General features: G+C 49.3%; 1 protein-coding gene and 1 long non-coding RNA gene across 2 annotated transcripts; one reads left to right on the top strand and one right to left on the bottom strand.

Annotated features, from left to right (window-relative positions):
- Positions 1-29,988: 29,988 nt before the first annotated feature.
- On the bottom strand, positions 29,989-245,651 carry LOC119405928 (adhesion G protein-coupled receptor L1). Its single transcript, XM_049419326.1, has 21 exons — positions 245,537-245,651; positions 134,419-134,614; positions 118,695-118,801; positions 113,328-113,591; positions 111,908-112,081; positions 100,940-101,086; positions 97,446-97,552; positions 96,063-96,254; positions 73,329-73,512; positions 65,829-65,972; positions 64,394-64,563; positions 63,885-63,934; positions 63,708-63,819; positions 62,292-62,392; positions 61,122-61,364; positions 60,337-60,514; positions 59,633-59,736; positions 59,404-59,572; positions 57,528-57,683; positions 34,848-34,929; positions 29,989-34,113 (listed from the first exon to the last, which is right to left on the bottom strand). The coding sequence occupies exons 1-21, from the start codon at positions 245,640-245,642 to the stop codon at positions 33,479-33,481; spliced, it is 3,621 nt and encodes a 1,206-aa protein (XP_049275283.1). The 5' UTR covers positions 245,643-245,651; the 3' UTR covers positions 29,989-33,478.
- Positions 85,567-234,151, top strand: LOC125759893 (uncharacterized). Its single transcript, XR_007417656.1, has 2 exons — positions 85,567-85,602; positions 234,010-234,151. It is a non-coding gene; the product is annotated as an uncharacterized LOC125759893 (long non-coding RNA).
- Positions 245,652-268,357: the final 22,706 nt, after the last annotated feature.

The following is a 268,357-nucleotide window of genomic DNA, read 5'->3' as shown; positions in this document are numbered from 1 at the left end:
ATCGCCGCTGACGAAGCTCCTTGGAAGTAACTGACCCCTACATTCGTGGTCGTCCGAGTGTGACGACGCGTTCGCAAAGCTCCGTCGTTTGTTGACGTCTCCTCCCATACTACGCCACTACGACCCTACGACCCCAACGGAGGTACACACGGACGCCGGCGGTGTAGGCCTCGGCGCTGTCCTTGCGCAACGGAAACCAGGGTTTCCCGAATATGTCGTGGCATACGCAAGCCGTACGTTTACCAGAGCCGAGACCAATTGCTCAGTCACGGAAAAAGAGTGCCTGGCGACCATATGTGCCCTTACAAAGTTTCGACCTTATTTGTATGGTCGCCCATTTGATGTCGTCACCGACCATCATGCACTGTGCTGGCTGTCGTCATTGAAGGATCCCTCAGGCCGTCTCGCCCGCTGGGCACTTCGCCTGCAGGACTACGACATCCGCGTGCTGTACCGCAACGGACGCCAGCATGCTGACGCCGACGCCCTCTCGCGCTCTCCCTTGCCTGACGACAATGCCCCCTGCTCAGTATCTCACATAGCTGTTGCTTCAATCAGCGTTCACACCATCGCTGCCGAACAGCGCAAGGATAAATGGATCACCTCGCTGATCGACTTGCTCACTGATCCGACGGCAACACCATCCACTCGCGCGTTGCGTCGTCAAGCCCACCATTTCACCGTTCGTGACGACCTCCTGCACCGACGCAATTACAACGCCGACGGCCGCCAGTGGCTACTAGTGATACCCCGCAGTCTGCGTTCTGAAATATGCGAGGCCTTCCACTCCGACCCGCAATGCGCGCACTCTGGTGTATCCAAAACTTACCACCGCATTCGACAACGATACTTCTGGCGGGGGATGTACCGCTACGTGCAGAAGTTCGTTCGCTCCTGCCTCGATTGCCAACGCCGAAAACCTGCAACGCACGTGTCGCCAGCAGGTCTACAACCATTACCTTGCCCTAACCGTCCGTTTGGGCGCGTAGGCATCGATTTGTATGGACCACTGCCTCTGACTTCGGCTGGTAACCGCTGGGCCATCGTCGCTGTTGACCACCTAACGCGATACGCCGAAACCGCCGCCCTCCCAGCGGCTACAGCTCGCGATGTTGCCTCCTTCCTACTACGCCGATTCATACTGCGTCACGGTCCACCCCAAGAGCTTCTCAGCGATCGAGGCCGTGTCTTCTTATCGGAAGTCGTGGAAGCCATTCTGCTGTCAATGTACGTCGCTGCCGATCTCACCAATTGGGATGCCATTCTGCCCTTCGTCACCTACGCCTATAACACCGCCCCTCAGAGCACTACTGGTTTTTCACCGTTCTTCTTACTGTACGGAAGGCACCCGTCGCACACCATCGACACGATACTTCCATACAAGCCGGATCCATCTGAATGTGCGCCTATTTCTGACACAGCCAGGCTCGCTGAAGAGTGTCGCGAGCTTGCCAAGACATTTACGACGCAGGAACAAGAGCTGCAGAAGAGCATTCGCGATGGCACCACCACTTCTGAACCCACGTTCCTCCCTGGAGCGCTCGTATGGCTCTCGGTCCCTACCACTGCAAGTGGCCTTTCTTCAAAACTGCTGCCGAAATACGAAGGCCCATACCGGGTCGTCGAGCGCACATCCCCGGTCAACTACTTGATCGAACCCATCGAACCAGCTTCGGACATGCGCCGTCGAGGGCGCGACATTGTCAACGTGGAGCGCCTCAAGGCCTACTATGACCCACTCATAGTGACGAGCTGTTAGGTCGCCGGACGGCTCCCTTTTCGTACCCGGGGTAATTGCAGAGAAGCCTTGGGACATGGTAATGGGTTACCCTCTCCAGCGCCTTCTGGTGGGTCGTCCTCTTTGGTTGCTTGAACAAGAACGCCGCTCGCGCAGAGAGTTCGTGCCTTGCCGTGACTGTCGCCATTACTCGTTGTCGTTGAGTGGTGTCTATTAAACACCTTAACAAGTGTCATGGTACTGGCACAAGTAAAAAGAAACAAAAATCGAGAAAGCGAAAGACACGTGAGCTAAGCATAGACGTGCACGCTTGTTCTGTCGAGACTGCGCGAGCGCTGTCATGTTGCTGTGCTCCACCAAAACGAACGCGCACACCCCATCGCCTGCTCTCACTGGTAGAGTGTGGCTGAAAAATGAAATTATGTCACTGCCCTTAGTTTTATTCAGGCGGCATAGTGGCACCAGTACCAGTTTTAGAAACGGAGTTGAGCCGGCGATTATTGTTTCGTACGGTGATGTTCCTATAGGAGTGTCTTGTATCTTGAGATACACGATACATAATTGAATGTATCGGAAATACAGATACAGATACTCGTCTTGCGAGATGTATCGCGATACAGCTACAAGATACTCAAAGAGTATCTAAGATAGTATCTAAGATACATGTATCTTCGATACTGCCCAGCACTTTATGAGGGGCATGCTCCCCTCGGCAGTGTTATTTAAGGAAGCTTTGACCCCGGTTTTTGCGTGTTCTGTCTTCAGCACCGTCACTTCCTTTGCTTCCGCCGCGGTGGTGTAGCGGTTACGGTGCTCGGCTGCTGAGCCGAAGGTCGCGGGTTCGATCCCGGCCGCCGCGGTTGCATTCGGATGGAGGCGAAATGATAAAGACCTGTGTACTGTGCGGTGTCAGTGCACATTAAAGAACACTGGTGAACACTGCTTAAACACTGGCTAAAGAACACTGCAACAATGGTGAAAATTTCCGGAGCCCTCCACTACGGCATTTCTCATAATGATATCTCGGTTTTGGGATGTAAAAGCCCAACAATTCTTATTATTATCACTTTCCTCGCGTGTCAATGTGTATGTTCGCGGTTACTGTGTTGACTGAGACTCTGTACCACCTGTGGCACATACCCACATAACATGAACTCTGGTATGCGGGTATGTGCCACACGTGACTGAGAGAAAGGGTTTCATGATGTACACGACAGGTATTTTGCGTTATTCCTAGGTATTTTAGGCGCAAGAATGCGCCGCATGAACCCTGCTCGCATTCCACTGAGGAGATATTTACCGAAAGAGTAGACGCACCCTGAAGGCGCATGAGAAAGGCGTGGCAAGCGGCTTACGGCACGTGTGCAGACAGATAGCTGATCATTCATGGTACGTCGATATTGCGGCATTCCTTTAACACGACGGCGCACAGGCACGGGGTATTACTGTTACGTTGTTATGTTTCCCACAACGTGCAGGTTCTTAATGGGTGTCCGAGACGTCGTCACAGACACCCACGAAAGGGCGAGGCCGTTTGCACACAACATTTAATATATACACTGAAAACGAGCACGCATCACACTGACAGAAACCCAAAATAACAATATACAACTAAACCGTGAAATGAGTCCTAAACTAGCAGTTCCTAGTTGTAGCGGAGTGACGACGTACGAACGCTGGTCTCACCAAGGTCCGTAGTGGTAGACCGGTTTCGGAAAGGGGCTCGTAGACCGCTGATAGAAACAGCCTTCCCAGGCTGAGAGTCCAAGAGGAGGCACCGACGCCGTAACCACGTCCCGGCCGGACACCCACGCCAGAGCTCGCGCCCGAAGCCCGACAGCTCAGCGTGTCCACGAGCACAGGACGCCACGCAGCAACAGCACGTCAAAGACGCGCAGCCATGGCTTGCTCGTACGTCGCAGGTCCCTCCGGGCTCAGCTGGTCACTAAGGCTCGGGTCCGGTACCCCACAGCCGAGAGCATTGCACGTTTTCTTCGCTGCTTCGCTCGTGTCTCCCTCCTCACCAACACTTCGCGCTTTCTTCCTCGCGCATACCATGGCCTTCTCCGATTGGTACTTGCTTTCTTTCGTTATTTTAACACGAAAGTGTTTTATGCCGGGGTCCACCAAGACTTCAGCGACGTATTTCCGTCACGGAAATGACGTCGAAAAAATTTACACGATCAGATGGCAGACAAAAAAGTTCTGTCAACGGGCATCGAACCCACGCCCGCTAGGACCGCAACAACAGATGCCGGGCACGCTGTCCGCTGCGCCACGGTCACAAACTCTAGAGGCTTTACAAACGCGCTTATCTACCACTCTCCCGCTCGGCGGGGTGGTGTTGCCCTCTGGGAGCGCTAAAGTAAAGTAATTCGTCATTACTGTGGCCTCCGCGATTAGCACCTGCAACGCGTTACACGTCGGTCCCATTCGGCGCTTTTTCAAAAGAAGTTCAACTTTGTCAAGACGTTAACACACCACGAGGTGGCGACCTTCGCCCATGCGTCGTAAAAGCGTCGTCCTCGCTCATAGCATCACTCTAATCCAAACCAAAAATAGCTCTGTGACGCGTGCCTGCCTCCCCTGGCTGTAACGCCGCGTTCACCGCTGACGCGCTCGCCCCGAGAAAAAAATCACAGCATATCCACGGAGTGAATGATGATGAGTGGGCGAAGCTGCGGAGGTTCATCGGTAAACCGTGAATCTTCCGTGAATTCTGCCCAGCACATCATCACCGACGTGAGATCGGGCGCGTTTATACTAAAGGTTCGATGAGCTATGGCGACTTGCAGCTCACTTTAATTTTAATGTACGCTGTGAATTTTCATTGTTTAGAAAACCATTGCTTTAGAAAACATCTGGCGTCTTTCGTTAAGCAGCTGGCGTCTTTTCGTTTTACTTTAGAAACATCTGGCGTTCTTTCGTTTTGCTTTTACAAAACATCTGGCGTCTTTCGTTGGTTTATTTCATCAATCAACGGCGTTTTGAACAAAATTTTTATTGTTTAATCACGCACAGGAGAAATCTCACCAGGCACTACCTTGGAGGTAAACAATGGCTGCTAATGGGAATGAGAGACAGAAGAAGTCGGCTTTTAGCTAACACTTACACTTCTACTTCTACTAACGTTTCCTACTGGAACATGCCAATGGCTGCTAATGGGGAATGAGAGACAGAAGAATTCGGCTTTTAGTTAACGCGCACGCTGCGAATTTTTTATTGTTCAACAACGCACAGGAAAAATCTCCCACCGGCATCACATTGGAGGTCAAGATCTGGTACTAGCGTTACGACTGGTTACGCACTACTACGACTACGAGGGACGAACGGGTGCCGCTTTAGGAGCTTCGCCCCTAAAAGCGCGGCCGGGCTACCGGGGCGGCGCTACGCGCTTTGCGTTTCCCTCTAGTCGGGCCGTGGTGTTCAATAACATTTTAATATTCCGCGGGATGGCGACCAAGTTCGGCGTCCAGTGAGCGACGCTCTTCTGGCTATCACACCTCGTTCTCTGATTACGCTTTCACCGTTAGCTACTACAGCTACCACAAGGGTTTGTTTAATCATTTAACATGAACGTTAGTCGTCGGGATGGAGATGTACCACCAATCATCAAAGTGGGTGCATCCACGTTAAACGGTGCTATAGCTGCCAGACATCGATATACATTGTACAAACTCTCTTATATCAATGTACAGTAAACATTCAGTTAATTCTGTAAGGGCACGCTTTACTTTCGTGTTATTACGATTCCTATGACGGAGGGATCAACCATGTTTTTTTTTCCAGCGCTCGTTCCACTTTCTTCGTCTTTTTCTTCTCCTCGATCTTGCCATGGCGGGTTCTTCGAACACTCGCGCACGTCACTCATTACAATTGCGCAGTCTTCAGTGTTTCGTGCGCAGAAGATGCGTGCCTGGTGTACGCTGTTCCTTACATGCATGAATTTATCTCCACATTCATTACAGCTGTTTTCCACGCTATTTTCGTTCACTGAATATCGTCTAGCAAAAGAACTCGAGCAAGCGAGAATCTCGGCGCATCCTGCATAGCGGCCCGACATTTTGTAAACGTCACGCGTGCCGAGACAACACCTCATTATAAATAGATACTAAATACGACCAACGCAAACACGGTAAAATTAATGTGCTCTATGAAAGCTTTGATATATTTGATCTTAGTGTCAGTGAGTAAAACGGGAGGCTCGCTGATGCAACTGTTACCCGTTTCATTGATAGAAAACGCTTCAGCTGTTTCAACTGACGTTTTAGAGACTGGGTGCGCTCGAAAATAGGCACGCTTCAGCGTTGTTTGCACTGTACTGCCTAAAATGTTCCCGCTTTTGCAGCTCATTCAAGCTTGGTTATTTCGCCCTTAAACTGAAGACCCCTCCAATTTGCCGTATGGTGTCCACAGCTTACCTTGTAAACAACACCTTGTAAAGAACATTGGAAGCCTGTTGTGTTCAGCGTGTTCTATGTCTCGTCCTACAGAGTAATCGCGACTCTCTATTCGTCGTACTACTCAATTCTGACAATTTTCAAGAGGCCGAAGAAGCTTACTGGATGTTGCGCTTCGACGCTACTATTTGTGATGGGATACGAGGAGAATACGTGGAATCACACGAGCGTTCTTGCTACTACTTTGTGTCGTTCACTTCAGGTCCTTTAATTTTATGCTGTAGCACTTCACAAACAACCGAAATTTCATTCCACGTCTAGCGCACCTCCCTGAGCCAGATGATTTCGTGGAGAAAGCTGACTTGCCTTGGAAACAACATATAAAGGCGTCCTGCACTACCCATCAGACTTGGTAAAAAAAAAAAAATACATTCTTTGACCAGCATACACTGCTGTGAACATTGGCACTAAGTTATGCAGTAGTGCGCGGAACGCAGGTGTTTACAAGCGGAGCGCGCATTCGACACTTTCTAAAGTACCCTCTCTTCTTACAGAGGCCCCGTCCTCAATCACTTCTATGGGCGGGGAGCCAGCTTTCTGTCGTCAAACAGCAGACTGCCGCTATTGGCTGATCGCTGGCATAAAGCAGGAGCGGCGTTTGGATAAGATGCGCTTCTTTCCTCCGAGTGTGGCCACGTGCCTGCACCGCGAGCAGTGTGCGGTAAAATTCTACAGTAGCAACACTAGCGCAGTAATCACAACGGGAGATATCGCGTTTCATGACGCGCGCCGACGTAGCACCTTTCGACCGTGTCACCCCTCCCTGCTTATCTTCCAGCGCGCTCATCGAGGCGAGAGAAAGTGCATTCAAGCGTGCGACAAATCCCTGGAATTATGTTCGCTCTTTACGGAATAAAAGAAAATTGCTGCAATCGATTTATGGGGCAATAATGTCCTATACTGAGGCTTCATGCAATTTAATGTGCCAAACAGTTTTTGCCAGCTTAGAATGAGCGTTCCCAAACGGCAGGATCTCTTCTTTTACCACGCTTCTGCTCGTTCCCGAAAGGGGCGCCAGACACTTCCCGCGGAGGAATCACATGCAAATCAGCTGTCACCCGCTCTCCCCCGCTTCCTGGACGCCACTTCCGGTTCGCACCACGAAGTGTCGGCTGGTTGTCTCCCAAACGCTGTCGCCTTGTCTTGGAGCTCCTTCCGTCGCGGAAATTAATACAAAAGGCTTCGGCCCCAAAATCTCTTCGTCAAATTGAAAATGACGTCATCTATGGCGCACTTGATTTCCCGCCTTGCCAAGGATGTTTTTCTGCACCTCTCGATATTGGTTTACCATTCCCACCTTGTGGCTCAGCGTGAAACACGCCTTGGGCAGACTCAATCACCAAAGTACCTTGCTCTCTCGTGCTGAATAAGACGCACAACAACGCTTACTTCCTGAATACTTGCTTCAATTTTCTTCTTTAGTGTCTTCAAGTAGGCCCACTCAGGTGCTGAGTGACCAAGGACAGGCTGAGAAATGTTATTTATTTATTTATTTATTTATTTATTTATTTATTTATTTATTTATTTGTTTATTTGTTTATTTATTTATTATTGTCCAAGCATGTTGTCAGCTTCAGTAATACACACATAATACATAAAGCGACATAGAAAACTGCCGCGAGATTAGCGTGAGCCATAGGAGGCTCAACTATTAATGTTTAGGTATGAAACATTGATGGTCAAAGCCCTCAGTTACCTTATCGACTGTCTTTTTTTTTATTGATTTCTCCATGTCCGACGTATTCAGCTATATGAAAGGCTTTCTTACTTACCGAACTCGATATAACTGCTAGAGATTACCGTTGTCCTTTTGTTGTATAGGGCGAACCACAAGCGTCTTTACTGGACCCTTGCTGTTTCTTCTTTATACTAATTATCTTCTTCTCAGTATTGTCTTTTCATGAGTTGCATTACTTCCTGATCGATCGGGAAAAAACAGCGTTTCCAGTGCCTCCCAGTGGCCTTTCAGCGCACTGGGTGGCACTGGAAACGTTGTCGTTTCGAGTGCCACCCGAGAAATAGTCCCGCTCATGCACGCGCCGATGTTCTCCGAAGGCGGAGCCACCGGCCGTCCCGCTCATGACGTCAGTTCCGAGTGTTGGCCCATTGGTGCATGCTTGTGTTCATCCGCCTTTGAGGAGGAAATGCCGCTGCCTTCTTAAGTTATATCCGACTATAGTTTTATATTGAGTTAGGCGAAGGACGTATGCATAGCTAAAGCAACCATCTATAGAGCGCGAGGCACTTTCTCTGAAGTGTGTGATCGACTGTCGAGAATTTAGTTCATATAACTGCATCCAAAGAACGTATCACTCGCAACCCAACATGACATTCGTATTAGTCTCATAATCAACGTCAACCTGCTCTAGCAGTTCATATGGGCTTGTACTGCTGAAAGCCGTACGTCACCTCTTAGCCGCTGTGAAGGAAGGTTTGTTAACGACGCTTTATCTCGGCGTTTTGACCTTTTGATTTGTGGTCGAATAAGCAAATATGACCCTCGCTTGAGTGAGTTATGATCGAAATCACATTCAAACGGTTATTAAATTTTTCGTTATTGAATATCCAAATTGTCCTACTTTTGCTGCACTACTCTGAAACAACAGGACAAAACGGGAAGACAGGACTCGTGTGATGATAATGAAATGAACTTTATTTGGTCCTGGAGAACCCCGATCAGACAACCCCCGAAGGGGGGTCCGCCGCAGTTGCTGGCCGCGCCCACGCCGGTACTGGAAGACCGTGGCCCTCCGCCCGTTCGCAGGCCTCCTGGACTGCCGACAGCTGGACTAAGAGCTCGTTGCTTTTAAGAGCCCTCTCCCAGTCCTCTTCTGTGCTGAACTTTGCGATAAGTAACGCCGGGCACTGCCAGAGCATATGAGCGAGTGTGCAATTATCCGCCCACCAGCTAGGACATCCTGGATTTATGCCTTCAGCAAAGTGGCTAAACGTGCTGCGAGACGGGAAGGAACCTGCCTGCAGCATCCGGAGAACCGACGACTGCGGCCTAGTAAGCTTGGAATGCGGGATGGGGTATCGCCGCCTTGACAGTTGATAGTGCGAAGTAACTTCGTTGAAGGTGCCAAGCGGATCCCTGAAGCTCTCCGTGAAGCCGCCTCCGGACCCGCCCGCACCACCGCGGCACGTGATTTCTCGCGCACGGTTATGGGCAAGTTCGTTGACGTTGGGAACTGTCGGATGAACCCCTGAGCCCATGTGGGCCGGGAACCAGGTAATTGTGTGAAAGCCTCCTACAGCCCTCGAACTGAGAATAGCGGCAGCCTCTCTTGAGACCACACCCGAAGCGAAGGCCCGGAGGGCAGCCCTAGAGTCGGTGAATATCTCAGGACGCGAAGGGTCCTTCATAGCTAGAGCTATCGCTACCTGCTCTGCTACGGAGGCAGACACCTTCCTAACGGAAGCTGAGTTTAGTACGCGACCGCGATGATCAACAACCACGGCCGCAAAGCTGTCCGAGCGGCCATACTGCGCCGCATCGACGAAAGCCACCTTTTCCGGGGATTTAGCTACGAAGTCAAGCAGAGACTTGGCCCGTGCCGTTCGCCGGCCAACATTGTACCGCGGATGTACATTACGCAGGAAGGGTTCCACCTCATAAGTACCCTTCATTGTTTGCGATAAAAATATCTTCTGTTCCGCACTGCCCGTATGATGACATCCAAGCGACTGTAGGAGACGCTGCCCAGCCTTGGTGGAGGAGAGCCGCGCGACCTGAGCTAGTTGCTGTGCCTCAGTCACCTCCGAGAGGGTGTTGTGCATGCCCAGGTTCATGAGCCTGTCCGTGCCGGTAGTCATGGGGAGTCCTAGCACCCTTTTAATACTTTTCCGCATTAAAGTGTCGAGTTTATCCTCCTCGCGTTTAGGCCAATTTAGAGATGATGCGACGTAAATAATATGGCTCATGAGGAACGCGTGGTAGAGCCGAAGGAGATTACTTTCCCTCAGCCCTCCCCTGCGGTTTGAAACTCGTAAAATAAGCCGAATCATGTTCTCCATCTTGAAGGTGATGCGGGCCAAAACCTGTGTGTTTCTGCCGTTGCATTCAAGGAGGAAGCCTAATACCCGAATGCAGTTCACTCTGGGAATCGCTTGCCCGTCCCTTGTGGTTAGCGCAATCTGTACCTGATCAAGCGGTGAGTGGGGCCTCCTCCCACGCCTAACAGGTCTGTAGAGAAGCAACTCCGATTTGGAGGGTGAAAGCCGAAGCCCCGTGCCCTCCAAAAAACTTTCTGTGATAGACAGCGCCATCTGGAGCGCTTCCTCCACCTCAGCATGCGAACCTCCCATGCACCAGACAGTAATGTCGTCGGCATATAGGGCGTGGTTTGTATTGGCTACAGTGGAAAGACGCTCCGAGAGGCCTTTCATGGCTATGTTGAACAAGAGAGGCGAAATTACCGCACCCTGCGGCGTGCCCCTCGCACCCAGGGTGAAAGTTCCCGATTTTGACTGCCCAATCTTTATGGTTGCTTTGCGGTCCCTGAGGAAGACGCGAACATAGGCGTGGAACCTTGGTCCCAACCCCATGCTCTCGACCGCCTCCAGGATGAACTTACGTGAAATAGTACCAAACGCTTTAGCGAGATCTAGGGCCAATATTCCCCGAATATCTATGGTTCGTCGGTTGATAATTTGCCTCTTAATCAGGAGCATCACATCCTGGGTGGACAGACCCGGCCTGAAGCCTACCATGTTGTGTGGAAAGAGCTCTTTATCCTCGACATACCGAGAGACCCTGTTGTGTACCGCATGCTCCATCACTTTCCCTACGCAAGATGTTAGGGAGATGGGACGTAGGTTCTCCTTGGCGAGTGCCTTGCCCGGCTTGGGAATGAGTACCACCGAGGCGGTCTTCCAGGCCTCCGGCACTCGGCCTTCTGCCCAGAGGAGATTGACCTCCTCGGTTAACTTATCGATGGACCTATCATCGAGATTACGCAGCAGCCTGTTCGTAATACCGTCAGGGCCCGGGGCTGAGCGACTATTAAGCGCATGAAGCACCTCTTCGATCTCAAGTTTCGTAAAGGGCGAGTCGATTTCTTCCAGCGGCCCTCCCCGGTAGTCCAGGTAGTCCCAGTCTCCGGAGGGGCCAATCGGAAGGTATCGTTCTGCCAATTCCTTAAGTACAGTCGTGTCATCGACTCCACTGCTCCTCTGTGCTTGGACTAACCGGTCAATTGCCAACCTCTGATTACTTTTCGAGTTAGTTTCATTGAGGAGTACCTTCAAGAGGTTCCATTTGCCTCCTGTGCGCATCTGCCCGTCTACTTTTGAGCAAATTTCATTCCACTGCTGCCTAGATAACTCCTGACTGCAGTCCTCGATTTCTTTATTGAGAAGCGGTATGCGCTTACGCAGCCTCCTATTGAGATTCTGTGTGCGCCATCTCTCAACCAGCGACTTTTTAGCCTCCAACAAATGCGCAATACGCGAGTCCATTGCATCCACCTGTAGGTCAGTGTGGACCGTCTTGGTTGCGAGGAGCGCATCCTCCGCTAATCGCGAGAAGAGTTCCTCCAACGTGTCATATTGGGCCTGATCCGCCTTGCGGCGCTTTCTAAACTCGTCCCAGTCCGTCACCTTGTACTCCTTATGTGGAGCCATCCGGGTTTCCTGCGTGACCGAGAGGATAAAGTGATCGCTTCCCAGGCTTTCCTGCAAGTTAGCCCATTGTGCTCCCATCGCGTTTTTGGTAAATGCCAGATCCGGAGTGGTGTCTCTCGTAACGGAATTACCCACTCTTGTGGGGAACTGAGGATCCGTGACCAGCTCCAAGGAACAGTCCGTCATAGCTTGAGCAAGGTTTCTCCCCTTAACAGTGGTTTTTGGATATCCCCAGGCCTGGTGGTGGGCGTTAAAGTCCCCGACAACTAGAAGCGGCGACTTGCCCGCTAGGGTAGCCGCCTTTGCGACCACCGAGGAAAACGCCTGCTTGTGATTCCGAGGGGTGCTGTAAACATTCAGTACGAATATGCTGCACTAAAGCCAATTATTCGGGATGATTTCGACGAGCTGGGCCTCCAGAGTAGAGTTGCCTAGCGCAAGCTTGTGTTCTAAAAACGCACATTTCCTCGAAACCAAGACAGCCAGACCACGTTGCCCGTCTCCCCTAACCGATACAGATCGATAGCCGGGCAAGGCAGCCGCCGCGTCAATGGTTTCCTGTAAAGCAATTACATGCGGCCTAACCGCCAATGGGGCAATGGGGCAATGGGGCAATGGAGGGAGGCCTTACGCTTCCTAAACCCCGCGCAGTTCCACTGCCAAATGACAAACTCATTTGCGTTGGGAGCCATGATTACTACCACTGGTTTGCCGACTTGCCGGCACGTCCTTAGTTACGGAGGCCTGAGCCATTGGCATACCGGAGCACGCCGGGGAAACCAGCGAGACGGGCGTCACCGGGACAAAAGAGTTCTCGCCTAGACCAAGCCTGCTTTCAATCACTGCGACTTTATATGCCACGAGGTCAAAGCATTCCGCTTGCCGCGCTAGCGACTTTTGCAAATCCCTGATTGCTCCAAGGACGGCCGAGTCGGACGCCGCCGCAACCTCTCCTTCCGTACCTATCCTTCGCTTAGCCGGCCGCGGCTCTGCTGACGAAGGCCGCACCGGGGCCTGTGCTGAATTTTTGAGAGCTTCGAACTCAACCCTCATCTGTTGAAGCTGAGCTTTTAAGCTGGCGTTCTCCTGAAGTAAAAATGCGATCCTAGGATCTTCCTTTTGCTCTGGCAGTGCCGCGTGCGTTACCTGTGCTGGCTGCTGTGCCGGCCTTGGCTTGGCTCGTTCCGCCCAGGTGGTGGGAGCCTCTTGGAAGCGCAGCCTGGAGAGGGAGCGCCCCTTGGAACGAGGGCGCCCGCAGGAGCGAGAGCGCCCCCTGGAGCGGCTGCGGCGCTTTCCAAAAGCTGGCGAGGGAGAGCGCAGCCTTGAAGGTGGTGCCACGCTGGAATCCCGTGACGTCAGACCCTCTTGGGCCCGAAGGTGTTTCTTGGCGCGCTTTCTACGCCGTCTTCTTTGCCGCACCACAAAGGGTACTTGGAAACAATGCCTGCAGGACTTGTCGGCCGTTAGATGTGCTCCTCCACACAAGGCACATTTCGGCTGGCATTGGTGATCTTCCGCAGGGTCGTTGACAGCACACCCACGGCGCACTTTCTTCGTCGGAGTGGGGCAAACATCAGCACGATGGCCGAGAGTTCCACACCCGTAACAAACGTCAGTCTGTCTCTTGTACAAAGTACACCTTAGCATGCTCGTGCCGCACATAACGTAGTTAGGTACCTTTAGGCCACTGAAGAGAATGACGACCGTAGTCGTATCCTTGATGCGATGCACCTCCATGGCTTTAGGGTTGCGCTGGTTGACGATCATGGCCGCCAACTGCTGCGCATCGATGTCCACGTCGACGCCTCGGATGATACCTTTGCAGGTATCGTCGGAGGCTGCCGTGTAGGCAGGAACTTGATAGTCAGTCGAGCCAAGCCTGATGAGACACAGCGCCGCATAGGCGCCCGCATTCTTTGACTCTGGTGTAGAGACCACAAGCATATTCTGAGTGAAGTTTGGGCATCGATACCCTCCTTTGTGTCCTCCGGGGATAGGTTTGCCGCCGTCGCCAGAGCTTGGGACAGACGAATCAGGCTAACCTTCTTGAGATCCAGGCCTCCCTTCGGTCGGACAATGACTCGAATATGGCTCCGCGGCAAGCGGGGAAGCCTCGATGCGGCTGCAAGACGCCGAACGACGCCTTGCGCGGTGGCCGCGCAGCGGCCAGCCGTTCCGACACTTTGAGTAGAAGCACCCTCTTGCTGCCGGGGAGAACGCTTATTCTTGCTTAAAGCGGTCTGCCACCCAGGCGCGTTAGCTTCTTCCTGGGAAATAGCTTCCCCTTCAACCATCTCCACCTCCGGCATGATGCCGTCCGTCGGCGCGGGCCGGCGCCCGGCCCAATCAAAGTCTCAAAAAAATGGCGATAAATGGACCTACCGGGTCCAAAATGAGCTTGGTAGAATCCCCTCGACGAGATCTGTCGAATGGTGTAAAATTCTTGAGGATTGAAGCAAATCTTCTGGTAGCAATCATTCGAAGAAGATGGAGCCGATGGAGCCTTCGTGCGGCGCGTCACTTCTTCTCGCAACTGTTTTGCGAGTTCACGCACATGTGTGTCCTGTCCTCTCTTTGTCCTGGTGTTTCAGTATAGTGCAGCAAAAGAATAACGACGCCATACCAACTAGCCCCCGTCGAACTCTTATTTAATATTCATGTTCTTCACAGCGATCGTGACGCGCGGAATACAGCTCTAAGCCTAATGGTCAGTTCGGCTAAAATGAACTACCGCGGCTGTATTACGCCGAACGTAAACAAGAATAGCCGAAGATATGTCCAAGCGGATGATGAAAACTGAGGTGTTCAGTGTATATTTCAGATGTGCGATATTTTCTTCATAAGTATGACTAACCGCTTAGAGAGTCACTGCGAATACCACACACATCTTCGGCTACGCTAATGTCTTACTGCAAAGTGTGCCAGACGGATGTTCGGATCCTGGGCAGCAGATAACAAACAGATTGACTATCTTCTGTTAGGTTGTCGCGAGCACGGAGAGGCTAAAATCTGCGTTTCTAAACGAGAAAAAAGAAGTCACAGTTTCGCCGCAACGGCGAAGCAATGAATGAGATAGAAACAACTTGGAATGTAACGGGAAGAACGGAAAGCAGCTCGAAATTTCCAGCGCGTCGCTCAATCGCAAAGGACGCACGTAAAAAACGCACAAAGGACGAACGCGAACTAGCAAGTGTCACAGCTCGAAACTTAAAGAGCGCTGCTCAAACATAAAGAAGGACGCACGAAACGAACGCACAGGTATACACAGAAAGAGCGCGAACTAACAACATTCACAGTTGTTACTTCTTTCTGCTTGAACAGCGCGCTCCTTTCACAAACGCGGCCACCGCAGCGAGCGAAGTGACCTTTGTACGCTCTCACTTCAGCGCTGACATCGGGGTGAAAGCACGAGACATACAAACCACCCCCATCACGAGATAAGCGCGCGCTCAGGCGAGCACGCCAGAGAACATCTATACCACTTAAGAGAAAGGAAACTGTACCTTTGGCTGCAGTACGCAAGTAAGGGTAGCAGCAGCGTAATGAACTGCAATAGAGCGAGGCGCGATGGCGCTATTAGACAAACGCATTTTTGCTGCTGCTTCGCGCTGGTCGCGCTACTGGGCATCTTGCTCGCTGTGGTATTTTGTTTTTTGTCGTTGCTAAATCGCGGCTCGCGTGTGTAGTAGTTATCGCCAGGTGACCAAAAAGGCCTCCACTGGCAAAAACAACGTTAATCAAGTAAGTTTTGCGTCGTTTATTGTGAGTGCCCAAGCTTGTACAAGCAATGCATGCAGTCTGGTCCAAGCAAAACAAGTCACTCATACACATCGAAAGATTTCAACCCGTTCGTGTGTAATGAGTCTGAAAGCTGACAAATATCTGCATATAACTGAACACCGAGATCGCTGAAAGAACGTTGCTCTCATTGTGTAGCAGCGTCCGAGCTTTAACAGCAAAGCTTTTGGACTAGGGTCTTATCCTGCCGTTAGCTATGCGGCGCTTGCTAGGTTTTGTTGATCTTGTGCATGGTGTGCAACCGGAAACGAAACGTGCGCTAGGTCGACAGATTCCTGAAAGACAGGAAAAATTTTATTGAAACGGCTGATGGCAAAAGCAAACAGCATAAAGTGAATCAAGGTGTTCCCCAAGGTAGCGTCCTCAGCCCATTTATGTTTAATTGTGTTATGGCTGAACTGTCACACGTATTGCCCGCAACCTTGAATTATTCCCTTTATGCTGACGATTTGTGCATATGGGCAACAGACTCGAGTATTCAAGTTGTTCAGCATACGTTACAAGCAGGCCTAACAGCAATTAATGAGTTTTTGAAAAGCAGAGGAATGATTCTCTCACATGACAAAACAGCTGTACTACCTTTTACGAGGAAGTTCCTCAAAAGATTTAAGCTCGAGATAGACTCCCAGCGTTTACAACTTGTGCGACAGCACAAGTTTTTGGGTGTTATTTTGGACAGGAGGCTGTCATGGGCTCCGCAAATAAAAACATTAGAGGAGAAAGTCAATTCGTTAGTCAACCTTCTTCGTCGATTTGCCGGAGTGAGATGGGGCAGTTCCAGTTCTTCTTTAATGCGAATTCATTCAGCAATGATTAGACAAAGAATTGCATACTCTGCTCCAGTACTATACGGTATATCTCGTAATTTAGAAGAAACTGTCCAGAGAATGATGGCCAGAAGCCTTCGCATATGTCTTGGCGTACCGCGCGCATCTTCTAGCGCCTTGGTCATTGCGGAGTCCCGTCAACCAACTTTCCAAGCGCTTACATTTACGGAAACCTGTAGGCACTACTTTCGATTGGCGTCACAACACGCTAATCATCCTCTTTGCCGAGCGGTTCAGGAAAGAACCGCTGCCCGTAACCATGCAGATATAATGCAATGTAAAAATTTACTACCTACTCATGAATACTGGTCGGCGTGCACAACTCACCCCCCGTGGCGACTTGCTATTCCAGAAATTATCACATCGATTCCGGGGATAACTCGAAAGTGTGCCATGCCCGTTATTGCAATAAAACAATTTACTTTAGCCCATCTTTACACACGTTACGCTGATCGTATTAGCGTTTACACTGATGGGTCATGTCGAAAACAAAGCTCTACGTCAGCTTTCTATATACCTGAATACCAAGAGAGAAAAGCTTTGCGGCTCTGTCACTTTACGACGTCCACAACAGCAGAACTATTCGCTATACTTTCTGCTTTACGCTACATATGTAGAAAAACAGGGCCACTTCGCTGGGTAATTTTAAGTGACTCGCAATCATCATTAGTGTGTATTAAAGACATCAACTTTGACAAAACATATAACAAATTAACATATGAAATTCGGAAGACATACGCCATAGCAAAATAGTTACATCATGATATCGTTTTCCAGTGGATCCCAAGTCACTGTGAAATCACCGGAAATGTCACAGCTGATTGTTTAGCACATGCAGCGCATCAAGATGGCGATTTATCCCTATTACCTCTTGCGGCGAGTGATGCACGATGTTTCTTGAGCAAACTCTGTGGTCGATTGTCCAAAGAGACTTGGTTCGCGAATGGAGCTCAAAACTCTCAACTATATTCAATCGATCCTGGAATGGAATTTCAAATTCCAATTAAAATTAGCCGTTCTGTAGAAACAGTAATTCACAGACTTCGTCTAGGCACTGCCTACACTAAAAGCTTCCTATATAGGATAAGAAAAATTAACTGCGCTACATGTACATGTGAAGAGGCAGAAGAAGACATGGAACACCTCCTTCTACACTGCAAAAATTATGCTGTTCCTCGTAAAAAATTCTTACAAACACTAAACAGATTGGACAGACGGCCGCTATCATTAGCAAAAGTATTGGGTCCATGGCCAACTGAAACTCTACAAAACATTGCTGCACACGCCCTAGTACAGTTTTTAGAAGAGTCGGGAATATCAAAAAGATATTGGTTCACATTTGATTCAAGATTGATTCAAGACAGCTGTGTTTAAAAGGTGTTTAAAGTGTGGGCAATGCCCAGTGACTTTTATGTGATGTGATCGCACTATACAAATGACTGTGGCACTGTGGGTTGAACTCTTCGGCAAAGTGCAAACGATTCTTGTGTGTCTTGTGTCTTGTGTGTGGACATTGTTGTCATCACATGAACACTATGCATGACGTGTGAACATTCCTTTTCAATGGACACTGCCGTGAGTGAGTGTACTTTTATTTATAAGTTCGTGACGCTAATTAATAAGCAAGGGAAGAGGAGTAGCCGGAGCCATGTATAGGCACCAACCTCTCCTTAAACACATTTAATAAAAAAAAATAGTTGGCGCAGTGAGAGCAATGCAGTTTTGCTAAATCTGTTACTTAAATGATCGCGGATGCCTACAGTTTTGCATCTTTCTCGCTCTGCGATGTGCCTTGAATGCGTTACAAAAAGAGTCACAGCTTCGCCGCAACGCCGAAGCAATGAATGCGATAGCAACAAATTGGAATGCAACTCGAAGAACGGAAAGCAGCTCCAAATTTCCAGCGCGTCACTCAAGCGCAAAGGACGCATGAAACCAACGCACAGGCATACACAGGACGAGCGGAACTAACAACTTTCACAGTTGTTACTTATTTCTGTTTGAACAGCGTGCTCGTTTCGCAAACGCGGCCGCTGCAGCGAGCGAAGTGACCTTCGTACGCTCTGTAACTTCAGCGCGGACATCGCGGTGAACGTACAAGACATACAACTCCCCATCCCTCCCTCCACGAGATAAGCGCGCGCAGGCGACCACGCCTTGTAGGGCGTGGTCGCCTGCGGGCCCCTCTAGAGTCACTGGAAAAATTTCAGAGTATCGCATCTGTTTTCCGCGCGCCGCCGCCGACGCGATTGGCTTACTCGCATCACGTGACCTCTCGCCGCCATATCCCTTCCAAGCGCTTTGGATGCAGGCGCGTTCAATGCAGAGCGTGGCCGGACATTTAGCAGTACCACGGTCCCCAGAAGTACAACGTCGCTTTTATAACGCGTCATGCAGACAGGGGCGTAAGCAGACATTTTTTCGCGGGGGGAGGGGGGGGGGGCACTGGCCTGGTGTGCTACCTCCTGGGTACGCCACTGCATGCAGGTGCCAGAAGAGAGTAGCTCACCATCAATCGAACGTTACTGGTGAGCTACTCTGGGAATCTAGTTTGCCGTGTGGGAAAAATTAATGTCAAAGAGCGCCGTTCTACGTGGCTGCATAGTTGGCCTGAAAGAATTCACCCCCTTCGAATAACACTCCTTCCTGCAGTGAACTACACTAACTTTGCTGGAAAAAATTTTATGCGACAGGATACTTCACCTCTTCGGTTCGTTATGGTCAGCAATATTGAAAACTACATACCTTTCTATTTGCTCGGCTCTTTATATCTCGATCTGTTGAACAGATTACGCATGCTATCCGAGTTATAAGCGTGTCACGCACGAGAGCGAAATCAAAGATTTATTAAAGTAATAACTGTTTACTGGTATACCTTGAAGGCAATTGTGGCATGATCTTTGGCATTGCACAAAACAGAAGAATGGAACTCTGTTGATAAACTTGGTATAAGGCAATGTTATCAAGCGTATTTTTAAACTTGTTGCAAAAAAATGCTGCTAATGCTGCATTGCACCGAGGGTACCCTTAAAATACTGTATAGTTGGTGAGAAATGGTCACAGCAAAAAAAGAAAAACGCAGATCCCACGCATTGAGGGAGTATATTTTATGCAAGCCCTAGGTCTATATACATACTGTGTTGCAGTAGCATGCGGTTTAAAAATTCCGGGATGTGCTATTTCTGATCAAAAGAACATAAAGCACCGTGCCGAGGAAGTTTTAATAAGAGTGCAGTATGAAAAAAAGTGCAGCAGTGCAGAAACCGAACCCCAGCTGCTTACGCGCTGGCAACGCCAAAAAAAAAAAAGAACTGTTTGTCGGAACACAGCAAAATATTTGCAAATTAATTGCAACGTTGGGAATATTAAGGAGACAAGACATAGGAAATGAAACAATTAGGTAGTGATGTCAATCATTTTTGATGGCCTATTTTCCACGTATCGTAAGATAAGATGCACCTTACCTACCGCACGCCGATTCGCCCGTGCGTTCGGCTGCTGGCGTTCCGAATCAAGACGCCGCGCACAACTTCCAATTACCGTACACACACAACTTCTATTACACATATCAACCAGTTCAACAGCAAGCACGGTGCGCAAGCAAGCTATGCGTCAGCGATCAGTCGAAGGACGCAATGTTGAATCGGTTGAATGTTCTCGATGTTGTTCCATAACGTTCTCGAGTGCAGCGAACCTGAACACCGACTGCAACGCTAGCGCAAACAGTCAAGATTTACCAAATGTCGAAGTAAACGGCATCTCGCACGATGTCACTGCGCTAATGCAACTATGTTTACAGATCCGGACCTAGCGAACACGCCCGGGCGTGTCACGAAAAGAGACCGATGAAGCCATCAAGAGAGTTCGCGAGCGCATGGCAACATTCGCCGTACGTTTCATTAGTTCCACCGCTAACCGCGCAGTCGATCCATACCTGTTGATGGCTCGAAATCACTTCTAATATCATCTTGAAGAAACACACACACATAATGCCGTCCTGCCGAGCGTAACACGGCACTGAGGCTAAAAGATCGGTCACTTCTCAACACACGCTAGCAACGCGCCGGACGGTCTGGAAGGGACATGGCCGCCGCCACCCAATGTTGCCCGCGTGCAGCCTACCTTTGCGGTACTCTGATTTTCCAGTGACTCTAGGCCCCTCGCGCACTTCGCGCCATCTAGATGGTGAGCAAGAAAGCGCGCTGAAGTAAATGGTGTATATAAATATCTCGCCGTTAGCTTGCTGAAAGACGGTACATTTCGTGGCCTAGCCGTCACACAACAACATTCACACAACAATCACCTGCTTCAACAATCTTTTTTGCCTCAATTATAAATCCAGTCTCACGAATCCTCGGGATCTCAGAGCAGGCGCGAATATTGGGTGCCTCGGAAGTGGACCCTCTCTGGTCCGAAAGGATGTTAACGACATCAGGAGAATCGTGGACCAGGTAAGGGTCATCCGGCGTGAGTAGCTTGGCACTCTTATAACTGCATCTAATGTCTACTTCTCTTCGCTTATCTACGTCTCGTAGACAAGCGAACGAGTTATTCGCACTTCTTTCGAGTTTAAGAAAGAAACGGATAAGCACTACAATAAGCTGCTTGAGACGGCTCGCCGTTTTTCTTGACCATATTCTGCTGCGACGCGCTTTTTTTCAAAGTTCGTCCCGCGAGCTTCCGGCCTGACGTAACACAGCTAACGGATTTCCTGCGCGCCCGATGCTCTCAGTTTCGGTATCGCCTCTATCGGGACCTTAGATTTCAATGATTATTATATCGAATTACCTGCGTTTCTTGCGATTTTTACAAAATGGGCATGTAATAAGTTGACACCATCTACAACTCTACCGCGCAAACAATGGCAGTCAAGTTAATTATTAAAAGCTAATTAACAAGTTTTTGTTAGTTACTCATTTCAATGTAACTTTAGATGCGACAAAGTTTTTCCGCCTCGGCGTAGACTTCTTTGGAGAAGAGAGAGAGAAAACATCCTTATTATGTAAGTAAAACAAAAAGCATGGGAGGAACCCCTAGTCCGGGGTCCCGACGACTCCGGCGACGTGTCGAGGCCGTTGTATGATGGCTCGCAGGTCCTCGGGAGGTCCGTCGCGGAGGGCGCCGTCCCAAAGCTCTTTTTTGCGTAGCGAAGACGACAGGGGCCTGACTATCATATCATTTTGTCAAAAAGTCTATAATGTCTAAAAAAGGCACCTTGTATAAACGGTATTACTTTATTTCTACCATAGTCGTCCTTACCGTTTACACTGAAATAAACTGTTAACAGCTGGTTTATTTAGAGGGCTATTTGCTTACGCCCACGCAGGCCACTCGTTCGAGGCCTGCTGCGTTCGGCACTGCACCATAAGTTTCCATGGGAGTAAGCGTTGTTCGCCGTGGTCCAACTGTTACTCCTCCTTTTCCACACTTCACAATCGCCTTGCAGTTAATCTCTTCCAGGACAAACTACATGCAGCAGCTCCAGGACGAACTCCAGCGGTTACTCTCCTTTCACTCCCTTGCGGCTTAGAGTGTTGTCTAGCGTAAATACGCCAACGAACGCTGCGTACACTTCTCTTCAACGAAAGTGACATCTCTGCTCCGACATGAGTGCCGACGTTACGTCTAACCACAGGCTATCGTTTACGTTACCTGCAGTGTAGTCAAGGTGCCTGGCAAGCCCACACTATGTGCACTACTAGACTCAGTTTAAGCACGTATGTCGATCCACCTCGTAAGACTTGGCTCAAAGCAAAAAAAAAGATGATAGGCAGCTACTCGCTGACTGCCTCGTCTGAAATCGTCTCCCGAAATGCGTGGGCTATGCAAGGATTCTCTATATGCTTTCTTCTTCAAGACGAAGGACACAAACGAGGTAGGGTGAAATAAGTGCAGCGCTTGCAGATGCTGCGCACGCATTCACGCACCTAGAAAGGCACCTTCGCTGTTATTTTTCCTTCTTTCCTCTCTTCACCTATCTGATAAAAGTGAACAATGACGTCAACACCTTTGTTGTTTTTTTCTTGTATTCCTTCTCCTGGCATGCAATTTGGCATCAAACAGTTTTCAACACATAGCGCACGCTTTTGTGCTACCTTCGTTAAGCTCAGCGCAACAAAAGTAGACTACGTACATGCGGGCAGCTCTGGCCTGGCACTCGCTGAACGATTGGGCAGAGGAGGAGGAATGCAGCGACGCGCAGGGGGGCAGGCGGGAGGGATGCCATGTAGCCCTATCTCGCTCTTGTCAGCGGTTAATTAGCCAGGCGCGTGGATTCGTTAGGCTAATTAATGACGACGAGCGAAACCGAGAGGAGCACTCAGAAAGAGCCTACAACAATGGACTCCCCTTGGACGACGATGGAAGAAGACGGCCTTTGAAAAGGAGCGATCCCTAAACACGGCGTCGACCCTTTGTCTCCCCCCGGATTACACTTTCTCGGGCCTCTTCTCCCGTTCGAGCAGATTATATCGTGTGCACACGCGCCAGTATTTATTGACAGTCCTTTGAATGTGTGTGTGTGTCCTTCCTAAATGTTCCGTCTTTCTTGTGCTGCTAAATCTATCTTAATCATGAACCAACTCGCCCAAGCAGCCGTTTTAGCAAAGTCCTTTGAAAACGCCACGAAAATCAAATGCGGCATGCGCAGTAGATTAGCGCTTCCAAAGACGGGCCAAAACGTCGAATCAGGCGAGAAGCGCCTGCCGTTGTCCTTCGCGTCTTTATTTGCAGTAATTTCACTTTGCAATAATGCAAGACCAACTTGCCAAACAGTCACGTGCAGCATGTGCGTGCCTGACTACTGGCATGTGCAGGCAAGCTGCTGTCACGGGTCGTCTATCCACCGTAGTGGAAGAGGCGCGCGAGAGCTTTGTCAGCTTTTTCCATCGCACGCGTGAAACGGTCACTGTGGGTAAGCTCACTACGTAGTGCGAACGAAAAGGGTACGTACCACCTTTGAAACTTCGAAACTTCATTTATTCCAACATTCAGGATGCAGAGGGCCGTGGTCAAAAAGCTGGGTTGTCATCTTTCCACGTGCCAACCCAGCATCCAGCTGGTTCATTCGAGCAGCTGCAATGCACATTTCAATTACCTCTATTTAAACTACGACATTTAGAACGCTGCTTGCATATGACCTGCCCATTTAAAACAATGCCTCCACGTAACGCTTTCGAGCAGTTGTTTACGAAATTTTTCATACTCTCCTTCATGCACACATAATTTCTTCGTCAGCCCATCGGCCGATAAGGCTAAGGGGGGAGGAGACAGTGAACAACTCGGCCGCTCTTCCCCTACCAGGAAAGTACAGGGAAGCGACGCTAGGCGTGCCTGACTCTTTCATTCATTCTGTCATGAGCCCTTTGCCTCCCCGGCGGAAGCGAAACGGCTCTGATTGGTTGCGGGCGTCATGCGAGGGCGCGCCTATGCAGTTGGCATCGCGCCTGACTCGCATTCCGGCGCCACAACATGAGGACATGCGTTCATATCCCGGCGGCAATGAACTGTGGCAACGTGATATGACAAGTAACCTCGATTAAGGATCAGGCTGCCATATCAGAAACGGCTGATCGCTGAGAAGCCCACGATCGAGAGAGCGTCAATTATTGGGAAAAAAATTCGGCAGATTCCACGCCTTGTGGGAATCGGTATCATGCGAAGCAGTCAGCGAGTACTTCCATGCTGCATTTTTTGGCTTTGAGCCAAGCGTTACAAGGTGGATCGACGTGTTTTTGTAGTTGTAGTAGTTGTGCGCACACTGTGGGCTTACCAGGCACGTCGACAGCACTGGTGCTTATAGGGTAACTTATGGTGTGACGTAACGTCAGCACTCACGTTAGAGCACATACGTATGTATTATCAAAACCAAGTGCATTTTACGGTACGATGATGTGAATATCATACGTAGCTTTCGTTAGCGTATTCATCCGGGGTCGAAGGACGCTTGAATTTAGCTTGGCGGATCATAGGAATACAAATGTAATGTTGATTAGATTATTAGACTGCTATAACAGAGGATCCAACACTGGAACACGGACGTTATCATGACATGACGCCTGTGTCATAGGAGCACATAAGTAGCGCTCATTGCTTTGTAATAAAATTAGATAGCCGGCAAGACAACCACAATTGACGTTGCACCGACATTACGCCGGCATAAGGTGTTTTTTCCAAGCGCTTTCTAGACCTGGCGTGGCTCTGTGGTAGAATGCCTGACTGCCACGCAGAATGCTTGGGTACGATTCCTGCTGGGATCGTAATTTTTAATCTTTGCATTCGTCGGGTCAACGCTGCCGATGTCGGTTTTTCTTAACGCTCTGGCATTTCAATTACCAATGTCTGTTCTCGCCGTTCCTGGGTAGATATAATAAACTGTCACTCACCTGTGGCGCATACCCGTACACCACGGCCCATGGTAGAAGGGTGTGTGCCACACGTTTCTGGAGGAAAGCGTTTGACGACGTACGCAACAGGATTTTCACGTTATTCATGTCACGACAAGGCAGTCATATTCGTCAAATCCTCTTGCCCTCCCATGCCAATTTCGGACTACACTAAGTTAAGGAGACGATCACGAGAGCGCCGAGACGTAAGCGGATAGATAGATAGATAGATAGATAGATAGATAGATAGATAGATAGATAGATAGATAGATAGATAGATAGATAGATAGATAGATAGATAGATAGATAGATAGATACAAACGCTCAAAGTGCCAAAGGTTCGCTAAGAAATGCTTGGCATTTACAATTTGGCAGATCCCACGTGTTCTGGGAATTGGTCTCATGCGAAGCAGTCAGCGAGTACTTCTATGCTGTATTTTATGGCTTTGAGCCAAGCGTTACGAGGCGGATCGACGTGTCTTTGTAAGTGCAGTAGCTGTTTGCACATCGTGGGCTTGCCAGGGACGTCGACAACATTGGAGTTTAAGGGTAACTTATGGTGCGACGTAATATCAGCCCTCACGTTAGCGTAAATACGTCAGTATTATCGAAACGAAGCGCACTTTATGGTGCAATCATGTGAATATCATACATAACTTTCGTTAATGTATTCCTCCGGGGTCAAGCAATGCTTCAATATAGCTTGCTGAATCACAGGAATACAAATGCATGCAATGTTTATTACACTGCTATAAAAGCGGATCCAACACTGGAACCACAGACGTTAATCTGATATGGCGCCTTTATCGTAGGAGTATATATGTACTGTTTATTGTTTTCTTGTAATATTAGATAGCCAGAACCGCAAGCACAATTGACGTTGCACCAACATTACACCTGCATAGGCTGTTTTAAATGCGAAGCATTTCTTAGCGAACGTTTGGTACTTTGAGCGCTTCTATCTATGTATGTATGTATCTATCTAGCCGCTTAACTCTGGGTGCTCTCATGATCGCCTCCTTAACTTGGTGTAGACCAAAACTGGCATGGGGGGGTAAGGCGATTTGACGAATATGACCGTCGGGTCATGACATGAAAAATTCGGCAGATCCCACGTACCGTGGGAGTCGATGTTATGCGAAGCATCTGGCGGGAAGGTGACTGTGGCGTAATTTTTTTTTACTGAGCGAAACGTTACAAAATGACGCTAAAGATTTGTATAAATTTTATAAGCACACATATATGTTGAAGAGCCGCATATATGTTATATAACCAGTTGTCTACAGATGGGTAACGCTGCCAACGGCAAACAAAACGTGCCGTTGCTATGACCGTCCCATTCGGCGTGTTGTTAATAGAAGTGTAATTTCGTCAACGGTTTAACAGCGCGAGGAGGCGGCTTTAGCCCAAACGTCGCTCATAGCATCCATCCATATACAAAAATAGCTCTCCGACGCTTGCCTAGCTGTTGCATCGCGTTCCGTGCTCGCCCTGTGAGAATTAACGGCCAGTGCAGGGGGAAGACACGAGGCGCATAGCGTTTCTCATCGCGTTTCACGAAGCTTTGGAGGAGCGCATATCGAGTAACAGTGCTTATTGATGTGCTTGCTGAAGACATCTGCGCGTGATTTACCATATGCGGTGTCCGCGTGGATGTTAAGAACTTCAGCTACCGCAAGGGTTAAATCGTGATCATGGGCGTTAGTCGTCGGTACAGAGATGTGCAACTAGGCGTCAACGTGGGTGTGTCCGCATGAAGCGGTGCTATATGTGCCAAACAGCAGTTCACACTGTACAAGCTCTCATATACCAATGCACTATAAACAACCAACTACTTCTGTGACGACACGTTTCACTTTCGTGTTATATTGAACAACTCCTCCATTATTCATTATCCAAGCTACATGTTTATATCTGGACTTTATGCAGGAATTGCAGCACCGATTCTACAGTTAGCTGTAATTTTAACCTATGCCACTCCAGCACTTCGTAAAATGTTTACTCGGATCCAATGTTTTCGCGGGGACATCCGACGCACACAGCTTTCTTCAAGCATATGATGTCACCACTCGAGCAAAGCACTTGGAGCACGTGCCCTAGTCTCTTGGCGATCCCCACTCCCACATCACGGTTTAAGGTCACTGATTGTGACGAGGCGTGGTGCAAGGTATAGGTGTAGGGATTACTCCAACCCGCAAATATTCTTCCGGCGCCCATGACGACGGAAGCAATCTACGGGGCAAGTAGGGCGCGTCTTTTCCGTCGAAGACATGATTTTAGGGCGTGTCGTGGAGGGCCCAACGAAAGGATATCTCAGATGATGCAGGTGGCCAAGTCAGCTGGCCTGGCACGTCCTTGAAATGATTGCTCGGCTGGGTACGAATTCAAGAAGGCGCGAAGGAAGCAATAAAAACTTATCTCTCAAGGTCGAGCGTCACGCAGTCCTATTCTACACAATCACAACAACGTGATAATAATGACGGTGTAAAGTACGAAAAAGAAGTCACAGTTTCACCGCAAGGGCGAAGCAATGAATGAAGTGAGGATGGCAGCTAACTCATTTGTATCCGATCTCGCGTAACTAGAAAACGCTGGTGTAAGAGAATACGGCCGCTCCAGGGAGAGATGCTCTCCGCATAGCCACTTCGCGTTGGGAGCGCAGCACGTAGAAGGGTATACGAGCCGCCCGCTACTATGTCTGTCGAGATAGCGCGCGGGCCAGCGATCACGACCGCCCCCTTGGATTCAAAGTTGCTGCTTGCGCGACACCCCCCATCCCCTCGCGTCTTTTCATGCTCGTTAAGACGGGCGGGGCGTTTCCTGTCTGCTTCGACGGCAGGACTCCCGAGCGGGGTGATGTTATCGCATGCACCCTCCGAGCGACAGAAATGGGCCGGCTCGTTTGATCTCTGCTTCGGCTGCTTCCGTCGCCCCCGCTCGCGCGCTTTTACCCGCGGTAGAACATAGGATGCGCGGGGGGATCTTATCAATTTGGACTTCATACGGGACATGACGGCGACGGCAAAAACCCGTCGAGACTGTCCATATAATTGATATCGCAATAGAAAGAAAAGAACTTCGAGGACGCTTGAACTTCGCCTTCAAGAATACAACGCGATAGCGTAATCAGGCCCCATTCGCATCGCCTTCTCAATCGCTAGCCCTCGCTTTGGTTCTCGGTGGGCGTACACCATGCCGCAAAGAAAGGAACGTCTGTGCGCGTAACATTGGCTGTTTGAGACTATCCTAGAATGCCTACTGCGAGTAGTGTTGCGAAGTGCCCACTACAGCATCATTTTTGCCATTGCGAATGGGCGAAGTACGCACTGCGCGTGCGCAGGGCAACACGCAGCCGCGTAGCTGCACGCTTTGTTGATGCTGCTGCTAATGATGATGATTAATTATATCTGTGCGCTTTGTAATTGGTGGGCCTTTATATCAACCACTCGTTGCGCAATGCACATGTCCTGGTGAGATTCCAGGTTTCTGCCACGCAATATTACATGCGTTAAAGAGACGCCGCCTGTCGCTTATATCTATAGAGGCACACTTCTCAAATGCGCCACTAACATATTGGGGCCCACGCTGACGGGAGTACATGGCGATGCCTGGTGCCCAGGGCATGCAGGCCTGAGGGGGAACGTGGAGGCAAACTGCGTAGCTCGCGGACTGAGCTGCAGGGCCTTCCTTGGAGCACCTCACAGGCCACCATGAAGAACAAAGCACAACGAGCAGGCAGACGTTGGAAGATCAACGCCTTACAAGAAGGAAGTACGCCCATCCGCATCCCAACTTAAGCAGCCAAACAACAAGCCAGAGATTGATGCCGCCTCCAAACGAACACACAGACACACACATGAAGACTAGACGCGCTTTTTCCCCAGTTATGCACAACAGGGCCATGCCCTTGGTGCAGTGACCACATTTACACACGTTACTTACCAGTGTAAAGAGCGGCCAGCCCAAGCAGTATCTAGGTTGGTGCATTCACGGCTAGCACACGGTCTTGGGAAGCACGGCTTTCCGAGCTGGCACTGGTGACCAACTAGTGACCCTAAACTAGGCCTGGCGAGCCGCCGCGGCCAGTGGGGCTCTACGGGAGGGCTCCACACGGGATTAACTACGAAGTCAAGTCTCTTCATGCAACAAAGTTTTACCTCTCTCTCCGCTGACGCGCTACATGACATTCGTATAGGGCTTTCTTTTTTCCGAAACAGTTTCAAGCAGTGGCGTCGTTCTGTGGTGGAACACCTGCTTGGCACCCAGGAAGTCTTGGGTTCGATTGCCCACTCAAACCCAAGTTCTTTTTATTATTTATTTATTTGCGTCTATCTCAAATTTTCGCTCACGGACAACGCTGATTTTAGATGGGAAGTATCTCTTGCTCGGGGGTATGTCACGCGGCATAGTAGTCCGCACTCACACTACGCATGCGCAACTCTCCTCCTTCCCTCTCTCCAACAGCTGCGCGTTACTCTCTCCACTTCTCTACCAGCACCTGCCTGTGCTTCTCCTGCATTCCCGCTTCTGCTCTCACGGCGCATACGCTACTCTCCTCCTCTAGTCTCCTCTCATTCAAGTGGTAGAGCGCTGCGCGCGTTCAGTCCAGCGCTTGTTCGGTTGGCTCCTCATGAAAGTCGGGCTCGCCATGCCGAAATTCTCTCCTGCGCAGCGCCGCGATGAGGGCCAGCTCATGCGCGTCCCCTCCCCCTCGCTCTCCTCTCCTACGCTGCCTCTCTCTCGCGCGCCTGTCGACCGCGTTCCCCGCACGCCCTGAGAGAAATAACGGCCAGGCTAGAAGGAAGACACGACGCGCGTAGTGTTCCTCTTCGCGTTCCACGACGCGAGGTCGGCAGCATGCCCAGCGACCGCCAATGGAACGCGATCGTGCAAGTGCTCTGGCTTCGCATCGCCTCATGGTCCCCTTTAGCGGGAGATGGTGTAATTTTTTCTCGCACACAAGTAACGGCGCCGACACCGCAATTTCTGCGAAACGAGCTCTTTAACGCTATCGCGTAAAACAAGATGCGAAATTATTGTCCCAGCACTCGTTTACGGCATTCATACCTGACAGCGCCTCTTGCGGAGTTCAAGCTGCGGCAGAACGAGGATAAACAGTCTCAGCACAGTGCGTTCAGAAAACACAGAAGTGAATGTTTTTGTTCTCTTTTATTGACTTAATTATCTAAGCTTGTAGATCAGTTCCGTCGTAACATTTGAGAAGAAAAACAAATACACACCACTTAGAACAACAATACACCTCACACCGCGTAACGAGACGTACTCACAGATATACACGCACGCACAATAAAAAAAAAAACACCACTGCAGGCAACGCTTGCAGATCCGTCGTGAAGGAAGGGATCACAAAGGGCGTTCATTCGCACATTTCCTTGGTAAAAAAACAACAACATTAATGTTACAAGACAGTCAAAAGCCCGTCATCGTCCTGAAATACTCAATTGAAACAAACAATAAAAAAAGTTAGTAAATACTTCGATGCAGACGATGTTTGGCCCTTCACTCCCACATGACCACGCGGAATAAACACTTTCGAGGTGAACATGGGCTTAAGTAACATATCGCATATCTGGAAGAACAGAGGCCTGACTCAAGTTCCAGGGCCTTGTAAACATCACAACAAAATTTTGAAGCAAATGTGCGCCACAAAAGGTTGCGCAGACCACATCAAAATTTTGTTGTGACGCATGAATGGCTAAAATCAAGCAAGTAGAGTTACAATCTTCCTTTTATTTGTTTTTTTTTTTCGTTATTCAGCTGCTCACATTCTTTGGATCAAATACTATAAACGCAAGAAGAAAAAAAAAACTGAAAAAAATATCCCAATTGAGCAGCGCACTGAATTGAATCGCTAAATGTTACGCGCTCTTCGTATTCTAAGCGTTAAGTTGCGGGCCCGCCAAAGCAACCATAATTGCGAACCCGATCTAAACCGGGATAGGTCGAGTTGAAAAAACATCACATAATGCTGTGCCAGAAGACTGTTGCGAGGCATCGCGACGATGGCTCGTACACAGAATAAGTGACCAATCGCCAATAGCACATTCTTCAAAGGGTATCGTCTTCATTACGTCAGTGGAAAAAAAAAAAAAAAGACTACGCGGCAGTGCATGGGCTCAGCCAGGCTTGAACAGCAGTGGTAGCTTCTGTTGGCATTAAGTAGGCCATTAATCAAATTCAGCTAACTGCGCACAGCTATTTGAGGTAGCCCGACGGACGCTGACAAATGCTGTTTTCGTATTCGGCTGCAACCGAATCAGAACTTATTACGCTCAATGAAGGAGTTAAAACAGCAAACTTTTTTTCTTCACTTGCGCTAAAATCCTGCGACAGTTTAACAAACGAATATTACACATTCATTACGGTGCCGTGTGAAACGTTTCTTCTATGCCATTTCGCCGTATATATATACACCTTGCAGGCGTAATTTTTTAGGCGTAATTCATGGCTTTTTATGGTTTAATGCCAATAAACTACGAATTTAGCAGCCTTAATAATGTATCCGGTATAAGCTACGTGAGCATTGGTAGCAAGGCTATAAATGTCATTACACCTCACATCTTTAATAGGCAGTATTCGATCACAACAAGTTCGACATGTTCGAGATTCGCTTGAGTATTTTTCTCTCTGGAGGCTGTCTGGAGTTAAGCAATATGCAAGCAGGTGAGTATTAAAGTCAATGTACCTTCCCGACTCAAACCATGATGAGACGCCAAGCACCATCAAAGCCTCATCGAAACTAAAATGACTCGTCCGATGAACAAAACACTCTTCGAAGTTCACGCCACGACGTCAAAAATGTCCCTCATTTCATATACGGTGAAAAACAAAACGTCGTAACCTGTTGTCCAGAAGCTTAAAAATGCGTACATACACTTGACTAGCGACTTCGAGCGGAGCGTCGGTCTCACCTAGCGAGGGCGCAGCACGATGAAATCTTCGTATATTCGGTCATGCATTCGCGTTGCTCCAAGCAAGTGTGCTTGAATGCGTGAAGCCTGCATAACTCTATTATACATCCCTTAATTCAGTTTTTTCCTCCTACCGCCGATTAATGTACAATGACAGTTGTCGAGTTGATGAACTTTAATGACCTTCTAACGTACTCGTCCTGTCTTCCAGTCTTTTCGTGGACGAAGGAACGTCCGCTCTACTTTCATAATACAATGGTGCGACATAGGGCGAGTTCCACGCACCGAGCATGCTGGGAAATTTCGCCTTCATTTCTGCGCTCAAACCAGCGACAGAACTTAAAATTTCGGGGAAACAAATCGTGATAGCGAATGAGCAACGCGAATCAATACTGCGCCCTCTTGAGAATGCCAGTAGGCGAGACGCTTTAAATTAATAAAAATTAACACATTGCGTTTGAAAATGCACAGCGTCACGCAAACCAATTATCTCGGCACTTCATTCACACGCGAGGAAGCGTCAAATAAGTCAGCTCCTCGACACGGGTAGTGTCACGCTAATAGAAAGGTTACACCTATAGTTATTACACATACAAAAATGAAAATTCTTGGCCGCACTTCGCTTACACGTGTCAGGGTGCCGACGTCAAGAACGGCATAATGAGTACTTCTTGCAAAGAGAATGAACTGCCAGTTTTGATATGGTGAATCTGCAGCCACTCGGCGGGCAGTATTTCTGCAATGCCCCGTAGGTAACACAAAATATTCGCGTTGCCCATAGTGTGCATGGTTTAACGCGATGTAAAGTATGAATCTTTAAGAACCCACGCGGCGCCAATCTCACATTAAACCTGAACTGTCCAGAGAAAGAAACATGCATGCGCAGGAATCTTAGCAAGGCTAGGCGATTTCTACCCGTGATGAGAAAGCAGTACTTGACAGGGGCACACCACGTTTGCGTTACCTACGGCGCATGGCGTAAGCTCGATTTCCAGATGCGTCGAGAATCCTGGCGACAAGTGACACCGAGAAGATGCACCGACAGATAATCACACACATGAAAACGTAACCAGCGACACAGAAAATAGATGGCGCTCGACGCACATGGAGTAGTGAACCACACCAGAATTGCGCACCACTAACGTTCACACTCAGTCCACTTGAAAACAGTCACAGCTTACACCAAAAGGGCAGCAACGTCATTGATATGCAGATTTACCTCACTGGCAAACGTCTGGAGAACACAACACATTTTTCTATTCAGCAGGCCATCGAACAAAGTCACGGGAGACAATGGTTCCACTATGAGCATGAAACAAAATGTCATTAATGACTCGCATCGCATCCCTTCCACTTTTTACAATAAATATTTGTGCACACATAGATGTCCTCTTCAAGATCAACAAGGAGATTCCCACGCGCGCACACACACAGACACAGCAGTTTCGTGGTCCATTAGACGAGACACTCGCTGCTCCACTCTTTCCCTGCTTATGGCGGTCACCTAATGCGTGCGAGATTCCACATCGGCGTGCACTTCCAGAACGTTCGCCAGAAAACGCTGGAGTCAAGAGCACTTTTCACAAACGCAGCCGAGTCCCCACATTGAGCGCCGTACCCGAAACGCAAGGTAATTTAGTGGACACCCTTGCGACAGCCACCAGAACTGTGAGCAGCAGTTCTGATCACGTAGAAATAATATGTGCGTCTCTAGTTAAAAGTGTTCGACTCCTTCACGCACGAACGCATCCGTACTGTTGTGCGACGTTTGTGGGGACCAGACGCCACGGGCCCTGTCTTCTAGCGCCAGAGTGGCCGAAGACTCCGTCCTGTCTTCTTCCATGAGCGAGCTCGAAGACCTCTCGGAGTCCGAGGGGCTCTTGATGCCAGAGTAGGCAACCTGCTGGCAAGAGTCTCCGATGATTGGCAGATGGCGCGCCCTAGGAGACGAGGCCAAGGCCGCCGTCAGAGATCCCAGGATGGTCCGGTCCGGTGCCGGGGCCACCATGCTGTTGTTGAGCATAGCTGGCCGGCCAAGAGACCGGTAGCTGCCGCCCTGCTTGCAACGCCCCACCTGGTGCGGTTGCGTGCGCCAGCCGTCACACGACTGCGAATGGTGCTGGTCTTCGTCGATGGTCTCGTATACGTGGTCGTTGCGCGAATAAGGGTCCGGTGGCTTCCAAGAGGCGTCATCACTGCTCCGCGGGTTGTTTGGCGGCCACTGAGTGTAAGGCAGGCAGTCGGGCGGGGGCTGCGCTGCCTGCGGAGGCCAGGCGTTGCAGATCCAGCTACGAAGCGGGTGCTCTTCACACGGGTAATTGCTCGTCACCGTGGCTATAGATGGGAGACCTGTGCGAAGAAAGTGTTCTAAGGTAACATGCGAGAGCCACTTCCGTGCAGCGTTCACCACAGCACCCGAAACGCAGTCATAGACATTGCGAGCCACTAGTTCAGCAAGAACGCCAGCACATTGAAATGAATTGAAAAGAATAGCGCGTATCTCGGAATAAAGGCCACTGGAAGTTACAAATTTTTTTGCTTATTGTTGGCGTTAAGCTGTTTCAATTACAACTATATGTCAACAAATGCACGTTTCAATCGAAGCTGTAAGTCAGGGAGATACCATTAAATAACTCCGAGAGAATTGCCCTGTATGCACGCGAGGACAGTGTAGACAGAAAAGCGGTCGGAATAGGTTAGGGTGTGATGTGCACCATAGGAAACCTAGCATATGTGGCATGAGCCAAAGAGCACTTAGTATGCGCACCTACGCCGCACCATAGCTAGATGAAGATGCCGTTCTATTGAAGTTTGCTAAACAAAACTGAGAGTCCGAATTTGCCGTCAAACCAAATTTAGTACCGCTTACCCGAGGTAAGGACGAATTGGAACCACGTATCTGGACAGGCGTGTTGCAAAACCTGGCGCTCATGTTTCGCGGGTGATCTACTTTTGGCCAACCTGGCAGCAACAGATTACAATTATGCGAGCGCAGCGCTATGCTCTAATGACAGAAGTGAGCAGCGACAGGCTAAGCCTTGAGCTGTCTGCGCATGCTCGTGGGTCAAGACGCGAGCTCTCACCTTGTGTGGCACGGTTCCTTGTGTCTTGTGTGACCTCGGACGACTCGTGCTCCTTCAGAGAGCTCCATGATTGCGGGGTAGACTATGCAAAGAGAGGGGAGAAAGAAAAGCGCAAAAAAAGTCACGTTAGAATCCCCATTTCTGATATAAACTAGCTGCAAAAGAACGAACATTTGGCAGTCAAAAACACCTGAAATCTTGGATGCCTTCACCGTCTACACTCTAAGACCTGTAACTCATGCAGTAAGAGCTAAAGAGCATCGCTACTCCTGCGGATCTCATTCTACTCTCTCTACAGACGAGGAAGAGTGAAAGGTACTGTTCATGCCTCCTGGCAAAAGAAGAGTAAAGTGCCTGTTCCACTCCTGCATCCCATGAGAGAGTTAAGAGGTTCTTTTAGCCTTTCAACCATATAACAGCTTGTCTCAAAGCTTCTTTTAGTCTTCCGCCTCCCCGAATTGGAGAAGCTGTAAAGTTCGTCGAGTCATATCTCCGGCTGTCACTCAATCGATGAAGTGACGGCGAAACATGCTTCGTCAACCTGTCGCGACGAAAACAGCTGACATGCACATAATTATAAGTGCACGCGATTATGTTCACAGGTACATTCTCAGTAAAGTACTGGATATAAACATCCTAGATGCGGCACGCCGCAACGTACAAAACAAAATCTTGTTTACAGAAAATCCTGTTTGCAGCCAGAAAAGAAAAAGAATTAGGGGCGGCTTTCTTAAGGCGGCAACTCTAAACGGGACGGCTGTACATGCGTCCCCGAGCGGCGGAACCTTACGACGAATGCGCGTACGAGGAAAGAAGCCTTACGACGCATGCGCGAAGGAGGGGAAAAAATCTTGGAAAGCGCTTGAGCTTGGCTTTCAAAAGTAGAACGCGCTGGCGTAATCGGACCGTGTTCGTATCGCCTTCCCACTCGCTAGCTTCGCCTCGCTTCTCGGTTGAGACCTAAACCGTGCCGCAAGAAAAGCCAAGGTGCGGACGCTCTCCGGCTCCACTATCCATGCATGCGGCGCGACGAAACACGGCCACACGGCGGTGCGATGCCGTTTAAACTGTATGTCAGCAAACCTCCGAAACGTGCGTACCACCAACACTAAATCGTGCATATAAATACCTCGCCGATAGTATGCTAGAGGATGTATGCGTGGTGGCCGAGCGGCTAAACGCATCGCGCCACGCAGCGAGGGGTCGCAGGTTCGAATCTCCGGTTGATATCACAGTGGAAGTTCTTCGGAGTATCTTTGCTCGTTTCGGCCTGCCTCACACAGTCGTGTCCGATGATGGACCCCAATTTACCAGTGCGGTGACAGTGACGTCGTTTCGGGATAACCATGTCTGTGACATAACAACTGCCCCTTATTATCCGTAGTCCAACAGGAATGCAGAGCGGGCGTTGTGCACTATTAAGGAAGCACAAAAGAGGCATAAAACGGAGTCGCTGCGGTGTCGACTAGCTAAATTCTTGCTTCGTTAGAAGATAAAGCCGGTGCTGCCTGTGTAAGCAGACACCGAGTTCCCCGTGCATGCCATCTCTTTGGATTTATTCTTACACACTGGCATTGCGAAGTCCATGTGTCGTGCATTGCGATTAATTTTTCAACACTACTTTCATATTATTTTACTGTTGTAAATGAGTGCTCAGGGTGCGCTGTGTATGTTGTTTTACAGCGAAAGCAGTTATTAGACCACAACGGCAGTGGGGTAGTTGTCCGCTGCCGCCGCCGGTGTCCGCAACCACTATCGCGCGAAATAAGCAAAATGAAATAAGTAAAAAACATCTACGATCGCATGGGATATCATGGATCGCATGGAATGCTCGACTGCATCTGCGTGGCAGTCGAGCATTCTACCACAGAGCCACGCCGGTGCTTCAAACTCCTTTGCAAAAGGACCCTACACAGGAGTCATGTCGGGCAAGGAATCGCGTTAAGATATGTAATATAGCGTCGTAGAAGAGTAAAATAAAAACCAGGCGTCACACAACGCTGACTGCGCAAAGAGCGTGTGGTTGAAAGCTTCCCATCCACTACAAAGTGCTCAACCGAAATTCTTCATCGCCATCAGCCACATGCAGCATCAGCAAAGTGCACATAATGCCTTACAGATGTGTAGCAGCGGGTACCTCGCTTAACTAATAATAATGGCATAGTGGGCGCTTCCCTACTTCAGAAAATTATGATTTGTGGCGTAGTGGATACCTTGCATGTATACTTGTATTAGTTTCCGCAAGAGAGCTTAGAACGGGCTCTAGAAAGGCCGTTCTTCCAGCTTTCGCTGTGAATGCGCTGCGTGTTCCGCGAAGGCCTGGCGGTTTTTTCATGTGTTCACTATTGAGCAAAGGTTCTGTACAGTAGACGAAAATGTATATTTTTACGTTGACATAATAGATGTTACTGTTTTGATTCCAATAAAGTATTACAACCAACAGTTCTTGTATCATTTGAAGTTTAATAATTCGCAATGCATTGCAAAAAAAAAAGAAAAGACCTCGTGCACGCAAAATAAATTGCTGAAGCACTGACATATATAGATAATGCTTGTGTTCCACCGGAAAGGTTGAACAGACGATTCTTGCAAAGCATCGTGCAAAAGAAATAAGCGGCAGGCAGTAGACCGAAACAGATCAAAAGCGGTCGAACATGGAAGGGTTCATAATGAATAGTGAGGTCATCAATTACAGGTACACGAGGCAGTATGGATGCACATGGCACTCACTTTTTCGCCCTCTGTCTTTGTCTGCTGCACTCATGTTCGTGCTCTGTGTAATATTTGATCACAAACAAGCCAAGTTGTGTCCCGGCGTGACAATAATATCCTACCAATTATAAAGAAACCTTCTGAAGATCAGCTTTTTCACTGAGGCATACAATTTTTAACACGAAAGTGTTTTATGCCGGGGTCCACCAAGTACATCCGTCACGGATATGACGTTGATAAAATGGACGCCAACGGGTGAGAAAGAAAAAAACCAAGAAAAAGATACCCCGCTGGGAATCGAACCCACGACGTTGCGGCCGCGACGGCAAGCGCCCGACGCTCTACCGACTAAGCCAACTCGGGAGATGGTAGGCACGGCGCGAACGCGCCTTATATCTTTCACACATTCTCTTTCGCGGCGGGCGGAGCGGGGCGGTGCCGCCGTCTGTGAGAGGTGGAAAGAAGTAATGCTTCACGATCGACACTTACTAGCGCTTACTCCGAGATTGCACGTGATATCGGAGGTCATGGTTAAAGCGTCTCGATACCAGAGAGGTAGACTGGCCGCGCTGGCGTCGCCGAGGCACCCTTGACGCAGTTACGTTCTTTGCCTTTGGATTCGTGTTAGCGTGCGTCGGCTCATCGGAGTAGTGCAGCTTCCACGTGCACGAACGGGATTTCTCTGCCGCCGACTGCTTCAAATGCGAGAGCACCGACTAACAAAACTGCTGCAATATGCGTTGCAGAAAGGACGCGATTTCGACGGGCGAATGTCGTGCCTTGGTGGAGCGAGAGCAGCGCCTGCGAGACAGAGGCCAGCGGGACGCACGCGTTTGCGGCTCAGGCTACGAACCTCTACCGCCCGCGTTGCTGAAGTGCAGTGTGTGTTATGTATGCATGAGCACAGGCGTCGGCTACCCATTACTAGAAAGCGCACACTGTGCCGTTTCTCTCCTTAATTGACGACGCTTTGAAGAAGTGCATACCGGGTACCAGTGTTGATTATGAGCTTGTTGATATCATCCTTACGCGCGATTCACGATTCGCTGTGTCCAAATATATGTTCACACCGTCAGCTACCTCAACGGTTTTATCATGATCATGGGCGCTAGTCGTCGCGATAGAGACATGCTGTCAACATGGGTGCATCCACGTCAAACGGTGCTATAGCTGCCAAACACGAATAGACATTGTACAAGCTCTCATATATCATAAGCACTACTTCTGTGAAGACACGTTTCACTTTCGTGTTATACCGATTCCTATGACGGAGGGATCAGCCATGTTTTTAATAGGTACTGCACAATCTCTTCAGGGGAAGTGCCACTACGCACGGATGTTCGCAAAAGAGAAGCGCAACCGCATTATCTTTTCTATTTTTAGGGAGACATTTCACTCGCGAATTAGTGGGCATTGCGCATAACCTAGGTGCACGCATTCGACATTAAGCTTAACAACGGCGTGATTACTGAAGAGTAAAGGTTGTTTAGTTAAAGGGTAGCTAGTCTCCTTGTATAAAAGCAATTAAATACTGACTATGGCTAACATAGAGCCACTGTATACCGCACCACGGCGCGCGTAAGTGCCGACTGCGGAAATGTACGTTCGTATAACTTCTCAGAAGGAGCCGCTGCCCCTGCGTACAAGAGCTCGTGATACGTGAGTTTCGCTATTTGAGAGAGAGACACAACATTTATTAATTTTAAAAAAAAGTTGTTCACTGCAGGCGGGGCCCTTCTTCCAAGGCTCCACTGGCTATTAGAGCCCTGCACGGGCTCGGGCCTGCCCGCAAACCGGGCCGGGAAGGGCTTGGTTCTTGCTCAGTTCCCAAGATTGTTCCGCATACGTTGCGCATACATATACGTCCCACATGTTCTACCTCGAAAAAAAAAAAAGCTGTTTTTATGTGGGGCAAGCTATTTGGAGAAGTTCTGTGACGGACGAGTACTGAACTTCTTCGGCTCTTCTTGCTTTGGCTTCTTGTCATATTTGTGTGTAATGCACTGATGTCCATTTTCTAATTATCCCCAGAGATTAATATTGCTGAAAATAGTCCACGAAACGCTGTTAGTGCCAAAAATTCATTTTTTGGCACCGTAATTCTAATTAATGTTGTGTCTAGAAAAGATTACGATCTATCCTTGTTTATATCAAAACATCACGACAGGTATGGACTAGAAGGGCCAACAAAGAAACCGGCCTCTGTAATGATTCTCGTAATGGGCACGGCAGAAGGCAACTCACGCAAACTGCAGAAAAACTGCAGTCGTGAAGGCAACGGCGAGGCATGTGAAATCACTAAGAACCGTGTGCCGTTAAGGAGTGGGCTGAAGCGCCGCAGTAATAATAAAACAGAGGAAAGACGAGGATGCTTCCGTTTTTCTCTCCCAACAGCTCCCGGAGGCAAGGAGCACCTGAGACGCTGCTGCTCCACTAATGGGAATGCGAAAACCGGAAGCCCAGCTGCCCGCTTCCAGAAACGCGCCTAATGAATGAGACGCGCTTCAGTTGTATTGCCCAGGCAGCGAAACGCAGGCGCAATCTCTCAAAGTGGAGCCACATCCAAGCACCGTAGCGCACGCCTAAACGAAACTTTCGTATTAACACTATTCTTCCCTCTGGTTGCCAACACTTTCCTGCACAAAAGAGAAAACGCATTTTCCTCGTCTACAAAACAGCAGTGCAAAAGTTTACAGTTAAGAACACGCCCTCGGTCGCGCCTACACTATCCCAGCGATTCGACCTTTCGTTCTCACAACCGGTTCTTCGGTGCCACAATTTCCATCCCGAGCTATGCAAGCTCTCAAAATTGCGACCGCAACGGTGTCGCACAGTCATCAGACAAGCTGATGTACATCAGCTGTACATCAGCTTGTACAGCTGATGTACATCAAAAATGCAGTCAGCAACCACAGTCGCCCTTGCATTGCTAAGGGGTACAAAATGCCAGGCTTGTGCGCGAACACTAAGCGCTGCACGTAATTTTTTAAGAACGAAAAACCACATTGTACATACAAATAATATTAAAAATACTAGGGATCTGCGAATATCGGATTAGAATAATTCGGTATCCGATTCGATTCACGAGGCACTTTTGCGATTCGAAATATTAGAACACCGCTAAGCTTCTTACACATATGGAAATCAGCACAAAGCGTGGATGTGCCTACAACTTTCGGGTGTGACAGGTCATATACGTTGAGCCAGCGACGCCACGATATCGGAAAATTTGGACCCCGTAAGTAGAGGTCGGGTAGCCAACGAGCGTTTTGCTCTCTTCTATAGGCCCCTGCTTGAACTGCACGCCAGCACGGTGGCCGAAAGAGAGCCGCGCTGCATTTTGGAATAGCAGCTCCGGCGTCAGATGCCGCGTGTTTTATTTCAGCGCGCAGCCGCGCTAAAGTGGGCCGCAGATACCTAGGCCAGACTATAGGCACGGGCCGCACGGCTTACGCTTTTTCTCAGACTACAATCACGTACAACTCGGAGCAACTTTTATGGGGACGTGCCTTCGAGATTCTTTGTTACAGCCTGTTGACGAATGACTCGATTGTGCGTTTCAAGGACATTCAGGGCTACTTATGCAACGAGCACGGCTCAGCCGCCGAATGGCCCCGAGTGACAAGCCGATACAGACTGCCGCATCGGCCGAAGTTATACAGTGAAACCTCGGTGTACGATCCCGGCTCATACGAATTTCGGGGTTTCGAATTTCGAAATATTCATACGAATATTTCTTTGGCCCCGGCCAAGGCCCATTGGCCTTCAATGTAATGGAGTACGGTTGTTTCGAACAGATTTGCACCCCGCGACGTTTCATACGAACGTAAGCTACCGCGCAGGTAGGAAGAGGTGCTGTCCGCGCTGTCGCGGAAGACACGCCAATCAGGTGGGGGCGCAGAAACGCAAGCGCGGGCATGCGCGTCGCGCCGCCAATTGGTCAAAATCACGGTGTGAAACAAATCTTTTCTCACACAGTGATCAGAATAAACATTCAGGGACGCGTCGTAGCCTCCAAGATTGTGTGCGCCAATCTTGGAGGCCCTAATGAACCTCCGTGTGCCTTGGCGTTTAGATTACACGCCATGTCCTCCATGCAAACAATGTCCTCGTGCATCAGACACCCTATGAAAGGTGGACGAGGATCGAAAGAAAACAAGGACGGTCTTCGCGAAGGAGCTAGGCCTCACAAGGGCAACATGCACGACTGTTGGGGACGCAATTTGGCGGGCACGGCCGTAAATCTCTCGAAAAACATCACCAACACCACCGCGATAATAAAATAATAACGTAGGACCGCTGTTGGGAAATTTTCTGGCCTACATCAACCGCATCAAAGCGCTCCTTAAGTCACTTTCGCCTCAGTACTCTAGTGTCATGCAGAAAAGCATACCAAGGTTTGGAAGGGGCCACTAGCTGTCGAGGGTCACAGATGCATTGCAGATCGGGCGAGTTGGTCCTCCACGAACGCACCTGGTTCAATAATTACACACGCGCGCACGGGCCGTATATTTACGAGTGTAGGTATAATTTTTGACGTCTAAAAACTTCACTGGCGATCATTCGGAGCTGTTCGTGACTTTTCTGCGACCGTGAAAGAAAATAAATGGAAATGTACGCCAGCTTTAGTCGAGAGTTCGACGAAAGTTCGTCTCTTGACTTTTGTCGTACGCCAGCTTTCTTTTGTCGCATGATGATTTTTCATACTTTCTGGTGATGCGAACTTCGGATAATACGAATATTTTTGGTGATCCCGCGAGATTCGTATCACCGAGGTATTACTGTACTTCCCGTCAGGCTGGACTGTTTCGTCCCGATTACAAAGTACGCGCAGTGTACGCGACTCATGTATATGTCGCAAGCCTAATCCGGACAAAGCCCCTGTTTCTCGCCTGCCGCGGGCTCTCATCTGAGCCAGAATGCGCTCCAACCACGCACGGCCACCTGGATCGGGGCGCGCGGCGGTGTTGCTCCGGCCGTCCCATTCGGCGCGCGCCCCTTTGAAAAAATGTAATTGAGGTAGTTCAGCCGCGCGCCGCAACGCGGCGCTCTTCTCCTACCCCCTTGCGGATGATGCCGCGCTCGCCGCGCCGTAGACAGCCGCAGATGTGTTTGCAAAAATGCACACTGGACATTGTGCACGTGGTGACTGGAATCAAGGTACACTGTTATGTATTGTTAATCGGGCTTTACACAGTGTGTGTTGTTCTCTGTAGCATATTACCGTCGAGATAGAGCCAAGCAGCGTGCTTAGGCGACTTCGTATGGCGCGGCGCGTTCATATATCCCATGACCACGGCCGCTACATAAGTGCCATATGACACATGTATTGTGCCGAGTACGTGATTTGCCGTGCTTCTCATTCTTTATTTTGGCGCTCGTTTCTCCCACGGCCGCCTGGACCGGAGCGCGCCATGCTTCTTTCTAAAGGAAATACATTTCGTCGTCGTCTGCACTGCATAGCTATCTTCTGCGGTCGTTGCTGGAAAACTAAATTGCGGTGATGATAATGCTGTAGACGTTTTCACCTTGCCGATGGTAGGCAACATTTTGGTGGGCACGTCTTTTTGCATTGTGAAGTTCCCACGATACGACAGTGAGGTGAATGAGACGTTCTTATTTAAGCGCAGGCCGCATGTAGGCGAATTTGAACGCGAAAGCGATGAGCGCGCGCTTGTCGCCTGCGAATTAGCTAAGGGTCGGTCGCGCAATGGCCACTTTCGTTTTGGTATCGCTTGTCGTTTTAGCGCGACAGCATGGAAGAACCCGTTTCGCAGTAATTCCGGTGTCGGCGGCGGTGTGTGTGTGTACGTTCGTGTGCGTCTGTGTATGCGCGCAGATATCGCTGTCGCATTTAACTCTTAAAGGCGAAGCTTAAGGGTCCCCCAATTTCCACCTCCATTATTGCGTGCATGCGGTTTGCCCTTTAAGATTCGAACTAATCTACCGGTTCGTTGGCTGAGCGGCTGCTGATAAGGCTTTCTGCGTCTAGCATATATGTTTTCATATGCATTTTCACATTGTCATACCACGTTGATTTCAGGCAAGTAATTTGTTTTTTAGTCTGCGTTGGGATTCCGTGTGTAATTTACCGTGTTTTTCAGAAACGTGCCGTACTGCTGCGTGCCTTACTGTAAGTCAACACCAAGGAATATTACGTTGCCTCGACGCCAAAGTGGCATTCCTTCCAGCAGGTAAAGCTCGCGCACTCAAGGCCGCAGCATCCCAAGGGAAATACGCCAACCTCCTTTAAGCAGCGGAACCAACCTTCGGATCGTTTCCGCTATTCTGGAAGCACTCAGAAAAAAAAGGAGTTTTTAATAAATCTCGTGCTTTCCTTCGCATGTATACTTCTTACTGATATGCTGCACTTAAGAACACCAAAACAATTTTCTTAAAAGTGACTCACGGGTGTTTTCGCTTTGGTCACCATCATCACGACAAGGACTGGCGCACACACACAAAAAATAAAGAATATAGCGATAGCCGCCATCCATCCTTTTATGTGCTTTTTGTGAACGTGGTGGAAGTGCTATGCTAACCCACGGTTACTCTACAGCGATATCTTCAAGGCGCCGCTATGCGCCGCAAACCTTCCCGCATAGAGCGCAAAGGAATGGAGGGGTAGTAGGCGCGCGCCGCGGTGCGGCGAAAGGAGTGGTCACGCCCCTTTCTGCAATTACGCCTCCTCCGTCCGAATGGGACGGCCGGAGCAACACCGCCGCGCGCCCCGATCCAGGTGGCCGTGAACCACGCTGCCTATTGGCCTCGAGGCCCACCACTGGAAACGCCGGCGCCACCGTCGGCGTGACGTGCTTGGCAGGATCACGTGGTCTCAGCGGCCGCGTCGGCTGCTTGTGGCGCACTGCCGCGTGATTTGAAAACGAGTTTCAAGTCCCACATGCGCTGCGGTCTGTTCAAATTCGGAAGTTTTCTCTCATTTTCTACTCAATTGAAACCATTGTAATAGAGTGGCTGCCTCCGAAGGCGACAAACATGGGGCTCTCCCGCTCAGTGCCGCAGTGCCGCGCTTAGGCAAAGGAGCTCAATGTCAGCCTGCACTGGTAACCGCGGGACAAGAAACAGCGTGAAGCATGGGTTGTAAAGCTAAGAACCGGCAAGTAGCCATCAGCTACGAGTCTTGTGTGCAACAAGCACTTCCGCGACGAAGACTTTTGTTACTGCGTCGGGCCTGCGATGTTCGGTGAGTAGCAGACAGCGCACACTGAGACGATGGCTCGCGCGCGCCTTCCGCCGGCAAATGATGCTTATCTGCCACAGGATGGTAAAAGCGCTACCTTTTACCACGTTCGATGCCATCTCAGAACCCTCCAATGCGACCTCTTGATCGTCGGCCCCGTGCTCAGCGTCCACAAAATCGGCTGCAGATGCTCAAGTCATTGTTTAGATACGTTAAATTAAAAAAAAAAACGCACAGGGTCCCTTATGCATTCAGTACAGATGACTAGAAGGCGAAAGCCATCTTCTTCTTGTTAGTCGATGTACTGATCCTCCCGCGCCCCCCTCCAAAAGCGTTCTGCGCCTAACGCGGTTTTACACGGCCTCCGTGACCGATCACGGAGGCAATGCAAAGCGACCATGACGTGTGGATACGTCATCACGTGACGTCACATGTGACGTCATAATGACGCTACTATTTTGGCGATCTGTGACGTCATGATGACGTCATATGGTGACACCATCACGTGACGATTATTTTTTGCATCACTCGTGTTGACGCCGCTGACGGGCAACCTTCCCATTTGATGAGACATGCATTGCTTCATAAGCTACATAAATTTTGCATTGCCTCCGTGATCGGCCCACCGGCCAACCCCATGTATTTTCTTGGAGCCTCATTTATTTACGTGGGAAAGATGCCACCCTGTTGGCGTTAGACACGACACTGCTGCCAAAATTGCTGGGGTACTGGCAAAAGAATTACTATCCTGTTTTGCGGCTGCTGGTTGCTGCAATAACTTCTATTTTGTTCACCGCTATTTCAAGTTCATGTGGGTCCTAGTTCACAGCCGACGTTTGCAGAACAAGTCCGGCAAACGTTACTGTATTTTCTTTCTCTTCCTAGGCGTCACATGCTACTACATGCTCGGTCTCGTAGACTGGCTCTTCTTCCACCAGCAATCTCGAAGTGGTGAAGCTTTGGTCTATGAATTTGTTGATGACAGAGAGCAGCAAGTTCACTGGAATGCAAACGGAACGATAATTAAGGAGCATTAAAAAAAAGGCGTCGCATTTGCTCACGTTTTGTGTGAGCACCAAACGAAACGAATGCGCTGAATAAAGAAACAGAAGCAGCGGCGTTTGCCCGCTGAGAAGACCGATCAATACGCAGTGCGAGACAACTTGTCAAATGACATTGAAACGTACCAGAAGTTAGAACGAAAAAGAAAAAAAAAACACTGAATCGTCGGGACGGCAGATCACAAAGTTGCCATGCTCACCGAAGCCGCAGTTGTAAGGAAATTGCTTTTGAACAGCTCTGATAGCGTCCGCGCAACAGTAGTTGTTTGTTTACTCACAAATTCTCATATTTTGCGGCCTAAAGTTCACAGCGCGGTGCCAAAACGCGCTCGTAGCAAAAGCGACACCATCAGTACGAACATACATGCAGACGCTCATACATGCAGAGGCACCGTCAGTCGTCGCGAACCCGTGCGATCGCTTGCTTGAGGCTTCTTTCTGTTATGCTCCCTTTGGTTATACAGGCAGTCTACTCTAACGAGATATGAGTGACTACCTTTCACGCAAGAAGCCGGTTCAGGGGTCTCCTACGCGGTGACAGCGTGAAGCGGGTGCTCGGTTTTCTGCAAGGAGACAGCGACTGTAGACTATCTTGTGCTTTCAGTTCATCGAAAATGATTATTTTGACATTAAAGAACACAGTTCATTTCGAAAGTACTTGCAGAAATGCCCTGGAGGGCTTACGCGAGGTGTTTTTGTAGAGCGCCGACAGCAAAACCTATGGGGAGCGCGCCGGCGGTATCCTGCCTAGCACGCAATCGAGGCGCGTCCGATAGAGGGCGACTCCGTAACTCCTCGAGGCCAATATTCTTACCGCCATTGCAACTTAGCGACTTCTGCCGAAGGAAGGCGTCCCGTAAAGGAGAACTGGCACAAAAATTTTACATCTTGTTTTTTCTGTTGCAATAAGTAGCTAACGACCCCCGCATCCCGGCTGGAAACCTCGTTTGCGCCAGCGCCCGACAGTCAATTATTTGGAACGGTTTCATATCGCCCAGTCGCATCATACGAGTGATGCAAAAAATCACCACGTGATGACGTCAGAGATTGCCAAAATTTGCGACGTCATTATGACGTCACATGATGTGCACACTGCTACTACACTTACAAAAACACGTCGATCCACCTCGTAACGCTTGGCTCAAAGCCATAAGATACAGCATAGAAGTACTCGCTGACTGCTTCGCATGAAACTGATTCCCACAACGCCTGGGATCTGCCGAACTTTCTTATGTTTTGATGTCTTTATTCCCTTCATTTCTCTCTATTTTATTGCAATAGCAATTGTATGGACACTCTCGGCTGGTTTTTGTCGTCGGCGTCGCCGTCATGTCCCTATATATATATATATATATATATATATATATATATATATATATATATATATATATATATATATATATATATATATATATATTGTAGCGAAGCCTTTATTGAGTAATGGGTTGCGCTCTCTATAGCCTTCTAGCGGGTCGTCACCTTTGGCTCTTCGTGCTCGCGCTCTTGAGTCCGTGTTTGTGCCTTGACTGTCGCCATTGCATATCGTCGCCGACTACCGTCCAATAAACGCCTCAACAAATTGGTGGAGGTGCTGGGTAGATGGAGCTGGGCGAGACGACGGTGACATAGGCGGCGGTGAATCGTAATACGGGCGGCTTGACTGGCTGGGGATGGCTGAGGCTACACGAGGCGACTGCACGCGATTGCAATAGCGGGCGACATGACCGGCGCAACCACACGCGAAGCAGATCGGGCGGTTGGGCGGTTGTCAGAAGTGCGCCATCGGTTCGCCGGGGTAGGTCCCATCCATGGAGCAGGACGCGGTGGACGAGGCGTCTGCTGATACGACTGCATGATGGGCTGCATCGGTGGCCTAGGTATGGCGTCGGCAAACGCAGCCGGCCCACTCGCTTCGAAGGCTTGAGGTCTGGCGACGGCTTCGGCGTAAGTAAGTGGGGCAGCCACAGGAATCGCTTGGGGTGGTCTTGCTACAACCTGCGCGTAACTGAGCGGCGCAGGTGCCGGAGGGGGCTGGTGGTATTCCGGCATGACCTCCGCGATTTCCTGCTGAATAGCGCGGCGTAAGGGAGCCAGCAGCGTGGTCGACGGCTGTTCAACATGCTGCTGCTGAGGGAAGGCCAGTAGGGAGAACTGGCGGGCAATTTCCTCGCGCACGAATGACTTGATCTCGGCGAGCAAGGCGGACTGATCAGAAATGGCCGACAAGCCTGCGAGATCGGCGTCGCGTGATGGAGGTCGACGGGTCAGCAGTCGCTGCCGGCGCAGCTCCTCGTAGCTTTGGCAGAGCGTAATCACCTCGGCCACAGTACGAGGGTTCTTGGCGAGCAGCATAGTGAAGGCATCGTCGTCGATGCCTTTCAGAACGTGGCGGATCTTGTCATACTCAGGCATGGCCGCGTCAGCCTTCTTGCACAAGTCCAGGACTTCTTCAATGTAGCTCGTAAAGGACTCACCGGTCCGCTGAGCTCGTTCACGTAAACGTTGTTCGGCTTGCAGTTTACGAACGGCAGGGCGGCCAAACACATCGATGATGGCGGTCTTGAAAGCAGACCACGTGGGGAACTCGGTGGTGAGGTTGTTGCGGAAGGAGACGTTTGCTGAGCAGCGTCTTGAGGCATGGTAGTTGGTAGGGTACGGGATCTCAGCTCCAGGGGCATCGAATAGGAGCACAGCACTCTCCACCAATTTGTTGTCGCCATTGCATATCGTCGCCGACTACCGTCCAATAAACGCCTCAACAATATATATATATATAGGCCACAAAGAAAAATAATTGCGAAATTCTTTCCGACGCGCGGAATCGAACGGACGACCTCTCACTCCGCAGCGCGCGGCGTTAGACGGCTAGGCCACGAAGAGTACAGTCTTTGAGCATGCTAACGGCGAGCTATTTATATACATCATTTACTTCAGCGTGCTTTCTTGCTCACCAGCGAGATGGCGCGAAGTGCGCGAGGGGGCGCGCTTTAAAGGTCATCGCCCCGCTCGTAGCGTTGCGCGCGCGCATCCGTGCACTTCGCCCTACAGGGCGTGGTCGCCTGCGTGCGTGCTTATGTCGTGGTGGAGGAGGGGGGGGGGGGGGGAGTTGTATGTCTTGTGCTTTCACCGCGATGTCCGCGTTGAAGTTACAGAGCGTACGAAGGTCACTTAGTTCGCTGCAGCGGCCACGTTTGCGAAACGAGCACGCTGTTCAAACAGAAAAAGATAGTTCGCGCACGTCCTGTTTGTGTGCTTTTCGCGCGTCCTTTGCGCTTGAGCGAAGCGCTGGAAATTTCGAGCTGCTTTTCGTTCTTCGTGTTACATTCCAATTTGTTGCTATCGCATTCATTGCTTCGCTGTTACGACGAAACTGTGACTTTTTATCTCTTCCTCTTTCTTGCTATCGCTTTCTTTCTTTCTTTCTTTCTTTCTTTCTTTCTTCTTTCTTCTTTCTTTCTTTCTTTCTTTCTTTCTTTCTCTCTCTCACACGTATTCGTTTTCGTTTGACACTCGCACCTGCTGTACGCAGTATCTGGGGCTTGCCCAATTCCTGTGGCGCATACCCACTTGAGGATTTTTCTGGTGACACCGCACAAACTACGGCGAACTACAACAGGCTCACTGTTAAAATTGATTTTAAATGTGTTCTTGGCTACATTAGCCGTCGGTATTTTGTAGACGATGCGTGAGTGTCCACACAAATCTATACCAGAAGTTATCTTGCCTTCAAAATGTTGTGTCAGTACTCGTTTAAATTCAGAACTATAAGTTCGCCCGATGGGCGTATCCCTCTGCTGGCGCTGTGCTTCCATTCGGAGCTATATTTCGCCACTGCAGTCGATGTGGTTGTGTTTTAACATTGAAACCGCAAATGGGTTTGTGTTTTAACATTGATACGCAAATGGCAGGGGGCAGAGTGGAGTCTACCGTTACTCAGCTGGACATGTGCCGTCGTTTTTTAAAATGCAGGACATGCAGGTTTTTGACGATAATGGCGGCCGGAGCTGCCAGTGCCTGCTGTTTGACATCACACAACAGGTAGCATGCTACTGGTCAAAAGCCGACATAAGTCAAGTGCGGCTTTGGGATCAAATGCGCTTCTTGCCACGGGAGGTCGCCACGTGACGACGCAAAGCTCCATAGTCGGCTAACGTTGCGCTACACTCGCGCAGAAAAGGGACAGCGGGAAAGAGCGATCTCGTTCCATCAGGCGCGCTCGAGGTCACTTCGCGATCTTACGTAACTACTTTCCCCCGTGCCATCCCTCCGTGCTTAGTTTCCGGAGCGCTCGTCGGGACGAGAGAATAGAGAAAGGGCTTAAAGCGCGCTAGCTCTTGACAGATCCGAGAAATTCTTGCGGAAATCGGTTCCTGAGGCAATAAACTCCGATACTGATTTCACTCGATGGTTACTTGGAAAAGCAGTTCTTGAACACTTTAAAAATCATTGTGACGTCAATTATTATTATATTAAGTCGTAGTTAATATTTCTTAACGCGCAAATGGGATCAAAATGAACGATACTGGATTGACTTAACATTACTGCCACTTCGAGAGCCTCTACTTCGTGTTACACGTGCAAACGTAATCGCATTTCGGGGAATCAAAAGCTAAGCGTGTCGAATGCGCTGAACTGCTCGCTGTTCCTGGTATCACCTCATGCCTATTTGTGATTACCGAATCACTGCTCTTGGCGAGATGCAGTCAGACACTCCGAAAGCGGACGCATCGGGTGTCGGTGAGCGTGCCGCGCTCTTGATGGTACCTGACAACTTTCGTCTGCACGCGATCGCAAGTAAACAGTCACGCTCTCTCGGAAAAATCCATCGATCGAGGTTCCTCAGGGCAGTTTCTATGACTCGACCTGTGGCGAGTTCACCACTCCAGCTCGGTACTGACACAATATACATCTGTAGCCTCTAATACACAGGACCGTAAAAATTGTGCGGCACGCGGTGCGCCAAGTTAGATTTGGCTTATTCATTTCGGAGAAAGAAAGTTAAAATTCTGGCAATTCAAGCAATTAACCACTTTTTTTTTTCAGCAAGCAATATTTTTTCTCTCATAAACCTGTGAATGTCCACAAATAAAATATTTACGGGTCAGCACTTAAAACGATGTCCAGTAAACATCACTTACACCGAAATCTCGAAAGCGAAACCCAGTATTTTTATACACAGCCTGAAAAACACTACATATATACTGGTTCCACCCTAGCGATTCGGTAGGCATGTGTCTACGCTCTCAAGTGCCAAAAAATAGACGCTACCAATCAACAGTGCAGATAATTCAACGGCGATTCTCTCAACCTGACTGCGTTCGGACAATCCCAAAAGATAAAAATAAGTTCAGTTGAGTTTCAAAGTATGTTTATGCTGGTAACAAAAAACTTCATTGCATTGTAACGCCACCAACTTTTTTCGAAAAACATTCACTAGCGGAAGGCTGTTCGCGAAACGACTGCATCGTATTTAAAAGAAACTGGTCTTCTCGAGAATAGCCAGAATAGGACAATGGCCTCACACCGGCTTGGATAGGTGCGCCATACTTTATCAGGAGAACTTTGGAAGAACTCCATCTCTACACAATAGTGCGCTTATGCACAGGCACGTGCAGCATTCCCAACACAATAGGGTTGCTCGCTCAGCTTCCGGCTTGAAATACAATACGCATTCTTCCTCGTGCTATACAAGAGTGTAGAGTTTTGAAAGGTAGTTTGTTTAATTGAATACAGTTTCGACAGTCAGTCTCACATTGAAGGAGGCATGCGCAAGCAAATTCTGAAGACGCAACTATTGGCTTTGAAAATAGGAGCTCAGGGATAATAAACCCCGCGTCGTTACTTCTTGCTACGCAGTGCGAAAAGAGAGAAAAAAGAAAAGACGGAAGAGAACAAGGTCTTGCACGAAGAAAGCGAGTGTTCGCGACTCGACTTTTATAACACCCTCGCGCATTCGAGTGCTTCTGAATCTTTGCCAAATCGTAGCGCAGGCCCAGCATGCGATGTCTCCCCTGTGGCTGCGGCTTGTATGGGTTCCCAATTTCGTAAGACAGAAGAGGAGAAAAAGGCGGAGCGAAGAACTTATGCGACGAACTTGTTAATGCAATGGAGTGAACTGTTTTCGGCGCAGTTGAGGCACGGTGGCCCGTCTCGTCTTTTATGTCGCTTTACTCCGAGCAGGCACCGGATGTCCTGAGAGCCATTTTCACGGCGCGCGAGAAAAGCCATTCAGCGAGAGAGCAGGCGCTCCATATTTTACGGACGACCGCCGGGGCGTCGTGTGCAATGCCGCGATTGGACCCCAGAGACAGGCAGGGGGGTGAGAGCCGTAAGCAAGGCCGTTCATTGGCGCGACCGGCAGCGCCCTCTATAGCGCGTCGCCAACCGTGTTATAGCCGACAGGCCATTTCAAACGTACGTACAATCTGGCGCAGCCGGTCGCCGCATTTTGGCGCCGAGGAAGACGAGTTCTTCCGCCTTTGTTCCTTCCGTTTGCTTGCCCGCTTGGCTTGCGGACGCGAATAAGCTTCCCTTCCGGACAAGAGGAAGCGCGCCCTTCCTCGTCTTAATTGCTGCCAGGCGCCGACGCAGCCACTTCTGTCGCCCAACGCCAGCGAGTCAGCCTCGAGAAGCGTTACATCGAAGCAAGAAATAAACAAAGCCCACTATTAGAACCTCTTCAAGGAGGGCAGGGAAGCTGCGCCGTCACCCCGGTTTCACTTTTTTTCTAAGTTCTTTAATACCCTACAAAATGGGTTTGCATTTGCGGGATTTCTTCTGAGGAACTGTTTGTTCTAAACCGCCTAATGTCAGCTAAACTCGCAAGAAGTTAACAAAATATACGAAGATGCCACCGATGATGATTGAACCACCGATGACCCGTGGATGTTAATCAACAAACTTTTTAATTACTGCATCGACGGCACAAATAAAGATAGGAAAGTAGTAAATGTGTTCTAGAGCGTCCAAATTAGCTGATTTTCAATGCCTTATGTTCCGCGTAATTCTTTTTGCCCGTTATAAAGAAAGCGCGCGAAATCAGACATGCCGAGACACCAGCAGTATCATACGTGACATGGAAGAAGAGACGGATAAGAGGCACATTATGGGCAAGAAAAGCCCCGACGTTTTTCTCTCGTTGTTGCCAAGCAACTACTAATTCCAACCGTTGTTACATCCGTCAAACATCACACCTGATAGACTGACTGTGTGCTCTGCAGAATTTTTAAGTATTAGCTATGTTTCTTTTTTATCACTTTTAGTCAAAAATTACAACGTTTATCTTTATTAATGAGAACTAACAGACTGTTAGTTCTCATTAATATTGTGTCTAACAAAGAAAACGAGTCCTTAAGAATCATCTTCTTTCCAACGTTTATCTTTAGTCTCATAAGTATTTACCTCAAGATCCTGCCGCCCGGTTCTTGGCCCATCCCCCTTTGTGGGTAAGCGCCACTAGAAAGAGGTCATCATCATCAACGGAGGGTGAAAGGAGAGAGTGAGTGACCAACAGACTAGACGTTGCGCGGACTCCCCAAACCGGAAGTGGAGGGTCACGTGACGGTGAGTCACCGGGCCCAAGGAACCGCTTGGCCCGCCGTCTGATTCTGCCGTGATCGCTCGACTGACCCCAGTTGACCTCAGCGGCGCACGTAGCAAAGGAGCGGCATGTACGCCCAGTTTTAATTGCCGTGGCTGCTTGAAATAAATGCCCCTTTACAGCAGCTTGAAGTGAATGTGGTAAGAACACGGCGATTGCACGTTGACAATGCAGTAAGTCATTTTGGAATTAAAAAGGGGGCGAACACGATACTCGCGCTAGAAGCGGGAACAGAAGGAGTTGCTATGACCGATCGGAAGCTTCACAAGAAAGGAGAGAAAAGGCCACAGCTTCGTCGCAAGGACGATGCAATGAATCCAATAGCAACAGATTGGATTATTATGCGCTAGCAGCCAACTCCTTCACCATCCGATATGGCGTCAATACGCTGGCGTAAGAGAAAGCGGCCGCTGTAGTGAAGCCTTCGTGCTGTCAATCGCTTCAACGCAAACGAAGGGTAGCACGCACAGAGGTCTGGCGTCACTTGAGAGGGAGCGCAACCGCGCCCGGCCGATCACAGCACGCAGCTGCTGCCGGAGCGACGTCGCAACTCCCTCTGCATGGATTTCAGCTGGTCCGTATAAGTAATTATTCGCTTTAGCGCAATACCGGGCTATCCGCAGCTCTAGACGTGAGAGGCCGGATGGGTGGGGCCATCTGGCGGCGCTGAGATGAACCTGCAAAGCCCAGTATTGTTACTGTTGAAACCTAGTGTATTCTAGTCCGCTGCTGGTGTAAATTCTCGCAGCGACGTTATTCCGAAAGCATCGCCCTATAAAACTTTCGTAGTCGAGGACACTAGGCCAAAACAAAGAAATTTATCCAGAGCGTCCCAAGATGTCAGTATCATTGTGAAGTTTACCCGACTTCGTAATATCAATAAAACTATCATACGACTGCTTCATTCAAGCAATACACATACACAGGAAAACGTCGGACAGTCGACGCAGGCCGTAACACGACCGACGGTTGTCCTCATACTAATGCGTTTTTACATTTCATTCATCCCTTTTTCCCTTTTTCGTTCTCCAGCGCAAATCACACAATTGAGCGACGAACCAAGCAAGAGAGAAAGTGGCGGCGGGAAAAGACCGGAAGTCGAGAACGACACGGTCGTAATCGGCTGCCCAATAACGAGCAGCGGCCGGGAAGCGAGAAGGTTACGTCTTCTTCGGCTGTCATGCAAAGTGTTCGTTCCCTAGGCATCGCTTTCGCAGTACGTCGTCAGGATGCGTGTACGTCGTTCCGAGCGGCGATTGTGCTTGTGGGCTCACCGCCCGGATGAATGACAGCAATGCGGTTTCATTCATCAAGAGAAGGCGATGATCGAGCGCGAAAGAGGTAAATTATCTCACCTTCGTTTTATGAGCGTTACACAGCAAACTGGGGCTGGATGCCGAAGCCCATCAGACGTAGTTCAGCCATTCTCTTTGTGGCTCAAAGCCGGATGTACGAAAAATCACGTGACCACCCGCTCGCCTTTTGTGGTCGAGCTGCGCTTCACTTCACTCATTGCGCAAAACATCATGAGCCATTCCATTCTATGACGGTTGATGACCAGTGAAGCTGTGTAGCACACGGATTTATTATTTTATTCGTTCATTCATTTATCCATGCATGTTATTTATTAATTACGCATTTATTTGCGTATTTATTTTTAATTAATTAGTTTATTTATTTACCTTTTCCGTTTTTATGAATTGATTCTTTATTCATTCATATATTTACTTTTTTTATTTTCAGTGGACCGGAAGTAAGTAGAGGGGTTTGCCCAATTTCCGTGGCACGTCCCGGTTCCCGATGATGCTAGTTTTTTGTGTACATACACTCTAAGAAAAAATCGAGCATTTGGGGAGTATTTCTGCCACACAACGATAATCGTCATCCGGCTTGCCCGCGTTTCCTTTCTTGAAAACCCGGCTCTCGTCACTTTCTATCAAGAATGTCATGTTACGCTGATAACGCGCGCGCCATTCGTGACCGGGAAGTGCCGGGACCGCGGTGATAACGCGAGGAAAGTACACAAGGCAGATGGCGATTATTGTTGTGTGGCAGAAATACTCCCCAAATGCTGGATTTTTTCTTAGAGTGTAGCACAGCCCAATTTTTCTGTCCACCCGGACTTTCCTGTTCACTGCGTCTTTACGGTGTTCGGGTAATTGTCATGCACTTTTAGCACGTCATAGCCACACCGGATGGATTTTGGCCTTCGAGTCGTTTTAGCCGATGGCATGAGGGACCCTGTGAGCTTTTTTTTTTTTTTGTTTTTGTTTTTCTTGCGGTTCCGTATATTTGGGATTGGTGAAGAATAATGACGGCGAGCAGGGTCGTCGTCATAAAACCTGACAGCACACTTCTCGTGAGCACGTTTTCTGACTATCACCCCGAAAAATTGACACTTATGTCCCAAACACTCGCCCCAAAAATTAGGAAGGTCAGATTCTTCACCATCGGCTACAACAATAACTCGCGAGGAAGATGTAGACGGTCTATGGGGCTGAAGTCACAAGTTTCCCCTTTCAAAATCGGTATTAATTCTGGCATCAATGTGCACATTGCAGTGAAGTTGCAGCGAGCGTCGCGAAAAATAAGATTAAAAGAAACATATTCCGTATAACCTCAAGCATACACAGCGCGTGTGAAGGCAGTACACTTACGCATGTCATTCGCTCGGATTTTCTGAGCACTTAATAAGCAGGACATTATCCATGACTACCATAAAGCCATTGAACCAAGATAAAGCCGTTATCACATAAAATAAACAGTTCTAGCTGGCGTCTTCAGAAAGCCACCTAGAGCAAAAACACTCTATCAGGCAGAAATTGCAACAAAAAAGCACGAAACACACAAAGCAACGTACAAGCAAGAAGGGTTGGATGAAAAAATAGGGAGTGGTACAGGGAAAAGTTAGAGGAGAGGATACTGCAGATTGCGGGCCGCTAAAATGGCTTATACATATTATATACACTTCAGCGAAATCCTGCAAGCGTTCACGCGGATCTTTAGCATCGGTCAAATGATACGCCTTACACGTGAAGCAATTCACTACACGAGTAGCCACATTTAACGGATCGTGTATATACGTAATGGCAAACAACTTGAAAACGCAGAGCTTCTCTGGTAAAGAAATCGACTAAGGCAGCAATATAGAGGCATGCAAAACGACACGTGCTGCAATCACTTCCCGAGACTAAAAGAACGGCGTGCTCCAAAGGAGTTTGTCCTCCTTGCGTGATAGCACGTCTTGTGAACGACGTTGTTGCCCGCTTTCCACGTGTCATTTATCTGTCTGTTTCTCTCTAAAGCGACTCTTCGCTGGATTACTATCGAGGGTCGCTGCATGTACCAGCTTTAACTGCCAATGTCGCGCAGTCCTCCCATAATAGCGAATGCAAGGATATTGTAACAAGCCTCGTTAGGGGACGCTTCTCCACGCGCAAATGCATAGCCTTGCGATGCTATAAGGAGTGCTGTAGCAAGCCGACATTTCTGAGGTCGTCCATCGAGAAATGATCCGAGCTTGCGCACCTATAGTCGAATACAACTTTAGAAGGCAGAGGCATTTCCTCCTCAAAGGCGGATGAACACAAGACTGCACCAATGGGCGCGCACTCGGGACTGACGTCATGAGCGGAACGGCCGGTGGCTCCGCCTTCGGAGAACATCGGCGCGTGCATGAGCGGGACTATTTCTTTAGTCGCGGAGGCGATCGGCTGCCGCGCTTCGGTCGTCTGGGCGGGGCCTCTCCTGCCTTCTAAAGTTGTATCCGACTATAGTTGTTGAGCACGAAGACGACGAGCGGTGATCGCCAGCTTACGACATGTAGGTTATGTCCGCTTAGTGCTTACAAAACGGCACTCAGTGCAATGAGCCCTTAACTCGTCCCATATAGTTCCCTACGTGGCGACTCTATGTTCTAGACGGCCGCAGGTAAGTGAGAATTGAGTGACAGGAAAAGGGAAGCAGGCGTCGTCCAAGATGGCCGACGACAAGTCAGCGCCCAGCCACCGCAAACGGAGGGCCGGAAAGAGAGGACTTGAAGAGAGTAACAACCAAGGAACGAGCGTAATACCTGGCGACAAAGAAGTAGGAGTGGGGTTACGCACACTATAGGGCACCAGCATGCCGTTGGCGTGCATGAAGAGACCCGGGTGGGGCCCCACGGGGTCCCCCGGGGGTGCTGCTCCGGAGGGGTTGGCGCCGCCCAACCGGGAACCCGGCAGACGGCACCACGGCACACGCCGGCACACGGCACGCTTCACCTGCGATGCAAACAGCACTTCTACCAAACGCCTTGAAGGGACACTAAAGAGAAACAATGAATCGGTTTAGATCGATAAATTGTGCTCTGAGAACTCTAATGTCGTTAATTTCGCCATCATAGCTTTATTAATAGAGGAGTAAATCCAGTTCGAAGTTTCATTTTTAAATTTTCCGCCGAAATCTTCCCGCGTGACGTCACGGATTTCAAAGTGTACTTATCGTATTTTGGCGCCATTGGCTCAGCAAAATTACCCCAAACTTGGTATGTTAACTCTATGGCCCTCTCAGAGGACAATGTATTTCATTTTTACCGATTAAGAACTACATAGCCCCTAGCAGGCGCCGCCAAAACGTGTGACGTCACGGCGAATGGTGCGGAAACTTCAATTTGGCGTCGCCACCCACATTTTGTTTTTGTGCGTTTTCTCGCTTACTAAACGTCTTCACAGCTCAGCCAAACGCTGCAGTCGTTCGCGGCAAGGACAGTTTAGGAGCGGAGCGCCAAGTTACCGTTTTCTCAGGCGCCTTCTTCGCATACCTGCGCTCACACTCTTCAGAAGGTGCCAGCGCCTGCTGTTCGGCGTCACACAACAAACAGATGGCGTGCTATTTGTCAGGGGCGTAGCCAGAAATTCTTTTCGGGGGCGGGCTCAACCATACTTTATGTATGTTCGTGCGTGCATTTGTATGTGCGCGTGTATATATAAGCAAGCAAAACTGAAAAATTTCGCGGCGGATTTGAACCCCCCCCCCCCTGGCTACGCCCCTGCTATTGGTTAATAACCCGGCATAAACCAAGAGCCGCGTTTGGATCAGATGCGCTTCTTACCAGAGGTGTAGCGACGTCCCGGCGCTGCGCTCCATAGTCCGCTCACATGGCACAGCAGCCACACTAGGCGCGCACGAATGAGCAGAAGCGGGAAAGAGCGTTTCATGACGCGCGCTGACGTCACTTATTTCCCCCGCGTCTAGCTTGTGGCGCGCTCGTCGAGACGAGAGGAAACGCTTAGAGCGTGCGACTGATCCCCGTAACTCCTCTCGTTCTTGACGGATTCGACAAATTTCTTGCCGCAATTGATTCGTGAAGGCAATAAACTCCGATAATAAGGTGAGTCTATGATTATTTGGAAATCCGTTTCAGGACCCCTTTAATAAGGCAGTTCGCGGATTACTGCTCCACAAAATGCAAGTTATGTAGCACACCGCTATATGTCAGTTTTTTGGCGCCTTATATTAGGAGCGTAGACAACAGGCAGTCTTGGGCCACATCATGGCATAAGCCACAACGATTATGTATGGCATTCTGAGCGGCAGCGCTTTCGTCACGACATTAATGAAATTCTTTTAACTGATCGAACGCGCGAAAACGACACACCCTATGCAACACAGGAGAAACAAGATTTCTCTTGTGAGAGCGCAATGATGGGAGCGACTTCTGGTAGACCCGGACCATTAGCTATGTACCACCAATGGAATAAGTACGAGACAAGATCGGTAATAATAATTTAACTACGCGGGTTTCACGTGCCAAAACCACGACATGATCGATTACCAAGCACGCCGTAGCGGGGGACCACCACCCGGGTTCTTTAACGCGCACCTGAATCGAAGCACACGTGTGTTGCATTTGACACGAAGCTACGAATGAAGGCGTCGCGACAAGCAAGGTGACAAAGAAGCGTGCACCGCATTGCAGACAGCAAAGGAGTGCAGGCGCACCTTGTCGTTGCTGAGGCAGTAGAAGACGAGCACTGCGAGTCCCAGCAGGATGTTGAGGACAGAGAAGAGGCTCGTGTGCACAAGCGAGCCGCGCGACACGTGCAGTTGGGCGAACGAGCTGGCCAGGCACAGGCACACCAGCACCAGCAGAGAGTGCGAGCTCAGGGACCTGCACGCAGAGATATGGCAATGAAGGGCTGAACAAAGGAGGGCATCGAGGAAGGCGTACCTCGTGCTGGCTATCCTCTCCTGCTCCTTGCTCTTCAGGGTGGCGTGCAGGTCGACGTGCCGGCGAGCTTTGCAGAACACCATCGCCAGGAAGATCAGGCACAGCTGCGAGGGACGCAAAACAGCGCGTCAGCACAGTCGTGCCATTGCAAGCGACATGCACGGTGGACTTGCGCTGCTCTTACGAGACATAATGCTAACCACTATTTCGCATTGCGTACAACATAACATTTCCTGCTCAGTGAAACAGTTAACAGCTTTGTTGTCCAAGACGACTATTATATACATCGCATATGGTTTATGTGTTTGAGACTTAGCATGGTTTCGCAAATGTCGGCCTTTAATGATTCGTACCAAGCCTTGCGGCCACAATAGGAAACTTGAGGGCGAGCATAAGAACGGGAAGCGAAGAATCGTGATTAGCAGCTACTTTGGCCTTCTGTTCTATTGTACGTGCCCTCGCTATCTTTGTTGCGATGCCTATCAAAAAAGATGACACTAAAAAATGCACGCACTGCATATGCGCAGAACGGCCGGCGGTCCTGCAAGAAGTCGGCACGAAAGCGCGAACCCGCGATGCCTACCCTCTGTGCGCTTGACGCATGCAACAAAGCCCTCAACTCTACTACTCGGCCGACGTGTTGCTGAACAAATGAAAACGACGCGTAACTTCGCGTACAGACATGCTGAAAGCGTCGAACGCACCACAGCACAGAATGCGGCGGGGCCGACGAAACTCCACAGCTGATGTCCTTCCATGTCGATCCAGCACGCCTTGCGCAATGACGTGCCAAGCGACGGCAGTGCCCCGTAGCTGGACGGGCTGATGCCTGCCGACACGCACACGATCACCGCCGGTGCACCGTACGCCAGCAGGTAGTACCTGCGCACGATTGGGAGACGATCACTCCAATGCACGCGCACTTGTCGCGGCAGTAACACAAGCAACGTGTCTTCTTTTATTTATCGTATATGCCGACTTTCTGTGGAGCCTTCATGCAAAAAATTAAAGGACGACACCAATAAATTACTTCAAACATCGGGAAAATCAGTTTAAAGCACACACCGCGAAACAGAAGCACCCCTATTCATGCTAATGTTGTCGATATCTATTGTTAACTTTCTGCGCTAGTTTTCCCTATTTAATTATTTCACCAAGTTTCCCGGCACATGTACGGACCTACTGGTGATGATGATTAGGATATGGTGTTTTGTGGCAAAGGACTACGCCACTGACCGAGAACGACCAGACGACACAGGCGCTATATACCCTCTGTAGCGCCTGTGTCGTCTCACTTGCCTGTGTCCCTGCGTGTTTTTGCGATGTATTACACAATGCGTTCATGCCAACTAGGTCGGCTTTCCGATCAATCTCAAGGTGCTAGAAAAGTGCTAGAGTGTTGGCAAAAAATGAGCGCAGTTCTCGATCGAACAACGGCTCCTTATTTGATCGACCAAGGTGCCTCAGAGTAGCAGCCGCATCGGCGTACCATCTGAGCCTGGAAGAAGGAGGGTCCGTGCCGAGCACGTCGAGCAGCACGGTGTACAGCTGGAAACCCTCGAGCAGCGCCCAGAAGAAGGCGGCCAGCCAGAAGTAGTGCAGGAATCCGGCCAACACTCCGCACACCACCCGCTGCGGGTGACCGCCCACACCGCTGGCCAGCAGCGCCTCGGTCAGCAACAGGCACACGCAGGCGTTCTTGTGGATCGTCACACGCTCGCCCTTCAGAGACCTGCGCACCGTGTCCCTATGTCACATCCCGAATGCTTGTCCCTTCCACATAACAATGCTTGTCCTTCCACATAACCTCCACATAATCCTTCCACATAACCTCCACATAACACTGCTTGTCCTTCCACATAACCTCCACATAACAATGCTTGTCCTTCCACGTAACCTCCACATAACACTGCGTGTCCTTCCACGTAACCTCCACATAACACTGCTTGTCCTTCCACATAACCTCCACATAACAATGCTTGTCCTTTCACATAACGCGCACACCGTGCACGCCAAGGTCTTAAAGAGAATGTGAAACATTAAATTAGTTTATACAAATAGGTTATTGTTTTATAACCCTACTGTCACTACCTTCACCATCATAGGATAATTATAAAGAAAGGAAATCGAGGCCAAACTTTAATGTCTGAATTTCTAAATGATTACGTAGGCCCCAGCCGACGCCGTCAAAAGCCGTGACGTGTTACGGCAAGCTATTGCGTGAACTTGAAGGCGGCGTCGCCACCTGTATTCTATTTCTGCGCTCTTTCTCACGTGCCAAGTGTCTTCGCGCGGTAAGAGTCGTGCTTTTAGCAGTGCGAAATGGTCATTTACTAACAGAGGGAAAAAATCGTTTTTCCCATTAGTGTCCATCTGACAAAGCTTTTCCCATGATTGAGTTCATTTGCTGCACTACAGTGCAACTTTACAGTGTATTGCAACTCATGTCGCGCAAGCGTCGTGCTTACGCGTTTTTTTCTTTGAGCTTTCTGTAATTTATGTGCCTAACCGCACGTACCAATTACAGGAAGCGAAGCCAATCGGTTCTAGAACCCAGGAAATCTGACAGCAGCAAATAACTTTTAGCTACACGGAGTCAAGCTGCAGTTCCCATGCGATCTCCGAGTAACCAGTGAAAAGTGGAGGTCGCTGTGCTTACCTGAACGCTTGCAGAGTGAAAGCAGCGGCAATGAGCAGAACCATGCACGTCGCAAACGAGGCATACACGAACAGTTGCAGCTTCTGCTCGGTCGACGTCAACTGCATTATCCAAATGAAAGGTAAAATAAAAAATGGTCATTCACGTATACACCGATACCCCCCCCCCTCCCTCTTTTTTTTTTTTCTTGTGTGTAGACACTGTGGTAATGGCGTGCATATGTGGAAAAGGTTAGCCTCGGCTTCTTAACCATAGTCGACTCTATATTGTAGCTTACACTTTCAGTGGTCCGCAGTTATTTATTGTACATTCAAACCGTCGCCTCCGTGATCAGCCCCGGTACAGCAACGGCGCGCTGCTGGAACAGATCGCGGTGCCCACGGTTAAATTCATTAGCCTATCTCCCAGTAACTTCGCACAAGATGACCGTTGACGTACCTCGGTTCGACAACGACGAAGTTAAGCCCAGTTATCGCAATGAACGCTCAGTGTAATAGCTGTGGTTATGATAATGTCCTGAAATTAAGGCTAATTCTGAAGAAAAATTTCTAGCAGCGTCAAAAAAAGAAAAAAAAAAGATCGCAGACCAACGGAAGAGAAAACAGCATCAAGTGTTTGTCCATCCGGTCTTTTTTCTGTGCCCTATGTGTGATTCGTATTGTTCGTTAAAACACACCAGTACCAGTCTGCCCAACTATAGCTTCTTCTGAATTCAGGTTCATACAAATACACCAGTCCAGCGTTGGCCATACCCGTATACTATACCCAAAAGTTCCAATCTAATCTCAATTTGACGCTCGAAGGGGTTATAAATGCATCTTACGCAGATATGTAGACACTTCAGAAGACTCATAAAGGAACACAAAAACGCTGTATTCAGAGCGACGTTAGAATATGTAACGTCGCTTGGACGACACTCGAACTGACCGCGATTCGCGTTGCAGGTGTCATACTTACCGTGGATCGTCTTTATTCGAAAGACGCGGGTCTTGGAAATCACCTCGATGACAAGGAAAAGTGACTTCACCTTCACGTAATCAGCGAGAATGTTTAGCACGCCAATAAAACTTCCTTGTTTAAGAGACCAAACCAGGGACTTTCAGGGGTTCATCTTGAACTCGGTTACAGCGCAACACTAGACAAGGACAAAAAGAAGGAAACAAAAAACACGGCGCTGTGACCGAGTTCAAGATGAAGCCCAACCAACTGGCCCAACTTGCCGTCTTACTTTCCGGGGCTCTATCATTCGGGCTGCGAAAGATGGCTGACAAACTTCGCACACTATAGTGAAACGCAGAAGGGACAATTTGCTTGCGTGATGCTACAGTATGACGCTGAACTTAAACTTAACGTTAAACCCAATGCGAAAGTTTGTCAAATCTGTTAAGCACAACAGCAGCGTGGCGGTGAGCTCACCTCTGGCGGCCTGCGGTCCATGGCGAGGGCAAAGTTGGTCAGGTGGTTGCAGGCACAGACGCTGTGCGTTTCGTTGGTCTCCTTGAGCCAGCAGCCCTCGGTGAGCCACTCTCTGGTGGGGGAGAAAGAACCACGGTAAGCTCGAAAGCAGAGACACAAACGAACGGGAACACTCACTCGTCGTCGAAGCTCCAGAAGACACACCTCGGGTTCGTTACGTTCTCCACCTACGTAAGAAGAAAGCGGCGAAGATTTGAAGCAAGAAATGAACAACAGCACAAACCATCGGAGCATGGCTGTCGGATTTAAAGAGACACAAAAGAAAAAGAAAGATTTTTCTCGTGAAAAAATGTTCCAAAAGCCAGTGGAACTCAGATTCAACGGTTTGAATATGAATATGAATTGAATTACCACTGAAGTAACCCCAGCACCCCCACCGGTTAAGAAAGAAAGCAAGAAAAAAATAAATAAGCGAACATAAAAGAATGCAAGGCCGGCCAACTTCTAGTGGGCTTACTGCAATGAGAAACCGTTCGTAGAATAAAGTGTGACCGTGTCTAGTTCTACTTCTGTCGCAATCGGTTCGCCGAATGCATCGCTCCGGTCAGAATCCTCTGACGCCTGTTAACACTGCTCCCACGTGATGTTTCCTCACGAAATACATCTGGTGCAGCGGGTGTGCTCACCTCTCGGTGCTGGAAAGTGATGAGCACCGGCTGGTGCAGCTTCATCAGGTGCCGGCTGTTCACCGAGGCGGCGATGACGCGCGAGTTGATGACTCGCTCGGCGGACGCCACGTCGGGGCCCAGGAAGTCCTCGATGTTGCGGTACGCCATGAACACCAGCTTCACGACGCCTGCGCACAGCAGTGCGTCACGCGCCGATCCACAACACCGAGTGATCGTGCATATAGGCCTAACGGTGACGAAGGTGAACGCCTAGAACGCGCACACAGGCCAGACCAGGAGGGCAGAAAACTAAATCTTGCTTTGGGTTTAGTTGGTTCCCACTTAGTCAAGTCAAAGCAAAAAGCCTGTTGGTTTGCGCGAATAACTGGACACCACACGACACCCTCACTGGACACTCCGACTTGAGTGATTTTTATGAGTAAGTTTTTCGGTCATTCCGGCGCTCAACAGCGATGCGTTGCTAAGACGCGTACGTGGCATACAATTAAATAATAAATGTATGCAGATTAATTCCTACTTTCTAAGCTCGCTACGTGCAGCAAACGCCCTCAGGCAGTTTACGACGGGAGGAGACCGCTCCTCCATCTTGCGTGTCCTCTTTCCAATCCCAGCGCAGGGTAGCTAACAGGAAACACACGTATGCTTACTTTATTTTCTCTTTCCTTCATCATCTCTTTCTTTTTCTATCTTCACTTTACTTTTTATGTCTTTTTTGTCTCTCTTTATTTCTATTTCTTTCTGTCTTTCTCTCTATTTCTCTTTTTCTCTTTCTATGCTATGCGTTACTCTCTTCCCTCCTCCTCCTTACCCTCACAGCTCCCATCCTTACCGTCACTTCCCTTTCCCACTCCCTTGGTATACCACAATATACAAGGATATATATCACAATTTGCAAGAGTGCCTAGATAGCCGAGTGGTTACGATGCTCACCTTCGGATCGTGGGTACGCGGGTTCGAATCCCGCCTCGTGAAGAAATATTTTTCGCCAAGAATGTCTCTCTTTCTCTTTATCACTTTTCTCCCTCTCTCTCTCTGTACTTCTTCTCTCACCCACATAGTTATTGCAGGCAATGGCGGACAAATCCGCGCACGTGTTATGGAGAGCGAAGCAGAAGAGAATGAAGAGAGCGCGTGCCGGTTCATGATGATGATCACTTCAGCTCATCCGTCACGGACCAATGCTCTGCCTAAACAGTTCTGCGGTTAAAACCATAAAGCTTGTCATACTCCTACATTCGCTAACAAATGGGAACACGCGGGTATAATTTATAAGAAGTCATCTGCTGAATTCGGCGTTGGGCTTTCGTGACAGTCACACAACAAAGGGGGGCAAAATGACACGGCGCACTGTTCAACGAAATGTGCCGCAGCAGCGCTTCTTGCATTCACCACATTGCCAGTATACACCGTTAACACAAAGGCATGCACTCACCATTTCGCGCGCTGCCCAGCAATGCCTGCGGCGGGAACACGAGCGTGTCCTGCATGCGCATCCAGACGGTGCCGTGCACGTCCTCGTGCACCGGGAAACGGATCTCGGACGCCGCCCACGTCTCCACCAGCCGCACCGACACCACTGCGCCAGGCACAAGGATTCAACAAAACGGAGCTCTCCCGATTTCACTCACTCTCTCTCACTTGGTTGGCACTGACCTCCCCAGGCGACTCAGGCTACGACGCTGCAGTGCTGGGCTACGGATAATTTGGACGACCTGCTGAAATCGCACAGTGCACGGATGTCGAGCACTTCGCCAACATCGAAATGCGACATCCGCGGTGGGCACCCAACCCCAAGTCTTTCGGGTCAGCAGCCGAGCGCCGTAACCACAGAGCTACCCCGGAAGGCTACTCACTTGATCAATGAATATGATATTGTGTAGCACGTGACTATATATATATATATATATATATATATATATATATATATATATATATATATATATATATATATATATATATATATATATATATATATATATATATATATATATATATAAAAGCTCGGAATCAGCGCAGAGTCGAGGAGGCGACGTAGCGGCCATCTTTTCAAACTGGTCTGAAAGACATTAATCGGGATCACTATACTGACGACAGTATACACAAGCGTCAAAGACACGTCGACCTCCGTCAGCTGAAAGCTACGCCAACAGATCATGAAGGCGTTCACTCAGCTACTCATCACATCGGTCAAAAAGCGACACACACCCGAACAACTCTACGCAGGAAAAAAAAAAAGGGTTATCTTCTAGGGCGACATCTGTACTGAGTACGAATATTACCGTGAGGGGTACACACCGAAAGACACAGGAAGAAAGGCAGGCAGGAAAAGTAGAAAACAAGTGAAAACTCATGTCGGTGAGCTTGGAAAGCTTCGGTGTCTCGCGAACGGTTTCTGCGAAGCGTTCTCAACAGCGGCAATGTAGATATCAGCTGCACATGAGCGTCGAACCTTTTTATTGAACGAGTACGGGCGTGGCAGCATGCACGAACGTCGAATGAGCGCGTGATCACGAGACATGACTGAGATAAAAGAAGCAGGCAAGGGTTGCGGAGGCCATCCAGTGCCCAAAGCACATCCGGGTATTCGACGAGAAGCAGTTGAACTCGGGCAAGTGGGGAGAACAGCGGGAGCAAGAAAGGATAACGAACGGACGAATGAAGAGTAAGCAGCCCGAAGAGGTGGCACTGCCCTCCCTAAAAGAAGGGAGGCTCCCTCTCCTGTCGGGCAGCCACGCAAGCGAGGAAATCCAATTTACGGAGAGCCGGAATTTTCATTAGCGCCCCGTGCTCCCGACTATGTTTCCACTCGCAGCATCGTTGGTCGAGAACGCAAGTAAGAGCAAACGCGGAATGTATAAGTGAAGGGAGGAGGAGGAGGAAAAGACGCTGTTGCGCTGTTAGCTGTACTTGCCGCCTCGTTGGCTCAATCTCCAATGAGGACGGCCGCAAAAAAAAGGAAACGACGAAAGAGAGCAGAACCGATTAGCTTATCTGCTACCGGAAATTTAGCCCGTATCGTCGAACTGCGTGCGAGTCGAAAGTCGGGATAAAAGAAATTAATGCGGGCAGAGCGGGGAACAAGAGCCGCGACGCGCCTTAATTAAAAATTACTGCCGGAAAACGGGAGAGCGACAGCTTGAACGCGATATAAAATGAGCGGGGACCCCGTCAACCGAGGGCGAAATTAAAAACAAGTCGCCTCGTTCTTAAAGCTACGGAGAAATTTTTTCACCAATCGTCAAAAAATACCGGCGCCTTACACAATGGCAAAGGCCAGTGCACCAGCGACAGCTACCTCAAGCAATATTAAGGCGGGTATGGAGAGCGGGGAAGCATAGTATAGAAAAAAAAAAAAAAACAAAAAACAGGATTTTCGGCAGTAATGCAAAGCCGTGCAGGAACAAACTTCCTTCTCAATCAACACTCGCACGTTTTTCGAACAGGTACACTCGAAAGCAAGGCAAGAAAAAAAGCACGAAGAGGGCGAGTTAGGAACTGGACCGAGCGCAAATGCCATCCGGTAGTAGTGTTTTCCTCGTCTTCCGGTTTGCTCGCTCACAAAAGCGCCAAGTCGATCGGGTGATGAAAAAATGAAAGAAAAAAAAAAAACACTGGTGACCATCGATAGGAAGCAGTACTTCACGGAGGGCATAAGAAAGGTGTGGACACAGCGGACAGACAAACGAAACTCGAGGCACTCAAGAACAAACAAGCCGGCCGCACAAATGTCTAATATCACCCCCCCCCCTTTTTTTTTATTTCTTTCGCGTAGGCTTCCTCGAAGAAACATCTCGAAATAAACCAGAAATGACGCAACAAAGAACGCGGAGAAAAAACGTACCGGCCGGACGCGTGTTCAATTCCGGGCCCTTTCATCTCCGATGGTCTGAAACCCATCAACTGGGAACGTGAGAAAAAAAGAAAAGAAAAGAGGGATAAATAGGGAAAGGCTACGGCAAATGGGGAAATGGCGAGAAACGGGAAATAGTGTTTTCCTCTGCTACAGGGAGGCTCGTGAAAATGGAATGGCAGCACGTTGAGCGGCAAACAATTCTGCGCGCACTCCCAAGGGCGCGACCCAGCGCACGAGGACAAAAAAAGAAAAAAAGAATAGAAACTGCGTTTCCACAACGGCGTCCCGCATTCGGGCGTTTGAGTACATACGCAAGAAAGCGCAGCCGAGAAAAGCGTGCAGTAATCAAAGATCACGATAGGCAACGACTGAATGGATGCAGCAAGCGACGAGAAGTATACGACCAGTAATCACCAACCTCGCAATGGCGTTAGAGTCTGTATCACGGAATAGGGACACCGATATCACACGGGAACTAGCTATTACCAAAAAAAGAAAAAGAAAAGGTCTCGCCACTGAAATGACTCCGAAAAAAAAAAAACGAAAGAAAAAACTGCCTCAATAATCACAGCCGCGTATGGTGCGCAGCGTTATTAAGACCACCCCGACAGAAAATGCGGTGTTAGAGCGCCTTCGGCTGCAACGCGACATTCCCGAATAAAATGCGTTTTACTCATCAATCGATGCTGTGCTTCGCGCTTGCAGCAATGTTCGTAGCCCACGCGAACGCGTGTCACGATATAATTTCCTCGACTACTCGCGAAATGAGAGAAGTTAACGTATTGAATTACTCGAGTTAGTTACTGGATTTGATAAATAGAGGAACGTGAAAGGACGAGGCACTCTGCGTTTCTTCTTGTGTGCCGTACCTATAGGTCTGAAAAATAAAAGAAGGGCATGAGAAAGAAAGAAAGAAAGAAAGAAAGAAAGAAAGAAAGAAAGAAAGAAAGAAAGAAAGAAAGAAAGAAAGAAAGAAAGAAAGAAAGAAAGAAAGAAAGGAAGGAAGGAAGGAAGGAAGGAAGGAAGGAAGGAAGGAAGGAAGGAAGGAAGGAAGGAAGGAAGGAAGGAAGGAAGGAAGGAAGGAAGGAAAGAAAGAAAAACGGGCATATCTAATACACAACTCAAATTTGTGGACATTCTGGCAGCAAACTTTACGTATCTGCGCTAGAAGATACTGATTCTGCCGCTTTCCGCTATTTCGTCTCCTGCATTACACTCGCCCATCGCATTCGGTCGCCAGCTGCAGCACCACGATAATATTTTTTTCTGCGGCTTATATCATTCAGCTGGCTCTCTGCAACCGGCCAGCAATCCATCCCTTGCCTACGGCGTTCCCATCAAAGTGACCGTTCTCAACTTCTCCGCAGCGAATGTTTGACCTGTCCGCGGCTCGTGACAACCAAACTTCGCCGCCATCTCTGGGCGCGCCCACACGGTGTGGTCGAAAGCAAGCTCCGCTGGTGAGTTTTCCCGCAGCACAGCAGTGGGCTGAAGCGAAGCCCATCGGTGTTTCGGGAATACATCTCGCTGCAGGCAAGGGGACAGTCCCGTACCGCTTTCAGTTGCGCAGCTGCTTGCGCATTCCCGGCACTGCGGGCGTCGACAATAGTGGCATAACAAACTCCACGGGGGAGCATTATTTGCGCCCATTCACGAACCGGTATTTTGCAAGCACAGAGATTAAAAATCACAGCATATCCACGGAGTGAATGATGATGAGTGGGCGAAGCTGCGCAGGTTCATCGGTAAACCGTGAATCTTCCGTCAATTCTGCCCAGTACATCATCACCGACGTGAGATCGGGCGCGTTTATACTAAAGGTTCGATGAGTTATGACGACTTGCAGCTCACTTTAATTTTACATGTACGCTGTGAATTTTCATTGTTTAGAAAACCATTGCTTTAGAAAACATCTGGCGTCTTTCGTTAAGCAGCTGGCGTCTTTTCGTTTTGCTTTAGAAACATCTGGCGTTCTTTCGTTTTGCTTTTACAAAACATCTGGCGTTTTTCGTTGGTTTATTTCATCAATCAACGGCGTTTTGAACAATATTTTTATTGTTTAATCACGCGCAGGAGAAATCTCACCAGGCACTACCTTGGAGGTAAACAATGGCTGCTAATGGGAATGAGAGACAGAAGAAGTCGGCTTTTAGCTAACACTTACGCTTCTACTTCTACTAACGTATCCTACTGGAACATGCCAATGGCTGCTAATGGGGAATGAGAGACAGAAGAATTCGGCTTTTAGTTAACGCGCACGCTGCGAATTTTTTATTGTTCAACAACGCACAGGAAAAATCTCCCACCGGCACCACCTTGGAGGTCAAGATCTGGTACTAGCGTTACGACTGGTTACGCACTACTACGACTACGAGGGACGAACGGGTGCCGCCTTAAGGAGCTTCGCCCCTAAAAGGGCTCCCCAGCTACATACGCAGCTAGATTCGCCATACGCGCGTCTCACGGTAGTAGCGGTGATTGAGAAGGGCAAATCACGCTCGTTTCTGCAAACCGTAAGGGAGCACGGCGCATCGTCGTGAGTGCCGCTGCTCTTCGCCTACGGCGTTGTGTACGAAAAGAATACTGCGTCTCTACCACTACTACCTGCGAATGTAAGGTTACACGAACAATATTCTCGGCGCCTCGCGTGCACGTTACAGCATTTATGATGGTCCTTCTTGTGCTCAACAAAAGTCACAGTTACGCCGCAAAGGGCGAAGCAGTGAATGCGATGGCAACAAACGGAATCTTATACGAAGTGAGGCTCACTCCTTATGAGCAAAGGTAACCGCAAAGCCACACGGGACACAGAGAGAGACAACACACGCGTTTCTGTGTCCCATGTGGCTTTGCGGTTACCTGTGCTAATCATGAATCACCAACTGGCCTGCGTTTACACTCTTCCAAGCTCACTCTTTTAGCACGGCAACTGGCGCTGCTCTACGAAACGCCGCCGTAAGGAAACGCGGTCAACGAAGCGAGCTAGGCGACCTTCGTGCCGTCGATGGCTTCAACTCAAACTTTGCGACGAGAACACAAACACGCACAAAGTATATGATCCATCGGCGGATCTCCTGTAAAAATACAGCGCGCGCGACATCGGGCGACCCTGCCCGGTTGGTCAAAGTTTAGCGGTCGCATTTACGGTCGTTAAAGAAACAACTTAGTACCAATGTTCTCGCCGCTGCTGTTCCTTGCTTTTATAGACCATGTAGACGTAACCTATTGCGTTACCTTATAGGCGAGCAAGTTAGTCGATCAGAAAAATTAAGGCGGCTCCGCACTGGTAGTGGCAAGCCTGAAGGAAGTGCGGAGGTGAGGGGCCTGCTTTGTTTCATTTTAGCCTCTTTCTTTCTCTCTCTCTGTTCGCTCTGTTTGAGATGTGAAGCATCTTATAGCGGAGTTCAATCCGGTGGTGGTGGTCGTGGTGTGCGGCGTGACCACCCTTACTGCGCATGCGCAAGCCCTCTCCACTTCCTCTCTCCCCTTCCCCTCCATCCTCCCCTTTCCCCCTCACCACTCCCCCTCTGAAACGCGCGCTCTACATGCCGAAGCACTGCTTTTTTGTCTTTTTTCCTCTCTGTTTGTTTATATTTATTTCTCTCTCTCTCTCTCTTCCTTACTCTTACTTTCTCTGTCTTTCTGCCTTTATTTCTTTCTATTTGTCTCTTTCTCGTTCTTTCTATGCTGCGCTTTACTCTCTCCCTTCCTCCTCACCCTCTCCTCTCTTTCTCACCCCCTTGCTACACTATGCCATACAAGGTTATCCTATGCTCTGCTAGCGTGCCTGGATAGCCGAGTGGTTACGACGGTCGCCTTCCGGTCGTGGGTACGCAGGTTCGAATCCCGCCTCACCAAGAAATTTTTCTCCAATAACTTCTTCTGTTTCTCTTTCTTTCCATTTCTCTTTTTCTCTCTCCCCTTCTCTCTCATCTCTCTGTACTCGTTCACTCGCAAATCGGAGTTATTGTATCCTACGCCGGACAAGTCGGCGCACGTGTTCTGGGAGCGAAGCAGAAGATGCAGAAGAGGTCGAAGAGAACACGTGCCCGTACTTGGTGATCATCATCTCTCTTTACCCGTCACGGTCCAACGGGGAGCTTAAAGAACTTCGCTGCTAATAATAAACGTACGGCGTTAATTTGCCCCGTTGCGACGTAAGCGCACACGCCGCGTGCGGCATCGCGTGCAAGTGAACATCGTGTCGACAACTACGGGAGAGCGCACATGCAAGCAAAATGGCAGCCAGCACAAACTCGTGACGTAGGCAGTTTTTCGCTGTCTACGTTCAAACCAAGTGTATATCGATGTCCCGAGGCGCACCGTATCACGCGCAGTTGCGCGGCGCAAGCTGTACGGTAGATCTTGGGTGTGTTCCAAAACTCAACGTAGACGGCTAAATAGACGGCTTCGAGAAGACGGCATCGGAGACAAAAACGATGCGGGCTACATGGCTGCCCAAACAAGATGGCGGCTCAGCGAAATGCTCGGTTAGCTCGGATCTCGCCAGTATGGTCGTCTGCACCCCAGCAGATGCTTTCCACGCGCTCTATGTAAGCTACGCTAATTCAAAATTTTCATCGATGTGAACACGAGAGAAGTTAAAGAAATAACAATTACGTTTGTTTTTCTTAGCTTCCTCTGGCGTCCTGTCGCGCAGACGTCATCCAGACGCGTTCCTTTTCTCGGTGCTGTTTTCGAAGCTGTCAGCGCAGGCTGTCTACGACACCGTCCAGAAGTGGAACACGGCCATTAAATATACTCCAGTCTATATCATTCATTCGTATAGTCGTGAGCAATATGAGCTGGAACACTGAAATTGCCTTTTAAAGGTCATGGCGTCTAAACGCAGTTGGGAAGCACAAAGGTGTTCATGACACTAAATGCTCAAGCAGAAAGGTATCTGGCAATTCAACATGTTACGTTCATATCAGTAAATTACAAGTAATCGTTGAATAAACGTAAATTCGGTGTTCCAGTTCATATTGCTCACGATAGTACATTTATCTCACAAGCTATCTCGCCTTGAGAATCGCGTGCTAGTACTCATTCGTATGCAAGGCATCGCATGGAACTTACGGACGTTGCCGTGTGCCCTGGAGAAGCGGAACGCGGCGTTCTTGGTGTCCGCCAGTAGCCAGGTGGAGTTGTCCAGCGCCTGCAGCAGAGCGCCGGCCACGTGGCGGCGCTCGCGCGGAGGAAGTTCGAGCCACGAGTCGCGCTGGTAGTCTTCCAGCAGGTTGCTGCTGATCTCCACCGTCGACTGGGCAAGAAAAGAGAGCTCAGCTGTGCATCCGCAGGAAGGCAACCATTAATAATGATGCATAAATACGAGCCAAAACCACACAATGATTATAACCCTTACAAAAATGTATTCAGTCTATAGACTGTGTGTAAATGGGTTTGACAGCCTATAGACTGCCTAAACTCATTTCTGTAAGGGAAGACACGCCGTAGTGGAGGACTTCCGATTGATTTAGACCACCTGAGGTTCATCTAAGCACATGAATGCTCTTTGCACTTGGCCTCCATCGTAATGCTGCCGACGTGGGTGGCCATCAAACCAGCGACCTCACGCTCAGCAGCGCGACACCTTACGTGCTGAGCTAGCGCTGAGGGTGTTCGGCAATTGGTGAAATCGCACCGCACCTCAAAACAGAATACAAGCGCACGCTGAACCAAAAAAAAAAAAAAAGCACACACTAAACGGTCGTAATAATTATACAGAAACAGGAGACAGCTTGACGAAGAATTCGAAACAGCGGGTGCTCCCATAAGAGAGCAGCTACACTCGGTTTAAATAAAGAAGTACGACGACCGAGCAGAGAGATTCCCGAGAGAACATTCCCGGAAGGTTTGTTTTGCAAAGCCACCTTGCACCTGCAAGCGACAACGTTTGTTAAGGGAGACACGCCCCGGTGCTGCGTGAGACGTGCCGGGAAACAATTTAGAAGCTCGCGAAAAGTTCTCGCCCCTCCCCTCGAAAGGAGACCACGGTGGCTGCGGCCACGCTGTTCTCGGCGGCTGCAAGTTTCGTGCACTGCCGTGGAAACTGCTGCGCATGCCCAACGCGTGCGCGTGTACTGCGCATGGTTCCTGCCTGAATTACTCCGCTTACCTCGTGGTTAACCTCGCTTTCGTTTGTTCATGCGTGCGTGCGCTACTGCAACGCACGAGTTACTGGGAAATGTACAATCACCACGGTAAACAAGAAAGTGTTGACACCAAGATGATTACTTTTTGTTACCTCCTCACACCTATCGGCTACCAAACAATACGAACCAATAAAAAGTTACACCCCATAAGTTTTTATCGTATGTTCGTTCCTCACTTGCCGACCACCATTATTAACCCAAACAATTAAGTCATCTATCGCAAATGTTGCTAATAAGCACGATAAGTTCTCGTTAATCATATCTTTCAAGCACCGCTTGGCACTGAGCAGAAATCATTAACGTAGCGTTAAAGCGCATCAAAGTGTCAGCTGACGCTTATCAGTCACTTGCACAACATATGTTGCCTAGATGAACATATTATTCTTCGTCAACAAAATCGGCGGCCTGACTGAACATTCCGAGAGAACTCCTTAGGCAAGTTTCGATTTCTTAGGAGTGCTTGATTGTTGACACTTCACTTCTATTTTTTATCGCCCTCTTCACAAAATGTACATCGCGCCGCAATCGAGCCTGATTGGATGATTTCAGATCGCACAGCATCTCCGATTTGTTTCATCGCAAGAGCCAAATGTCTCTTCATTGATGCCTAGACTAAACGCAGGTGTCGGTGAACACCGGTCTGGAGCCGCAATTCGGCAGTGATGTATAGCGATCGCGAGAGCGCCGATTTCGACGCGGACGGCTGATGTTTCCCAAGTTCGCTATCGGTGTATCGTCCGCTCCGGTTGCAGCCAGTTAACTGCTAGATTCGCGCAGGTTTCGAGACGCTCGCCGTGCTGGTGCACCGCTGCACGCATCTGGGGAACCCGGTTCGTACACACATCGGGGAGGGCTCCCAGGAGGACGTCAATCTGCCCGCGCCTGGGCAGCCGCGTCTCCCTGGGCGAACGGCGGGCGTGCGCACGGGGGCCGCCGAGATCTGATTTGCGAAGCACCACGGTGGCGGCGGGCGCGTCTGCTTTGTTCGGCTGCCTCGTGCATTCCAGCCTCGATTGCTTCGTACGCTCTATTTATACCTCGGCTCCGGTCTCAGACAACCCTTCTGCTCGGATTATTAAATCACTCATCACAATTCCCTCGCCACAATACATATATATATTTTTTTTTTTACTCGGAGAGTGCGAGGTTATTTCGGCAGCGCCATTAATTCACTGACCTAATGTCATTTAGCGTCTCATTATTCCTGCAATCTCGCTCATATACGCACAGTGAGCGGGACTTGGCTTAACCGACATAATCTAGGCATTTCGAGCTTCGTTCCCAGTTTTCTCCTACACGTCCCGCCACCTGCTGCATTTTTTAAACGCACTGAAGCGAAGTCCTGCAGGTTAAGGTCACGCGTTTCACTCAACTCCTTCGTGATGCAGTCCACAAGCCGACCGTTTGCATCGTACTGCAGCTTCCACCGATTCCTCATTGGCTCGTGGACTTATCACGACGAATGCAGCCAGACGGTCATCAGTGCAATGTAGCTCAGTGACTCAACGATGGCTTTAGTCTCGACTTTGCAGAAACCATTTCTCGTCTTCCTTCTCTAAGTACGCCGTAGCATCCCCTGATAGCCTTTGCGAATATTTTCCCTCTCTTATAGGTGAGTTGTGTCACTTTGCACATCTTCGAAGGAGAGCTTCTTGGATGTCGGCGCGAAAAGTCAAGGACGAAGGGAAGACACACACACTGGCGCTACTAACAACAACGTTTACGTTCAATCATCAAGCGGACTAATATACATATTCTTGCGCACCACATGCACGTGACCACATGCATATGACATGAAAAAAAAAAAAAAACCAACGACATGATAGGCCTGAAAACTGCCTACGACGAAATTGACCGCTTCTGGATCGCCGGCAACAAGACAGGCCTTAGCACACGCGCAAGTAGTCTAATTCTTTTTAACTCAACGACAGTGACAATAATAATAATAATAATATCTGGGGTTTAACGTCCCAAAACCACGATATGATTACGAGAGACGCCGTAGTGGAGGGCTCCGGAAATTTCGACCACCTGGGGTTCTTTAACGTGCACCTAAATCTAAGTACACGGGCTTCAAACATTTTCGCCTCCATCGAAAACGCAGCCGCCGCGGCCGGGATTCCAACGACAGTGACGTTTTGCTAACACAACTTTCGCCGAAATGGTCGATCTGTTAAGCTTCGATTACCAATCGAGCGATTTCGGATTTCCTCATGCCCACTATAACGGACTTTTCAAAAATTGCGTTGGCGCTGCACAGCCCTAAATGCACATGGCGATAATTACATGAAGTAATTAGCGGCCATTAGTCAACGTACGCGGACAATGCCACTTCGTTTTTTTTTTGATCCTGTAGATATTTTTGTAGTAGAATCATCTTGATATGGTAATGCACAAGCACATATAAACAAGATTGGCGCAAACCTCTAATTGGCTTATTGTAGTCCACTAGAGTTAATACGGTTACTAAGTTGCTAGCGCGGTTACTAACAACTTAGTAATGGACTAACCATTCGAGTCAGCACTATGCACTTACTAACTAGGTAGCAAATATCACTAACCTGCATTTTACTACCTTCACTTACTAAGATGCCAGTGCTTTTTATGACAAGTAAACGGTTAGTATTTAGTTCGTGAATAGCCGACTTTTTTTTCTAAGAGTGTATACTCTTGAGCCATGCAGACTCCAGATGCTCGGAAGAAGCAAGCTCTAGCTCGTTTCGCAGTCAACAACCATGGTTGAGAAACCTTGTCTTTCGTGAGCAGAAAACTTCGACCTCATCTGATCCTCGCTATCTGGACTGTCCGGTTTCCAATTTCACGACCAGCCCAGATGATCGACTCTCCACGTATCAATGCGGTTAGGACGTACTGTCTGTGTTCACGCATCATCTGGCTAGGAGTTACCCCGGATCAGTCTCATTGATGAAAACCACGCTTCAAGAACATGATCGCGCTAAGTGTTGCCCTTACCTTCGAACTGCATGGTTATTACTCACTGCTAATGGGGTCACAGTAAGATACTGCAGAAACTACACGCAGATATGACGTCATTCTCCGCATCGATGTTTTATGAGCTTTTACGGTTTTCGACATTGCCAGCGCAATAACGTAAGACTCGTAAAAGGTGTAATTTTGCCGTTCGTGTACACTTCGCTAACGCGCGCTGGGCGTCAGAGAATTTTCGACCGTATAGTATTACAGCGATTATTTGAGATACACCAGCCGGAACTTACCATATTTGCTTAGCACCAGGGGAGTAAATCTACCAACGATGCACGCGCTGCAGAAAGAAGTTGCGGAATAAGGCAGGAAGCGAGTATTGGAGAACGTCACCTGCGGGCACGTATATATGCTGGAAGCAGCAAATGAAGTTTCGATCAATTTGGCGGCGGAGCGAGTTCACTTCGGCGACCGTAATGGTAGCCGCGGGCTGCGTTCGCCGAGAGCAGCTCCCCCAACTTGGGACGGATTTGCAAGCTCGATAGAGTCGGGTGCAGTTTAGTGAGAAAGAGGCGAGAACCTATCAGGTACTCTAGACGGGGTCACCAGAGAATGACTTTGGCGACGGTCGATCCTTTGCACAGCGCCTCCAAACGGCAGCAAAACCGACGCGTCATTCGCTCCCACGAGGCGACTCGAAAGCCGTGCTAGGGGTGCAGCACTCGTGCCGCTCCCCAGCTACCTTCGCCTACCTATACAAGCAGCCATAGGCCTGACTGGCTGCCCAGGCGGCGCTGCGAAAACGGTGCTAAAAAGCGCCCCCTACGATAAGTTCTTTGGTTTCGAGTAGTCAGACTGGCGGCCGCATGCAGCACTAAGCTCAGATGCCCAATGTAGCCGCCGCTGTCGGTTGTGCTGCGCTTTGGATCTCAGCCAATTTCTGGCGTGGCTGAGTTCTTCAGGCCAAGCAATCTGGGTAAACGCAAGCTCGTCAACGTCAAGTATGTTTACTACGGGCAGGAGATTGAAGGAACCATTTCGGCGCGCTGCAACTCGCAAGTGCAGCGAATCTCATACGACGTTGTAATCGAGTTAAGTTTTACGAGGCATGCTCGCGCGATTAACGACAGTGCATAAACGAAACGATTGCTGTTAAGAAAGCCGAAATGATTTGCATTACACGACGAAACGGAATCAAGAAAGGTCCAGTGACGAAGGCTAGCCGTCGGCGGCCCGAATGAGCGCATTCGCGCCGTGTGCCGTTTTCTGCCGCATTCAGTCGCAAACACACTTTTTCCCCATGCACGGTCGTAATTTTCAACATTTGCTTCCAGGAAATTCGTCAAATTCTGTCAGCGTGCGGTGGCGGTCGAGAAGCGACGGCGCGCAATGTTTACAGCCGGCCGCTGGAAGCAGCCGGCTGTAAGCTGCCGGAAAAATCGTAGGCACATACGTAGGGTGTCTCATGGCATCGTTTTTCTCGCTTCCCACGAAATGCCGGCTGCATATCCTCGTGATCGCCGTCGGCAGCCACGGCGTGCCGTCTGGACTGCACACAGGGAATATATACATATATTCCCTGTATACATATATTCCCTGTGTGCACGCGCGTACGAAAAGTAATCAGCACGTTACGTTGCAAACCACGTTTCGCTCGCGTACTCACTTCACGCGTCGGACGGCACGTATCCAGCGGTTCCGTCGCTTCACTTCGTATGGCTTTCAGGGGAATAAGTAAAACCGCACATGAGGATCCTTACCCCCATGTTCGAGGCAATTAACCACGCAACAATTACGGCGGCGACCGCGCTTCGGGACCGCGCGCTGCTCAGAGCCGTCGCCCGGACGACCTGCTTTCGGCACGGTTTGTTGAAGCAGGGATCGCTCGTCAAACATGTCAGACTCTGCAGGCATAGCGGACAAGTTCCTGCGTACGTTTTAAGCACTTTTTAAGCCTGAAAACTAGGCGCAAAATTAAGTAAAACGCCCAAAGCAACTGAGAACTGCGTAACTCGCCGGTCGGCGTCCATTTTTGACTACCCAAGCAACTTCGGCGCACGCCACCAGGCTCCGCCACAGTACTCAAAACTCCAGCGCGTCAGCCCTATAGACCGCACGAGTTGCGACTCCATGTTGGAGTGGTCTTACAGCAACGGAGTCCCACTCTCGCACAGATGCAGCGCCACCGAATGAATACGAAAGGTCATAGGGATAGACCAAGCGTGAGTTTTTTTGAGTGCTGTGACCGGTTTATGGGGAAGGGCGCGCAGAGTTGAAATTCGCAGTCACGTTATCATATGGGAACGAACACACTGCACACTGCGCCACGGGTGCTATTCTGGACACTGCACAATTACGCCATAGTGTCACATTTTGTAATTTTTTTTATTTTTATTTAGAAATACTGCCAATCTCATATGAGATCAAGGCAGGGAAAGGGAGGTTACAGCAACAGGAACAATCAGAAAATGAAATCAATAACAATGGTTCACAAAGTGACATAAAGTGATAACTTAAATAGTAATACATAGGTGCCATTACAAGCACAGGCGTGCGCAGGGTTCCCCTTCAGGGGGGGGGGTACCGGTGAGCTTTTAACGTATGTACTCGGGCAAGGAAGTATAATCAGTGAAGACCAAATCATGTTCGAGACAACGTCCCTGTCCAAACGTATGTACGCCTAGCGATTTCGGAAGCTATGTATTCAATACATAGCATAGACGGTGGCGCCAGACTTTACGCTTGCTAAAAACTGCGAGCAATCGAACTCCGACTATAGACGACACATCCTCAGACAGAATACAAGCCGGCAGGAGAGCTCTTTCGGTGTTTTGAGCAAAATCCGCCGAGAGTCAAGAGACACGCTATTCGACGACAGGTGACGTGTAAAATGCAATGATTCTCAGCTTCGCTTTAGCGGCTGCATTCGTGCGCTCATCATGTGCTCCAAGTTTCGATACAGAGAAGAAACGAAGAAGAGACGTCATCCGTGCGAGCGGTCCAGGATTGCGAGTCAACGTTTTTTAAACGTTTCTTTTACAGAGAAAGGAAGAGAGCACACAGTTTCTTTTAAAAAAAGAAGTTACTCGAAGACTTATGTAAGACTAACAGTCTGAAATATAGAATACCGCCCTCTAGTGAACACGATAAAAAGGTACTACATCGGTTGAAAAAGAAACAAACAAAACAAAACAAAATACGAACGCACGTGTCCCCTGACAGTCAACGTTGCAATTACCCGCAGAGTTTCGGAAAAGAAGAAAAAAAAACGGAAATAAATAAAGCAAGACCTTAATTAACAATACAAAGCTTCAAGGAAAGAAAAAAAAAAAAGAAAGGAATTAACTTTGCGAACCTCAGCGTTTCAAAATTTGGCTGAGATAAACTGAAGAAAGGCAGAAAAGGTTGCGCAGTCGACATGACGGATGAGTTGCGCGCTAAATGGGAAGTCCCCCCCTCCCCCTCCGCTATTTCTTCTTCCGGCTCGCATGAATGTCGCGACGACGAAATTAGGGGCCCCGGCGCAACTGTATAAAACAAGAAGTAACGAAGGCAGATCACGGCGACGGGGAAAAGGAGCGTCTGAAATGGAGTAGCGCCGAGAAGTTAGGGCCCAGATGATGATTACTAGCCGGGAAAAGGAATTAAGAAGAATGGAGTAACAACGGGTGCCATCAAAAAGTAAGCAGGTTGGGCACGAAGTTCGCCTTTTACACCTTTGAGTGTATTTGTAACTTGCAGCTGGAAACTAGCAGGTATCGGCGAATACGCCGGAATAGTTAATTGCAGCACCTGTGAAGAAAGGAAGAAAGAAAGAAAGAAGGAAAGAAAGAAAGAAGGAAAGAAAGAAAGAAAGAAAGAAAGAAAGAAAGAAAGAAGAAAGAAAGAAAGAAGAAAGAAAGAAAGAAAGAAAGAAGAAAGAAAGAAAGAAAGAAAGAAAGAAAGAAAGAAAGAAAGAAAGAAAGAAAGAAAGCAAGAAAGCAAGAAAGAAAGAAAGAAAGAAAGAAAGAAAGACCGTACAAATCTAGACCCATAGCAACGCCAGGAAGAGAACCCATTTAGAGTTACATTTATTACCCTACTAATGAAACCAAAAAGCAAGCCAAGGAAAGTCTAGGCGACATTATTTGTTTTTTCTTTGTTTTTGCTTTCAACTGTAGTGTAATGATCTTGATCTAAACTGAAAGGAATTAAAGTGGACGAAAAATCATCCTTTCCGTCGGCGGGATTCTACATCTAGAACCTTCGTGTCTAAATTTACCAAAAATTATTTGTTAACAGTACAACAGCACGCTTCATGCCACAGAGTCCAAGTGGTTCCAGCAAGGGACGTTTTCGTGAGAGCAGAATCCCAGGCTTCTCTTGACAAGAAAACGGCTGGAGTAACTTGGAAGCAATCTTCCTGAACAAGAATCCCGATAGTATTTGCGTCAGCCAACCGTTTATTCTCTTGCACAGTGCGGACCTTGACCACTTGAACTCTGTGGCACGAAGCGTGGTTCAGTCTTAACAATTAATTCTATTTCATTGTAGGTTATCGTAATATTAGGCTTGTGGCTTTTCAGCTTTGCGTGAGGAAAGGGGCGTGGCAGATGTGCGTAATATCACTTCATATATCGCAGCGCAGTAGGGTGGACTAACCAATCGACAGAAGCGTCTCGTCTGTTCCAGCTTTCTTCTTGTGGGTGTGTGTCAATTTCTCACACTAAATATAATAATAATATCTGGGGTTTAACGTCCCAAAACCACGATATGATTATGAGAGACGCCGTAGTGGAGGGCTCCGGGAATTTCGACCACCTGGGGTTCTTTAACGTGAACCTAAATCTAAGTACACGGGGTTCAAACATTTTCGCCTCCATCGAAAATGTAGCCGCCACGGCCGGGATTCGATCGCGCGACCTTCGGGTCAGCAGTCGAGCGCCATAACCACTAGATCCCCGTGGCGGCAATTTATAATACTAAACTTGGTTATAACGATGGTGGAATTCAACTAGCCCACCAGACTCCTTCTGACACTAGAGAAGTGAATTCGTTACAGTGTTCTTAAGCTCTAGCCGCATATTAGCAGACGCTTTCTTTGTTTCTTTCTCTACTAGAAGGCCGTAAAACGGCAACGCAGAAAAGCGCGAAACGAGGTGCCAGGCAAAGCATACCACAACGAGCACTGCCCGAGCGCGGCAGCTAGCGCTCTCTGCAGGGCGCAATGGAGTAAACAGAGGTGAAAAGTGCTAGCCTTAATAACGCTCAGCCTTTAGTAAAGGTGTGCGAGTACAGGCCCCGGACATCAGTGCGCGCGTCTCTCGGTGGTGCAGCGCACAACGACACGAGCACCCTTGCAAGCGAGGGCCACGCGCGCTATCCGAAGCGTCAATCACGTTTTACGGCCGCATTTACTGCCCGACAGAGAAACTTGTTCAGACACTTCCATCGTACGTCTTCGTCATTCCGAATAGAGATGCCGGACATGATGAGAGTCAGGGGCGCATCGCAGCCGCTTAAAATGCCGGTGTCTCTTCGCACTCTTCATGTCGTTGCACGTAAGTTCCAATATGTGGGCGGTAAAAAAATGTTACCCGTAGAGAGATTCGCAAAACAAGGTTGAAAAGTGAAACTCGCTGTGTAGCTTTTCGCGTGATAGTTCCGTAGTAAGCCACATTTATCCTTATCAGGGATAACCAAACGATGGTAGTATAGTGGCACCAACACTCCGTCCTCATCATCTAATAGGTGAATGGTGAGAATTGGATAGAAGCGGATAGAAAATTTTGCGCTTTCAAAGACCTTAATCGCTCTTGCGCAAAGAAGCCCCTGGCAGTAAATTTTACTTAATTTTTTTTTCTCTCACGCTATGTCTCTGCTCTAAAGTCTTTCAACATCTGTTACTAAAACATACAAAGCTGCGTTTCTCGGGCTACGCACCCGTTACATATTGCACCATAGGAGCGAGAACTATTCGAAAGAAAGCGAAAGAGAAAATCTGCTAGTTCCCGCCAAGTGAACGTGCCGCCTTCGACGGCACGTGCGCACGCGGTGCGCGCACAATATCGCAAAGGTTGCATTCCAGGGTAAGGCAACGGTAGCGCCACCGCGTTTGCGCTGGGAAGACAGTCATTATAGAAGCGAGGCCCGGTTGCAGACGAGCGACCAACAAGACATCAGCCGACAATGTTTCACTCGCTCCCCCGCAAAGCCAAAATAGAAGTCGCGGCGCAGGAGAGAGTTGTTAAGTAGCCTGCCAGAGCCAATCCATCTAACGCGAGCCGGATGGGAATGGGGCAAGGAGGGGGCACATCATTCATCCAGTCAGCATGCTATATAGCCGCGATAGAGCGCTCACGAGAACCATAAACGTCCGCCCCTCTCTCGTCGCGGCTCTGGGCCAGGCGCCACTGGCGTGTGTTCCCCATCAGTGCACGCTTCCCCAAAAAGATGCCCAACTTCCAGCACAAGCTCCCATCATTCGATGTTTACTATTATAGAAACCTCGGGACTTAATGAGATAACCACAACGCGAAGGCCTCGCAGCTTAAGATTAAGTAAATGTCATCGCGTCGCCATCCACGAAGTGACAACTTCGCGCAACGATGAGAAGGAAGACGATGGAGTGTTTTTTTCGTATGATGTTACAGAAACTAGAAACGGTGAGGTGCCATACCGTGTTGCGAGATGCGTTTATAAAAATGTCCAAGGATGCCAACATCCGTTCCGTGAAACTCGCGATTGTTCATTAACTCGTATCACCGGACCGATATTGAAGAGATGACATAAAATGTCAACAACAGATGCGCATCGTTCGCAACACGCATTTCAAGAAGCAACGAAGAAAGCACTCCTCGCAAATTACCCCGAAGTTTGTAGGTCCAACGTGATCCAAACAATCAAGTACGCGTAGCAATAAGATTATTATTTCCAGAGGCAAGCACGTCGGTGTGATGTATTCGCGACCGCCGCGGTATTGCGCCCGACGGCGGACCGCGAAGAACTGCGAGGCCGCACGTCGCGGAGGCAGCTCGTCCGGCGCCGCGAGCAGTCTTGCTCGGTTTATAATTGGCCACCGTATTTCGGCTCGTCGTGAGCTGCCGTTGTCGGAGGCACCGACAGACGACGGTGGTCGAGAGGGGGGCGCCCCAATTCCTCGCTGCCAGAGGCGACTGATTGACGGGCGCAGGGTTGATTTATTACCGAACGAAAAACGGCAACATCGGTGCGCTTGCTCCGGTCGGTTTCTAAACAAAGAACCCCCCCCCGGCGGCGACCCCGACTTCGCGACGATTACGTGAAGGACGCACGGGCAACATCGTCAGCCTGACTACGCCCCCTGCAGGGCCAAGGCCTCTCTCATATTCCGCCAATCAACCCGGTCCTCTGCTTGTTGCGGCCACGTTAAAGCCGCGAACTTCTTAATCTCATCTGCCCACCTAACTTTCTGTCTCCCCCTCGCGCGTTTGCCTTCTCTTTGAATCCGCTCTGTTACACGTAATGACTAGCGGCTATCTTGCCTACGCGCTGCATGCCCTGCTCATGCCCATTTTTTCTTCTTGATTTCTACTAAGATGTCAGTTAAGTTTGGTTCGGTATCGACAGCACCTCGATGACCCGAGTGCACGCTGACAACGCGAAGGAAGAGCGAGAGTCTGGTTGACGGCAGCGTTTATTCACGGCGATCGTTCGCACGGGCCGCGCCCAGCGAACTCCCTCAGTTCCCGTCTTCCAACGGGCATTCCCGCTCAGTTGAAAAACAATCATACAAACACTGTACGTTTCCCCTCTCAGTTGAAGACCCATTATACAAACAGTGTACGTTCCCCCTTTCCTTGCTCTCAGCTAGGAGAAAAGGAATCCTCGCGACGCTCTCCTTCCGCAGAACCACCCGCGTTGGCCATTACTGCCGACGGACGTAACCCGATATCCCGCTTCGGACATCGCTTCTCCTTTTATGTCGCTGCGGCCACGTGGCCTGGACCGCGGCGACCGCCTGGCTGTTTTCAGAATCCTCTACCACGGTTCGCTTCCCCGACACAAACTCTCCAAGCAATAATTCCGGGAACCCGCCACAGCTTTCGAGCCATCTCAACCGACGACCCCCTGTGATGTCGGCGCCACGGATCCGCATCCGCTGCAACCTAACAACTCGCAAACAACGAGCAGCAGCCCGCTCACATATTATGAGGCGCCCACACTCTCTGCGACTGACTATGTCCTTAACACCCGTTTGTTCACTGACTCCCTCTGCTCTCTTCTTGTCTCTTAAGGTTACACGTATAATTTTTCTGTCCATTGCTTGCTGCGTCGTCCTCAATCTAAGTTAACCCTCTTTGTAAGTCTCCAGGTTTCTGCTCCGTAGGTAAGTGCCGGTAAGACGCAGCTCTTATGTACTTTCCTCTTGAGGGATAGTGGTAAACTACCAGTCATGCTAAGTTTGAACAGCACGACAGAACGTGGACAGAGTAGAACACGTGTGTGTTCTACTCTGCCCGCGTTCTGTCACGCTGTTCAGACTTAGCATGATCAACTAACTAGCCCGACAACGCACTTTTACCATTCGTGATCTGAGAGTGCCTGCCGAATGTGCTCCACCTCATTCTTATCCTTCTATTACTTCAGCCCCATGCCTGCCCCTAAGTAGACGTATTCCTTTACCACTTCCAGTGCCCATCGCGCAAAGCACTGTACTCTTCTGAGACTGTTGCAGATTACTTTAGCTTTCTGCATATTGATTTTCAGACCTACCTTTCTGCTTTCCTTGTTCAATTCAGCAATCATGAGTTGCAATTCGTCCCCTGCATTACTCATCAATGCCATGTCATCCGCGAATCGCAGGTTAATGGGTACTCTCCATTAACTCGTATCGCTAACTCTTCCTAATCTAGGGCCCTGAAAGCCTCCTGTAAGCACGCGGTAAGGAGATCGTGTCTCCCTTTCTTACACCCTCCTTTATTGGAATTTTGTCGCTTTCTTTAGGGAAGACTATGGTGGCTGTGGAGCCGCTGTAGATTTCTTCCTGTATTCTATACATGGTTCGTCGACACCCGGATTCCGCAGTGCCTCCATGACTGCTGATATCTCGACCGACTCAAACGCCCTCTCGTAATTTATGAAGCCTATATACAGGCGTTCGTTATATACCACGTATTTCTCTATCACTTGATTGATAGTGTGAATATGGTCTATTGTCGAGTAGCCTGTATGAAATCCCGCTTCACCCTTTGGTTGATTGAATTCTAAGCTGGTCTTACTTCTATGAGCTATTATCTTCGTAAATAGCTTGCAGACAACGGACACTAAGCTGATCGGTCGGTAATCTTTCAAGTCCTTGAGGTCTCCTCTCTTAGGGATTAAGATGATGCTAGCATTCTTCCAGGATTCTGTTACCCTCACCATCACAAGGTACTTCATATACGTGTTGGCCAGTTTTCCTAGCACAATCCGTTCACCGTCTTTCAACAGACCTCATGTTCCTGATCCTCGCCAGCGGCTTTGCCTCTTTGCATTACCTCCACGGTTTTCTTTACTTCCCCTGTCGTTATTGGTGGGATGTCCGATTCCTCTGGGGTACCACTACTTCTTACATCATCGTCCTGGTTGTCCCGGCCACTGTACAGATTTCTGTAAAACTCCTCAGCTACTTTAACTATCACATCCATATTGGTAGTGAATTAGCTTTTCTTCTCCCTTAGTGCATACATCTGGTTTTTGCCTGTGCTTAGTTTTCTCTTGACCACTTTAAGGCTTCGTTCGTTCTTCAGAACATGTTCAATTCTTTCCATATTATATCTTCTTATATCGGCTACCCTACGCCTATTGATCAACTTCGAAAGCTCTGCCAGTTCTATATTGTCTGCTGTGTTTGGGGCTTTCATGCTTTGACATTTCTTAATGAGGTTTTTCGTCTCCTTGGAGAGCTTGCCAGTGCGCTGTCTAATGACTCTACCTTCTACTTCTACTGCACACTCCGTAATGATACCTGTAAGATTATCACTCATTGCGTCAACGCTAAGGTCGGTTTCCTCTGTTACAGCAGAGTATCTGTTAGAGCAGAATTCCTGCACTTTCCCTCTCAGCGCTAGCTCTTCAATTGGCTTCTTGCGTATCAGTTTCTGCCTTTCCTTCCTCAAGTTTAGGCGATTTCTAGACCTTACCAATCTATGGTCACTGCACCGTATCCTGCTAGCCACTTACACATCCTGCACGATGCCAGGGTGTGCGAACAGTATGATGTCTATTTCATTCTTAGTTTTGCCATTAGGGCTCCTCCACGTCCACTTGCGGTTCGCCCGTTTTCGGTGTCTTCAAGATCCGTAAATCGTTGCGTTCTTTAAACTCTACTAGTAACTCCCGTCTGGCGTTTCTAGAGCCGATGCCATATTCCCCAAATGCATGATCTCCAGCCTGCTTCTTGCCTACCTTGGCATTAAAGTCGCCCATCAGTACAGTATACTCTGTCTTTACCTTACTCATTGCTGATTCTACGTCTTCGTAGAAGCTTCCAACTTAATGATCACCATGGCTGGATGTAGGCGCGTAGGCCTGAATACCTTCATCTTTCATCTCTTATTAAGTTTAATTACAATAATTACTGCTATATTTTTATGGATAAGGAACCCCACCCCTAGTTCTCTTCTGTCAACTAAGCCACGATAGCATAGGACGTGCCCGTTCTTTAGCAGTGTGTAAGCCTCACCTGTGCTCCTAACTTCACAGGGCGATATTACGTCCCATTTAACACCCTTTAATTTATCGAACAGCACTGTTAGACTCGCCTCACTAGATAACGCTCTAACGTTAAACGTTGCGAAGTTCACATTCCAATGGCAGCCTGTAGGGACCCAGAGATTCTTAGCAACTTCTGCTGCGTCGCAGGTCTGACCGCCACCGTGGTCAGTTGCTTCGCAGCCGCTGGGGACTGAGGGCCGAGGCAGTGCACTATACTCACCCACATTGTCGCGCGTCGGCAGCGACTGTATCGAACGCACGATCTTGGAAAGTCAGAGTTATATAAAAGTCCCAGCGCAAACACTACTAAAGCATGCAGCGGATATTCTGATATGATGTACAGGGCTTTCATAGGTGAGATCTAACTGCACAAGAATGCACTTCATGTGTTGGTGTAGCTTCTATGTTAACGCATATACTTCAGGCGTTGCACGGCCCTTCGTACACAAACACAAACAGAGGCAGCAACGAAATATAGAAGAGTCTGGTGTTGGGCCTGTTGGTACATAGCTTGGAAAATCGATGAACCCAGCCTATAAAGGCACGTACACAAGAAGAGAAGCTTTGACGACATCGAAAGTGATACACAGGACGAGCGTGCGTTCGAGGTTGGTAAGGAATAGAGCTGAGACACCGGAGACAGCCAGTCTGCGCTCGTACCGTCAACATGCTCAGCGCAGTTTTATTTAGGAGACACACGAGTGATCCACCGGTCTTCCAATTTTCCTGCGTTGTTCTTCGCGTTGAGCTATTATTGTTTGTTTTGACAGCAAGCTCATCAGTAACCAAATTAGCCAGGTCGTCGCAACACAGAATAGCTCGAGAAATTGACACACCCTGCTAAGCGGGAAAGCAATCAGGTTGAACACTGCACGTCGTTTCTCCTTATAGCGCTAGTTTTCTCTTGCGCTGTAATTTGAGCCTTAGAATGCCGGTCCTTTCTTTCTACACGGTCAGTATCGGTGGTGCACGAGGATGTAGCCGCCACACAATGTCTAAGTACAAGTCACGGCTCCAAGACGCTCTGAAAGGCGGTTGCTGGCGAGACAGACGAAGCGAACACCAGTGAGGATCGATACTAGCGCATCCTTAATCACCTAAAGCAAAACATAAAGCTCGGAAACGTACAGCTTGACAATCGTTGTTGCTGCGCGAACGAGCTCACTTCGCGGAAAGGACCTTTTTTCTCTTTTTCGGTTTCTCAGTCAGCAACACATAGTGGTCAGTGCTCGGCAAGCGAGCGAGTTCATGTCGAACGAAGACGTCCTCTTCTCTACGTTCGAGAGAGAGAGGGAGAGAGAAGCATACACTGTAGCGAGTTGTGAAACCAGTTCACGTCTCGTACGACGCTGCTGCCTAGATTATTTGTGCACACACACCACGAGGGACGACTTATAACAAACTCCGCGCTTCTTTTTCCCGCAGTGCTTTCTTCACTGGCGTACTTCTGGCATCGTGCAGCGGTGTTCGCAGCGTCTTCGGCCTCCTCCCCACCCCCTCGGTCGAGCGACGGGGAACAGAGTTTTAAATTCCGACCAACGGACGGGTCAGCGAAAGATGGGCGCCACCTTTCCTCGGCGCAAGGGTTAGCGGAGTGTTTGCGCACAACGTGAGTCAGCGGAAAATAAGGAGAGAGAAATAAGGCGGCCCTGCAGGAGCGTGGACACGGAAAGACGGATGACTGGGCCCCGCATTTACTTATGTTCCAGCTTCGAAGAATGTATCATTCTAGGTATTTACTTGCTGCTCACTCGTTTAATACGGAAAACAAATAGCGGAAACTTAGCATCACAGAAGGTAAAAAACAAAGAATCTAGAGGAGCAAGGGCTTTAAGCCCGTATGTGCGCTTAAAAAATGCCGGCGCAGCGCAAAGTGGCGTACGTGAATAGCCTGCAGCCAACGGGGCCTAGCGAATGTCGGACGGAGCCAATGCGGGGAGCGGTTCCGCTTTTGCCTTTGACTTTTATAGAGCTCGCAGTTCGCGCTGACGTCGGGTTCTTAAGATTCTTCGAAGGCCTTCGCTAGGAACATGCGTCGTCGAGCTTTCTAAAACCGTGCCTGAGGTTTTAGTGGTCGCGTAGCAACGCTTGAACGAGAACCGCGACATCTTTCAAATTATGTCCACGCGTCGTTTTCTGTTTTTTCTTCGTTTTCTACCGCTGGAAGCCACAACAGTTTCTTTGTAGCTGCAATTGATGAGGTCGCCAAACTTTTTCAACGGCGACGCTGTTGAAGCTATCGCTCACTTGTGCTTCGTCGTGCAAAACTCCACAAGTGGGTATGCGTCACACGAATTGGGCAAGCCCCACTAGCGAGTATACAGCACATGCGAGCGTTGAACGCGAACTCTGCCTGGCGAAGTGCAGCACGTGAAACATGTGAAAGAGAGAGAGAGACAGTAAGAAAAAGATAGACGCAAAAAAGAAAGAGAAAACAGAGATAAATAAAGAGAATAAAGACATAGAAACATAGAAAGGCAGAGAAAGACACAGGAAAAACAGAGAGCGAAACAGAAAGAGAAACAAAGATAGAAATGAAGAGAAACTAGAAATGAAGAGAAACTCTGTCTGCAAGAAGCAGACAGAGAGAAAGATATACACAGAAAAAGACACGAAAAAGAGATAGACAAAAAGAAAGACAGCAAGACAGAAAAATAAAGAACAATAAAGAGAAACAAACAAAGAGAGAGAGAGAGAAAGGAAAATAAATAGATAGAGAGAGGAAGAAAGAAATAGAGTAAGAAAGAGAAGAAAGCGCCATGATTTTTTTATTCTCGTCTCCTTTCACGCATAGTAGAGTCAGCGCGAGCCTATAGACAATTTATTAAACGTAACGCATTACCCGCGCCCCAGCTGTGCGCGCGGAAAGTATGGCCATTAGAAACATGAAAAGGGACGCTGAGACCACGCTGGCTAAACGCAGCTGCCAAGCGCAAGTGTTCATAATATTGAACGTTCAAGTGGAAAAGTGCTCATCGGAAATCAACACGAAAGATTCGTACGCGCACATGACCATTAATTGTTACTAATTATCACACGAACTCGCCGTTCGCTTTCATATTACTCATGACTGTGGCTTTATTTGTTGCCCTTATCTGCGAGCGCGCAAGAGGAACTGTATTTACTCGACAATAGATCGAGCCCGAATATAGGTCGACCCCTGCATATTGCGCTCTCCGAAAAAAAAAAATTATTCGAATATGGGTCGTCCCATATATTTTGAGAAACCCACGACTTTTCCGATGCTGCTTTCCTTTTCTTCTAAGTCTACTCGTTACAGCGACTCCGTAATAGACAAAGGATTGTAGCTGCTTAAGACAGATATCTGAGATTGTATGCGGTCTAAGCGAAATGAACGGGCGCCAGACAACATTTGCGCAATAATCGGCAGCGCAAGATATTTGTACGCGACCCGTTAGATCTTCCTGCATCAGCTTCTGAGAGGCGTTTCCAAGTAATGAAGTTTATATACTGCCCCTGTTAGAAATAGCATCCATATCCCGATGAATGTTAACGGCTATAACGAGGCCCATATATCCCTAATGACTGACACGATTTATACACTACCACCGGCTCAGTAGATTTGCAGCAAGGAATTTTTATTACGGTCGTTACAGCACATTTTCCGCAATTCGTAGAAAAGAACAGGGAAAGTTACGAACAGGAGAGAGCACGACTTTAAAAAAAAAAGTAAAAGAAAAGAAGGAACAATGCGGATATAATCTGAAGCGTACAACAATACAAAAAAAAAAAATCACGAGCCGCTATAGACCTTTTCACAGACGTCTCCATGGGCGCCGTCATAATCCTCTCTGCGCTGTTCTGAATAGGCGTGACCGTCAGAATAGTCGATACCAGGAATGCCTTTCAAGAACTCTTTTTTAGTCTATACCATGCGTAGAAAGCCAATCGAATGGAAGACATAAGGCGGCGCAACCATTGTTCTATAGTAAACCGGTTATGAGAAGTGTGACGCCAACTTTGCAGCACTAAGTTTTTAAGTTCCGCTAGGACTTTTAACGTCGACACAACCGAGTACTACACTCGCAACAAAGGCTGCCGCGATGGCGATGCTATTTCCAAATCGCGCCGTGCTGTTGGCAGCTGCATCGTATCTTTTCTGGTTGCCGGCGATGGGAAGCGCTTGGTGCCGACACAAGGCGCTTCATGTTTCTCGCCTATTCTAATCCGGACGCAAATATCGAACAGGGCTTGGTACAAAACAAAGCTGCGAGGAAGCAGACAGTTATTCCCGAGCCTCCCCAATGAAATGTTCGGAAATTCTTCAGAACGTCCAAGGAAGAATAATGTGGAAGTTGAATAGATTGTCGTCTGCTGTGGCTAATGAAGCATCGAGGCATACGTTTTATGCCTCGTTGTCCACTACTTTCTTTTTCTGCATACCAGCAGTCTACGTAATCCATTTATTATTCTGCCTACTTTTCGTTCGCCATTGCTTATATGTGACGACGTATAAGTCTGCTAATACCATGTTCACCCTATACCACTGCAATGCCCACAATGGAGGAGCGGTCGGTATTGCGTAAATAAGTAAATAAATGAATAGAACGTGTCAAGTTAATAAATATAAACAGCATATGAATGCGAGCCAGTTGCCACGTGTCCTTTGTTAAAAAAAGAACACAGTGCAACATTAAAACGGAAAAGCGAGAACACGGGACTAATAAACATGCACTGTTTACCAACTAAATAAAAAAACGAACTGCCTACTCGTAGAATACTCGATACTGCGACTGTTCTACGAACCACATTAGACGCCTGTTGCAGGCACTGGCAACCAATCTTTATGGTGCCCGTTTTCCTTATTGCAGAGGAAGGCTTACTGATTAGGCAATGTGATCACGGAATGGTAAGGCGGGAAACGCTATGAAACATTTGTACCATAAAATGCGTTGAACTCCCGCTGAAGGTGAAATGAACTTTATTTGGTCCTGGAGAACCCCGATCAGACAACCCCCGAAGGGAGGTCCGCCGCAGTTGCTGGCCGCGCCCACGCCGGTACTGGAAGACCGTGGCCCTCCGTCCGTTCGCAGGCCTCCTGGACTGCCGACAGCTGGACTGAGAGCTCGTGGCTTTTAAGAGCCCTCTCCCAGTCCTCTTCTGTGCTGAACTTTGCGTTAAATAACGCCGGGCACTGCCAGAGCATATGAGCGAGTGCGCAATTATCCGCCCCACAGCTAGGACATCCTGGATTTATGCCTTCAGCAAAGTGGCTAAACGTGCTGCGAGACGGGAAGGAACCTGCCTGCAGCATCCGGAGAACCGACGACTACGGCCTAGTAAGCTTGGAATGCGGGAGGGGGTATCGCCGCCTTGACAGTTGATAGTGCGAAGTAACTTCGTTGAAGGTGCCAAGTGGATCCCTGAAGCTCTCCGTGAAGCCGCCTCCGGACCCGCCCGCACCGCCGCGGCACGTGATTTCTCGCGCACGGTTATGGGCAAGTTCGTTGACGTTGGGAACTGTCGGATGAACCCCTGAGCCCATGTGGGCCGGGAACCAGGTAATTGTGTGAAAGCCTTCTACACCCCTCGAACTGAGAATAGCGGCAGCCTCTCTTGAGACCACACCCGAAGCGAAGGCCCGGAGGGCAGCCCTAGAGTCGGTGAATATCTCAGGACGCGTCGGCGACCTTCAGGTTATCACGAGCCAAAACCGAGATCCGCTATCCGGGCATCGTTGTGAGAACAAAAAGAGAACATCCGGGCACCGATCCAAAAGTGTCAAAAAAAAAATGCTGTCTCTGGCCCCCAAACCTTTGAACAGGACCTCATCACTTACGCTAGTTACTGCCCAAACAAGTTACAAAAAATATTGCTTTAAAGTTCTAAATGCACAATACCACTGAAGCTGTGACTTCTGGAAAGCTCAAGCTTTATTAGTAATTCGCAATTCCGACGTTCCAAAGGCAGATACAGGGAGCCATATGGACTTAATTGTCATCTTTTCACACCATGACCGGGTAACGTTGCGCCGCCTCCGAGAGATGGCGCCACGCTGCGTCGCAACGCCACGCGGGTGGTGTTTGGCAGAGACGAGAAATGTATGACGTTTAGCTCTGTAGGCTTGCACGCGTCCGCAGACATGTAGCCGCCATGTAGCCACGGCCGCGGTGGCTAGATGACTGAGCATCCGCTTCCAATGCGGGTGGTACCAGGTTCGATTCCCAGGTTCTTGCAGTGTTCTTTGCACCGTGGCAGGGAAAGGAACCCGCGCACTTGCGCGTAGAAACGCGACACCTTACGGGCAATGTCACCAGGGCGGGTGCAATGTATTCAGACAAACGCGTGCGCAAAGATAGGTTGACCTTCTTGCATTCTAGGTACGCTGCAGCTGACCCCAATAATGGACTAGGTACACCAGCGAGAACAACATCATCATATTTGCTACCCTGCAGGTGGCAAAAGAAAAGAACGGCGCACCGGAGATGCCCTGGCTGGATAGCCTCGGCAAACAGTGGCCCCCACACGATCTCATTCTACGCGATCACGCACTCGACGAAGCGCGCAGTGCCAAGTATCCACAATAGCGAGATCGATTGCACAAATGACGCAGATAGGAGGCGGTTTTCCCGCCCTTCGACCCGCGCCGTGCTCGGCTTTCCCTATTCCCTGCACACGGAAACGAAGCCGCCAAAAGAAGCCGGCGGCCAGAAAATCTAATTTAGGCCGAGCCGAAACTCGAGACGTCCCTTAGGGGAGAAATGGAGCGCTTGTACGCACGTACGGGCCGGGTATATCTCGACCGACAGCTATGATCAAAAATCGATGTCCACGGGTCAAAAACCGATCGCTCAGTTTCTCCTAAGAAATTGGGGGCTGGAAGCGGTTTAAAAGACGCCGGACCCCTTCAGATGTTTGCTTGGCCTGTCTGACGTCACACGAAACGTCCAGATGGAGCATCACAGCGACAGCGCAACATAACCGCCGGAAAAACGCGCCTGGTTTACCTGCTGCAGGTTGTAGAGTAGCAACAGACTTTGCGACAACAGCAGCTATAATCGCAATACCACTTGGTGCCCTATTCCCACGTTAACACATCTCCATCATCGGCCTGCCTTATGTCCCCTGCTCTACAACCCACCCTGTCCTTCGTGAGCTCACTCCGCTTACGCCTACAAATTTATTCTTTTCGTAGCTCTACCGAACCCTTTGCCATCTTCGGCCGCACTTCCAATCTCTTGGTATCCATTCAGACACTCTAACTTGGCCTTCTGTCATCTTTCCTTCACTTGCCTAAGTCATTTTTTTCCTACTGATATCTACTAGGATTTCGGCTATCCTTACTTGTTCCCCGATCCCTTCTGTTGTCTTCCTATCTCCACTGGCCATTTTTCGTTCCATTTCACGCTGGCTGATCCTTAGCTTCTTCTCGAGTCCTCTGTTCCCAACGTGGAGTAGTACACTATCACTTAGGTCTACTCGCATTAAAATTCCTCGCTCAGTTCGGCTTAATATCGAACATATCAATTTGGTCCCTAGGAAAACAGCCGGACCAGGGGCACTTTTTTCCGTTCACGAAAAGTAAATGGCATTTTTGAGTGCTCAGGTGCTCAAGCCGGCAAGCGATGTCGCCTTCTCGATGAGGCGACAAGTGTGCTTGCGCTTGCGGCTTACATTTTACAGACTACTAGCCACAGAACTCTTGCACCTTTCTCGAAAGCACAGGACAGGCGCTGCTCCATTGCGAGCTACTTGCCTCCATATATATATATACACAGCCGCGTGAGGTCATAATGCATGCGTAAGACGCGGTAACCGATAATAAAACATTTGCTGGAAGTGTACCGCCGCGCATGCGCCTTCTTGTGTCCCCGTCTACCAGAATATTGATCAGAAATGCCACACCAATAACCCCCATTGGAACATTAGCAGACACCCAGGCAACGTTCGCGTGCTGCCGGGATCGAATGCAATCGTGGCACACGAGTTTGGCCGCAGTGACAATTCTGACCAGCGCGGAGGAAGGCAGTGGACGTACCTGCAGCAGTTCCTTGACGACTTGGAAGCGTCGTCGCTCGTCCGAGAAGTCGTCCAGTCGGCGAGTCATCCTGGCCAGCAGCCTCTGTATGACGCCCGCCGTCTGGGCGATGTCGCCGCCCAGCAGCGTCTTGGTGCGAGTGATCACCTCCAGCTCCACCGCGAGGCTCACCACCGAGTCGTCGTCGTCGGCCTGAAGTTGAATAACGACACTCGCTCGAGCACGCCTACCACACAGCGCTATAAAGAGCAATGAGGTTTTTAAGAAAATTGCTGGAGTACAGGAATTATGGCTGAAGGGTGAAGCAATGCCCACCAAAGATTACGGCCACTGCTGCCATTAGTACTATAATAATTGTTGGGGTTTAACGTCCCAAAACCACAATTGATTATGAGGGACGCCGTAATGGAGGGCTCCGGAAGTTTCGACCACCTGGGGTTCTTTAACGTGCCTTTCAATCTAAGTACACGGGCCTCAAGCATTTTCGCATCCATCGAAAATGCGGCCGCCACGGCAGGGATTCGAACCCGCGACCTTCCGGTCAGCAGACGAGCACCATAACGACCAGAGCGCCGTGGCGGGTTGCCATTTCAGTAGGGGCACGATAAAGCGTTAGCGTTCAGCGAAGAAAAGGGAGCGTTGTCCTCTCACGCCCCACTAGTTTAATATGGAATTTTTTTTTTTCCGGGCCGCCGCTGCTCAACGAGTGTCGATGTGACCGTTTCCGTTATAAGAATCCTCAAAGTCTTGGCAAATGTTATCGGAGATCAAGTCATCAAAACTGATCCCGATGTGTCACTTTTCGTTGGGAACAACGACCTTTTATTTCGTAATTAACCTAGCATTTACATTAACAGAGCGAGACGTCACGGATTTCGAAGTGTATATATCGTATTTCGGCGCTATTGGCTCAACAAAATTGCCCCAAGGTTGGTATGTTATGTCTATGGCACCCTGAGAGGACAATGTATTTCATTTTTACCGATTAGGAACTACGTAGAGTAGGCGCCGTCAAAAATGTGACGTCACGGCCAGTGGTGCCGAAACATTAAGGTGGAGTCGCCACCCACATTTTGTTTTTGCGTGTTTTCTCGCTTTTTTGGCATCGTGATAGAGTACTTTACTAATATGAGAAAAATCGTTTTGTTCTTCAGTGTCTCTTTAAGGTACACTCAAAAATGCTTACTGCTTTATTGTACACACATCTCTCCACGACAGTTGTCTCAGCAAAGTGAAACGTAGCCTCGGTCCTCGCTGCATCACTGCGTCAATATGTCCAAGTGTGCTTTCGCGAGGCTGCTGTACCCATTTCGGCTGTGAATGTAGTACTTTTTTTTGTGTGGGTGAGCTCGTTACGGACAAACAGCAAGAAAGGCCACGCACCCTCGACTTGAGGTTCTCCATCCAGGCGGAGTAGCAGGCACTCAGGTTGGGAGTGTCGTGTTCCCAGTACGGCGGGCTGCCCGGAAGGCATCGCCACCTGGCGTGACCTGTAAGGACAAAGGGTCACCAGGGCACCTTTCCAGCATGCAGAGACAGCTGCGCTGCACATTACGCCACATTTGAGGGCGACAGTGCGTAAAACGGATAAGCCAGAAGTCCACGCGCGTAATGTTTTGCTACGCAATTTTCTAAAGACACGAAAGCAGCGGCCCAGGTGTGGACGATAAGACACAATCGCGGTGCGTCAAAAACAATACGCAGCCAAGCGTGAGGACGGCGGGGAATACAGATGCTGTCGATGTGGCGAACCTAACGACGCCAGATAAGTCGGCCGAAATCTGGGTCACTAATTCCGCTCTAAAGTGACGAAAATGGCGGCTCCGTATCGTCAGGCAACCGCAGGCTCGGAACCAACCTCACGGGACTTTCATCTTCGGCACAGACGAAACGAAAATCCGGCACGCTATCAGCCGACGGGGGGAGTGCGCCAAGAAAGTGGCCTCCAATGGGCGACACGGGCACAAAAAAGCTGAAGGCGACAGAGTGCGGGAAGAAAAAGCCGTCGTAGCGCAATGACACCGGCCGGGTGCAACGAAGAACAAAAAATAGGGAAATAATAAAGAACAACGAGGGGAGCCTGCGACCAAGCGCGAGGCCCACTGGGGTCAATCGGACGCCACAGGTCAGTGCTATCTGCGGCGTTTTAAGGCGGCCTCTAATCTGCCAAGAACGTGAGCGACGCATTTGTCGACGTCCCTACTCTTAAAAGCGCTCGCGTTATCTTAAAAGCTAATAAGCTTCGGTGGGCAGAGAAAAAGAGGATTAGAGCTTCTGCGCGAGCGCCCCGTCCCGACGGATAAGAGCGCTTGATTGGAGGATTTTCTGACGAGGGCAGTGCTTTCTGCCTCTGTTCTATCGAGCTTTTTAATCGTTATCGTTCTTTGTTATCGTCTCTCGCGCACCGCTAATTAATGACGAGTGTTCTTCGAAGAACGGCCCCGTAAGCTTAGACAAGTTCGCGCCGGATAAGCTAATAACCCCGCTTAGGGTTCGAGTTTTAGAAAGAAAAACAAGTCGCAGTCCAAAAACAATCGTGCTTCTTTCACTCCAATCGTCAATTCAGAACATTTTTAATTTCGAGGAAGGTGACGACGCGTATCGCACTGTAAAAACTAGATTTAATTTCATTCATCTTATTCAACCAGCGTGTCGCGAAGGGACGACAGATATTTTTGCGAGAGAAAACTGGTGCCAAGTCACACGTTCAGCTGCAAAGGAGTAGATACCTCATCCAAAAGCATTCACTCTTTTAAGAACCCGCGTGCGTTAAGGACAACCGCCATTCTTAAATTAGTGTATAGACCAAAACATGGATGACGATTTCAAAAGCTTCCGCCAAGAGGTAGAAAACCTCCGTGTGATGAGCTGTATTAGTGCCACGTGACGGCAACATCACGTGGAGTAAGAAAGCGGTGATGTCAGCAAACAGATCCGCTACATTTCACGCGTTTAGTGGCAATAGAGTCTTTTAGCAAGTTACGGAAATACGGTACGCAAACACGGTAAGGCAGTACGGCAGCGCTCCTCCTTCACTGGTCGTTGTGCGGCTTGAGCACAACGAGCGGGAAAGGAGGAACGCTACCGTACTGCCTTACCGTATTTGCGCACGTATTTCCATAACTTGCTAAAAGACTCTAATATGTCCTACCGAAACGAGCGGCTGCGTCTCCAGGCAACGAGAACATGTCGTCGCTGCCGTCATCTGCTGACGCGAGCAAGTGGGGATGAAAAACCCATTTCGGGCGCGGAAATCTTTTCATATACTGCACGTGGCCGCCAGGTTCGGCGGCTATATTCCCTCGAAAACGTCGTCATACACAAGCGCCGCGACTTTGGCAGCTCTCTCCTGACGTTTTGCTGATGGTTATCGTGACAAGTCTGGAACAGGAACCTAGGCTTCGTTTCTAGATTTAAAAAAATCAAATCAATTAGCTTAAGTCACTGGTTGTCCGTTAAGATTCGTCACACCGTTTCTTGCAAGCATGCAAAGCTCATGCTTCTTGTGAAGTTACCGTCCCATTTTAACGTCTACATTCCTCTAAACATTAAACACCTTCTTAAACACGGCCTGGAGCACCTTTCTCAACAAGAGGACAATATACATTTCCCTTAGGTGAGCTTCACCCTTCGTTCACTCCACGTTCGCTCCTCGTAGACCGCGTGTACGAAGCCTTCGTGATTCGCGTTCAATGCGACGAGATTTCTCTCTTTCTGGGCTGCATGGACCGCGCGATGCACTCGCGCATAACTAATTCAAGCACAGACGGATATGTTTGCCGATGCTTTGACTGAACGGTGCGCTCGTCGCGGAAGAATACCCGGACGTGTGAAGACTGCGTTCGCCAGGAAACACGGATGCACACGAATGTTGCAATAAAGCTACGATGAGGCGGTTGTTCACTTGAATGACACAGCTCCAGCTACTCGGTTGTTCATCACAAGGCTAGAACAGGGCAAAGTTTCTTTTTGTTTTGTTTTTTGCCTTATGACGGTTTGTTTCCTGCGAGAACAATGACCCCAGACAGCATTGCTCATAAAGATCATAGAGTGCCTCATGCACTTACCTAAGACTACTCGAAGGCGAGTGCCATCTTTTTTTTTTCTTCTCAGTCGACGTGTTGATCAAACCCCGCCGCCCACCCAAAGCTTTCCGCACCTAACGTGGTTTTGCACTGCACCAAGCGACTACGTCGTCTAATGACGTCATCATGTGACGTGACGTGATGTGAAGTCCTCTAACGACGTCATCACGTGATGATGAATTTTTGCAGCATCAATCGTGTTGGCGCCGACACCGCGGGACGCCGGTCGATTCTGGCGTTTGATGAGTCATCTAAGGCTTTCGCTTTAAAGGGACACTAAAGAGAAACAATGAATCGATAAATCGTGCTCTGAGAACTCTAATGTCCTTAATTTCGCCATCAAAAGTTTATTAAAAGAGGAAAAACTGAAATCCACAGTTTCATTTTTAAATTTCGCGCCGAAATCTCCCTGCGTGACGTCACGAATTTCGAAGTTGTCGTATTTTGGCGCCATTGGCTCAACAAAGTTACCCCAAACTTGGTGTGTTGTCTATAGACACCTCAGGGGACAATGTACTTCATTTTTACCTATTAGAAACTAGGTAGTCCCTAGCAGGCGCCGTCAAAACGCGTGACGTCACGGCGAATGGTGCTGAAACTTCAAGGCGCCGCGTCGCCACCTACATTTTGTTTTTGCGCGTTTTCTCGCTTACTAAGCGTCTTCGCGCCGTAAGTGTAGTGTTTTTGGTATCGTAAAATAGTGCTTTACTAATATGAAAAAAAATCGTTTAGCTCTTTTTAGTGTCCCTTTACTAAAACGTACAAAGAAGGAGCAAGGCAAAGGACCCTCACCGATGGCGCCTCCGGGGCATCGCTGTACGGCGGTGTCGCCGGCGCGTGTCCAGTTCCAGAAGCTGCTCCGTGACTGCATGGGCGGACAGAAGCCTCGGTGCAGGTAGGACGGCACGCCGCTCGCTCTGTCCGGGTCCTGGAACCTCCCTGCGAGACACACACACACTCGCGTCGGTTGTCGCCCGGTGCAGCACCGGACCATCTTGTACCCCTCGCGCCGATACTCAGCGATAGCCGAAATCCGATTTGCATGCCGGCGGTGTCCCACCACGCACAAGCACTAAATAAAGCTTATTTACGTCTACGCAGAAAAATAGTAATGAGTAAGCAACCAAAGAAACCAGTAAATGAACGAGTCATGGAATAAGCAGAGCGCATTGTACAAATGGTTCAATCGAAAAAGCAACTCGCGTAAATTCCGTTCGGCAAAAGCGATCGCGGTTTGCTCCGTGTCGGCACAGCACGAGATGGGGACTCGGCGTCTGACAGTCTTGCAACAGCATATTGAAGGGTTTGCAGCGCAAGCACGGTAGTGCTGAAGAAAAGGCGTAAAAGCGAGGAACGGAAAGCAAAGAGGGACGACACGAGCCCTCCTTGCTTTCCGTTCCCCAGGCAGCACAGCACATTGGTCCAATATTGTTTATACGTTGGCAAACGATGGCCCAATGATGGCCCATACAAACCACTATAAAACCAATGTTGGGAAGCCAGCCTACAAGGATGCCAATAATGGTCCATCTTTGCCAGCCAACATACAATATTGGTCGTGCTATTCTTTGAGGTTGGCAACAACGGCCCATGGTTCCCGATGTAAATACAATATTGGCAGAACCAGGCCGTATGGATGGCAATATTGGGCCAGCTTATCCGTTGGTAAAACAATAATGGTTAAGTAATGGCAGTAGATCGGATATATTGTCCAGTCAATCTGACTGGTTAAACAATATTGGACGGCCAATGCTACGCGCCGGACAATATTGTCCAGACTTACACGTTGTCGCTCCAATGTCTTAAACACTGGCAAGCATATGCATGATTAATCGGCAAGAATGTTTTTTTCCCCTTTTACCATCACTGAGGGAAGGTTAGCCCGAATCGAGCCACCACCTGCATGCACGCTATTATGAAAATCACTTTGTCCGGCATCCAGCGCACCTCAAAGAAGATTTCTGGTTACTTATCACCATAGGCGTGCGCAGGGTTCCCCATTAGGGGGGGGGGGGGCAAAGGTTCGTCGCAGCGCCCCCCACCCTACTAAGAGGTTCGTCCGAATTAACCGGGTTGCGGACAGGTATGGCCGAATTAACGAGAGTGTGATGCCGTTAAACAATAAACATGCTTGCAGGGATCAGAGAACGCGTCCTAATTATCCGACTTTCCGAATTAATAAGTGTGGAATTAACGAGCTTTTACTGCATAAAGATGGGAAAAACAGTCCATCGTTATCAGCCAATAAACAAAACTGCAAATTCCAGTCTATAAGAAAGGGAACAATGGCGCACACAGGGTCTTGATTTTTAGGTTGGCATTTAGTGTGGCACAAAATATATGCTAAATAGTTGGACAAAATTCGTTTTACAGACGTTGAGCAATGTAAAATAAGTACCAAGTTCTCAACTGAGTTTTGCGCGCTGTTGGAAATACATCTATGAGAAAGGAAACTCAAAACAAAATCTCACTTTGCAATGCTTGTTGAAAGTTAACGTTAATTGTGTGATACAGGCAGCGTATACATCGCAACTGTATAAAAACAATCAAAAAACCCTACTTTTACATTGATTGAAGCTGTACATAGCGTTGACGAGTTAATGGAGTAGAATAGAAGTCATCTGCTTCGCAATGGGCCTCTGCGCTGGTGCGCCTTCTGCGCACCGCACACGCACCGAAATTATTCTCACGGCTTTATTAGCGGCAAACAAGCAAAACATTTCATGTGACTTCAACCACGCTGTGTATTTTTCGTGTTTGCTACACGACTGGTTGGATTACAGTATTATAACTTCTTTGTGTGCGCGCTACAGCGACGTGCTGTCCAAGACTACGGTATCGCCCGCGGAATCTTTAAATTATCGATGAGTTATGTTTGCACTTTCAACGCTTCACACAACCAGACGTGTTCACTTTGAATAAATGTTCTCGGTGATCGGGAGGCCGGAGAAGCAGCGCGGCGCCATGTTTTGCTCCGGAATTTCACGCGTCCTCTCCTCGCGGCAGTGGGGCAGCGCGGTGGTCGCTGGTCATAAAACACTTGTCACTTGACGGCTGCTCCGCCCACGACGGTTCGCTTTCAATGCCTTTGAAAACGAGGGGGGGGGGGGGTTGAGGGAGATTGCGGGAGACGACGGCACCTCGGAAGATGCGTACGCGTTTCGGCCCCTTCTGGCCGGCGGCTATTCTTCGTCAGTCAGTGGCGGACTGGCGGTTACTTTCCCTCGTTCGGGCTCCCAGCATCGGCGGGCGCGCGCCCCTCAGTATTCGGCGAGAGTCATCGGGAAGAAACGGAGTCGGATACCGAGACAGGATGCCACGATTCTACGGATACCGAGATTCGACATAGTGTAGGATGATCAGCGCAACCTTGACTCCCGCAAACACTCACACAAACACTCACTCATCCACTCGAGGAACACACACGACACTCACGAGTGGATGAGTGAGTGTTTGTGTGAGTGTTTGCGGGAGTCAAGGTTGCGCTGATCATCCTACACTATGTCGAATAACCAACTAGCCCAACAAAAGGTTTTATCGAGATTCGACGGCGATGCCACAGTGAGAAGGCAGCTGCCCTGTTCTTCATCGGACCTGACTGTTTTGACTTTTGAAGAGCGATCCGCAGATGAGCGCCGATGTGTTCTGACAACTCGCAAACTTTCCGCCGGATTTTTGTGTTCGTATCGCGTTCAGTAAGTCGTTTTTCTCCTTCGTCGCATGTTACTTTCCGTGTTGTTCGTAAGTGAAATGTGTGCTGCGTTTATTATTGTCTACATTACCGCGTAAGTTTTTTTTAAATTTGCTAGTTTGTGAATACCGATGTGGGGGGCTTTATTGTGCGCTTCGAAGTAGGTTGGTTAAGTTCTCGCCCTCAGCGATGTTGTCAGCATTTGCGTGTGCTATTTTGTTCTTTTCTCGCGTTGTAGTGCGTCAGCTTAACACCCTTTTTTCATTTGCCCTTCGCCGCTGGATTCGCGCAAAGAAATGATGGATTTGTAACACACAAATTTTTATTAGTTGTGAAGTTGTCGCAGACTTTCAAGCTCTTGCCGCAGTCACCTTTTAATTAATAAATAGGCGATGGACTTTCTGGTAGTTCAAGGTGGTTATGGATCTCGGCTGTATCGAATGTCTGTTCACGTGTACATGTTCATTTATTTCATTTTCTATCACGCTTCGCTTTTCACTGACTTCCTTTTGAACCTTCGGTGAACTGACAAATCAAATAAGCGCTAACACCTAGGGAGGCTGTGTGTGTTTGTGAGTGGTCCCGTTTCCCCGATTTCTAATATAAGGACGTTATTGAAGGTAATTAGTGTAGGTTCTGTGCAGCTGTTATCTGCCAGCAAGCGGTCAGCAGAACAAAGCGCGAAATGCGAAATTATTTTCAAAACTTGCAGTATCTTTGCCATATGTATACATGCAGAATAAACTTGTGTGTACTCTCAGCTTTTGTACGCTCATTATCCCTGCTGCTTGCCTAAAAGCAAAAGCGTGGGCAACATGCATTTATTTACGTGCACAAAAATATACCTCACGTTAAACTACACATTCAGTGGAAAATGTTTTCATTTCCAGCGTTAAACGCTGGAAATAAAAGAACGATGGTGCAGCCAACGATAAAGGCTGGCAAAAAATATTGGAGCTGCGAATATTTATACAATGTTGGCGATACGTACGACGAACAATGTTGGCTACAGCCATCCTTGCCATTATTGGCGACATGTTGGATGGAGAATGTTGGCTACAGCCATCCTTGCCATTATTGGCGATATGTTAGACGGACAATGTTGGCTACAGCCATCCTTGCCATTATTGGAAAATCATTGGCATCCAATATTGGACCAATGCACATTTAGGTGTAGCAAACCCCCAAAAGCCAACGCAGGACCAATATTTCTGCCAATGTTTACCAACATTGTTCCGAGATTGGTCCAATGCCGGCGTGCTGCCTGGGTCCTTGCTTCTACGCCTTCCTTCAGCACTATATACGGTGCTTGCGCTCCAAACCCTTCAATATGCACTTTAACCAACTAGCCCAAATAACCGTTCTTCTTCTTGCAACATCATATTGTAAAGAATCAACGCGAACAAGACAGAACACAAGAATAGAAGGAACAAGCATGTTTTCGTCGTGTTCATTTTTGATTCATTAAACTTCGGGTGTTAAATAGCGCTCGTACTGTGTCCTTCTTGTGTTCTGTCTTGTTTGCGCTGACTTTTTTACAATACGCATCAATTCCAGCTCGCCCACCTCTCTACCTTACTGCCTTCTTGCAACAGGCACGACATCCATTGAGCAACTTGGTTGCAAGGAAATCCGCAAGGTGGACGACGATACGTGCAGCGGCCGCCGTGCGCAGGGAAAGTGGCCACGAGTTGCTTCGTTAACCACGTGTCGAGTTGCGGCTTCGTTACGCATCTGAGGGTGCCGCCTAGCGCGAGCAACCAACTTAGGCCGGAGTCGGTGATGTGAAAACCTCGAGCGTCTACCAGCCACTTGTCTTCGTTCGAAAGCGAAGGCCACGGGCGCCCAATGCCAGCGTTGTATAACAGCGGGGGACGGGTGCCGATTGCAGGGGCAGGCTATCGACATTCCCCAAGTCACACCGGGAAGGGAAACGGAGCGAGGGCACCTGCTTTGGCCCGTCGGTTCACGCCCCATCCGAAAGTAATTACTGGGTCGGATACAATAAATTTCTCGGTAAACGCGGAGGCAGCGAGACATAACGACACCCGACCGACGCATTCCCCGCGCGAACACTCCCGCCCAAGGGCTCGTTTGGCTCAGGCGTCCTCGAGGCGCCTTCGGGGCGTCCCAATGGTCGGCCATCTATACGGACGCGTTACACAAGGGACGCGTATACTCCATCTTCGAAAGAGTCTTTCGACATTAACTTTCTGCAACGTGTCGCTGATTACACGAATTAACTGAGCCATTCTTAAAAAGTGCGCGCGCATATTTAATGGTAGCCCGCCAGAAAAAAAGAAAAGAAACACGATAAGGAACTCTGGAAGCGGATTCGCGACATGGCGCGTTCGTCGACACGCTTCCCGAACGGGTGGTGCGAAGTGGTAAGCGATAAAGGAGAGCATATAAGGAGATAAGGAGCATTTGCTCGAACAGAAGTGTTTTAATAATTCTAAAGGACATATCACGGTTGTCATCCATAAGGAAGAAAATAATAATAATATCTGGCATTTAACGTCCCAAAACCACGATATGATTATGAGAGACGCCGTAGTGGAGGGCTCCGGAAATTTCGACCACCTGGGGTTCTTTAACGTGCACCTAAAGCTAAGTACACGGGCCTCAGACATTTTCGCCTCCATCGAAAATGCAGCCGCCGCGGCCGGGATTCGATCCCGCGACCTTCGGGTCAGCAGTCGAGCGCCATAACCACTAGACCACGGTGGCGGGGCAGGAAGGAAAACCGTAGCTGTTTGGGTCGACACATTTTATCGAAGATGCCGCCGGGTAAATTGTGGACTATTCTACGTTGCCGCAACTAAATTCGAAAAAAAAAAAGGAAGGCGGGGGGGGGGGGGGGGCAGGAAGCATTGGCCGCACCTATTAACACAAAATCGTGGATATCGTAACTATACTATTTTATAGACGCGTACTGATCACGGATTTAAGAATTGCGTTCGTCGAAAATGTCGCATCTCGGCGCGCGTAGTCGCCCGCGGATGCCCCACATTTTACGACTCACGCAATCACTGCGGCGCGCAGGCGATGCTCTTCTATCGAGAGCTCTCGCGATAACGAGACGGTCATATACATCAAGAGAATTATACGTGCAATTATACAAACCAAAGAGGGCCCACACGCTCGTATACCGCAGCGAGCCATCCCTGCAAGTACGCATGCAAACGAGGGCGGGTCGAAATGGCGGCGGCTAAGCGACGGCAGTCACGCGACCAGCGCCGCTTAGCGTGCCGCAAGCACCCCGCCAGTGCCCCCCGAAAGCACCACACAAGCGGGCGGTGGTTGTTTGTTTGCTTCCTCCCCCGGGGCGCGGTTCCAACGCCGGCCGGCACGCCAGCAGCCGAGGGAGGCAACGAGCCATCGTCGGCGCACAGGTGACGCGCGCGCCTCTAATAGCTTGGCAGGCATCTCGCAACGTCGACGGCGGTGGTCCGAGCTCATCAGCGCTGATCGCCAATTAAAGCCAATTACCGGGGAAGCAGCGATGGGTGCCCGGGCGAGGAGGCATCGCCGAGGGTGGGAGTGTCGCGCGTTCTCCGGAGGCTGACTTGGAAGTGTCCGGCAGTTGGTGCTCGTTCCCGAGAGGGCTGTTGCGTGCGGTACGTGGCAGGCCGCTCGTCCGCAGACCCCGGCAGCTGCGCGCCTCTCTCCCAGCAGCGTTGGCTCACCGCGTGGAACAAATCTCGCCTGGTTTTCACGAGGGGCCGTAGGTTACCTGGCTCGCTTCGCAGCACACACCGGCGACAGCTGTTGGGGGTCGCCCGGTGCATAGGGCAAATCCAGAACGCACCCACCAGCCAATCGCGATGGCAACGTGTTTGGACACCACCGACAGAGACACGGCGCGCTGGATCTTCGTGCGCTGCACACAACGATTCGTCCATCGCCGACTTTGCACTCGACACGCGGCGCGCGGGAACGCGGCCCCAGAATTGATAACGTCTGCTCTGTAGCAGTCGCCAGGCTGCACCGTATTGCGGCCTCCGGGTGACAGGCGATGGAACGAGCAGCCGCTGCGGGTTGTTTGGCTCGGGGTCCCCGCACAGAGGCGATGAGGGCGGCGGCGCAGTCCAGCTGCGTCACTATGGAAATGATCTCGGCTGCTGCCCGGCTGCCTGAATTATCGCCGCCTTCTCTCGAACATTGTTTTGCTCCCTCCTCGGTGCCTCTGGGCTGGCGACAACCAGCTCTCGCGCAGTTTCGCGAAATGAAAAGGTGGGCAGCGCCGCATTCTCGAGAAGTTCCCGCTTCTCTGCGCGTTTGACGCAGCCGCTCACAACCTTGAGGATCCAGCAGTAGCGGCTACTCCCAAAGGTGCCCTCAGCATTTAACGTGTTCTCCCGGTATTCGAGCGCCTTGCAAACATAACGCTTCAGTAAGACGTCCTGGTCCTGGCGGGATAGTTTGTTCATTGCTTTTAGACGTTATTAAACTGCGCGAAAAGACGAGGACACCACTCGACTTTATTGTTGAAAAGTGTGCAAACATAACGCGCATTTTTCAACGATAAAGCCGAGTGCTCAGCCAGGACAAAACGTATCGCAGATAAGCGAGAATAAAAGAGTTGAGGTGTGGTTTCCTGGGCCGGTTGTAAGAAAGGGGCCGCAGAGATAACGACGAAGGAAAAGTAATAACAATAATGCCATCTTAATGCTTAAATGCTCAAGTTTTGTCCATAACAAAGGCTTCGCTATGATGGGGCGCAGTCATACTGGTTAGTTCAAAAGGCGAAAATTGAAATTATATGCCGGAACTACGAGATGTTCAGGAGACACATTGCAGAGGGAACCTGACTGGCTTTGGCTAATGTGCGCCTAAATATAGACACGCCAGCGCTTTTTTTTTTCTTCCAGATTTCGCACCCATCAAATACGGGCGTCAAGGCGTAGATCGAACCAGCAACACTGATGTTACCACCTTTGATTTATTATTTTTATTTTTGCTGCAGCACTAATAGAAATAGAATAGCCGAGGTGATATAAACTTCGTCTGCACAGAAAACCAGTTAGAACAGAGCTAGACGCGACAACGGACAGCTCAGATGGTAAATCTCGTGAAAAGCCAAGGATTTCACTCGTGGAACACAGAGAATATTTCAACTGAAAGGCTCACCTTTCGAAAACTCTGCGAAGCTAGCATTGCGTCCAGGTCGAGGGCATCTCGTTTTTCATTACGTGACACGAAATTCACGTTGCATCATAATTAAGGTAATTCAATTTAACGAAGGATGAGGTGGGCGATGTAGTTCGCAAATTTTTAAAAGTACGTGTTTAAAACTGCGTGCATTGAGAGAGATGCTGCTGACGCAAAAAGACACAGTGAGAGTTTGCACAGAAAAAAGGCGACTGACGAGCAGGGGAAGCAAACGAGGCCGAAGGAGAAAGACACACCAGGAACGCCCGGACGTTTGAGCTCGTGCTTAGTAAGTGCGAAGGAAAAAAAAGGAAGAAAAAGAAAACCCTCCGCGTCAAAACGCAACCGCCTGAAGGAGCGTCCGACTCTTCCAGCGGGAGGGGAGAAAAATGAGCATTTTCACGAAGGTATGTCTTCACCGAACACTGCACGAAATGGAAGCAACAGCTCGTTAACGTTCGTCACGCGGTTGTCCGAGTCACCCCCTCACCCTTTTTTTCTTCCCCGGAATTCATTAAGAAGAATAAATTTAGCAACTTCATAAGAGTTCGAGAGCGTTCAGAAGCAAAAGCGAGACAAAGTCAGTGCGCGGTGTATGTTCGGAGTCGGGGAGGAACGTCGCACTTCTCAGGTTCCCTAGGTTGAAGACCACATGCGCTGAGGTCGTACATCAAATCTCCGGGTTCGCTGACAGATGGCGCCGCCTACAGCCAAGCGCGGTTTAGGCAGGTTGAGGAACTTTCCTACTTTCGTCATTTTGCAGTGAATTTGGGGGCAGCTGGAGGCCACGCCGGGGCCACATTTATTTTTCGCAGTTGTACGAATACTCCGTATCCACGGGCTTCTTTTCTTCAGTCCTGCATTCCAAGGACACGTGGGTTGTGGATATCGACGATTAAGGTAGTGCGATAAAACTACGTTTTGTGTACGGAACAGTCGCAGGTAATCAGGAACGCGGCCAGAAGCGCGAGGTCCAGACTAGTGGACAGGGACGATGTACGAGAATGCGAATGCAGCTTGGCTCTTATACGCCACATGCGCCAAGTGAAGCGAGACGTGCTAGTCAACCGATCGCAATAAGTTGCGGAACGTAATAAAATCTCTTGGGATTCATAATGAACAGCAGTATCCCCACGAAACGAATAAACGCAAGATAGGCCAACAAGCCCGGTGACTACGTCTCCACAGAAGTCGAAGGCCATTGTTCCGTCCCTTAGTTGACCACTCGCTCGATCCTTCGATCGCACGTCGTTGCATCTTTTCGCGTACGATACGCACGATCATTTGGCAACGGTTGTTTACATATAATGCGGTCTCGGAGTCCGTATAATGTAACAACTCGCTTCGCTCTGTTCCATCCCATGATAGGCGTGCGCACAAGGGGGGGGGGGGGGCTATTCACCTAAGAGGGAGGGGGGGCGCGGCGACGAACCTCCCCCCCCCCCTCCCCGCACCCCCGAATGGGAACCTTGAGCACGTCTATGCCCATGATAATATCTGCCTTTCACTTATATCGCTTTTCGCATGAAGTAGTCCATGTGACGGATATAAATACAGTATGCTAAGGGCGAGTTGCGGTGTGCGACGTCGAAACGCAAGTTCTGTCATGGGAGGGCTTTAGGGAGCACGAAGGTTCGAATACTGCGGTGCTAGTCAACGGCTGCGGCGCCGCCTTTAGAGTACTTTTCTTGGTCACGTGCTCCACGCCGTTGGTCCATCCCTTATTGCTCATCCTTCGAATGGATTATCCCTTATCCATCAGGCAGCTGTATACCTCATTCATCATTTTTTAAGAAACGCTCTACGTGAGGACCAGCTGCTTTCGTTCACCTCGTACCGGAGACCTTGTCAGCGTACCTCGTTTTCCAATCGGCTTGTCCATAAAAGTACTTCCCGGCACTTTATTGCTCCTATTCTTTCATATTTCATTGACTGGAGCCCATCAAACTTCGGTGGTACAGGCATTCCCTGCATCTTATTCTCATACTTTCTTTCAATACCGCAGGGTACAGAAAAAGAGCCTTCGCTCATGATCATCAGCCATGACTGGAATTTTCTCCATACTATTCCATTATAGGAGTGTTTTGAGAATCTCATTTGTCCATGGGGTTTAACGTAACAAAGCGACACCGGCTACGAGAGACGCCGCAGCGGAGGTCGCCGGATAATTTCGACCACCTGGGCTTCTTTTCAGTGCACTGAATTTCAGTACACGGGAATATATTCCATCGAAATGCGACCGTCGCAGAAGAGATCGAGCTCGCGTCTTTCCAGTCAGCATCCGTAACCACGGGGCCACCGCGCCGGCTTTTTGAGAGAATCTCTTCTCGGCGGAGTGACGTACTGAGACTTTAATAATACGGAAAGGCGGGCTAGTTGGTTTTGCTGCATATTGGAACTTTAGCGCACACACACGAGGACACACAAGGTCTGTGTGTTCTTTCTTGTGTGTCCTCGTGTGTGTGCGCTAAAGTTCCAATATGTACTGAGACGCATAAATATCCTCACCGCAACAAGCCAAACACATTCACTTCATTAGTGAAGCTTCCTACGAGCGTCAGTTCATATCGCCAAGCATAGCTCCCACGATCTTCCATGTCACGGTTGAATTCCCTGCAAACATCTCCCCTCCCTTACCAGTTTTCCTTTACCCTTTCCGTAACGAGGAACTGTGGGACGGTGCTCTCCGCGACGGACCTCCCGAGGTCCTTCGAATCATGATACAGCGGGGCCTACTCGTCGCTGGAGTCATCCTAGACACACCGGACTAGGGTTCCTTCCGCGCTCTCTTTCTCCATCCGAACATTAATAAAGAAGTTTTACTCTCTCCCTATCCCCTGCTGATACTAACGATTCGTTATAAACGATGGAACACTCGGAATGTGCCACGACTGTGGCGTCCACTGCGGTCGTACCTCTCCCCAGGTGCGGCGAATCGAAGGTGCTGCCCTCGGTGGTCGAGGCCCAACTGCCGCCCCAGATGTCGTAGCCGTCGTTCGACTCGCTGCTCGAAGGGACGCGATGCACGGTGGACGCCGTGGTCGTCCACCGAGGACTCCTTGTCGTCGTCGTCGTCAACTCGTCAGCGCCTGCGGCACGAAGGCATACTTCCACTGTAAACCAAAACTTCTGCAGCGTTCTATTCGCACTACACAACCTAGGCAATTTTCCCAAAAGTTTCTTGACACGTTTCTCGGGCGCATCATTACCTCCGATCAAGGCAGAACTGGAAACGGATTCGTGAGACAGCTGCACATTCGCTTAAAGGGACACTAAACAGAAACAATGAATCAGTGTAAATTAATAAATTGTACTTTAAGAACTCTAATGTCGTTAATTTCACCATCATAGCTTTATTAATAAAGGAGAAAATCTATGTCAAAGTTTCATTTTTAAATTTCGCGCCGAAATCTCCACGCGTGACGTCACGGATTTCAAAGTGTATTTATCGTATATTGGCGCCATTCGATCAACAAAATTCCCTCAAACTTGGTATGCTAAATCTATGGCCCCCTCAGAGGACGATGTACTTGATTTTTACCGATGAAGAACTCCTAGCAGGCGCCGTCAAAACATGTGACGTCAGGCACGTAGCCAGGATTTTTTTTCGGGGGGGGGGGGGGGGGGGCCAAGGCCTAAATATTCGAAAGAAAGTCTTTTCATGGCAAAAAGAAAAAAAAATTGCCCGGGAACATAAAAGGCTGGACGAATTCCGGGGGGGGGCCCGGGCCCCCCGGGCCCCCCCCCCCCTGCCTACGTGCCTGTGTGACGTCACGGCGAATGGTGCGGAAACTTCAAGGTGGCGTCGCCACCCACATTTTCTTCTTGCCTGTTTTATCGCTTAATAAGCCTCTTCTCGTGGCAAGCGTGGTGTTTTTGGTATCGTAAAAGAATAGTTTACTAATACGAGAAAAATCGGTTTGCTCTTTAGTGTCCCTTTAAAACGTAAAAGAGGACAAAAGAAATTCCTGACACAGCATATGAGAACAAAGTATGGCCTTACAGAATGTACTTGGCCTTTACGCTGCTCTCGAAAGCTGAAAGAAACGCACTTCTCCACACACACGTGCTCTAATGGTACCAGCATTGAACCATGCCGGCCAATATTACGTTCTTTTATTGCCACGTTTAGATTTTAGTTAGATGTCAGAGTATATGTTGAAGACACCCTTAACGTAAATCGAACCTTTTATAATAGCTGGTAGCCAACTGTCAGGCTAGCTGATAACAGCGCTATAGCGACAGGAATAGAACGAATATTCATGCCGCTTCATGTTTCGTTCCGTATCGAAAGAGGCCATAATTGAAAGTAAGCGTGTGAGAAAAGCTACGTACCGGGCAACTCCGGCCTCGCAGATGGTCTGGCCACCGTGTGCGCTTCGCTGGCCGAAGACAGCGGTGGCCTTGCGGTCGAGGTCCGATGATGGCGAGCGGCCTCCGTGGACGGCTCTCTCGTGGCCGGAGAAGACGACGCCGGCAGCAGCGGGGGCGGAGGCCTCTGGAACTGGGTCGCCGGGATGATGATCAGCGGCCGCGTCGTCGTCGTCGTCGTGGTAGGCGTCGTCGAAGACGTCGTACTGGACGGCGTCGTCGGTGACTCTGGCGAAGGCGGCGGATAAGGGAGGAGGTGCCACACGAAGAGTCAGGCAATGCAAAGGACGGTAATACGCTTGCTTAGAACAATCTTTTGCAGCTATTCAACCTGAAGGTATTATCAATACTAGCGCTATAAATAGTTTATTATAGCTGTATTGGACAAGCAGCAAAACACAGCCTCGATTATTGGCTCGTTTCCTTTTTTTCAATTAGGCATAATACAACAAAATAAAGGAGGCTGTTTCGTGGTTCCTTCGAGACTATTTTATTCGCTGTAGTGTATGCTTGCATTTAGTATAACATGTGCCATATTTAAACATACACGTAAGACAAGTACCGCTGAATCTATATATATATATATATATATATATATATATATATATATATATATATATATATATATATATATATATATATATATATATATATATATATATATATATATATATATATATATATATGTAAGCAGGATGTCGCTATCCTGCGCAGTGCCATTTCTCTAAGCCTTCTTTATCTACAAGCACAGTCGGATGCAGATGCTTAAACGACGTTGCGCGAACATCAAACGCACAATCATGCAGCACACTCAAATAAAAATGGTGATGATGATGAATGCGTGCAAAGAAGGAGCAGTCATGCAGAGGTACATGCACGAGAGTTGGAAACCATCGACTGCCACATCACGCGCATGCGCATTCAGGCATTCACCGAAACAAGGTCATCCCCAACGCAAACACTGCCGTTCCCATAGTGTATGATGACGGGACGAAATGCACTCCGTAAAGCCAGACAACGTGTGACAACAAACTACGCCATTTTAGGCCCTTAGAGTCGCAGTGCAGATTTCGATGTAGTCAACAAAATGCTATAGTCGGTCGTCCAGAGCAAGTCATAAAATGAACGCTGATTTGAATTGCAACGCTAATCCCAATGTGAATCTCCCTAAGAAGATGCGAATTGCAAATTTTATCGTGATACGCAAAGAGGGCGATACCTGTCAAGTTACAGACCAACTTCCTTTCTATCGATAGTTTCTAAATGTACAAAAAAAATTTACTCACTCGAGAATAACTAATTTCTTATACCGGTGTCACAGGGGCACTTTTGATCGTGATCAGGGCCGATCCGGATTAGGCTCGATCCGGATGAAGTGCTGCTACACTGTCACACTTAATCGCGATCAGGCTCGATCGGGATCAAGACGATCGCGATCAGCGCATCGCGATCTGGCTCCGTGATCGCGATTTGGCCGAAGTCTGTGCCAAGCTCGATCCGGGTTAGGTTGTACTAATGTAGCAGTGACCAACTTATTATTGCGATAAACAAGTCCGATCAGGATCGGCCCTGATCGCGATCAAATATCAAATGTGCCCAAGTGACATCGGCATTAAACAAGCATTCAGTTTCGTCGAACCATCAGTTTTGGTTCAGACCAAAAAGATACACTGAGCTGACACTACTCAAGCAAAAGGAAGTTATCATAAGCGCACTTGAAGACAAGCTCCGTGTACTCGGAATTTATATCGACTTTTCGAAAGCCTGTGATTTAATAAATCGAGACTTGCTAGTAAATAAACTAAATCACTATAACATACGGGGGATTTCTAATTCTTTGATACGGCCATACCTTAACATCGTAAGCAAACTGTAGCAAACAATGACACTCTGTCTGATGCCTCATACTTAAATGCGGGCGTGCCGCAAGGCAGCCCTTTGTTGTTTTTGGTTTACTTAAATGATATATTTGACACTAAGTTACCGGTGAACCTCACTGCCTACGCTGATGACCTTACTGCGGACGTTAAGTGACTTCTAGCCGGGTGGTCCTCTCTGCGTCTTCTCTGGACCAAAATAAAGTTCACTCACTCACTCGCTCACTTATCCTCGACAGGAAATGAGTTTTTGCGATACATGTATCAGCGGTCGCAGGAAAATTGCCTAAAGTTATACACAAGCAAAACAAAAGCAATAGTATTTCGAGCAAGAGAGAGAGAATTAAACTTTATTGTCCGACCAGGCGCAAAATTCTTTTCGCCCAGAGGTGGGTGAGACTTCCTTACTCCAGGTAGCAAAAAAAAAAAAGCGCAAAGTTCTAAAAGACATCAAAGCTTAAGTTTGGAAACGACGACACTGAAATGCTTCGCAGCACCTCGGAGTAATCTTCTCGGAATCGCTTAAATGGTGTGCCCAAATTAATAACGTACGATCGAAAATGGACAAAGTAATACGTCGTCAAAGATATCTGTTATCAACAAGAATTAAACCATTAATCTACAACGCGTTCTTAGTATCAATACTTTACTGTCACACTGTCTCGAGCAGAAGTGCTAGGCGTAATTTAACGAAGATTATTCTTGCTCAGAAACGTGCGATAAGTTAAGTGGCTAACATACCCCACACAGGAAAATATTATTCTGAGTTTAACGTCATTCAAGTGTCCAACCTTTACGCCTTCAGGTTAATGTCTACGTACAAGATTACTATTACAATGTTTACACTACTCATGCTTCAAAGTCACAATGTACGTCGCTGTACCGTTCGGTCTACACCGTCTTGTCTTACTGTGTGCAGAATTCAATCAAGCCCCTGTTCCTGAATGACATCTCACTAGAAGAAATAACCAAAAATAAGTTAACTAGTGTTTTACCACTCCTGCATTAATGGATGGTGCTTCACTCTGTTTCTGTACGTTTCGCTTTTCTTTATGTCGAATTCGAAATTGTTGGTAACAAATGCTAAGGAATGCCCGAAGACTGTTCTCAGTTTTGAACATTCTGTTCTCAGTTCGTACTGATCCCTACTGTACGTATTTTTACTCTGCACATTTGCAATATTCAGAATGTGTTTAGATACGTTTTGTTTTGTATTTCTGTTCGCTGCTGAAGGCTAAACTATTTTCTCGCCACGCTCTCGTCTGGTGCGTGATGGGGTTTTTCTCAAGAAGCTGTGTGAGGTGTTTACCCTTACGTACACTCTCTTTCTGTACATTATAACGACATAAATAAAGTTTTCATTTCATATCAGAAGTAGTGAACATCACTGCGTTTAAATTCAAAGTCGACTACCTAAGTAGACCAACCTAATTCATTGGTTTAAAGTCAACCTAGGTGCACCCGATCCCCCTTCTAATCTTGACTCCGAAAGCTCAGCTGGTGGCCGAATGCATCCGGCTGGCCTTGGAGAAAGAAACTAACGTTTGTTAGCTATCTAAATCTACTCTCTTGTATTGTGTCTATGTAAAAGATAAAGCTTTCGATTGACCCGATAAGAAACTTTCTGTAATTTCGCGCAGAAATGTCACCAAATGAAAACCTAACTTCGAAACTCCTTTGATTTCAAGAAGTCAGCTTCAATTATGCATAATTCGCGATGTTTTTACGGGTGCATTTCAAGTGAAGCCATCTTGGGCTGTGACGTTGCCTTTTTGTATCCGAAACAACTAAATGAACGATAGACTCAGGCACATCAAAACGGTCGAATACGGGTGTATTCGGCGTTTCATGAGCTCGTTAATTTGATGTCGCGACATACAAAGCTAACAGATCCATTTCTTCTAAAAGCCCAAGATCGCAACAGCCTCGAATAAAAATATAATTGTCTATAAGCCGGTGTAAACACTCGTCTGTAGGTCGTCAGACTTTTAGTTCCATGCTAGCTACTCGAGCGGCAAAATGAAGTTGTCACGTTCAGAAAGGCAACCTAACCAGCCAACCTTGCAGCACACGTAAAGAACACGTGGGCAATATTGCAGGAAATAAGGTGGCGCCGAAAACATGCACTATACGCAACGACAAAAATATCTACCAATAAAAATAGTCACAACAGCAGTAATAACTGTCTAATTCAGTGACTTAGTCAAACACTACGCGCGTCTTTAAACAGCTCAGCTGTTAGAAAGAACAGCAGTAAATCTGGCATCCGCAGGCGAAAACGGTAGCGACTGGAATTTGAATAACATTACGGCGGCACCCGGAAAGAAGGAATTTACATTTCTGCGAATTGCAGTATTGCGTTTGAGCCCAGCTCTTAACGGGGATGCTCAGAAAGAGGCAAGAAGCCGCCTCGCACAAGGGTGTCGGCGGCTGACAAAGGCTCCACGGGGGAGACACTTTAAACGAGACGATCCAGTGAAGTAATATATGCAGAAACAAAACAAATAAAAACAGGAGCCGACTCGCTTCGTAATGTCTCATGCCAAGTCCCATGCATCAAGGTGCAGAACACCGTGCATTGCATTAGATGCTATATACCGCTGCCTGTGTATCGAACAAAACTCGAAAATGTCCCCTCGCCAAGCCGTTAGAGCATCACGTAAGTTTACCACAAAACTGGCCAACGTGCAAGAGACGCAAGCAATTCCTCAGACGAGAGGCTCTGAACTAGTTGCACGTCTTTGCAGAAGCTATAGAATGTATGAGATGCACCACAACCTTTACCACCCGCGCGTTGATTTATTCTTTCACATCACCTAACGATCTCTGTTATCGCAGTCACGAAAGGAGCGCCTGCTCAGCAGAAAACTTCGTGAGCACAGGCGTGTCCAATGGGAGCACCCGCGTAATACCAAGTCTTGTAACTCTCCGTAGCTTAGAACAATAGATAATGGCTAGGCGGGATCAGTGCAACTGCACTCGGCTGCCGAACATCTTTCTCGGCACAGCCACTTAAATATTGCCTCGCCTTCTGGGTGCAAGTTAGCCGCAATAAGAGCACGCTTTAATTCGCGCTTCTTGATCTTATTTCTGCCTGACGACAGTAAACCGCACCCCCTCCAATGACGTTACTAAAATTCCGCAAATACTGCGACAAAGGAAAAACTCTTTTTTTTTTCATTCGAGATTTGTTGTTGTTCAAATTTTTAAGGACAATTTGCGCGCATTCGTAGAAATGGCTTAAGCCGCACACCTTACTGATCCCACCCATTGGTTGATCCCACCGGTTGATCCCACCCATTGCGGTCACTTCGACCAGACTGACTGGTTCTGTGAAGCATGCGTCGAGGCAAAGGAAATGGTGCAGACAGGAGAAGAGGGCGCCGCGGCAGCATTCAGCCAAGGAGCAGGGATGCAGTACAGCGCAGTGCTCGCAGAGAGACCACCGTAGTACCTGCAATGCACTGGTAGTGCGCTTCGAGGTACTTGTAGGTACCGGGGCAGGGGTCGCCAAACACATCGGTGGACGCCGGAAGACTGCACTTCCTCCTCATACCGCAGCTTCCGGGAACAACGACAGGGAACAGGAGAGAAAGGGGAAAAAAAAACAGCGTTCCAGCAAACACACGCCAGTGTTTCGCGACACGCACTGCGGTGAAGAACACAGCGTGAGCGTTGTTGTTACGCCTAGAGTTACTGTATATGCTACCTTTAGGTAGCAGAGGTGCGCATCTGTCTTCCAAACGCCGCTAGCAATCATGCATTGCGGTGAAGCTGACGCTCGGGCGAATTTTTTGTATTTCTCGACGCCGCCGCTGCAGCGAACTGAATTAACACTAGTCATCGACAGCCAATGCTTATCGCCGGCCTGCGACACACCCGACAGGTTAATCGGCGACACGGTAGGCACGTCGCCTGCAAAAAGGGAGTGCGACTTCACCGCATAGCTGTGGTTGCTAGCCGGACCCATGCGCAACTCTGCTACCTAAAGGTAGCATATATAGTAACTCTAGTTACGCCTACTGGCTCGCCCGGACTGCCCAAACGACACACAAAAAACGGCATCCTTAGAAGCCGACTTGAATGATGTATACGTGTTTCGTTACGCCATATTTTAAGGCGTATAGCTTTCACAAATTACGCCGAATATCCTCAAACTAGAAAATAATAATTTAAAAAAAAGCTAAGCATTATGTTTACAAGTCGACAACCCCGCTTGAAAAACAGATATCGCAGTAATGTAACTGTCGCTCATGGAGCATTCAAAGCGTGCAGATGCGAAAAAAAAAAAGAAAAAGAATGCTGCAACCGGGAGTCCTCATCTTTCAACTCTACGCTTTAAAGGGACACTAAAGAGCAAAACGATTTTTCTCGCATTAGTAAAGTAGTCTTCCACGATACCAAAAAATACCACGCTTTCTGCGCGAAGACGCTTAATAAGCGAGAAAACGCGCAAAAAGAAAATACAGGTGGCGACGCCACCTTGGAATTCCCGCACCATTTGCCGTGACGTCACATATTGTTGACGGCGCCTGCTTGGGCCTACGTAGTTCCTAATCGGTTAAATCGAAGTACATTGTCCTCTGCGGGGACCAGAGACTTGACATAACGAGTTTGTGGAAATTTCGTCGAGCCAGTGGCGCCAAAATACGTTAAATGCTCTTTGAAGTATTTTACGTCACGAGTTACAAAGTTCGGCGCGATATTTAAAAATGAAACTTTGAACTTGGTTTTCTCCTCTAATAATAAACCTATGGTGGTGAAATAAACTACACAAGAGTTCTCCGAGCACACTTTATCAATCTAAACCAATTCATTGTTTCTCTTTAGTGTCCCTTTAACAAAAGCAAAAGTAAAGAAAAAACATATATATAATACGACTGTGTTAAGTTAATCTCTGATATCGCCAAAGTGGGCTCTGTATACCTTGTGAAGTTGAGCAAAATGGCATTAGGTGGAAGTACTTGGAATGAACAGACCGTGTTAACCCCTTCCCTAGACCGAAGACGAGCTCAGCTCGTCCACTATGAAACAAGCATTTGAGGGCGCCGCAGTTAAGCTACTCCGATTCATTTTGCTGTGTTATCGTTCGCTTCAACAGATGGCGCAGTAAAAAATTTTAAAGAGGCGCTCAAAGCATGCATTTTGGTCGAGAAAGCACTTGATTCTGGTAACCGAAAAGCGGCGTCTTCCTCTGTGCGCGAGCTGCGCGCACGTGCCCGCAAGAGCTCCGTTCAGAAAAAAGAAAAGAAATTGCTGGTTTGCCGAAGTTCTCCTGCGAGTGTGGCAGCGACTACTCATATTAGCATACTTTGTTTGAATTATGCGAATTCATTACCATCCACATCACCCATGCTACGTTGTAATGTTTGATTTTTTTCCCTTTTGTGTGTTTCTTTATGTACACCCTCTCCTGCTTGGACTACTGTCTGCAGTATTGTACAAAATAAAATTAAAAAAATAAAAAAAAATTATGCGATTCTGACTACGACCGGGTATCGGCTGCGGACGTGACAAACCCCCACCCCAAGGTCCGTTTTCGCGGACCCGCTTGTTCCTGCGTTTTATTTTTTAAATTTCAGAAATTTTCAGCACCAAAGACTGGAGAGGTTAGGGCACATTCGGTGGTGCAGTGCAGTGAAGCCAGACTCTCCGTCGTTTCGAAAACAAAAATATTTTACGTGCATCTTGCGAATGAGGCTCCTTATGAGTTTTTAGTTATTTCAAGACACGGATAATCAAATAGGCAAATAAAAAAGAAATGTGTATTTCTGCATCGTTTGCCACCAAATAACTCAGTAGAGAAAGGGTTAAAATCCCGGCCTTTTGTGATTCGGCAAGATCCAAAATATTGACGGGTTGCTTATATACATGTTTCACGTGAAGAGCATAACAGTACACAGGCACGTATTGACAAGACAGGCTCTGGGTTTGCACTGTTATTTTCCGCAGAAAGAGAGACACACTTGCATTGGGACGCTCCTCTTTCATGCCTATATAAGAGGTCAGCACAATGGATCTTCCGCTTCATTCCTCCCCGCCGGCTGCTTAATTATATGTCTGACAGTATGGCTCAATTATTCACATACATTCTTATCGCAAGAATTTCTCGCGAACACGAGGCCGGATTTACACTGGCCGCTGCTGACCCTTCGCGCAACATCGACTATACAACAAGTATCGTTCCGAGCGGCTGGACAGCGGCATACATCAAGTGCGCAATCTTGTACACGTTCTGTGATAGAACGTTCTATCGCGCCACACGGGATTTGTCGAGGCTCGTCTGACGGTCATACGTGAGAACGGCAACCAGAAAATACCGTGCTGTCGATAATTTTTGTCGCGTGCTAGGAAAAGAATGGGCACAGAACGGACAGAGGCACCGTTCCGTCCAATAGAACGGATATACACAACGGTTTCCGGACGACTTGGATTGGATCGGAACGTAAGCATTCGTGCCGGAGAATCTGATTAGCTCGCTTTGTGTCCGGCTTAACCCAATCCCACGCCGATAGTTTGCGAAAATGGCAACCAGGACAACCCTCTCTCTCTCTCTCTCTCTCTCTCTCTCTCTCTCTCTCTCTCTCTCTCTCTCTCTCTCTCTCTCTCTCTCTCTCTCTCTCTCTCTCTCCCACCGAACGTCTCGTGAAATTGTGACACCACCTAGCCTCCAATCGAGGCATTAACACAAACAAATTGCTAAAGTCATCGCGCTCTTCAATTTGAAGCTTTAAAAACAATGCATCTCAATATCGATGTTCATTTGTAGTAATTCTATATTTATTCATGCGCTGAAAACATTTCTGGATTCACTCGGCTCGCCTATTGGCTGCTTGCTCCCTCTCGTTCTTCTCCCGTGATTTCGCGTCCCGTTCTGTCACAGAACGTGTACAAGATTGCGCCCCAACTGCCTGCTGTGTTACGTACTTCTTTCCGCTTGCGCCAGCTCAGCCTTACGTGATGTAATGCATTCCCGATCGAACTGAGCTGAATCAGGACCTATAGGAGGAAGCATGTCTGCTCAGAATCCCCCTTTCCCCTATCCCTTGAATAAAGTTTCACTCCCTCTCTCTCTCTCTACTCAGCCACTCTGCAAGTCACTCCCGCATCATCGTGCGAGCGAAGTTGCTTCCCGAGTAAGGAAAATGTTTGTCGCATCGACTACGCTGGCACGAGACGACGCGATTTATCCAGCGAAGTGCGAGGGGAGGGGGGGGGGGGGGGCTGGCGGCTGGAAGGAAGAGCCGAGCCCCGTCAACCCGCAAGTATCTGAGCCGAATCCCGCCACAAGTGGTCTCGTAGACAAAGCGCCGCGCACAAATCTAACCCGGATTTGGGCGCAAGATCCCCCGCAAACCCTTCGCCCGTTGAAAGCGGCTCGAGTTCCGCGGCACTTGTGGAGCCCGCACTCGGAGCCCGGCGGCGGAGTGTCAGAGCTCTCCCTCCGCTGTCGCACCGCGCGTCACCCCGACAACGTGCAACCACTGGAGGATTCCGAGACTGCGGCTCGCCTCGCGTAAAAGCCAGCCCTCCGTTTCCAGCAAATTAAGCCAGTCGCGGCCCAACTGTGCAGACAAACGAGCCGGAATGTGCCCGAGCACGCTCCAAAAGGTTGCGGGTTTCTAGCAGCGTTCGGGGTTCGCATCTTCCTCCCTCGACCGATGCTCGCGCGATTCTATTTCCTGAATGCCATACATGCGCGTACTGACTGCGACAGTGAATGCATATTTTTCTTGCTTTGATATTGATATGCCAGTTAGAATTAGACTGCGATAGACTGCACAGTGCGCATCGGCTGATGTCTGCCTTCTAAGCGCTGGTGATTAAAGCAAGGAACGTAATGTAACGCGGTGGTCATAGAAAAGCAATGCGTGCCAAGTCAAGCGGTATGTTCGTTTTATTGCGTCCGTCGTGTCAACGCCCCCATTACTAATTTAATTTTAACTGAACTTAAACAGGAGACGTGATAGTTTGAATTGTGCCAAATATTAGCACATCGGCGTCTTCGATGTAGTATTCGCTATGGCCTCCGTCTCAAGCATGACACCATAGAAAGAACAAACTATATACGTTACATTTAACGCAGTTTCATCGCATGCCAGTAAACACGAAGAAATTAACACGATAAAAAGAGGCAACCGTTTTCTGCCCTCAATTCTTTTTGTTTGCTCGTATACGCGCTGAAAATGCACCGAATGTAACGCATTCAACTATAGCCCCGCCTTTTGCCACGAGCGCCGTCTCTCTGAAACACGGCGCTCACTGAAACAGGCGTCCCAAACACCACGGTCACCAAGGGTCGTCTGTGCAGCCCGCAGGTTTAGCTGTGCATCTCAACTTCCAGGAGCAAATGTTCCGTTTGTTATTGCTTTCACTACTTCAATAATACGGAGATAATCGCAGTAATAAAAACACACAGAGCGACCCTGCGCCGTTGCCTCGTATCCTGTGTCCTTATTGCGTTTGCTCCACCCAATCGCCCATTCATAAACCTAGAAACGAGCTTTCATGCTGCTTTCCGGGGGCGAAGAAGAAGAAAAGGGTAGTCGTACCCCAAGGGAAACTCGCGGGGCCTGCCTCCTGTTTTGCATATGAAATCCCCGTCCAAAGAAGCCCACAACCAGATCACGTGTTTTTATCTTTGCTTTATACAGGAAAAACGCAAGTACGTTTGCAAATTTCAGAGAAAACGAGGAGAATGCATGGCTGAAAGCTAAACGTCCCTCCCCGGATAAGCGATGCCAATGTATAGTACATGCTTCCCGAGCAGCCCTTTGCGCTCAGTGCTTGTCAACCTTTATTTTTTCATCGATTAGAAAGCTGAATTTGTAAGCTACTCGTCATTTCGTCATCTTGATTTCCACCCTATAATCGCAGGTTCGTTCCGGGCACGAGTGTGTTCGATTGGCTGTTACCCCTGTACTCAGCGCCGAGTTTATAGAGCGCGATGAGCCGCCGAGTGATTCACAATTGGTCGTATTAAGCAGCTAAGCACAGCAAATGACTGGCAAAATTAGCCGCTCCTGCGCCTCGAGGGAAACGGTGCTGTTGATGCCGTACCAGCGGGCCTGCGCTCAGTTTGAGCACGCGTGGACACTACGTTTTGTTTTTTGTTTTGTTTTTTTTAGGCCAGAACAGCGCCAAGTTCACTTACTTTTATGTTTTCCAGTTACGACGAGATAATTTGAATCCCGAGCGCGCTGCGGAACTTACGAACGCAAGCACGAGCGCGAAAGCAGAACTCGCGCACGATCAGGCAGCGAGGACAGAGCCTCGCCGCGGCAACTGTTTCTGCTCTGGCAAAGACGCTAATCCGAGAACTCGCGTCGGTGCTGCAGCCTGTTTAGCGAAACATCGCCACCAGCCTACGGGCGCGCTTTAATCGCCTGCAGCCGCCACCACCGGGCCTATAAGCCGGCGCTGTCGTGCAGCGTTGCGTAGTAGTTTGTAACGAACACAGGTCAGGGAACGAGGCGCACTGCTGCAGAGGCTTATTGCAGGGTCGAAAGGAATTAGAGGCCGCCGTTGGCTTTAATGAACGCGCACTCGCCGAAGCGCTTAACGAGGTAACGAGGGGTCCGAATGGGTCCAGATGGCTCGATACGGAGGGCCGCTTAGTCGCCATTGGGCGCCAAAAATGTTGGACAGTTTCCCGCGAGGTGGGGGACACCGGAGCCCGTATCGATGAGGACAGGGGCAGGGCCTGATATGTGGACTGCCATTACACGCATGGCACAACAGTGCTTTGTCACCCGTTCGCTTACACCCTTCGCTGCACCGACGCCCATCAACGACCGCGGTTCACGCCTCCATTTCTGTATACCTGCTGTTTTAAAGCGGACATGGCTGACCGTGAATGCTGGTGGGTGCAACATCTCCGCCGTATAGCTTCACATTTAAAAAATAACAATAAAAGAATATAACTACAATTTCGGTGGCCCCGCGGAACTCCGGCCTTCAGGTAGAACAGTCGGAAGCATTAAAAATTCGGCCACAATCGGTTTTCTTCAGGCCTTTTTTCGCAATCGTGCGTGCACTCCTTTCCGCTCCTCCTGCAGCGAACCGCTAAAACATAGCACTTCCTGCCCCGAAGTAGGAGTCGTAGCGTTTTTCGCATCGCCACTGTCATTGCACGTATTGCGGGGCACGTCAGCCACAAAAGCACGCAGGATACAATGTTTATTAAAGAAATATGTATATATTCCCCCGAAGCCTGTACGTATAGCCCCGAATCCAAGCGTTCATCTTTAATAAGTATTGCGAACTACAGCGTGACTGATTATATCGGTAGCGTCACGCATAAACAAAACGAATATTCGCATTATTGCGCCTCGTCCCGTAAACATTTGTGCCCGACTATCAGCGTGGCCATTTTCTCAACTGAAGTCTTCTCATATGACCCTTATTCGGTGCGCTAGAACAGTGCATAAAGGAACGCGCACCGAAGAACGACGACGTCCAATGCGTGGTTAGTATTATACTCAGAAAGAAGGGCGGCATGAAGATAGAGGTTAGTGCTCGAAGCTTCCCCGCCACGAAACTGGGTAACCCGAGGAGGCAAGCACTGGCGATGGCGATGGCGATGATGATGTGACGGTGAGCAGTTGCGTGAATGGAACCAACCTATGAGGCAGAGGTACTGCACCTCTAAGTACTTATAGGTGCCAGGGCAGGGGTCACCGAAGGTCAGGCTGTCCACTAGAACGTGACAGCTGTTGTTCAGATGACATCTGTGGGTCAAAGGGTACAGCTTCAATTGGAACCCGTCACGTTGTCCACTATGTGCGCATTCTATGCTCCACTTTTGATGCACGCTTTTTCTGGCAGCACTCGCTTCATGCGAGGTACATATTTCGTTGTACAATGTCAACTCTAAAGACAACTCGCAATTATTGCAGCAAGAATTTACATTAAAGGAATTTGTTTTCGAGACAAGCCTGGACTGTCATTCAGTTTCAGAATATCTTTAAGGGAGAAAAAAAAATATGAGCAAGCATGAACTGACAACAACGATACAACCTGAGTTAAAATTTTCAAAATTAATACGATAACGCGCTGCAGGAACGGTGAGTACAGCGAGCTTAACCCGATATCAAACTCCTTTCGTGCGAAAGAATGCGAGTCAGCAGTTCGGGAATTATAAAGTGTAAAGCATGACGGTTGAACTTAGGTAAAAACTGAGCAGAATAGTATTGTTTCCCTGAAACCATAAACTGTTAACCTGACTGATCAGATTCTCAGAGCAACAGCAGCTAACAAATGAAGTAAGTGAGAAGGCGATAATACAGAGCGGGAGCCATAACGGCGTTGTACACAATGCTATGCGCCGATGCATGCAATCACGTTCGCTTAGGGCGGACGCCATCTTCGACACAGGAACAATGCCAAATTGTCCAAAAGGTCCTCGCAAGGCCACACTAACTGAAGTTGAGCGTCGTGTAAGATGATCCTGACCCAGTAAAACAATTGTTTCGAAATCTGAGCTTCTTTTTTCCTCTCTGAATGCGGCATCACTTGCGCCAACGAGTCCCAACCAGAAGTCTGTTCAGAACTTACAATGCCAAACTTTATGATACTCTGCGCCCATGTTGAAGTTTCATTCTGAATGCATGGCAGCTGTCTTTAGTGCTCCCGAGATCACCACGGACACATTCACACGGTCTCACACCTTGTGCTTCACCGTTGTTTTTCACGCCGCAGAGAACGACCTTGAATGCTTTCACGACGTCATTAACTCAGGTGAGACATTATACTTCGGTACCTTGGTTTCTAATTAACGCGGCGCTCATTAGGAGCCGTCTGACAGTGCGTAATAAAGAAACGATCGATCTCGGACTGAGTAAGGGTGTGCACACCTGTTTTCTCGGTGACGTTGCAGCGGAGAGGTATCTGTAGTGAGTATACGGACGGTCCTTTCTAGAGTTTATTATTGATGGTTACAACTGAGGACAGCTGAAGAATGGGAACACTGTTCTTGCTGACCATTATCTGTACTGTATGTGTCGACTCAAGATAAGAATTCAGCAGATGCCCTCTTGCTTTGTGAAAGCCTTCGTGACGCCAAACGTCGTGCACGAGATCGACGCTGAAATGGTGCGTGCCGGAAGCGTAGCCAGAAATATTTTTTCTGGGGAGGGTACGAACCCACATACGCATGTGCGTGCATGTGTTTGTGTTTGCGCGCGTGTATATACGCATGCAAAACGTAAGCATTTGGGGGAATTGTGGAATACCCAAATCTCTTCCCCCCCCCCCCCCCCCCCCCCCCCCCGGTTAAGTCACTGGTACATACAGAAGCGTACGGAACGAGGGATGATTGCTTGCAAGAGGCTGTCAATTATCGAAGAAAAACAAAACAGAAAGAACACCGACACGGCTTTTCCGGCCGTCGCAATAACCGAACGGCAACACAAACGGTCGTGATGCGCGTCACAAGGCTGACCTCCCGAGGAGCATGCTCCACCGGAGTGAGCGGGACAAACAGGAGCCATGGGGAGAGAAATCTCGCGCAGCTGACAGGCGTGCCCCGGAAGGTAAAAAAAAAATACAAAAGTCGAGTGTAGCGCGAGAAGAAGAAGCTACACGAATGTCAGTCGTCCAATCGGGGAGGCTTTGCGACAACGCACCGTGAAGGGCGAACCGGAAGAGGAGACGCTGTCGCCGGCTTCAGTCGCGGGCGCCAAAGTTTTCTTCTTCTTCTTCCGCGTGTACGCGTATGAGCGAACGCGGTTTGGCGGAAATTGAAGGGAATGTCTTCCGGAAATGGCACCGGCGACCGAGACAAAAAAAGGCGGAACGGCTTCTTCCTGACGGCCTTCGTTTTTCTAACACGCTTACAGTCCGGCGCAAGAGTGCGCTGCCACGCAGAACGGTCTACAGGGCTACGCTGTTCTATACTGCGATTGCGATCGTCTACGGGCGGATGTACTTACGAAAGCGCATCTGTAGTATTGCAATAGGTGACGCTTAGGTTAAAAGGACACTAAGGAGAAAAACGATTTTTCTTAAATTAGTCAGTTACCATTTTGCAACACGAAAAGCGCCACTGCTACTACGAGATGACGCTTGGTGAGCGAGAAAACGCAAGGAAATTACAGCTTGCGATGTCGCCTTCGCGTGCCACCTCGCTGTGACGTCACAGCTTTTCACGGCGTGTACTAGGGCCTACGTAATGGCTTACCGGTTAAAATTATTCGTATTGTGTTCCGTTGGAACCAAGAACTTAACGTAGATATTTTCAGAACGCTTCATTAGACCAATGTGGCTTAAGTGCAAAAAAAGAAAAGAAAAACGAAAAAAAATAAACATGTAGTTCGTGACGTCACAGTGACGTTCGGGTGCTCAAGTTTGGGCGCCAAATTCAAAATGAATTTTCACATACGCTTCTTCTATAATAACTATGCTATCGTGAAGAAATTAGTGGTCATATATTTCTTAAAGAAAAATTTGCCTGCCTAACCCGATGTAATGTCTGACTTCGGTGCCCATTTAAATGCAGATAACCGTACAGAAAGTCAATGTTGACGGACAAGGCTGCCACGAAGAAATATAGACGCCGCATTTCGCCAATCGACGTAACACCGTCCCGTAGTCCGGGTTGCGTGAGACCACCCGTGGACCAACGTTCGAGGCGCCTTGTGAGCAGGAAGCCTATAGGGGAAGCCATGGCGCTGCAGGGCAGCGTTCACGGCGATCTGTTTGGCCGAGATGCTTATCGCGCGGGCGGCGTCCGAGACGGCCGGAGGTGCGCGCCTCCTTGAAAAATAGATCGAGTGGCTGCGGCTGTCAGCCGGACCATCGCTGCAGCAGCGAGGGAGTGGCCCGAGAGACGGCTATCTGCGTATCGTTGTCACGGCTTGCGGAAGCCGGCAGCGGCAGCAGTTTAGGCCTAACAGCACTCTCCTGCGGAAGAACGACCGTCGCCAGTGCGGTGAAGCTTGTTCGTGCTATCGACTGCGTGCCCTCCCGGGAAGGCAATGGTTTTCGAAATGAATTTTCACTCTAATCAGCAGCGCCTAAAACAATTTCCGCAGAACTGCACGAAGAACGCCGACGCCCAGAGGCTTTCGCGCCCACGACTTTTCGATGTTCTTGAAAACGAAGAGGAGCGCGATGTATCATCCAAATACATCCATCCACTGATGCCAGAGAAAGCAAACCGGAAGAAAAACCAACCCGCTCTTTCATTCTGCCTACCTCAACGACATCCGAGCTGAACTGAAGGTTTATTATCATTGACAGATCATTTCACTCAGCGCTCAGTGAGAACAGGTTCTGCAGTGTCTCGTAAATTAATTTCGTTTTTGCGAAATGGAACGCTTACATTTAAAAGAAGGAACCAGCAAAATCGCCTTCAGCGCGAGTGTCTATTCCGATGAAGACAGCCGTCGTCTGTCTGGCGATCGAGGATGACAAATCATCGCCTACACTCGACCGTGGGTGATTTTTCAAAAGCGGCACTCCATGAGAAGGCGAGACGAAAGAGATACAAAGCGAAATCGTCCGACCCCCACGACTTCCTTAACCAAAGGAGGGTGCCACGCGTGTCCGAACAGCACCACCAATGCAGGAGAAATATTGTAGAAGAGGCCTTTTTTGTTTTGCTTTTTCCTTACTTGTTCTCAAAAATGTTTTTTTTTTTTTTTCGGGACTGTCCAGCTGGAAACGTAGTTATTCTGAATAAAGAAAGGCATCCAGTGACAGCGAGCCTCTCGGAAGCGCGACAGAGTAGCCGAAGAGGAGGCAATGCTCCCAAGTGAACCGCCGCCGAGAAACGCGGCACAGTCGAGACATTGGCCTAGAAGGAGGAGTCATGGCAACTGCAATGGCCGCATTTTCCTTTTAACTCCACAGGGTCTCGGCCACGCGTGCTTCCGAACGCCTCCACTTGCCAAGCGCAATGAGCGTTCGAGGGGAAAATAGCGATAAACAAAGTGGGAGCGCTCGCTTTCACGAGATTCGGTTCGGCTGCGCGAAGTTACATGCGCGCGCTTTCGCGAAGTCGGGCTCGCTATCGGTCGTCCTCGATCATCGCTCAGTGTTTACCTAAAAAGGCGGCTGACGGGGGTAGGCGCATCCGTTGCGCAGCCTACACCGAGTTTATCTGCAGAGACAGACGGGGGGGAAAGCGACAGGACAAAAACCAGAGCCAAGATGAATATTCTCGCTTCTCTCAGCTTGTAAACAGTTCGACGGTTCTGGAAAGCATTTAGAGGGAGAAGTGCATACGCCAAGTGCGAGAGCAGCCCAGAGAACGAAACGTGAGCGCAACGCGAGGTCAAGGCGCGCCTGAGTGGCTAGTTAAGATGTCCCCGTTTCTGTGCTATCGGGGTTAGACGGCACGGCATGGGAATGGCCTGTATACATATTTGCGCGTCGCTGTATCCAGTTGGAAGTCGGCGCTTGTCCTTATGGCGTATTTGTCCACTGTGTCCTTTTCTCACGGTCCACCTTTTTGATTACTCAGAATATTAACCAAATCGTACGGGGAACTTAACGAGGATCGAACACTGATGCCCTAAGCAGCAGTACGAACAACGACGCGAGACGAGCCTCTCCTAAGAGAGCGAAGACAGAGCTCATGGAGTTAGGTGCATCTTCTAGGCAAAGTAAAATCGAAACGACTTTTTGCCCGATGTTCGGCTCTCGCGCATATTTTGCTGTTGTGCACTTCCGCGATAGGTCTCCGAGGCTGCAGTATGTCGAAATAAATAGGATATACTGTTTTCTTGGAACTGGGAAAAACAACGCGCTGCGCTCTTTTTCGTGTTAATCGTCGCCGTACGGGATTGTGCAACGCAGGGGCGAGCGACGCCGAAGCGAAGCTCCTGTCTAGTCCAAAACTGACGCGAGCGTGAAAGGTGAACACGAAGCGTGCTCGAGATAGGAGCAGCGGAAATTCGTCGTATTAACCGAAGGCCTTTACACTTTCAACCTTTAGAATTAGGGCTTCGGCTAGACTCACAACAAATCGCATACCTAAAAAAATGTGAACAGTGCTGACGCACCATTCGAATTTCCTGTAACGACAACGTCGCACGCGTCATGATCTGCTCAGCATTGTTCCTGGAGATAACATTGAGCGCACGCGGATAACATCGTACACATACATAACATTGCTTAAAGCAGATAAAAATAGAAAATTCTTATCATGATGTGAGCATTCATCAGCGACCCTTTCAGCAGCGCGAACGCCTCACCCAAGCGAACACAAGCGGCGTGCACAGACATCTTTCGTATTTTTTTTTTCTCCTCTTATTTTTTTCCCCTTTCGGCGATGCCCGGATGTCCCGTTGTTCTTTCTAAACGCGTCTTCTTATCTCTCCTCCTCCTCCTCCTCCTTTTCTCCAGCTTACGCCTTCTCCGAGTTCTTTCTATAAATGGAGACACATCTTATTCGCCAAATTGATCTTCAGCGAGTCGCCTTACGCCGCGGACCAAGAGCTCGCCAGGAGGCTCCATTTCGTGAAATGAACAGCGCCACAAAAGAACCGCAGCTGGGAAGGGGGCGGGCGGGGATAAAATGAAAGGCCGAGTGGCGCGACCACGGAGAAATAACAGCGGCATAGGCCCATATCGACCCGACGTCACGCGGACACGCATCGGAGCAATTTGAGAGGCGATATTGCTGCTGCCTGTTTGGTCTATAACGATATACGTCAGACTTGGGAGAAGTTCTTTTTCCCTTCGCTGCGTCGCCCAGGCCAGTGCGGAAGAGTAAAAAAAAAAAAAGTACGAGATCGACGCTTACTTATTTCTTGCGTGCTTCGAGACGTGTAACAGAACGAACGCGGGGGAAACGTCGCAGCGCGTGATCTGCCAAAGCACCGCTTTCGAGTGATCCAACCAATTGCGTCTCGCCGTATCAGAGCTGTATCGTTCGCCCACGTCAGAAATTTAGGAGAAAGCAAATTATTCGCAACGCGCACTAGTTAACATACTGTATTTGTACGAAAACATTGACTCGAAGCTTACACAAATGCGATATATCCACACATATATCGAATACTTTACGATCGTCTTTCATATATGTGCGTAGTGTAGATATATAGGCGCACCATAAAAAAAGAGGGGGGAGGCGCACGTGACACGCGCTGCTTTTTTTGAAGGCTCCATTTTGCGTGAAATATGTGGCTTGCCAGCGCGGAATTTCAAAATGAAAACGCGGCTGCAGCCCTGCCGCATGCGAGAACGGAATTTGTTTTCGTCTCATACGGTTTTATCGCTGACGGGCGCGTACACAAAGTGAGAGCTACTTTTTCGCCATCTTGAGTTTCCGCATTGAAGAATATACGCATATATATACGCGAAGGAATGGAACTATACCCCGTGCACGCGCACACAAGATTGACCCCGCAGTTTGCCTGACGGCATTCTCGCTAGGAAGCTGAGGAGAGACATTTCCGAGGGAATAAAAAAAATTAAAAAAAAAAGAAGGAGCGGGACCTGACGCAGTGACCAATGCTGCCGTATACGTTGCACTGGAGGAGCTCCGAATCGGCTTAAACGCGATTAATCACGCTACGAAGCGCCATGTCCTGCAGTGTCTACTTTTGTTCATACTTCCATTATTAAACATCTTATTTTCCTATTTATTCCGCTCTTCACTGAGCCATCCTGACGTCGCTTTCTGGGTTTAAAAAAGCGCAATGCTGTTCTGCACGACGCTTTTCGCACGAGCGACGCGGCGAACGCGACAGGCTTGACACTTTCGTGCGGGAACCTTTTCGGTGTTCTCCGATCGTCCGACACGCCGCACTCACCTTCAAGCTTCTTCGTTTTGCTTTTTTTTTTCATTAATGGGGTACGTATTACCTTCAAAGAAGAAAAAGAATCGCTCGAAAAAACAAAAAAAAAGGCTGTTCCTTGTGCGTTTTACACCGTGTTTCCAGCTACATGGACTACGCCGTGAATAATTAACTTATACAGACGTTGCGAAAACTGATGCCCCGGTAATCGGCGGTTGTCAATTAGACATTCGAACTAGTCACGCGCTATGCCCGCTACACGTGGCACAGGCTTTACACACGAGTCTGATGGCAATCACTCCCCCGTTTCGACCTGCTCATTAGCACGAACTACACCGAGTCACCGTGTATGCTGATGGGCGACGCCGAAGGATGAAGAGCGCAGCAAGAAATGCATCGCTGTGAATAACGCCTTACAATTAACAGGCCTCGACATGACCCACAGTGCAGCGCGCGGTTTACTTAGAAGAGACGTGGAAGCGACAAACAGTGTGACCATCCGCTTTATCTGACCTTGTGGTGTTTCACTTATACGTCAACGCTGTCGGGAAGGTCGTCGTGGAATGTAAAACAGGAAAGTGCTTCATTTAGTTAACCTTGCGTATTTAGTTAATCTTGCGAAACCCATACCATAAACTATTTTTGCTCCCGCTTCCTCGCTTGAACGAACAAGCAAGAACGAAAGAAGGCCAACCACATCATGAAACGGGACAACGCTAACACCCGACCTCCTTATTCAACGCTGCGTACGGTGTCGCCATTTCGTGGACAGTTTAGAATCGTGTAAAAAAATACCGCCAAGAACCGATAGCAGTACGTTCAGCCAGCCACACGTTAGTGATATCTCCACGGCTAGTCATCTGCATCTCGAAAGTCAGCCATAATAGCTGTTCAAGTTAACAAGGAGGACAGAAAAGGGACGTCGGTACATTTGAGCTGTGCGCTAACTGCCACTAGCGAAGGTTCAATGCTCTTGACGGGAAATTTTCGTCGGCGTGCCATAGCGCACGGGTCGGTTTCAGTGTTTACAAACGCAACCGTTTTTTTTTTGTTTTTTTTCCACCGACGTCGCGTACTAGCATTGGCGGGGGAGAAAGAGCCTTGGCGAGTAGCCCGCGGACTTTCAGCACTTTTCTCTGCGTGTTTAGCCAGATATCTCAAATATATATCCTTCTAAGCTACACACGAAATTACAAGAGGTCCTCTTCAATTTTATGCGCACTCTTTTCATTCGGAAACTTAAAAGGAGTGTTTCCTTAATCTGAGACAACTTATATACGAAACACGGTTTTCGCTTCGGTGTTTGGGGATCATAAATGAAGCGACCGGAAGTTTCTAGGGGTGAAACGCTTGCTGCTCACAATCGTCGAACCGCCTGTACGAGTCCCGCCAAAAGCAACCGTACGGACACGCAGGAAGGAGGGCCGTCACCTGTCTCGGATGACGTTGTAGGAGCGGTTGGACTTGCAGTCGACGCTCCAGTCCAGCGTTCCGTGCTCGTTGCAGATGGAGATGGAGAAGCGGCCGTAGTTTGCGCGTATCAGCGAGATGAGCTGACCCTCGGGACACGCGAAGCCCAGCTGACTTCCCTCGCACGCGTATGCCGTCTTGTAGAGGGAGCCACCACCTGCAAACACACAGCACAGAGCACTTAGCTTACACACGTGTCATCCAATAGTGCACATAAATCACGCTGTACTCTAGAGAAGAAAGTGCCTAAGACGCGCGGAGAAATTTAAAGTACGACCGACTAGTACAACCTCGGTTGCCTGGGCCTATAGTCAAGACGTCTTGACGCGACTCGGGTACGTCAAATGAAGGCGTGCCTGTTTTTCTTTTTTCTTTTAGTGCGAGACAATACCTTAAGTGGAGAGATGGTTCCACTGCGTTATTGTCACACAGTTGTGATTTCTGCGCTTGGTACACGGACATCGAATGACGCCGGCGACAGTGCGTGGTTTGTTTCGGGTCAATACATTTCCAAACAGTCGCACTTTCCTCAAACATTGGGCAAGTGCACAGTTATTATAATGCTGCTTTGCTGTTTATATCAACATCTTGTTTACTGTGTTTACTGCATAATGCGCTTATTCCTCGTTCATTTTGTATGTGCTCATACCCTTTGCTCTGTATATATGGTTTCATTCTCTTTTTATTTCTTTCAACTTTTGTGAACTGTATTTAAGTTCAACCCACTCCTGCTTGGGCCCGAGGAGGGCCTGCAGCATTGTAAAATAAAAATAAAAAAATTCAGCAGATCTCACGTACCGGGAATCGATGTTATGCGAAGCATGCGCAGGAAGGTGACTGCGTTGCAATTTTTCACATTGAGCGAAACGTTACGGAATGACGCTAGAGAAATGTGCAAATGGTATACGCACACACATATTTTGAAGAGTCGCACACGTATTATACAACCAGTTGTTTACAGTTGCTTAAGAAATCCATTTAATGAACCCATGTCGAAAACGAAGAGGGGGGGGGGGGGGAATTCAGCTCCGTCCGTAACAAAGTGTCACAGTTTCTGGAGTAGCATGCTGCTTTGTAGAGCTCCGGTGTTTTCGCACAGCGCCTCTGCAGCCGCTCGTATGTACCACAAAAACAAAACAAAAAAAAGACAAAAGAAAAGAAAAAAAACATAAAGAAACCGCTACAGCTGTTTGTTTGCGCTCAGTTCTTGGCAAAATGAAGGAAGAGTCTGGTGGCATGACGTGCCACGCGCATGCAAGAGGTAAAAACACGCTCCGAGCTCTCTCCTCATTTTACACGACTTTGCTCTCAAGAAATGCGAGAATCGGTAAACAAGGAACGTCCGCGGAACCAGAGCTTCTCCCTTCGCCCAGAGAGGTGCGCCGCCGCTGGGCGCGCAAACATGGCGCGCTCACCCGAGCATAAGTTCCGCGAAGTTCCGAAAGTGCTGAATGCAGTTTGAGGCAGCAGCCATGAGAGTGACGTCACCACGAGGCAAATAGCGATAAAATGCGAACCGCAGAGACACTTTGTTCCGTTGGTGGATCTCGAGGAACTGGGCGCGTAAAGTCGTCTCTTTTGCGACAAGTGCAAAGAGGTGAACCAGTTCGCTCCGGCGTGGGCGACGAAACGAGACACCGGAAGGAGCCTATCGCCGCGAGTGGCGTGAAAGCCGGTGAAATCACACGAGCTGCCGCGGGTGCGTTGTTCATATACCATAGGGTTTCCTAAAATTAACTAGAGGGTACCCTGGCGCTGCAATCGTTCAGCCACCATGGGAATGATGGGTAGTACACGGATTTGCCTAATATTCGTGCTTACGGCTTCGAACGCACCTGTGCCTTCGTTTATTGCTGTGTTTTGGCGTTCGTTTCGGAAAAAAGAATGGACCGTTGTGAACTTCGTGACCAGATTTCAATTGGTGAGCCTAAATACGTTAAAGTGGCGAAGTGGAACTGCTGACTTTTGCTGAACTCCGTTTTGCGACAAAGCGGATGCAGGCGACGCGGAGCCAAACGGAGCCGAAAGAACGAAGTTTAGACAAATCCGTGTACTACCCATCATTCCCATGCTGGCTGAAGCGCCATGCGTTGCAGCTCCCATGGACACTAGTGCCAGAGTTCCCTCTAGTAAGTATTGTAGGAACCCTCCCCTCCTCCTCCTCCTCCTTCATGGTTCATATATATTGCAGTCTTCAAATGCCCTCCGTGTTCTGGCGCGGTCGCGATGACGATGCACTTGGCGTGCGTCGCCACTCGGCGCAGTTGCAATATGACGAAATGCACGTGTATGTCGCACCTCTCCAATCAGGAACCAAGAAATGCCTGAGCAACTGCAATAATCGACTGCAAGGAATACAGGTGCGCACCAAACACCGATATATGCGTCACTAAAATCGCCCATGATATGCGCTACCATACAGTATAGCACGACACTTGGAGAACGTAAGTAAACAGTGACAAGCGCACATATTCGCTGTCGCAAACGCGCGGGAGTCCCGCATTAGCTCGAACTGATCGAACGGCACAGAGGGGGCGTGCACAGAAAGGGACGCCAGGTGTCTGGCCCAGATAACAAAACGCGTCCGGCGGCCATCGTGAAAGCGGCGTCCAAATCCCCTGGCGCGGCCAGTGTATAAACGGTACCGCTCGATTACCGCGCAACTTATTCCCCGGCGCGGAACCAATCACACACGCCGAGTGAGCCCCAAATCGGCGTTTGGACCGCGCAAGGACCAACCTAACCTGACTTGATAGAAGCGTTTAATTCGCCGGCTTCATTTTTGAACCTTGGAACTAAGGGTTGTTCTCTCGTGAGACGCCCGAGAATCGCGTAACTCGACTCTTACGATAACAACAAAAAAATCGAGCGAAGGACAGCGTAAGATTTCAGTTTGACTCGTAAAATTGTGTAGAACACGAACGGAAGCACAATTTGCCGCATCTCTCGTATGACGCGTTCAGTGCGTCCGTTTCCGAAGGCTCGGTGAGTACAAGGCTAAAGTGATGATTACGATGGCCAAATATGAGCCGCACCCAAGTTATTAAAGGATCCATGCAAGTTAGCGGAAGGCTTTCCGCCCTCTAGAAGCCTATGTGTGAATCCATCCTCTGCGCTATACGCAGTGATAAGCAGAGAGGAGAGTAAAATAAATAAATAAATAAATAAATAAATAAATAAATAAATAAATAGGCACACATGAAGAGGCGAGTGCCAAAGTCATCCAGCACACTTTTTGATGGCGTCAGTGCAGCCGACGAGAGTGCGGTGTTGGGAAGCGGCCTCGCAGGAAGCCCTCTGGATTATGGCCAATCCAGAAGCCGTACCGTGCCGGAAAAGGCAGCTCATCGTCGTTTGCTCGTCTCTCGTCGCCAGAGATCCATTTCGGTTCGCTCTGCTCTCGCTTTCATCGCATTATTAGTATCATTTTTTTGTGTGTGTTTGTGTGTGTGCGTGTCATTCGTGGTGGCGCCGAGTGGAACGCATCCTTCCGCCGCAAACAACGTGAGCTCCGAGCAGCGGACAAATAAGGTAACGAGCGAGCTTATAGGCCGATGGGCCGGAAGCAGCTTCCGTCCACTCGTCTCGGATGTGCCCGCGCAGGAGCAGCAGTGGACGACGGAAGGCGACAGCAGCATCCTGACTCACGAGCAGCGAAACGAGTGGCAAGTGTCGGTGTGTGTGTGTGTGTGTGTGTGTATATATATATATATATATATATATATATATATATATATATATATATATATATCTGCTCAACCGGGTATCATGTTCTTTGATTAATTAACGAAGTACATTAGAGACAAGAGAGAGAGATGAAAAAAGGAAGGCCGGGAGGATTAGAGACAAAGGCTACAAGTATAGTGTACTAGAATATTATAGCTACAAGATTATCAAGACTGTTTTGAGAACATGCAGCGGATGACGTGTCCATATGGTACAAAGACTATAGGTTCGGGGAAGAAACAAAAAAAGAAAAAGCTTCTTTGCGTCTAGTCCCTATGCGTACGTGTAGCCCCCAGGTGGTCGAAATTAACAGGCCTTCAGCAACAGCATCCTCCACATTCGCGAGTGCTGCTCGGGAAGCTAAATTAATGTCACACCAAAAAGCTGATTAATGTCACACCAAAAAGCTATATGAAAGCAAAACGCCACAACAATTTTGGACTAAGAATCTTCTCCAATAAGTATACTTAAGAAAAATTCCGAACGCTTTCTGACAGAAAGCTCACGCGGGACCAAGCATTGATGGGAACCAACTATTCCCGCTGTTTTATACGTCGGAGTCGCACGATAAGGAAACGAACGCCGTCACAGTAAACAAACACAAAGCATAATAAGAAGTTGTTGCTGAATTTGTGCGAGTTAGTGAATACTTGACATCTTCGTTTTAACGCTACAGAAAGGACAAACACATGAGAGACGACAGACGCTGTCGTCTCTCGTGTGTTCGTCTTAAAATCAAGCTGTCGTCAAACATAAAGCAGCACGGCATAAAATCCCATGGTGCCGCCAGAACTTTCATCGACGGCTGTCACATATATAAATTAGCATATATATCTACATTTCATGCGTGCCTGCTCGTTAGCTTACTGTTGACGAATGTATTTCTATCTTTTAATATGCAACCCTTGTCGCGCTCTGTCCTTAGCGCTGTCATTCCGTTATTTTTGTTTTTCTGCACACCCTTGCATGTAACCCAATCGATGACATTGTTTCTCCCTGTCCTCCTACTGCGTATACTTTGATAATTGGGCTACGTGGCAGAAACATCAGTCCGCTTGTGGCACCTGCTTTTATTGCGATAGCAATTATATGGACAGTCTCGGCTGAATTTTGCCGTCGCCGTCATGCACCGTATATGTATATGTATATATATATATATAAAAGCCCCAAAGAAAAATAGTTCAGAAAAATGCTCCCGAAGCGCGGAATCGAACCAGGGACGTCTTGCTCCGCAGCGAGTGGCGCTAGCCACTACGCCACGAAACGCAGATCCTCCACGTAGGTAACGGCGAGCGTTATATACACACCATTTACCGCTGGAGGACTCAGAGACGGCTGCGCTTATAAGCGTTTCTTCATTACCAGCGAGATGGCGTTAGGAGAACGACGGGCGCACTTAAAAGTCGTCGGCGAGCTCGCTCGCTTCTTCTTATTGCGCAGGGAGAACCTTGCCCTTCCGCTGTCTGCTCGCGTGGTTTTCTGGTGGTGAGGGGAAGAGGGTTGTTTCAAGCTTTCACCGTGGTATCCGCGCTCATGTTACGGAGCGTACGGAAGTCACTCGATGTCAAGGGACGCCGCTAAACGAACAAACAGACGATGAGCGCGAACTATCAAGTGTCACAGCTCGACACTTGAAGCACGCTAGTTTCCTTCGCTGCTTCGGCCGCCTTTGCAACAGGAGCGCTGTTCAAACTGAGAGTATCCATTGGCGAGCCTCACTTCGTATAGCATTAGTTTCCTGCTATCGCATTCATTGCTTCGCCCTTGCGGCGAAACTGTGACTTTTTGTTTGCAGACCACAGAAAAAGGTGTTGGGCGAAGGCACCAGTAGTTTAATAATAATATATCCGATTTTACGTCGCACAACCACGATATGACTATGAGAGGCGCCGTATAGTGGAGGGCTCCGAAAGTTTTGACCATCTGGTGTTCTTTAACGTGCACTGACATCGCACAGTACACGGGCCTCTCTAGCATTTCGCCTCCATAGAAATGCGACCGCCGCGGCCGGGTTCGAACCCGCGACCTTCGGGTCAGCAGCCGAACACGACCAGAAGTTTAGAGAAACAGCAGCAGACAGTCTTTAGATCCATCCAGCACGATTTCAAATCCGCTCAGTGTAGGCTAGCAAACCGAATGCTACAATTCTGGTTGACCTTGTTCTGATTTTATTATCTCTCTCTCTCGGGCGGTGTCAGCCTGCTCACTCCCTATGCATTCTGTTTACAATAATAATAATAACAATAATAATAATAATAATAATAATAATAATAATAATAATAATAATAATAATAATAATAATAATAATAATAATAATAATGACTTAAGAGGCACTAATAGGCGAAACGCGCTGTCCTTCAGGCTAGCTGCACAAAGCCAAGTCGTATCTGTTTAGAGCTGCGTCATAGGTGTGGCTCCATCCAGGATATACGGCGTGCGTGCTCGACAAACGGTCAAGGGTGTGAAGGCCTCCGAAGCCTTCCAAATGATGGGGAAAGGCAAAATGGGCGCCGAGCGACTGAACGTTAAACACAGCAAAAACGGGGGCAGGTTCGAAACTCGCGAAAGACGCGAAGGGAGAGGAGGAGCTCGAAGCAAGGCAGAAGCCGTCGAGAAGAAAGTGCACCGTGCAGACGAAAACGCGGACGACCGTCAGAGGGAAGCAAAAAGGGCAAACCCAGTTGCGGGCCCTAGGAACCATTTGGATTTCGCGAGGAAGCGACCGTAATTTCTCACGCGCCAAACCATCCATGGTTCCCCGCCAGGGTCCGCTAGCTACCACCCACCCTGCGCCGCTGGAGTGGAGAGGGAGCGCCTGCTCGAAGGAAGAAGACCGAACAAGACAGGCCAGCCCTTCGAGTGGCCGCCCTCGTAGTGACGCCAAGAAACAAACGGCAGCAGCGGACGCCGAGAGAAACAACGCCGCGAATGCTACTCAGCGGTTCTGCGCGAAGCTCTAAAGACCGGACGCTAACGGCGGCCGTCAGGAGGCCGCCATTGTCTCCCCGCGGTTGTTGGCTGTATTGCGGGCTTTGATTAGCTCGCCTAGTGGGCCCTTCTTCTCCCGCGCCAAGTTTGCCGACGAGAAAAGAAAAGAAAACAAATCAAAGTAGCGCCCTCAATCTCTGCGCAACTCGCCCCCATTCTCTGGCGCCTTATTTACTTGTCTAAGTGCGCGTATCCCGTCCGTCTCGACTGTTTCGTTCGTTCGTTTGCCAGGGAAGACCTCAGCGCATGTCTTGATTCGCGGAGTGTGAGAAATGATTCAACCAGGCTATATAGGCGTTGGATATTGAGCCGACAGGCTGCAAGAAAAACGGGAACAAAATGCTTCCGAAAAGACAAACGGATGGGCTAGTCGGTATTCGCAATGCCCACGAACTATAGGTGGCGCGCCGTGCTTTTCAAGATGGCGCCAGGAGGAGGGTCAACCCGTGTGTTAGCATAGGAACAGATAGGACGTGCAAACGTACGGCCCGTGCCACTTTCACCGGATGAAGTCAGGAGCTGCGCTGAAACGGATATGAGACTAAAATACTTTCCCAAACCATGGAAATTTAAGTGCTAAGTACTCGCCACCTAATTATTTGCTGCGGTGTAAAATGTTATATTTCAGCTCCGTTACCGTGCATAACGATGCTTTGCGAAATCCTGTGCGTGCTACATAAAACTGCATGAACTAGAATTGACGTATGAACTGAACGGCACTCCGAGGTAGTACGTACCGAGCCTGCCTGACGAATTTGCCGCAGTAGGCCGCCAGCGACTAGCGCCATCGCTGCTGCGCGGGACAGCATGTTTAACGTGTTGATGGTTTGCAAACATGTCACGCCGTCGTCATTACTTGTGCAGTCAGGAACGCGGAGTTACTTCTTCAACGGAACACAAGCATTTAACATCCAATTCAGTAGCGCTTGTGTCACAGCCATGATCAGACTCTAGCCGTGTTCAATTCACTTCACTCGTTGCAGATTCGATCAGCACGATCGAAACATGAATATCGAAAAGAATGCACACATGCTTTTCGCAACGTCGACGAAGTTAGCCGAGAGGCGTGGATTGTGGCCGTGACTGCACGTTCCATCGCTCTAACCATTTCGCTTCGCTGGTCGAACTCGAGTGTTGGCGGCATGCGGCGCTCCATGATATCCACAATAATTCTGATACATGCAATGCACAAGAGGAACTATGCTTTTATTTTGATCTCGCTCAAGGATATTATACATTAAATACAATCAAAGTGACTTACGAGCGTGAAAAAATATTCACGCACGAGGGGTCGTGAAGTTGCAACTCGCTCCTCGTGAGTTAACAGCTGATGGTTCATCGTCGCTGTCACTCTCAGTGCTTGCACAGTCTTCTACGTCCAGTGAAAAATCCTCGTCGTCAAGATGGTTTCTTTCAACATCACTGCTGAAAGCAATCTGAAGAATTTCCTCCGCCGAACGACTTCGACGACTCCGCGTCACCACGTTTACAATTAGAGATACATCTGGACGCGGCGAACATTTTGCTCTCAGACCGGTCAACAAGCAAATCGCTTGCAGTGTGCTGCCACCTATCAACAAACGTACAAAAACAGGCGGCGCAGCGGTGGTTATGAAACCCAACACACTGGCGAAGGACGGCGTGGAAAGCGTTCGCCCCGCAAAAGGCGTCGAGCAGACGCGTCCTCGAACGATTGAAACGTCGCTCGCACGATTCCTAACAGCGCTTTGCTGACAAAGGATAGAGGCCCTATTTTCATGTATTGCCAACTTGAGATCGCTCAGTTATACAAGAGCACATCGCGAGCCCGCACGACTTCCCCCGCGTACAGTGTTATGGGACTCATGCACTGCAAGAAACACTGACCAATGCTATATGCAAGTAAAACAGGGTGAGCTTCAACTGAATATGTCAGACGATAACATTTACCTAACTTACGTGGCTACAGAAAGCCTCGCGAAGCTGATAGTATGTGTAAGCTGTGGGCTAGCATTGAAAGCGCGAGTTGCCACGTATTTTCACGAAAACTTCGCGTCTCGCAAGAACGATTCAGTTTCTTGTGTCACAGAGGGCCCGGTTTGTTCACTGATGCAGGGAACATGCAAAGTCGTAGTCTTCTTGTCAACGCGTTAACACTGAGGCTAGCACAGCCGAACAAGGGAGCGACTGCGTAGTGCCGCCATTTTGTCGTCTACTAACCCTCCTCTAGAGGACGCTCCTGAATTCCGCTTGGCGGCGCGACAGTCTATGGGCATTGCGAATAATTCAGGCCATACAGCGCAAGGAACCACATGGACGGCGAGAGAGCAAGACGGGACACAGCGCCGCTGTGTACCCACTTCCTTGCGCTCGCGTGAAATGCTTTCAACGTTGTTGAGCAGTGCAAAAGAAGACGCAAATACAGCAAACTTCGGGTAGAATCGCAAAGCTTTTCGTTCGTCGGTGATGTCTGCTATTGGCCACCTCGGCCGTCGCTGATAATATACGTAGCATTGGATGGCGGCGGCCGCGATGAACATTTCTCGCGACTTGGTCGTGAATACGAGCTCCCCCTTCTAGATGACAAGTGCGACAATGTCGGTGCGAGAATGGCCATTCTTTCAACGCGATGAAACGTGACCGTCAGTTGGCCCCTTCCCTCAGTGGACGATGGTGGTGCCGACCGATGCGACTTGTCTGAGCGCCTTCCTCTTCACGACATTCTGACTGCCCGGTGCCTGCTGTGAAACGCAGAGACGACGATGGACGACTCAGTTACGGGTAGTAATTCGCTCAACGAGCATACGCCCCATGTGGCTGTGCAGGCGTGCAAAAGATGGGAAGCGTGCAAAAGATGGGAAGAGATACCGAGCCGTTTCAGCAGAGGCTGACCTAGAAAAACACAGCGCCGACCTAAGCAAAAAGTATATTCATAAAAAGGAAGTTCAAGCTGCCGTGCGGGAGCCGAAAGAACTTCTTTTATTAATGTATATTTACTTTGCTCGGCGCCGTGTTTTTCTACATCAACTTTATTTCCCGACCAGATGGGACTGCGTCTAACCGTGAACTTCATAAGCCTTCAACAGAGACTATTCCTGCTCCCATGTGACACGCGACATCGCGATACGTACGCTCATCGCTTCTAACCCAGCGACAGCGTCGACAGCCGAGCTAAAATGCGGGATCAGTGGCCTCAAGCGTCAACTTGGAAAATTGCAACAGCGTATTGGCGCAGCCTCCTAACGGACGTTGCACGTTTGGCACAATGTTTCAGGAAAGAAATGACCGCTCCCTTGGCGTCACCTATATGTGAAACACGGAAGACGCGCTGCACTGGCACTCTCTCGCATTGCTCTGCGTTTGTCACAGCACGTGTAGCGCAATACATCGGCTTACGATTTCTATTGAACAGCGCTCTGAGAACAAATTAAAACCGAGCAACGAAAACATAAAGCCTGGCTTGTCACTTTCTCCTTTTTTTTCAGTTTTTCTTTCTTTCGCGCCACATTATTTCCATGATTCGAAACAACCGTACTGATCCGTACTGATGGTTCCGCATTTTCCCTGCACTTTCTGGAACTTACGAATGCTCCGAAAATCCCTCCTTTTCGGGCTTTTCCAGTAGGTAGCCCGCGTAAGAAGTATGACGAAATAAGGTGGAGCGAAAACAGAGCGCAAACTTGAAGGCTGCTTTCGCTGTGTGTATGTGTACGGATGGCAAATGACATCCGTACGCATGTAAGCCACATTGCGTGTCCACCCTTACATCACGCCCATTTGCCGTCCTCGTGCGGGCAGAGCAAATCTGGCCAGTCTCCAATGAGTAGCGACCTCACAGAAGTGGTCGTAAACAAACTACAACGCAGGCATTTCTAAGAAAACAATGGCGCAGCAGTACCTAACTGGGCACGTGAACAATTCACTATCGATTGCAGAAATGAAGCGTAATAAATGATGAAAGTTAAATGGAAGTACGGCTCCACATACACTCCGATGACGTCGTTATCATAAACGGACAGTGAAAAATCAAGCTTTCTACTAGACGAGCGCTAGTTTCTGGTTAGCTTCCCAACGATGCCTCAGAATATTGCTCCCCGAGGACCGGCTAAAGCGAAATAACGCACAAAATAACATTATTGACGAGCTATTAAGCCTTATGGTCGGTTTCCAAATGACGAAGGAAATGGAACAGAATGTTCCCTCCGTACTCTCAGCCTGCCAAAAAAAAGAAAAAAAAACGCGAGCCGAGAAACAAGGCGAGAAAGAGTGCGCAATTTCGCGGACGATAATCTATAGTGGAACGCATAGTATAAGCCACCTAAGCACCCAAGCACACGCGACCATAAGTTCCTCCTCGGGGCCAACAAAAATGGACATCGTATAGGCGCTGCTCCCGTTTGACTTCCCCGGTTGATGACGTCGAGCGCCGCCCTCGAGCGGGCGACCGGTGAGGTCCGTGTCGTCATTGTCGACCGCTCGCAGCTTCGCTTAAGCGCTCGGTCACGCCCTCTGTTTCGGCGCGTCGCGTGACCGCCGCCATTATGCAGTAATGAAACTCGGCCGTCTTCCCGCTAGACGCCGCCGACGGTGCCGAAATGAAGGAAGCCGCCGTGCGTGGAGTCATTGTATTAAGTCCTCCCACGATGGCAGCCGCAGATAGGACGTCGCGCCATACGAGCCGCCGTTTTCGGATCTCGCCGGATCTCCAGAAATAAATGGCGGCGGAAACAAGCGATAGCGATATACAGACACGCCCGCCGACTGCTTTCCCCTCCCCGCCCAACTTGCGCCCAGAACATTCTTTTTCGTCGTTTTTCGCCGATCCTGAATCGCAATGTTGTTCTTTCGTCGCTCTTCATGTACTGTACCTTCCTGGATTTATTGTTGTTTGCCACGTTGTGCTGGCTTGGGAAATAGGGAGGAGAATCTTTGATTTCATAAATAGTTTATCACGTAAGCTAGTTGCGTAAAAGTAATGCTGCCGCAGGCGTCCGTCTTTCGTAGCTGGTTGCTAGCGGCAGAAACCGTTGTCATTTTGCAGTTACACTGACTTTCAGAGCCACCGATATACCAACAGAGTTACAATGCAAGGCGGTGATTAGAAGTGTGTTTTTTATAACCGCTGTTTTCACAGTGGTAACTTCGGCGATCAATCAGGCACACACCGCCAATGTCGGCAGTAAAAACAGCGGATCGTACCACTTCAGTTACACGTTAATGGCATCGTGTGACATCGGTTCGAAGCAAGATCGGTGGCGCCGATCGTCCAATCAAATCTTTCCATACTGTGGAACTAGGGGGCACGAATGCGAACCAGAGAGGGAGGGTAGCCGAAAGCAACGGGCCCAGCCTATGCTTAGCGGAGACCGGAAGTCCTTTTAGGCACATAACGACGTCACAGCATTCCCTTCGCGTCTCTCTGTGTAGTTACTCCACTTGGAAATAACAAATAAACGGAGTCTCCGGGAAATGCAAGACTTCTAGCTCACTCCAGGGCGTACACACAGCGGACAGTAACAATAGAAAACAAGTAAGTCGGCACAAACGAGGAATTAGTGTGTTGGTGCTGTGCGTGCTCGTTTCTTTTTTCTTTGTTCGCACCAGCACAGGCGCAGCTCTGCTGAAGAATATTTTTGATTAACTCTGGCATAGCACCTCTTTTACTGCTGGCAAACGCAGAACACACGGTGAAGTAGATCGCAGGGAGTCCAACAGGGCATTCCTGCCTCAAATACCCAACGCAGGATAAAAGCTGCGCCGCGACTCGGTGATGCACTTACTTTTTTTTCCTTTCCTCCGGCGAGGAACGTCGAGGGCTCGAGTCATTAATCACGGGCGCACCGCAACGAAGACTGGACGGCATTTCGGAAATTCCGTATCGCTTTTAAAGATAGATTTCTTTTTTTTTCAACGAAGCCGTCTTTTTGCCGCCTCTTTTTGTTTTTCCTCGAGACTCCGCCAGCAGACGACGCACGGCACAAAAGGGGAGCAGACGAAACCGCCGCCGAGTTTCTTCTGCGCGGAGACCCAATGTATGGCTACACGGCCCAGGCAGCACAGCACATTGGTCCAATATTGTTTATACGTTGGCAAACGATGGCCCAATGATGGCCCATACAAACCACTATAAAACCAATGTTGGCAAGCCAGCCTACAAGGATGCCAATAATGGTCCATCTTTGCCAGCCAACATACAATATTGGTCGTGCTATTCTTTGAGGTTGGCAACAACGGCCCATGGTTCCCTATGTAAATACGATATTGGCAGAACCAGGCCGTATGGATGGCAATATTGGGCCAGCTTCTCCGTTGGTAAAACAATATTGGTTAAGTAATGGCAGTAGATCGGATATATTGTCCAGTCAATCTGACTGGTTAAACAATATTGGACGGCCAATGCTACGCGCCGGACAATATTGTCCAGACTTACACGTTGTCGCTCCAATGTCTTAAACACTGGCAAGCATATGCATGATTAATCGGCAAGAATGTTTTTTTCCCCTTTTACCGTCACTGAGGGAAGGTTAGCCCGAATCGAGCCACCACCACATGCACGCTATTATGAAAATCAATTTGTCCGGAATCCAGCGCACCTCAAAGAAGATTTCTGGTTACTTATCACCATAGGCGTGCGCAGGGTTCCCCATTAGGGGGGGCAAAGGTTCGTCGCAGCGCCCCCCACCCTACTAAGAGGTTCGTCCGAATTAACCGGGTTGCAGACAGGTATGGCCGAATTAACGAGAGTGTGATGCCGTTAAACAATAAACATGCTTGCAGGGACCAGAGAACGCGTCCTAATTATCCGACTTTCCGAATTAATAAGTGTGGAATTAACGAGCTTTTACTGTATAAAGATGGCAAAAACAGTCCATCATTGTCAGCCAACAAATAAAACTGCAAATTCCAGTCTATATAAAGGGAACAATGGCGCACACAGGGTCTTGATTTTTAGGTTGGCATTTAGTGTGGCACAAAATATATGCTAAATAGTTGGACAAAATTCGTTTTACAGATGTTGACCAATGTAAAATAAGTACCAAGTTCTCAACTGAGTTTTGCGCGCTGTTGGAAATACATCTATGAGAAAGGAAACACAAAACAAAATCTCACTTTGCAATGCTTGTTGAAAGTTAACGTTAATTGTGTGATACAGCCAGCGTATACATCGCAGCTGTATAAAAACAACCAAAAAAACCCTACTTTTACATTGATTGAAGCTGTACATAGCGTTGACGAGTTAATGGAGTAGAATAGAAGTCATCTGCTTCGCAATGGGCCTCTGCGCTGGTGCGCCTTCTGCGCACCGCACACGCACCGAAATTATTCTCACGGCTTTATTAGCGGCAAACAATCAAAACATTTCATGTGACTTCAACCACGCTGTGTATTTTCGTGTTTGCTACACGACTGGTTGGATTACATGATTATAACTTCTTTGTGTGCGCGCTACAGCGACGTGCTGTCCAAGACTACGGTATCGCCCGCGGAATCTTTAAATGATCGATGAGTTATGTTTGCACTTTCAACGCTTCACACAACCAGACGTGTTCACTTTGAATAAATGTTCTCGGTGATCGGGAGGCCGGAGAAGCAGCGCGGCGCCATGTTTTGCTCCGGAATTGCACGTCCTCTCCTCGCGGCAGTGGGGCAGCGCGGTGGTCGCTGGTCATAAAACACTTGTCACTTGACGGCTGCTCCGCCCACGACGGTTCGCTTTCAATGCCTTTGAAAACGAGGGGGGGGGGGGTTTGAGGGAGATGGCGGGAGACGACGGCACCTCGGAAGATGCGTACGCGTTTCGGCCCCTTCTGGCCGGCGGCTATTCTTCGTCAGTCAGTGGCGGTTACTTTCCCTCGCTCGGGCTCCCAGCATCGGCGGGCGCGCGCCCCTCAGTATTCAGTCGAGAGTCATCGGGAAAAAACGGAGTCGGATACCGAGACAGGATGCCACGATTCTACGGATACCGAGACTCGACGGCGATGCCACAGTGAGAAGGCAGCTGCCCTGTTCTTCATCGGACCTGACTGTTTTGACTTTTGAAGAGCGATCCGCAGATGAGCGCCGATGTGTTCTGACAACTCGCAAACTTTCCGCCGGATTTTTGTGTTCGTATCGCGTTCAGTAAGTCGTTTTTCTCCTTCGTCGCATGTTACTTTCCGTGTTGTTCGTAAGTGAAATGTGTGCTGCGTTTATTATTGTCTACATTACCGCGTAAGTTTTTTTAAATTTGCTAGTTTGTGAATACCGATGTGGGGGGCTTTATTGTGCGCTTCGAAGTAGGTTGGTTAAGTTCTCGCCCTCAGCGATGTTGTCAGCATTTGCGTGTGCTATTTTGTTCTTTTCTCGCGTTGTAGTGCGTCAGCTTAACACCCTTGTTTCATTTGCCCTTCGCCGCTGGATTCGTGCAAAGAAATGATGGATTTGTAACACAAAAATTTTTATTAGTTGTGAAGTTGTCGCAGACTTTCAAGCTCTTGCCGCAGTCACCTTTTAATTAATAAATAGGCGATGAACTTTCTGGTAGTTCAAGATGGTTATGGATCTCGGCTGTATCGAATGTCTGTTCACGTGTACATGTTCATTTATTTCATTTTCTATCACGCTTCGCTTTTCACTGACTTCCTTTTGAACCTTCGGTGAACTGACAAATCAGATAAGCGCTAACACCTAGGGAGGCTGTGTGTGTTTGTGAGTGGTCCCGTTTCCCCGATTTCTAATATAAGGACGTTATTGAAGGTAATTAGTGTAGGTTCTGTGCAGCTGTTATCTGCCAGCAAGCGGTCAGCAGAACAAAGCGCGAAATGCGAAATTATTTTCAAAACTTGCAGTATCTTTGCCATATGTATACATGCAGAATAAACTTGTGTGTACTCTCAGCTTTTGTACGCTGATTATCCCTGCTGCTTGCCTAAAAGCAAAAGCGTGGGCAACATGCATTTATTTACGTGCACAAAAATCTACCTCACGTTAAACTACACATTCAGTGGAAAATGTTTTCATTTCCAGCGTTAAACGCTGGAAATGAAAGAACGATGGTGCAGCCAACGATAAAGGCTGGCAAAAAATATTGGAGCTGCCAATATTTATACAATGTTGGCGATACGTAAGACGAACAATGTTGGCTATAGCCATCCTTGCCATTACTGGCGTTATGTTGGACGGACAATATTGGCTACAGCCATCCTTGCCATTATTGGCGATATGCTGGACGGACAATGTTGGCTACAGCCATCCTTGCCATTATTGGAAGATCATTGGCATCCAATATTGGACCAATGCACATTTAGGTGTAGCAAACCCCCAAAAGCCAACGCAGGACCAATATTTCTGCCAATGTTTACCAACATTGTTCCGAGATTGGTCCAATGCCGGCGTGCTGCCTGGGGGGGAACAACGTATACAGATCGAGCGCATTACAAATGAAGCGCGGCCTGCCGCCGCTGATTTATTACGTTACGCCAGCGACTAAAGTTAAAAGATGGTACCGCCGGGAATTCCGTGCGTGCGTGCGTGCGTGCGTGCGCGCGACCTGGACCGAAGGGCGTTGGCAGTGATTTCTTTAGAATGGAGGTCACGCGCAGTTCGTTATGCACGATTGCTCTTAAACGCGTGCGCTTTGACAGAGATGCCATTAGCGAACTGCCTAATCAACATTCGCGAAACGCCCCGTTCCCCGCGACACACGCAGAATACAAAAGCACGGTGCTGCGCCGTTAAAGTATACATGGGTAGAAACAACTACACGCAGTGTCCCAGGCGACGATCGTTCGACAAAGCGTGCCAGTTGACGTCTCAGCAGCGGACAACAATAGCTAGCTTACTTGGCGTTCCAAGAGTGAGCAAGGTGGGAAGAAAAAAATGCCAGTGTTCACGCACATTTATTGTATACGGTGTGCCGGAGCACCCCGCACTGAAAACTGCAGCCACCAAACTAGACACTCTCTATGGACTCTGACGTCTCTGGGTGACATAGCACGTGAGCACGCAACGAGCGGACGACAGACGACGGATGAATGAACATCGTGGCCGCCAATTCCCGAGTGGCCCCGATTATCTCTTACATAGCTGTCCCATCGGTTATAACTGATAAGAGCTTAACAAGGGGTTCAAAGCAAAACTAGTTAGACAGCTGGACATCGACTGGCCCATCAGAAATCCCTCGTACTTCCGTCGATGTCGCTGCTCCCGTAGGTGAATTAGGGAAGCGTTAGACGTTAAACGTATAATCTAACAGCTGAACCGAAGTTAGAAGAAATGCCCAGCGCAGCTCGCCCCAGCCTACTTTGGCCGCCTTCTAAGTACCCTCTGTAGAAGTTGCGTGTGACTGTTTTTCTTCCGTGTTCTCTATCGGGCTTGGCGCACGTCTTCGTTTCCTCGCCGTAAATATATTGTGTGTATATACACGGAAGATTCGGAATCTGTACGTACCCCTGCACGCATATACCGGCTGAAAATGTTTCCAATTACCCGCAATGAATGTGTAGATGCGAGAAAAACCAGCGAAAACTGAAAAACAAGGACGAAGATGGAGGCACATTCAAGCACACACACCGGCGACGGTGCGTGCTTGAGTGCGCCTCCTTCTTCGTCAAGGTCATCAGTTCTCGTTGCTTTTTCTCGCATCTACACATGAATCAACCGGCCCTGCAGCTTTTCACGTTTCTCAATGGATGTGTGAAACGAGGCGTTAAACTAGCAATATTACTATATCTAAGGTCTATGCATATCCCTCATAAACATTCTTGAACCTACGAGCGTCGAACACCGCCTTCCTGAACGAGGGCTGCGAGTGGCGACACGTGACTAGGCATCGGCTTAACTCAAACGAGCCTCGCGTGGCTTATCTTTAGACGTAACATTAGAACTCTGTTTTCTGTCCTCGTGCCCAACTTCGCTGAAGAGTCAAGCAAGCTCGCATCTTGCGCTGATTCCCAGCTAAATGGAGTCGCGTCACGGAAACAACAGTCCCGCATACATGTGCAACATACAGAAAGGATCAGGTTATAGGCAAAAAACTCGCACGGGTTCCTTATGCACGCGAATTCAAAGCCTTCCTCTTCTCGTTGAATATTAATCGTCCGACCACCCTTTAGAAGCTAACTGCACCTCACGTGGTGTTTGTTGCCTCCGGGATCGGCCGTCCTTTGACCAAGCGAGGAAGCCATGCGGCTTAGGTAGTCACATTTAATGATGACGTCACAAATTTCCGCGATATGTCACTACACCATGACGCTTGCCACTCCACATCTCGCACGACTCATCTCAGAATCCCGAATGACGTCATCCGATGTTCGGCACCATTCGAGTTGCCGACGGCGACAAGTCGCTTTCTCGCGTTTCACGAGAAGTATTTCGTCTTAAAACACAGAGGGCGCCACCCTTACAAACTCGAGACTCGCGAGCAATCGAGAGAAACGATGGCCCGAGTGGCTCCTTTCGGACAGGGCATGTATACGTGTGCGTGACAAATGAATAGGACTGGTTTACAGGGACATCGGGCATCCCGGAAGGTCGGCTAGACGGGGCGAGGTAAGAGAGCTCCGTGAATAGGGCGTGCTCATAAATCGGCGACGCAGCGGGTCGCCGCTGCAATTACCGTGCAGGCGATGCCCCCGGTCCCCAGCTGCAACTTGAGAGAGGCACAGCGAAAAGACGCTTGGAAAGTGCACTGCCAGATTAGAGGAAGTCGCAGAATATATAGCACATAGCAGCCGCCATGTATACTTGTCATTTGCAGCATTGCCCAGTGAAGATTACGCGCCTTTGTCGGGTTAACTTGTATTATGTGAAGTTATTCATCACTGCATGCAGACAGTAAGCGCAGTCCCATAATAACCGCGCTCTCACAAATAAATTGCATCAATGCGCAATACGAATGGTGCGTAGTCAATTTAGAAAGCCCTCCAACACACTGTGGACGTAATTACACTTCGTAAATTGTTATCTGCATTAATGGAGACGCATCGGTGCCAGTAGCAGGCGTCGGCAACTCGTCTGGCACGGCTCTCAGGCTCATCCACTGCTTAATAGAGTACTGACAAAAAAATGTTCTAACTTTGTCTGTCTTTTTTTTTTTTTCTGTTGCAGTAAGAAGCTCACGACCCAACTGTCACGGCTGGAAACCTGGTTTTCTCAAGCGCGGGGACGGTTAAATAACTGGAACCGTTCTTATAACGTCTAGCAGCAGTTTCCAATTCACGGAACAACGAGAAAGGCGGGGCCAGAGTCGCCCGAATGTGTGGACGAAGAGCTGTCACGTGCACCCCACGCGCACACGTGAGTTGGTTGTCCTGCAAGGATCGCAACGCGGTTTCGTCCACGTCTCCTTGGTCCGGGGACACGAGTCCCGGTAGGTGGGTTATCATGCGAGTGTGGGGGAGAGGCAGGACGACGATGAGCCCTCGGGCCGCTCGAGATGGCCGGACACTTTTGTGCTTGGGCGAGTCCTCTGGCCCAGCCCATTTTCGGACGTAGGTGGTGGCTTTGTTCCTGCTGCGCGGCACGTATTGATTGTCGATTCGAGGTCCCATTCGCTGTTGACTACATGACGATGCTGATGCGCACACTAATCGGTCTCCCAAGTTTTATCCCCTTCGGTGTCAGTGCTCTTTTCAGGGAGGATTGTAGCGCTCACGTGTACAGAGCAGGTGTTTGTGGTTCTTGCGACTTTATGCCTAATACTTTTGCGTATGTAGTTGCAATGCTGACTCTCTTGAGTGCCACATCCGAAGCACGACAGTGAAGCAAACTAAATTTAAACCGGCTCAAGCAGCGCCTCCTTTATTTGGAGGCGTTGGCTGAAAAGAGACGCGAGAAATAAGGGATTGGATCACTGGCGCAGCATATAACGAAAGGATCAAAATAAGTAACAAAGAATTTAGGGAGGCAGCCGGTGTTCGATCCAAACAACCGCCGTCCAAAAGCGAACGCAACAAACACGCATCCCACGTCAACGGCACAAGAGAAGCCCTTAACATGCTACGCACTACTACCCGGAATGCTGTTCGCTGCCTTCCGGCGTACGGTCGGAAAAGGAATTTCGGTTTTTTTCATTGTTTTCAGGATGCAGATTTCTTGCACTGTGGGCGGCTGGCGCCAAGACGCTTCTTTCACAGAATTTCCCAACCGCAGCGGTAGTTTCAGAATGCTCCAGTGGCAATATATGTGCACTCTAATGGCATAACTGCGACGCAGCAAATGTACCGAACGGCCAGGCGAGGACACACAAATGTTTCTCGCGAAAAAACTCGCTCGAGTAGTGCTGACGCAAGAAGGCCGCCGCACGCAAGAATCTGAGCGCCTACGCGCGTTTCGCAAGCTCGCAGATATCGCGGCGCAAAGAACAAGTCGACCCCAAGGGGAGAGGTCTGAGACGAGAGATGCACGTTTCAGAAACTCATGCGCGGCCGCGCAAGAACACGTCAAGGAGAACTGATCTCGGAGAAGACGCATACACAGACCACCGAAAACAACTCCGCACGGCATTAAAAACAGGCCGCAGAAGTGTCAAGAGAACGAGAGCAAAAAATTTAAAAAAAGTAAATAAAGAATGCCGCGGAAGCAGACGACGCGTGGGTATCGTCTGCTCGGAAAAGCCAGCCGGCGCTCTCCCCTGAAGCAGCACACGACGTGGGGCCGAAACAAGTTCCACGGTGCGGCTTTTGGCAGAGAGCAGCGATGCGCCACTGAATTATGAGTCGCGTAAAAGACACCAGCAGCGGACGCCATTAACCCCGCACAGACTCCCCCTCGGTGTTCTTTTCGCGCCAGGAATTTTCGCTCAGCGCGCTAGCGTTCCTTTGTCACCGAGATCGACTTCCAGCGGCTTATGAGCGGCAGCCAGGCGTCGTGGCATTGTTTTGCATATGGGAGCACGCGGAGCTTCTGAAGTGAGTCGAGATAAAAGAGCAGCGCGCACGCGACGGGTCACGCGTGTCTACTGAGTATACAGGAAGCTAGAGAAAAAAAAATATCGCTCACATAAAATGGCAGACAACGTGGTAAATACGTACGCAAGAGGCCCCACGAAGATAACAATAAGACACATAAGTAAGGATAAGTGGTACTGACTACGTTGTTTGCTTAAGAAACTTTTGTTAAGAATCCCGGCAGCTAAGAGTTGACTCATTGCCAAGAAGCGAACCTCATGCTGCCCTGTAAAATACGTAAATGCAGAGAGAAATAGGAAACAAAGGTCCGCAATAGGTGGCGGCTGCCCAGTTTAGCAAACTTTTCTGAAGTGCCATCCGGCAAAGATACGGTATCGGCGCGTGCATATGCAGCGCCTCGATTCTTACCGCATCACCACGTCTGGCACTCACTGAAAGGGGGAAACTGTCGAGCACCCGTTTGCGGGCGAGTCAAAGACAGCCCTTCAATTGCGGCAAGGTACACGCCATCGTTCTTGCAACGATATCCCACGGCGCCGCTGCAGAGGATGACGGCACGACCACACCTCCTACTGTTACACTAGTAGCGTCCCAGAAATTTATTTCGGGGGACGCGGTTCAACCACACTTCATGTATGTTCGTGTCTGCGTTTGCATGTGTGCGTGTATGTATATACAAGCAAGATTTAAAGATTTCGGGCGGGTAGGGAGGGTGAGGGGGGTAGGTTGAAGCGTTCTCACATGCACGCGCGTGAGAACAGGATTGAGTAAAGATGGGAAACACGTGACCGCGGCTGCTGTTTCGCAGAGAAAACGCCCTTACGCAAAATTTTAAACGTCCTTGTAACAAAGCTGCGAATGAATCGCATTCGCGCAGCAAATGCACCCTATACTGAGCTGTTCCACAAACAAGACTGAATGGCCACTGGTTCAATATTGACCATAACTGCGCGTTAACGAAAACGTCACACGCTTCCTTACGCATTCCCTAAGACGACTCGAAGGCGAAGTCCATCTTCTTCCTTTTTTCGTCGATTGTATCGATCCATGCCCCCGGTCACTTTTTTTTTTTTTTCTCATTTCACGGGGTACCTAAGCCTTTCGCCTTAAAACAATGAATCCCGCAATGCCGGGCCGAGAACGACGAAGCTCGAACGAGAGCGTTTTGCTTGGCCAGGACAAAACAGCGGCTCAGAAAAGCCATCACAGAGGCCTCGCCGGAAGGAGAAGCCGCGATCGAGCAAAGAGAAAAGAAGTTGGGGCCACACCGACGCCAGATGGTTTAGTCAGCGGCCATCGATACTTACAGGCAGCGAGAAGAGAGGAGCCATCAAGTCGAAGGGAATCTGTGAGGTGAGCTAGGAGCAGTGAGCTTCAGAAACAAGGTCGATGCAAGAGACTGCCGCCTCCGCTGCCCGGTGTGGAAGAGGGACAAAATAAACGAGAAACGAAGATTTTGAGCATTAGCATGCTTTCCTCACAGCGTGCCGAAGAAGGTACACTCCAAGAGATGCTAAAAAAAAGCTTGTTCGGTCATAGCATGGTAAGGAAGGACCAACTAGTCCTAACATGTCAAAAATACTACACTGCCGGAAAAGCCACGGAGGGCAGGTGCGAGCGTCTGTCACGAAAGAGAGCGACTCGGAGCAACGATCAGGAGGCGGAGAAAATATCGGATGTCCCCTCGCGCCATTAGAGAGAGCACAGCGACGCCGCCATCTAGAGCGTAATTAAGAAGGCAGAAAAAAGACGCGCCATTAATTTTGGGCCAGCGAAAGAGAAAACGGGAGTGATAAGCAGATGAAGGTATTAAGGGGATCGACGAAGGGGCGCGCACAAGCGTGGCCGCGTATTCATTACGAGACGGGCCGCGCACGCTGCAGTCTCCGATGGAAGGAAGTGAACAGGCGAAAAACAGAGGACTGCCCTGCGAGGACTAATGACTCGGAATGATTCACTCCGCGCCCGGCACAAGAGCTTTTAACAACGAATGCGGCGGTGAATGATCAAAGCCGCAAGTCGATCCCCGGACGACAAATGTAATGAGACACCTCCTGTCGTCGTGATTTCAGGGAGCGAGACTCCAAGAAGCGAGTAAGAAAGCTATTCGCAGAAACTACGAAACAGAAACGTCTACCCGTGTATGCATATGGCTGCACCCATGACTCCTCCGCCCATGGGCGAAGGATAGCAAACCGACGCAAAAAAGCATACCGCATCGACGCTGACCAAAAGTGACCATAACGCGACTTGCCGTGGCAAGAACGAGGAAAAGTAATCGCCAGAAAGCCGTACGCGTAAGCAAACTGCTCGCGTATTCAGCGCTTGCGCGCTCGTGCAACGTAACGCGCAGGAGTGTCGTTCATAAGCTTGTCTTTCCGAATACAGGCGGCGCTACAATCAAAAGACCGCCGCTATTTTGGTCACTGGCGTGTTCGGATCTTGATTCGTGGGGCCTGCGGGGAGTTTCGCAACTAATATACGAGTAGCGGAGACGATATATGATTGAAGAACTCTTGCTATAACCATCAAACTAGGAGATAAGACTAAATTAGCTTGCGCTTTGTCATCAGCGGGAGCTGAAAGGTAAAAAAAAAAGACACCGAGAGAAGGCTATACTTGTAAATTAAACGAGTCACACAGGGCCGGCATGGTCTAACAACTCTATTCCGACACATTTATGGCAGCGCTGCTCTACGCTAAGCTAGTTTCCAGCAGATCGTTGCCTGCGTAGACAGCAAACTCGTAGCGCCACCTATGGAGCAGTGGTGCACTTCGAAACTTCAGAACCTCTTGCGCTCGCTATGAGTGACGGAAGAAAGTGACGCACTTGAAGAGACGCCCCGAGGATAAAGAAATAAGACAAAATAACCCCCCCCCCCCCCACCGAAAAAAAAAATAACAGCGCTCTGGGGAAGATCGCAACTATACAATGAAACACTCATGACAATTTGTAAGATACATTTTGCTCCGCTGGTCACCCACCTTCATAGAGTAGCATGACACTTAGTCTTTTTTTTTTTCCCCTATTCGGGCGTCGTCAGTGCTTCGGGGGGTCCTCTGCATACGCTGTCACCAGGATCGACCCGTCTCCAATAAAAAGATGGGACTCGATCGAAAGGACACTTACACGATAACTAGCCAGAGGTGGAGGATAACATGGCACCGTTATTGAACACGGTGCTCCGTTAAGTGAAACAGAAAATAAACTTCGTTTCCAGAAAGACGAAAAAAAGAAATACTGAGCTAGCTCAACTGCGAAATTCACGACGCGCTCCTGCGAGACTATTGCAGCGTTGAACTCGCTCAGTGTTAAAATGTTGCACTTCGAAACGAGACGCCCGGGGAGATTATGCGAGATTTACAACCAGCGCGTCAACAGGGAACCGGTTGGTGTAACGAGCTTTTCAAGTTGCTTTGCAGCGCGCGCGCGAAGCGTGGAATATTTTGACCAGCGATTCGACTATGCGCAGACGAATTCGCAGGTACCTCATGGATTCCATGCTTGCGTGGTTCAATCGCTGCATCAGCTTTCAGTTACCACGGACACTTCGATCGGAGCTCTATAGAAGCGCGTGCTCGAGATTTCCAGGAAGCGAGGTGTTCCTCTCTACGGCGATCTCGCCACTAAAAGACGAGGCCACTCGGAAAAGAGAATCGCCTCGTTCGTCAACAAGCGCGTCTTCCATCAAGGTGCGCTCGTTATCCGTCTAAATACCGGCTTTCGAGGGGCTCGGCCGCACACTCAACATCGGTGGAGGAGTCAAAACGGAATAAAAAGCATCCTCAGCTCTGAACTGACCGAAAAAGAGCGCACGCACAAACTCCGCAAGTAACAGAAAAAAAAAACAACAAAATAAAAACGCGGACGACAAGAATATGCAATACACAACGAACGGAACGGGGCAGCTCCCGTCTTGGCCGGAGACGCGATCTCCATCTGCAAAACGAATTTTCGCCGATGGGCGTCTACGATAAGGCGACCCATTGGGACAGCGCGGAGTGGAGGCGACACCAGGCGGCGCTAAGAGGGACCACCACGGAAAGCTGCTGAAAGGCGGACGCACCTTATAAATATTCGTCCGACGCCCTCGCACCATCCCTGCGGCGATATCGGACGCCCAGAGGTCAGCTTCGCAAGTGTCCAGAAAGTCGGATGGTGCAGAGACGAAAATGAATAGGCAGCGAAGCTTTTAAAGAGGCCCCCAATGGATGTGGCTCGCGAAAGCGTAGCGGCAATCGTCCTCTCTCAGAGCCCCACCTTCCTAATCCTGAGTGCTTTTGGAGGAGGCTCTCATTTCTGCAACCGCTTCACGACCGTCGACGACCTTTTGTAATGCAAAGGTATGGGCCAGAGTGCGTCGCGTGGCGCGCACGTTTCGCGAGTTGCTTTGATACGAGAAGTTATGGAGATTGAAGAAAGCTGCTCCTCCGCCGGGGACGAAATGGAAGTCTTCGCTTCTCACCTGGCTTCTTCGCTTCCAAACATGCTTTCTTTGTTTTGCGAAAACCAAGGATGAAGCTCCAATAAGGAAACTTCTTCGGCGACGAGAGTAAACGCGAGAACAAAACACTGTCGGAAAGAAGCATATGCTCGTGGATTTGCGCTGCTGTGTGAAAGGCATCCAGGTTGCGTAATATCTCACGACGCCGACCGGTCCGTCCACACCTCCGCGCATTCTCATTCACAGAGGCATGGCAAATGTGGAGGAGCGTGACGCCACGCTGCTGCCTGATGCGCGGTGCATCATGCGTATACATCTCGGCGCACAAGGTCGCTAGACGACCTAATGTCACGTCTATATGCGTGTCTGTATACTTATTCTTCTTTCTTTCATCTTAGTTGACCTGTACATACTCTGTTGCATATTGTACTGAATCGGCCACTAGCTCTTTTACACTATCGGTCCAAGTGATCCTTGCATGTGCAATTTCTTGCTCATGCAAATAGTTTCACTATTTGATTGACGGTAATCTTTAGTGGAAAGGCGGGATAGCCAAGTAGGCCGTTCTATCTTAGGGTCGTTCTGCGCTACCTTGCTGTCCCTTAATTTGATCCCAAAAGATACTGCTATTCCCTTTCAGTTTAAGTGATGGTGTCTGGACCGCTAAGTCCGGTGTATTCAAGAGACGTGCTCGATTTCTTGGTCGAAGAGACACGCTCTTATTGGCTGGACATGGCCTCTGAGATCTTACGGCGGCGTACGTGGCTCAGAGGCCACGTCGTTGTTTGGGAGACAGGGGACAATCAAAGGGAGGCGATCAGATAAGCTATATATCACTTACCTTTTTCTACTGTGTATTTGTATGACTATACGACGTTAGCGCGTGACGCTGGTTCCTAGTTATACCCTTTGCCCACAACACTTCTACCGGAAGGCACTTGCAAGCCATATATTTGTTCCGGCTAGCATGCTTGCATTTCAGTTCCTATATGTCACACTCGCTCTCAGGTCCTCGCATATCTTTGCGGGTAAAAACCAACTCGTAGCAGGCGGCGCAGGACTATCGTGTCGTATATATGCATGATTCAACATCTCATTCGCGTTTCTTATGAATTCAGAACACGTTTCCTAAAAAACAAGGTACACGTAAAAGCTTGATAATAAGAATTTCCCGCGGTTTTACATGATGAAACCACGGTGCGATTACGAAGCATGTTGTAATGGGAGACTACGAATTAATTGTGACCGCTTTGGCTTCTTAAGCGCGCAAGGGAGTTGTTGCGTTTCGCCCGCTACGAGTAGAAGCCTCAAAAGAGGGACGGCACTGAGAAGAAGTCAAGTGAGCGTACGGATAGTATCTCGCTTAATGAATGCAAGATTGTGCAATGTTTATGGTAATAGGAGCAACGCTACGCTAATTCATATGGTCTCCATATGTATGTGTTAGCACGGCACAAAGCCTCTAGCCACAGTTGAGCTAAAAGCTTTTACTGCCCTCAAGAAGGCCTGCCACAGGGGGGGAGGGGGCAGACGTTTTCAAGCACGAATTACAACTCCATTGCAGCATCACGACGAGAAAAGAAGGCTTCGCGCATGAGCCAATGAGTGACGTACGTATATCGAAGAGAGGATCACGATGTCTTCATATGTAAGTCGGACGGCATTTATCGGCAGACTGACAGCGCTGTCTACGCGCATAAAGCGAGCGATAAACGGTGCGAGAGCGCGTCTCTGCATTTTTTTTTTTTCAAGCGAGCAAGGAGACGCAGTGTGCGTGCGGGTACACAAAGCTCGAAAGACACGCACGGATTGGCTCGTGACGTGCAACTGACAGTGAACACGACACGACGCGACAGGCGAGAAAGAGAAATCTCGTCTGCTGCGCACCGGGTGCGTCGTCTGCACGACGTGTCGTCTGCTCTCGAGACAATGTAAGGGGATGCCGCTCTGACGCCACGTCTCCCCTAACTCAGGCACTCGCTTTTCGATCAAGCCGTATTGCCGTCCTTTGGTTGAAAAGGCACGACAGGCAAAGGCAGCGCACCACGAGGCAGAAAACTTTTCATTGCGAAGGTGGTCTCAAAAAGAAAAGAAAAGAAAAGAAAAGAAAAAGAAGAAAAAAGCGAAGTCTTTGCTAGTTCGATTCGGACAAACAACACAGCGACATGCGAAGAGCTGAACGTTAAACGTGCACTCGTAATGTGTTTAAGTGAGATGTCCAATGAAGCGGCCAGAGACGTAAAAAGGTTATCGAGCGTGGTTAAGAATCGCCGACTAAAACTGCGAGAATACAAATGATGTGCTTCTTCAATTCTGAAAAAGGCGGTGTCTCGAGAGTTGCTTAGTTGACAAAAAGAAAGAATCTTTTCTATTTGTAACAAAGGGCAAATGTTGCGCCTGTTACAAATGTTTTCAACCTGAAGAATGCGCACAGCCCTGTAAGCGAAGTGAAAGTGAGTTTCGTGAAATTGTCGCACGAGAACTCGGACAACGCGTTCCACTTGATTGCATATACGTGTCGGTATCGCGACAAGTTCATCCGCACGAGGTTCGCATACACGGCGTTTGTCCCAACTGTCCCACAAATCAGCGAGAGTTTGCGAAGAAATTATGTTACGTCACAGCGGGAGAGGTGGGGAAGCCGAACTCGGGAGCTCTCGAAGCAAACAAGCAAAACGGGTTGTTTATGGGCACCGTATTTCTTTCTTCCAAGTAGCAGACGACGTTTTTAAAAGGCGTCGTGAAGGCCTCGCCGGTAAAAAAGAGCTGAGGAAGAAAGCAAACCATAAACTGAACAATCGCACCTGCCTTGATGGAGCCCCCGAAACAGGGGCGCGACGAAGTGAAAGAGCGAAAGAATCAAAGTAAGGCGACTTCTTCTTCAGGGCCCGGTCGACAGATGGCAGGTATATAGGAGTGCTCCTGGCGAGAGAGCAAAATATACGGCGTGCAGGAAGCAGAAGACGATAAGCGCTTACGCACCTGCCACAGCAGCGACAGAGATTAACGGACGCCCAACAATGGCGCAGAACACAAGGGCGTTAAAGGCACCGTTTTCCGTGGCGCTCTGATTGAATCAACGCCGAGGCAGCTGCCGTACACACGGATGAAAACGGTAAACGTGAATAAGTAGAGCGCGGTGCATTACGGGATTGGTGCTGGAATTCCCTGCACCGCCGTAAGTGTGATATGGCGGACGCTCTCGTGCAATTCGAGGCTTGGGTCAGGAGACATCGCAAAACGTAACACCCACGTCGCTAGTTGATCTGACGCGAATAACCGGCAGTTGCACACAGCTGCCACGAGTAACGGACGTTGACTACATTACCGTATACATACCGCACATCAAACGGCTTGGCGCTCGCCTGTTGGCCTTCGGCACCGAAACAAGGGCGGCGGCAGGACTGGTAGCATTAATAATGAAAACGTTGCTCAGGGCCGAGACAGAGGGCGTGTCCCGTTGTTGCAGGTCTGCTTGCGACGACCGCCACGACGTCGACCATTTTCGTATTCGCAAGGGAAGCCTCGCTCAGGCAGGAACTTGTGAGCTCCGTGCAGACCTCCTTCGGGTCCCTTCGATGTGTTTATACATACTTCAGTAAGGACGACAACTTATGGTTTACTCGGTTTCGGTTATATATTTGCGAGATAAAACTGCGCGTCACGGTGAGCATTAGGCATTCCATTATTTTTGTTAGATGCCGATGCTCCCGTGAGTGGTCGCTTACGCAGCGCCGCGCCTGCGAGGTTCGTGTCTGCTGACGCAACAAACTAGGCGTCACTTTTTGAAACGTGAATCTCTCTACATTCCGGTCAACTATAGGACTGCTCTGAACGTCCCGTCACTCATCGGTGCTCGCACATTTCGTCCAGCGCGGTTACATTTTCCGCGCCGAAGCCGGTTCGCTCATTTATTGGCCTCGCTGATGAGCCGTTACACAAATGTGCGCCGTAGCAGCGGGCAGGCAGAGAAAAAAAAAAAAAAGCGAGAGCACGAAAGACCATATCGAGGCGGCGAAGCTGCAGGCCGTTCGCGCAGAAAGCCATCACACGTTACGGCCATCGTCCGTGCAGCAGCGATCGGCCGTCTATGAGCACTAATGCATCGCAGATATGGTCTATAGCCATCGCAAAAGCCCCCGCTCGCTTTCGCACATACAACGAGACACAAAGAAGGCTGTTGGAAGAATCAAGAGCTATAAAGCCAGCACCGAGTCCTGATCGTATTAGCGAGCGAGTCCATCCAAGACAGTGCGCGGAAGACTGGCTTCGGTTTCCCGAAAGAAGTGTGAGCGCATCCAACCGCAGCAGACGTATATAGACAGTCGAATGCTTACGATGAACAGTCGTAAACACTATAGTCTGACAAGATACAAATCCGACAATACATATATACTCGAAAAGTGTGTACTTCGTTACAAGCGATGCCCATATGTCATGCATCTACAATGTATGCCTTACGCAATACATTTCAGACAGGGTTTTTTTTTTTTCGTTCTTTTTAAGAGGGCACAATTCGAATGAGGCAGGACTCAAGGAAGAGGCAACTTAGTGGCATCAAGGTTTCGCTGTTCATTGCGTCGATACAGAGCGATAACTGGTCGCCGCCACGGAGCCGCATGGTGATGATACGTTTGAGTTGAAGCGCTGCAAAGTTCACAAAAGAACGACACAGGCGAAGCGTCCGCCGTCTTGGTGAACTTTGCAGCGCTCCCTTTATCATCCACTTGAACAGGTCGATTAGAGCGGATTGTTCGTATGTTCTGCCTTCTACTCACACACGTGTGTGTCGGAGAGTTTTGCGAGATATGTGATGCCGGCTACTTTTCATTGAGTACCCATCGCACATCGAACGAACCCGGACCGAATAAACAATATTCGACAGGACATGCGCAGCAGGCTAGTCGGTTACACATATGAAATCTATAGCGCAAAGGAACGATAGAGCAAGGGCAATAGAGAATACGTCGCTTGTACGGGAACACGAATAATAATACTCCCACGCTGCGTAAAAGAAAGAAGAAAAAAAAAACTGCCGCACTGCTGACAGCAAGTTCTAGTAAGCACGTAGCCCTACGTTCAATGCGTACAGACTTCAGCAGTGATTCGTGGGACGGCACCTTCGAGGTGAGATGGACGAAAGTCTTCCCGTTCTTGGCCGCGTGCTTTCGAGAAGTAGTTTTAATCACATATGATTGACCTGCACGCCCAGCGTGCCGTTCTTTCAAAGCGTAACGCTGCTTCACTTTCGCGTTCACCAATTGCATAGCCGAGAAACGAACACACACAACTATTATGAGCGATACCATAGAAGCGAATAACCCCGCGAAGCGGCTACACGCATTCCAAAGTGACTGTGTGGTGGCAACCCTTTCGTGCTTTCTCAAAAGGGCATCAAAGAGCAGTAAATTGTCCGCCGCTGAAAGCAAGCCAAAGGTAATAGGGACACGACAGAAGTCCTGGGAAACATTTTGACCTCGGATGTGCATGGGGAAGCGACGAGAGAGACTCCATCCTCGCGGCGCGGAAAGATGAGCCGTCACCGAGACGGCGCGCGTGCCGTAATCGCGTTTGTAGCTTCATCGGCGGCCGCGCCGTTGCCGGCCAAGTGCTTCGGGGCTACAGCTGCGGGCGGTGGCCACACCAGCTTCCCCGCCAATCGAGTTAGTGCTCCTCCGTTTATTTTCCTCTGTTCCGCGCAGAGCAGACGACGACGTTCCCGAGAGGCCGTTACACCGAGGCCCCGCTTATTTCTTCTCCTTCGTTCGTTCCGCGGTGCTGATGAGGTTCCGGGGGGGTCGCCACATGCTCCCCGCACTCGATGCACGTGCAGTATCCGACAGCTCGTTTCTATCATGTCGCTACGAACCTGGCTGCTGAAGGCAACCTTACTTCTTACGTAAGTGTTCCAGTCGAAATTATGCCGATATGACACGAGCTGAAGACGGTGGAAACGCAAGCACGTGCATTACTTGGCTCTGAATTGACCCGTTTCACTGCGTGAGTACCGTAAGTACATATTTCGCATTGCGGTTGATGAATAAAAAAAAAATCGGCGAAGAAATAAGTATTACTGCTAAGCGGCGAACGTGCACTAATTGTTCGTTCTACTGGTGACGCGACCCGCAACAACACTTCCCGCCAGAGCCGCTGAAGCGTACCACGTGACCACGTGGCTCACAATTCTGCCTCGAGCGCAACGCTGCCGAACAGAGGCCGTATTCTCAAACGATCGCAAAATGCGACAATTGCAAAAGTATCGCCCTTGGTGCGCGTTTATTGGCTATTGATCAAAACCGTAAAGGTGAGGGCGCCATCTAGTATTTCCATCGAGGTGACGGTGCTCAACGGCGCTCCTGAGATGCCTGGAATAAACGAACACACCTTATCACCGTCGGTTGGTGGTGAAGTCTAGCATTTCGGTGACATAGACGGTATAATTTCAAGTATTCAATCCTCGGTGGATGTGCGCAGCATTTTTGACGCTGAAGCTTTCAGCGAGCATTACCTTGGGGTGTTTTCAGTACTCGTTCTTTGCCAGCGCGTTTCTTTTTTTTTTTTTCGTCGTTTGAACGTTGCAGGAACATGAACCGTGCGTTGCTCGCGTGGTTTATAGCGCGCCGGCAACATGTTGAAAGGTTGAGACGATATCGCTGCTGTGGCACACTACAGCTGAACTCTCTGAGTACGCCGTGTCAAACTCTCAACGAAAATGCATTTCACACAAGGTTGCATTCTTTAAATATTATACTGTGCATTCAACAATTGCACAAAAGACGTTGAAAGCCCTTTCAACACGTCCTATACTTAGAGTAGCCGTAGCCAAGCCTGGCCACTGCGTAGAAGACAGCATACGCTCGAAAACGCCGCACTCGGGTCGCTCTGCGCTCGTACGGTACGCTCAATCCTGTGTTACGAGACTTTCGTGACCCCAACGGCCAGTGCAACAATGACGTCACAGGCAAGTGTTTCTTCAGTTATCGAACGCATGAGACTCTGCGTCACCAAACGCGATACTATCGCCTTTCGCGATCGTTTGGGAATACGACCCCAGAGATCAAGGGCATCCGGGAGGATAACTTTCGCTCACAGGGCGTGGTCCCGCGCTTATCTCTAGAGGGGCGTCCAACAGACGGCTCATAGCTTCTTACGTGTTGTGCTCCCATCGCAAAGTTTGGGTCGAAGCCATGACGGCACGAATGTCACTTCGCTCGCTACAACGGCCGCGTTTGCTAAACATGTCAGCTGGTAGGCTTTGTTCATATCCCATTCCAACTTGTTCCTATCGCACTCCTTGCGTCGCCCTTGCGGCGAAACTGTGACTTTTTTTTGATAACTAGTTTAATCAGTATATTTTTGTGCGGACAGAATCAGGAGGACATCAATGAAGCTCGCAATGAAACTGATATGGCGATGCAACGTGCGACGGAGCCTCAAACGATAGAAAACTAATTTACGAATTAAACAGTCAACGGATGTCGTTGTTTGTTTGGCAACGACAAAGCGCCGGCCCGGGTAATATTGACGTGTTTTCGGCAAAAGAAAACGAAGAAAAATATTGAGATAGGGGCTGAAATTACAGCACACAGAAGCGCTAGCGTATACTCCAGATTTTTTGTTCTTTCTTCCAAGCTTCCACGCTAAATGCTACCACTGGATTTCGACATATAACGAATAAGCACGAGACGCCATCGACGACGTCATAACATTACTTGGCCCGTCGAGATTAGCAAAGTTGCAGTGGTCCGGATAGAATTGGCTGGCACGTACGAGGAGAGACCTTCGTCATAAATAGGTCGGTGGTTTTTGCGCGCGCACTCGCATTTGAGAGCGACACCATGAAAGAGGGAGGAGGGAAAGTCAGGAGGGTTAACTGGACATCGGTTCGCTACCCTACAATAAGGGGAAAGGAAAGATGGAGCGGAGATAAAAAAATTGGTCGCGTATCTGCGTGCTTCGCTGCAAATGTCGTCGAAAGACGATAGTCTTCTGCCGGCCATCCTACATGACTCCTCCTCCTCTATGTCGAATCGCCGCATCTGGCTCATAGCGTCGCATTTTCAGCGCAGCCTAAGAAACACTATGGTCTTTAGAATTACGTATCTATGTATTTTCTAGTAAATGAACACACCACCTAATACTTACGTATTGACGTTGCGCCTCAGATATACGTAGCATTTGCTTTTTGATCGACAATGTTCACAAGTATGAACGGCGCTACCAGTTCAAGATGGCTGGGCGTTCAGCAAGTGGATAAACTTTGGCCGGGTGGCTGAATAGGGTGACAGACAGACAAACGGGAAAACACACACGATCGAAATTTCTGCGTTTAAGCTCCCCAAGAAAGACTATCGTCTTTAAAAGCAGGCATGAAAAGCTGAGGAGTCCAATGAGCTGCGTAAGAAGTTCAATAAAGCCGGCGTGACGACAGGCCGGGAATCTCTCGGTTGCGACGGGTGCGCGAAGCGAGGGTCGCCATGGCGACGGCAGAGTCCGTTCAGCTGTGGCGATCAGGTGCGCGTAGCCGTCGGAGTGAGAAGACAAACGCTGACCCGCCGCCCATTCATGCGCCACCAAATCAGCGACGCCGGGGCCCAAAGCGGCGGCAGCGTCAAACAGATGGCGCTCTTAGCGGCCACCCGTATTGTTCAGGGCATGCCTAAGTGGCCTCCGGGGTGTTTGCGCCGAGTGCGCTGGGCTGAAAAGGCGCCGAGATCAAAAGCCCAGATTGGCACTAAGCGGAACCGACGGAGGCCGCCAAATAATGCAGTTCGCTCGATCAGCAGGCGGCGCTCTTCTTTGGCGCGTGGCCGGATTCATCGGGCCACTGTGGAGCACGCTCGAATTGATGGAATTCGGCGCTGATGGCGCGGCCTTTGACGCCGTGAGAAAATTAGAGGGCTTGCAAATGGATATGAAAACAAACAAAATATTTAAAAAGTACGCAAAACATCCAGCTGAGCTAGAATGAAAACAAGCAGCACAGTACGCGCCACTCTGTATCTGACAAAGTGCATAAACACGGCAGTGTCATACTTTATTTTACATCTGAACGAAACAAAAAAAGTATAAGAAAACGCAAAGTTAAGTGCTTGAGCTGTCGGGGGCATGTATCAAGATACCGGACTATGAGAGCTCATTACGTCGAACAACGGTAATTCGACCAGCCGAACAACAAACGAGCACAGTCGACAGACTGACTGTTTTGCTCGAGAGAGTGTATTAGAAGTATGTCTAAAATATCAGGGAACACGCTTCCACAAGACAACAGTTAGAACAATTCTGCAACAATTAGGCGCACAAACATGCCGTTCTTGGAGAACAAATTCAAAACGAGACAGAACGTCAGAGGGTGATTCGCTGTTCAATTATTTCGCATCGCTCATCCTTCTTACATGACATTATTTACGTCGTTACGAGCTAACATTGAACTAAATATTCGATGGAACACAAAGGGCGAACCTTTATGGGTGGTGTATCCGGTTTAATATCCCAAAGAGACTCCGGATATGAGAGTACGCCTTACAGAAACGATTCGACGGCCGTAATATTATACAGAGTCATTAAATAACGCTTTGCGAAAAACAAATACAAAAAAATTAGCGCAGCTTGCACTAATTAGTCCCGCAAGGCTGGATCACTGTAGAGCTGCTGGGCACCTAGCTGGTCGTGGCTCCGGTAGGCTTGCTCTTTTTTTGTTTCAATTTTTTTCGTGCGTGTTTCTATATCTTTCTCTGTGTATTTCTTTCTCTGTCTTTTTGTCCTTTTTTTTCTTTTTCTTCCCCTTCTTTCCCTCTATTTTCCCCTCTTTCTTTCTACGTCTTTCTCTCTCTCTCGCTCTCTCTCTACATAGTCATTCATCTCTCCTCGTTTCCCTCCTCCTCACTCTAACTTTCCTTTCCCAACGCCTTGCTATCCCTTACGGAAATGTCGTATATGGCACTTATATAAGTTATACGGGGCCATAAATGAGTATATATGTCTGCATATGTGGCTACTGCTTACCATATAAGGATGTGAATGGGGCCATATATGGCGCGATTGGCCCATATATGGAGTCAAATACAGCCATATATGGCGTCGCTGGTTCATATATAACGTGAAGTGCAGTCATATATGGCACGGCAACGCCATATATGACATCCAGTAGATCCATATATGGGGTTGTGCTACCATATATGGGATGAATAACGTATATATATATACTACAGTATACAAGGAATTGCCCTTCAAGTTTTTGTGGAACACGCTTTTCTGACGTGCGGGTTATCGCCAGAACCAAAGATAAAACAGCGCCCCGGCCACGGTGGTACAGTGGTTGTGGCGCTCGACAGCGGACACGAAGGTCGCGGGATCGAATCCCGCGGCCGCGGCGGCTGCATTTTCGATGGAGGCGAAAATGTTTGAGGCCCGTGTACTTACATTTAGGTGCACGTTAAGGAACCCCAGGTGGCCGGAATTTCCGGAGCCCTCCACTACGGCGTCCCTCATAATCATATCGTGGTTTTGGGACGTTAAACCCCAAATACTATTAATACTATTATTATTAAAGATAATAACAGCCAGAGAATTAATGGAAGCGCTCTGCATCGGCGAAAAATGTTACATGTGCGTTAGTGACACTTCCGTAGGATTGTATAAATCCTCAAAAAAGTTTATTGAGTATGCGTTATCTGACTGCCATTGATGCGAACATCTTTTCTGCGCACGCACTGCGAAGGATACATATGTACGTGCATTTCTGCAAATAAATCAGTTGGTAGTGGCGCTCTGTCCCGTGTCCTTTCTTGTGATTGTGTTCTCTCGCGCCTTAAAAGTAAACATGAACGTACACCAACTCGCCCCAAGAAAAGTTCTCTTGAACTATACAAGGCTATGCTATGCCCTGCTAGCGTGCCTGGATAGCCGAGTGGTTACGACGCTCGCCTTCGAATCGTGGCTACGCGGGTTCGAATCTCGCCTCCGAAGAAAATTATTTCGCCAAGAATTTCTCTATTTATCTTTCGTTCTATCTGTGCTCGTTCTGCGACCCATCACAGTTATTGCATACCACGCCGGACAAGCCGGCGCACGTGTTCTGGGAGCGAAGCAGAAAAGGGAGAGGAGGACGAAAGGAGCGCGTGCAGGTTCATGGTGACGATAATCTTCTGTCTACGACACACGGCAAACCTCTAGCAAAGCAGCTCTCTGCTGTAATAATACTAATAATACTGAAAAAGAGCCCTTAATTGAAGGAGCGGAGCCCATTGTCCACCAGATGAAGGATCAAACGCTAATCTTCAGCTGTAGCGAAGACGTAGCCCCCAAGTACTGCAGAACTTAAAGGGACACTAAAGAGCAAAACGATTTTTCTCGTATTAGTATAAAGTACACTTTCACGATGCCAAAAAGTCCACGCTTGCTGCAAGAAGACGCTTAGTAAGAGAGAAAACGCGCAAAAACAAAATGTGGGTGGCGACGCCACCTAGAAGTTCCCGCATCAATCACCGTGACGTCACATGTTTTGACGGCGCCTACTAGGGACTACGTAGTTCCTAATCGGTGAAAATGAAGTGCACTGTCCTCTGAGGGGGCCATAGACGTGACGTACGAAGTTTGAGGTAATTTTGTTGAGCCAATGGCGCCAAAATACGATAGATACACTTTGAAATCCTTGACGTCACGCGGAGAGATTTCGTCGCGAAATTTAAAAATGAAACTTTCAACTTGATTTTCTCCTCTATTAATAAACCTATGATGGCGAAATTAACGACATTAGAGTTCTCAGAGCATAACTTGTCGATGTAAAGCAATTCCTTGTTTCTCTTTAGTGTCCCTTTAAGCGCCAGAATACGTCTCAGGCTCTGGTCAAGAAAAATCACACGAATACAAAGCAAGTCCCATTCTGATCTCGTTACCGACGGCGCACACAGATCGAAATGTCTTCACACAACGAAAAAAATCGTGCGTAAGTTCTTAAGACCGACGTTGATTGATTAAAAGCCGAAGCCGGCAAACGGTGGCTCAGTCGAGGGGAAAAAAAAAGGAATTGAATATTAAGAGATTTCCGTCGTTATGGAGATCGAAAGTTTCTGCTTGTCATTATTTCTGGCACACACGTGGACGCCAACACTGAGCTACGCCGCAATGATAACAAAATGAATTTTCATTCTGGAACATGCGGCGCAGATATTATAATAATACAGAGATTTTTTTTTTTTTTCGTGGAATTTCACCGCCCACACTGATGGCGCACTTTTCTGTCGAGTCGCTCGAGACGCAGCCCCTGCTCGCAGTTGTCTTTAGATTTACCTCCAGTAACACTTTTTTCGGCTGTGAAATGAATATAAATGACCTCTTTATTAAAAACCTCCACGTCAAGACAAGAAGAACAAAAGAAACGAAAGAGGGCCCGACGAGCGAGGATAAGTGCCGAGAAATGGTCGGTATATACCAAAGCTTGCGCGCACCTTTCGTTCTTCTCAGGACTAAAATTACGATCCGGACAAAAAAATGAAGAAGGCGAAAGAAGCAGACTCGTTGCTCTTGCGCGTAATAACGGACAAAAAAATAAATAAAAGAAGACAGAGCAGGAGTAGTGAGGATAAAAGGAGATAAACGTTGCGGGAATGGGAAGCGTGTCCGAATATGAAATTTTTTCGGGACTGGGAGGAAAAACGGAATGGATGGCGGAGAATTCGACGTATACGCGGCGCTATGGTAGAAGAAGCGGGGATTACCGGACGCACAGGCTGTTCTTGAGATCCCATACAAAGCACGCTAGCGCTCTTCTTGCACGGCGCATTGTAATGAAAAAAAAAAAAAGAGTAAACACGGCCTCCAAGCATCTCGGGTTTTCACGCCGACTTGGAAGATAAACGTTTTTCTTTCGAGGCGCGATCGCCTCGATATGTTCTTTGTATCAATGGCGCAGTAAAAAAAAGAAAAGATAAACACCTAATGTAATCTTGTATCCCACAACACCGCGTTATCACGCAGTTTTATGCCAGCCGCGCACGTAATTCCATTTAGAGTAGTGTTATCGGACACGTATATAATCATAAGGAGGTGTATTGGTGGCGCCATAACGCGAAGCTGCATTGAACCAGAACGGACAATAGAACAGCACCACTATGTGCAAAATGACAGTGCGCAATTTAACTGCGGGAACAAAGAGGTCAACAGCGACAACGTGAAAGTATACAGTGAGTTTCCTCTGACCATAACTACAAGAGAGGCATGTGTAGTATAACCACTAGATTCACGCTTGCATAAACGCCAGCAAAGCGACAACTGTTACTCGCCTTAATCACGTCTCCGTCACTTCAGCTGACGCAACGCGTAATACTCACACTGACAGTGTTAAAACAGTACATCGTTAAAATGGGAGTGAACGGAAACACGCCAAGGTGCCCACGTTTGTTCAGTATGTCAATGACGGCAGCTGCGCGAACCACTCTACTGGGTATGAGGGTTGGCAACCTGGCGAGCTTAGATGCTGCTTGATATGAATGGCACTTTCTCGGTATCCACGGTTTTCACGCAGACTCTCTGACACACGCAAAAGGAACAGGAGAGAGGGAGAGAGCAAAGGCAGGGATGTACGCTTTCCCCCACTTGGGAAAAGGATGGGTGAGTTTGAAAGCTATAGAGCTAGAGCCACACACCTCACCGTCACAATATCGCTATTGGTCTATCAAGGCCGGTGCAAGTCTTCGAGAATTTCAGCTGCCCTTCGTCTCCTTCATACGCGATGCACGACAATCTATAAATGGTTGCTGCTGACATCGGTCACTCCACTGTAAAGCACGCGTAAAGGCAGCCAGACGATCAGTCAAGCTCCATGGGACTGCGCTCACTTCGCACGGAACACCCATTGAATATTGGGCTGAGCATATACGGTGACATCCGTGTTGATCGAGTAAGGTTGTCTCTATTTAGAGGAATGAATTGAGGACGCAGAAACGTCCGAAGCTTCCGTATACCCACAAACAACACACACGGGAAAAACAACACCCCTTTGGCACGTCGTGCGCTGCGAAGCTCGTAAGGCGCATGTATATGTGCGAGTATTGTCAATTAAATTTGGGCAATAACTAAATACCCTGCATGTCAGACAGAACGGTATTAAGTCTGAGTGCTCCATCGACTCATCCGTTATCGCGCAGGCGTACAAAATCGATCCCGCACGCACCCACCTCGAACAGGCGCGAGGACTGAAAAATAGCCGGTTTCTGCTCGGCTATTGAACGAATTTATATCGGCTGACAGCCGCCTCGTTCTTTTTTTTTTGAAACAGGCTTCGTCTACCGTCATGCGGGGGAGCGATAGCGCGGCGAGGCTATTTGCAATCGACCAATTCATTTGGTGCGGGGCCCGCGTTCGCTATCGGCATCCATTTTGCGGGGAAGGGAGGCGATGAGTGGGGGGCTCTCTGCTGCTACACTTTTGTTCGAGCGTCATAAAATGTAAACGACTGGCGCACTCTAACCCTCGCGGAGACTGGCCGTTCTTTAGAGCCGCACTATAATAAAGCGGTCCACTGATGTGGGCCGATTCAGAGCGCTCTAATGTGAGCGTGAACTCATCTCCGGCGAGAATGCCAATGATGGGCCACGACGTTTCAGACACGCTGCAACGCTAAAGCAGAGGACGACGTAAACTTGGCAGCTTTTCGTAGAGAGCAGCAAATGCGTTCAGCGAAAGTGGCGGCTCAGTATCGCGAAACACAAGGCGCGTGAACGAATGAATGATAAAACACGCAAGCAAAGGATAAAACAAGCGAGAGTGCCAACCTCAGGTGCTCTCGCTTGTGTTGCGGCATGATGTGATTGACCTGGACATTCGACAAATCGACTGTGCAGCTCACTGTTAACACTCTACTTTCACTGCTGGGAAAATATCGCGCGCGGTTTGCACCGAACAATGTTCGGTCAACGTGCACTGGGTGCCAACGGAACTCGGTAATCGTGTGACGCATGTTGCGGCAGACTGGTATTCTAAGACGTGCTGCGATTGCAATAAAATTTAGCGTTCGTTCACATACGATCAACTACAAGTGGCCAAATATTCCTCACGTGATGAAAAATACCTGAACGGGGAATGTCCTTCCGACGAGAGGACTCATGATGGGCGGCAGTGACTGTTGGGCCGAAGGCGCTTTTCAAGACGTTGGCTTCGGCATCATTCCACGCCTCCATTTTGCCACACCTTCTGTTAAGTTTGGACTAGTATTCTTGATCATTTTTGAAGGCGCTTTCTAGAGCAGGGCACTTACTAGAGTGTCGTCAACACTGCCCAACGCAAGAATCATCCATGTAGCAACGCATTACGATACGACTGTCAGCCCGAGCTGTAATACGGACGAAAGAGATGGGAAACCGTGGTTAGAGTACCGTGGTGCCGTAAATAACTGGAAGCAAATGGCGCTTGCACCACTGAGCCACCCTGTTCTTCGTGGGGAGTCCGCGAGAGGGCGCGCCGCACCCACGCCGCGTGCGCCACTCGCGATGTTTTGGCGGTCGTATATGCAGACACCGGCAGGCTGTTCCGCTTCACGTGGCGAGAACAGCGGCGGCCGTCGTTGCAAATGGCGCCGGTGTCGGACGCACACCCGCGGTGTGCGAGCCGATCGAAACACCGCGAGAACTCCCACGTGCGCACGCGCCGGCACTTTTTCGAGCGGTAATTGTAAAGGCATACATTTTGGCGTGGGCGCAGTAGCTTCGCCCATACACCCCCGTCGGCAAGAAGACGCGGTGCCGTGTAATTGGTTTCAGGTTGGAACTGCGGGGGGGCCGCGTCCAGCGCGCCGCGCTCCAGTTGCGCGCAGCCATTTGTGGGCCTGTTATGCACGCCGATGAGCTGCGCGCCGAAACGCCGCACGACTCGTTCATCAGACGCCAGCGCCAGTCGGCAAGTTTGGGCCCGCGCGGGAGTGCGTATAAGCCGCCGAGAGCAGCGATGAAAGATCGGAGAACGGCGACTGCTAACGACTGCGTGGTTCGCCATAAGCGCCGAGCAGTCTCGCAAAGTTTGCCGTGACCCGTTTGACCTTGTAAACATAGCTGTCCGCCCGTGCCAGCAGTGTGTGTCGCGTGATAGAGAGCCGCACCATTTAACCTCCCACATCAGCTACATATCTTGAAGAGGAAATGCTAGTCGCGTTATCGGAGTAAGTACGGGCGTATTAAATAATAGCTAGAATAGGCGGAAGCACCGATAACGAAACTTGGAAGCGCGCAGAAACATTGCGGGGATATATGAGGATGTCTATAAAGAAGCCACACGGACTGAATAGAAGCCCAACAGTCAGGACCTGCCACATTTGTGGGGCCGGTTTCCTAACATTCACACAGCATACAGGCGGCGAAAGTAGACGCGGAGATGGACTTGCAAATAGTATTAAAAAAAAAAACAATACACACACACATCTTTAACGTCACACCATGCTTACGACGATATAGCGGAATGACGCCATATCCGAAAGAGATATAATGATCTTCGTTTACGAGCGCTTCACTGCGCAGTCGCTCAGTTGAAAAAAAAAGGAAGGATTTGATGCCCGCGTGCATCTTTGGCGAGTAAGTTCCCCAATAAGGCAATGAATTTCAACTTCCCCTTGACGTCGTGCAATGAACGCTTCCGTGGTAGCGGATCAAGGGACATTTATATTTGTCGTGCGTAGGCATCGTCTGCAGAATTAACGCCAGCCGACAACAACGGGTTCCGACACGCCAGTTCACTTCCACGGGAAAATGTTGGTCGCGCGTCTCAGGTCCGACCTTCTAAAGACGGCGGCGGTGAAGGCACTTCCGCGCAGTCTTTCTTCCGCAAAGACCGAAGCGGTACCGCGCGTTCTGCTCGAGCATTCAAGAAACGCGCGGTGCATCCTACCGCTCTTTCTGTTCCCATCGCTCCGTTCCCCATTTCGGCCATTCAGAGCGCGATCAGTATTGAGGCGACTAAACGCTCGGACGTCATCTGTCACGCGTCCAGCGTCTGCGCGGTCGAAGGTCTCAATCCGGGAACGCCCGCCAGGCCGGCTACAGGGGGGCGCCACAGTCCAACGTCGCCATCTTTTGTTCGACCAAGTGCCGCGTCCTTTTTCTACGCTCCCCAAACTCCTCTCTGCCGAGCTGGAAGGAAGCGTATTCGAATCCCACCCTCTCGGAATGTACGTTTTTACTTCGCGCTCCAATCTGAAGCGAGAACTTAGCGGCGCCGCCGGCACAGATAGAGAGCGGCGTCCGAAAGCTGCAGAGCGGAGAGAACCCAAACACAAGCGTCGGGCCGAATTCAATAGGGCATGAGGGACGGCTTTTCTTATCCCCCGCCAGGGCCGACCTCCCCTCCGCTTTGTCCAAACTGAGTCGCACCGTTTTGTGCCTGTCACGCGGGACTCTCTCTTTGCGGTGCCTGCGTGCAGTGAGCTATCTTGCAGCCACGCACATATTTCTCGGCGGTGCCGGATGCAGCGGCTCTGTACTTCGTGTCACCCGCTCTGCCACCGCGACAGTCGGCGTGGGCAGACGACCAGATAGAGCGCGTCTGCACGGTCGGGAAAAAAAGAAGCAAACGACAAGCAGACGACAAGCGGCTACAACGTCAGAGTGACTTTGTCTCCTCGGGCGCTAGGCACCTTTCGGCGGTTACCCGGATTACCGAGACGCAAGGTGGGAGTACTGAAAAGTTTGCGGTCGCGAAGTGGGAGTCACCTCGGTCGCCGCAGTGCCGGCGACAAAAGCGAGATTTAAGAGGGCGGAATGGACTCGTAATAAAGGCCTCTTCTTTGGCCTCCCGGCCGTAAGAGATTACCGGGGGTCTCCTGAGTCCGCATTGTCGGAATCGGAAGCATCTGCGAAGACGCTTCTCTTGGAGGTTCTGCGCCCGACCAAGTCAATAAGTCGCCCTCATAGTCGAAGCGGGACGAAAATTCGCTGCCTCAATCGCAGATTTCAGCTATGGCGCGTGATGGTCCCACATTTGGGGACTCGCGTGTTTTGAAGAAAATATCTCGAGGTGGAAGAGCATTTGCAGGCTTTCTTCAAGATATAGGCAGGCGATTGCCCCGCCCGATTTCCTGCTTTTGGGTCATGTTGAAAACACGATCACATTTTTTTTTTTTAATAGCGAAGCGCGCGCAGTGAAAGAATGGGCATGCCTGTGGCCCATGAGCTTTCCCGCGTACGGTGCTGTGCTGGGCCCCCATATCACCAATTGCATGCGGCGTCTGTAGCGTTTAAGATTTTGAAGAGTAGCGTGACACCTCGTTTCTGATTGGAGGGCTTTCCTCGATCACGAAATACCGCATAGCTATAGTTGGGCGAGCCGACAGAGTCACAATTTTTTACGCTAGCACACAAGTCGGCGCACTAAAGGAGGGGACACGATCGACATAAGCGCTGACTCACGACTCAAGTTCTACCACTAATAAATCCGATAAGTAAGAAAAAAAACGCATATTGCCAACATGTTGGTTATCTGTTATTCATTGGGGATAAATTTAGAGTCGCGATCGAGCGTTCGCGTTGCGCTGACTTTCGATAGTGCGGTGATGCTTCCGTTGCTCGTACAGATGGAAATTTCATAAAAATAAAGCATTAAAAATAATCGCATACATGGACAAATGCAACTAAGTATAGCCGGCCATAAAAGGTTCTAGGAATATAATTGAAACTAGCTTAAACTGGTCGTGGATCCGGCGCAGAAGGAAGAAATCCTTCGCCCGACACGATAGAAACAGAGAGAAGACGTTTCGGTTACACTGACGGGTGACCTGTTTTGCCGCTGTGAATGTAGGTGTGTATTCTTCCTCTGTTGCCGGAGTCCCTTTTTTTTTTTTAAAGACTTCTCGCAATTATAACACTTCGCGACTACACGGACTTGCGGCAAAACTTGGATTCAACGAGGAACATTCTAAATATAGACTATAGAACCTCTCTAGATCTATAGGTTAGATCTGGTCCGTGAAATAGAAGAGCGCTGCTGACGCGCAAGGAGAGTTTAGTCTGCGCCGTTCTTATCATCTGGCGCAATAAAGCTAAATGCTTGCTATAGCAAGGATTTCATTTCGAAAGGGGTGAAATTGGTGCGAACAAATTTCTGACTACGGCAATCGGCGCTCAAATTAAATATGACAACCGTGTTGATCCTTGATGGCTGCACGTCAATTACGTATATATAATTGTCCTGTCTTTAAAATGCCTAACAGTTGTCTCGAAGAAATCTGTGGCGTCGAAGAACGCCGCTCGCACTTGTTGAGTCACATGAATCTTGAGAACGCTCTTTCGTACGCGCCTCTGCCTCGATTTTCTCGCGCACTGCGCAGTGACAACCCGGGCGCTTTTAAGAAGAGCCCGCCTCTGGCAGAAAAGCTAGCGCACCATCCTGCAGGGGATGACCTCGTAGTATTTCCGCCGGAGTCACGCGCGCTCTTCGAGTAGCCATTAAAATGGCGCTCGGTTCCAAAGACCTTTCTCGGAATCATTAAAAGAACAAAAGAAGAAGAGCTCCGGCCGAGCCAGTCGAAGAGCAACAGCGCGCGACGTGCACAAAATAGCACTCGCCAAAGCATGGCCGGACGAAAAGAGAGCGCGCTTTCCTCTCGCCTTTCAGTTATTGCACCGTTTCGGTCTTATCCAATCTCTCCCTTATGCAAAATATGTATGTGTATTTTTTTCAATCGGCTTGTGCCGTGCACTCCAATGGCGGCTTTCTCTCGCGGGGGTGGCCGAGGTTTTTTACGAGTCGCACGGCGAACAACGCCCCCACACGGCCGCACACGGTTCCACACTCGACCGCAGCTCTGGGAGGACGCGAAGGCTCAATTTCGAGCCCCATATCGGCGCCTTATTTCGTTTAAAGTGAGCGCGCCCGTGGCGTGACTGCGCATGCCGAGGAGTCGCCGCCTGCGCTCATTACACGCTCGCTGTCGCACTCCGCCTTGACTGTGCCTGCGTGCTCTGCGTGCATATGCTCACTCTTGTACGCTCTGACCCGCTCTCGCTTCAACATGTTGCACCAGCGAATACACGCACGCAATGGCACAAAGCGTAAAAGACCTTCGCCAACCTTTGGTTAGTGCGTGCTTAGAATAAAGGAGATGTCGCAAAATATCCCGAGTCAGCGGTGCACATTGTATTATCAACGTCTTTTACGTATTGTTTTCTGCGTGCTGGTCTTGTTTACTTTGCGCCATAACTAGAACGTTGCTTCGCTGTTATGTTTGTTTGTTTGTTTGTTTGTTTGTTTCTACATTTTGGAACACAGGAGCCCTCGTATGCTTGCGCGAATACCCCCCCCCCCTCCAAGAACATAATCTTCACGCAGTAGCACAGCCAGAAATTTTCGCGAGCTGTTATAGGTCGCCGGTAAAAAAAAAAATACAAACAAAGATAGCCTGCACCCAAACAATATCTTAGTCATTTTTTGGGTGTCGATAAAAGCGAGAGGTTAGTTGCGTTTCGTGCACTGTAATGGACATGCTAGTGCACACAGGTCCCCGAAAATTTCATTCGTAATCAACAATTATGCTCTAATAATAAAAAAACAAAACGAAAGAAACACCCGTGAAAAAGACAAAGCAAACGTACAGTCGCGCCCGATACGAGCTGCAACATGCTGCCGGTGGTCAATGCGGCGTCAACACTGCACGGGGGCGCCGACATAGAAAACAATCGGCGGCGTAAATATTGTTTCCACTACTGGTGTTTCCGAAACCAATTTCACGTTTTGCGGTGTTCCAGCGTAGACCTGCTGCCTCTTTAACCATGGCCAGCGTGCTGCAACCCATGCTGAGTGCCACTGTACCAGAACAATCTTCGATAGTTATGCTGAAACGCGAAATCAAGCGACTGTTCGAAATTCAGCGCGCAACTATCGGACGACGATAAAGAGCGCTATTAAAACGTGGTCGCGGCAATAAGCGAAAATTCTGCGAGCTCCTCAACACGCTGAACATTAATTACTCATCCGCATCCGCAAGAAGAAGGAGAGGAGTCTCTCGTCTCCAGGCTACACATCCAGCCGGCGGTCGACACGCGAAGCTTCGAAATGACAGTTCCTGGACAACACTACTAAAATGTTTTAACAAGACTGTTTGTTGGCATAGTTGGTACTTGCTTAATGACATTCTTTAGCCGCGAAAGAGCACAGAGCAAAGAAACACACAACGACAGGACGGGCGGCCATTAAACCTGTCATTAAACTTGGACAACATTAAACTGATATTTAAAAAAATGTCACTAAACCTGGACAACAGTAGCCAATTTCCGTTTTTGCATTTTAATATATCGGCGCGGTGCGCGAACGAATAGCACCGGCCAACAAGAGAAAGCGGCGAAAGGAGGGGGCCGCGGTATTTGCAGAGGTCAGAAAATTTCGGCGGTGTTCTGACGCCGAGAGAGCCCCCTGGCTACGCCCTCGTCATCGCGTATTTCTTTCTTCCTTTCTTTCTTTCTTTCTTTCTCATTGTGACAATGCAGACGTTATTAGGAACAAATAATTATTTATTTTTGAACAACTTTTGTTAGCCCTGGCTTGTGTTGGCCGATACGTGTCTGCAGAATCCAAAAGAAATGCAACCTTCATCGCTCTTACAACGACTTCGAGATAAATATTCCAACTCACTCGAGGACCAATCACGAGCGCGCAAGCGAAGACATCGCACCGAGACCGGGAATATCGAACCCATCACCGTAGCTGTCACGGCCCTCTGCGTTTCTGAAGGGAGGTTCCGGTCAGCAGTATAGTGCACACGATGAATGCAAGAAGAGAAAGTGGAGATAAGCGATCCATTACACGCCGAGAACTTTGGGCGAGAGGAAAGTTTTACGAGCCTCTCTGATTCTGGAAAGAGAGAGCAAAGAAGCATCCAAGAGCACGCGGCGAGGTCCACGATGAAGGCCAAAATGAGGACAACAACAACAACAAAATTGCGAAGCTCTTCTCTTTTCTTGAGCTTCGCGCTATCGTAGTGCTCAGTGTTGTGGCGCTGAATGTTAGCACTTGAGATTGTGGGCGCGTATTATAGAAATGTATATGTAAAACCTGAGGGCATGTCTCGCCTTAATCTCGAAAACAGCGGTAAAAAAGAAAGATAGAGAAAGAAAGAAATCGTCGCGTGGAGAGAAGAGGGAGGCGGCTTACTTAACGAGCAACGAGGGTATATATACATAAGCGACCTGCGACACGCTGCCTCTCATAGTGTCCTTCTCTCTCTCTTTTTCATAGAAAAAACAAAAGATGCTTTTGTTTTAATATTGCCTCCACATGCGCTCCGGCTTCACCTTCATGCCAGAGACCACTAGGAGAAGCGGCAGTTGGCTTCGATGTCGATATCAATTGTGGCAGTCGTTTATTATTTAGGTGCCTCATCAAATGCGAAAAGTGACCACCGGCGTCAACACGAACGGTCATTCTAAATTATTTTTGTAATGACGTCACGTGATGACATCAACACATCACGTGGGCCGATCCCGGAGGAAGATGGCTTCGGCCTTCGAGTCGTCTTAGGTATATGGACCATGCGACTTGTCGATCATTGTTAATGTTACGTAGACCAGGTTTGCACGCGTTATCGCGTGTTCTCTCGGATACTCTTTCTGAATGCATTTATGTGTTTTGCTCACTCGTTTATCACTTTATCGGATGGGTGTGCATGACTGAAATCACAGATACAGCCCAGTGGATGAGACGTCGTCGAGAATGTATCGGATCCCACGTGCTCACACGAACGGCCACAGGCGCCGCGCACAGGGTTCTCCGTTGCAGCGCCCTTCTCCCTTTGGTCGAGTAGGCAACAAAAGCCAGCTTTGGAACGGATGCAAAATGAAACTGCAGAGGCCATTGTGTGCTTCTAATAACGGCCCGCCCTTCGTTCCACGTTTTCAGGTGCTAACAGCGGGAAGTGAACGGCTGCTTGAATGCAACATCGGGTGTCCTCGGCCGTCATTATCGTCAAACACCAACATGGTCGTAACCTTGCGCTCCAAACAATGACCGTACGGGGCAGACTTGCTGCCTCCCTCAGGTAATCAGGGGGAAGGACAGCAATGGTCACACCTTGGTTCGTTTATTCTTTCGTTTCAGCAATGTGAGCCTAAAAGCATGCCGTGAAGAATAACGCGTGGCCGATGCACGACGTTAACGACACGAAAGACACACACGAGCGATGATGACGTGTACGTATGGTTGATGCCGATTATTGCCCCGGAAGTTAACGATACAGTTCACCGTACAGACGTCGTCTACGCCCAGGCGGTTTAAGGTTAGAGAGGGGAGAGATGGATGCTATGACAGTCGCCTTTATAACGGGGCAGTGACATGCGCGCCACCAGGCTCGACAAAAAGAAAAAAAAAAAAGCTTTTTTTTTTTTAGGTTGGCCTAGTGCCTTGTGTACTTCGACGAAATCAATCCTACTATAGAAAAAAAACAACCTAAATTCACAGCCCCGCTCTCTGTCCCATCCGGCAGAATTTTCCCGACGCATAGCGCCACCAGGGGTCAACCTTCGGCTGCATAGCTGCAGTATCGCGGTCGGGACACTCTGATAAGGACGTCAGGCTCCACAATACATACACAACGCAACACGTGTAGCGTACATCGTGCCGGATCACGTGGTCTGCCTTTACTTCGGTACCTCATTCGCTTTCCCCCTTTCTCTCTGACAGCATAAATGGGCGTCCTGGGACGACCCTAGAAACAGAGCTCCGCGAAATGAAGCCTCGGCATCTCGATGTACCCCGCATCGTTTGTTATCAAGCCTTCCCAGTTTTGCTCTTAGCCTGTTCTGCCCCACTCATTTTTACGCAAGCTTTCTCGTTATCACCTAAGCCGCGCACTCTGGGGACGCAGTTCTCGTGCGCCGCGGGGAGCGTAGAATTTATGTCCACCGCCACGCGCAATAATCTCCACACCTTCATCGCCCGACTTCCCTGGCGAAGGATGAGTAAAGAAGCATAAACACGAAGCGGGCGCCAAACCCCTCGACGAGGAGAAAAAAAAAAAAAAAGCAGGGCCACCAGGAAATGCGGCGCATCGACGAGTGTAGTGTACGCCGCACACGACTGTTCATCGGCGGCGGAGAGCTGCGAACCGAGCGCACGCCGGGGTTCGCTCTCCGGCGAGCGTGACTCAGACAGCACGACTTCTCCGCGACACGGTCCGCGGAGGCACTTCTTCTTTTGGCTCGTCGTATGAAAGGACCTCAAGCACGAAGGCCAGACGCTGCCCCGCGGGACCTTCTGGTGGTTCTCCATAGCGCACGCGGTTTGATCGTGTAGGCTATAGTAGCAGGCACTTTCGCAAGCAGAACGAAAGCAGCTCTCCTAAGAGTTTATTTATCGACATAGAGACGTAAAGCGTTCGATTACACCCTTACTGTGATTGCAAATTACCATGATTGCCAGCATGCCCAACTGTTCCCCCCCCCTCCCCCCGCTACTTTTTCATGCTGAATTTATTTACACGGCACTCGTTTCTATTCGTATACATGTGTATTGGCAAATGTCGACTCGGCAGTCCATTTCTTACACAAACGACACGACAATGATAGCCTGACTGTATAATAGACGACGACGAGGTAAACTTTGACACGAATTACAGTGTTTGTGTCTGTGACGGAGACACAGTAATTAGCGGAAATGATATATTTTGATGTGGTCTACAAATTTTATGACTGTCCATATCGAGCGATATACGAGATGTGCCACCAGCTCGACTGGCCGATTCTAGTGCTGACGGGTCTCGCGTGGTACTCTGGGACAATGCTCCGATGACTAGTTTGCCATTTCATACGTTCCGACGCATGAAATGGCATGATGAGTCATCCTTCAGATACCCTCTACTTCATGAGAGCACGCGCGCCATAGTGACAAGCCAGAACTTTTGTTTCGAATGGTAGCGATGTTGCCGGCTTTCGTGGCTTGAGCCAATCGGCGAGGAAATGACCACACTCGCAAGCAGCATGTCATGTCGATCACATCAAAACCTATACCGCTTAAGTGTCTCGATGACTACGCGGTCACTATATCGTTTCCTGTCTCTCCCCTCTGTAAGCCCATGCGGATTACACAAGCATTTTCGATGGAGGCGAAAATGTTCGAGGCCCGTGTACTTAGATATAGGTGCACGTTAAAGAACCCCAGGTGGTCGAAATTTCCGGAGCCCTCCACTACGGCGTCTCTCATAATCATATGGTGGTTTTGGGACGTTAAACCCCAGATATTATTATTATGCGGATTACACAAGCGGTAGTGAAAGGGAAAGCAAGAAAAAAATACCGCGTACAGTATCTGGACGCGTATTCGCAAAAGTATCTTACGCTAGAAAAGCTCTTTAGAAAACCTTTCATCCAATTCTCACGCTGTACGTACCATTAACGAAGATGGTTGGACAATGACAAGGCAACTTACGGACTGAAAGATTCGTCAATTCGGATCTTGTGCTCGTACTCACAAAAGCGTCCAACGCCGGCATTGTTCGTAATAGGAAATTTCAGCCAATCTTGATGCTCGATACATTACTAGCAAATCCGGCTGTCACTAGAACACCTACAAATGAAAGCGAGCAGCGCTTCCAGTAAGATTCATCATGTCTGACGGCTGCGACGCTTGTCCAATGGATGCGGGAAGCAGTGTCCGTGCTTTATCGCTTCGCAAGCGTTCGCCCGGACAGAATGCGCCACTCGAGGTCGCAAACGTCCCCTCTCACTGCTGGAAGAACCTCGCGTCTTTTCTACCGCGGTATTTGTAATAACCACTTTCATACATTTCCTAGCCGGAAACCATCTAGCGCACAAACAAATCCCCGAGTCCTTTCTTTCCCTGCAGCATTCCGTCATTGGCACTTGGATGGCTTTGTGCGCAGAGGCGTAGCCATGGCGACTGATGTTGTCTCTGGCGGGTCCGCTTCTCTATTTGTCGCTTCCTTATGATTCTCCCCGCGCATTCCGATCACTGGACAACGGGCGTCGGACGTACTTTCATCAGAGCTTGGCCGCGATTGCTATTAGTCCGTCCCTTCCGAGTGCGCCCCCGGCTGAGCGTTAAAGCAAACTCGGTTCAAGTTGTCGCCGGTGCCAGAGGGAGGCAAGAGCAGACGCCAGTGCAGCACCCGTGCAGTACGGTGCAAGCTGGAACCATTCGGAACTCGGGGGATACCACGCGCTGCTTGCCCTATCGCCCACTGGCGTCTATGCAGCACGGAAAAAAAAAAAAAAAAACACGCCCAACGATGCTTGGTCGAATTTGTTGCCGTCGCTTATCGAGTGATCCTGGGAAAGTATGTTATGCAAGAGACGTCTATACCGTCAACAAATTTCTGTAGCACACCTTTTGTTCCCGCCTGTGCGTATCGCACAGCCTTCGTCTGCAGGTTCGCCCTGCCGAGGCTGAGAGGAGCCGCAATATTCCCGCGACTCGCAAATGCCGAAGAGGAAGAAAAAGACTGAATCACAAAGATGCGGGCTCACACAAGACAGTCCTAGCTGCCTTCGCAGCGCTGCATCGAAGGACTGAGCCCAACGGTAGGAGGGGCACCCTGCGTTGGGTCGCACGTGCATGAGCGGCGACCTTAATGCGGCCGGGAGCCGAGCGTATGGGGGAACCGAGTTCCCGATACAGCTGCGACCACCGAGTTTGCGCCACGGTGTGCACCCCCTCCCGAACCGATGAATGGGGCCCTCCCCTTTCACTCTCTCTTTCTTTCTTTTTTTTTTTCATCGAAGCCTCGTATCGTTTCAACGCATTTTCATCTTTTTTACCTGCTTCTTGTTCATCGCTTGCCCGCGTGTGTTTCTTGTTTCTTGCCTGTTCATATAAAATTAATTTTTGTCCCTGCTCCTCAGTACACTCGATGGGTCGACGAAGAATTCGGAGATGGGAGTTCCCGCACACACAAACATTCAACGATCTGCCGATCTATACGATGCCATTTGTGAAATGCGAAGACGTAACAGATGAGCAAAACGAGCGCCTGCAATGAGCTCCGCAACGACCGCAAGGTTCGAGTCACAATCCTTTACGACGACCGTAAAAAGAGCGCGGCCTCCACGCAAATGTCATCACCGACAGAGCCGGGCGGGAAATGGCCCCTACAACTCTCGCGCAATACCTACCGGAGTTTTCTAATGTGTCTGCGCCATTTCGCGGGGCAAATCAGTGCGGAACTACACACACACGGGGATGCCACTGTGTTGCGCATTCAGCGCACGGATGTGCCCCGGCTGCAGGATGGCTTCGACCGTGGCTCAGTTGGCGCCATGTGTCGCTGATGAGCGGCCCCGCTGCACTCGGCGCTTCGTGATGGCGTCGCTCTAGACGAAAAGACAACCGGCGGCAAACTCCGTAATGGTTTGAGGCTATGTTGTCACGTGGCCGTGACGGTGAAGGAGGCTCCCGCAGTACTCGGAAATACCCAACTCCTTATTTGGGCAAACTTGTGCCCGGAAAATGAAAGGTCAAACACAAGCAATTCAAGCTGCACACTGATAGCGGCGAGAACAGCGTATAGGCCGTCGAGTAATCTGTCCATGGGTGGAACGCGTCGTCTTCTGTTACATGTCATCGAACCTTCCAGCGTTACGGCATGGTGCTCGCGTAAGCTCTCGATTAAACTTGACTATTCGCGTCCTGCGCGTAATCTTAACAGGATGATCTCAAACAATCGCGAAGCTTCTCAAACACTGCGGCGCGGTCTGCGCCGAGCCTTGCTCTTTGCGAGTCTTTGCGGGTGAAACCCGAATACAGCCGACTACAGCCGAATACAGCCGACGCCGGTACGTGTTCTGGCAGTGCGTGGTTTGTGCGCGCTTCCATGACGTCACAAGTTCAGTGCACGGAGCTCGCACAGAAATGACTGCTGCGCCAACCTTACGGCTGGCGCACGTTTATTTTGTCAACTGCATCAGTAAACACCGGTATACATCATGCCTTGCGAAACTATGCGGACGTGCGCTGATTTTCGATCGCATCGTATACGCGCGCAATTCCGAGCAATACGCGTCTAGAAGGAAACTATTTCGCTGTATAGGCCTACGTGGGCGACAGATCAGGGCCCGTGCTCACAAAAATGTTCTTAGATAACATGCCAGCCATCCTGATACCGGACATATTAACGTATAGGCGGCTGGCCAGTGGGAGAATTCACTTACGCAAGAGAAGCTTCGTGGCACCAGACTGATTTGTTTGCCAGGTTTTCACCGCGCGCCCAATGAGGTATGCGCTAACCATAGGTCATCCCACCCTATTGAGACTTGTTTCACATGCGAATCGCTCAAAAACAAAAGGAGCCGACATGTGAACTCGGCAACTATAATAAGGTAAGGCAAGTGACATCAACCACGCACATGACGCAACACGTGCGCGCATCACTGCGCCAGTGTACGCCTCGGGAGAGCGGAACGGCAATTATGAAATCCAGCGAGATCAACGGCACGCCATGCAGTCAGTGGTTATTGCGTAGGGCAGAGATAACCCGCCATATAGTGTACGCAACGAACAGAGAAACGAGCCTGAACGAGTGGCATGTTTATAGCCTGCGCAATACAAGGTCGTTGCGAGAGCCACATTCACGACCATGCCTTCGAGATAAGCAGCAGCGAGTGCGATGACTGTTCTTACTGCACGTGCCATGTGCAGCGACCAATCACATCACGACGCTGCTATAGAATCTGCTCATAATTTACTGCGATCGGCTCTGGTAGTGAGTATATCGCGCAATGTGGATGGCCAGCGTCAGTGCGTACGCTATCGACAAGATTCGGTTCGTCCACAATCTTGTTACCGCTCGCCAAATATCCGGTTACCGGAGTCCCCACTCGGGGGTCGTAAACGTGGGCGGCCTGGGTGGGGGGCACCACATGATGATTCATTGCCCTACCTTACAAACATGTGTATCTGTTATTTGATTAAATTAACCGAGCGTATCTTCTTGTAAATTGCTATAGGATGCGGCGTACACTGTTCGAACACTGCCTCACTGATGCTTTTTTCACGCACAAGAAACCTTCTCTTCAAGACATGGTGGTCACACGGAACGTCAAAAGATGTCGTTACCAGCATCCTCCCAGCAGAGGCGTACACATGGACCAGCAAGCCCTGTCTGCTACTCCCCTGACACACACACACACACACACACACACACACACACACACACACACACACACACACACACACACACACACACACACACACACACATATATACACACACACATATATATATATATATAGAACTCGCTGAGGCTGAGGTCGAATGTCTGAATATATTCAAACTGTGAATTTGTTTTACCATGCTTATTGTTCGTAATTATCTAATATCATCGATTCATTTACATTGGATCAGTTAACGTTCTTGGCGCAGTACCCGCCCAGGGATACCTAAAGATCTGTAGCGAGCACGCGTATCTGTGACAGCCACAAAATGCCTAACACATCTCACGCGAATGATGTTATCTACGGGACATTACGCTCGTTCTTGACGTGTATTACAGAACCACTAAAGGGATAGCCCGACCAGTGGCGCCTCCAACGGCCGACCGCACGAGGCCTAACACGTCGTATGCAAAAAAAAAAAAAAAAAAACTCCTTTTCGGCAACCGCGGAACCATCGCATTCGCAGTGAACATATCCGACGGAACAACCACGTTTTCGTTAGTGACAGCTCGTTAAGCAGCCGGTGCTTGCGATCCACAAGCAAACAAAATGGCCGAGACATGAGGAGACAACGGACTCGCGCCGGTTGAGTGCATCGCCCATCGATTCTCGCTAAGCGCAAGGCGCGTCCTCACAAAAGACGACGACCGCCCCTTGGTCACCGGTTCGGTGCAACCGAGTGTCGAGATAGAAGGCTGCCGCGTGCGTGAGATCGCCGCAACGAAGCCGAATACCCGCGACGTACAATCAGCTCGCGATTGGTCGTCGCCAATCAGCGAAAAGGTGCCGCCGAAAGAATGCACGACGGCCCAAAATGCTCGCGACTACTGGAACCGAGCTTGCCATATAAGGCGTGCCGCCACGAACCCTGCGGCTGCTGCGCGGTACTGCTTCGAACGCTTGTGGGAAAAAGGCCTGCCGGGTGATTGTCTATGTCAGGGCGGTCATTAATAAGCGCGCCTTTGGTTGAAAAGACCCCCAGTCTTTCAGAGAACGCATACCGCCTTCCGCGCTGAAAAGAAGATGGCGGCTGCCGCGGTGTCAGTAATGACTCGGCGAAGAGCGCGTCCACTTTCTGCTCTTAACGCCTGCCCCGTCCCTCCTTGTGTTTCGCTGCTGCCAGGTCATTTCGTAAAAGTGTGCGGCCGCACTAATGAGGTGTCGGACAATGAACCATATGCGAAGAAATCAAATTGGGTCAGCCTGGACAATGCGAGTGAGGCACCCGGCGCCATTCCGTATCTCCCCTCGACCGAGCGCACTGACAATTATTTTCCGCGTTTTATACACTTCGCACGCGCCTACACGATGTATGCAGACGGCGCAGAAGTCTTTTGATTCCAGGAAACAAAAACTTTATTGAGTACACTCGCCACTTGGCGTAAGTACATGGCGATAAACAAAAAAAGTTCACCAAACTGCTGTGACCAAAAGAAGAAAACACACCGAACGAAAAACGGGTTCGGGGCTCGGTCATTTTCCTTGCTAGGCACAACCTAATCAAGCAACCGGAGCATAAAGCCAAGGAAGGCACAGGGAACATTATCTGGACCTTTTCTTTTTCTGAACAGCAGTGTAGAACTTATGATTATGACATTGAAGCGCACGAAAAAACAACATGTCATCGGTAGGCGCCGAACCTGCAAACTTTGGATAACGCGTCAGATGCTCTACCGTAGTGCGAACTGATGCTTAGTGAAGAGTGCCGTCTCGTTTTTTCTTTCCTCCGATACTGTCACAAACGTCTGGAATTCTCGCTCGCGCGGCCCTTCGTGCATTAGGAAGGGCGCCGTGGTGTCGGCCGCGGCCTCCCAGACGCCAGCTCCCATGGTCCAAGGCCGAACACGGCGACGCTTGGTTCGAAAGCCAGAGGCGCGATGACAGGCAAACACCTCTTGCTTCCCGGAACCATTCGAGGGAAGAACCGCGGTCTGTTCACCATCAGTTCTAACGAGCGACGCGGCGGTCTCCCGCTTGCGCGGTGGCAGGAAACGGCGTGAAGGCGTCCAGGGCAGCAACACCGATATATCTCGGACGCAGCCCCGCGAGCCTGCTGTCACGCAGCAACACCGAGAAAGAATTTGACTGCTTGCGGCAGTTGACGTTGAACCAGCGAAGAGCGCAGTCACCTGCCGTTGCCATGCGTTGAGCGCTCTGGCTATTACAAACACGCCAGCGGGAACCCTCGTCGTCTACCGAAGCTGCGAAACCATCAGCTGCACCACGTCACTTCCCGTATACGAGTACCACGAGCTGGAATGGTCCGTACGGAACTTTTTATTGTGATTTTTTGTTACCGTTTTTTGTATTTTAAACAGCTTTAAAGTATCGTCGTATTAGTGTGCGCTGCGTCGCATAAAATCTCTGAAGCGGGAGCAGGTTATCTTTCTCCATATTTTTCTTTATTTTGAATTTCCGTTAGTGTCAATCGTGTCTATACTCACTTTATTAACATCCCGCGTTGCCTCTAATTTGTACCTGTTGTTGTTCATTTAGTACGTTGCTTGTTCTGTAGTTGTTCTTTCTATCGCGCATATTTTTGTTTCCTCTTAGTCCACAGTGTATACCTCTTGACATTGCCCTTGTTATAATTAAATGTTTGTTTCTTCCGTATCAAATGTCCGGGTCTGCTCAATGAGTCCGTCGGTCATCCTGCACACCTCTACACTTGCAACCCCGTACGGGTCGACCGGACAACAAAAATAAGAAATGTACCACTTCGAGGACTTTCAGGCGTCGCAGGCCTAAACCTAAAGTGGAACCCTGCAAGTCTGCCTCAACGCCGTTGTTAGATCGGCGGACCCTCACGGAAGTGTGTGACAGACAGGGTTGCCACTGACTTTCGAGTAAATGTCGCCAAACAACGAGCAGAAAGTCGCCAAAAGTCGCCATTTTTTTAGAAATTTCGCCAAAAAAGTCGCCATTCTAGATGTGTGCGGCATATCCTAGTAATAGGAATTTTCACTGATGTATAGCCGCGTAGAATACAGTGCCATTTAAATCTCTTAAAGTATCTTGACATTTCTCAATGCCAGGCGCATCGCCCCTTCACCAAGGGAGTGCTTGGTGCACCTGGTTCTCCGACTAGCCGCAAGATGTGCGCGGAGGCGCAAGTATGAAAGGATAAAACGCTCATGATATCCTTCCATCCCTGTCCGCTCGTTTCAAAAGTAAAAGTGTGGTAAACCTTGGGCGAAAGCCGCGAAGGCGTTGTTTGTAGACAGCTTTACATCCCCTCATATGAAAAAAAAAAAGGATTAACAGGTTTATTGAAAGTAGTAAGACAGAATTCTTACAGGTGTCGTTCATTAGTGAGTCTTATACCTTTCAGTGTGAACTATTATGATACCGGACGCCACTGTCCCTTTCATATATGATCACTTATATCTACCCGCATCAATCCAGTGCGTGACAATTGAACAGGTAGACATTGTAAAATGTTATATAGCAATTGTTTTCATTGCACACGCTCACCGAGAACAGTAGAAAATGCCTGAATAAATAATTTTTTATTGCACGAACACCCGCGTATCCGCCCATCTTCGCTATACGAGCTCAATTAGGGGATACTGCAGCGGTGAATAGGTCGCCAAGCTCTTCAGAATAGTTGGAGCTTTGGCGGAACAAATGGCCGGAACACACGACCAACCCGTCATCCAGCCCCTTCAGAAGCGAAACTTTAGCGAAGCTCTGAAGCATATAGATGAATCTAGATGAATTGAGTTAGAAGCATCTAGATGAATTGAGGAGATACACACGAGTTACAGGACGGACATACAGAACGGCGCGTAATGTGCACCTCAAAACCCAGAAAAATACAGAGAATAGTGCCGCTCATTCGTTGGGAAGGCACTGGGCTTAGGATGCATAACTCAGTGGAGACCTAAGCTGAAAATCGCCAAAAATTCGCCATGTCGCCATTCATAATTTTAGGTCGCCACGGGCCTCTCAAATTCGCCAATTTGGCGAAAAGTAGCCACCATTGGCAACCCTGGTGACAGATACACTCATTTCCTTCGTGTGGCTAATGCATACTCCCACCTCATCGTCTCTCCTGGACTTTGTGCAAAGTAAGTACGCGAGCAGAGGTAGCCGCGGCGAGGAGTCGCCCTCCATATCAGCGCGGTACCCTAACGCGGAGAGTCGTCCATCAGGTGCTCTTACGCAGGTTGTCGACGTGGGCAGAGGTACAAGGCAGATAGCGCGAATGCGCGTCCGTCACAAAGTTGCGCCTCCTCTCGAAACCGAGCCGAAGTGAACGCAACAGCAAGACGCCACGTGCGTTCGCTGAACGAACAGCGTAGATCGCCACGGGGAACGACACAATGGAAGGCACTGTCGCCTATTTTGTTCTTTTACTGTCGTTCTGCTTCCTTTCTCCCGACCAAGGTGTACACGAACCTATCCCGAAGATAGAAGGAAACAAGACCAGGCAGAGAAATAAACGCGGGGCGATACTCTGCCGGGGATGCTCCGAGAAACAGGTAACAAAATCGAAACTGCAGAAGCGTAGCCGTGCGGCGTTGTCCGCGAAGATCGTCTGCTCTGCAGATGACAGCTCACAAAGCGGGAGCAGACGACTCTGCACCGAGCCGCGTCGTCTGTAACAGCTTTCGAGCTGTTGGCAAGCCGCCGATGAATAATGATCGTGGGACCAGACAGAGCAGAGCAACACTGATGCATCATCCGGTCGCGAAAAAAAAAAAAAGAACAGGCCTTCACTTCCGGCAAATAGTTCCACAGCCCCCTATCTGCTTCGTATCGAAACCACGGAGGAGTAAAAGCCGTTAGGGTGGCGTGGTTACCAATAGCTTACACCGCATAAGAGCCACATCTCTTTTGTCGTCTTCAGACACGCCAGTTATCTCTTTCTTTTCTTTTTTTAAACGACTTTTCAGACTGTGGCTCTCGTGTTCTTGGCAACTTCTATTCGCCTTACAAAATAGTCTTTCTTCGTTTAACAAAGAGGGTGTGACCAATTTGTGCTCGTCCTGCACAAGAAAAAAAAGAAAGAGAAAAAGTGCTCAACCACATCGAAGTGCATGAAAACCTAATGCGCATTCATTCGCATGCGCTGTAGTATGCAACATATTAAGTATTGCATATTGCGCGACTTCCAGTAGCATTCGCTCTCCAGTGAAACCATTAATGATATAGGAAAAGCGGAAAAACAACACACATTCTCTGTTCTTCGTTCACATTCTTTCGTTTGCCCCGGTCAAATGTAGTTCGTTGAAGTGATACGCCGACACTTCCTTGAGTTGCCTGGCAAAACGAGGTTTAGTGACGACGCCTCGCTCACTGAGCGCAGTAAGCGCAGCAGAGCGAACGAAAGAGAGCAAAGCAAACGACCCTTCCGATATTCACGCGCGCAAGAGAGCAGACAAAACACGGACACGTTTTCAGGGGATATGCTTGCTTCACGTTATCAGCGAGTCAAGAAAGTTATACTAGCTAACTAACCCGCATTCATTGACGCCCATAAACCGAACGGCTTCGTTCAGGGTGATTGTCAGGGAAAACTGAGACGGCGAAAGATTCGTGGTTAGGGGAAGTCACGCGTGTAACAAACACGGGCGCAAGAGAACAGCTTGCTTAAGAGAACAGAAATAAAGTCGACGCAAGAACTTATCCGCCCATGCGCAGGTATGGTGGCGCCACCTGTCGATTCGTCATACGTGAGGGTTTCTTTTTTTTTTGTGTGTGTGTGTGTGTAAACCGTCTGCCGGATTGAAAGGTGGCGCCTGCGTATGGCGCAGACAAGTTTTTGCGTCGACTTTCTTTTCCGCCGCTTTGTCAGTAGCCGTTTGCGCTGTTCTCTTGCGTCCGCGTTTGTGGCACGCGTGACGTTCTGTTACCACAAATTTCACCAACAAGCTGCACTTTCTGTGGCTCTAAGCAGGGAAAGAAGTCTACGACACGCTCGGGAGGAGCGCACGATGCGGTATCGAGCAGAGCCAGTTAAACGCGGGTAGCCTGGCATAAATAGAAAGAGAGAAAACAATTGCTTAAAAGAAGAAGCCACAGGGTCCTTCGACGGTTCCTGGGCGTGGGCGGAATAACCCCTGCGAGGCAAGTTGAAAGGATAAACAGTATAACCGAACTAAACGACTTTCCGACCGCGAGCGAAGACGGATCGGATACACGGGCTCCGCGAAGAAGACGGCGTCAGCATAGCAGACGCTCCTTATTACTCGCGCAGCGATTCCCGCTGTGAGGCGCGCTTTTCTCGCAAGAAAAGCTGGACTCTCGGACCGCGAAGGATATCACGATGCGAGGGTCATTCTTTAAACACTGCGCCTCTCACGTTGCCTTGCTTTGGACGAGAAGGCTGTTCCGTTTCCCGAGCACTCGTTTACCTTCTCGTGTCGTTGCCTCGGAGGGCCTGCAAATGAAACAACCTTTTTTTTTTATATCTCACTCTTTTTCTTTGCTTATTCGCCACTACGGCCTCCGCTGCGACCCGATGAATGGGCTCCCAGGATGAGAGATGGGTGAATGCAGATAAGTTAATGAACAGCGTCTAAGTGGCCAGTTCGTGCAGTTTTCCTCTCACTCTTATACAAACACTGCGAAGAGACACCTACGCTGAATAATGCAGCGGCCATACCCAAAACGTGAGACTCGAGTAATAAAATGAAATCACTTTGCCTTATGTACCGGCGCAAGAAAAAAACGAAAGTGCGTGACAGTGGGACGCTGCAGAGAGAGCAGGAAAACGAGTTGGCCTGAGCAAGGCTTTCTTTGTCTACGCTATATTGGGGCCCAAAGGCGAGAGCTAGCACTGCTATACGACGACCACAAACGAGGGGCGATGTTCCCGAAGGTTTTACTTCGTAAGTGGTCCCTGCCACTAGCCTTCGCAATTCCGCGCCCATATTCGCATCGGGATCGTTCCGCATCAGCCAAACTTTTCTCGCGCGAACTTTTCTATAGTGTGAGGCGTTTTTCTGCCTGAATACGGGCCGGAGTCATTAACTAGCTTGGAAACATGCTATACAACGGCAAAGCATAATGCCAGCATTACACGAACGTATATCGACTACAGAATTAGACTCGGCGAATTTTCATTCCCCCAATTTACCCCTGTATGCGATACAAATCGGCGTTTGTGTGAGGCAGCTGAATGAATGCCCATGCTAGACAGTCGGTTAGAATCCGAGCAAAAAATATGAGCTCCACTCCGTATGAAGAGTCGCTGGTTTTCTTTCGAAGCCTTCTCTCTGCTAATATAATACGAGGCATATAGAGGATCTTTGATTGAGTATTGATGTCAGAATAATCGATAAATTGACCCAGACGCTCAAGTTTCAAAGCTAACATCAGCGAAACAAATCCATATCTGTGTTGTGTGCGCTTTATGGTTCCACTCTGCCTCCGTGTGATGTGGTTCAAGACGAGGTGGCAGGAACACGCGCGAGAATGCGCCAATGCAGCGAGCTTGAGAGGCCATGCAGTACCAAGGAACAAGCAAGTCGGGTGACCAGGCCTGAGCGTCGAAACTCTGCGACGACATCCAGGAGTTGAAGCTAAGGGCCTCACCGGGCCCTTCTCTATACCTCGAGGCTGCGGTCTCTTCGAGAGCCTTCGCAAGGCAGCGCCGACCTCGTCGAAGCCGTGTGTGTCCGCTTGTCAGCGTCACATCACCTCGCTCGAGCCCCCTCTCCTGTGGGAGCCTGTCCCGGCCCAGACTAACTCGCCACTTTAGGCAAAGGTGACGCTTATCAGCTAAGTCTCGTTTTTTTTTTGTGTGTGTGTGTTTGCGCAATTTGCTGTGGCGTGTGAGCTTCTTTCGTGTTCGCATAAAGTGTCGTTCTAAACCTGCAAGCAGCCTCGTCACCATGGTGGGACTGACCACGTTCCCAACGAGAACACCCCAAGGCATTCTCATTACATGTGCGTGGCAAAATCAGCCAACACCAAAGCGCTTCGACGCCAATGTAATTAGAGGGAACATTTATGCAAATTCTCTTCGAGGGGTCTGCGCTGGCTCTGAGTGTAACTGATATCTGTGATTCTTGCGTTGTAAGAGACTACACACGGTCTTTTGTTTTTTCTTTTTTTAGGCAATACAGATTGTTTTTTATACAAATACTATACCAGTAAGGCACCTGTCGGCTTCGCGCACAAACTCTACGCCGAAGCGGAAATACTTTGCCGCACCTAAAGTTATACTGAAATGTCCCTTATCAAAAACTCGTTAATTAATATGAAAAAGAAATTGTAGGACGTGACAAGTTATGGCATACCCATTTTTTTTTTCGAAATCCTGAAAAACACGTGCAATCTCAGAAATTAATCCACTAAATCCGAGGCCCCGATCGACGCGATAACGAAATGAGCGCGCCGGGCGGCCCGCAGGAAATGTCGCCGCTGTGTAACGTTAGACCGCGGCTTCACGTGACGACCTTTGAAAAAAAGGCACGCCGCAGCAGAATCTGGTCAGAAAAAACGGCAAGTCGTGTCAAATACTAAACCATACAACGCTTATTCCTTGCGTTTGGCGCGTAGTGCGTATCTCTCGATTTCTTGAACTCTAAATAAGCGCAAACAGGTAAATTTCGCTTGTCTGCGAAAAGGAGCGGGCCGCAGTGGCTACTCCCTAGTTTGGCGCCGCACAGTGAAATCGTTACAGCGCGAAATAATCCTATAAGAACGAAACAAGACACGCAATGAATAAGCTGCCCACTTGCACATTTCAGCGCTTGTCTTTGTTCCAACCTTCTTTGTCCGCTTCTGCGCTGTTTGTAGACGGTGGAAGGAAAGCCAGTTTAGGAGGCGACCAAGGTGCACTGCTACTAGCACAGTTCAGGCAAAAGGCGGCGTCATTACGCATCGCGGGGCGGTGTTTTTGCCCAGCACGCTGCGCCACTCGACGCCGCCCCGAGGAGCGTCGGAAGAAACAGGCTCTCACGCGGCGCCGGAAAGCCACCCGCTGACACCGACTGGTCCGACGCCGACCGCTGCTGACCCACGGCTGCAAATAACGACCCGCCGAGGCAGGGCGACCGACAGGCTGAAGGCCGTCTGAGCATTCCACAGGTTCGGTTCTCCTTTGGCGAGCCCCGACGTACACCCGACGGCCGCACAAGTGTCTTCCGCGCTTGGGTCACCATCTTGTGTCTAGTGTACCTGATATGTCGTTTGTGGCGCCAAATCTACCCAATTAGCCCAACAGGGACTATACCCTATATCGACTGCGGGCTTTTTGACTTCAATGTTCTAGTTGGCTTGCGACGCCTTCCCCATGTGTCGACAAGCTTCCTTAACTGGTCAAGCCACACAACCATGGACTCCGTGATACCACTGACACCGATTCTAACAGATCAGCGGTTATACGATAGGGCGAGTGTGAACAGATCGTCCGAAACACGAAACAATAGGAGACAGCCGAGGGCGCGTCCCCGAACTACGGCTGACGTTGGCGCGCATCACCGGATGGATATAGCGGCCACATTTTGATGATGATGAGTGCTGCGGAACCTCTCCTCTATAAACATTTATGCGCACGTTAGAGAATGAAAACCGCTCAAAGATAATCCCAAAATGACACGCACCTCCTAATCGAAAACTGACTTCGGCACGTAACAAACAAAAATTAACATGCCACGAACATAGCGCAGATATCATCATCACGGTTTCTGTACAGTGACGAAGCAGATGACTCACTCACACACATTGCCACAAAACGCTGCTGCATTCTCAAGTAATTCAAGACTATAGACTTACGAGTACGCGACGATGTGTCGTAATAAATAAATTCAACCACGAGTTACGATTAGCACGACATTATTATTTCACGCTAGGCAGCGTGCGCAAGTTATAAGCCACCTATAGCAGTAAACGCAACAAGCGAGCATCAAAGAACACTTTTTCTTTCATTGACAAGTGTAGAATGAGTCGTTGGCGCACGAATACGCAGCATCGGCTGGACCTTGGCTATCTGCTACAGGGTACGCTTACATCGTCCAATAAATAACGCCACGAAAAGATTTGAAAGGGAGGCCAACATTGAATAGGAGGACACCGAAACGAGAACCGAAGATGAGAACACACGGCGAAAGCCCTGAAAAATAATGGAGAGCGCTTTTATTTTCAACCCTGTGTCCCTTTTTTTGCGAACGCAAGTAACACTGTGAAATAACAGCATGTTCTTCGAGAATGTGGTAATATATAAAGGTGAGCTTAGAAAAAACAAAAAATAAAGCCATCGCCACAACAGATGCAGCAAAGTTCAGCGGGCGGTGGACGTCCAATTTTCGTACTTCCGGCACACGCGGTATTCAATCTGCCGGACTAAACAAGAATAATAATAAAAATAAAATGCGCGCCCATTACGGGAGCCTCGCATAAGGCCGTCAAACGGTTGAGTTTAGTGGGCCGCGAGGCGAAGACCAGCACATAGGGAAAAAAGTCTGCAGCAAGAAATTTAATTTCAGTGGGGGCCTCGAGAGCCGCCCTATTACGGGACGCGAACGATGTCGATCAGGTGTATGCGAGTAAAAGTAGAAATTTACGCACGGCAGAAGAGAAATTTGGAGAAGAAAAAAATAAATAAATGCGAAGCCGCAACTCATTACAGCTGCCTATACTGTTGGCGAATATCGGAAGAATATGCGAGTTGTGGCTTTCGAGCGGAGAGGTGCTATACGGTGAATTTACTGCAAGTCACGACTCAGCTTAACGAGCAGTTCGATAAGCGCACGACATCGAAGCCTCGTGAGGGCCACGTCGGCCGCACGCTGAAAATCAAAACTGCCGATGTGGCACCGAGGCGGGTGACGAGAAGGAACGCGAGCGGTCGCCGAGTGGAAACGCTCCCGGCACAGCGGGGGTGTTCGCAGAGAGACGGCCGCAGCAGGGGGTCGAACGCGGTACCATATCGAGAGCCGGCGTACGTACGCAGCTGCCCCGGGATGATATCGACACTTCGTGGAAATGGTGCTGCCGCATGCGCAATAGGTGGCCGATATCTCGAACCGGTCCAGGTGGCGTCGACTGAAATGTACCCGCGCGCTGTGGTGTCGAGCTCAGCATGGTTGCGTCTGCACCAGGAATGGTAAACGAGCGAATGTGTCTTTTATACTTCTCCCTTTCGTCTATTACTGTCCCCGCTTCGCAACAGTTAACCTGGCATCCTCTTTAGCGGCATCGTAATTACTTATGACACTTAAATGCTTTGAGAACCGACACGAAGATTACAACTGAGAATTTACAACACGCCGCCTTAAACTTGGCGCACCAGCTCGAAGTGAGGACCTCTAGTTTGACAGAACCTCCTGGCACACGCCTCACTCACAGTGACCGCTTTGGAAAAAAAAAAAAGACAAAAAGAAACAAGTGAACAGCTTTTGACGACGTTTGCTCCATGCTACAACTGCGGAATAAATGCGAAAAAGTACTTTAAAAAGCGATTATGTTGTGTCGGTGCTGTTCCGCTTTGACGTGGAGTTCTAAAAGCTTTCTAGTAAGCAGTGATAGCCTGTCAGTTTACACGTGTCCGTTGTCTCTCTTAAAGCGCCCTACTATTTCTAATCCCAGAAGAATCGAATAGCTGAAAGCATCACGCAGCACTGGCGAATGCTCCGTGAAGCCTCAGCATGGACCCAAAACGTGACTCCTGAGAGCGTACAGGCAACGCGCAACGGTTGCAAGGACGAACACGAAACAAAACGCCGACACAGACGCGGCATATTTATTCTGAGCAGGAGGAGATATCACCAAAATATCGCTCTCAGCGCGCGCTGATTGGCCCATTGAGGAGAGGTGTCCAAGTATATAGCCACTTGACTCACTCACGTGCGAGGTTCGGCGGCACGCCAAGCGGCACTGTCGCCCAATGTAACTGCCCAACAACTGTGGCAGTTCTGCTGCGATTCACCTGCACTTCACACTCGCTCAGACGTGGCGTTCACATGCTATGACGACGCACTCTTCCTTTCTTTTCCTTTTGCTCTCTTGTTTCTTTTTCTTAGCTATGTACAATCGCGTTGCGCTACAAGCTCGATCCCAATTTCCCTTTCCTCCGTGCTTCCGATGTGCCGGGGCACGTTGTGGCGGTTGAGTGTGCCTATGACGCGTGAGGGCGCCACTGAAACCAAGGTCACCGGCTGGCCGCCGATCGCAGAGTTGGAAAGAGAAACGCGCCAAGAGAATCACCGGGCTCCAGCGAACAGCGCCTTCCTAGAACTCGCTGGGATCCCAAGAGCGGGCACGCACACCGCGGCCGAGAAGAAACAAAAGGCCGCGCCTGCAGCCTGTCTGTTTCTACAGGAACACGACGAGAGTCGTGGCGATGAAAAACACACGTAATGTGTAGGTGCGGAGGTGGACCGCAAGAATGACCGCGACTCGTGTACACTGGCCGCAGTACTTGTGGCAGGCCGCCCAGCCGGACCAATTAAGTTCATTAGAATGCAGCACAATTGTGACAGAGTTCGACACCCTCGTTAGCAATAATTAAGATTTAGAACGTTGACGCACAATAAAACGGACGACAGAGTGCAGAGCGAGGTATACATGAACATCCTGAACACAGCGCTGTATTGAAGATGTTCAAGAACCATTACCTAGCCGAGCTGAACGAAGAGTCGCTGTCCCCAGGTTACAACAAGAATAAGAGCGGAAAATAAAACGTCGTTCCTGTGAAACAGCTGTGGAAAGAAATACTGCCGTACTTAATTCTCTATACTATAGCGAAAAAAATTGGTATACGAACATTAATGCTACCTCGCCATCAGTCGAAATCTCGCCTTGCGACCTCGTCTCCCATTGTTCTCTAGAGTTGTTATGGCTGTTGGAGCTGCCAGCGCATACGTCTATACCGGGTCAGTCCCTGACCATCACTATTGTTGGTGCGTATTATGGCAGCGTTTCATTCAGAGTGCCTAAATTCAGACACACACTCAGCTTGGCAACATGGCCCTACAAGACAATTTAAGAATGGTCGGCTAACGTTGGAACCGTTAGCGTTTTGACTCAAAGAAGAAGCTATACTGCTTATCTGAATAGGCCGGCATTGCAAAAACGACTGAATCGCTCATTGCCACATCCGTGTGAAGACTGGAAATTCGATCGTCGAAGAGACGAAGCACGCGCTCTCTTGCGGAGCTTCGATATCATCCGGCCAGTTGCGCCGTGCACACTTAGCGACCTAGATTGCTGCGAGTGAGCGAGGAATCACAGCATATTCGCAACATATGTAACATAACAGCTGCAGAGGCATAGCTCATCCGGCCATCAAGGGTGCGACCTTGCACTGACCGAACCAGTTCAAGTAATGCTGACAATACAAGTGCCAAGGAAAAATAAATAAATAAATAAATAAATAAATAAATAAATAAATAAATAAATAAATAAATAAATAAATAAATAAATAAATAACGAAAGAAAGAAATCGTTAACTCGTTCGTGTTGCTATGGTCTGTGATAAGTGTGATACGCGAGCGCCTACAGTGAAAGCTCGCGGTGCTGCTTTATTCTCTCTTCTCTTCCGAGGTGTACATGCAGAACTCTTTGCTCACTTTCTCCAAAAAATGTCGCTTCATTTACTCGTTAATATTTCAAGCGTCGGCAGCTACACTTCTCCAGGCCGTTCGTGAGCATAGGCGGGGATATATAATGGACAGAGAGGAGGAGTACATGGAGACGACGGCAGCACGTTCACGCTTCGAGCCAGCAAACTCACCGGGATACGAAACTGCGCGCCTAACTCGCCAGAATGACGAGCGAGTGCACACAGCACGGCCGAGCAGTGTGCATGGCAGGACGTGCGACGCGCATGGCTTCTCGGCGTCATGCAGGAGCGAGACAGCACGGAAAGAAACTTTCTCTACGCAGAAGTGACAGAAGGGCAAGGATATTAACAGCAATGGAAACATCTGCCAGGTATACACTAAGCGGAGAGAATTTCTCAGCGGATATTCGGGGTGTACAGCAGCGAGCCCCCGACATACCAATATACTGACGCACGCACAAGTTCACTGGTACCTTCGTATATACGTCAAACAGGTATACTGCGCTCTCATAATATGCCGCGCCAGAACTAGATTATAGGGTTCTACGTGCCACTACATGATTACGAGGCACGCAGCAGTTTAGGATGCCGGATTAATTTCTACCACCTGGGGTTCTTTAACGTGCACCTAAATACAAGCGCAGGGGTGCTCCTGCATTTCGCGCTATCGAAACGCGCGGCCGCTGTAGACGGGAATCGCACCCGCGTCGTCGTTCTCAGTATATAGCAACACCGTAGCCACTAAGCTACACCAGGAAGCGTAAACTGGAGATTCAGCAATATAACATGCAAAGTGACTGTTAAAAGCTGAGAACAAATGCGAGCTCCACTTTCAGAACCGCCGTAGGCCCGCCTGTGTCAGAAGGTTGTGCCAGCCTTTTTTTGTTCAAAGCAGCAACACTTTATTTACGCTCTGCTAATTTCAATAATAAACATTCCGGAAAACGAGAGTTCGTTTTATACCTCCTGAACTATTGCGTTTGGTTGACTTTCAACAAATATTGCGAGAACGTTCAAATCTTTCGCCAAGAGCCGCACGTACGGCCAAATTTGACAATCGCGCATCTGTACAGCAAAATAAACTACATTTAATGCACAAAAGTGCTTGACGTCACGAAAATGAGTTAGCGTAATTGGACAAAGCAACTATGCCATTCTCTCCGCATATGGCAGTGACCGCTGCACAGGGAACATATATATCTCAGTAAGTGGCCGGCTGGCTATCCCGAGATGACGTCAAAGAGTAGGCACAAAAATGAGATCTGCATACAGCCCGAATGTCACGTTCCCTTAACCGAGCACGATAGTGGGTGTGTGCTTATTGGCCGGTGCGTGCAAACATAGTTCGACGGATGTCGAGCAAGTCCGTGGCCCACCTGCGCGCGACACTCGCTCCTTGTCGCTAGTCAATTCGGGAAAGCGCCGCCAGGCGAGAAACTTGGCTGCTCTGCAGCAAAGGTCTGCGCATGCGTGAAACCACGAGCAGCAATACGAGCCCCGCACCCGATAACGGCCTCTGCACGTGCGCTTTGTAAAGAAATTGAATTCGGCACGTGGCACACGTCACGAACGTTCTCCCTCGGAGCAGGCGCCAACCCCACCCACTCGTTTCGGCCACGTGACCCCGCTGGGAAGCGGGCGCGCAAACGAGAATCGGAGAAGAGTCTCGCATGACGTCACTACGTACCCTCGATGCTACACGCGTTCAACGAGCGCACAGTGTGGAAATCCCGAGGGATCATCGGCTGGTTCGTGCGGAGCGGCCGCTTGGCAGCATTAATCTTGCTTGGCAGCATTCATCTTGCTTTGCAGGCAACCCGGTAACGGATCCATTCGGCGATGATCGAGAACTGATCAAAGGCGGCCCAATATAAAGAGCGTGCGCAAAACGTTAAAACTCCATCATCGGGCTTGCTTCGGCTGGGCAGGCGCGCGGTATGCCACGCGCCCGGTGAACTGTTTGGCAGATGATATACGTGCAGCAGCAGACGCTCTTCGGGGAAACGACAGTTCGGCAGAGGGACAGACTCTATCAGTGCCACGAGAAGCTGAGAGATGAAGGCTTCTACACTATTCCTGGTGAAACGACCACGACACTCACGCAGAAAGAGCCGAGGGCGCCGTGTGCCTCATGCAATAACTGCGCCCTCGTATTCCAACATGCAATGTATTAATCGTTCCCAGGCACCCAACCTCGTTTGTGATGCCTGGAATAATGAACTAACTTATGCAACGTATAGAACTACAATGATCTGCTCCATATACGAATAAACACGCGCAACTGAGAAGTGGCTGTGGTGTTCGGATCGGCGACTGTTTGGCACAACGTTGCAACCACGAAGCGCCGACATGAAAGAGTGACGTCAACAGGGCCTCTTTCTTCGCTCGCGCTCATTCAGTCATCGACAGGCGATGCGAGCAACGCGTCGACGGCAGCACCCTTCGCTCGAAGACGGCGCCTTTTTCCCCGTACCACCGGCGACGGTCATCGTGTGTGGTATGCCTAATCGGCGCCCTTAAACACCGCTGTTTACAAAAGGGGTGTCACGCTAATTGGCATCCTAACGACGACTTCGTCCTTGGTGGGCCGCCAACCGACACCCTGTGATCAGACGCGATTCGCAGAAGCAGTCCCGTGGAAAGGGGAAAAAAAAAGAACTCGCACGCGTTGGCGTGACTCACGGAACCGCCTTCGCTAAATGATTACCGCAGCGTAGTACAACGCGCGCAGCGCTGGTCGGCGACTGCCGCTGACCGGCTGGCTGGCAAGAGATTGCCGCCATCTTCGCCCTCGCCGTTTCCTTTCTCGAGAGCCCAACGTGTAGCGTTTTTCGACGAATGCTCGTTTTGCTTCTCTCGCCGTCTCAGATGCACCCCGCTGCGACGCTTGATGGCCGCGGGATAAACGGCCGCCCGCCGAGCGGAGGCTTGGGTGCCACGTCGACGCCCCGTGCACCTTCTTGTGGCTCGCACGCATTGCCCGCCGACCAAATGTCGATTGGAGAGGCGCTAATGGCATTCACGGTCGACGCGATGCCGCGTAGCGGCGACACCGCGCTGCAACCCCGAACAGGTTTGTGCAGCGCACCCGCACGTCCAGTTTTCACTTGGAGCCCTCACGCATAAACAAATGGCGCAATATGTAGAGAAGACCGTCATGGGTCCAGTGTGACTTCACTAAAAATGACCAGTGGGTAGAACCAGTCAGGGTACAACAAGAGAATCACTCTTTCACGGCAGATGAATTACTAGCGAGGACATTGTTGTAAGAAGATCCGTGAACCAAATAGCTCCCCAATTACGTGGCGTATACATTTAAGCGCTTTCCCTCACCACTGCTTTTAGGCTCTTCGGCGTGCAAAGGAGTGCGATCAGACGCGATGGTAACTAAGCCGAGGGAGAGCAACGTACTTAACGAGTGTAGGAGATACTCGAACGAGCCGGTCAGGCGCATGTCCGGAGGCTAAGACGGGTCTTCACTAACAGCTCGCAACTAGTGTTTTTCAATGATAATCTGTCCATGTGTGTCGCGAGGCTCTGTCCTTGGTCCTTTTCTATTTTTAACGTACGTTACCCTTCGTACGTGTGTTCGCGAATATCCGCAATGTTTGCTGACGACTGTGTTATTTATCGAACAGTTACTAGCCCTTCTGACCATATGATACACCACAAGACCTCGACCACATCGTACAATGGTGCGATGACTGGCTTATCTCCTTATACCTCACTAAATGAAAACTCATGCTCTTCACTCGTCGTCTAAATTATCTTCCCTTAAAACATAGCTAACGTCCCTGTTGAGTCAGTGGCTACCTATAAATACCTCGGAGTTACCTCATCTAACAATATCTCTTGGAGCATTCACACTGCTAAAACTGCGTCATCAGCTAACAGAACTTAAGGGTTTGTTGAAACGGCACTTACGCAACGCTCCGAGTTACGTAAAGCTACTTGCTTAGAAATCATTAGAGAAGTCATAGTATTAGGTCATGATAGACGTGGTGTTGTTATCTTTCTCATGTCGATCAACGTCCGGTTTCGGGCCTGTTCCGAGAATAGTGGTTCGGTTTCAATTGCGGCAAAATTCCTGTTTGCCTTCAGTTCGACAACCTCTGTGCTGCAAAAATGTTGCCTTAGATTGCGACGTTGTTTGCGTCGTGTTGCGCAAAAGCGATTGGCCATCCAGCTTGCAAATGGGAAGGTGTGTATTTCGACGACGATATGTGAGCGGCAACATCGCAAAGCATCATGGGGGCGCCTCAATCTGGCATCGACAGCGAATCGCGCGACTTGCTCACAGCTTGAATACCTTGCAGACGAGACTGCACCGACAAGCACTCGAAAATACAGCACGTGTGGCCTAATCCTGGGACGCCGCGACGTCCTGGAAGTCCACGCGGTGGGTAAATTTAGCAGCAGCAATGGATTATACGCGGCACACGAGAGAACACGAAAGAAACAAGCGAGAGCGTGCATATATATACACACGCACACACACAATCTCAACGAGCGCTATATAGATGATTCCACGTCGGGGGTGTGCACTTCAGTTCGTCACGAGATGGCGGCTCGTTCACATCACCTAGTGTGGCACGTGGCCTTTCCGTGCCATTGCGCAATTACGGAGAGGGACTGCGAAAGGCGGCGCTGCGGTCGTGTTGCACCATGCGTGAGAACGGCGCCCACACAGCGTCGGGTGTGCACGTGAGATATCGCGAGCTGCCTGTCCCCGGTGTGCGATGCGGCTGGTAGGCGTACGCCCCCTGCTTATCTCCTCCACAGTTATTTGGGCATCGAAAAAGTGCACGCCCATAATGTTTTAGAAGAGAGCTTCGACATCCTGGGGTCGTTTCCATTCAACCGCGTGCCTCACCAGTTGTCCTGTTTATTTGTACGTTGATTAAATCGCTATCAGTCCTGTCGCGTCTCAGCTACTGACCATCTTTAGTTGCCACATAGAGGCGGCTGAACGATGTAAGCGAACCTGTATATACGGCTCGTTGGGCGCATTTCTTCGTGTCCGGGGGCAGGACTGCGGTTGCGTAAGCTGCCAAGTGGGCGAGAAGGATTGCGGTCGGCCAATCGCACGCACAGCGTGCCCCGCTCGTCACCCTCCCAGCACTGCCTGGATGCGCACCGAACTGTCACTGCAGCGCTCATGTGTATATGAAGCAGTACGCGTGTCGTGATAAACATCCGGCTCAAATTCAATTCTGTTATTACTTGGCCACTTTCTATACTGTCAGACGACGGGCAGCTCCGAAGTGGCGGAGAAGGCGTTGCGCCTGTCAACAAGATACCGGTGCTGTCTTTCAGAGACACGGTTTACATTTCAGGAAGTTAACGGATATACCGGAAGAGTTTGTGAAAAGCGAGGAAAGAATCGCCCCGCAGACGTTGCTCTACATGCAAGGTGTGACGCGCACGTTCAAGCATGTGAACCCAGGCCGAGTAGATGGCGGGGGTTGTAGACTGACAATCAACCTTCGCGGTGTGAATTCCTCCCAGCACATCAAAAACCGACATCGAGTACTTCACGCGCACTCAATTCTCTCGGGTGACAATGAATCAACGTCGTGCCGGTCATCTTTGTCGGAGCCTTCAATGTCGAAATGCCGAGACTAAATGGTTCCTCCAGCTTGTAATGATTGGGCTCATGTGTTTCCCCAATCCAAGTCACCCAGCCGCTATGCACAGGTCGTGCGTATCCAACTTTAGCTAAGAATCTCTCTAAAGTAGCAACGGAAAGCCTCTGTGTGTACCGCAGTGATCACAAAGCAGTTATCAATATCGTTTCAAAATAAAGTTTTCGTGATGTCCATTTACATGTTTCTTTTTACTCAAGGATTCATATATTAATGCACTGGCGGTACACGCTTGACTGCCCTTGTGCAACGTGCAGCTTCGCTGGTCATACACTATCACAGAGTGTTATGACTTCGTGGAAAATTTTTCCTCTCAATGACCCTTGAAGACCCGAGACTGCCCGGCATAACGATATATATATATATATATATATATATATATATATATATATATATATATATATATATATATATATATATATATGTATGTGTGTGTGTGTGTGTGTGTGTGTGTGTGCCCACGCACACACAAACACGCGCGCGCGCACACACACACCGGGTTTGACGGAACTAGAACGAAATATTCAAAAAAACATTTGGTAAGCCGCAACTGAATCAAACCAACGACATATGGTTTGCCGTTATATGGCGCTCGTTAGGTAATCTTTTATATGGCGCTTAATTAGTGATTAACCAAGACAAATTATCCAAACTTTTAATGTTCACTTCAGGACCGAGTGCCTTGCGTTAAGTTGTAGATTTCCCGACGTCTAAAGAAAGCCCGCGAAATATGAAATAAAACCACGCGTGTGTTTTTGTGTGTGTGCGTGTGTGCACTTCGGAAAGCTGCAGAGATACCTGCAGCGAATGATACGTGCAGCGAAGTGGGGCTGCATTAGCTTGTACCTCCCGATATCATTTGATCATTCGAACCATGAGATTTATCACTCGATGAAAGAAAAAAGAAAGCTGAACGCACGATGTAACGCACAAACGCAGCGGGGTTCAGCCCGCAATGACCGCGTATAGGCTCAAAGGGCGCCGAAATGTGCACGCTGGGGCACAGTGAACTATGATGTATCGACACGTCGTGGGCGGATGTTATAGCGCGCGCCCGCCAGGGATGGGCCTTATGAAGAGCAGGGTGTCGGCAGAGGGTTGCAAAATACGGACGGCTCTGCGCATTGCCACACAGAGGCCCGTTGGTCATGATGGGCTCCCGTGAGCAGCGCGTTGAAGTGGAACGTATTACACGGGCCATACTCGTATGACGGCGTCTTTGATGGCCGAACAAGTAAAACCACCGGCAGGCTTTCATTTTTATATGCCGATATAAAAAGATGATTGAGGATCGAAAGTGCGCTTACGAAGATCCACCCTGCTAGTTCAGCATCGGTTCCTTACAACGTCGAGCTGCGACGCTATATTGCCCCGAAGTTGGCTAATTCATGTTAAACGCTTCTGCTATCTCGAAGATCGATGACTTGGAACTTTTTCAGCACGCCCCGGCATAAGTTCCACGTTACGCAAACTACATGCATTCATTGTGCCTATTTGTAACGCGACAAATTTACCCAACACTCGGAATCGGCCATCACAAATCGACGCAGTTGCACCCCGAGTGATGGAGCACTGTTGGCAGCAAGACTCGCGAAACCTCAGCGAGAGACGCGCATACTCGACACGGTAGTTTATTGTTATCCGAGGCCCGATGCGCCCCTGCGAGCGTCAGGCATAAAGAGTCGGCCGCAATGACCACCGACCAAACCGCGTGGCTAACAGCCGAGACGCCGTGTAATCGCACCGAGCAAAGCCGGACGTTTTGACGCACGCGACGCCAGGGAAAATGGGAAGGCCTCCCCCTGTTTTCCCCAATCGCTGTCCATCAGTGGGGCGACATTCTCCCCAATCGATGATGACCATCGCACGTGGCCAGACAGCATCGCCAACGGGGAACAGCCCCTGCGGCTGCGCAGAGAATACGTTCTCACCGCCCCTCATCGGGGACAGTCTCGTTTATTTTGTCTTTCCTTTCACCTTAAACGTGTTTTTGATAGCAAAACGCCCCAGGAGTAAAGACAAACTTTTCTGGGTACCGTTACGTTATTTTTGTTCTTTTCCAGCTTCAACATTTCTCGACACAGTAATCTAACGTACTGCCGATCTCAAGTGCGCAATGCCGCATTAGTTTTCGATTCGGTCACAATCTGGCAACCGGGTATGCACAACGCGAATAAGGAATCTTCCCACGCCACACGAACCATTGCACCATATCCTGCATACGTTCGGTGTCGCCACCGTCACACGAAATTAATAAAGCCGTGGTTCACATGTAATACCACGCGTTTCAAGCTGAGTATACGAATGAATTTTCCTCGATGTTCGTATCTCGGTCAAAATCGGCGCAGGAGTTCTTCCAGGCGGCTCGACAGCGCTCGAGAAACCCACATGGACGCCGTAGCGAAGCCAAGCGTTACATTAGCTCTGGTTTCTCACCGTGAAAACACTCCGCAGTCGCATGTCGGCTTGCACCCAAGTGTTTGCTTCCGCTTAGAATAGCGGCATTTATGTATCCCAACTGATTTCTACATCGATTTGCCAACACATATCATCTGTCTTCCAATGTAGATATATCTGTTAATTATTACGTTGTAGTACATTCCATTACTCTCATAATGTGCAGTGCTGTTTTCTGTTTTTGTTTCTTTTTTTTTCTAACTACCTGGTGCTTTACATGCCTCCACGTGCCCCCTCATGTAATGCCATCGGGCCCTTACGAAGAAAATAAATTCACGTTTGTTACACACTGAGCTCAGTCGTTGTATGCGCTCTTCCACACCGCCGTCACCCACGGTGGTCTAGTGGTTATGGCGCTCGACTGCTGACGCGAAGGTCGCGGGATCGAATCCCAGCCGCGGCGGCTGCAATTTCGATGGAGGCGAAGATATTTGAGGCCCGTGTACTTAGATTTAGGTGCACGTTAAAGAACCCCTGGTGGTCGAAATTTCCGGAGCCCTCCACTACGGCGTCCCTCATAATCATATCGTGGTTTTGGGACGTTAAACCCCAGATATTATTATTATCACACCGCCATCACATATCGATCAAGTCAATCTGCGTCTCTTCCGGCATACGGTGCACTAATCTTCCTTCGTTGCAACATGACTGGCACTTATTCTTTCGCAAAGGCCACAAATACGGTTGAAGAAAAGAAAAAAGAAAAACAAAGAAACGGTGAGTTCACTTCCAAAGAAAGAAATGGAGCAAGAGGAATACGTACACGTGTGCCTAGCATGAAAGGTATGCACACAGTCTTGTTCAATTATTCACTTTTTTTTATGCAATACTTTTCGACAGTCATAGCGGGCCTTCGCGTCTCTCACGAGCAGATCGCCCCCGCACACTTCGTCACGTGCCCGCCTGCAGCCGGCGTGCTCAATATCGCCAACGGTGCAGCAATTCCCTCTTTCTTTTTTTCTTCTTTCCTCCCTCCGTGCAGCATACCTTCGGGCACGTGCGTGGCACCCTCGTCTGAGTCACGTGATTTAGAGGTAACAAGGGGGAGCCGCGGTGCGAACCCCGCGAGTTCGTTGTCGGCCACAGAACCGTCTCCCCCGGGGGTGGGAAGCCACACGCGGCAGCAGCCAGGGAAACGAGAGAACCCTTCGGTAACGAAACTGCTGCTCACTGTGTGCAGCGCGAGCAGCACGAGTAGTATCGCTAACTCTCATCCGGTAGGCTGTTGGGTAGCTTCAGCGCATGACAACCCAGCCTGCGAGTGAAGATACGCCACTGGGCAAGGTGCATGATTCGGCTAGTCGGTAATCTACGATGGGTCGGTCCTCCTGGCGCAAAAGTTCTTGGACACTTTCCGGCAGACACGGGCTCGTGGACTAAAATGCCCTACAGTCACCTATACAGCTTGCGCGTGCGTGCAGTCAGATGCCTTCATGTGGAGCAGGTGTTCTACGTTGGAAAGAAAGGGGAGTATTTGCACATCAGCGGCTCAAGGTCACGTGACCTGAACAGAAACGTCACGGATGACGTCATGCCACCACCGTACAATATGAATTAACTATTTCAGCCAGTACCAGTGGTTTGCCCGAGTCACTTGGGGGCCTGCAGTTACCAAGGCCGTGCCGCTTCGCAGGATGCTGCCAGGATGAACAGCGACGTGCCGCTCTGTCAATGACGACCTACGACTACGAGACGTTTCTGCTCAGGCCACCTGAGCCCGAACTGTTGCGAACGGACTCCCTAAGAAAGCCACGCAGATGCTCGGACATCTGACGCCGTATCTGAGAAAATCACCGCGTCAAGTTAAGCTTACTATAGTCGGCTACCGTCATACTACGTCAGTTCTCTATCAAAATAGTCGTACTCATCGACAGCTTCCACTGGCGAAGCACAACGGTGTCTGGCAGCCAGAAACGTTTGCCTTAGCCTGTGGATCCCGTATACCATGATCCCGTATAGCCCCAGGATTGTATTCTGTAAGAGTCGATAAACTCGACTGCTCTCTTCAGCGCGTGTCGATTGGGTAGGGTTCGGTAGGAGCCGTTCCCACTGGCGCCGGTACTTCAGCTCTCGTACTCTAGCCAATCACAAAGCGCTGACACGGACAGTTTATTTAGTGGTCTCTTACAGAACAGCCCTGGAGAGCTAAGCAAACTATATAGCTGAATTTTGGACACATAGGCTCAAGCCAAGAATAAGACGCTTACGTGAAATGAGGACGGATTTTTGCTGTAGAAAAACGCACGCAAGAGCAGTACGACGCGTTCAAGACGGCGCGGTCTGATCAAGCTGGCGCCGCGCTCATACGCCGAAGCTTAACGCATCTCTTTGTTGGAAACCTCGTCAGCGAAACTTGCCCTGGGAAAATGCATGGACACCGTTTTCCTTCACAGATGCGAGCTGACCTAGCGGGACGCAGCTACGGTTTGAGGGACAAACGACTATGCGTTGGCCGCGGTCGAGTTCTGGCCGTGTCCCAGAAGAGGCATTACCAATCGGCCCCGAACTGGGAAGCCCCGACGGTTCCGTGGGGGCAACGCCGTGATCGGCCCGAGGGGCGGCGTCAGCAGGGCAGAGATGAGACAGTCGCTTCCACCGCGCACTGTTGGGGCTTCCTCTACAGCGGGGGAGCACGTATAGGAATTGATACTGAAGCCCTGCCGAGACGCGGGGCCGGCCGCAGGATTTATCTCCACCGGTGTGATGTAAGTGGTTCAGAGTTACCGCTATATTGGGCTGGCCGTTCGGTTTTGGGTTTCCCAAGTTAAATGGAGCGCTAGTTGGGGACCAAAGCAGATGGCCACTGAATGGGCGCTGCGATCGCTGTTGTTGTTGTTAGCGATCTTTTGTTCGAGAGCTGGGCGCCCCGCTGACTGGCGCACACGTTGATGCCGGGCGAAGGTTCGGCGTCAGCGAGATTAGAAACAAGCCTCCGGAGACCCTTTACCGCCGAGAGCCATCAATCGCGCTGTTGTTGTACGGCGCTATTCCAGTGCCAAGGCGGTTGATTGTGCAATCTGAGGAAGCTCAGAAGCGGGATGTCACTCTGCGGGGTGCCCCTTAGCAAAAACTGCTACGCGGCTTTCGTCCACCTGCAAATATCCGTTTGCATCGCGATTAGGGATGACCGTGTGAATTGCCACTCGACATCGTCCGGCTTCTTGTATTGCGTGTAAACTGAGAATAAGATAAGTGTAGTAACGCAAGCATGGCAAAGTGAGCCAGCCGAATGCTGTTCTTGACAGTAGTGTGCAGTAAGAGACGGCAGAGAAAAATAATCAGGGCAGAAGATACGTGTCTTTGTTTACTACGCGATGCCATCGCGTCTGATGCATAATCACGCAGAGAGGAAAGAGATTTCCCGTTTTATTCTCGCGACAGGGGTCTCAAAACGTAGAGTAATTTATACGAACTTCGTTATCCGCATTGTTCAAGTCAGGTGGGACAGCTGAGAAATGCTCGAAATTCTGACGATCAGACACAGCCGCACCACGCATTTACACCAAAATAGTTCAGCTGTCTTTTCACGTGGGCCTATACGGTGTGTAAAAGTGGCAAGTTGGGCAAATTGCTACGGATTCGTGATGTTAAACGTCCCATAAGACAAGGGACGCGTTGAAAAGAAATCAGGACAGGCGCTGACTTTTAACTAAGTTTAATCACATACAGTCGGAAAATATATACAGTGGCACAAAAAAAAACGGATAGGGAACAACGGGATACAGCGCCTGTTCTGTATTCTTTTCAACCTGTCCCTTGTCCTGTGCGCTGTTTATCATCACGAATATGTCGCAGTAATGACTTATATTGAGTCGTCGTCTTTATAACCGTTATTAGTCTTCTTTATGTTGAATAGCGGGCGGTGGTGCTCATATACAATCAACTCCAATGCTCAGCACATAACGGCCCAATCATTTTATTTTTAACTCGTCGCCATCGCAAAAAGCAGCTATTTTATGCTGTTTTCGGTGGTATCGCGTAAACGCAGGTGATGAGCCTGTAAAATGTACCTCAGGCAACGTTGATTTGTAAGCAACATTGCTTGTTAACATTCGGTTTCACTGTGACCGACGAAGACGAGGGTTTGACAACCGAGGCAGACCAGTTGGAGGTATACGACGGGGTACATGCGACGCAATGACTTTCAAGAGCATCTTTGAACTCGCAGGTCATTATAGATGGCTTATAGTGAGCGTGCTGGGACATCAGATCAGAGTCAGCGACATGCTGTTTATCGAAGCAAGTCCCCCTACGCACAACCTCCTTATTTCACATGCACTACTTCTAATCGAGGAAAGAACATAATTCCCGTACTTGGTCAGAAATTAAGGAGACAGTCCCTGTCGGGAAACCGCAACGAAAGTTCCGAGTAAGAGGACACCCAGAAGCTGCAGAAGTTTACAGCAATACATGTTTCTTGAAGAACATGCTCGTGCGTGTGTTTCTCGCTCTTCGTACTTTCAGGGCACGCCAGCTGCCTTCCTTCAGCTACCTACATTTAAGCAAAGTAACGGGCCCTGCGAACCAAAAAGCAGCCGTAAGAGTGTCGCACTGCTTCCTCGACATCCTCAGACGCAACACGTGATAAGGGTAGCAAGCATTGCACCGGTTCTCTATACAAGATAGCTCGGCATTCAGCGTCTGTTCACATTCGCACTTAAAATGCAGAGAGAGAGAGAGAGAGGGGGGGGGGGAGCTAAGGTTCCTTCGCAGAATTTACTTATTCGTCGCACGGTGTGAGGAAGAAGCAACGTTGTTTAAACACGTGTCAGCGGAGCTTTGAGCCGTCACAACATTTTCCTTTGCCCCCTCTCTCTCCCTCCGAATGTGTCCGCCCATTGCGACACTCGGCTGCCATCATCATCCCGCCTTTTTCGTTCCTTTGTGCGTCGCTATAAATAAGCCGGGCCCTCCCGCAGCCGGGAGGAGCGCATAGCGATTCCACTCCATCGCTTCCTTTGCGCGTCCCCGTGTGTGCTTTCCGGGGCGTCGCTTTTTCCCGTCGCTTCAGTGCCAGATTCGACAAAGAGATTCGGACCACTATATCGAGAACAGCACCCATCCCGAGTGCCCAGTCGAGTGTACGCTCGGCCAATGGACGCCGCTTTGCACCAGGTGCCGTAAAATGCGCTCGGAGCGTCGCGATTCTTCGCAAGCACCGAATATTATAGTTTGTTTCGAGTTTCTGGAATGTTCTGTTGCCGGCAGTGCGCACATTATTTCGTTTATTTCCCACTGTTGCTGTATTCGCGCATCCGTGCCGACCTCTCAAGGAATCGGCCTCGAAGTTGAGCAGTACCGGACGGTGAACGAGCGCAGGTGTTTGGCGATGGCCAGAGCTGAGATTAGGTCCTTAGATATGCAAAGCAGCCGTAACTTGACCGGAGTGCAAGGCGGCAATCGTTAGTGCGTGCCTACTACCATTAGGGGAAGAAACTGTTGTCTGGCACCTTTTATTACAACTCGAGATACAGCAATCCCTGACGGTAGGACAGCGCAGCCAAGAAGCTCAATCGACATCGCACCCGAGTGAGACCGATGATACTGGAGGACGCCCTTGCAGACCACGTGGGTGAATTTCACTTACCCGCTGCGTCTACGGGACATCGCGCCCTATTGCCTGCGACAGCTGCGTAGAACGTATTATTCCCTTCTTTTTTGTCAGCTTGTGAACCAAACGAAGAGAGAGAAGGAGCAGACACAATGGCGGCCGAAAGCCGGCACTTATTCACGTTCGGCCCGCCCTCCTGTCAGCGTTCATTTAGAGCGCAACAATGGCCGACCGACACGGCGACCGTTCGGCAAGAGGTGTCCCCGCGAACTCGGGTCCTGCGTGCGCGGCCGCATTGTGTTCCTTCATGAAGACGTCACACGTGAACTACCCACTCGGGACTACGGCCGTCGAGTCGCTGAAAGGTGAAACGTCGGCGTTCGATGAAAGCGCCATCGACGAAGTATATGCACTCTGCTCTCGCCGTGTGCTCTTTCTTTTTTTATTATTTTTTTTATTTGGCGCGTGTCTGCGTGGCACAAAAACGGGGCCCACATGCAACTCGCAAGCACGCGGCGATTCTCTGGCGGGCCAAACAATGGCTCCATCTCGCGCCCCTTCTAGGTACTCTTTCACGCGATCGTTCCTGTAGTCGTTCTATGTGTGTACTCGACGAAAATATCAGATCGGGGGAAAAAAATAACGAAATCGGTGTCAGTGCTGCTACAGGTAACCAATCGATGTCTCCGGAACTCAAGTGTTGATTGTGTCTGCTATAGTATAGGGTGCAACATTCTCCGAACAGGTAAAAACCAATAAACTCAGTAGGCCAAGGCACGCTTTCCTTATCGATATTCATTTATGGAGCCTAACGCGAAAAAGCGAAACAAGTCTTCAGGGGAGCGCGGTGAATGTGTGGCAAAGTGGTATTGTCTAGCACGCACCCGGGCCACGATTGTTCCTGCAGTCGAGCTCCTGCATTCCATTGGAATAACGAACTCGCGACCTCGGGCTCAGCCGCAGAACGAAGTAGCTGTAGCGGGCTATTGATTTATAACGTGATAGAGGCGGCAATCTTCCGTACAGATGCATATGTCGTGCCAAATTTCGTTCACGTGTACTCCACGCGCTGCGCATCCTGAAGGCGACATTGGCGCATTCACGTTTCCTCATATACGTTCGCTTTCATAATCGGGGCGGTGTTTTCAGGGTAGCTGCCAACACGTATATACACGGTCGCAATAACCGAGAGACGCCGAGGCCTCCGCATTACCCGAGACTTATCGCCATCGAAACGACCGTTTGTTCCCGGAGGCATGCAATCGTCGCCGATCACCTGCTGCTCACTCCAAGGTCGTCCCCCCCGCTGCGCGCTCCACTCGCGCACAGCGCTTATAAACTGCGCCCAAGAGGGATCGCCGAGCTATCTGGCGACGCTGTTGTCTTCGCGGCAGCGCGTGGATTCGAAAAGCAATTAGGAATCCTCGCGGGACAAATTGAAATGGGCGCCTGTTACAAAGTCTGTGCCCTTTTCTCGGCGGTACACATTTACACCATTCTGATGACGCGATTCTTTCTTTTTTTTTTTCTTCTTTATCAACGTATACGCGGAGCCTGCAGGAGCGAGCCGTGCTGTACGTGCGCCGAGTGACCTCGCAGCCGAAAACGAACAGAATTCGAATCCGCAAACACTCCACGGGCGGTCCTGCAGTAAATTTAGCCAAACCTATTTGTACGCACAGGCGTTCCCCTCGCTCTTGTGGGAATGAAATTCTCGCAGAATGCGCTAAATGAGCGCTGCTTTTGTACATCTATAGCGGCTCTGCGCTGTACGAGCGTCCATCTCGCATCCGAACAACCTGGTGTCACCGCCTGTAATTGCATAGACGATCGGTCCGTGGAACGAAGAAACCGCGATCACAGCACAAGGCCACTGCGTCAGCCTACAGCACTCTGACAACGTACGTACAGAGCTACACTTATATTCAGTTAAGCACGGAGACCCCAAGCCGCTTGCGTACGCACGCTCTCGCGTTCCTTTGTACTTTCAGCCGCACCCATGAAGTATGCAATGGAACCCAAGGGCTTACATAAGCAAACCTTTACGTTCTTTGTAGTCACCATGGGTGCAGTTGAACGCAGGAGCGTGCGTACGCAAGCTGCTTGGAGTGCCTCGCTATTGCCTTCGTGCGCATACATATATACGTAGGTAAATGTGAGGTCTAGCCAAGCGCTCATCTCAGGCCGCACATATGGAGACGCGCAATTTCGCACGAGATCGGTGAACGCTGCGTGACCGCTGTTTGAAACGCGTCCTCACACCCTCCGCGAATAGTTTTCTGCCAAGCTTGAATAACGACCTGATGCTCTGAGCGTCGATGTGCTCGCATCAAGAAAAAGTTGCAGTGTTGCGAGCAGCCTCGATGCGCGAACACCATCGCCATCGCATACCTACGCATGCATCACGTGACGACGATAGCCCTGCAATGGCACACAGACTTCGTCAACTCAAGGCACTTTTTCCCAAATCAAGCACGCAGTCAGGCAAGACTTCTGCATTGCACTTTTGAGGAAAAGCTGAGGGTTGTCGCTCTAGAATGGCAGCATAGAAATCAGAACACCGGGTAATCTTAGCGCTTCGTGCTCTATTCGCCCTTTACATTGGCGCTTGGGGCTTGAAATACCTCCAGGTCACCTCGTTAAGCTTAGAGCGATTTTTATACGGTCAGCCGTAACGCCATTGTAGCGACGATTCGGGAGTTGGGCATAAAGCAGTCAGGACGTTTTTTTTTTGTTTTTTTTCTGTGACGCGGGGCAGGTGGCACGCACATGGGATGGTGCAGATGGACGGTGTGGTACGGTCATTTATGCCACAAATTCTCCACATCTCACAAATATTGCAGGCTTGAGTGGCGAAGGCAAGATTACTGGCCATTACGGCTACTTGCCTAGCTGGTTATCATGCAGACACGAGCACACTATGGTGCCTAAAGAATGGGCTGTGGGCGACTTGGTGCATGCTATTTCAACTATGGCGACCAGCGCAGACGACGACGCAAGTAAACGGACCGGCGTCTTCCCGTCATCTACAAATGGTGACAATGTTTCGTTCGCACATACCGGCTGTCAGTACTGACGCATGCTTCAGGCGATGTTCTCGTCCCGACCGACTCTTCTCGTAGATGCAGGCGAGGGGCATCCGAAGAGGTGGGGCGATCAAACACTGCTCGGCTACTTGGTACGTTTCATATCGAACCCCGTTAACTCGCTCACCGGCAACAGGATCGCCTTGGCCTCGGAAAAGCAGTCGCGATGGACGGAAGGAAAGAAAACACGGAGCCGGCCTCTGTACAATCGACGTTCGCTCATCGCCGAGCCACGGCCCCTCACCCCTCCTCGGCGGGGGAGCAACATAAACCGGCGCCTTTCAAAAGAGCCAGCCACTGGTAGAGGGAGAAGAGAAAATGGACAACTACAAAGCAACGCGCGGAAGAAAGGATCCTGATGAAGCTTTCTCTCCTCTCCACTGAGAGGCGCTGTTACGCACCAGCGCATCCCGGCTCGTACGATTTCGTGCGTGCACATTTGTGCACACGCACTCAAGCGCACGTGGGCGCTTCAAGTTGCGATGAAGCTGCAACTCCAGTTACGTCGTGTCAACGAAAAAAAAAAAAAATATTTTGTTGTGACCGTGAGCGAGTGCGCCCCTGAGTGCGTACGAGACCTTACTTATAAATTTAGGGATCAAGAGTAATTACTTTTTCAAAAAAGATTGCTTTTAAGGGCTCGTTTCTCTTTGTTAGACAGAATATTAATGAGAACTACACAAAGTGGACGGGAGGATGACCGCCGCCGTAGCTCAGTGGTAGAGCATCGGACGCGTTATTCGAAGGTCGCAGGTTCGGTCCCTGCCGGCGGGAAGTTATCTTTTCGTCCACTTTACTTTCTCTACATTTATATCCTAATTATTACAAATAATATCCCCTATACTTTCCTTGGTATTATTGTCTGTTAGTTCTAATTAATTCCTTTTCAAAAGTACGACAACGCGCACGAAGGCCTACTCCGTTAGAGATGACAAGCTGCCGATGTACAGCCGTCTCAAGCACAACACGTTCTACGAATCATGAAGAGTTAGCACCGAAAGCTTCGAGAAATCAGGAAAAAAATTGTGGTCACTGTTTTTTTTTCCTTTTTTTCTTTTCTTTCTTCCAGTTCTCAACCTTCAGCGCAGCCCCAGAGGGAAACGGTTCACTGCTGAAGAAGTTCAGAGACAGCTGGAACACTCAATCTCGGCGACTCGCAGAATGTGGAGCAGCTCGCGACGAATACCGCGCCCAGAGTTCCGCAAGGCATTTTCTCAAAAGGTTCTCTTCCCTCTCGCACGGAGCAATCGAGTCGTGAAAAAGGAAAAAGCCACGCATCGGCAAGACCGCCTGCATCCGATGAGTCTCCGGCGTTCTTTCTTTCTTTCTTTTCTTTTCTTCTTTTTTTTTTGAATGTTGGTTTCACGAAGGCGCCGCTCTCGACAACATATATCGCGATCTCTTCTTTTGGAACGAAATCGTTTTTCGTCCGCTACTCCGCGGTGGCAGAACCGGGGAGGGCGGAACTCGTCTGTCACTGCAGTGAAAGGACGCCGCCGGCGCCCCCCTTTGGAAGGCTCTCTCTCCAGAGGACCACAAAAGAAGGTGAGTACCGCGCGAGGTTGCCTCCCTACACCGAAGAAAACACCTGGTGCGCGGTGCAAGTGCTCGCCTGAGCCTTTTTTTCGGAATGGGCAGCTCTTCTGGTTTCTGCGTTTGCGTGTGTATATAGTACAAGCAGCTGCCCTTTGATCTCAGTTTGCCAAAGGGTTCTCTCGTAACGTCAAATGTGAGAAACACTCTCGGCGCTGAAACACTGTCCTAGCGACTCGCAGATAGAAAACTGCGTCCAAACATGTTCTCGGAGTGCTTGTTTTTACGCAACGGTATAGACGAGGATAAAGAATCCAATGAAAAACTCGGTGTCGCAGCGCAAACAACAAGCGTCACCGTCTCGTTCAGGAACGTGTCGCAAATGCTTCGAAAAAAAAAAATTCTGCTCCTTTGGTTACTATACGAGAAATGTTTGATTCACCTAAACTTCAATCCACAAAGAGCTGCCATGATTTGTGTAGCGCAGGAAAAACCACGCCACGAAACGAGGCAATATGGCAATGGATAGGCGCTGCTACTCCATGACCAGATTACAGCGGATTTTCTTTTCGCATTCTTTTTTTCCGGCGGCGGACCCCGCGCAGTCGGAAAGTCGAGCATTCCCCGCTGCTGCCCTCCCGCGGCGCGCTTTGCAGCGATCGCGAAGAGGCGCAAAATGAAGCGACGTTTATGCAAATCAGGCGCGTACATCAATGCAGCCCCTTGGCGGCACGAGCCGCGCGTTGTTGATGCTGGCAGCACGAAAGAGGGCCCTCTTCTGGCCTCCTCGAGTTGCCGAAGGATTAAACGAGAGGTGTAAGCAGCGATGCTCGAGTGTCGGCTGGGCACGCGGATAGCGAGGCCGCCGTAATCTCTCGTGCACCGACGCCACTCGGGGACGGGGCTTGTTGGTGACACCGCTTTGTGTTTTTGTTTTTTCGTTTATTATATCACGCGGCACGTGACGTCCCCTTCCCAAATGCCATCTAGTGCCTCAGACGCTTTACTTGTTTGGGATAGTCTATGGCGAATAATGCTAAATAACGTTGATTAAATGACAAAAATTACGAGGCCTCGGCGAAGCCGTAGGGGTGGCCAATGTGTTAAACCACAATACCAAGCGTCCTAGCGTCGCCGTTTCTGCGCATGCAGGTGACAACTGTCACCGCGTCCTGCCATTTCACGTTGTAACCGCCCACTCACTCATTTTAACACAGATCGGCGCTTGAATGTCACGAGACAGACTTACCGTGTTGTGTGTTCTTTTCAGCTATGTTTGCTTTTAACTGATGCACCAACAAAAGAAGAAGCGAAAAGAACTTGCCGTGAAGTTCACGACCGATAGCCAAGACCAGGCAATGTAAACAGCGCTCGTATATCTATACATCGCCTGCGCGCGTAAAAGCAAAAGGCGTGTTTAATTTGAGCAGTCAGTGAGCGTTTCGTGATGCTTCCATTGGCACTGACAGCTGGTTCAGACTCGGGCACGTACGCTGCCAAGAGAACTAACCTTGTCAAGAACTTTGACGGAGAGCAATGTTTTATTTGTGTAGAGCACGGCAACGGCGCGCACGCGAAAAAAAAAAAGCGTGTGCCGTCATTTTCTGCGTCTTCCGCACGCGCCCTCCGTTTTTCATTTCTGCTAGTGACTTGTTAAACTCGCATCTCGCTCAAAAGTCTTTGTGAGAGTTCCTGCATACATGCCTGCACCATCATTCAACGGCATATACAAGAAATCTAAATGGTGATGCGTGGGCAGCGTGTCAAACGAAAAAAGTGATTATCGCTGTTTCTCACGCGGTTATAAAGTGCGCCTTTCTTAGAGCACATAATGCATCGCGAAAAAGTCAGCGTGTCCGCATGCCAGGGTGCGTTCGTTTGAATAGCATTTCTTTTGTTAGCGCCGTCTACATATGTCGCACTATTCCAGCCTATATAGCAAACGCTTTATTAAATGCGTAGAACTGCACGTTACGTCCACACACAAGCCGAGTGAGTCAGATATTGGCTTCGCCATACCGAGTCGGTATACAAGGATCTCACGTGCGAGCACGACACGAAGGATTTAACATCTGCAAGTTCGCCGAACCCTCACACACAGCCGTGCGTAATCGAACCTCCTGCCGATCGTACGTACCGATCGAGTGAACGATGCGGCCATCGTGTCACGATCCGCGTGGCAGCAGGTGCAACTACCGTTCGCCGTTTGGGGAAGACGAGCACCAGGACGCAGATGCGTGTCGAGCGTGTTCTACCGACATGCGTGCTATCCAGTCCCTATGAAATGCATGCACAACCATCTGTTCTGCGTATTACGCACGATGACCCGACCTCTGGTCACTTAGGGACCGCGCGAACACTAATTCGCACCAAAGACCGATTCTACTGGCCTGAAATGCGCAAAATAGTTGCGGCTAGTTGTGCACCATGCCAGAGCCACAAGCGACCTATACCTCAGCTCCCGTCGGTTATCGGCCAGTAAAGGTCGGCGCAGACATGATCGGATCGTTTCCGCATTCTTCGAGAGGCAACATGCAATAACGGTGCGTAACAATATATTCGCGCATTTCTGTTTTGTTTATATCAGAGTTACGCTATTCGATCTGTTGCTTCCTGCACTATGTGGTCAGCCTGTGTAGGTTGTAAGCGTTGCCAGCTGTTGTTATTACCTCAAGACGAAATAAAGAGCACAAGAGTGAAGGAATACGGACAGCAGCTCTGTACTGGATGTAGGAAACCGCGCGAAGAGGCCGTGACGGCGGGGTTCGTGGCGTTCACAAAACCTCTGTGCGCGCTGTCCCAAGTGTGGATCGCTGCACGATGCGTACACGATGCCCGTCGCGATAACAGTGCGTTTCCCGTGCGGGCTTCCGAGATTACCGGCTCAGCCGAGCAACACTCCCGACCCAACGTGTGACAGGCTCCGAAACAGCGCGAGTTCGGTATTCATGATGGGGCGTGAGGAATAAAACGGATGCGTAGTACATCGCCGCCGCTGTGCACACGCTCAGCTGTGATCGTGGCGCGATACGGCGCCGCCGAAAAAAACGTGCTTCTTTCTTTTTCTTTCCCTGCGCGTCCCCTCGCGCTTTTTTTTATACTACGTGACTTTTTCTATTCCCATTTTACCGCGTTGTCAGGCACACAAGCGAAACGAGAGGTAGGGAGCACAATCAACCTCTGCTAGGAATTAAGGCGTCAAGCGAGAGGAAAGAATAATCGCAGCGTATCTGCGCCATTGAGCTACAATTCCAAAGAGCTTCTTTAAAAAGCAAGTTCCACAGGAAAAATGCGTACATGCGGGTGTTCGGCGTCGAAGTGCGTTGCACTATCTCCTTGTATATATCTGTTTGAGTGATGTCTCGAACATCTGTCACGCAGGGGGATGCCGCGGCAGCATTCGTTCGTTCCCATCAGCCGAAAACATAAGCACCGTCGTCCTGAAACGCACGGCCGGCGCGCACACATCACAGAATGCTCCAAATTACAAAATCCGGCCCTGAAAAGCAAACGCTGCCGAGCTTCCGAGTCGACCTAATTCCCGCCCCCCCATAAATGCTTGAGGTTTTATGGCGAATTGCCAAATCGAATTAAGCCGCGCGTCGCGCGCATAATAATTCGTTTACTCCCACTCGTCCAGCTATATAGCATCCGTGCTTGAATGTTTAACGAGGCGAGCGGCACGTGCTGTATTAGCATACGACGCAGTAGCACAGTGTAATTGGATCAACCCCCAACATGGCGCCCCAACGATGAAACCTGTTGGAGCTAATAATTCTCTTAAAGAACGATTCAACTACGTCGCGTTGTAATTGTGCGACCTCTGAACGATACACTTCATGCACAGCTTTACAATGTTTTGAGAGGCGGTCATCTCTAAGAGAGTGTGTATACACATACATGCAATCACGAGGCAAAGTACGTTCGATCTAGCGCGTGAGGACCGCCAGACTGTTTTTAATTAACTTTAATGAAATGAGATGGCAATAACCACACGTTTAATTACAACTGCAGAATGTGCAGTTCCCTTTCTGTCTCGCATACCACTCAACTGGAAGCATAGCGCAAATGAGGCCGGCTTCAGCGCGGAAGCATTTTTCCATAACTCAGTTTTTCACGGAACCATGCACATGTATAACGGTGCACTGAGTGATCAGTGGTGATCCTTTTTTTGCGTACGTATTCAATGCTGCCGGCCGAACATGCGAGTTCTATATACGCGCGCACGCTTTGTGATATACCGAACGCATGCACTGTTGCTGTACGCGTGGAGCCGCCACTTAGACGCTGATCAGCATGAAAGCAAAAAAAAAAAATCACTAAAGAGTGCTTCCTAGTTAAACATATAGAAGGTTCTGCGAAAGGAATCTTGGACGCACGATGAGCTGTGTAGCCTAGAGCCATAAAAAACGGCAAACCTACAGGAAAGAAGCAACAATGCACGAATGAGGTAATGTCAAGTGAACGTGCGCATTCGATCTGGAAATGAGCGTGCTGTGCGCCTCAAGCCCACTGGCACCTTTCTAGCGCAAGTTGAGTAAACGGCCGGATTTCTGGCCCAATGTAAAGTGTTGTCGTTTGGTGACATACCCTCGTCGACGGCTCGATCATCTCATTCATTATCGGCGTTTCTTATCGGGATCTTTTCCCTGAGCGATGTGACACGTGCATATCCTACTTTCCTCTTCTCTTACCTGATCATCACTTCTTGCTCTCCACGATTCCTCCCTGTGCAGCTCGGGCTGACTTCTAAGGCTGGATTAATTTTCTCTCTCTCTCTTTTTTTTTATTCGGTGTCACACAAATTCGCAAAGTAAGCAGATATTTTCTCGAAACACGCGAGTCCCACTTTGCTGCGTACTGTCCCTAATTCAGAAAGAGCTGCCGGTGCTACTAATCCGAGAAAAAACAAAATAAAGAAAAATATGTGGAGGGAAAATGTTTTAGAGTGACACACCACAAAAGACGGATCCTGCTCGTGTAAAAACGCAAGAGTATAGTCGACCGTCGGCTAAGGGAGCAAGTAATGAAGGAAGCACGTATGGACGACGGGCAAAGAGAGACGGATTATCAGGGAACCAATTAAGGCCCAGCAGGAGCAGCAATCTCGGGAAGCGTCGCGCAACGAATAAAAAAGAGAGGAGGAAAACTTGGAGAAAAAAAAAACAAGCGCGGACGGAAAGCTGCGCCAATGAGAGGGAGGGTAATTAACTCGCGACACCGGGAATTACGCGCTGCAGGGACGAGTCGGCACTGCTTAAACGAGAGAGGGAAGAGTGGTCCCGATAGCACGCTTCTACCGGAAATGGAGCCCGATTAGACAACGCGATCGGGAGGTCCACTGAATGTGCCTCTCGTAATAAAGGAGCAGCCGAACAAAGGGGGAAAAAAATGCTCGTGAATGAGAGTTTATTGCCGATGCAGCAGTGCTTGTCCGCTATCATTCGACGTCGTACGATATTCCTTGTAATTTCATTTTCCACTATCGCGTTATTGCGTGTCATGTTCACATTTTCATGTTATGGATACGATAAAAGGAGACGCTGAGGCACACGTTACTTCGTTTCTGAAGATGCGGAACGTGTATAGTATCTCACTTTACTGCGCATACACGTCATCGCGTGATTAGTACAAAAATTTTTATTTTCTCTCTCTCGCTTTGAACACCCTATTCCCCAACCCCAGTGCAGGGCAGCATACCGGATACAAACTTCCGGTTAAGCTCCCTGCCTTCCTCTGCTCTTTCTCTCACTCTCGTCACGATCGTTATATGTCGCATCAAAGAAGCACTCGTTCCCTTGTCCTCAGTAGGAAAAAAAAAAAGCGCTCGCGAATTCGCCAAGGCGTGCTCGTCAATTTCACGATCGCGCCAGCCGATATGTTTGCGCTGTCTCATCTAGTCACTATGTATAGCGGCTCGCACACACGCTCTCGCAGCGTATTCACGCGTAAATGCCAATATCAACCGAACACCGTCGCTTATAGAAGTAGCTCATTGGACGACTGGACGACAGCCCATGTAGGAGTGCTCGCGTTGCAGCGGTACGAAAGCTTCTGTTGAGTCTATTTCAATGTCAACAAGACGGCAAGCAGCTATTCTGCAGTGGTCGCGTGAGCAGTTTATTTAAATGGCTCTTTGGGGGTGCGGAAGGAGCTTGGTCGTTGCCTATAAGACAGGTGGGCTCTCAAGAGAGTTCTGTCGTAGGCGGTCAGCTGACACACTCTCTGTGAGCGGGCGTTAATGTTGCTTTCAATTTCAAGTACGCTCACGTCACGTTATGTGTGTTTGTTATTTTCGCATTTGAATCGCATCTTTCTTGTGGGTGCGTGACGGCTGCACGGAGCTGATATGTCACTGCGTTGTCATTCACGCTTCAGTCTTTTTATAATAGCTTCATTGCGGATTCTTTTTTCTATCGCTACTATTTACTGTTGTTGTTGGGCTTCTTGTTTCTGCCCATGATGTTGGATAGCCAGGACGCTTCCTGCACCCCCCCCCCTTTTTTTTTCTTCTTCTCTGTTTTACTTCACATTTACTAACAGACAAAGGCAAGCAGGTTCTTCTAGCGCGACTTCGTCTATAGTCGATGAAGGTGTTCGTAAACAATGCAACAAAGACCAGGGGCTCTTTCTGGTCCCTTATATTTGAGTTATTACGCCTATAGAACTAATACTGAACTGACAGTGCCGACAGTGCCAAGCCCTTCTCATCCGTTTCGCTTCAGCTGGATTCGCCGACGCCGCCTACAAGCCAATAACTACGCAGCTCTACAAAAAGCGTTCACGCACGTGAGCAGCACATAACCAGCACACAACTATCCTCGCGTCGAAAACCAACCGAGCGGCTTCTCCTCCCGAGTCATGACAAGGGCGCGGCACTGGGAACAAGTCAGGCTACATTCGCATCATTTAAAATTTAGGCAGAAACGCTTTGCGACAATTTAGTGCCCTTAAGTGCGTAAACTGCAGCAGTTAAGAATCCGCGGCAAGGACCACATGTTGCGTGTGAGAGAGGAGAGAAGTCTCCAGTGGGCGATCGCTGCGTGAATGACGAAGAAATAAAACTTTCGAACGCCGGAACTGACCTGGCCGGCAGTGTTAGTTTGTGCCGCGGTGCTCTCTTAGCAGAAAACCATGCAGCCATCCCGTGACAACCCATTCGTTCGCGAGCTAGCATCGCAGGTGTTAGAGGCAGAAAGTACTCTACGCTTATATTTTTTTTCTCTCTACCGGCTTGTCGGCTCCGCTCGGTGAGCTGCTCGTGCAAGGCAAACTGCGGGTTAACGACACCGCCATTGCCCACCGGGGAGTCGTAGCGAGCGGATATGTGACGTACTTTAAAGGTTGCCTCATGTGGAACCACCGTTGGCATTGCACGAGGCTGCGAGTGACAGTCGGGGGCAGCAAAAGGGCCTCGACGCGGGAAGCTGACCAGCCGCTGTTTGGATACACCATGTATAGAGGAGAGAAACTATGTCCCTCGAGATCTTCCTTCCTTCGATGGATATAAATCAGTGAACGAACGAATCACTCTGTAGCGTTAGTACAAGATTCAGTAATCAGATTAGTGATGAGATTAAGCCCGAGAAGGCCCGCAGTCTGACACCGAAGCACACGATGCGAGGGTCGGGAGGTATTCTGTACTGCAACCAAAAGCCACACAGACAGCTCGACAGAAATGACCTGCCAGGAAAATGAAGAGTGCTTGTTGGGACCAGATTAAGGGCAAGCGAAAAGCAGCACCAAGCAGTACAGCTCAAGCTGCGACCACGTGATCGGCGCCAGGGCCAGCTGTTTGTAGCAGCTTTTGCAAAATGTTTTAGTTAATCAGCAAACGGTTTTCTACAGTTAAGCGCTCGACATAAAACTGCCTTCGTTCTGCTTCGAAGCTTCATCTCACTTAGCAACAAAAATAAATGGTGGAAAAAAAAAAGTTCGTGTGCCAAAAAAAAAAAAAAAAAAGTCGACTACGACAAAGGAAGAGGCACTCCCTGCTAGCGCATGTCGTGGAAGAGTAACAACACCGCGGGGTTCACGGACGAAATGGGTGGCTGGCGAAGAGGCAAGAAAAGAAAAAAAAAAAACAGGACACCTCGCAGCCAGGCAGGAGACACACCTTGTGAGACCGTCGCGACTAAAACAGCGAGGCTAAATACAGAGGCAAAACAATAACGAGCTGTCTTTATATATATTTACATCGTTGATTGTTTCGCCTGCAGAAACACACGCGCGCGCCGGTGAGTCGTTGCAGACTACGACTTTATAACGGAAACGCACGAGCGAGCCTGGAGAAACGGCCCGTTTAATGGCGTCGTTATAGCAACGAGGCATTGACCTCTCACACCCGCTGTGGGGCCCTCGGCTGCCAGCGCTGACAGTGTTTGCTGCGATAAGCAAACAGCGCATGCTTCCCATCGGACACGCTCGTTTAGCATCGATTATGATCATTCTTTTCGAGTGTACTGTCACTTTAGCCAGGGAGGACGCGTGGAAGCCAAACTACATCTCTCGCTATGCGACAACACCGTTTGTGATGAACTGAACGATGAAGCCCCCAGTGTGCGTTTCCGTAAAATTCGCAGCAAACCGAATTCGGACTGCTTAAGCTACGTGCCTTTTTTTTTCCTCATTTTTGCTCTTCGCTGCGTGCAACGCGAAGATGACCAAATTCGGACCCAGCCTACACCAGGCCCGGCAATAAAGAGGCACATTTAAGCATACCAGACAGCGTGTCCGTGTACGCGCGAAGGAGTATATATAGAGAGGCACATAACACCATGCATTTCGCGTATACTGCACTACAGACGCCAATCCACGTCTGACGCCTTCTAACTAAACGTAGCATTAATTTTTAGCTCTTAAGAAGGCCTGGCAGCAACAAGAACATCTGACACTCAATATGTCGTCACACCTGCTCCAATGGTATACAGCAGCATAGGCCCTATAGCTGGGAACTGAGCGGAACTAAGGCGCCGAATGCGTTTTGAATAAATGGTATCGCTGTTAGAATAATGATGTATATGAGCAATTTCCAGTTGGTTATTGCAGCTGATGTTGCCGCCAAGACACGGGAACATCCGAGACACGGACACGGGACAGCAACTATAGGAAGAGAGCGAGGTCATCCTGCGGCGAAGCCGAGGGAACTAACTGCCAAGCGGCACACTCGCATCAGAAGCGATGGAACAAAAGGTTGACACCGGTGGCGGCGACCTGCAAGGGCGCAGTCGCACCACGAAAGGCGGGCCGCAATTTCGGCGGCCAACGAGGATGCGAGCGCCACTGCAGCGTTCTCAACACGCGCTGTTCCACATTTCTGCTCGCCGCACGTATATACTCTACAATCTGGGCGCGCGCGCGTTATCATCAGAAGGAATAAAATCGCGCGCAGGGCCGCTTCCTCGCTGGAAGAACGCCTTAATTATGATTGTTCTCCAGGCGCCATTATCGCAGCGTTGCCAACGTATACAACCGGGCGCAACAGACAATGGCGGCGATACTTTGTCGGCCGGGGGGGGGGGGGGGGGGGGGGCGTAATGTGGGTGCCCCCGCTCCCTTTCCGCGGTGAAACCGGGCTATTTTCATTGTGCCCTTTCCTCTTCTTCCACGGGCCGGTTATTACTTAGGCTCGTAATAGAACGGTTTGATGTACAACTGGCCGTAATGGCCAGCCACCGCGAAGGCATGGCGCGTCCCGAACGGCCGATGCGGTCACGACGCAATTAGGTGGCGACGAAAAGAGAGAAAAAAAAAAGAATACTGCGTCTATACGACGCGACCGGCTATTACTACAGGGCGCCGACCGTGCCATTTTATCGCTACGACCCGAAGCATTAACCTCGCAATTCTGGTTGGGCCGCGCTTAAGGCATGCAGGCTCAAAGATCGTCCGCCTGCGGTTCTGGATTCCACACTCCTGCTCGAAAGTTGTAGGGAAAATGGCCGAACACTGGACGCTGCGCGGAAATCGAGAGGCGAACGAGTTATATATAGCGCGATTGCAAGGCCCCTACACCATCTAATCCCGAACGCAGCGGTCGTAAAAATTATACGTGGCCCACACGTGAGAGGGCACCATGACGGGAAATCCGAGACCTTCGATTACTGTACTACGAATGCTAACCTGCCTTCACTGTCCAACTCGTGCGATCATTGATAGCTAGACAATCCCCGAACGATTGCCGGTTTGAGTTATTCACACGGGCTTATCAGTCGCTGGCGGCATCTCGAGATCGGCTATACGACGCTCGACGGATTTCCACCGAATAGTGCTGGAACAGCGACACTCCTCCCTTTTCAAGCGTATTCTTTGAGCCTTCAGTGCAGCCCTTCAAGGCTGCACTGGAGTGGCTCTTGAATCCGACTACACTCGTGCCGTATTTTAAGTTACCGTCACAATATCACTTTCAATTCGCGCTGATTGGCTGGTTGAGTCAAAGCGGGAGAGCAGGGGCCGCTTCAGCCACAAGACACGCGAGATTCTACTTCAGGAAATGCGACACCGTCGCCGGAAGTGGTCGTCCTAGAATACGGCCCAAGATCACCATACTAATAATTATCTACGGTGTATTGGTATAAATAATTACAATACCAAACGAACGATACCTTCTCTGGCAAATATGTGCGACCGCGAGTGAGTAAATGCAGTCGAGTCACTCGGCAATCTGCGATATCAGGAAGAGTCTGCCCATGGTTACAGAGAACACCGAGTGCAATAATCCAAAGGCTTTCCCTGCCTTCGGCCTTCTTCGCTGCTGCAGGCATCAGAAGCTCACCTTACATTAGCAGCAGCAGCTATCCACCGTCTGTTCGTGCATTTGGGGACCTCATACGCTGCTGAAGGCTAAAACAACAACCACCGTCACTTCCTGCGTTTCTTTCTGCGATGCAATTTACAGCGATGACGCTGCCCGAACTGTGCTTGAAAATCCGCAGCACGAATGAAGATGAGGTATCTAGGAGCACAATGGACTTCCACGGGAACTGCCTGTTTCTATGTGGATTCATTCGACACAAGCTAACCTTTCATTAGCAAACCAACCAATCAATTCTGAAGTTATCCTCACATATATACGGGTAGCATGATTCACGAAACTGCGGACATCGTCGCATACGATACAGCATTATAGCTATGCAACCGAGTGCAACTCTTGTATCGAGGCGTAGAAGGGCGCCAGTTGGCGCACTTGTTGGCCCTGTGCTCTGTTCCTGCTCAGGCGGGTCCAGAGGCTCCCATTCCCACGTGCAGGCCGTGCGAGTAAGCGCGAGTACGGCGTTTTACCCACGCCGGAGGGCGTCTAAATATACCTGCCTATTTCTTTGTGCCCAGCGTGAGGGGCAGTGTTTCCGTCATCATTACGCCTCGCTAGAGCGAATCGTTTAACGACGTTCTAATGACATCCTCTCGGGAGCCCCGGTGGCGGCGAGCGCCGCCTAGCGGTCAACCGGGGCGCCGCAGTAACGGTCGGCCGCCGGCCACGATTTCAGGATCCTACATGGGGAGTGCGCGTGCCGTGCGGGACAGGCCTAATTAAGAGAGCCCTCGCAATCACCACGATGGATTGGCCCAGTGCGCGCATGCGCGGTTTAGACTCCTCTGATGGCTCGCTGAGGACAAGGCAGCGAAGAGCAAGAGACAAGATTGCGCCTACGTAGAAACGTGTCGTCCTCTGGGAAATTGAGAATTCCGCTACGTTCTGTGCACATGGACGAGATTATCTGCCGCAATTCCACGAGACCGATCGATTCGCAGCTATCTGCTCTAAAAGTTGCCTCGAACCTGTAGGTGCCCGTAGCGGAGCATTTTTTTGGTCGTCTGCCGCGAACGATATTGGCCTCAAGATATGCACATCTGGACTTGACGTGTTGCGTGCCACCTCGAGCTTGTTTCACTCTGCCAGACACGACCACCAACAACCAACCTCGCGTTTCAACGCAAGAAACTGCCAATAGCTTTCTCATTTGCAAGAGAACACAGTGACGAGTGCTCCATTGCATCGGCTGCCGGTTTCGAGGTTATCAGTAGAGACCGGCAAATGCCTGTTTTGTTCCTTGCCCTCCTATCGAGCCATCTTGATATATGAGCACGAATTATAGCTTAAGAAGGGCTTTTATAGTGTTATTATAGCGCCTATAGATGCCTATTTTTGGCGTTCGTGCCTAATTGCTTGCTTATAAATGCCAATTTTCAAGACTGGCGCTTATATGAAGGCTAATTAGACTCAAGTTTCGCTCCCGGGAGCAGTTTGAGACCGTTATTCATGTTACCGCGTAACACTTGATTGTTGGGCAACTATGGGGTTCAACCTAGTCCTCTAGTTCAACCAACTGCCGGAAACAACCGCTAGCAGCACTGAAGCGGGACACGCATTCGCCGCCGCGCTGACATGGCGCGAGCGGCTGGCGAATGCGAAACCGCGGAGAGCCGTCAGCGGAAAGGAGATTGAAGGGCAAAAAAAGAAAGATGTGATGTGCACGCAGCTTTTGTTTTGTTCATAATTTACTTTTTAAGGTGTTCACTGCAGTAGCGTATAGACAGATCCTTTGTCAGGGGGATGGGGGGTTCGCCAATACTTTACGTATGCTCGTGCATGCGTTTGTATGTGTGCGTGTGTATACATGTGCACAAAACTGAGAAGTTTCAGGAAGGAGAGGGGGGAGCTGTTAAGCATTTTTTAATGCCTAAAAATCCGGCCTCTGGCTATCAGGTACAGCAACTGAGAATACCTCAAGTTTAGTTTTGTCATCTGTCGGTTCATATCACGTTACAGTGTTCTAGAAACGTATGCGCAGTGCTTGTATTTCTACACCATCCTTAGTCACGCGGGTAAGTTTCCGAGGTGTATGTAGAAAAGATCTGCACCATGGAGAAGGTGCGCGAGGCGCCGTTTTGCAGCACACAACTCCAGAATCACTTGGGAAGATCGTGTCAAAAAGGGGTCGAACTACTTTTGCTCTCTCTGCCGGCCTTTTAATTACCTTTTTTAATCATCCACGAATGCTGCATAAACAACGCCGTCAAGGGTCTCGACCAAATATGAGCAACGACGCACATGCGAATCTGCACATCCTCTAAACAGAAATACAAATGACAGCGATTACTGTGCAATTCTACTTTTTTTTTTTTCCTTTCGCCCGACAGTTGAGGTCAGGATACTGCTGTTCTCTCATTCACAACGAACACCTGCTTTGATTTAGACAACAGAGGAGGCCAGTGTGTGTTTGTATGTGTGAATGTAAATATCATCATGATCATCATCATCATCAGCCTGTCTACGCCCACTGCAGGGCAAAGGCCTCTCCCATGTTCCGCCAATCAACCCGGTCCTGTGCTTTCTGCTGCCACGTAATACCTGCAAACTTCTTAATCTCATCTACCCACCTAATTTTCTGTCTCCCCCTCACGCGTTTGCCATCTCTTGGAATCCAGTCAGTTACCCTTAATGACCACCGGTTATCCTGCCGACGTGCTACGTGCCCGGCCCATATCCATTTCTTCTTCTTGATTTCAACTATGATGTCATTAACCCCCGTTTGTTCCCTGACCCACTCTGCTTTCTTCCTGTCTCTTTTCATCTATTTCTCTCTCTTCCTGTCTCTTAAGGTTACACCTATCATTTTCCTTTCCATCGCTCGCTGCGTCGTCCTCAATTTAAGCTGAACCCTCTTTGTAAGTCTCCAGGTTTCTGCTCCGTAGGTAAGTACCGGTAAGATGCAGCTGTTATATACCTTCCTCTTGAGGGATAGTGGTAGATTACCATTCATGATTTCATAATGCTTGCCGAATGATAACTCATTCGGCAAGCATTCGGCAATGTAAATATACACGCGCACAATTAAAAATAAAATTCGGCGAAAGGTTTAACCCCTAACAACCGGCTACGCCACTACACAGTCCGAAGCATGAACTGAAATCGAATAATAATAATAATAATAATAATAATAATAATAATAATAATAATAATAATAATAATAATAATAATAATAATAATAATAATAATCTCTCGAGTTGTACGAGTCTGAATCAAGACGTGATTATGGGGTACGCCGTAGTAGGGAACTGCGGGTTAACTTTCACCGCCTGGCACTCATTAGCGCGCCTACATCGAAGTGTGCACACGGATGTTCTTGCATTTCGCACCCGTGCGAAGTCGAACAAAAAGTGACATAACCGAAGTGATAAGAAACCACTATCCGAGCCTATATGCACCTTGAATCTGCATCAAACGGCCAACCGACGCTGGTCTCCGCCCAGCTGAATTCATCGCGCCGAGAATTCGCAGTGGATGAGCGCAGCGAACGTGCGCCCAATACCAGCAGCTATAGTCCTTCGGGTGGAAAACAAACATGTACGCACAACAGCCCACGACTCGTGTAGCAGTGGGCACACTAATGTACGGCGTCGTGAGGGAACCCCAACGGGCACCGCTGATGAAAGTTGCAGCTGCCGCCAAATGATGGCGCCACCATCTGCCGCGGCACAATCTGTCCGCGCTTCAGTTGATGCTGGTGTTTTGCGTGCTCAAGGAGGAAAGAAACAAAATAGGCCCTGGCGGGAGAATTTCTAAAGCCCGAAATGCCGCCATCTCAGTCGGCCATTTTTCCGTTGCTTCTCCAATCGGCTAAGCTATATGGGCCCGAGATTCCAACTTTCCCGGCGACGATCCGCTTAGCTTACAGTGGGTGGCAACTGCTGACGCGCGTCACAACGAGATGGTGACCAAGACCAGCGCTGTGGCTGGCACTTGTATACTCACAGCTCACACACCACTGCAAACGCAGACTGAATCGTAAACGGAATATGCATTGAGGGCAGCGCGGGCAAAACCTATTTTCTCATTTCCCACGGGCCCTGACCATCGAAGATTTCGTGGGGCCCGTTCCTGCGAAAACGTTTGTCCCAGTGATCATTTGCTAAAAATGACGTCATCTTCCGCAACATACTCTCCTGCGCAGCAGATTCGCTCCTAGCCTTTCCCGCCTGCACGGGCGTGTGCAAACAGAAAGGCGGCAATGGACTCGAAGGAAAACGCGAGTGCGAAATACCATCTCTGTCTGCACGCGATTTCCATGCAAAAGCGAGATATATATATAATGAATAACAAAGAAAAAGCGATTCTGATAACACAGCAGCCGACTGTATACACGAAATCTCGTTTGTCGTTCATTCATTCTCATGAGCTGATTTATTGGTAGCCACGTCCGGATTTGCGGATTATTGCGCAAAAGCCTGTCTCCAAACGTTCTGTAATCACTTGCAGTCTCGAGGATAGTGTGCCGGATTGGACAGGTTGTGCTACTAAGTACTTGAGGAAGACTGTACACAGCAGCGACGTGCTTAAAAAAACAAAAACAAGAAAACGATTTTTGTGGAAATCGCCTGACAAGCGCACGGCCACGTACTTTTGCAGCCAATAGAACCCGTGAAAAAAAGCCACCCAACAATTAAAAGACAAGGAATACCAACACTATCGAAAACTCGAAGATAGCGGCGCGCTTTAAGAGATAAAAATATCGAGGGACCGTTAATGCACCGCTCGTTACGTTTGTCAAATTCCACTGGTTCAAAATTTTCCCTAGTCTGCGTTTTGTGTATGCTGCGCACAACTTCCGTTCCTGTCAAATGGGAGTGACAGTAGCAATCCCTGCAATTAAAAAATAAATGACCTGAATCTATAACTGTTGCATGATAGCTGCGCCCAATGAGTTTCGTATTGAAGCACCTAGCCATGCGCTTGTCAGACGATTTAGAAAGAAAAGAGAAAGAAACAAAAAGAGCGGCTCTTCGAGTACTGAAATATCAGTTGCCGTCCAACGCCTGGTGCATGCCCTTATTCAGTGCGTGCGAGCAAACCTGTCTTTTTACCAAGTGCGCCACTAATTGCCAAACGCAGCGTGTAGTGCAGGCAACTGAGGTAAACATGTAAGTACATACATATGAGACATCATTATTTCATACTTATACGCAAACCTGCAAAGACACGAGGGAAATGTGGAAACAGCAGGCCGACAACTGCCTGCTCTTTCGACGTGCGAGACAAGCCACGTACAGTCCAGTCCACTGTTAAAGGGAACACTTGAATTAGAACCTGTCATATCGTTGGCCCCCTAACGGCAAGCGGATGCGGAAAGATTGTTTGTGCAGGGCACTAGTCTGTCAAAAGGAGTCAGAACTGTCAACCATCAGTTGTCTTATGCAAATCTAAGTGACTGTACTTTTGAAAGAGATTGAAATCCGCACATGCCCTGCACGCAAGTGTTCCCTTTAACAGTGAACCCGTCTGTACATGCATGTAACAAAACAGAAAAGTAAACGAAGCGGGTGATACAAAGAGGACAAGATGCCGGAATACGCACTGCATGCACGACGCTGCGATAGTGGCGAAATCAGAGCACAGCCGTAAGGCGCGTTTGTGCGGGTTAACGCCGTGACGCCGTGTCGCTGGCAACCCGTCAACGGCGTCTTCCGAAACTGCATCAGCAAAGGATATTGCTCAACGTTGCCCGCAGGGAGATCCCCAGCAGTGGAAGAGGAGATTGAATAAAGGCTTCCTCGATACGACCGGCTCATGCAGTATAGTATACCTCCACAAAAGTTCCAGAAAGAATGGGAGCAACAGAGGGAACCACGGCCATATACACACCGATCAAATACGCGCGACAAAAAGTTGCAAGCCCGACTCCCTCGATTCCCTTTGTTTCATTCGCAGCAATGAACTCGACTAAACTTCGCTCCTTCGCCTTTTCCACCCGCGTTCCTTTGTCTCTCTATCGCGATCGCTTTTTCTTTTTTTATATATATTTCCATTCCGACGTTGTTTCTCTCTGTATGCGCACATGAGACTCCTTTTTTTCTCTGCTTCTCAACTTCTCAGCCCTCCCCCTACTCTTTATTTTTCCCCCTTTGTTTGCAGACACAGAGTTTTCTTTTCAGTGGGCGACCTACCGCTTCCGGCTGGAGTATATATATGTATATGTCTTTATTTTCTGTGTCGACAGTTTCATTCCGCAGGCGAACACCGGGTCGCGAGCAAAGAAGACGCTGTTTCTACTCCGTCTTTTCTATTCCTCGACCCGTTGACGACTACATGTTTGTATCCTGATCGTCCCCTTTTCTACGACTCCTATTCAAATAACATCCGCTCTTGATCCTTACGCACTTCTCTTTCCCGTCCCTCTGCAAGCTCTGTTTCCAACAGATACCGTCGACGACGATTTCAATATTGGATTTTGTCTAACTCGGCGCTTCTCTCGCGAAGGCTGTGCGGCGAACGTCTTCGGAGAAGCGGAATAAAATGCAAAAAAAAAAAAAGTTTCAGCGCCGACAATATGCGAGGATACTTTTCCGTCAACTGTAAATTGAACTGAGGTTCTCCGGCTTTAATTTTTGCCGCCCCGTCGTATATTGTCGCTGCTTTTTCGGCGCAGATGTTCGCGACCGTCAGGGTACGTGCGATGGCGCGCCGACAAGAAATCTTTTATTGCTCGCCGCTGCGAGTCGAGCGGCGTTGGCAGTCGTGAACATATATGCAAACAGTCGGAGGGACGATATAGAAGTACTTCTGCCTATTGGTTTCTCCTCCGCTTCCGTTCTCTGCGTGCGAGCGACGTCTCTATTCCACGAGCTGTTCAATCCACTTCACCCTCGCTTGTCCAACACGGTTTGCATTTCGTGGGAACTCCATCACCTCGTTTCAGCTATACTCGCCCATCTCGTGTTTTTTTGTTTCTTCTTTTTTACCGCTTGTCGCTTAATCCACGTTCTTTGCCTTCCGTACCATTTTCGGGCTGTCATTTTTTTTTTTTTTTCCTCAGCCTCGTCTTTGCAGCCCAGCACGATCTATGCGCAAGAGGCGCATCGCGATTACCTGTTGGCGAGAGCTGTTCCTTATCCAGATTACAGTGTTTAATTGTTTTAAAGAAATATTTTAACCGGATTCAAATACGCACACTAATGTCTGAAAGCTTCGCAAACGGACTATTCGAAACGATGTCGAGCAGGCACCACACTCGTCAAATTACTAATAAGCCTCATAACAGGCCCGTAGCCAGGGAGAGGGGGGGGGGGAGGGGAGAGCTAGCCCCCCCCCCCCCACCCCACCCCGAAAATTTGGTGACGACTTTGGTGAAATCTGATGAGTGAAGTAGGTGATTTTACCAAAAATAAATAATGAAAACAGGTGTTTTGCTCAAATAGTAAAGGTTTTCAGCAAGTGCCCCCCCCCCCCCGAAAAAAAATCCTGGCTACGGGCCTGCCTGATAGATTACCACGGATGCCGTAAAACATTGCAACAAGATGACAGGGGCGTCGCCAGAATCTTATTCCCGGAAAGGGACGGGATGCGACCCCTTTGTACGCGTATGCGTGTATGTGCGAACTGCATCAATACCGGAGCATTTCATATTTGTTTTATTCACGCATATACTGTCGATCCCCATCAAGTCCACCATGCTGTAACGACCAGCCTCTCATCGTGCGTTATGAAAAACCTGGTCGAAGTCCACAGCGGCTCTGAAAAATCGCAGTCGGCAGCGCAAACTGCGACAGGACAACGATAAATATTTATCTCGTAAGAAAAGTACGAGAGTATTCATCGAGCCACAGTGTCTCGCCCGCGAGGCAGTAAAGCGTCAGTCTCGGAACTTATCCAGCACGGCCAGATTCTGACTTGTTTCTTTTTTCTTTATCGCCCGGAGAACCGACGTACGACCGATTTAAGGAAATGCGTCGATCTTCTTTGTTCTTTTCCATCACGCCCACTGAACTGTGCAACAAGAGCGTGAAAGCAGGCAACCGATGCGTCCCAGCAGCCGCTACCATTTTACAACCTATACAGACGAGGCCCACGTAACGAAGCCGTAAAGTTACGTACGGATGGCAAGATGTCGTACTCCCTTTGAGCTGCCTGCCTCGTTAAGCTTTAAGCGCACTTTGACGCTCTACTGCGCGAAGCACGATTTCACTCTGAAACATCCGTGACGGCTCGGCATTTCTACATCCGCGTTCACTCGCGGGCCGCGTTAGTTGGCGTTAATCTCTTCCTCGGAAAACGCGAAAGTTCGCAGGGCATTGCACTGAACTCCCGGCGATTAGTTGCCTCAAGCACAAATAGTTGTTGCGCACGAGGAGCGAGAATGACAGAGGCAGGTCGTCCGAAAGCGCAGCCCCCGATCGACGAAGCAGCAGCCACGGCGCGGTCCTTCAGCGCGTGCGCGTGTCAAGAGATAATGGCGGCACCCTAGGCATCGGGGGCGGCACTTGTTTTGATTGACACTCGCGCTGCTCTCGATCGGCGCACGGTAGCAGGCCGAAGCAGGGCGGCAGCCGAGCGAACGTGTCAGGAGAACCCCTTCGCCGAGACCGGTCCGACCTCGCGTCAATCATTAAGGTGATTGCACGGCGGCGCACATCCGCTGGACTTCCGGTACGCAAATGGTGTCCGTCTACTTTCAGCGCTAGGTGCAGGGCGGAAGGTTGAGAAGAACATTACGAAAGTATCTACTGCTGGTGCTCTGGGATGGCCAGAAAGTGCAAGAACACCAGTAGCGGGGCGGCCTGTTTCTAGAGGCCCCGCTGCTGACGCCTCGTACCGCGTGCAGGATGGCTTAATCGCGGAATAAAGGACGATCCGCGGTTGTCCACCAGCAGGAAGGAATGCGCCTCGCGTTCGTGACGAACCGATTGCTGCTGAGCTGCCAGTCGATGCGCAACGCCGTCCATTCAGCCAGCGCAACCGAACACCCTCCGCGCATCTCGTTTTCGCGTCTCCACACGCCAGGGGATTTTCGAGCGACACAAAGAAAAACAAGCCGCTTGACAGGTCGCTCTCCGATTGGCTATGACGACCGCGCGACACCCGATGCGTGATCGACACGTCCCACGCCGATTCACCCCCCTCGGTCTCACTCTGTAGTTTTGTTTTTTCTTCGATCTTAACGTCGGCGCAGAGCTTTTCTTTCTTTTTTTTTCGCTTTTATTCAAACAGGACAGACTCGACACAAACCGCCTTCGAATTTCCGTGGGAATGCGGCATGAGATAGAGTCGCCGTCAAAGGGCTCTTTATAAGAACGGTCCGCATGGTTGGGAAACATTGAGCTGCGGTGTAAAAAAAGTAAAATTAAAAAAAAGAGAAACCGTTGACGGAAACCAAGAAGACACATGAACGGCTATGCCTTTCCTGCCTTCTGTCGGTGCTATTGCATAACCAACGCAGCGTAGAGTTTCCCAACCTGTGCTCAACTTGTGCGAACGAGCCCAAAGGAGTGCCTTACTGATGAACTTCGCGGTGACTTCGCGTACTAGAAGCCACCTCTCGGAGGAGACGTTTGCAAATTGAAGAATAGCGAGGACGCCATTGGACAGCTTAAGAGTCTGAAAAGCCCATAGTGTAAAGCGAATGAAATAAATAAAGCGAATGAAAAGCCCATACTGTAACAACTCACTTATAAGCATTTGCTACACTTAGCAGTGAGGGATAACGGTACGAGGCTGCTAGGAAAGTGCCACATCGGCTTACTCGTCTTATCTGCTAGCTCGATCCGATCGTGATAGGAAAACAATGCGCCAAATTCAAAGAATGCTTCCAGGAGCGATGTGCGGCGAAGACCGCTCGCAAAAGTACTGGACATATATACGAAAGAGAAACAATACATTCGTTGTGCTTTTGTTTCGCAAGTTTGACCGCCGGTATAAGCAAGTAAATGTGTAAATTCCGACGACCACTTATACCTACACACACCAGTATATAGGCTCGATGGTTAAAAACACGACTGCACGAATCATGATGGGGTGTTCTCGCACAAAAAAAAAAAAAAGAAAAGACCGCTGCTTCAACTTATTATCATTTTTTTTGTTTTTGTTTTGGGTGGAAACTGGCCAGTCATTATTTCTGAATAGAAGGTTCATCGTTGGAAAAGGAAGAGAAGGTCGTGTCTCCATTTCTTAAATTACGAGCCAAAAATACCGATGTGGAGAAGTCACTTTTACGCAACGGATCGTTTGACGTTGTGTGTGGCCACGTGTGTGTATATATCTGCTCTGTGATATGGAATAAACTTTTAGTTGTGAGTCGGCGCTGGTTCGGGTGGATCTCTTCGTTTTTTCGTTCCTTGTTGCGCCGTTCTGAAGCCATGTAACGGATTTCAACGCATTCTTGCGTATTTTATTCGCATGAACTGAACAGAAGTTCCTCTATAGCTCGCCAAGCTCATCTTCAGTTTCTGGCTCTTTTAGGAGGCATACGTGAATCCATTTTCAGAGATACAGAATTCTATAGTCAGTCCCTTGCAGGCGCCCTGACACTGTACGATGTCACGATGAGCTGCGGCAGAAACTGCAAAATGGCGTCACCACCGGTCTCAGCGTTATCGCTTTTCGTGCCATGTCGAGCGTCTTCTCGAGCAACAGCGGAGTTGTTCGCATTGTAGCAGGGTGATTTGCAATTACAAATGAAACAGTTACTCTGCTCAGAGTCCCTTTAAAACGACAGAGGGTGCGTCTAAACGCCACACAGAAACGACGAACAGACAGGAGTTGGACAGCCCCGCAGCCTCGAATCACAGCCCGCACACTTGAAGCGCATAATATGCGGCGAGCACCTTCCCCTCCGCCACCGCTGTTTTACTCACATCCACGAATCTCAGTTTTCCCACGAGAACGGGGCCGCGTACACATTACCAGAGAGAAGCCACACTTTTGGGTCGAACCGCGTTGACCGCCGGAAAGGGGAGAAAAATCGCGAGTCGCAACAAACCGACGCGCCAAAAGAAGAGCGCCACGAGAGCGGTGTGTACGTGGGCGCGGCGGCGTCTCGGGTTACGCGACCAGGCGGCCCGCCGACTGACAGGCCGTCAAATCGGCGGCCGCGTTCCCTGTCAACCCCAAAAGGTTTCGTGTTGCGTTATCCCGGCAACCCTGGGGAGTAGGGATGTCGCGCTTCTTTCGCGCGGCTATGGCATAGCGCGGCTCTTCTGTTTCGTCGCACTGCAGCGACGTCTCTATAAGCGCCGGGTTGCGTGCAGTGGGCCTGTATGGCAGCCAATCCGCGGGAGACACGCGAATGTATTTCCGCGAAACGTCGGCTGCGGAGAAAGCCCCGGAAAGCGCGGCTCAGGGACTTCTATCCGCCGCATTGCGTCGGCGACACAGGGCGCGAATGTGCGTGTTGCAAAAATAAAAGAGGAGGGGTGGGCGCGGGGATACGAATAACAAGGCACACGAACATAAAACAGCACGGCCATTGATTCGCGTAACCATCAGAATGAATGGAGCTCCCCGTACATCGGCGGCCGCTACCATGCATGTTTGGTCCTTTCGAACGTCGATAAAGTGTGCTGTACGCAACAAAGCACGGCGTTTTGCTTCTTGATTTCATTGCAGTGGCAGCATGCGAGAGTGAAAGCTTGAACGGTTTCGGCGGAGCCTAAATGCGCACGAGGCGATGGCTTTTGTCATTGCTACAGAGGCGAAAGCCTTGAAAGTTTCATGCAAGCGCGTCCTTCAACGACAACCACGGCGCGACACGAAACGGTCCAAAAAGTATCACGTTACCGCGCGAACTCACTTTGTTTTTGCGAAGCGATGCTTTATTGCTTGCTTACGGGATGCGAGCACCAATACCATATAGGCTTTCTTAGCCATATTATATCAACGATTGATTGCTTATCGTTATTGTAGTCTTTGTAGGCGTCCCCACCTTCGTGGCTGTGCAACAAACGGCGTACCGAGTGCTAGCCTACATAAGTTCGCACATGCTCTATGAACGGCGTGTATAGGGAGCTTTCACAAGCGGCGGAGGCGCTGTGCATTGTGGGTAGTCCGCCATTTTGAAGTCATAATCAACCAAGCCGGGAAGCGCGCGCGTGTGGCAGCTCCGAGTAAACAAACAGACGTGCCGGCACGATCGCGCATGTTCTTTTTGTGAGGAGCACCGAGCATTAACTACGAAGTCAGCGAAGACGAGAATGTACGCATGCACGCTCTCCCTTAAACACCGCGAGTGATACAACGAGAAAATCCAACTATCCGGAGTGGACCCATTCACGCTGCAGGCAGCCGACTGTGAACTTGCGACCACTCGTCGATGACTCGGACATTCGTGAATTTGTGGTCTTGCGGACGTGTTTTGTTACGCGGCAGCAGCTCAAAGGAAGGAAGGCCGTTGGCGGCCACAACTTCGTGACAAGCGGCTAGGTAAGCGAGCCGCGAATGAAGCAAGTTGCTGCCGATAGCGGGATCATCATGGCACAGGTAAGCTTGTAAGGACGTTCTATATATTTATCTTTTGCATTCTTTTGTAAGGTGACAAGCCTCAAGTCGAAGTGTGGTTCCTGGGGAAGGGTGACGGAGAAATCTTTGCCGCGCACGGCCTGAAACGGCGAGGCGTGTTCCCACATCGCAGCGCTCCTCTTTTACGTGGAGTACGGCCTGCGAGCGCGTGAAGAGCGCTCGGGCACAGACGGCTCCAAGAGCTGGTTCCCTCCTGCCATGAAAAAACTTGAGGTGCGGGCCCGTTGCCGAAATGGGCTTGTCGTCATCGGCGATGAAGAAGTGGCGCATCGACACTGCAACAAGCCAACTTGTGCACCGCAGCCTTGACCGCGACCAGTTTCTCGGCGTACTGATTGCAGCTGAGTAACGACTTGCAGAGCGAGCACTTATGTGTCGTCGGTGAGAAGCAGCAAAGGTGCCGATTAGCATCAGCTCTTCGAGAATAGTGCAATAATTTTCATGAACTTTTGGCAAAATATGCCAAGGTGTACAGCACGCTGCAGCGTGCGAGCACACCTCGCCGTTTCCTTCCATGCACGAGCAATGCGCAGCAAGGATTTCTCCGTCACCCTACCCCAGGAACCACACTTCGACGGGAGGCTTGATGCGGGCCTGCGAACGGGTCACCTAACAAAAGAAGGGAAAATATAAACATCTAAAACGCCTTTAGAAGCTTACCTGTGTCATGACGATCCCGCTATCGGCAGCAACTTGCTTCATTCGCGGCTCGCTTACCGGCCGCTTGTCACGAAGTCGTGGCCGCCAACGGCCTTCCTTCCTTCGAGCTGCTGTCGCGTTACAAAACACGTCCTTAAGACCACAAAATCGCGAATGTCGGAGGCATCGACGAGCGGTCACAAATTCATATCCACTATGCAGTCGGCTGCCTGCAGCGTGAACGGGTCCACTCCGGATAGTTGGATTTTCTCGTCGCGGTGTTTCCGGGAGAGCGTCGATGCGTACATTCTGCTCTTCGCTGACTTCGTAGCCATTGCTCCGTACTCCTCACAAGAACAACAAGCGTGAATGCGCCGGCACGTCTGTTTGTTTACTCGGTGCTGCCGCACGCGCGCGCTTCCCGGCTCGGTTGCCTATGACTTCAAAATGGCGGACTACCCACAATGCACAGCGCTTCCGCCGCTTGTGAAAGCTCCCTATAGAGTGACCACCTTCGTACGGATACGAGTGATATGCGCGACACGCAGGCCGTGAGGTTGGAGGAGGGAGTTGAGTTGACGCAACACGATAAGAAATTGACTACAATTTTCATCTTCCTTTATGAAATTTCCTCTTGCAATATTTTGTCATCACGGAAAATAATAAATAGAGTAACCGATACAAGTTGAAGTTCATATACATATCTGTGTAAACAAAATTATTCTATACGTCACTGCAATGTGTTTCGACACGAAACAATAATTGTTACTATCAACAGAAAAGTTCGGTAACTCAAACAGCAGTCACTCACAAAACAGCTATGGCATACCTTCCACACGCTATACTGAATAAAAGCCGGGGAAGTGCTCGATGTCACTTGTGTTACTTCCTTCAAATGATTTCTATAGCTGGCGTTAGAAGCATTCATCACCGTGAAACGCGCGGCTATCTGACTTTTTCGCAAGCTTGGAGTGCTTGCAGCTAACACATCCTCAGAGAGGGTGCCCAGACGCAGCCGAACTCAATAAGGTGCTGCCGAACAATAGTTAATAAAGTGTGAAATGCCGGACATTTTCGAACATTTCTGAGAAATCTCTTGCGGGACGCGGAACGGGTGGTCCCCTAATATCGCCAACCGTTACGCAACGGTTCCTGAAAGACAAGAGTGCGCATGCGCCTCTTTGCGCGCGCAACGAAACTCACCGCCTCGTCGTGCCCCGGCTGGCGTCGGCAGAAAGGAGGCGATGCAGAGCAGCACCAGCGCCGCCCCGCGAACACAGTCCGTCGCTGTGCGGCTGCGCAACCTCATGGTGCCTGCAGAAACGAGAGCACAGGCATTGTCACAACACACGTGCTTTTTCATTAAATGCGAAGCATTTCTTAGTGAACTTCTGCGAGTTTGAGCGTATCTATCTATCTATCTATCTATCTATCTATCTATCTATCTATCTATCTATCTATCTATCTATCTATCTATCTATCTATCTATCTATCTATCTATCTATCTATCTATCTATCTATCTATCTATCTATCTATCTATCTATCTATCTATCTATCTATCTATCTATCTATCTATCTATCTATCTATCTATCTATCTATCTATCTATCTATCTATCTATCTATCTATCTATCTATCTATCTATCTATCTATCTATCTATCTATCTATCTATCTATCTATCTATCTATCTATCTATCTATCTATCTATCTATCTATCTATCTATCTATCTATCTATCTATCTATCTATCTATCTATCTATCTATCTATCTATCTATCTATCTATCTATCTATCTATCTATCTATCTATCTATCTATCTATCTATCTATCTATCTATCTATCTATCTATCTATCTATCTATCTCTATCTATCTATCTATCTATCTATCTATCTATCTATCTATCTATCTATCTATCTATCTATCTATCTATCTATCTATCTATCTATCTATCTATCTATCTATCTATCTATCTATTATCTATCTAATCTATCTATCTCTCCATCCAGTCCATCCAGTCATCCATCCATCCATCCATCTATCTATCTATCTATCTATCTATCTATCGTCATCCATCCATCATCATCCATCCATCCATCCATCCATCTATCTATCTATCTATCTATCTATGGCTTCTTCACGGACACCACAATGGATAGTAATAATAATTGTTGGTGTTTTACGCCTTAAAACCACGATACGATTACGAGGAACGCCTTGATGGAGGGCTCCGCAAATTTCGACCACCCAGGGTTCTTTAACGTGCAGCTAAATCTAAATGCACGGGCCTCTAGCTTTTCGCCTCCACCGAAAATGTGGCCGCCGCGGCCGGGATTCGATCCCGCGAGCTTCGGTTCAGCAGTGGAGCAGCATAAGCACCAGAGCATTGCCGTGGGTGACACCGCAAGGGAGCGCGTCGTCCTGAGTAGAACTAAAGGGACTTTAAGTAGAACGAGTGCAGCGCACGTGTGATGCTTCTATATACAAACGGTACCGGCTGCAGAATTCCCACCGGGCGAGCGGCTCTTTGTGGCGTTTAAAGCATTGGAGACCGACGTAGCTAGGAGTTCATGCTGTAACGCCGGGGAAAGAAGGCAGCGCGAACCATTTATAAACGCAACGAATCCGGGCCAGACAGCCAATGCTCTTGAAGGCTCTTGGCACTGGGAAGGCGCGTTTTCATTTGCGGGTAGTTTGTCCTACAACACTTGGCGTTTCTCTTCGAGCTCGACGACGAGAGAGAAACCGAAACGTCGTAAATCGCCGCGGGGAAGAGGAGGAACGGATGCGAGGAGTTAGGGGTCACGTGAGGTCAGAGCTGGAATCCAGCACGCAGCCGGGTGATAAATTGAAAAACGAGCCGTCCATCACGGCGCTCGGAATGGCTACGCGCCGAACCCGCGTCTCTGCTGCTGCTGCTGCTGCACAGAGCGAAGTGATATGTAATGCCAGTTACTGGCCGGAAAATCCGTTGGTCGAGCCATGGCGTCGTGTCATACGCATTGATAGACGGCAGCGGTGCGGGCCATGATGCGTCGCTGCGCGAGTCAGAGAAGTGACTTTGTAAATGTGCTCTCAAAGGGAGTCATGACGAAGCTCGAGGGAACAGGACACTGTGATTGGTCCCTTTGTACTGCACGGCCGAAAGAGGGAATCAATGTAAAAGTCTCCTATCTCATAGCACTCATTCCGAACACTGCGCAGTGCAGCCAGCTTAGATCTGTACGGGACCGACCGGTGGTGTGTATTCTTCATTTTCACAGCATAGGCAGAATTAGACGCGAGTACGCTCTAATGCAAGCTGCACATGCAATCGTGAGAAATATTGGAGGAAACACTGAGATTACCATTTAAACGCCATAGCGGCTCATCCCAGTTGGCAAGCGCCAAGATTTTGAGAACACTAAATGCTCAAGTATCTCTCGCAATACAGTACGTCACATTCATATCGAAACATTACAAGTAATCGTTGATCAAACACGAATTCGGCGTCCCCTCGCGTACTGCTCAGGAGTGTACGTAACGACGACAAGAAATATTCGCCTAGCGCGAAAGCAAACGATCAGAAAAACATCCGAATTTGTACGAGTAATCGTAAAGCACCGACTTAATGGCTCACCAAAATTTTCCGAAAACAAAAGCACAGCTCGGCCTGTTCACTCGCTCCCACTCTCCCTCCGAGCTCGGCGTCAACCGAGCCGAGGGCGATCTCTGCGCTGTGGGAAGCTGCAGCTGCGAAAACACGATCACTCCAACCGAACCTCTACTCCTGTGTCCCGCCAGGTGAAAAACACAACACGACACTGCGGGCGCTGTGGGTCCCTTGCATAGTCTCGGTGCTTTTTAGTTATCTACTTCTTGCAGACACGCCCGCAGGCGGCTTCGCCAACTCGACTATCGGCGCTCTCCACCGAGCTCTTTGCGCCCCCTTTGACACAGGGTGTGTAGGGCGAATGAATGAATGAATGAAAAAAAACGCCAGGCCTGCGCGGAAAGCGCAGCACAGTCACAGCGAAAGCTGGAAGAGCGGCATTTCTAGAGCCCGTTATAAACTTTCCTGTGGCTACTAATACAGGTACATTAGCAACGTACCCACTACGCAACAAAGCGTAATTTTGGGGAAGTTGGGAAGCACCCAGCACGACATTATTCGTTGTTCTGCGGAGAAGCGAGGTACCATATGTAAGCGATTATGTGCAGTTTGTTGATGCGACAGTTGATGACGATGAATAATTATGGTTGCGCCCTTTGTAATGGGTTGGAAGCTTTAAACGACCCACTAGTTACGCAATGCATATTGTCGCCCGGTCGTTATTTAACTGTCCCACCACGCTTTATAACACACTTTAACCGGAGAAACGTAGAGCGAGAGAGAGAGAGAGAATTGACTTTATTGAGACCCTGAGGAAATGGATCATGGGAGCCTTATGGGCTTCCTTGGCAACCAACAGAAGTGCACTTGCGAGGAACCCACTACGCTATAAATCATTGTAATTTTTGAGAAGTAGGGCAGTAGGCACTGTGCCATTTTTCGTCATTCTACAGGCAGCCGTGGTACCTGCTAAACGCATATAAGGCATTATGCCCACTTTGTTGATGATGTGCGTGATGACGATGAAGAATTATGGCAGAGCTCTTTGTAATGGGCTGGAAGCATTCAACAACCTACTCGTTGCGCAATTCGCATTGTGTGACGCCTGGTTACAGAATTCGCGTTGTGCGACGCTTGGTGCTTATTCTACTCTTTTACCACGCTATATTGCATATGCTAATGTGGTTCCTTCCCGACATGAAGCCTGTATAGGACCTTCTTGCAAAGCAGTTTCAAGCACCGGCATGGCTCAGAGGTTGAATACTGGGCTCCCACGCAGAGGGCCCAGGTTCGAACCTCGTTCCATCCTGGAATTTTTTTTCTTATTTAGGTTTTTTTTTCTTATTTCGAGCGATACTGGTTACGGACACCGGCGGCGGCGGCGGCGGCGGACAACTAAGGCACCAAAAACGGCCGGTGAAATGATCTCATAACAGCTTTCGCTGTAAAACTTTATAGGTGCAAAGAAATTCTCCCGGCGAAGGTGGAGCCCTCAGTCCAGGGCCCCTGTGGCCTTTGCCATCTTGCGAATACTCACCTTTCGATACCGAATGCAATACGTATAGAATGGTTAAGAAGAGCATGGAACTGAACACGCGTAGAATCGTTTGGAATGGTTTTTGAGTAACGAACAGCCGCTCTCACATTTGAGATAAAACGATGCTCATTTGAAACAGTTAGCATATACAGGGATTGCGGGTATTATTGCTTTAAAGATTTAAAGATGGAGAGGAAAGAGGAAGAAAGTATATAACACAGCACACACACAGTCCGCCACTCTTGCGTGGTACACGACCATTGCGGTAGGGTAGCAAACCGACTTTCCTAAACTGGTTAACTAACCTCCCTGCCTTTCCTTCTCTCCTGTTTCTTCTTCACTCTCTCTTGCTTAAAAGCATGTGGCCAGTGTGCTTCCTATCTGGTTCCAATACTTATTATTCGACTTCTTGAGTTTATTATTATTATTAAATGTACACGACAGGGAAAAAAACCTATCAAGAGCCTTCGATACTGCGCTTTCAGAGGGAACGGTGCCGATCGCGAGACGAAAGGTACATCTTCTGTTCAGCAAAGGCGAACTTGTCGCTTCTACTTATAGAGGCACCTCCCTGCCAGGCGTGGGTATCGATTAAACAGGTGGACAACTTTTGCAAGAAGGAAGTCGAGCGACTCGTGTCACCACGTGAGAGGCAGCAGTGCTGCTTCGCGTGGTCGCGGCCGAACAGGCGAGCGAAAGAGCGGAAGGGGGGCGTCGCTGCGACATCTACTGCAGCCGAGTGGCGGATCGGAGGCGGCAAATCCGACGTAATCCCCCGAGCTGTTCACGGGCACCATTAGGCCGGATCAACTACTGCTCTCCGCGAGCCACACATACGACCCGAGCGGCCCTAAGTGTGTGTCACACGGTGGAAGCTACAGGAGTGGCAGAACACCAGAGGTGGACGTCGTTTAGTCGGACAAAGCATGTAAGCTATACAGTATTTAGTAGTGCAGGCTCTGAGTGTCTCACTAAAAAGCAGCGTGGAATTATTCCTTAACGGTGATACAAGAGTTTGTGTCTCCGGATGCAGAGTGGCAACAAATGGACACCTCCTCTGGTTAACATCCTAGATGATCAGGATTTGGGAACACTAAAGTTACTGTATATGCTGCCTGTAGGTAGCAGATCACAAGGGTGGAGGCTTGCGCTTGTTGGAAATTCATGACGGTATGCTATCAGCGCGAAGACACCAGGACAAGAAAGAGGACGGCACACCATCGTTCTCTTTATTGTCCTGGTGTCTTCGCGCTGGTAGTATACCGTGAGGTAGCAGAGTTTCACGTAGGTCTGGGCTAGCATGCACAGCTATGCGGCGAAGCCACGCTCTGTTTTTGCAGGCGACAGCCGTGTCACTGATCGACATGTTTGGCGTGTCGAAGAGCGGCGATTAAGTTGACTGTCGATCACCACCAGTGTTGATGCAGTTCACTGCAGCGGTGGCGTCGAGAAAAAAAAAGCGTCAGCTTCTCCGCAACGCATGGTTGCTAGCGGCGTTTGGAAGACAGACGCACAACTCTGCTACCTAAAGGTAGCGTACAGTAAGGAGGAGGAATAAACTTTATTGACAATAAATGAGAGTGGGAATGGGGGAGCCAGGCTGGACAGGGTACTTTCGGTAAGGTGTGCACGTAGCGCCAGCCCTCGACGGTGGTAGCGGCCGTAACTGAATGGGAAATAAGCGGGAAAAAAATCATATCTGACGTTCTTTCGTCAGATGTGATCTTTTTTTTTTTCTAGTAATCTAAAAGCTAGTTATCCGAAAGGACCTATTAGAGCACTCTAGTAAAATTGCAGTGTCGCACTACAAATCACTTGGTTTCTCAGAGTGTTTACTATCCTGAACGCGGCCCCATGTGCTTCTCATGCGCGGTGTTCAACTGTCCTGGGAAGCCACACGCTTTGTAGTACCATACTGCAATTTTACCAAAATGTTCCGGTGGGCCTCTGCTGTACAGAACCGGGAGTCCTTTTTGGTAACTAGCCTTTTTTTCGTCAGATATGCTTTCTGCCATAAATAAATAAATAAATAAATAAATAAATAAATAAATAAATAAATAAATAAATAAATAAATAAATAAATAAATAAATAAATAATATTCAATGTGGTTAGTCCAAGAAACGTGTTCTGACCGAATCACTCATAAATATTTGTAGTGGAAAACTCTGTTATGTTGGCTGCCATCTAGAAAATAGTCAAAAGAGAAAGTGTTACGTCGACTAGTAAATGACATACCGACTGTTTACACCAATCAACTAGCTGTGACGTGATAGGCTTTGAAGGCGTTCACTACAATGTTCTTAATCCGTAAAAATGAAATACTGCGTGCTCAAAGGAAGTCAGAGACACGCGCCAACTTTCAGGAGACTTCGTTGGACCCCAGTGCCCCATTGTTCAAAAGACGAAGAAAAAAGATGAAGCACTTCAGAAACCCCTGACGTCACGCCGAAATTCGTGTAGTGTTAAATTTAAGAAGTGATACAGTATCCTCGATTTTCCACTGGTAAACATCTAATGGGGAAGTTAACGACAGTTGTATTTTCAAAAGCAAGTTGTCTGTTTAAAGAGATTCATTGCTTCACTTTAATGTCCATTTAAATGCCTGCCACAACATTAATATGACCTAACGCTCCGCGACGTTGGTCTAGTGGTTATGGCGCTCGACTGCTGACCCGAAGGTCGCAGGATCGAGTCCCGGCCGCGGCGGCTGCATTTTCGATGGAGGCGAAAATGTTTTGAGGCCCGTGTACCTAGATTTAGCTAGGTGCACGTTAAAGAACCCCCGGCGGTCGAAATTTCCGGAGCCTTCCACTACGGCGTCTCTCATCTTCATATTGTGGTTTTGGGACGTTAAACCCCAGATATTATTATTATTAATACGACCTAACAGACAATAATGCCAAGGACAGTATAGGGGATATTATTTGTAATAATTGGGATATAAATTTGAAGAAAGTAAAGTGGATGAAAAGATAACTTGCCGCGGGCAGGGACCGAACCTGTGACCTTCGAATAACGCGTCCGATGCTCTACCACTGAGCTATGGCGGTGGTCATCCTCCCGTCCAATTTATGGGGTATATATGTGCACTTCAACCTAGGAGTGTTAGTCAGCGCCGATCGCAGCCATGGCGGCGACTGTGGAACACTCTTTTCCTGCTATTTGGCGTCACGTCGCACGTGACCGTTTTACGAGCTGGCAGTTGTATAACAAAGAAAAACGAGCCCTTAAAAGTCATCTCTTTTGCCACAATATTGAAGTTCTCCGGAAGACAGGTCTTCGTCATGCATAGAGCGACAGCCACAGTACATTCACGTATCGCTGGTAGCTTTTTGCGAGCGTGTCGCGTGTGGAATACAAGTGGAATACACTCGTTCAGCTTTCATCTGCTCTAACCTGGAATTGCGACGAGTGCCAGCCAGGCGACAATAGCCAGATCGCCCTCTCGATTACGAGGGCAAATAAAAACGCGATCGACGTGTGCGTACATTTTTTGAAAAGAACTTCTTGCTGGGCGAGTTGGTGCATGTCTGTGGTGGGAATAGTTGCGAATGGTACAATCGGACGAACACACGAAGAAAAAAACGAGACGGAAAGAGCGCAAGCTATCCTTTATTCATTTGTTCGCTGCATGTATATGCGTTTTTTCCCAGGTCCCAAAGAAATAGAAACTGGGAACCGGGAGGGGGTGGGGGGGGGGGGGGTGGAGAGATAGCGGAGGATATACATGTCAAGATTAGCTCACGTCAACAAAAGTTGCCCAGGAAATTGCTTTCCACGCTATATACAGATAAACAGGCGTGTCGCTTACGCAATTATCGCCCATTTCCTTAACATAAAAAGCTTCTAACAGCTCACGCCCTACTCTGTCCTTGCTCATTCCTACAATTTTAACTTCCCTGGATAGAGGCTCGCCCCCCAAGCATGAACTGCAATGAGCGGGCAAGTTCGCTCCTTCTCTTCTTGTAACCGACGCAGCATGCTCCCTATATACGCCTTCATTCACGCGTCGCCCTGTGCGTCACACGTACGACCGACTGCGCATGAGCGGGATGCGGTAAACCACTTCGGTGGCGCATTTCACGTTACGTTTCGGCATGCTTTCTACCGCAGCCGCTTCGTTGTTGACCGTTCCCGCCGACCCTTGGTCATAAGCCGGCAAGCTTTTTTGGCGCACAAAAAAAGCCCACTTGGAAGCCATGCCCGTCTGCCACTTTTTTCATGTTATGGGCGACTTTGTTCATATATGCCACAACCAGGGACGTCTTCGCATGCAGTCGTTGTGTGCTGCTGCCAAGATTTTCTCTTTTTTTTAGCTTATTGAGAACTTTCTACTCCGTGTGCGTACAGACTGCGCGCGTGCAGTGACACTGAATAATTTGTTAGCAACCCTTAATAAATAATCTCACCAGCGACACACAGCATGGGTGAGCGGGAAAGGCTTCGTTCGTTCTTGTTCGGGCACGCAATGCGCCACTACTTAATCTAAAATAAACTCTTTACTGAAGGATTGCGCCCCCCTCCTGTCACTTGGTCCGCGTGTCACCGGTTGCTGGGTTGCAGTGTAAGTACACGACGAATCGGGAGGTTCCCGAGGTCTTTCAACCTGCACGAGGAGGGCAGCGCGTCCGTAGTGCGTGTAATAAACATAAACAACCACCGCGTTCACAATCACCTATAGGTGCACACGCGTGGCGAGACGCTTAAAGCGAACCGCGGGTGACTTGCAAAGTAGAGAGGTATATAGTTGCGCCTTCGGGCGCCGCCGTTTGGTCTTTCTCATCTCGTAATCGATACACAAAGGCCCAGACGCGCACTAAATTCTCGTCCCACGGCGGCGGGTAATATACGCGTCCGATGCGCTCGGCCGGACCCGATCGGAGCCGACGCGAGCGCCGTGGACTCGCCGCGGGGAGCCGGCTAAGGACTTTCACGATCGACGAGCACGCCTCGCGCGGCCCATCGATAATCCCCGGTGCGCGGGGATTACCAGCTCAACGCGTCGCCAGCGGCGCCCGAGATCGCCCAACCCCCCGCCGGCAGGGTGTGTGCACGCTACGACGATCCCTGGCTGTGACGGCTCGAGCAGCCGGCATGCCGCAGTTCCGAGCAGCGGCGCGGAAGCGCCGCTCCGGCTCCTCCGCGCATATAACCCGGCTGCCGCGAAACGACGGCGCAGAACTATGGCTGCGTGCGCTTTACACGCGCAACTCGAAACCGGGCCCCGCCTGCGTTCTACGCACGGGTGATCGCAATGCGCGCTGCACGCAGTTTGCGACGGATTTCGGAGGCAAGCCCAGAGGCGGAGCAGCGTGAGGCGATGTCCCCCCACGCGACCGAAGGTGAGGCAAGCACGAAGTGACACCACGATACAGATTGCTGTAAAGATTCGCTCCGACGACATCCCCTAGTGGTCGGCCATGTGAAAGTAAGTCGGTAGAGGAGCTGCAGTTGTCCAATCGCGCATCGCGGATGTACTGATAGCAGCGTCAAGAACACGCGTATCAGTGTAAAACGGCATAGCAATTCGCACGCTTCTCGCGACGCGTGAAGGCACGAGGGACGCGCCACTTCGTTGTCGCTCACTGACTTCGTGACATCTGCACCGAAGGAGGTTGCTAATTGTGGTAGTTAACTCCAGTCCGATAAAGAGGGCCGTACATTACATTACATCCGGCTGTCAAAAGACGTCGTTGAGAAACTGAAGCGGGATGCCTCCTATCCACGCCATAAAACACGCTATAAATAGAATGAAGGGAATTTTGAAGGCTCGTTTCTTTGTTTGACACAACCGTCACCCTTTCGGCACTGGCGGTGACAACTGACACCATCACACAACATTTCCCCTAGCACCTCGGAAATGAAACCAAAACTGTCCATTCTTGAGGTAGAGTGTACCAGAAGAGGGGAGTGCTCGGAACGGGCATCGAAAAGTGAAGCCCAAACAGGGTCAATCCGCTTGCGGCACTGCGATCGGTAGTCTGCAATGTGTCGTCGTTTAATCCTTTGTTTCTTAAAACTTGCTTCAGTTGCAACGTGTAGCTTCAAAAAGTGACGCAAAATGTGAAGTAAAATTGAAGAAATTTGACAGTGAGCGTATAAAGCTATTTGCAGCGCCACCACCCGAGATTGAACAAAAGCGTTAAGTATGGCCTCCGAGATTTTTGCGAAGACGAGACTCGAAACAAGGTTTCACATGTTACGTTACTTTTTGTAGCAATACGTAGCAACAGAAGCTAGTTTTTAGAAACAAAGAAAAACCGATACAGCTATATAAGGTGACACTAAGTATAAAAACCCACCATCTACAGCTGCGATTCGAGCCCGGGCCTTTTGACTGGGAAGCGGGCATTCTACCCTCACACCACTTTGGCGGAGCCGCGCGCAACTCTTAAACGACGACACATTGCAGACTACCCATCGCTGCGCCGCAAGCGGACTGACTGTTCAATGTTCGTTGGTTCAATGTTCTTTGTGGAACACAATGGCCTATGTAACTTCGAACGAACTCTGGTTAATCATCGGTACGAGTGTACCGTTTGATTCTGGCGTATTCACTGTTCGTGAATATTGTTGACGCCTTTACTCCTGCATTTACCTGTGTGTATAAGAACCCACGCAAGAGGGGTGACGGCAGGCACGTAGCCAGAATTTTTTTTCGGGGGGGGCCCAAGGCCTAATTATTCGAAAGAAAGTCCTTTCATGGCAAAAAGAAAAAAAATGTTGTCCGGGAATATAAAAGGCTGGACGAATTTCGGGGGGGGGGGCCCGGGCCCCCCGGCCCCCCCCCCCCCTGCCTACGTGCCTAGGTGACGGTTGTTAAATAAATAAATAAATAAATAAATAAATAAATAAATAAATAAATAAATAAAACCGCGTGATAGATGATAAGCAACACTCGAACAGTGTGAAGCGCGTGGTATAAGTTGCTGTTGCCACGTAGCGGCAACTGCAGCGTAACAAGCAGGGAATGACGTCACTACACTTTCGTACAGGAATGCTTAGGTACCGTGCATGTATAGTTGTCTTGCTGTCAATCATTTAAAGGGCTCCTCACCAGCCTCTGAAAATACAAAAAAAACGAAAAAAAAAACGAGCGCGATATTCTCGCCTGGCGTTTCTCGTCTTTCTGGCGCACTTCGTGACGCAGAACAGCTATTCCCGTGACGTCTATACAGTACATACTCTCGATTCGTCCATATAAGCGAAATATCGGGTGTGAATTGTCTCCTGCACTTCTTTGCCATGAAGCCGCCCATCCGTTCTTTTTCGCCTCGCATGACTATCGTGCGCGATCTACTGATTTCACTTCATTTTCCGTGTTTCTGACTGCGCAAACGGAGATGACAGCGTGTAGCCGACAAGCGCGAAACCTTAACAGGGTCAACGCTTAGTGCTGGCATGGTGCAAGTGCTTTTAAGAAATAAGTGGCGAGGGGGAGATATGGCCTGCAGTAAGGGTGGCGAAGGCGAGGAGGAAACCACTCCCGTCTTTGAACGCGGGCTGCTGAGGGGCCCTTTAATGCAGTGGCTGGCTTAATCGTTCAAGGGTCGATTGCTCTGTGGGATCAGGTGATACCACACCTTCGCTGGCTCACCACCTGCACGTGCGCCGTAAACTGTGCACCCCCCCCCCCCGCCCTCCTCTTTTTTTTTTTACCGTTCGTTTCTTCCGCTGGCTGTAGTGCCCCAGAAACACCGAGCCCGAATTTCTTATTCAGGAAACGGTAAGGTGGCCCATGTAATGCAACTCCCAATTGCATGCTAGGTGAGTTATCTCCCCAGCAGCGACCGGCCGAAGCAGGATTAGTATAAGCGCGCTGTAAGCTGACTTTTATGGCGGTGGAACGACCAGTGAGACGACATTTCGAGAACTGGATTAATCGCTTTCGTGCCAGTCGCTCGGCATATCAAATGTGCTGTCCCGAAATTTCGCGTCTTTCGGCAAAAATCTCGTGAAATCAAGCGGAATGCCACAAAAACAACTGGCGCCGGGCCATACCGATTGCAGAGGCCGATCGGAGTCAGCCATTTCACGGGCGCTCCTGATTCACGTTTTCGGCGCGTCACATTTCACCGGCTGCTGATGTCCGTCGACATTGGGAGACGCAAATGGAAACGAGGAGACGATCGACGACACAGCCATGTAGATCCGATTTCCGGATTCATTACTGCAGCATATACAGTGTTCAGAAACCGTCGGCCCGCATACACAAACGAAGAAACGGCCGGGAATGAGCAGCTTGCGGCAGGACACAAAGCCTGGCGACGCGGAAATCTTAGTTAATACGTGTACGAAATCTATAATCCACGTGGCTGGCTTTTAGCATCTCACCATTCACCAAATGTGTGCCGCTTTCGAGTCACTTCGCCATCCGAACGACGCCTCACTAACTTTGATGTCATGCGCCGCACTAAATCCTTCCATTTTATCGGACACATTGTATAGCAAGTGCACTGCACACTACCTTAGCTCCGACGGCCTACAGGCACGAGGCAGCTGTCTACACGAGGCGACGTATAAACGCAATAGAGCGAGTTTGCACAGTCGGCCGATCAGCCGTCGCTGACCGGTCACTGCTCTCGGCGGTTTGTTCAGCTGCGCATGCGCTGCACGTGACGTGGCACAAACTTATGCTGCTTCTCTGCTTGCGGTACAAGTGGCACTGCGACTGCATTCTACAAAAGCCGGTACGAGTATTTAGCGCCATTCGCCTTTGCCACTGTTCTTATATACGTCGCAAGATTATAAATTCCCGAAACGCAAAGCGAGAACTTGTTCTTGTGGACATAATCAGTCACTTAATTTGCAGGAAACGCAACCGGACAGCTGTCAAGAAATATCGCAATGTATGCTGGTGTTTGGCGGCTGTAGCACCGTTTGATGTGGACGCACCCAGGTCGACGCCTGGTGGCACATCTCCATCCCGACGACTAACGCTCGACGACTGACGACGACTAACGCTTAGCCGCCAGTGCGGATTCACTGTCACAATAATATTCGAGTGGAACACCTAAGTACCGCGCAGGAGTGGTAGTCCATGAAATACCGGCAAAGAAGTCCGGAGTCGCAGGCCATTCACCGTGACAGTAACCCACGCACTTGCTCCAGTTGACCAGACTTCCACTCGTATTGCAATAAACGTTCACAGTTTTAGCGGTTTCAGTGACGCTTTCGCAATCTTTACAAAACACATCGGCGTAAGCCAGTAACGGTACTTCAGCTTCTTGTAGCTTGTATACCCTTTTATCGTACTACTTTCCACGACTTTCCGGCAAAATGACTCTGTATAAATTGAAAATAGAAGAGAAGACAAAGGACAGCCACAGAATGTTCTCATTGATTCCTTTCCCGACAACTTTGTTGATGATGAGCCGCGTTTTACATCCAGTATATGCCATTCGGACTACATCTAGAATCACGCTACCAACATTAACATAGTCCAAGAAGAGAAGTAGAATGTCATGGGGTACTCGGGTCAAACGCGTTTTCTAAATCAATCTGGATCATTGCAATGTGGTCACTTGTGGCATCACAGCATTCCAGTAGTGCGTTACGGATGTTTGTGAATATATATAGTACGCCCTTTAATTCCGCATGTCTGGTGGTCGCCTACAATATCGTGAACAACTGTCTGAAGTCTCCTTGCTAAGACTTTCACCAAAATCTTGTAGTCAATATTCGATAGACTGCGTTCTTCAACGGAGTTAAAAAAAAGACTTGCCCCTTAATGCCTAGGGCTTCAGACTTCTCCCATTTGAAAATAAGGAAGGTGTCCCGTTCGATCTAGTTGGCCTGCACATTATATGGCAGGCTGGAATGGCGGCGCGCCATGCTGATATTAATGCATGTCCGGTTCGAGAATACTTCTTTGAATCTATATGTTCATTTGCGGAAACACAAAAGCTCCAACAAGATGTACTGAATGGCTTCATCAAGTGGAAAGCCTTCTACATATGAAGCAATTTTAAGAAGTCTGTAAACTCTGATACTTGTGTAGCTTTTATTTATTTTTCTTCGTTATTTTTTCGGCATATATTTGTTTGTCACAGTTGTATGTATGTACAAGGCAATAAAGAAAGAACGAAAAAACCAGCGGGTCTCTGTGGTAGAATACTCGACTGCCACGCAGAGGGCCCGGGTTCAAATCCCGTTCTATCGTGAGGATATTCTTTTGTCATTTTATTTTTTCGTCTCTATCGGTTACGCCACCGACGGCGACGCCGCTAAAAGCAGGAACGGGCACCGAAGAGCTGCGCTCTAAAACGAGTCGACAGGACCACCGCGGCCGCAGTGGTCCCGTCGAATCGTTTCTTCCATTTGTATCTCGTCGCACTGCGCTGCTTGCCACGTTCACTTCAACTTCGCGCGTTAAATCAACTCCGGCGAGCAATGTCCTTCGCGCTGCTACCGCGTTTCTCAACTTCGACATCCATTGAAGACCTATAGCGAAGCCCACACTCTATCGCGATATGTTTTCTGCTGTGATTATTAAAGAAATCTGAACAGTCTTTAGAATGCAGCCACACATCGAGACAGAGGGAGAAAAGAAAGCGAAAAAAAAATTTAGAGAACAAGCGTCTCCTCCACAACTCCCGATAAGCTAAACGTACTGGAGAAAAGTAAGTCGACAGAGCGAGAAAAAGAAAGCAAAAAAAACAGCCAGTGCTCGAGCCTCTGAGAGAAGGCACCGGAAATAAAGTGCGGGCGGGCGATTTTTCACCGTCGTGCGTGTTCCGCGCCCTCGAGTGAACGACGCCTCGGCGGCGAACACGGGCGACGTCAAGCAGCCGACACCGAACGAAAGAACGGGGCACTGAGAAAAGCTGCGAACCGTCGGCTTCAAGCGCTAAGCGGTCCCTCGAGAAAAACCACCGCGTCTCTTCTTCTCGCGTTTAACTCTTCGCAGTGTCTCACTGCCTTAAAACGCCTCGTTGCTGGCCTTGCACATTTTATTTGAGCTGTCTCGCCGTTCTTGTACTCTCGGCGACACTGTGCGCCATTGACGTCGGCTAGGCCCACATTTTGCCCAACTCTCTCGGTGTTTGTGTGGCGTTCTGACGCTGCGCGTGTAGAACAAATTGGGCAACAACTGTCGCTACGAATAAGCTCTACATTAAAACAACTTACTAAATTGCTAAATTGCAAGGAAATAATTTTCGCTAAAGGAGCGCTCAGCTCAGTCCGCGCAGATGGTACAAAGCTAAACAGTTCATACCGTACATTGCTACAATCTCACAAAACCTATTTTTCGGCACTGAGTCATTACTGCAAAGCTGACATGATTTCCAGTATAATTAATATATACCCTGAACTTTTCCTAGCAGTATTTAGTTAAACAAATATACTGACTGCCGAGGTTGGTGACGCGTTATACTCTCAACGTCCCAGCCCCTTTAGAAAGCGCTGACTGTACACGTTCCTGTCGTACGTCATGATGACGTCACAGATTTTGGCGATCTGCATCGTCGTGGTGACGTCACAGCTTAACATCTCGTATGACTCATCTCGGAATCTCGCATGTTTGTTTGTGTGTTTGTTTGTTTGTTTGTTACGTTATTTGTTTTGTCGACAGTCACATTTCCCTTTCGATGAGGCATATGAGGCTGTCGCCTTAAAACACGGCTGCCACGAAGCGACGTAGTTGCAATCTTTGCAGCTGCACGCACTACTTCCTCCTAAAGGCTTGGCACACTTATCTCCGCGTCGCAGCGGTCGCATGAGGTGAGGTGCTGTCCTTGAAGCGTACTCAACGAGTTACGAGGGCGGCATTTGTGGTGAAAGACACGGGAGTGTCCTCAGGTGTCGCCTGTGGGGAAACAGCGCAGGTGCTTGGATCGATTGCAGCATCCCCTGACCGCGCCAGTCGCCCTGATCGCTCCCCGGGGAAGAGAACGTGCTGGCACGGCCGCTACGGTATAGATGTCGGCTCTTGACAGAAACCTTGTAGGTCACGATCACATAGATTTCAGTATATCAATAACAGTACGAACATAATAACAATAGCATTAACAACCGCAGCGCCACGGCAATGACGGCGGTCCGAAGCTACCTCAGGGACAGCTATCGATGAAGAAGCAGAGAAACCATCTTCGGTAGGCAGCACTGACTCACTCAAACGAGCTATCAACGTGAGTGTCGGAAAATAAACGTTAAGTAACGTTTATCTGCATGCATTCGAGGAATATGCAAAAAAGAAGTATCTCGAAATCATGCAAAAAAGAAGTATAAAAAAGAAACATCAAGGTCGGAGACCACTGTAGCATGTATACTTAAAGAAATGCACGCTCTAAATGAGCAGATCTGCATAACCAGGACAGCATGTCCTCGTAGCACTTCAGCGTAAACACACGCATATTCTGAACGTTCATTGGCCGAAGGAACACTTTGCATGAGCGTTATTCGTGAAATACAAAAGTGTCTTCATTATTTTGCGCATCACTGAGTTTTCGGAGAAAACTGCAGCGGCAACAAAGCTGGCAGCGACATTCGATCGTCCACTGTCCGTCAAAGACACGCAAAGCTAATTTGACCGCAAGATTGCCAGCTAAACGCAACCGATACGGAAAGGCTGGGCAGCACGTTTACCACTTACACATCATGGTTACAAATACGGCACTGAAGGAGCAGCATTAGTTGCGTATAACTGGCATACGTTGCGTCTAATGTAAAATCGCTAGGCGCCTCATATCAGCTTAACTACGACACCTTCGCCAGAGGCGTGTCGATCGAACGGCTTTAAAGTCACAGACGCTGTCTAACAAAATGCACGAAGCGCCCGCTTCGGCTCCGATGTGAGCTGGCGCTAACACCGCAGAGGAAGAACAATAAACTGGTTATGGCGCTCGGCTGCTGACCCGAAGGTCGCGGGATCGAATCCCGGCCGCGGCGGCCGCATTTTCGATGGACGCGAGAATGTTTGAGGCCCGTGTAATTAGATTTAGGTGCACGTTAAAGAAACCCAGGTGGTCGAAATTTCCGGAGCCCTCCGCTATACGATGTCTCTCATAATCATATCGTGGTTTTGGGACGTTAAAACCCAGATATTAAGAAAAACAATAAACGTGGACTCATTGCGAAGTCCTGCAATCTAGGTGACAGTCCTGTTGTCTCAATTTCTATATTGAGAAACTAAAGAGCATACAGGCACGGTGAGATCGTTTCCCATATTTACGACTCCAATATGTGTTACGTGTCGCCGGGCATGATGTGCACGGAAAAGTATATAGTGAGCTTTAATCGCGCAGAAAATTCACGCTCACCAGCCTGGCCATGTGACTACAGGTGTCTATAATAAGTCTACGAATTCTAAAACATGATGGCAAAGCCAATTCGAGCGACGGCCACGAACCTCAGGAATTAAGGCAGGAATCGCGACAAACTTATGCCGATACGAAGGAAGTCATTCTTCGTTCGACACTTATATATACCGCCCGCAAGGACTGGTCAATAACTTGACTTAAAGGAGCACTAAAGAGCAAAACGATTTTTCTCATATTAGTAAAGTACTCTTTCACGTTACTGGCTGCGAGAAGACGCTTACTAAGCGAGAAAACGCGCAAAAAGAAAATGTGGGTGACGACGCTTGAAGTTTCTGCACCATTTGCCGTGACGTCACATGTTTTGACGGCGCCTACTAGGGACCACGTAGTTCCTAATCGGTAAAAATGAAGTACATTCTCCTCTGAGGGTGCCATAGACTTAACATACCAAGATCGTGGTAATTTTGTTGAGCCAATGGCGCCAAAATACGATAAATACACTTTGAAATCCGTGATGTCACGCGGGGAGATTTCGGCGCGGAATTTAAAAATGAAACTTTCAACTTGATTTTCTCCTCTATTAATAAACCTATGATGGCGAAATTAACGACGTTAGAGTTCTCAGAGCACCATTTATCGATCTAAACCGATTCATCGTTTCTCTTTAGTGTCCCTTTAACATTCACGATCGCGTAATGCACGCCAAGTGAATGCTTCAGCGCGGTGGCCTCCACCCAACGCGATGCTCCGCCGTCGTTCATGCGACGACAAAGGCGCCGAGCAGATCCCATTGCGCGATGACAGAACGCATCCGCTGCGCGGACAAACAAGAAAACAGAGCAGAGAATCGCGCGACGCTATCGCGCTTCTCGGGTTACGCGTCGCCTGGCCTGGCGAGTGTTAACGCTCACACGGCCGCTGAATCAACGCCGGCAATCTCGGCCAAACACACTCGCCAGTGTTTGCTTGTCGTCCTTGTTTATGCCAGCGCTCCTGCTCTTTCGTTTTCTTCGTATATTTGCGAGCGCTCACCGTAGGGCAATAATTCGATTTGCGAACGCCAGACGAGCCGTTACATGCGCACCACGTGATCGGAGGCGCGGCAGAAGCGCGGGCAACGAACTTGCCACGGGGCCGTCATGCGCGATAATGCGAGAAGGGGAGCGATAATCCGCTCGGACGTAATCTGACGCAGCAGCCGGATCGCATGGGTGCCTTCCGCCCCAAAACGTCTCGTTTTCTCCTAGCGCAGCTTATCAGAACCCGGAAAGGCGCCCCTTTCATTGAAGCTCGCCGCGCATCTCGTTCTGAAGATGCCGAAGTGTAAGCGAGAGCCGCTGGAAAGTATATACACGCAGCTCGGCGGAAATGAACCTTCCGATATCGCATTGATTCCGAGCTAATCAATTGCTTTTGACGGGAACTGCGCCGCTATAGAGAGCTCCGCCAGTGACGTTAAGTGGCAGCCTTCAGATATTCGAATTTTTCAGCTCCTAAGTAAGCCGCGTACAGGCAAAACAACAAAAACAAAATATCAAATCCGCTATCTAAACCTAATGAGCTTGTATGAACCGAGATACAGGAAATTTCCGTGCATCAAACGCGGTTACTTCCGAGTTCAAAGACGAGCTGCATACGACTTCTACACCATTACGACGTCACGTACCGTAACTCTACGGTGATTCCAGTTCACGGAGCCATTTCGCGTCTTCGAGGCACCTTCGTTTCGATAACCTCCGCAGTCAGAGTGGTCGACGTATATGTGGGCATTAGCGGATGCTTTACTACTGTCAGTCAAGGTTCAGTCATGCCCGAAGTGTATGAGCGCCTCAGCAGCGCCTTGCAAGGTTCCGGTGTTTGGGAGAGCCCCTATCGACGGATGCTTCACGAAACTATATTCTTGCGTAAATATGGAATGAAGCATCCAAGTGGTTTACGAAGCCCACAACAGCCACTTTGCCATTTTCGTCACTTCTACGTAATGACTCGCAACATCCACTCTTAAACCATATAGCGGAAAAGACACCGACCTGTAGAGACCGACGGCCGCTGTTCTATGATGCACGGGTCCTGACCATGTCGTGTTCTGCAAAGAAGAGACGCACTTCAGGGGCAAGCATCACTCAGTCGTCGCGATTTTGTATGTACAATTGTCACAGAAAGCATTTAATTGATTTGTCTGAACATAGTGCTCTAACACCAATAGTACGCAGGTATAATATATTCGCGTATAACAAAGCGTTTAATACAGGGCTTATTACATTTCACAGATTATTATTCTACAAATATAGAAGTGCCATAGCAGAACAGACAAAAAGGCAAACGACCCTGGACATGCTGCAGCAAATTAATAAGTCATCGGGGCAAACAAGAAAACGGCATATATATTTCTGAAGTCATCGTTGCGCTAATACGGCTTCATTAAGCATCACTGTTTTAGGCAAAGACATGCATGTAACACAATAATACGCACCAGGCTGTTTAATGAACGAAGAAAAAAAAACGACTGTTAGTGTGTATTGTATGAGGAACAACGACAGCAACAACAGAAAATATAACAGACTTAATTATTGAACTAGAAAAGGAAGTACTTCGCTGTTGCTGAAACTGCCACGGTAGTATCGACTCCTTGCGCACTTCAATGCTCTTTTATAGACACGAAATGTTGAGGGCAAGCCCAATATATTATATTAAACTGCTACAAGAGGTACAGGGAACGACTTGCACAATGAAAAGGAAAACCGTGAACTTTATCCCAGAAAAAGACATTTAAAACGTTTGCCAAGAAAGAGGGCAAATTATGGAAAACAAACGATGCAATAGCAATCAATGCGATGATAGTTAGTGAATCGAAAAACATCAGTTTGGCGTTAGTCCATAGGCACTTAAAGAACAAGCTAAAGAGATTTTGTTCAAAAAGAAAACAACTTGTCGCCACTAAAAAATACTGTGCAGAACTTGTAGGGAATTTGTGTGCAGGGAACTTTGTCTACAGCATGGAAAGTGACGTTTCGTTGCTTTTCTAAGAGCTAAATACTGCTCATATGGTTATACGATGCGTCATTTTTTTTTTTCTTGCGTATGTGTATGCGTGTAAGAGATGTGTATACACAGTAAAGAAAGTGTGTCAGTCGTTCTTGTTTGTGTAGGTGAGCATTTCCACTTCTTAGCGCTGATGAGGTAATATGATAATTCATTAATTTTTTCTTTCTTTCTTGCTCTATCACTTTCTTTTCTTCTTTTTTTTCAGCAAGCAATGTGTATCTGTTGCGAAACTCGGGTGCAGATGCCTTTGTTAGGCGTATAAAAAAAAAAACGCCTTTTGCATCTGTCCCTTTTCCTTGTGTACCACTGTGGGAAATAAAATCAAGAAACCACCACCACCACTACTACTACAATTAAACAGCAGGTACACATGCATCCGAACCGACTTCTCGACTAAGCCTATCTCGAGCAAAACAAGAGGAGGACAATGAGTGGCCGTCGATTTGTCACACGGCAGGAATGCGCGTTGCTTTGTTTGCTGGAAAGCGACAACAAAAGCACGCCCGCCTGTTTCTTCTGCACAGCGCCTGCACGATATCGGTCGTTCATCAATAAATATTTCTCGCGTTTGTGTCCGCAGTGACTTCATTGACGTCGCGCGTTCCATTCACCCCCGTACGGCCTCCACCGCAATCGTTATCGCACACAGGCGCAGGTGGTGTGACTGCTTTCAGCGCTAAGGTGTGTATCCGGGCTTCGTCGCAGCCGACCGAGGTGGCAGCCAGGGCGGGCGCGCATCGCAGGACTCCCACGGGGCGGCGGCGGCCAAGGAAACCGAAGATGCTCGGCCAACAACAATGGGTCGCCGAGCAGTCGATATCGGGCGACATCGGGAACAAAAGCTCTTGTTGTTCCTCCGCGGTACAAAGCCGCCCGGGGGCTTTTCGGGTTCATGTATGCGCTGCTGCCGCAGGGGCCGGCTCGGTCCCGACGCGCCTGAAATTACACGCCGGGCCCTTTGCTGCCGCGGATGCACGCACCCGAGATCGGAACAGAACAGATCTGTTACTTGCGTTGTCATTCGAACAACTCGCGCTTTGCGTCAAATTAAAGTTCCTTTATAATGGGCGAGTCTAGCTTACTTGAAATTGAAACGCCATTTGCAGAGCAGGTCGAACGAAGAATATGCGCTTTTTTTTTTTCGCGCACAGCGAAATGTACTGCTCACCATGTACTCCCTTAAGAAATGTACTTCCTATCAAATTGCACTTAGGAAGTGTCCCTCCTAAGTAGGTGAGTATTGTAACGTACAACAGTACAGGAAGACCGGGAGGGAAAGGGGCACACACACACACGAGCGCTGACTCACAACTGATTTTATTTGCAGCGGTGCATGAAATATATAGCATGCACACGAAGATAAAGAATTCCTCAACGAGAGTTGTCGTCCGCTCGTTACAACCCCTATGTATATCTAACTATACATATCAAGACACTGCTCTTCTTTCTCGGTCAGCGCTAGTGACGCCATGCTTACACATGCGCCACCCTGTCCTATGTTTGCAGCTTCGATTATTAATCTGGTCATCTTGTCGAATGAGCGGCTAAGCAGTGTCGTACTTTCAAAGCGCGGAACGCATTCACAGACTCTGCAATGCAACCCTAAATGACCGGAAACAGCTATGTTGACGTTACAATAGTGCTCCTCGAGTCTTTCATTCAAGAATTAACCTGACGGATTTTTACGAATGCAAGACTCGAGACGAGATTTCACATTTTACGTTACTTTTTGTAGCAATACCTAGCAACAGAAGCTAGTTTAACATAGTCTATATGAAGTCGGTTGCCCTCGTATCCATAGCGAAATATCCGCTCAAACGAAACGAGCAACAACATCATTTTGGAATGAGGGCAGATAATACAGCATTCGACGCATAACGGGGCAAACGATTCCAGAGCTGACAGAGTGCAGCCACCGTGTGGCGACATATACACAACGAGGCACTGATGGCCGGCAACGAAATGTCCTCGGCTAATGCGGGCGGACGCCGTCACAGCTCATGACAGGAACTGTCGCCGGAGAACCTTACATTACAGCAATACCGTACGCTTACGGTTCGCAAACGATTATGGCTCGAAATAGCGTCACTTTCATGATTACTTCGATGCTCTCCCTCCCCACATCGATGCGTACAACGACCGCAAATAAAATGTGAGACGCAATCTTCCTGAACCCCCTTCAATATGCAATGTCAAAATTATACACCTCCTAAAATTCAGAACTCGTATTCAAAATAACCTGTTACGATATAGAATTGCTCGTAAGGGGAATTTTCATCTACTAATAACGCTGAACATATTACTGGCAAAGGCGGCACGCCACTGGCCAAAAGGGAACATGGCGCATGCTATGAAGTATTCTTTGCAGAGCAATGTTGTGCTGAGTGTCCACCATTGCTTAAAGGCGCTTTCGTGTGTCGACAAATGTCCTCTTGGAAATTTGCTGAGATATCATGGCAAACGATACACCGGCACCCAATTTCCAATCTACACTTGTCTCTTGCATCACCGGTACAGCCATATATTTTCACGATAGAAAGAGCGAATTCGGGCGGCCGCATTTTCTTCGCCTCTTCGCAGTGCCAACGA

This window comes from Rhipicephalus sanguineus, chromosome 9, assembly GCF_013339695.2.
Source record: "Rhipicephalus sanguineus isolate Rsan-2018 chromosome 9, BIME_Rsan_1.4, whole genome shotgun sequence".
In the NCBI taxonomy this organism is placed as follows: domain Eukaryota; kingdom Metazoa; phylum Arthropoda; class Arachnida; order Ixodida; family Ixodidae; genus Rhipicephalus; species Rhipicephalus sanguineus.
Note: the sequence above shows the minus strand (reverse complement) of the source record. Positions and strands in the feature narration are given on the sequence as shown.

Coding starts and splice junctions, on each gene's coding strand:
- LOC119405928 (XM_049419326.1), bottom strand. CDS start 245,642: ATGAGGTTGCGCAGCCGCACAGCGACGGACTGTGTTCGCGGGGCGGCG. Junction 112,082..113,327: donor TGCGAGGCCGGAGTTGCCCG/GTACGTAGCTTT, acceptor TTCGTGCCGCAG/GCGCTGACGAGTTGACGACG. Junction 59,573..59,632: donor GAGAGGATAGCCAGCACGAG/GTACGCCTTCCT, acceptor CTCTGCGTGCAG/GTCCCTGAGCTCGCACTCTC.